Consider the following 288,358-nt stretch of genomic DNA (forward strand, 5'->3'; position numbering starts at 1 on the left):
GTGCAGGTATGTACGAGCAACAGTCTCATAATATTCTACATAGTGATTCATTTGTTTGTCTTCACCAACCAAAACAAGGATTTACCATAAGATGAACTCTTCGATGAATGCATCTTTTAAACCTGAGGGTAACATGTGACTTCATTCCACAGATAAGAGAGTTATGTTTCTAATTTGTGCCTAATTGTTCTGAATCGGTACCGTTTTTTCAGTGTGTGTTTGGGTCAGCAATGAAAGTGCATTGAGCTGTCAGTGGCTCAGTTAATAATAGCTTCATGTGTCACATTTGGTTACATTACAGACGGACTGATTGGCGGGATGAGCCCCCTCATCACACATTGACTTGATGATGAGTGGTTTAGCAAACAGTGTGCCTGACGTGAAAGTGGTGACGATGAGTGTGTGCGTCTTTGGCACATAAAAACTAGCTGGCTTTGGGGAGAAAATGAGAAATTATTTGTTACAACTTTAATCAAACATGATCGCTTTTGATCATTGCTTTACTTTCTATGTTCCATTTCGGAGAACACCAAAACATGTTGTCATGATGATAGAATTACAGCTAAACATATAAATGTTACCATTTTTCATCAGCTCAGTTTGGGGTAACTGCATAAATTATGAAACGTGAGTGTAAAACCAAGGACATCACATGAAAATCGGAGTCATTTGCAACAGTATACACCTGTAATTAGATACACAAAACTTCACTTTGTAACCTCATCCTACATTTTTCTTGGGAAATTGATATTCTCTGTTCCTTTTCTTTTGGAGAGTTACAGGGCCATCACAATAGGAATCTCATTCATATTTTGATTGATTCAGAGTTGCATTTAAAAAAGTAAAACTCAAAGAAACACCAATCACATCAATTTTCAAGTGTTTTTTTGTATTGATATTACTTTAAGCTTATGAAGAAACTACTAAAATATAACTATTAATGAAAATTATTTAGATGAATGCATTTTGGGGGGCAGAAATGTTGGATTACTAAAGTTCTTCTTAACAACCCATGGATTTTCCATGAAGTTTGAGTCAGGTATTGCAGGACCACACATTTTTATTCATTCCATGGTTTCCAATCAAGGATCTAGTCCTTTTGTTGTTGTGGGCAGTTGCCCAACTCTGCTGAAACACATAATGAGCATATCTACAGAGCTGATTGGCAGAGAAAAACATTCATCTTCCTAAGCGTTGGACCTGTTGAAACCAAATGAACAAATACAGTGTGCATCTGCCAAATTTCTTTACTGAAAACTTCTTCATTCTTCTCTCTACCCAACTTTTTAACTTTTATTTTAAAATAAAAATTCTATTTAAAATTCTTGGTGCAGATTGGATATTTTTGAAGTTGTCTCTGGTTCAAGAGTTGCTTGACCTGAATATCTGAGTCTGTCCTGGCTCTTGGAGCTCTGATTTAAGCAGCAGTCCGCTCCTTGTGTGTCTCCCACAAATTCTTTAATTAGCTCTGTTTCAAAATCTTCTCAAGGCTGGTTTCTACTTGCATATATTGACAGAATGGCTAAAAGGTCAGGACACATTTTTCAGGTGTTAACAAAACTCTTCTCATTACAGCAGGAATGGGAAACAGTGAATTTTAGGAAAAGTACTTACTTAGTGATCAGATAACTTGCAGGAATAATAAGGCCAAAAGAAGAGATCCAAACTTCAGATGTTAAGACACAAAAGCTCCTCACCATTCATGGAAGGTTCCATCCCAAATCCAGCACCACGAGACTGTATGAAGACCGTAGGAAGGAGCCCCTACGCAGGATGAAACATCCAAGATTCACAAATACATCAAGTACAATGCCTCCACTGAGATTATGCTCATGAATGCCTCAGGCAATGGAGAGCAGAGAATGTGGTTCTGGAGAACAGGTCATCGTGGGAGTACAAGCCCCTGCATGGGGTGTACCACTGGATCATGATTGAAGTGGCTGATATCAAGAAGTCCAACCAATGGCTAGAAAGGGCTGGCCTACAGGACAGCACTGAAGCGCTCATCCTGGCAGCTCAGGAACAAGCCCTGAGCAGCGGAGCGACAGAGGCTCAGATCTACCACACCAGACAAGACCCAAGGTGTGGGCCAATTCTAGGCCTCAAGGGCCGGTGTTCTACATGTTTTCTAACCAACCTGCCATTGAACTCATTCACTAAACACACCTGATCTGGAAGTCAACAGCAGCTAAGGTAGGATTTCTAAAAAACAAGACAGCAGGAGGCCAAAGAACCTGTGGGACTTCTAGACGCAGACTGTTATGGTAATGACAAACCAACCAGACTCTAAAGTGGTAGATAAAGAACAGAGGAAAGCTGTGGATGAGGCAGTACAAAGTGACAGAAACATCAGAAAGAAGGAACATGAGAAACTGGAGAAATACCAGGGACTAAGATGACAGTGGTGCCTGTGATAATTGGAGCACTCAGTGCAGTAACCCCCAGACTGGAGGAATAGCTAGAGCAGAGATCCCTTTGAAAAACGTCACCCATCTCAGTCCAGAAATGCCATGCTAGTAAAAGACCCTCAAGCTCCAAGGTCTCTGGTGGAGGACCCTGAGAATTTCATTGACATGAAGCACAGAAAACACATAACAGGACTACATCTACATGCAGAGACACTACAAACTCAAAGAACAAAAATGAAATAAACAAACATAACCATCAAAATACCCCAAAAAGGAAATGCTATTAAAGCCACCCACAATTGTCCTTTTAACCTGCTTTTTTTACTCTGTTAGAAAAATGACATGCAGCTTTTTTAGTGATATACATCATTGTAGGTAACTGTGGGTGAATATAAAGCATCAAGAAAAGGAATGGCCATTCACTTCAGTTTGCAGCTATAATTTGCAATTTAACAGAGCCTTTCAGAACCTTAGCACAAAAATAATGAACCGCAATCGTGACTAGAAAACAGAGTCTGTAGACGCTTCCCCTTGTCTTTTGTTGCTGACAGCAGTATGGTGTCCTGCTGCGTCAGACTGTGAAATTATGACTTTGTCACAGATGTGTGGAGCCCCAGATGGTAAAGAGGCAAAGAGGATGACGACAGGTTTAATGATGGCAGCAGATCTGGGCAGGGAAGACTTGCCACTTGGGCTGCTTTTCAAGTACAGCTGCTCAGACTTAGGTTAGCTCACATAATCATCACCTCTTTGATTCACAGCAGCTTTGTTTGTGTGTCTGATGCACAGGTGACTCAGCTCTATTGAAAAGTCATCCTGATGGCTAAAGCTAATTAAAAGAAAATCAAAGCAGATAACACACAATGGTTTTATGAAAAATCACAGACAAGGCTTTTTTTACACACGAGTGGAAGGATGAAGTTAAGTTTCCTCAAACTAATGCTGCAGACACGTGAGAAAGGAAAGTACTGCTGGATGCCTGACAATGTTGAGTGGAAAATGTTGTAGGACTGGAGCTTAGACCAGCACAGTTTTCTGGAGTGTGCCACTGACAGGAAAATTTGAATAAACCAAAGGAGGGGGTTCAAGTGGGGAAATGCTTTCCCAAAGAGCTTTGGCATTAACCTGGTTCTCTCTGCATTTATGTCACTGTCACGGTCAATGCAATGATTTCAGCTAAAGTAGGCAGATGAACACTCTCTCACACAAAAAAGAAGACTTCACACCATGGGCTGTTCCTGCTGGTGATTTCCACGCCGACTGTACGTTTGACTGGACAGCCAACAGCATGAGCAAAATGTGGTCACAGCCACACTTCTCTGGGTGTGGGGGCTGTGGATAGCTCCCATGACGTATAGTTCCTAAAATAGAAATGGACTTTTGAAAAATACAGAACTTCCAAAGAGAGGACATTTGTAGACATTGAGCATCCAAGTTCACAACTACAATCCTCTAGACAGCAGTTCTGAAAGTTATATAAGCTCCAGAAATAATTACCTTTTTTTTCTGCTGTGAAGAAAGAGACCAGCTGTGAACCAGGACAGATCTGGAGCATCCTGTTCCTTTGTGCATTTAAAAGGCTCAGTCCAGTACTTGTGTTTTCCAACAGTGGGCCCATTTCAAAGTCACACACTGAGGAGATTGTACTCCAGTAACCTCATGCATAATCTAGGATGAAGAAAGCAGCAGTTTCCCTACCTGTATGACTGTATGACTGCACACTTCCCTAATAAATTATTGAACTTTTAGTTCTGCAAAAAAAGTGCAGCACTTTTATTTAGCTTTGACAAAAATAATGTTTTCATAGTAGTTAGGCCTACTTTATGGTGGAACAAGAAGACATAAAGCTTCACCCAATGCTTCTGTAAATTAAAGTCACTTTGTTTTACCGGAACTACAACTCCCAAAAGTGTGTGTGATGGGGGGGTGTCAGGTAGCAATACGCAAACATACATTCTTTGTTTGTGGATGTAGAGTGGTTTGAAATTCTTCCTCATTTTGTTCTTCAGCCGTTATGATAGAATGTTAGCATGCATACTGCTTGTTATTCAAAGCATGCGATCAAAATAAAGAATGTCACTTTTAACCCAGGAGAGCTTGGGTTTAACATCATCCAGAGAGTTTGCACCAACACGTCAGTCCAACCATTACAAGGTCAACCCAAACTGCACATAGCTCAATTCACATCAGTACACTCACATCAAGATAAACATTTTTTCTTTTTTTACAAGTGTCCATCCTTATTCTGAAATAAACTGTTAAGTTTGAATGAAAATGTCACTGTTATTACTGTAAGCAAGAATAAACAATCCACTCCTCTTATTGTTCCTATAGACAATATAGGTTTTGTCAATCTGTGTAATCATGCATTCCTGATAAACAGATATTAACAATATCTGTTTATCAGGACAATTGGACATTTTGGTTTAGAAAGACAAGTTTCTGTGTTTTTGTGTGTCTGTGTTTGTGTGTGTTTACTTGTCTTTGTCGTCTTGTCAGGACTGACTCTTCTTTCAACCTCAATCTTTAGGGACATCTGATTGAACCAGTTTAATTTGGAAAAACTCAAGGCCAAGTTTAAGATGAGCGTTTGGGTCAAGGTTAGGCATCAACTGTTTTGAATGAGACTATTAAAAAATCTTTAGAGGTCAGTGGAACGTCTCTACATCTAGAGAACATCTACCAAAATGTGTCCAAAAGTGGGTGTTATTATTAAGTGATACTACTGTAAATCAGATTTAAAAAAATTAAACAACATCAAAAACAGCAAATATTTCTGTGGTTTTCAATGTTCTTCAAGGTCCAAGGTTCCTTACAGTCTCAGTGCCATTCACATAAACTGACTGGTGCTAGCCAAGCCACAAGGGTCAACGTGGGGTTCACTGTCTCCCCCAAAGATACTTAGATGGTCATGTGCAGGCAGAGAGGGAATTGAACTTGTATTAAAACTTTTGCACCACAGCAAGGCTGAAAATTTATATATATATTTTTTTTCCTCAAAGATCACTGCATGCCATTTGTGAGGGAAATACAAATACTTTACATCTGCTTACTTACAAAAATTAGAGTGGATCAAACCCTCTCATAAATCCTTTAGCCTTGGTCCGTTGGAGTTTCTCAACAGCAGTGCAGACAAACCTGGACCAGAGAGGGACTGTCTTGTCAGATCTGTTTTAGGGACCTGGCAATATTACAAGGACAGGGAGCACAACTTTTAGAGTTTGAGACGTTCTGTTAAGCTCCTTTTGTGTACTTTAAGGATCTCTCCTCAGCTGGCTGGACATCAATACTTTCAGATTTGAATATATTTAAATAGCATTTCTTTTGTCTCTTTACAAGGTGTATTCAAATAATCGACTCTAAATGTTTTAATTTTTATATTTTAGAGAATTATTTTGCATGTCGTTGAACATTCCAAAAGTGCTTTTCTGAGAATGTCAGTGTGTGATTGATCAGAGACAAAAAGATGATTCTGAAATTTTCAGCCACTCCTGTTTTGATCAACTCTTTATTTTTCACATTTGCAGAGATGTTGCACATTTGTGATCCTCGGGAAAAGTTTCGGCTGACGTTTGTGTGGCAGCACCGTGCCAATTGAGAGACATAGTTTGTCACTGTTTCAAATTTTGGGAGGATTCTTTTTGCATCAGCTGTTGCAGTTAGGTTATTGGCCCCAGTTTGGAAACAGATTGGAAAAGAGCCTTTTCTATTTAAACATGGCTACATCAGTGTAAAAAGAAATACCTGATTATTTATGGTAATAATAGTTCTGCATGGAGGAACTAAATTGATATAGAAAACCCACTAGAGTATTCTGCCTGATCTCCTAAATGCTCTATTAAACCTCAGAAAATCTGACAGGAAATCCACATAAACTGATACTGATATATATAAAATATCTATCTGCACAGTGACTTTAAAGTCCTTCTAAATAAATCACAAAATAAGTATTGTTTCCTTTGGTTGTATTGGAACTGAATGAAGGTAGGAATGATGAAATCATGTAAAGCAGATATCACAAGTTCTTCAATTCAAATCAGCTCTTTACATCCCATTATGTGAAGCTTATTGTTATTGTTTTGGAGCAATTTCATTGGGGATCTAACTTTATTTTGATGCACAGCATTTTTTAAAATTGTGATCCAACGTATTGTATTTGATTTTGTCAGATTACATTAAAAATACGCAAAGATAATCAATTTCTGCCTTCATTAATTTTTAAAGAACTCTTTAAATGGCATTTAGATATACTTAAACAGACATCTATTACATACAACAAGCTTCTGCAACAGTTAACGTAAAAAAGCCATTTGGGTCTGTTTCTTACTGATACAATAGCAGCCCATTCTAATTTTAGGAATCCTTTTTAGGAAAATGTAACACTGCTTTGCATTCATTACATTGTTACTTCATATTAAATCTGAATTATGTTTCTTTTTTGGGTTGAATAACAGAAATAGAAAGTGAAACAAATATTTTCTCTAAATGTGAAATTGTTTTCTGACAGAAACAGACTTTCTTTTAAAACAAAAGACTTCTTGTGCAAAACAGGATCATCTTAGTTCAGCTCATGTACTCCTATAAAAGATGAAAACTGATCAATCAAAGAAGATCAGACTTTCTTTTCTCCAAAGTTTTGTTTATTTGAAAACTTTGCACTTTGGAGGAAGAATAAAGCGATGAGGCGTCTTGTTGTCAGCAGGGATGTAAAAAACTTTGCATAGTTTTACCTTTTTTCTAGATGCACCTCAGCCAAACATTTATAAACGTAACCAAATTTAAAAAGAAATCTGTTAATTCAGTAAACCTTACTGTTAAAAAGGATTTTTTTTCTGCACATGTGGCTCTGGAACCTCTGGTTGGAGATCCTTGCTTTAAACTATAACATATTTCTGCAGACGGCATAAAACTATCCATGCACAGATGGCCTCAGGGTGGCAATGATCATGCATCCTGTATGCAACAGGAACTACACCGCCAGCAGCAGTTCTGTCTGCTGGTGGGGGGTGGGGTGGTTCTTGAAGGCATCCTCTGAGACGCACAGCAGCACCCCTGCAGCTGTCAGAGACCAAACTCTGCTGATGCTCTTTTAGAAGCCGGATACTAGAAGTGCGAGTCATCCTTGTGCGCGTAAATTCCCCTCCTTGCAGAGGCTGCAGGAGGCAGCGAACCCTTGCGCTCAGGTACGCGCAGCCAATCAGCGCACAGGAGGGAGTGCTCAACAGCGAGAAGGCGGTCTGCGCCAGCACAGACACACAACACCTTCAGGTGGGGATGAAGTAGCAGCAGCAGCAGCAGCAGCAGGCGAGCTACAGAAGGACAAACGAGTCTGAGCCGCGGAGGATCCGGAGGTTTTTCTTCAGGGGGTCCAGGTGGCAGAAAGACCTCGAGCGTCCTTCACTGGAGATAACTGCTGTTCACACCGCCCACCTCCTCCCCCACCCACACAGCCTTCGCACCCCTTCCGACAGCCTAATTGATTTGCCTGAACTACATGCATTTGGAGCAGGTCATCTACTAAACCCACCACCATGGAAAATGCGCACACCAAGTCTGCTACTGAAGTTTTAGACCACTTCGGTGTGAACGAGAACACCGGGCTGACTCAGGAGCAGGTCAAAGTCAATTTGGAGAAATACGGTCTGAACGGTGAGTACTTTCCTGCCTCTGTAGGTGTGACACGTTTCAGGTCGTGAGTGCGCATGGTAGCCTGGAGCGCCTTATATTCCCCAGGCAGATGTCATTAAGCGGAGGCAAACATTAAAACACGCAGTCCTGCCCGCGTTCATGGATGCACGCGCGCGCAGCGAACTTTCACTTAAAGTTAGACTGCAGTCGGTTTAGAAGGTCTGATTAGGAGAGCCCTGGAGCACCCCCCCCCCCCCCATCCAGGTCTGATTAGGAAAAGTGAGGAGCCTCGTGGAAAATCAGCTGCATCTTTGACAGACATTCCCTGCTGTCATACAGAGATCAGGAAGTGCAGAGTAGCCCCCCCTTCCCCCCACCTTGCTGCAGGGGTAGAATATGATTATATGACTCGAGATGATGACACCCATGTTGACCGACCAGTTTAACCTCAGAGAAGGCACTCTCATTTGTTCTTTCTGTTTATCTTTTCCCCTAAAAATTTCAGAACATTTTCAATGATTTCCGTCACAGTGAAGATGATTACAAAAGTTTTCATCTAAACTACAAAATTGATGGTAAATAGCTTCCTTCAGCAGCAGCTGTTATTAAGCATTAACACCCCCCCCCCCATCCCATTCATCTCAAACACACATGTTGTGTGTCTCTTCCTTTAACTCCAGCCTGACATCAGCACACCTTTTTGAGTCCTGTCATTTGCATGTGTGCCAAGCTGTGGAGTCAAGTGCCACATTGTGCCGGCTAAACAGGAGCCCTTTTGTTGCAAGCTGGTTGCTCCGCCTGGGGGCTTGTGATGACTTCATGGAAAATAGCGACGTCTTGCCACAGATAATATCTCTTTCACTTATAGCAGTGAACTTCCTGCCTTGTGCGAGCACACTGTAGACGCAAGTTAGAAAGAGGGAATACCCTTGTCTCCATTGCTGGGCTCATTCAGCCTCTGGGTCCATTCAGACTCTCTGTGAGCGTAAAATGTTGAAAGCTGGAGCAAAGAAGCTTGGATGTTCTTGTTGTTTTTGGCGTCTGTCAGTGCAGGGTGATGTGTGGCTGCTAAATGACTCTTTCCGCTCTGCTACGAAACCACAGACTTTGTAAATGTTCACAGGCTTCCTCTATGACCTTCTGTGTTTTGTGTCAAGGAGCATCTGAAGCTGTTTGTGGGTGGAGAACTGATCATGATGCATTAGCTAGTTAGTGGGATAATTTTGTGTTTAGTAAATTTAACCAGACACATCCACAAATCAGATCTTGTATGAGTTGAAGTTTGGACCCTAGACGATTGCATCAAAGTCATAGCACTGCCTGTTTGCAAGAAGACGATGATGGCATCAGATTCTCTTGGGGTTAATCTATGAACACTATGCTAGCGGACATGTCTATGTTGATACATTTGCGATTTGTGATGCAGACCTACCATTAACCCCATAGGCTTTGTACACTCAATGATTTGCGCTTTTAAGAGGAAACTCCTCCTCCCATTGATCGCAGTGAAAGTCTCAGATGTTCTCTGACATGTAGGTAGATCAACTTTACCGCTAAGTGTGTGCCGTGTTTATTCCACAGAGAAAGGCGGGTGGTTCTTTCTGCATCTCATGTTTGTTGGATGAACCCCCTTAACTTGTTCGGTTCATTACATTTGTTGTGAGATTGTGAATTTCTGAATGAAATCACTTGTCTTCCCGATGTTTCTGGAGGAAAAAAGGAATCAGTGGTTGCAGCTTGTGTCAACTCAACCTTATCTTCTCAAGTGTTCTACATTTATTTAATGAACATGTCAATAAAAGTGCACTTTGTCCTTGATGTAATCAACGTTTTAGAAAAAAACAATTCAATGAAACCCAGTGATTTCTTTTTTTTAACTAGTCTCTTTTAAAGTAGGGATGTATCGATGAATCGATTTTATATTGCTACGATCGATCGGATTAATCTGTTTGAGACAAGTTGTTAATCCAATCAACCAATACATTATAAAATCATTTCAAAATAAAATAAATTGATTAGCCAAATCCTGGGAAATACCAATTGCATTGAGGTATGGTAGGTTTATTTTACTATAAAGCAAAAATGACCAAGTACCATTACAGCGGACAACACACATGTGATGTCAGCAAAAACTGATCAACCATCATTCCAGTCCAATGTGTGGAAACACTTTGAATTTAGCAAAGTCATGTGACCATAGTGTGCTAGAAGGTTCTAATAATGTTCCCTTTGGATTATTTGGATGTGGAAAAACAGTGGACTGAACCTTGGGAAACTAAGATGTGAATGGATTTGACGTTCCTTCTTGTTTACTTGTTTGTACACATATTTAATTGATTATGTTGGAAGAAATCCAAGGAATGTGGAAAACTTCACCTGCACTGATCAGTTCAGGTATTTCTCTCTGAGTCACACTGGTTGAGGTTTTGGCTAAAGATGTCCTGGATCCAGTTTAGGTCAATGAATCGGATGAGCCAATATCAACTGAATCATATGCAACCACAAATTTTGATATGTATCGAATTGCTGTTAATTGTTGCTATATATTTTGATCTGAATGTTAGAGTGCTTTGTACATCTGGAGAGCTCCCAGAAACCAACTGTACTCTCAGAATGCCTCAAGGCACTCCCTTAAGGAGAGTCATTGCGCAACAAATTCAGGTTCTTCTACCTGGCTGTGTGTTTTTTTTTTCTGCTTGCTTTGGTACAACTATGTTCACTAAAGGTGAATAAAAAAGAACCAACCTGTTCCATTTGTTCTCACAAAAATGGTTATGCATGAGCCTTTGTTGAGGATATAGTCCTTGTTGAGTTGTGATCTATGACTGCTCGAACTTCACTCTGGGCTTTGTCACAAAAAACAATTAAACTTCCTCTATTGAGACCTTAGTCTTGGTGTTTCTCTTCCTGTTCAGCAACATTAAAGCAGTCCGCTATGCTCGCTTCAGGGTTTGAAACATGCAAGACTTTGAGCTACTTCCTGCCCCGCCTTCACGCCAGCATGAGTGAGCACACTTCTCTGTCAGGGCCTGTCTCCTACTCCAATGTTAAAAATCCTTTATTCAAGAGTTTCTGTACACATCTGCCTCAGTTCTGGCTTTTTTTTTTAAATCGTGTTGAGAAAGTCGAGTGGAGCTGTGCAGGAGTCCTTAGTGGGTTGAGCCACCTCCCTGCTCCACTGGGCTCTGCAGGTACAGACTCCGCTACCTTCAAAGGAGCTGTGATGGTGTTCTCGCTCATCATTTGCCTTCCTTCCTCCCACCTCTGCTTGTCATGGTAATGGCCTTATGTTAAGGTGATGTTGAGTCACTGGGCTTTAGCAGAGAGCCTGGACGCTACTCTGCAGCCTAGTCTTCTCCACAAGAAGAAAAGTTTCATGCTGTAAAAAAAAAATCTCTCTTCAAACTTTATTAGATCAGGATCCTTTTTGTGTTTAAGTTTCATCAACTTCATAAATCCATCCTATATTTGTGGCAGATTTGCTCTTTTTAAAGCACAATTCTAGATTTTAAATGAGCTTTCTCATTTTTTCATTTGTTTCCTAAAGATCAGAAATGTTGTACTGCATCAGGCACTGGATTGGACAGAAGTGCTGCTCTGGTTTCTAAACCCAGAATAGTATCTATAAATAGTGGGTTGTTAGCACAGATATATTTTTGATATGTTGCTTTAGGGATTGCTGTCTATTTTTCACTGCCTTCAGTGACTATTTGCCTACAAGGTGACCAAGTGCCATCCTTGGAGTCTGTTCAGACATAAAAAATGACTCTTTGTGCAGCTGTGACCTTGAAGAGGAAGCTCTGAAGGCCTGACAAGATATCAGCTCTGTGCTAATTATCTCATGCATGTCCTGCTCTGCTGACAGATGCTTTTCCTTTTCCTCTGTAACTTGCCAAACATGGTGAAATAAGAGCGAAAACATCCTTTAAATTCCAAAGGTTGTTTGTCTGACTCTGACTAATATGCGTTAGGCACAAGATTATCGAGCTTCTCTGCACAAATTGGGACATTCAAATCCGTCTTTTTGTAATGTAAACATCACACAGCAGTGACAGTTGGTTTCTTTCCTGTCCGTGTCCAGCACAAACACAATTACATGAAAACAGATCGGTAAATCCAACACTGTAGGTAATTGCATTGAGGAGGACATCATGTCTATGGTGTTTCCCTCAGATTCTTCCATCCTTTTCTATGAAGAATCTCTAAATGCATAAAATTTTAAATGTTATCCTGACCCTTGCTAAGAAAAAATAGTCAAAGTCAGCCAAGAGTCTTTGTTTTCTTGTTGAATTAGTTTTAATATTCATAAAAAATGTTTTTTTTCCAAATGGATGGTTTATGTTAACTACAACTCCTTGTTGCATATTTAAGCTCACAATAATTTAATCAAATCTTCAGAAGACATGTTTCAAGATTTTCCCCATAACTCCTGTTTTGCAAAGTCTGCACAAGTTGAAGACACTTAGTTTACACATAGTTTGTAGGCAGACCTGCCTCAGTTGCTTAGTCACATTAGAAAGTAGCTTGTCAAACGTGAATGTAGCCAAGTATTATATCAACAGCCAAAAAAGAATTGACAGTGGGAAACAGGAAGTGCTGTCTAAAGACAACAGGAAGTAGTGAGAATTCAAAAACTATGGTAAAATGAGAGAGCATAGTAACAGAGCAAACCTTAACCTAGAACTGAGGAAAAGATTGTTGGAGTTATTGCAGGAGCACATTTTTGCTGCATTTCACACCACATTTAGGCCTTTGTGTGGGTGTGTACAAGCTTCCGATGCGCTCATTTGAATTGTAGTCTTTTTGACTTGACACAAAGACGTCCTGAAAGCAGTTTGTCGGTGCCTTTCCAAAATCCATAAAGGTAGAAAGTTTTTGATCCATTCAAAGCCCCTTGACTTTGCGGTTTTTTTGGGGAAAAAAGGTATATAATGGGTGAAAACATGCCCTCGTTTGAAACAAGCTTGCATTTGAGAATCAAACAAACAAAACCACACATCACTCATGTTACAGTGGACTACTATTTTTCATGGACTACTATTTTTCTTTACAGTTATATTTTAGTAGCATTTTTACCCTAATTCACTCCATAGACTGACTTTTATGTTTGCATTAGTTCAAAAGTTTGATTTTCACTTTTGAATTAATGGGTTTTGTGGCTTCTATTGTTCCGCATACTTAACAGACTTATAAGGTATGCGGAGGAAACATCTGAGATATCATTAAAAGCCGCTAAACGGGTGTTTCAAGATACCTTAAATGGTTTTGTATTCTTTTGTTTGCAACATTTCTGACTTATGCTGACAGATGGCTTTCATTTTTTACATCAAAAGCGAAAACTGACGTAACTGTGAAACCCTCATAACTCGGGTACAGATGTACATTCTCATAGTTTGGGTCTGTTAACATTCAGGGTCATCAGCTGACTTTTTTCTAAATAAAACCACAATTAACTCTAGACACATTTTTTTATGTTTTGGTGGAAAAATAAACTCTTTGAATTTTAACTTGTACTTTGAAGATTCTGTAATTTGGTTACTTGTGATTCTTTCCATTTGCCAGCATAAATTAAAAGAAATCATTGAGTGTATTGCCTATATCTGCAATGCTTTTGTGAGGCTTGGCCAATGATGTTGTGCAGACACAGAAGGCCATAGCATTTGATTTGGTTAATGCATTCAGATGTATCACTGGAAAACACATTATGTAATTGAGTGGATGTAGGAAGCCCCCATTAGGGGTTGCCATCTTCACATTTATAGATCAGTTGAATTGGTGGACTTTCTCTGCACACGTTTTCTCTTTTGCTTCTCCTCAGTATTTAACAATTCATCCAGAAATAATCAGGTTTATAAAATGTCTTGCTATTTTCAGTTGTTTTTGATTAACAAACCCTGGTATTTTAGTTAGTCGTCGAGGCACATTTTGAGTCATGTTGTCATGGCAACTGTCAAAAACTTTCAAGTTGTAGTTTTTCACAAGTCGGATTGAACTGAGCGTTAAACTAATTAAAATCTCTCCCGATTTAAATGTTTGTTTTTCCCTCTGTGTGATGGAGAGGGAGCTTTTTTAGCTCCTTTAACTGAGTTTATTTATAGCCTGGATCAACTAATGGACGGTTTACTGCTTTTTCTTCCTGACCCACTGGTTGCAGAACCCATCTCCGGGTTTCTTTTGTTGGCAACCATCTCCAGGAAGTGTCTCCCCCTCTGCTTAGCACTGCTCAACTTTTTCTGCTCAATGTAAACAGCCTCTTTTATTCATTGTCTGGGCTGCGAGGGAGGAGGTGGGGAGGTGCTGTGGGGACATGCAGCCGGAGCAAGCTGAAGTCAGTATTCAGGAATGCGCCTGGGCAAGCCCTTGGTGGACACAGCCATGATGACTGGGAGGGAATCCTCGGCAGGGGGAAGCCTGGGATCCCCGTTCCTCTTTCCCTCTTTCAACCCCTTCCCTTCTCCTCTTGTCCTCTCAGTCAGTGCATCTTTGTGTCCTGAGCGCCCGTCAGCCATAAAGGCTTTTTTTCACCCACGGTGGCACATTAATGTGGAAACAGTCTTATTTCAGGCTGAAGGAGCATGGAAAACACCAAAACCCACTTCTCTATATTTCTGTTGCTGCTGGCAGGCTGCAGCTAAACGCCCCCTGTGAGCTCTACCGTGTCCAATCTGCACTCTGAAAGAAAGAGGAAAAAAAAAAAGCTCCAGACAGCAGGTTTGTGGGTCTACTCGTAGTGAGTCATCATCTATTATTGCACTGGCTCAGGGCAGTCTTTAGAAAGACCTCTTAGCATAAAGGTTGTTTACCAAAAAATAATGCAGGTCTAAAATTTCACTATATACACTGGAATGGTTGTCAAGGAGAAGTGTTTATGTTTGCTTTTGCAGTGTTTATGCAGATTGCCACATATTCCTAAAACCATACCATTTCGCAAACCACAATGACACTTAGAATTCCTCAGATTCTCCTTTTGGTCAGCCAAAATAAAGCTTTTTCAGAGTAGTTATCCTGAGATGTTTCTCCTTTCTCCGGTGGTGCATGAGGATTCTGTTTTTGTAAGATGGTTGAGGGCTGACGTCACAGGCTTTCCTCTCTCCGTCTCCTCTCTGCACAGGGTCACATTTGTTACTCATGTAGCACACTGTGATGAAAACATGCAGAGGATTTCCACTGCTTCAAGGGGAATACTGCCCCACTGCTTTCTTAATATAGCTGCTTTGCTCCACTCCCTCTGGAATGAAGGCAAGGCAGCAATTGAAGGATTTAAGGAGCTCCTGAAAGGTTCCAGAAATGTGATCAGAATTTGTATTTTGATCACAGAAAAATTCAGTCCAACTGTGAAACAAGCCAGAGACCTCAGAGAGACTCTTACCGTGTCCGTCTGAGGATAATGGTGGTGGTTTGTTACGACGCACCTTTCAGTCAGAACATGACAAGCGCAGTGACTAAGCAATGCTCAGCCCCACTGTGGTGACACTGATCAACAGCACTTGTCACTGAAATGTTTTTAGAGCATCATGACTGATGTGTTTTCTGCTCAAACTGTGACTCATTTGGTGGGTGTTTGGTTCTGTCGTGTGGAAAGATGCTCAACTTGCGTCAAGCTGCCAAAATTTCACAAAAAGTTAAATTACCCTTGACAGATGAATAAAAAAAAGATCAAAAGATGATTAGAACATAAAAGGGGAAGTGATGAATTTTCCAGTCCTTTTCTTTCAGAAGCAAACGCTGGTCTGTTAAATGTGTGAGCAGGACTATCTTTTAGCAAAAGAAGGCATTTAAACCTAGTACAGTGGTCGGTGCTCTTGTCTCACAGTGAGAAGGCAGGAAAGAGCTGCTGGGACCTTTCTGTGTGGAGTTTGCATGTTGTCCCTGTGCATTCGTGGGTTTTCTCTGGTTTCCCACCACAGTCCAAAACAGGATTCATAGGTTAATTGGTTACTCTAAGTGTCCCTAAGTGTGTATGTGAGGTGTGTGGGAGTGATTGTGTGACCAGAACCAGACTGGTGACCTGGATGGACTCTTGCAACCCCGATAACCCTGAAAAGGATAGAGGATACAGAAAGTGGTTGGTTGGACTGTTTTTTTTTTTTTAAAAACCTTTTCTATGAATATGTTGACAAAATTGGACTCTAAATCATAGATGATACCTTATGCCTAAACTGTATGGGGGGAAAAAAATAGTGACTTAAAGATTTTGGCTTAATATTTTTTGTTTGCCCAGTTTATAGTTATGTGTCAAATCTACAGTGAGATCCCACAGATTTCCACAGCTAATTTTTTTCACGCTGTTGTTGGCATCACTACCCATTTGCTAAATGCCAAAAATAATTTTTTTCTATAAAGGGAGGTTATTAAGTAAAGCTGGTTTGGTGCCTGTGTGATTCTAACAGCTCCTAGTGGGATTTATTTCCTTTATTTATGAGGAGCGCATTATTTCTTTTCCTTTTTTTGTAATTTTGTGTGTTCAGTGATTCACTTTATACACATTTTCTTGTAATAAATATTGCAATTTCTTATTCAAAGATTAAAGTCAAATTGGTTTTAGAGACCCTGGCACAACTTTTTAGACTAAATGCAAAAAACAGATGGCACATTCAGAAGGCGGGCAAGTAATTTTAAGAAACGCATATCCTTGCTAGCTTGTTCAAACATTTTTTCATGATGCTTGTGTTACTGTTACCAACAGTCACATCCTCCTTTCGTAGTGCATTTTACTCTAAAACATTCCTACTTAGGGTTAGAGGTGTGACAATGAATTGATGAATCGATTTATATTCCTTTTGGTCTGAATTGAATTCAGCAATACCATTATAAAATTGTTTCAAAATGAAATGAATCGATGATGATTATTAATTATGGAAAATACCATTTGGATTGAGACATGGTAGATTTATTTTACAAAACGCAAAAATGACAGATTCACAGCAGACAAAATACATGATGTCAGCAGAAAATGACCAATCCGTCATTCCAGTCCAATGGAAACACTTTGAATTTAGCAAAGTCATGTGACCATACAGTGTGCTAGAATGTTCTGATAATGTTACCTTTGAATTATTTGGATGTGGAAAAACAACAGTGGGCTGAACTTTAGGAAACTAAAATGTGAATGGATTTGACATTTATTTTTGTTTACTTGTTTAATTATACACATATTTTATTCACACTTCATTATCTTGTAAGAAATACAAGGAATCTGGAAAACTTGCACTGTTAAGTACCAGGTATTTCTCTCTGAGTCACACTGGTTGAAGTTTCCATTTTAGGTCAGTGAATTGATCAAGGATCGATCAAATTGGATTCAATATTAACTATGAATTGTATGTGCAACCACAAACTATGATTCTAATCAAATCGTTTTTAAAATGGATCGTTACAGCCTGACTTTGGATTGAAGCAAGAAAAGGGTTTCCAGCATATTTTAATTTTGTTTATTTGTTGGACCAATATAACTAATGATTAAAGTAATCAGGTGTATCCGTACAGCATAGTCATCCTGTTTTTGGTTAGGTAAATGTTGCTTTTGGAAATTCTTGTACCACAGTGATCTTATAAACCGAATAAACAATGGGGTCAAATGGACTATCATGGAAGATGCTGTGTGATGAGAAAGTCTTCAGGTACTGATCCTACACTCAGATTTTCCACTCGGTCAGCCCCTGTAACATTTAGCTGATTGCTAGCTTAATCATTAAGTCTAGAATGTGTCAGTGCCACATTTTTTTTGTTAATGTCCAACTTCCTTACCCCAGGGCAGAGATGATGTACTTTACAATTGAGACAACTTAGATTAATGAGTACAAATATTCTTAAACGATGAAATAAAAACACTCATCAGCATGCTACATCCACCACCTGCTACGTTGGTCTTCAGCTGAAGCAAAACATTGACATCTGATGGAGCTGAAGTCATTCTGAAAAAGAATCTCTAAATATTTACATATTTTTATGTCCGCTACACCACTACAAATTATAATCCTAGATTTGACAGGGACCAGTGTTTCTGTGATTCAGTGTTTCATATAGAAAACCAGTGTGTTTTCTATATCAAGCATTTGATCAGAAATGAGTTATGTGGAGCCGTTTGTGTGTGTTAAAAATAATGCTAAGTTAATCCAGTGCATTAACTGCTCTCTGTCTGTCTTTCTCTTTTACCTTCCTGGCTGTCTTTGCCAATTGTATTCCTCTGGAACGGGCACGGTGTGACATCCACAGAGCTCCCAGCTGAAGAAGGTAAATATTGATTTTTCTGCTGAGCTGTGATCCACCTCCCTTTACTACCTGATCAAGTGTCTTGTCTCTAGATCTTTTTATATAGCAGCAACGCGGGTAAACTTTAGAGTTGCTGCTTTACTATCAATAGACACACACACCTTCAGTCTTAAGTAAATACCCATAAGGTTCTATGTTGCTGTCATTGAGCTAATATCAGTACATCCTCCATGACTTTTTAGTTTTTTCACATTTGAGTCATTTTTTTTTTTTTAGGAGAGAGTAGCGATGCTAAATTGAGTGTGATCAAACGGCTGTGCATTGACATATTTTAGGCAAGTCTCTATGGGAGCTGGTGGTGGAGCAGTTTGAAGACCTCCTGGTCAGGATTCTGCTTCTGGCTGCCTGTGTCTCCTTTGTGAGTATAAACCACCTAATTAAAATCTATTCATATTTCTTGATTTTCAAATATTACCCCAACAGGATACGACACCTTTCTTGAATAATTGGCAGATGAATTGCCATCTAATCCCCTTGAGCAGCTTCTTTGCAAAATATGCCTTTCCACTCTCGTGTTGATGGGATTTCTCTGTTGGGAGCAGGCATGGGTTTTCTGCTGAAGTGGAAACAAAACCATCAATCAAAACTCCCCATCCTGTGGAGCCTCATGCTGTTAAGCAGACTGCAGCCTGAGAGTAGAAAAGGTCGTTGAAGGGTGGAGTGAGGGAATCCTGCCTGCAAAATAACATTTCCCATCTGTTCCAGCACTTCCTCAGTTCCTTTGGATAAAATTGCTGTTACTATTTTAGAAATTGGGAAAATGTCCTCTAAGAGAGTATGACACAGAGATAACTCTAGCTGCTCATCATGTTGCGATGAGGCCTGAAGCGCAGATGGAGGCTGTAACTCCATGACTGGACTTGGGCTGGCATTTCCTCCCAGTATTTGGTGGAACAGCGCACAGTTCAGACCACAAAGCTCTCTAAATATTATCTAGGAGAAGTTGGAAATCTGATATGACTTGAAATATATATGGAAATTGAAGTGAAGCTCATCCTATGGCATAGGTTTTACTTTGCTTTTTTTATAGTCTCCTTATCCCTCTATTTGCTTTGCTGTTTTGTATGTTTCCACTGTACTCAGGGAGTGGCAACAGCTGAGTGAAGCTTAGCTAAAGTTTAACCCTAACTTTGTATTCATTTGGTTGTAATTTTGAATATAGTCAAATGAGGGCTGGACTCCTGTGTAAGACCCAAAGTGAAGTTTCCCATAGAAAATAAAGGCAAACACTTGTGAGCTGCAGTCTTTAAATGTGTTTTACATTTACACCATCAAATCTTATTTAACCTATGACTTAATTTCCTTTTAATATTATTCAATTGATCTCAATTCAGTGTTTAAGGTCTGTCTGTCCTTTTGGAGTATGGCTTTGATAAGCCTCCATGTTCTCTGATGGCTTCTGTCAGAGACCAACTCTTTGTGAGTTTAGTAGAGCAGAGCCGCCCAAAAAGCCACACCAGCCACATAAAACACCAGACCACCTCTGCAGGTGAGGTTAACAATAAGGAGCTGACTGTCGTTCATGCTAAACTTGCTAAGGGACTCTAAATGGGTATTCCAGATGTACATTAACAAAAGTTTATTTTAAAAAATTTGGATTATGTATTCCAAAGATGAGCCTTATTACAAGTTACACCAGCCTGAAATGCAATGCATCACAACTAGGAAATAAAAGTGAGATGATCTATAAGTTGACAACACTTTTATTAGGGATGTAAAGGAAACGGATATGTATCAAAAAATTGATCTAGTGCTGAGAGTAAAAGCAGTATTCATTGAAAACCACCGATATGAACAAGATCATGTTGGTGAAAAGGTATAGCATCAATCAGGAAGTAAATAATAATTTTCTGTCAAACTTTGTCAGTTTCTTTTTTGTTGTGTCTCTACTGTCTTTGCCAATCAATGTTCATTTGACATATGATAACCCTTTTTTTTCCGACAGCACTGCCAAAAATGCCTGAATAAATTAACATGACCCACTTTTTACTAACCACAATACAGTAAAAAACCCAAAATGCCAAATTTGTGTATCTGAAGCTGTTATGTCAAAAACATTTTGTTTTTGTTGCTTAAAATAGAAAGTGCTCATAAAAAGAAAAAAAAAGTTGTTAAACGGCATTTTCAGTTATAGTTATAAATGCCAAATGAATAATGAATATCTAGATTGTTTCCATTTAAGTAAAATAATTGGACTGTATCATATTGCCATAGTTATGTTAACCTTGTATGTATCAATTCATAGACCATGTATAGAGATTTGTATCAATTTTTCTTCTAAAATTCCCATCAGAAAATGAAAATATTGTTCAATGCTACTGCAGCAATCCAGTCCAGTTTTATTTATACTAACCTTTTCACCAAAGGGCCGCCAATAAACTAAAAATAATTAAAAAAGCAGCAAAAGAAGAGCAACAAAAAATACACATAAACCTAAAAAAAACAATGACATCATGGCCTTATTGCTTTCTTTTCTGTTTTGGTTAAAAAAAAAACGAAACACAAACTTATAATGAACTACAGATGGACTCAAAAAGAATTCTGTGTGTTTACATGCATCTATGTAACAGGCTTACATTGATTCCATTGACTTTTGTTAAAGGTGATGGAAACAAAAACCTTGTTTCTGTAACCATGATAGATATGTAAATATCATATATGTAAATATGCATGTGAGGTTGACTGGAACCTTTTTTTTTTTTTTCCTAACTGGTGAAATCTACTTAAAACAGTTTTCTAGAGACCATCTGTTCATCAACTCAAGATGAAAACTAAAACTGGGTCATGAAACAGGACGGAGATTCAAAGCAGAAAATCTGCATCAGAATCAAAGTCCAGACCGAAAGCCAAATTAGATGTTTTGGAGAGACCTTTGGAGGGTTAGGCACAAGTAGGTGGGCATAAACTCCAAAGAGTTAAAGCAGTGATGTGAGGAGAAATGGGCTCAAACTCTTTGACTACAGGGTGAGAGGCTGATGGAGCCATAAGGAAATCACATATTAAAGCAACGACTTTAAGACTAAAAGCTATCGAACCACAAAGAGGATTCCATCCCATAGATATTTATATCCATTTTAGTTATTGGGTTTGAATTAAGTTAGCTAGTTATTGCCCTTAAATGAAAAAAGTTTAATTATAAAATATTAACAAAGTAAAAACACTTCAAGAATAAGAAATTATAAAGGATTAGAAATGGTATTACCAGCTAGCTATAATAAAAAAAAAATCTTCAACTTGAGCTTTATTTACAAACGTAACCATGAAGATGAGGGAAATTTTGGCTCAGATTCCCAGAGCAAACAGATGGATTTCTCTTTGCTCAGAAATCCTCAGTGTAGGTGACAGCTTACCCTGCTCTCCATTTGGGCTTCCATTCAGTGAGGAAATAAGACTCGGGTATTCAGATCACTCTCTGAAAGTGCAGTGATATAGTGGAAGACCTTTTTAAACATTCTTACTAAGAGACTTGCCTTTGTTGCCCTCTTGTCTCTGCTCGGTCAGAAAGGAGATTTACTGGTCCAAGTGAGCGGGAATGATGAGCTATCGACCATGCTCAGGCTGCCGTGACGTACTCTCTGCTGCTCAATAACCCTGCAGTGAATATACTCCCCTGTCACTTGATAGTTCTCATCTCATCATCAACACAAAGATCCACTTTATCCACTTCTGCGGCTTTATTGCTTTCATGCCTCAGTCACTTTGCTTTCTGCATCTGCAGTGAGAAACTTCATATAGAGGCCGACCTGAGTCCAAATAAGAAGACTTAGGAATACTTTGTGAAAGAAAAAAGACTATATTCTTAAAAGATTTAGGAGTATCTATCGAAGTAATGTAAGTAATGTAAGAAGACAACCTTCGGTCCAATTTCAGTGTGCAGGAAACTGAGAAATTTAAGAGATTAAACACTTGGACATTTGGTTAATACTCATCTAACAGTGAACCAAAGGACAGAAAGTGAAATGAATAACCAACTTAATGTGTGCTGACTGAGCATACTTGGAAAACGAGGAAAAATACCTCCTCTGGCTTACCTAATCATTACCTGATGAGACAGAAAACATTAAGAGCTTTTTGCTAAGTGATGACACAATAACTAACTTTCCTTTCAAAGTATATATTTTTCTTTCTTTCCCTTAACAGCACCAGTTTTTTTTTTAAATTGCTTATTTCACAGCAGTCATCTATCCAAGTGAAAATGTTATACCCTGACTAAGATATGATGATGTGCTCTATCTTCCTGTAGGTGTTGGCTCTCTTTGAGGAGGGAGAGGAGACTACCACTGCCTTCGTAGAGCCTATCGTCATCCTGCTTATCCTCATTGCCAATGCCGTTGTTGGGGTCTGGCAGGTAAGACTTGTTTTTTCACCTTACTAAATGTTACACATGCTAGCTCAGTTAAAGTTGGAAAACAGTGCGTCCTCTTTCCAAGTAGTTCCAGGATGCAGCGACTCTCCTATGAATCTCTTTGTTCTGTGGGCAGAGGCTGTGGAAGCTGAAGCTTATTTACTTTGAGCAAGTAAGATAGGAGTGTATTTGGCATTAAAGACCTCAGCAGTCTTTTAATTATGATTATCCCGTCCCTAGCAAAAATCCAAAAATATGTTGTTTTCTAGGAGATAGTTTCTGCAGAGCGGCAGGAGTTTTAGGAAAATTTGCCTCTGAGTTGTGGCCGTGACTGTTGAAGCTTTACAACTGTATAGTTTTGATCCAGATACGAGGAAAACAAAGATGTACATGGATCCAGTCATCCATAAGTGGATGCATCAGAATAGTGTGGGGCAGGGAGTTTGTGGCCTGCTAGTTGTAGTTTGTACCCAACTACTACAAGCTTTTTCCAACAAAATATCCATCCGCCCGTCCGTCCGTCCGTCCGTCCGTCCGTCCGTCCAGAAATCGGAGTCGAGGAGTCTGTTGAAACATTCTGAAGCGGATTTTTCTTTTAGTTAGTTGCTGTTGTGACCCAGTATACCAGGAACATATTCAAAGCAGTGAACATATTTAAAATCCCAATGATGTCTCATAGATTTAGAGAGAAAAACAATCTAAAACTGTATCCCTGTAGACCTAGTCAGAAATGCACCAAAACTGACAAAAAACGTTTGGTCAAAACGATATTTGACAAATTGTCTAATACACAATATTGCCAGGTAACTAGAAAGTTATGGGAAATGTGTAAAAGACTTTGTTGTGTTTCATATGTTGGGATGTAAACAGGTCAACTTCTCATGACCTGTACAACGTCGCCATGCAAAATCACACCTTGACATAACTGCAGAAAACTGATTTACAGCTCTTCTAGTCTCTTAAAGCTCTTCTAGTTAACTTACAGACTCAAGTTTTTCGCTGTTTTAAGCATTTGCTTTGCTCAAATGTCACTTTTACAATTAAAAAAGGATAACGATCATTGCAGATGAGCAGATCAAGAAAAACAAAGGAAAAAGTCCTCTGTTTTTATGAGATTTCACCAACATGGAGGTCAGAAATTCAAATCAAAATGTTTGTTGTTGATGAAACCTGTGCACTTGAGCTCAGTTCTCGTTGAGTATTTAAGTAACCTCTCAATACATCAATTTATTTTAGAACATACATTTTGGGAGAACTGACGCTACTTTCCTTTTCTGTTTGCTCAGGAGAGAAACGCGGAGAACGCCATCGAGGCCTTGAAAGAGTACGAGCCAGAGATGGGAAAGGTGTACCGCATGAACCGCAAGGCCGTCCAGATGATCAAAGCCAGAGACATAGTCCCGGGAGACATAGTAGAGGTGGCAGGTGAGTGGGATGTGCCTTTGCTTTCCATTCATGAATGAAGAAAGATTGCAGCTTCATCTCCAACACAGGGGTCTTGCATGTGCGAGAAGTGGTGAGGAGTTCCTTGTATTCCAGCTCCTGTGAGGTTTTCTGTTCTTTGAGTACACCACCTGGATGCAGCTGGATGTTTCTCAGCTCCTCACTCACACCACTCCCGCATTACATGCACGTACTGACAACTCCCCTGCTGAAAAATCACCCGTGTGTGGGAAGCCCGGGCTAAAAATAGACTTGTTGTCACTCTGGCTCCAGAACATCTGTGCATGCCAGACACGCAGTCTGCTCAGAGGACATGGCATCCCAGTCAACACGTTCGGTTCTGGGAGAGTAATCCTGGCGCTCCTCATTTGTCTTTGGCTCCCCCAGTGTTGGGAAGGCAGGGGGTGCTCTGTGTTTGTTGGTGAGAGCGTGTTCATTCGTAATCACAGCACAGAGAAGCTGCCATAACTCCTTGGATTTCAGCATGAGGCTTCAGAAGGGAATATTAGGCAATCTGTTCAAATAACGATTGGCGAGGGCACACAAGTCCCCACAAGCAAGCCAGCGGTTACAGGAATAAATCTTTTCACTTTCTATTTGCATAGTCATTCAAACCTTAGAATGTTTTTTTTCTTTTCTGTATTTTCTGTGACAGATTACTTTTTCTTAGAACTGGGTTTATTGTGAGTGTGCATGAGTGTGCACAAAATTATATTAAAGCATGCTGGTGAAATTTACCAAGCCCATTCCTACTATAAGTCCCATCACATGTGTCTCCATGACGACACCTGCCGCACTTCTTGGCTCCTCTTTGAGGCATTATGGTTCAGGATGGGTGCTTTTTTTGCAGATTCAAATAATCTATTGTTTAAATGCTTCAGATTATTGCAGATTAGCAGCTTCATTCCTGACTGAGGATGGGAGAGGTGATGTTTCAAGCTACCTTAACACCGCCCTCGGCAATGCACATTCAAGCGACCACTTTCAACAAAAAGTCCATGTAAATGCACCTTATTTAAAACTCATTCACGCATAGCTATGCACATTTTTACCACTGATTTTGGGCTTTATGTACAAAACTAGATAGCGACCTCTTAAATTCACAGAAGTGCCAACCGTTTCAAAATTGATCATGAAGGACAAATTAATAATTGAGGTTTGTGCCTTGACAGACTTCTATGACACAAAGTCTTTTATATATTGGAATAGAGATGTGAAAGAAAAAGCCTGGGGCGAGATTCACAGATTTGCACCACAAAAACATTTCTCACCAAGCCTCTTCCGACTGTAAGAGGCGGACATGCGCTAGTAAACAGTATAAAAGAAGACGAATCCCCCCCTCCCTGCTTGTCCAGTGTGAACACTATGAGACAAATATGTAATCTGTCTTCATAGCTGCACACAAACATCTTTTTTATCTGGCTGTATTTGGTCTCCATTGTGATAACACTGTGAGACTAATTGTTAAAAGGGCAGATCATGACCTAAACTGTGTAAAAGGTTAAAACCTACTTTCTGTTTATGACCAAAACTGAAAAAAACACTTTGCTTGAAGTACTGTCAGTTAAAAAATGGCAGAACGCTACGCTGCACAGGTTTCTCAGTCACTCATGCTCCGATGCAAAAGTTGCTTAGCATTTTAAGCAGGTATAAACAACAAGTTTAACAAAGTGTTTGTTCCCCCAAAACATTTTCCACATTATCCTGTATTCCAAGTTTGTATTCCCTCCTTGGAATCTTACTACTTTCGGTTGATATAAACTGGTCAAAGGTTTCTGAAAAGAACACCTATTGAGCTTTGAGAAGAAAGAAAAGTTTAAGTATGTTTACTCCAGCTTCCTCCCCCTCTACCAGCAATGCCAGCCATGGTTACAACACTAGAGGTTTCCATTTCCTCTGGAACAGTCCTCTTGTTTTTGCAAATAGTTTACCTGTGGTGGACAAGAAGTGCCAAGGGCCATGACTGTGGTGCTTACAAGTAAATTTTCTCTTTCTCCCTTATTTTTTTCTGCCATATTTAACCCATGAGAACCTTGGGTGACATCTATGTAACAGACAAACATCAGAAATGTGTTCTGTGAAACACTTGGTTTATAAACCCAATTATTTTTTCTTTATGGAAAAATGGGTTCTCTTATGGGTCAAGAGACCAAATAGTCCCAGGGTTTCATCCTAGAAATGCTGCAACTAGTGCAAGCACCCACCTTTGTAGTCTTTTATAATCCTCAGCAGCTCTGTGTTTCCTTGAAAATGTCTCCCACAAGAAGAGCATCTGAGGGAGTCTGCAGGTAGGCGTTTGAAATCAGCCCTCAGCCAGTCCTGCTGCAGTGAAGCTGAGGCCCCCCCAGCCGTCTCCCACACAAACACACTCCTCGCTCCCACTCCACCCCTCCCACTCTCTTGCTCACAGACCTGGGGGGGTGATGGACTGAAATGTTTGGAGAAACTCTCACATGGAGGATGTGGTTCTTAAGCTGCACAAAATATCTCCAACTCTGTCCTGTCAGGAGAAAGATAAAAAATGTCCCCAGAGTTTAGAAATCGTTGAGTAAATGTCAAAATAAGAGGAAAGAGAAGGAAATTGTTTTTTCTTTTCCCCCCACTAAACTTAAAGCTTTCTGAAGAGTAAGGATATGTAGGAAGGAATTATAAAAATAAAAGCAATTAACAAATAAAGGCGGCATCCTATTTTGTGTTCTATACTTGCACTAATATTTCTACTATAGACCAATATTTTTGCCTACAGGATTCTAAATAGCTAAATATAAGTTTTTCATTTGCCATGACTCCAGATTCTATGAATGGAAATTTATAGCTCTTTAACCATGGGAGTCTATGTGAAAATGCATCCTCATGCAATTTGCCTCTGCTGGTCTCTAGCGGAACTGCAGTATTTAGCACTTCCAGGTGTGTGTCGAATTGGGGAACAGAGGGTGGAGGCTTGTTTGTGCTGGTAATTCGAGGTGAAGTTTGTGTGGAAGTGGTGCATCGGGGGGACAAAGCGAACAGAAGTGAGGACAAATAATTGATCATTGTGAAACAGCCAAGTGACTCCATCAAAGTTGTATCGAGCTGTTTACCTGACCCTGAGGCCTGAGCCTGAATAAAAATACTTTGCTTCTTGATACATTTTATTCCAATTTTCTTTTTGTTGTCTTCCTGTTAGTTGGTGACAAGGTGCCAGCTGACATCAGAGTGACATGCATCAAGTCCACCACCCTGAGAGTGGACCAGTCAATCCTAACAGGTCTTCCTCTCTTTCCACTTTGTTTTTAACATTTTTTTTTCATTGGCATTTTAAAACTAAGAATAATGGTAAACAACAGGCAGTTACTCCTTTAAATCTTAAAATTGTTGTAAATGTGTCTTTTATTTTAGGGGAGTCTGTCTCTGTGATCAAGCACACTGACCCTGTTCCTGATCCCCGCGCTGTCAACCAGGATAAGAAAAACATGCTTTTCTCTGTAAGTGCAAAGCATTTTCATATTTTGCCTTAGTCATATTTAGACATTCTATCATCATTGATGTAGTAATTCTAGTTTTTAAACCCGGCGGATGGCTGTCCACCATTTCTACTCTTAGGGCACAAACATTGCTGCAGGCCGCGCCCTAGGTATTGTTGTTGCCACAGGCGTCAAGACTGAGATTGGCAAGATCCGGAATCAGATGGTGTCTACAGAGCAGGAGAAGACGCCGCTGCAGCAGAAGCTGGATGAGTTTGGCCAGCAGCTCTCAAAGGTCATCTCCCTGATCTGCGTGGCTGTGTGGGTCATCAACATCGGCCACTTTGGGGACCCGGTCCATGGTGGCTCATGGGTCAAGGGCGCTATCTATTACTTTAAAATTGCTGTTGCACTGGCTGTTGCTGCCATCCCTGAGGGCCTGCCAGCTGTCATCACCACCTGCCTAGCCCTCGGCACTCGCCGCATGGCCAAGAAGAACGCAATCGTCCGCAGCCTGCCTTCAGTGGAGACCCTGGGCTGCACCTCTGTGATCTGCTCTGACAAGACAGGCACCCTCACCACCAACCAGATGTCCGTCTGCAGAGTAAGTGATCACTAGAAGCTCCATATTTGCAGGATTTAGTTTGCTTGCTTACACAGTAGTGCTTCTAATAGTGCCCTGTTGCCTTGATTGTCCTAAAACTTCTGTGTCTGGACATTTTCTGCCTGGAATTGAACCGCCAACACTGTGGCTACTCTGATCCACAGGCGCCCAAACAAAGGCTTTATTTTTTATGTCTTATCATGGTGCCAAAAATACATGTGGGAATTCCCTCTAAACTGCTTATCTTGGTGAATTCTTTCTGTGGTCTGAGGGCACCAAGGTCATTGTGTTGACGTTGCGTTTATCTCCACCTGCCAGTTTTGCGATAGCTGCTGGTGGACTGACACAAGCTGGCAAAGACCGAGCAGCCCCCAAAGTGCTCCAGTGCTGTGTATCAGTGAATCAGTTTACACACAGGCGTGGTGAAGGCTTCTAAAATGTCACAGTACCTGAGCAAACAATATGGGGAGCCATGTCCTGAATGGTTCTCCAAAGAAATATTCCATATATAATTACATTAGACAAGTGAAAACCCCTACACACAAATGTTTGTAAGTGGTACATGACCTCACCCTTTTCTTTTGTATGTGTGGGTGTGTGTGTCGCTTGTTAACTGACTTTGCTTTGAGTGCAGTGCAAATGCCAACACCGCTGTTTGTCTTGGCTCCCGTTAAGGTCTCTGCACACACCTCGCTCTCAGTTAACAGCACTTTCGCCTTCAGCCTGCGGTCGCCCTCTCACCTCAGAGACTGAGGAGTGAGCAGCCCGCGTGAGCAGGGCAGCACCAGAGCCACACTCAAACACGACGACCACAAAACAGGTCTTTCAATCCAAAGATGGTCAGCGATATGAATGCGGAAACGTGGTAACGGAATGACAGAGTTTAATCTGAAGCTGAAGGGAATCCAATTTGAACCCCAATTAGCATGAACAAGTCATAGTTTTGGGGGCAGATATACAATTTTGAAAGCAGTGCGCTGACCTTCATGTACATAGGGGGTCAGATAATGGAATATTTTCTTTTCACAAATGTTTGTATTTGAAAGTAACATTTTGTATTTGGGCTGCAACAATTTGCATTTAAGTTTTCACAATGTTAGTTTATGAATCATTTCCAAACCTCTTATCTCATAGCTCACTAAATGTTTACGTTGGTCTTGAAGTGAGGCTTTAGGCACACCAGTGTGGCTGCTGCAGGTTTTTTGGGTCGTCTGGAAGTTCATAGAGTGGCTATATCTATAAGGGGAGCAAAGGTAAGTCTTGCAGTCCCCTAAAGGATGTCATGAATGGAACATACCATTGTCGTGCGTGTGGTAATTGTATTGTGATGTATCTGTTAGTTACTCACAGGTAATTCTGTTGCATGGTGCCCTAATGCTGCACTCTAGTCATTAACAAGGTGCCTGTACCGGCTCCTTACATGCAAATGCCACATGCAAAAGGTGGTCAGGTGCATAAGTGACCACAGGACGCCTGCATGACTCTGGTTGTCTAATTTCCTCATTTCTAAGGATGTCAGTTGCACTTGAACAACCAGCAGGCCCTACATGTATGTGCAGTCCGCAGGGTTTGATGGTGGTTGAAACCACGTGCCTGCGTCTCACATTCTCACATTCATTTTTGTAATTTTTTAATTTTTTCTTCATGCGTCAAAGGTATAGTTTCTCTGCGGTGAGTTTTCCACAGGGGCTAAATTGCATTTTGTAAATAGGTTACCTTTCTTGTTGTATTTTGTCATTTGAGTGAAACTTGAGTTTAACGGGAGGTTTGTTTTTTGTTTTTACTTTATTTCTTTCTGGGTTAGCATACTTAGCTTTTTTAAAGATTGTAAAACATTTTTGTAGTGCAAAAACATTTCCTGATCATGATCATGATCACCCGATCATTTTACTTAAAAAAAATCTGCACTTGATCTGATCAAAACTGGAAATAATGCACAGCTATAAAATGAATGAACTCAGTAACGGTGTAATTATATAAGTTTGCATCTTCTTACCCCTTTTTAAGCGATAAATCAAACTTTACTTAATCTAAGTTAATAATCACTATATTTAATGAATCAAATATGACTTAAGTTTATCTTTTGTTTTTATTGATGCATTTCATTATTTCTGTAATGAGTTCTGTAATCGGTGTGATTATTATCATTTTTCAAATTTATTTATTTTTTATTCTTGTATTGTCTACAATAAATGCTTCAAATAAACCAAACCAAAGCAAGTCAATCAATAGGGTCAAGGTCAGTACTGCAGATGTAGGCTAATATCGCTCAGACCCAGACCATGGAGAAATGGGATTACCCCTCATTGAAGGATCCTGTTTCCATATCTCTTTACACTGAGATGGTCTGCTTGGGGTCTGTCTCAGTTGTCATTTTTGAAGTCATTGTTGCAGAATATATTTGGATGCTCAGCCCTAAAAGAATAATGAATCTAAAAACCAAAACACAGGTTTGAACAGAAGCCAATATTGTGCTGAATATGCGGTTTGTAAAAAAGAATCTAGTTTCTTAAACTTTCTTTAACATGCAGTCAAAACAAGTTCCTTTTTTATGCAAACATGGGATCTTATTTGATCCTTCCTCCTAAAGGTTTAGTGTTATTTCTGAGTAGTTAGAAGATCTTTGCTCCTGTTTTACTCCTGCTTATTGTCATATTTTGCTTCTATCTAAGATGAGGAGGCACGTTTGCACAGTTATGTGATATTTGCGCAACAGCAGGGAGTTCCCTGAGGCAGGAGGAGTGTTGTGGAACTATGTTGGAAACTCACCCAGATGGGAAAGCACAGGAGTCTGGCCAGCTCACATCTTCTGACCTTTTGCTTCCATTTCTGTGCTGGTGGAGCGGAAGCTGCTTTTTCATTAATGCAGATCAAACTTCCATGATGAAACGTTTTTGCATTATGATTTTTGCTGAAGATACTAAAACATCCACAAGTGTTTATTTTATTTTGGATAGTATTTATATGTGCTGACTATGCATATTGTGGTTCCCCACCCGTAGTCCTGATGGTGCAACCTGTAGTTTGGCCTTCCTACGTTGTTGGGACTTCCTGGGATTCCCTTTTGCAATCTGACACCATATCTCTAACTCTGCACTTGGGCACAGACTCACATGGAAGCGTGCACAAGTGCAGAGTTAAAAAAAAAAAAAAAAGGATTACTCACCTTGCGTCTCTACAGAACCTTACAGGAAGTGAGTGGGGAAAAAACTTCAGCACAACCACTTACCGTACTCTCATTGTTCACACAGTTCCTCGTTGCCTTGGAAACCCCAGTACCAGGAAGAGTCAAGTAAAAATTCCTCAGATTAGAATTCAAGAGGACCTGTTGAGTTCATTACATCCTAAAATACTATGCCATTCACCTTTCAGTATATCACTTCAGAGGTTGCCACAGTGAATCAGCTTTCACTGATTCACACAGGAGAGTTTTACACCGGATGCCCTTTCTAACACAACCCTGTATTTTATTTTAGCCCACACACATCCCAAAATGAAAGAGAGTGTAGATTTTTGTTTTTAGCAGCATTTCAAAGTTAAAGTCAGATTAGATCTATCTGTTTTTTTCTTTTGTCTTCCTTGGCTTCAACATGCTAGCAACCCTAATGGCAGGAAATACTCATTTAACATGCTGTATTACAAATACAGCTGCGTTTACAGAGAAGCCAAGCATTTGTTGTTTTAGGTAAGTTGGTCTTTTTCCATTGCGTCAGGAGAGTAGTTTTACTTTCAACAAAGTAGGACATAAAAGTTCCTTTGACAAGAGGTTGCAGGTGAGCAGTTGGTCATGCAGCCGTGAATGATTATTCAGTCTTTCATTTAACTGATAAAGCTTCACATCTGAAACGGAGAGGAGTCGCTTTACAGTTGGGTCATAAAGTTAAGTCAAAAAGATCCATACACGATAGATGTACTTGCAGTAACCATTATAAATGCAATTCTATAATTTCAAAAAACTTTGCTTCTGAACAGCAACTATGCACTGGTGTGAAACAGAAGATACGAACATTTGCCTTAAATTTATTCAAATAATAAACAATTCTGACAATAGATTCAACAATTGTTTTGCTTGGTCTTCTGACTTGTATGAATTTTAGAGGATGGGTAAAGCACACAAGGCCTCTTCACTTGATGTCAAGAGTTGTTGACCTTTCGGCTTATCTCTTAAAAATAAACATGAATGACAAAATGTAACCAACAAAACTATTATTTATTTAAATCATAAGCATTTTTCTTTAGTCAAAGAGCCAGAATGGATGAATAAAAGAGCCACATCTGGAGCCTCAGGTTGCAGATCCTTGAGTTAGACTATTATCACGATCAGCTTCAGGATTAATAAACAAGTTTTATTTGTAGGTTTACATTCCTTAATGAGCTTAAATGCAAAAAGTAAAAGTAATGGTTTTACTTTACAAATCTACTCAACTACAAGAAAAATATATGGTGGGGTTCGACAACTAAGAAGTTCTCATTTAAATGTGTCTAAGTAAATGTTTAAATTTAACAAAGTAAATGTATAAATGCGAGTAAGTAAATGTAGGGTGTACAAAAACATGTCAAAATGAAAATTAGAAAAGCCTTTTAATCATTTTTGTTAAGTTAACTTTCATTTCAGATTTTAATGATTGTGATTTAAAAAATAATGTTGAAACACAGAAAATTCAGTTTTTTCCTTTCTGTTCATTACCAGTTTTTTTTTTCTTAATCACAGCTGGTATTTAGCTGTTCTGGAAAGTGAAACCTGTATGGGTTCTGTTTTTTCTTTCAGCTTGTTGTATGAAGCGTCTTTGACATAGTATTTCTACACTGAAGAAAGTAAAAGGCATTCTGCATCTATTGCTTCATAGTAAAAAATAATAATAATAAAAAAGGCAGTTTGCATACCAACAAGAGAGTCCTTTTATTAATTTTTTTTTTCCACAGAGTTAAAAAAAAACATTTAGTTAAAATAAGGTTAATAAAAAAGCCTTTGAAGGCATTCATTTCTAAAGTGGCATAAATATTTAAAATCTTCATCCGTCAGAAGATTTCAAAAACACATTCGCTTCTGCAGATATATGGATTGTTTTTTGTTTTTTTATAGATTTATGTTTGCTTAAAAAATGGCTGCACGGTATGGAAGCGATTCTGTAGCATAATTAAAATTAAAAGTCAAAACCAGAAATGCTTTTTCATTTTCAAAATGAAGCTGCATTTTTTGACTCAAAATTAAAATGAAAAAGCATTCCTTCAAAATGCTTTTTCATTTTCTACTTCAACACCACTTATTCTGTCACTTAATTAAAATGATAATGAAAATGGTATTTGGCATTTCATTTTCAAAACGTTCTCTGGTAAATGTCTAGCAAATTTCATTTAGAAATGTCTAATTTGACAATTAAAATGGATTAACAGAAATGCTTTTTCATTTTCAGCGATTTGAAGTATTGATTTGTCATTTTAATTTTGAGTCATTTGATGCAGTTGCATTTTGAAAATGAAAAAGCATTTCCGTGTTTCTGAGTGTTGAAGTAGAAAATGAAAAAGCATTTTGAAGTAAAAATATGCAGCTTCATTTTGAAAATGAAAAAGCATTTCTGGTTTTGACTTTTATTTTTAATTATGCTACAGAATCGCTTCCAAAGCACGGTGGCGCAGTGGTTAGTGCTCTTGCCTAACAGCAAGAAGGCCCCTGGTTCAAGTCCTGGTTGGGGGACCTGAAACAGAACAACAATGGGGGACCTTTCTGTGTGGAGTTTGCATGTTCTCCTCATGCATGCATGGGTTTTCTCCAGGGACTCCGGCTTCCTCCCACTGTCCAAAAACATAGTTCATAGGTTAATTGGTCACTCCAAATTGTCCCTAGGTGTGAGTGTGAATGGATGTGTTATTGTGGACATTCTACCCTGCGACAGACTGGCGACCTGTCCAGGGTGTCCCCTGCCTTTGCCCACAAGTGGCTGGGATAGGCTCCGGCAGTCCCGTGTCCCCGAAAGGGACAAACGTAAGAAGATGAATGAATGTTGGCTTAAAAATGTCAGAAAAATGTAAATAAAAGGGCTTTACAGATACTTTAGATCAACTAGGTTGAAAACTGAGGAGATTGTTAAAACTGGACTGAGGAAGATCTGCACCCGCATGCTTTGGACCCCGGCTTACTTCAGCCGCATTATACGACCTACATTTGTGGTGCAGCAGTTTTCTTTGTACAGTTTAAAAAATATGCAAAGGAAGAGTCTTAACGCTTTCTACACTAAAGTGTAGAGTGCTAGGTTTTATCTGCACGTTCAATTTTGAGCTACAAATCTGATCTCATGTTTAGACTGCATTTATAAATAGTCACGCTGCCTAGTTCCAGTTGACGTTGTCGTGCGATGTTGTCAGCGTCTTTGAAAAAGCGATAGATTGGTTACATGTTGCATTTGTGTTGATGTTCTGTAGAATTGTATCAGTACAAATTCATTGATTGAAGCACATTTCAGCACAGTTAGTTATGAAGTTGTGTCTTAATAGAACTTGACTTTAAGAAAAAAAGAAGTTTGTTGTTAGTGTAGCTATTCTTGTGGTGATAAATGTATTATTAATTTTCTTTAAATTGAGATGTGAAGATAAAAATGAGGCTCGTATGTGAGGAAATGGAGAAGGTAGAAAAGCAAACGGGAAGTGTCTGGGATCTTTCAGATTTGAGCGACTCTGTGGAGCTGTGCAAATGTGTTTGCTAGAAGTCCAACAGACGGTGTTTCATTGGGATTAAAATATTCATAAAAAGGTTATGCAGATGTACAGATTTGTATTATTCTACAATCCACTCTTTCCTGAATGACTCGATAACAAAGGCTTTTCTAAGAAATATTTCGGACTTTTAACTGTTTTTTGGGAATTTGTAGCATTTATGTGAATTTATGCAGACTGGAATCCATTTCTTCTATATTCTTCTATATTATTAAAGTGGACTTTGGGGCTTTAAAGGGACTATTCCAATGCCATTTTAAGCCTTACAGAGTTAACTATAACCATATATATAGTAAATTATTATCTTTGGTTCACTAAAGAACAATCGTTTTATGAAATATGAATTATTTTTGTGTGTTCAGTTTCCTACCTGGATGTAAGGCGACTTGATCTCTGAGGCGCCGCTTTTCGCTCCTTGTGAGTGGCGCCCATTTCATGACGTCAACCTAGATTGGGCCTTGGCAGCATGTCTGGGTTTTCTGAACTTTTTCAAAGATGGACGGGCATATTGAGCATATCAAATGACAGAGTTTTTGCTGATCACCTCTACCTCTGTGGTGAAAAGTGGGTGTGTGCGTTAGCCTGGGGGCGCAGCTGGCAGCGTAATGATAATAATAATAATGGATTCGATTTATCTGTGCTTTTCCAGATGCTCAAAGTTCTTAAAATGTGTCCATTATTCATTCACTCCTCATTCATACTTGGTGATGACAGAGGTGTGGCTGCCAGCGTAGGACAACCTCATTGCAGCGTAGATTCTTCGTGGAAGGGGCTGTTCTCACCTGTCTATGTCTATGTGAGAAGCCGTTTATTTTCGTGGGTTGAGAGGGGCTGGTGCTCAGAATGCAGATATTTAGAGAAATGCATGAATGGTTTAAAATAGCTCTTTGGGGTTGTTTATAGTGAGGAATTAACATTATAATACACTTAAAAGCTCAAAAAAGTTGATTTTTGCATGGTATAGGTCCCTAAAAACCAATCTACTGGTTGGCTATTTATTAGAAAACAGCACTTTTTAAAAATCATTTATTGATTTACTATGTGTAGGTTATAAATATTTCTGCCCGACGTGTTTGGGTTTCTTAGAAATGACCCTCTGCACTACAGTAAATCATTAGATTTCTTTGTAGACTCTTCTTGAAAAATGTCTTTTTTAGTTTTTATTGACAGAACGTTGTTTCACTCTTCAATTTGGCTGCTGTTCAAGGTTCCAGTCATTGCCAAATAATGAAAAAACTGTTAGTTAAAAGAGGAGGACTGAGAATGAGATTTTTGCATTTGCTCATAGAAAAATCTTTACTAATCTCTGGATCAGTCGTTTGTTATTGTTGATCATTGAAGAGGAGTTATAGTCTAAAATATGAAATTACACTGAAATTGATCACATAAATGTGATTTTTTTTATTAGCCTTCTAACAGTAATTCTTTCACCTAACTGGAAACGATGTAGATATTTATTGTTGGTTTGGTATTTAAAACTAAAATATCTTTTAACAAAGAAACTCTCTCTTTTTTTTTAACTTCCACTTCTTGTTTTAATCAACAAAAACAAAGTGTTCTGACATGACAGCTTCAAACATAAAAACCTGAATTTTGGGTCTCTTAGACTGTTTTGTGGTTAATTAAAAGGTGTTATATGTTTAGTGAATCAACACACGCCCCTCACTGTGATTCACCTTCAGCCAATTGGAATTGACCAGACTTGGTAGAAGCAAGCTTGTGATTGGATGTCTCTTTGTTTGTATCACATGTACACAAAAAGGCAAAGACTGTAGGCTCAACAGGAAGAGAAACAGACGAAATTTGACAGAAGCCGATGGATTTACTTCTCGATCGACTTTTTACCAACATAATCTTGTACTTATCTGTGGTTCACAACCCATACTGCTGTTAATCAAAGGGCTTGATCAATTTTTTTGATGCATATCTGTATCCTTTACATCCCTACAATATATTCCATATCAACACAACAGTGTTTCGTTTGGATCTGCTTCAGAACAGACTCTAATGGGGCCGCTTACCTGTTGCTCAATCACTGAAAGGAGCAGGCCTGTATTTCACTGGCTTTAGTCCAGACATGAACTGAGGTGTGCACATTTTGTCATCTGACTCCCCCCTAAACCTTTTTATTGTGTGGTGCAGCTGCTGCACCTTCTCCTTCATTAGTGAACTCATCTGCTCCCTTTGTTCTTTCTTCCCTCCAGATGTTTATTGCAGACAAGGTGGACAATTCAAGCGGCACTCTGCACGAGTTCTCCATAACGGGCTCCACATATGCACCAGAGGGTCAAATGTGAGTGTCGCAGATTTGTTGCTTCACATAGAAAAAGAGAACGTTAGCATACTGCTTTTTGGTTGGCTCGTTATTATGTTGTGTCTCTGTAAAATGTATGGATGTAGGTGGCCACCCATTAGAAGAGAGCACTTTCAGCAGCAGTCCATTGTGTTTGCATGTTGTTTGTTTTGCTGCTTAGTTGGCACAGCGTTGGGACTCTGCACGGACCGCTCATTTCATAACAGCAGTGTGTGGGTTACTGTGTGGGAGCCTTGCTAGCAACGGTTGCACTTGCTGCAGGGTTGAGATGCATGCTTGTCATGCACCGCTTGTCTCAAACATGTGCGCACACGCTCTTACGCGCAGTTTACTATCAAGCAACCACAGTTTCTCCAGTCTACTCAGGAAGTGTTGTAAAGTAGAGATTCTAGCGTGTGCCTGTGGGAGTCTGAAGTGTTCCCCATGGTGTTTCACTGCTGTGTTTGTCTGTTTTCCAGACTTAAAGACGATAAACCCATCCAGTGTGGAGACTACGATGGGCTTCTGGAGTTGGCCACAGTGTGCTCGATGTGCAACGACTCCTCCCTGGATTACAATGAGGTAGTCCTCACACACTCTCACTTGTTTTTAGTTGCCAGGCAAAGATTTATGCATAAGACATACAAAGCAGGATTCTGGGGGGGGGGAGCTTCTATTCTGATGCCTTCTTCAGTTTGGATTGCTTCCTCACCTCGTTGTCATCACCATGTTATCATGGTAACCACGCTGAGCAGAGATGCTCGAGATGAAACACTCTATGGTTTCCGAGTTCCCCCTTTAAGACTGTCTTTGTGATAGGCCGTTTTCTTTTTTCGCCACCAGTCTGCTTTACTTTGACTAAAGAGCCTGGCTTTTAGAGGAGCAGAGAGCGTGCTGGAGGGGGACAGGGTGATTTACGGCCGTCTGTGGCTGGTCACACAACCAAATGATGTGTGGTATACCATTACTGCCTCGTCTCAAGCACTCTATATCGCAGCTGACAAAGGTGCAACACTTTTGCATGTCTGACATATTTTATGGGGGCAATAAAGCTGAAGGACAAGAAGAACACCTCACAGAATATTTGCTTAGGAGTCATTCTTCTCCTACTTGAACCAGTTTTAATCACATTTAGCAGCGGCATACCAGACGGCCACTCTGTATGGGTCTGACTTTTGTTCTTTTATACATGTTAATCACGTTTTAATAATTGATAGCTTCTCCAAAGCATTCTGTGACATCTTTCAATTCCTCTGTGCTTTTTCAGGCCAAAAAGGTTTATGAAAAAGTGGGCGAGGCGACAGAGACGGCTCTCACCACCTTGGTGGAAAAGATGAACGTCTTCAAGACAGACCTGTCTGGACTCTCTAAGGTGGAACGTGCCAGCGCCTGCAACTCGGTAAATACACAGACAAGCAAACGGCCTGCAATAGCACAACCAAAGACTGGTCACATTTGATTATATCATTAACATAGGTCTGCTCAACATTTGCATATTTAGGATGATACATGATGACAGCAAGAACTCAAAATTCAATTGGGGATCTCAATCTATGTATCTCTTTTTTCCCCCCCATCACTTAGAGCAGGGGTGGGCAATTCCAGGCCTCGAGGGCCGGTGTGTCTGCATGATTTCCAGATAGTCTTGCCCTACTCATGGCTGATTACCTGGTTCAGGTGTGTCCAGCCAATCAGAACATGCCAGAGCAGGGTATGCTGGAAAACATGCAGGACTGCGGCCCTCAGTGCCCACCTCTGACTTAGAGGTTTGGAAAATATTTTTAGTCTTTCAAAATTGGAACTAAAGATAAGGAAATGCCATCTTTGATATACACTATATTAAAAGTGAAGACCGTCAAAATATTTTTTTTTGCATATTTTTTAAAGACCCACTCTGATCATCTTTTGATCTATTTTAAAAATATTCCCTTTTACTCATGATTATTCCATTTTAGCCAAAGAAAAAAAAAAATCTGTGTTGTTTTTTGGAACATATATTCTGCACAGCTGCGGGAGTTGACCTCTGAGTTGGGGGCGAGACTGTTGGTGCAGAGCAACCGTGCCCCCTTCAGCTATCTGTTTACATGCTCACCTGCAAGCCTACAGCCCCTCACACCTACATCCAAACAATACCAGTGCAGTAAAATGTCGTGCAATATTGGAGCTATTCAGCCGTTCAGTTTAGATCCAGATTCCAGCTGAGATGACGAAAACAAAGACGTTCAAGGATCTATTTGTCTGCAAGTGGATGCATCAGAATGGAGCGGAGCAGGGAGAAGAGGGCCACCCAGTTTATTATCTACTTTACAAATACAATCTTTTTTCAAACTGCATTTTTCATCTGCTACTGATTCACAAAAATTTGACTAAAGAAATGCACATAAATGCAATTTTAAGATACATTTTATTTATATATATGTCCTCCATCATCAGAAAATTGCCACAAACGCATGTTAAAAACACCCAAAAACATTGTTTTTTCATCAGAGTGGGTCTTTAATGCATAGGGACCAACAGGAGGCCAGCACGTCCGTGTTGTCAGAAAACTTTTTAGTGTCAATATTGGCAGGCTTGTTTAACTTCGGGGTGTGATTCGGTGATAGTTTGTTCTTGACTTTTAAACGACTCCCTTACAAATATTTAGCAGCGAGAAGCTGCAAAAACAGCTGCTTCACTCTGAGTTTAAGTCACTTTATAACAATCCACTACAAGTCAGATCATGTTTGACTTCATTTTTTTAGTTCTAATGACTTAAATCTGCAGTTAAAGTATGAATGTGTTTGACCTTTAAGATCCCACCTTAAAATACACCTATCTTTATCAGCTAATAGAGGAAAGTAAGATTCGTACCCATCTTCCTGCTGTCAACCAATATGAGGTGAAACATGGTGCACATCCTGGTAAGATGAGCCTCCCGCATCTCTTTGCTCAGTGGAGGGGAAGAGTCCTCTCAGACATCTTCAGGATATTGGTGGGACGCTTTCTGCATTAACCAGTCAGCTTTTGGTGTGTCGGTATTCCTGTAGAATCAGACCAAGAGTGCCCTCTGCTGGTGGGGAAAACGATGTAATGTTTGTCATTTAAGTTGAACATGAAATTTTTTTGTTCTGCTTCCACATCATCCTCATTTTTGTGTGTCACTGGTTTGTCAGTTTCAATTCTGATTATTCTCATGCATGACTATTTCTACGTCCTCTGACATTTCTATTTATTTTTTTTCCTTTAAATTCTTAGGTGATCGGGCAGTTGATGAAGAAGGAGTTCACTCTGGAGTTTTCCCGGGACCGAAAGTCCATGTCTGTGTACTGCACGCCTGTCAAGCCAGGCTCCCAGAGCAAGATGTTTGTAAAAGTATGAGTCAATTATCATCTTCCCTGTGTTTACCAACAACCCTACCAATTAAGCTTTGATTCAAAGAAATGACATTATAACAAATGTAACTTAGTGCTTGAAGCCATCGATTTTCAGTTCAATTCTGACATCTTGAGCACTTTGCAGAACAATCTGTTTTTTTTCTTTGTTTTTTTTAAACCTGCAGTTGTCTACCATCTCCAATATTCATTCATTCATCTTCTAATCCGTTTGTTCCATTTCGGGGTACGGGGCTGCCAGAGTCTATCTTGGTCACTCAAGGCAGAGGACACTCTGGACAGGTCACTAGACTGTCACAGGGCCACGATCACATTCACACCTAGGAACAATTTAGAGTAACCAATGAACCTATGGGGCAAGTTTTTGGACGGTGGGAGGAAGCCGGAGTCCCCGGAGAAAACTCACTCATGCACGTGGAGAACATGCAAAGTCTACACAGAAAGGTCCCCCATTGATGTTCTGATTCAGGTCCCCCGGCCGGGCCTTGAACCTGTGAGGCAAGAGCGCTAACCACCGCGCCACCGTGCAGCCCACAATGAAAAATCCAACTCCAAAATGAAAAATTGGACCAGGGGGTCAGAAATGAATCGCCCGACATTTTCTATGGCGTTTTTTAACCCTTGTGCTATCTTGTGGGGTCCAGATGACCCCACTCCCAAGGCACGTTAATGATAGCACAAGGGTTAAGGCCCTTCAATGAAGTTAAACGGCCACAAAGCCAAGGTTGCTCAGATTACTTTGTGTTGTTTAAGCAAAAGTATCTAAAGGCTAAATCATTTTTGTTTTTTTAAGAGTCATTAAACATGAAGCCTATAATTAATGTTGCAGCACTTTGTTAGGATGTAAACACGTATTCAGAACTGATATGGGCTGTCTGCAGCATAAATATCAGGCAAACCGGTACGGGGCACGCTCAGTTGTTACAAAAAGATTTGATTTCGATTTGTCCCTGTCTCAGCAAAATGGGCTGTTTTAAGTTGAGGGAAGCCCACAGTATACTATATAAATTATATATACGTTATATTTTCTATATAGTTATATATATAAATAAATCTTGGATTTAGATATAACAAATGTGTTTTTTCTGAAATGGGAGATTCTAAAGTACATCCATGCCAAATTTGGTGCTCGTCCCACAAAATTATTTTAATAACTGGTTCCACTTCTGGCGTCCTACTGACACTTAATTGTCACCTCCACACACCGTATGGCACCATCATAGATGGCATCAATGCGTGTAACCTACAAACACTAATCGATACACCTGCCACACACGCGACAATAATCGTTTGTTCCATTTTCATGGCGTCCTTCAGGGTCGCCTCAAGAGTCAAAAGGGAACTTCTGTAAAGACAGTAACTCAGAAATGTCCTTATGGTGTCCTGTGGTTATTTATGTGAAAGGATCATCATGCACAAACACTCGGCTTCAGAGTGGCTGTCATAATGTTGTCTATTGTATTTTATGTTGTTAGGGAGCTCCAGAAAGTGTGATGGAGAGGTGTCAGTACATCCGCGTGGGAACAGGAAAGGTGGCCCTAACTCCAACTGTGCGTGAGCAGCTGCTGTGTAAAATCAGAGAGTGGGGGACAGGCAGGGACACCCTGCGCTGCCTCGCCCTTGCCACTCATGACAGCCCACCTCGCAAAGAGGACATGGACCTGGAGAACTCCACCAAATTTGCACAGTACGAGGTAAAGTGCTGTCATAACATCCCATATTCAAATGTTGAAACGGACGCACATTTAGCACGTTTTCTATACATCAGAGGGACAATTTTTATGAATCAGTTCTTTTTGCATGAAAGAAAAAGAAAAAACCTGATTTTGGCTTCAGGGTTAAAGGCACAAATCTTTCTTATCCCCAAACTTCTTGTGTATATTTAATACTGCCATAGACATCACTCTATTTTAATGCTGTCTTTTCATGAACCTCACACTATAATTATGTCAGATGATGAAAAACATTTAACCCATTTTCATTCAATTTTCCCCCCTTTTTTTAACTTTTCCACTAGGCTGTAACAGCAACAAAATTAAAAAAATAAAAGGTAGAAATTAGAGAAATTAGTGTTGTGCAACAGTCGCTGATTTCCAAAGTGTAAAGCTACGTTCACACCGCCCTCTGCAACGCACATTCAAGCGACCACTTCCAGTGAAAAGCCTGTAAACGTGCATAAGCACCTATTAACGGTTTCTGCATACAAAACTCTCACGTTCATGCGTAGCTAGGCACATTTTTAAGACCTCTTTTGTGCTCTACGTACAAAAGCCCATTAGACGTGCTGAAAGTGAAACCAGCTGAACTTTGAACTATCAGGGACTTGGATTTGGTAGTGACGTGTGGATGGCGTCTCTTTTAATTCACTGAAGTGGCGACTATTAAAATTGATCATGGAGGAGAAAAAATAATTCCGGATATCTGAAAGACTTCAAGTCTTTCAGATATCCGGAATAGAGCTGTGAAAGAAAAAGTCTGAAGCAAGATTCACGAGATTTGCACCACTTCAACATTTCACACCCAGCGTCTTCCAGCTGTTGGTGGTAGAAATATACTAGGTAACAGTAGGAAAAGAAAAAATGAAAAAGCCCCTCCCTGCTTGTCCAGTGTGAACACCATTTGTCGAGATATTTTTTCCAATTTTTCAAGCATGTTTTAAACTCCTGAGAGACAGATGCTTAAATTCACACAAATAGACTGAGAATTCACTAAAACATTGTAAAACAATTGCAGCTCAAAGGGCTTTCTTTACACTTGCAATTTAGTTCAGCAGCTTTTCATATTTTATGATCAGCTGCTGAATAACACATACATTTACGAAACAACCTGAGAATAAGACAGATATATGAGAAGTCACTGATTCACTCTAAGAATTTACCAAGGGGAATACACCATTTAAACTCTAATTCTATTTATGACAAAATGTAAGAAATAAATTTGGCTTTTTCATTGTGTCACTGTTGACAAGTGACAGTTTGGTTGTCCTCTTGTCATAAGACTGTTAGAGTTAAGCAGAAACTCAGAAAGATTATGTCACTAAACTCTGTTTAGATCCTGTGAAAAGCCTCCTTTTTGGTCCTCCTTTCAGATGGGGCTCACGTTTGTTGGCTGTGTTGGAATGCTGGACCCCCCCAGGAAGGAGGTGATCGGTTCAGTGAAGTTATGCAGTGAGGCCGGAATCAGAGTCATCATGATCACAGGAGACAACAAAAGCACAGCTGTGGCCATCTGCAGAAGAATTGGCATCTTTGGGGAGGACGAGGATGTGGCAGGCAAGGCCTACACCGGCCGCGAGTTTGACGATCTGACTACTGAGGAGCAGAGAGAAGCTGTCAAAAGGGCGCGATGCTTCGCTCGTGTGGAGCCCGCTCACAAGTCCAAGATCGTCGGATATCTGCAGTCTTTTGATGAGATTACTGCCATGGTGAGGATTACAGCGCATCCTCAAACCTGCTTAGAGCTTTCTAGTATATCCAGGCAGAAGTTCTATAGATCTCAACACAAACATTCATGTTGGAGCAGCAGTTTTCCCTTTCTGCATCCGTTCGTCGTGACAATATTTCAAGGCTAGGTGAGAAGAGAAAAGGCTGGCGAAGCATGACATGTCCAGGATCTCTTGGAGCCTGCTCTCTCTGACACTGCTATCAAGACCTGTCATCTCCGGACTGCTCTGCCGCTTCCGATCCGACACGCGTCTAAAAAGGGAGGTTGATCTGAGAGCGCGGCGGGACAGACGGAGACATGAGTATCCCCGTTTGCCTGTCAGACTTACTCCACTGGTCCAGAGCAGCAAATAAAGATCACACATTTTTGTGGCTTAAGCCTTATCTTGTTCCGACCCCAGACAACACAGATTTCTCATAATGTGACAAAAGTTCGAGCATCACAACTTCGTTATAAAACTCTCCTGTAAAATGGACAGTATTCATCCTAATGCAAATCACTGGAACAAATGGTTGGATCTTTTTTCTTTATATTTAGAGACTCACTCCAATGAAATTGGTGTTTTCTTTGTTTTTAACATGTTCTCGTGGAATTTTTCTCATGATATATGTGTAAAAGAAAAAAAAAGTTGAGCTAAAAATTTAATTTCTCATTTCTTTATTCAAATCCTTGTGATTCAGGAGCAGACAAAAAAATTTGTTATAAAAATAAAATTGCTCATTTGTGACAGAAAATGCTGCAAGAGAGCTCTCAGCAATAGGGAGGGGAAGAGGGGCGGCAACAGCCTCGCTCACAACTCGGAGGTGAACTTCTGGAACTATGTTCTAGAAAACAACCCAGGTTTTTTGATTTTGGCTAAAAATGATATAATCATAATTAAAAGCTAACTGAGAACGCTGTTAAAATTGATCAAAAGATGATTGGAGTGGGTCTTTAAGTGTTTTCTCTTCTCTAAAAATGCCTCTTTATTCTTTCTAAATACTTTCTTATACAGATGTCTCACAGAATAGTAGAAATGCAGTTTATCATTGACATGTCGCTCTAAATGTTCCAATATTCCAGACAGGAGATGGAGTGAACGATGCTCCGGCCCTGAAGAAAGCAGAGATCGGCATTGCCATGGGTTCTGGTACAGCTGTGGCCAAGTCGGCATCTGAGATGGTTCTATCTGACGATAACTTCTCCACCATTGTGGCGGCGGTGGAGGAGGGCCGAGCCATCTACAACAACATGAAGCAGTTCATCAGATATCTTATCTCCTCCAACGTGGGGGAAGTTGTCTGGTGAGACATTCCCACCTTCCCATCATCCTTTTCACCTATTTCCTGTTTTCCACTGACTCTACATTGTTTGGCAACAGCATCTTTCTGACGGCCATCTTGGGTCTTCCTGAGGCTTTGATCCCAGTTCAGCTTCTGTGGGTTAACCTGGTGACAGATGGTCTTCCTGCCACCGCCTTAGGTTTCAACCCTCCAGACCTGGACATCATGGACAAGCCGCCGCGCAACCCAAAGGAGCCTCTTATCTCTGGCTGGCTCTTCTTCAGATACCTTACTATTGGAGGTAACACTTATTCTGAGATGAGATTGGATCCACAGTCAGTTTACACTGTATTTTGGGAGAAAAATAATGTGTTAAAAGGGATAAAGACAGAGTATTCCATTTAATTTCTTCTTAAAGTTGAGTTTTTATTATCAAGCATTAACAAAAAGAGTGTTTTCCTGAATCACTTAATGCTTTGTTAGAAATAATGTTAGAAATAAATGTCAGTAACTGCCCGCTAACAGCCAGTTGCCAACACACAGAAGAGCGGAGGAAGAACGAGGAGCAGAAAGATTTCGGAGAAGAAGCAGAGGAGTGTTGGGACAGAAGAGACTGGGTTTTCCCAGCATTACCAGACTGTCTCAGAGTCCTCCACTAACAGCTGGTGTTAACATGAATGTTTGCTTTAGAACTAAACAAAACCCCAAGAAATAATGTGAGCTACTACTTAAAAATTGGTGTTAAATTAAAAACGTTCAAGCACAAATTCGGGTGAAATTTGTTCTTGCTTCACCTCCTACATATCTCACACAATTGCTCATCTGAAATGTCAGATACCTGTAATGGTCACAAGTTAGTGTAAGTCTTAAAGACCCACTCCAATCAGTTTTTAATCTATTGTCAAAAGGTTTTTGTGCACTTCTTCCTAATGTAGGTTGTAGGTGGCCTTCTTTTGATGGAGATGCTTCACTAATGCATCTTGCTTTTCCTTTGCAGGATATGTGGGACTTGGAACAGTGAGCGCTGCAGTTTGGTGGTTCCTGTTTGACGAAGAGGGTCCACAAGTGACTTTCACTCAACTGGTGAGCAGCAGAGCGTTCTTCTCTGTCCTTCAGCATTGTTCACTGCACTCTAAGACAGTTCTCCAAGGATGTTGAAGCATTTCCATTCTTTGTTTACTGCAAACCACAACAAAGTGTGATTGTTCCAGCAATGAGAGGCGGTGGGAAGACGGTTTGAGTCAGGTTGATGGATTGCTCAGAAGTCTGGGGCGACACCAAGACTCTGCAGCTGTTTGCCTGTCTGATGTGATGGAGGAACAGTCGATAACTCTCACCCGTCTCTCTTTACAGCGACACTTCATGCAGTGCACCGAGCACAACCCCATGTTCCAGGGCATCGACTGTGAGGTGTTTGAATCCCACTACCCGACCACCATGGCGCTCTCCGTGCTGGTCACGATTGAAATGTTCAACTCACTCAACAGGTCAGTCGACTTCAACTTTAACGGAAGTAACTGTTAGGCTTGCATGTACATGCTGAGTCATTGACAGCAGTTTGCCCTAATGAGGACCACAGTAAAGATTTTTTAAATAAAGTTTCAAACAGCAATTCATTTTCTTACAAAGATTTTTTTGATAGTAAATGTGGTTACAGAATTGTTAATTTAACTGCTGTTTAAAGTGGATGACTGCTACCCAACAGTGCCCCTACCTTCCGCCATCTTGTTCTTATGTCATTTTTTTAATTAACCTTATTGTTTTCACGCATCTGACTTTTTAAATCAGTTTTCTAAAAAGTAAAATAATCAAATCACAACAGCAAATAATGTTACAGTTGTGCACAGAGGTGTAGTGCTCCTGGCCACACAGCAAGAAGTCCCTGGTTCTTTCTGTGAATGTATTATTATTATTATTATGAAATGATCCTTTCACATAAAAATAAAAGGCATTCATGAGAGTGCAAGTATAAAAACAGTGACATTAAATTACCAAGTGTCATAAACTTAAAAAGAAATACTAAAACTATTGCAGACTAAATAAATTAAAAGTAAAAAAAAAAAAAAAAACTCCAAATAGGGGACTGGTATCTTAGGCTACGTTCACACTGCAGGCTGAAACGACCCAATTCCGAATTTTTTGCCCCTAAGCGGCCCAATTCCGATCTCTTCATGACAGTCTGAATGACACAGATCCGATCTTTTCAATTGCGACCCAGGCCCCGTGGGTTTGCCGTCCTGATTCCGAATTGTAGCCGTTCTTTTCAATTGCGACCGCCGTCTGACCGGCCAGGCGACTTGATTCCGAACCGTACGTCATCGACACGCAACAAACGTCATCATTTTGCGTTGAAGTAGGCGGGAACGAGAACGTAAACATCAACCATGGTGGACGATGCTGCTGAGATCAGTCAGTGGAAGAGAAGGGAGGTCACTGATTGGATTAATATTTGGGGTGACAGCTCTTTTCAGGCCAAACTCCAGGGCTCTGATCGCAACTGGGCGGTTTTTGAAAACATTTCCAGATAAATAGCCGAGCGTGGTGTTGAACCTTTCCCGCGATAACTTTTTTTTCTTTCTCCCCTTTCCGACCGTGCTCAGAAGCGCGGGGGACCCGATGCGATCCTCCTCCTCCTCCCTGTTCTGATCCTTAGATTCTCCAGAATGGGTTAATAAAGAGTCCATAGCATTTATTCTGGGGGAAACCTTCTTCTATTACCGTCATCCTTCCTCCGTAACACACAACATGAATGCGCGCCCACACTGCCCCCCCCCCATTCTCTATCGCGGCACGTGCTTGCACACACACACACGGGGCGCGCGGGCCCAACACATGCACATTTCCATTCCACAACAGTGGGTACAGACGATCCCGACTCCATTGCCTTCTTAAAATGAGAAGATTGTAATTGTGCTGCTCCTTCGTGAAAATAAATTTAATATTACAAAAAGAGCTCCGCTTTTGACAACACTGTTGTTGACATCCATTGTTAACGTTTGCTCCGCAAACAACAAGTGACGTCTTTCACCGTTGAGTATTCTTCTGGCTTCTGCACATGCGGGTCTCTTGGGTCGTGTCACGGTCACACTGGAGATCACAAAAGTTCGGATTTACTTGGAAATGTGAACGGTCTAGCAAACAAATCAGATTTTTTCAAAAAATCCGAATTGAGCATTAAGCCCTGCAGTGTGAACGTAGCCTTAGAGTAGTTTACATCCACACATGCAGGCGTGGCTTTTCTCCAGGCACTTCAGCTTCCTTCCATAATCCAAAAACATGCTTCATAGGTTGATTGATTACTCTAAATTGTGAATTTAAGTGTGTGATTAAGTGGCCCTGTAACGCACTGTTCACCTGTCCAAGGTGTTCCCCGCCTTGTTGGGCTTTGGCTTTGGAAAATGGGTGGATGGTAACGGTTAGTCACCATTTATATAGATATCTTTTTGTCCTCTTTTCCCTTAAATTTACTTATTATTCAGATGATGTAGATGGAGCAAATAACAGGTTTTCTTCATTCTGTTCCCTTTCATTTCCCTTGTAAAACATTTTGTGCTAGAACTTTTGCTTTTGTTGTTGTGGAAATGAAAAAAATACAGAAATAAAATAAAGAAAATAATGCTCCATCAAGAAAATATTGACTCAAATTGTAGCTCTGACAAACTTGAATAAAGCTGAAATATTTAACCGTTATTTCACTATTGACAAAATTGGGGCGTAAAGTTGATGTGAGACATTCAGTTTTGAAGCACGGTGGTGGAGGTGTGATGATTTGGGGCTGTTTCCCAGCTGTGCATTTTGAAGCTGTTGATTTAACCCCTTAATCACAATATATTCTAAAATAAATAAGAGAAACTATTGTTTTGTAATGTCATGATGTGTGCTGTTACTCTATAAGACTTTAGATACAAGTAACGTTTTAATGAAGGTCACTGCTGTCCCTTTTTGTCACTGGGTTTTAATGACTAACGTTTTTCTTTGACAGTTTATCAGAGAACCAATCCCTGTTGAGGATGCCTCCGTGGGTCAATATTTGGCTGCTGGGAGCCATCGTCCTCTCTCTGTCTCTTCATTTCTTAATCCTCTATGTTGAGCCTTTGCCGGTGAGTCCTCCACAGAAGCTCAATCTGTGTGGTTTTTAAAGATTTTACATTTTTTAACTCTGTAATTTTTACGGTTTATCTGCATTTTAGGGACACTGTGCCTTTTGTTGTCTAGTGAACAAAAAATGGCCAAATCAGTTTTAAATGTTTTTACCTTCGTTGTTTCTTCAAAATCAGTTTACATTCATTCTTAATCTAGAAGTTAAATTAAATTACAATCTAATTATGCTTTACTTGGTCAAGATTAGGTAGTATTATGTGCTATTTAATCACTAAGCTAAATACAGATAGATCTTAAAGGTTTTACAGCATGTTAGGAAGCCTCCTGAATTGAAAAAAAAAAAAAAGATCTTAGATTACATTTTTTGGTCTAAATAATCGGAGCAATAATATAAATTTGCTTCAGATATGCGCGAGCATTTATATGAAACATAAGTAATTACTGCATCATTGAAATAACAGGACTTTGATTATATAGTGCATCATGTTTGTTTTTAAATGTGACACGGACAGAATATTAAGTTTTTTATACCGTTTGAAATGAAAAGGTTAGGTTGGGGTTAAAAATGCCTCTTAGAGGTGAGATGAGAGGTGAGAGGTGAGATGTAAATGGATCTGCCTGAGCAGATCTTTGGGATTTACCTCTGATGACAAAATCCCTTCAGGCTTCTGTTTCAGCAAAGGTTCTTGGTAAAGTAATGAAGAAATTCTGTTGGAAGTTATGGGAAAATATTCAATTTCACCAAACTGGTCTTAAAACACATTTGCCATAGACAGGATATCAGCTCTGTGTTTGGTAGTCTCTACCCTCTGGGTGGGTGGAGTGCTCCTGCCCCAGGAGGAGGAGATCAGGTATCTTGAGGGTCTTGATCACGAGTGAAGGAGGATTGTATCGTGAGATTGACAGGCAGATTAGTGCGGCGTCAGCGGTTATGCGGTCGTTGTATTGGTCGTTGTATTGAAGAGAGAGCTGAGCCAGAAAGCAAGGCTCTCAATCTACCGGTCGATCTTCGTTCCAATACTCATCCATGGTCATGGGCTCTCTGTCATTTTCTTGCATCCTTTTTCGAGAGATGTGAGGGTGATGATTTCAGGGTCACCTGTCAAAGGACCAAACCCTTTTTTGCGCAGTTGTCATGAGAACACATGATTTGTCAAATGATTGAACTATTTGACTTTGGAGTGAATTGGGACTGCCCAAATGGTCATTTGATGAACTGCATGGTGCTCCAGTGTTGTCTCAAAAGAGCTTCTGTCTGGAAGTTTACAGTTTGGTGCTGAGCTGTTTAGCAGAAACATCTTCATCTGTTTAGTGAGCAGAGAAGTGAATTAACCTTTTTCTTTCTCCTCAGCTGATATTCCAAGTGACGCCTTTGCACTGGTCTCAGTGGCTTGTGGTCCTTAAGATTTCCTTTCCGGTGATCCTCCTGGATGAGGCACTCAAATACATCTCCAGAAACCATCTAGAAGGTATTGGGAAAGTCATTGCTCAACTTTCTTACAAACATTAACAACATTTCCTACAAACCTGTTACTTCCTGCTGATAAGTTTTTTCCCCTGCTCTTTTTCTTCTATTGCGTTTCCAATGCAGCATAAAATTCTTTTTATCTTCTGTGAGAGGTACTCCAACTTCTGTGCTTCTTCTTCTCTCTAGTAGACCCTGAAAGCTTTCAATGGATCTCCTCAGATTCTAAGTGATGCGTTTTTATTCCTTTGTTTTTGCTGCAGATAACGAAGAGGGGAAATACCGGAGGCGTTGGCAGCTGAATTAAGACCTCTCTCCGAACACACTCCCTTAGTTAGAAACATGCGCCTACCTTCTTCCCTTTATGAGCTAGAAACTGTTCTCTCCCCCCTGCCCTCTTACCCCCACCCCTGCATGACCAACAAACCACCACTAGAGAAGAGCAGGGCTTTCAAGAACGAGAGCATTTGTGTTCCTGCCAGCATGGCTTTGTATGAATGTGTGTAAGAATGAGAAAGAGAGGCTGCTGCTCATTGGCTCTTTTTGGAGTGCAAACATAGGGGTGCATAAATGGACTGTGGAGGGCGAAAACAGTGGAACCGGTGATCGTTCTGGGTGGGGAGGGCTGGGTTTTCAATCAGTGGAGAGACTGAAGGAGAGAGGTGAATCCTGCAGTGTCAACCATGGGAGAGCTTCTGCAAGAATGTAAATGGTGAGGGGAGCCGGGCACAGCGACAGCCCTTTGTTCTCAAACATGGAGCCACCGTTCATTCAAGTTTCCGCTATCCACACTACTGAGCGTGACCGCCAGGCTGTGCTTGACACCACATCGGTTCCACTGGTTGGCTTATAGTCACTTCCACCGACTAACCAACATGCGCAGAACTGCTCTCCTATTGCCTGTGGTGCTCTGCTTTTTCCATCTCTCCTTCACCTCTCTGTGTGAGGAGGCAGCTTTGGGCCAGGTGTGCCGGCGTCGCCGGGACTCAAAGGTGTGAATAGCTTTATGCTGCTTGGCCGCTTCCCTCGGCTCTTAATTGGAGGAGCTGAGGCCAATTTGCACACTGAGCAAAAAAACGTGAAAACAAACCCCTCAGAACTCCAAAGACCCTGAATCCTGATCAGGATAATAAAGCCAATTCATGCTTTTGTTTTCCAACCCAAAGCATATTTTTGCAGACGACCTCATTGTTTAATCGAGTCCACTGCTTTAATATTTTTCTTGATAATAATTTGATGTATCATCAAATATCCATGCCTTAAAAAAAACTCACTGCACCTCCACCCTGGAGATGTGAATGAATGTCTTACTGCTGACCCTCGATGAGCCCAGCCCCGCCCCCACCCCCATTACTCTGTCTACAACCAAATAATGAATGTCCAACCTTCTTTGCCTCATGTGTGCAGCCTCCTCAGCTCCTCTGACTTTCTGTGCTTCAGCATTTTTGCTTTCGAATATTCTAGATGATGACATATTTGACTGAAAGACCCTGCAGGGCGTGAAATGTTTCTCTTTTTTTTGTTTCCTTTGGGGGGGGGGGGTTGTTAGAGCGTGGGGATTTGTGGACTCAGTCAGCTGAGTTTACGCTCATTTGATGCCGATGGTTAAAAAAAAGAAAAAAGATAAGGTTATTTCCACATCATAGCAGTCGGAGATCTTTAGACCAACTTTTGTGCAAAGACAGAATCTAAAATTCGACTGAGAATGTTAAACATCTTGAGCAGTTTTAATGTGATTTTCAAATCAATATACGTTTCTTCTTTCCCGATTAATTTTTTATTCTGAGCCCAGAAAACACAATATAAAAGTACTGACAAAGTAAGAATTTATTTACTATTTTGCAATACTTTCATCCACAACTTCATAATAAGCATCCAGTTTCCCCAGAAATATCATAGTGAAGTTAAGTCCCTCCTGAAACAAAGTGGCTGGACAGCCTGCTATAATATGATGTGACGCTTGGTGCCTTTTTTTTTCTTTTTCTTAGGGGCAATATGAGGCAAACTCGCACACATAAACACGTTCTCCAGATGTTTGCAGTTTTCCGTGCTGTTTGGAATCAGTGTCGGTAATACACAGATGGAAATCGACTCTATCATTAAAGCAAAACTTATTTATGCTGATTGAGGACAACAATTTGTCAGCAGATCTTTACGTTTTGGAGCAGAAGCGGCATTGATGTGAAATAAGGTTTGATGCTGTTAGAAAGGGGGCTTCTCTGTGATTCATACCAGCCCCCTCCCCCCACCTCACCCCCAGTCCTCCACAGCCCTGTAACCAGCTGGCGCTCTGATCACCAGACACTATGGGTCTGCATAGATGTGTTATTTACTACTGAATCCTCAACTCTGAACAGACAGAGGATCTGATCGCATGGAACTTTGTTACTGTAATATTACTCTACAGTATCTAATATTTAGGTTTTTGGAAACTAGTCGCACAACATCAGACAGACATGCGCAACATATTTTTTTTTTGGTTGGTTCTCTTTGGAGCAAAAGCTATTCAAGAATCTCTTTTTGTCCATTTGTTTGTTTTTCCTGTGTTTTTGTGTACATTACAATGTTGTTCCTTCATTTTTCCAGTTTGGTTTTTACAATTGCTGGGGTTTTGTGTCTTTTACTGAAAGGGGAAAAAAATTCATGTTTAGAATAGACAAGAGATGCGCTTATGTTAACTAGTGGCAATGACACAGATCAGCTTAGTTGCTTTAAACGAGAGCGTTGCGATTGAGCTGTGTCTGGTTTACAATAAGCAATGTTGAATCCTGGGATATGAAGTTCTGTGGCTGTGCGCTGAACGGCTCTGTGGGAACCCAGGCTTTCGAAATCCTGGACCACCCTTCTGGTTCTGCTTGTTGGAAGGTTACACAACCCAGCATGGTACTTGAAATTCCTCCACTCCCTGTTGAATCAAGACCACAAAGGACGGAGCGATCCAATCCACCAACACCCAAAAAAACCTTCCCTCTCTCTGGTTAGAGAACTGTCTTCAGAGCCTGACTTCCAATTCTAAGAAACAAGAGGATTCTCTGTGTTGCCTTGTCAATATTAATTGTGGACACATAATTTTATAAAACAATAGAGGTGTGGAAATAAAGATTATTTATCTTGTTATTTATACTGATTGTGTGTTCATTATTAAAGACTTAAGAGAACTTGAATCAGGTTTCTTTAAATTATTCCTTTAGATATATTCATGGGATTGATAACATCACACAGGTGTTCTATTGGGTTGAGATCTGGTGACTGTGGAGGCCATTTGAGTCCAGTGAACTCATTGTCATGTTCAATAAACCAGTCTAAGATGATTCCAGCTTTCTTACATGGCGCCTTACTCTGCAGGAAGTAGCATCAGAAGACACTACACTGTGGTCATAAAGGGATGGACATGTTCAGCAACAAAACTCTGGTAGGCAATTGGTACTAAGGGGTCCAAAGTGTGCCAAAGTATCCCCATCACCATGACATCACCACCAGCCTGAACAATTGATACAAGGAAGGATGGATCCATGCTTTCATGTTGTCAACACCTAATTCTGACCCTACCACTCTGTTCTTAGCTGACAGAGGTGGCAGCCGGTGTGGTTTTCTGCTTCTGTAGCCCATCTGCATCAAGATTGGACGTGTTGTGCGTTCAGAGATGCAGACCTCTGTTGTAACCAGTGTTTCTTTGGGTTCCTGTTTTTCTATCAGCTGGAACCAGTCTGGTCATTCTGCTCTGATCTCTGGCATCAACAAGGCATTTCCACCCACAGAACGGCTGCTGACTGAATATTTTCGCCCTCTTTTTTTTTTTTTTTTGGACCATTCTCTGTAAACTTTAGTGTTGCTTGTGGGTGGAAATCCCACAAGTTCACTAGTTTCTAAAATACTCAGACCAGCCCGTCTGGCACCAACAACCATACCATGTTCAAAGTAACTTCAATCACCTTTCTTCTCCATTCTGATGCTCAGTTTGAACTGCAGCAGATTATTACCACGTCTAAATGCATTGAGTTGCTTCCATGTGATTGGCTGATTAGAAATTCTTAACGAGCAGTTGGACAAGTGTACCTAATAAGGTGGCCAGTGAGTGTAAGTTTCACAAGAGCATAAATGCATCTTTGAGACCTATTTGCACATATTCAAAAACTTAGTCAAAATGCTACAATAGACAGCAAAAAACTGCCCTGAGTGATAGGGTAATTAAAAGAGCCCATCTTCTGCTGTGTTGCAACATCGTTTGAGCTGTATTAAATAAAGATAAAAGCTGAGCCACTGTGACAATTTCCCTCCAGCAGGGGGAGACAAAACCCCACATTCTCTACTTGGTTAATGCCACAAGGTGACTTTGAACTCTTCACAGTGACTCAACTCAAATGGGATGTCTTATTTTTGTCTTTCCACATCTTCACATCAGACCTCCAGCCACTACCTGACTCTTCCCAGCCTTCCTAGCTCTTGGGTGCAAGGACGGCACAAGTTCCACCCTCTCTTGAGCAGAGAGTTCCTAGAAAAGACGTGGAGATCCCACGGGCTGCAAAAAGAATAGGAACATCTCCCTGGCATTACTCTGCTATTTCCTCTCTAACCCACAGGGACGCTGGATACAGGAAGCGACTGTGCTCTAGTGAAAGGCATAAACAAACAGGTTGAAGAGAGCAGCTGAGAAAACCGACACATCAATGAGGGTCTGCAGCAGGACTATAGAGGTGTTTAAGATTAGAATAGATTAGCAAAAGTGACAGATGAGAAACATTTGAATTAATAACCCCATATAAATGCATTACCAGATTAGAAAAACAAGAGTAATTTTGGAGCTTGGACTGCATAAAATATCAAATGTTATTGTACCAGGCTGTCTTCTTTTGTGAGGATGAATCTCTGTTGGAGCTGGAGGGACTGTGTGCCAAAAACAGCAGCTGGTGAGAAAAAGCAGCACCGTTTTTGAACTACTCCTGTCACAGTACAACCATGTTCCATAAACAACAACCGAAGTTTGTGTGTGTGAAATGTGAGCAGAAGATTGTGTGGACGGAGTTTTTTTTTTCTTTCTCCGAGGGATCCTCCAAATCGGTGATGGACCCTTTCCAGTGAGCGGGGTTGCTGCGATGGGATCTCTCAGGTCCGGCTCTTGTCTGGATCTGGGGGGGTCCTGTGGTAGTGGGCTCTGTGAACCTGGATGGGGTATCACTGATGTGGAAATCATTTCCCCAACCTCAGTACAAAGCCAGATTTGTACATTGCATCCTTTTGTCTTTTTTATCACAGCGTGTTAGTACATGTGTGTGTGTGGGGGTGGGGTGGGGGGGCATTGTGCCGTTTTTTTAATTACATATTTGTTTGTTTTGCCGTTTGTTTTTAAATGTCATCATGTAAAGCACTTTGAGTACTTTGTGTTGGAAAAGTGCTATACAAATAAACTTTGAATTGATTTGATTTGATTTCTGCACAAAAGTAAATGTCAATCAAAAAGAATTTCCCTGGAATTTTTGTCAGTACAGAACTTTAGCTCACACATGTCCTTGTTTTTCACAAAAAGTCAAACATTTTCAGTTTTTATCATAAGGATCAATCATCCCAAACTTTATAGGTTTAAGACCTCACTATTAAAATGACCTGTGCAGCCGAACGAACTTCAGCAAAAGCAAAAGTCAGAAATCCTTGATTGGTGGTGATTAAAACTAAACTTGAGTATTTCACTGCACTCATACTTAACTGTGATGAAGCTAATTTCTGCCATCAATCTCTTGAGAGTTGGCTGTTGCTGTTTCCAGTGCAGGCGTGGGGTTTGCAAGGATAAGTGTCTTAAAAAAAAGGAAAAGGAAAAAGGGCAGAGAATCGCTGCTGGATTTTTGCTGATGAATGGGCATTTTTCCTCACTGGAGACCTTGCCTCTGCCTGTTCATGCTCTGGTCATTGTTGGTCTCATTTGATTGGACAGGTTTGTCCAAATATTTGCCTGGTAGTTTATTTTTCCACTGACTGCAGTAATAAGCTAAGTTAGTATCTTTTACACCAGAGATCGGACAGAAAGACACAAATGTTGTGTAACCGTTTCATAAAAGCAGCCTTGAAATGCCAGACCAGACGGAGTTTTTGCCACGATTCTGAGGTATGTGTATCAAAGCTTAAGGGAAAAGGGATCCACCTCATAGAATGAAGCTAAAGGTCCAAGCATTCTAGTATAGCCAAACAAAAAAGGAAAAGACACGTATCAAATTATACGAAAGGCTACTTGGAGTTTTTCCCCTGAGAAATAAAACCAAAATACCACAATTATAAATTCCGCAAATAAAAGTCTGGACATTTTTTTAAATGGTGTGTATCATTTCTATTTAAAAAGGTGCCTTTTCCTTTCACATACGTACCTTTGACAGTTTTCCAACTTGTTATGCAAAATATGTCTTAAGAGTCCGAGGATATTCAAATCAAGTGTTTCTGACACTTGAAGGAGTTTCAAAGAACAATCCAGATGACATATTTATATGAAATTCATTAATGCCATTGTCTAAAGAGTAATATTAGGACAAGAGTTTCTTTTTTCAATGATTGGCTTTGCAGAGGTAACGTTTTTCAAGCAGAAGGTCATACAAAAGTCACAAATGTGAATATTTCTTCATGCTGGAATGAGAGATTCAAAAATGCTTTTGTCTACGTTTGCACTCTTTTCATTTTAATTTTTATGTGGGAATTTTACTCTCATGAGAATAAGCAAAGAGTTCAGAATTCATTACTGAAAAATTGTGTGTGACTGATTCTGGATTGTATTTCGAACTCCTTTTTTAAACACTGGTGAGGAATTAAACGAGAAAAAGCCTTCATGTGTTGCCTCTAAAATCCCATCGTCTTCTTCTCCTACAATAGTAAGTTGTGTTTGACGCACATTTTTACACACATTTGCCAAAACAACTTTCAGTAAAACAACAGTTGTTTAATGTGGGGTTTAAGTTGATCATACACTTTTATTTTAACTTTAGTAAATTTAGAAAAAAAAAAGGGCTAATCATCACTGACCTCTATATATGTTTAGAACGTGAAGTTTTGTGGCAATTTTTCTAAACATCAGTGATTCTTGCTGCCAAGAAGACTTGAAGGGAATGGCTGTTCAATAAAGTTTGTATAAAACATTTTTCCAAAAGTGAGAAAGACTAGTTTGCACAAAATGTTGTATTTTCTCTTTGCCTAATTTTGCTTTACAAAACATTCAAGAAATAGTTCAATAAATATTATGAAATAGAATTTCATAATAGTTACAGATGTGATTATAACAATTATGATTCAATAAATATTTTAAGGGATTTCATGTGTTTTGTGCATTTTAGTAAAGCTTCTTGAAACAAAAAAATCTGTGTTCTGAATCAGAGCATTATAATAAACTTCACAGAATTTACCAAAATATTATATGCTCAAAATATTACTTATGTTTATGTTTCAGAAGTTACTGTTTTACTTTTACTAAAGTGATTATTTGAACAACTATTTGTTAGTTCTACTTGAGAAGTATTCTTTTTTTTAAATTTGGTTACTCGTGTTTGACAAAAAAAAAAAGTTAGCTTGTCTCCACACCTCTCAGGTTTTGGTGAAATAATGTAATTTTTTGAATGTGCTGTTTTTGTTAAGACAACAAAGAATTATTGTAGTTTCCACAGTATAAACTGAATGTATATGAGTATATATTTACAGATTTCCAATAAACGTTCTCATAAACAATTAATGGCAGCGGATGTAATCAGGAGTGGTATTAACATCTTTTGGTATTTTTAAGGATGTTAATACTGCTGCTAGCGGTGGTTTAAACTCACAGACAATTGTTTTTGTTGTTGAGTTTCTGTGTTTTTAATAGTCAGAGGACAAATCCTGCCACTCAGAGGTTAAAAATTTTTTTTAAATTAAAGTTTCAACTCCCAACCAAATACACACCAGCCGTTTTTAATCCATGTGAAGCTGGATTTCTGCCTCTATGTCTTTCCATCTGCTCTCTTCAGGGGGTCACCACAGCAAATCTTCTGCCCCCATTCCGTCTTTTGCATCCATCCTGCTCACACCAACCTCCTTCCTTTTCTCTTTGATTTCATCCATGAACCTCCTTGTTCCTGAAGCAGTATTGGAATGTTTTTTTTAAATTCTAAGCTTAGGATATGCATGAAAGGCGGACGTCTCTGGGATTTCAAGACTGTTTACTGAAACCTGACACAAATTCACATTTTAAATGGAGGCAGACTGATTTTGAGTCTCTCTGCTGATGTGCAACAACTGGTGACTGCAGTGTGAAAACTAGGCTACCTGATTCCTTCATAACAGCTGTCATCTGCAGATTTACCTGCCTGATTATGTAAACTGTTGTAGCTCAGCACTGTGGATGTTTTAAATGACTGCTTTTACTGTCACATGCTCATAAATATGTGCTACATATTTTTTTTCAATCTAAAGGCAGGATGCAGCTCCATTTTTGCTTGTGAGAGATGTTGTGCACCCAACGGATTACATTTGTTAAACATGAATAATGGTTTCAGTTTTTTTCAAAAGTGCATCTCTGTGGAAAATGTGAAGAAAAAAAAAACAACCAAAGAAGTTCTTTGACTCCACAATATTTTTTCTGTAAAAATGTTTGATACTTAACATTTAAAATGTTAACATAAAATCAAATTATAGAAATTAAAAATGGTTTTACCTTTAAAAAAAAACAAGAAAAACAACAACAACAACGACTAGGCACTGTAGATTGTCAAAAGTGAGCCCATTTAGATTTTCAGCAAAATATTTCATAACTTGAAGAAATACTTTTTTTTCATTTTAGGAAAGCAATGATGCATCATCATGACTAATTTATTTATAAAGCACCTTCCACCACCAGCCAAGGAGGCCCAAAATGCTGTACACAGGAGGAACAAAACGTACGATCATAAAACATAAAATAATAGAAACATAAAACCAAATGAAGACAATGTAAAGACATGAATAGAAGAAAAAGCATAAAAGCAATTTAAAACAGAGATTAAAACCAGCATAATAGGGCTAGGCTGATGCTTAAATGCTGAAATGCAGAAACAATTATTAAAACTCTTTAAGAGTGTGATCCCTCTAATTGTCGGTGGCAACTGATCCATAGTTTAGGAACCAACACAGCTATAACCTATATTAGGTTCTGGGAACCATTAACGCAAACTGGTTGGTGGAGCGCAACGACTTTAGGGGGAAATATTTTAAAAGCAGACTGAAGAGGTAAGACGGTGATGTACCTGGCAAGGACTTATAAGTAAAGACCAGAATTTTAACAAAAAGCAAATATTGCTGTAGCAGCCAGTTCAAAGAGACCAAGATTGGTGTTTTGTGGTCAAACTTCTTTGCCCTACAAATAAATTTGACTGCTGGATTTTGGAACAGCTGCAGCCTGGCTATTGAAGCCTTTGGTAACCCAGCATACAAAGAATTTCAATAATTTAGTCTGGCAACGCAAAGGCATGGGTGACAATTTCAGATGTTGCATCTGATAAAAGCAGGACCTAGTCAGTGTTTATTTGGAGGTCGACCTGCATCAAGTTTAAAATCCAGGTTTGTCACCACAGACTGTTCAAAGGGGGCAAAAGAGAGGAGATCAAAACCATGATCTTTTCAACCACTAGGGGTTAAACACAATTACCTTAGTTTTGCGTTCATTTAGGCCAAGAAAGTTAGCCGACATCCACTACCTAACATCAGCAGTTGGGCCCCTTACATGTTGGCAGTCGACGGCATAAAGGTGAAAGTTCGCCTAATGCTTTCGAAACAGCATTCCCAGTGGCAGCAAGTAAATAAACAGCAGGCAAATTATGTAACATCATATATTCAAGATTATGTTTGGCATCATGTAGAAACATTTCCAGAAGCAACCAGACTCATGTCATCCCTAAAACACAGCTGCTTTCTGAAAATAACTTCTGGTGGAAGTTCTCCTGAACACGAAAACTCGACTTCAGTCTGTGTTTCAAGGGATTTTTCAGATTCATTTTGGATGAAACTCAACCATCGAGACAACGATCCTGGTCTGATAAAAATATTTCCCGAAGAAAACACTTAAAAGTTTAATTACCTTTGAGGACACTGTAAATAGAAAAAGGAGAAAGGTCAGCCACCTTGGTGGCTGATGAACTGTTTGAGGTTGTAAAGTTCCATTCCAATCCTCTTCTGATCTGTTCTAAAATTGTCTTTTAATTATGATTATGCAGTCTTTAGCCCAAATCAAAAACCCCAAGTCGTCTTAGGACATAGCAGCAGCAGTTCATCAGAAAATCCCCTCTTTGATGGAGGGGGCGGGGCGTTGTCACTGAGTAAACTTGCTCCCTTCTCATCAGTCATCTGTTTACATGCCCTCCTGCTAGCTTACAGCCCCTCACACCCCCAACCTAACATTACTGGGGCATAAAAATAAAAAGTAGCAAGCAATATTGGATCTATTTGTGTGCAGTGCAAAACAACACAATTTTTGTGGAGGTGGGTCTTTCAGGGATTTTCTGGAATAGGTTTTTCTAATCTATAATTGTATGCTTAGCATGAAGATAAACATGTGTGAACACACATGGGGGAGGCTGGTTTCTCTTGAATGAGGGAGAGGTTCATATGTTTTTGAAACGCACATAGAATAAAACAGCCATCGGTTGTTCATTCTGTCGATGAAATCTAAATAATAAACAGGAAATTTGGATAAAACAGAATAAAAATGCACTTTGTAAATTTCAATTAAGAGATTGCATTAATCTGATGTGCTGTAACATCAATAAAGCATCAAAAGTTCATGTTATGCTGCTTGATGGTTTTAAGGAGAGATTTTAAGGACGACCAGCAGAGGCGCCAGCTGCACTGAACACACGAGAGTCTTTCGCTGGAGGCGAAACTTAAAAGATCCCACTTGTGGCACGTGTGATTCTTAAACCCAGATTGGAGCCATGATATCTATAAAACCTTCCCTGAAAAAATGCGCGGTGCGCTCTGACGAACCAAGCCCCAGAGGTACCACTGCGTAAAACGGGCGGATCTTAGGACCCGTGGATGCATCCGCGGCAGAATAATAAAAGTTGGGATGTGTGAGCTGTCGACAAAGCAGTCTGTGTCAAAGTGTGTGTGCAGCCGGTTCCTCCTCCGCGGCTGTGAGCAGACTGCGGCAGCAGCCAGCTGCGCAGCTGGGCTGCGTTCACGTGCAGGAGGAGGAGTGTGCACTCTGTCCGCGGTTTCCGGAAGAGAGGGTGTGAAACATGGGACGTGTCTCGGGTCAGCAGCTGATCCTCCCTCACACCTAAACAAGCAGCTGCCTCCCGGACTGTACGGCTGAACGGCCCGCTGGAGAGGGGGTAGCAGAGGAGCGACGCGCATCCAAACGGGACATCCCTCCCCGGGAGTGGAACACTGAAGGGGCTCGATTGGGTGAGTGAAACTTTTAAAAATAATCCAAACCCCGCTGTTGGCGTTTTTCCTGGTGGTGGTGTTTGGGAAGTGAAGCTGGAAATGTGGCTGCGCGCAGCGGATGGATCTGTGCGCGCGGGCATGCTGGCCGTGTTTTATTGATGCTCGCTCGCGGCTGCAAAGGGGGATGCTCTGCAGTTTGTTGCGCTGCGCCACGGAGCTGCAGGCTGCACGGACGAGGAGCACGCGCACACGACGAGCCGTGGATCCTGAGCGGATGCTGCAAAGCTTTGCTGACATGTGGGAATTCTGGGCCCGGCAGGTGGCTCCTGATCCGGAATACAGGAGTGAGATCTCCACACACCTGATCTACTGACCAAACACATTTATATGGTTTCTGCGTGAAGTTTGGGAAAAGATCTGCTCGGTCTCTTTTTGTGAAACCACTAAACCAGAACACTTGTCCTCCACATAGCTGACTTTGCTGTTAAAGTCCTCACTTATTTAGTTCCTGTTTTTGTCATTGTTCCGTTTTTTCTCCCTCCTCGTTGTAGACTGAACTTGGTGAAAAGAATTACGGTGCATTTTTGGAATATTTCCTCCCAGACTGACGGGCGGACCAACCGGCTCACTGTAGCGTGCGTTGTGGCTCGAAGCCAAGGCAACCAGGTTGGCACAAGGACTGCTTGAGTGCCCTCAAGTCAGTTTGTAAAAGGAGTTCTGCAGAATTGGCTGCAGAATGTGTCGCAACAGCGCGCATGTTTTTTAGACTTTAGCTGCTCATGGGGGCTTTTTTTTTTATTTTTGTTTTATATGCAGACAAGTTACCATAAATGGGCAGACAGAGAGAGATGGAAAAAAGAAAACGTTTGGTGACGTGACTTGTGCATATTTTGTCATGCTGGCTGTTTATTTATGTATTTAAAATTATTTTTGGGTTTCTTTATGCAAGAAGTGCAACAATCTAATTTTTTGTGTGCCATATGTGACCTTTGGTGACCCACAGTAAAAGAGGATTATGAAAAACTCAAATTTTTTTTTACTCTGGGAAAACTATAAATTTTTTTAACCCACTATGTTACCATTTGGGGTCACTAGGTCACTGGTGCCTATCTGATTGCTGAAAGGTGAGGGTGGTAAATTGTCTATATTTATATAGCAATTTGCTTCCTTCATCAAAGGCCTAAAGTGCTTTCCAGTCACAGTCCCATTCCCCCATGCACACACACATTGACACACTGTTCAGTGTCTTGCATTGGCGGCAGTGGCTCTGGCGGTTGAGCATGTCGGCCAATGATCGAAGGGTAGACTGTTGTGTCCTTGGGCAACATACCCCACCCTCCCTGCCTCCAGTGTGGCTCCACTGGCTTGTGAATGTGTATGAACATCCCGGTGACGGTTAGATGGGCAGTTGGCGCAAACTGGCAGCCACGCCTCAGTCAGTCTGCCTCAGGGTTATGTTTAAATACCTTACATGTTTCGAGTCATCCAAATTATTATTATTATTATTATTATTGGTCAAGGACACAGGCAGAGCGGGAATTGAATCTGTGATCTTCTGATCAGAGGTTGACCGCTCTACCTCTGCACCATGGCCGGCATATTTCCCAGAGGGCAATAGGTGGCTCAAAAGTGATGAGGGCAGAGGCAACAGTGCAACTGTTTTTCTGGTTTGGCTGTATTATGCTCTTCATGTTTACAGAGCGTGAACATCTGTTCTATTTGTTTTATGAAACACAGCTTCACTTTTGGCCTCCTGTCACTTTCCATTTTATCCACTAACTGGTGGATAAAATGGAAACTAGCTACATGGAATTGCAAGGAATTGGGATAAATCCTATTTTCTTTTCTGTTCTTTGTTTTAGATTCAGCAAATTCTCATGTTTGTTGCATACATTCTGCAGAATTGTGCCTGGTGTATTTGTTCTCATGATGTGCAAGGCAGGTTGAATCATAATGCTTTCAGATCAGCCTAAAAAAAACCTTCGTGGCTGACCTTTGTACACAGAAGTGATTTTATTCTTTGGATGAAGCTTTTATTCTGAAAGGAAAAGTTCAGGCATAATGAATCTTTGCAAAGACGTTTTTTTTCTTGTGGGCTAGCATGGACTTGTATCACAACTCTGCAGAAAAAGGAAAAAACAAACAAAAAACAGCTGGATCTGCAGCCCTGGTTGTTCTGCATCTGCCTCCTCTGTGGAGCCGACTGCCAGTTCCTGGAATCCTCACAGTGTTTGCAGAACACAACTGCCATGGAATCACTCCAGGTTTGCAGGATGAGCGACAAAGCAAACTCAAAATAACAGAGAAGCTTTCGTCTGAATAAGGAAGCGCAGAGAAAAATGGCGTGAGGTACTTTTATCTGCTGTCCTTTTTACGTTCACTGCAATCCCTTCAGGGTCTATTGGCATTGAAATACTCAAATTCTGTTGTTCTTTGCACCAAACTCTGCTCCTTCTGAGCCTTCGTTTAAAAATAAACTAGTTTTTTTGTCAGGATGTGCACAGAGGTTTGCTTTGGCTACAGTTGAATAAAAACTTGATGTTGCCAGAACATTTAACATCAAAGTGGGGGGAAAAAGCAGTTTTTACTGAAGTTTCCTAATATAATAAATAATGTTTTTTATTTTTAGGGAACCTTTCAGTCAAGGTCACATACATTAAAACACTTAAACACATGAAAAAAAAATTAGCTGGTGCATTTCTATAAAAATCTTAACTATTTAGTCGATTTACTGTCAGTCGTTTTTTTTTTTTAATCCTGCCTGTTTTAAATTCTAAAATGTTTTTCACAACTTGCTAATGGCTTCAGAGCTTTGTAAAAATCCACGAAGGCTTCTTTTTTTAACCACTTAACTGTCGAAAAGTAATAAATCAAAGAAAACAAAGGAGATAAACAAAATGAAAAGGTGTCAATATGCATTATGATGGTTGGTCTGTGTGTTTCATGCATATCTTTTTTCATTCAGACTGATGCAAAGTATCTCAAATTGTGTTAGTACTCTGTTAAAATTCATGGAAGTGTTATTTCTTTAATGTCAAACATGTATATACCGTTAATGATGGAAATGATTTGGAAACAAAAGCATAAACCCAAACGCATAAAGAAGAAAAACACAAGTTTATGTTGACAATATATGTTCTGTGTTTTCTAAAGCTTGAAATCATAATTTTAATGTTCTATATAACCATCAGAACATCTGTTTTTCCGTGGAGTTAAAATATATATTTTTCCATAATCCATGTTTGTTGGAATCCCTTATTATTCAGTCACTCGTCTAATCCATGCAACAACATGTCTGCTGCCACTGAATACTTTGCAATCTAATTTCTAGACTCAACTACAAGTCAAGTACTTTCTGCAAAAAAAATCAGGTCACTCTATCTCTGTGTAATTCTCTAATCCTTCTGAATAAAATGCTAAAGCACATATGGTTACACTGTAAATTTACACTGTAAATCACTCTCTATGACCTGTGTCCTTTCTACATGTAAATTCTAAATCCTGTTTTGAAGGACTTTTGCCATCAGAATCAGAAGATGTGCCTTCATGGATCAGTTCCTTGATGGGAATACAGAAACTCTTGTTTGACCTTTTTATGCCTCCTTAAGGTCAAGTCCTTTTAGGACAACACTACCTTATCTGAGGCTTGCAGAAGATGCTTATTTTACCCTAAATGCAGGTCTCATACAGCGGAATGAAGACGAGGCAGATCTGTTAGAAGAACTAAAGTCCTACAGATTCTTTTTTTGCCTTCAAGACTTAATTCAGGGTTAGAAATAATTAGGTCTGACCTTTATTACATACAGTTAATGTGGAAGCATGTGTGATGGTGAATGTGGACTGACTCGACTTGATTTAGTCCACTGCCATTGTTACAAAAGAAAAAAAAAATCCTTATAAAAAAAAATGAAAATCAGTCCAAAAGGAACACGCTAAAGCAAGTTTTATTGGTTGCCATGTAGAAAAATTATCCCCCCTGAAAAAAAAACAAAAATTAAAAATTTCTTTGCAAAAATAACTCAAACACATAATTATATTCACTAAATGCACAGTAGTAGTTTATTATTTTTCTGAATCAAATGGAACCTCCCTTTGTTTTATTGTCTGTAGATGGAACTCCTATAGATCATTTAGCAATTTTTTTCTTTTGTATTTTTAGGAGAGGGATTGTGAAACTATAAGTAAAAACTAAAAATAATAAAAAGTAACATTTTCCTTTCTTATGCAAAATCTGAGAGTATCAAAAGGTTATGTTGATAAAAGTCAAGCACAATTGCTGTGTATATTTGATATATTTTTTTACCTCCTGCTGTTGTTTTCATGTGTTCTCACATTCTATCTGGAGGACTGGAGAAACACATATCCAACCAATATTAATTCATAGAGTTGCTGGAGCCTATCTTGGGTACTGTTGGGTGAAGGGAGGGTAAACCCAGAACAGGTGGCCAGTCTGTTGCAGGGCCAATATCAATTCCTTCTGTGAAAAAACAGGCCATAAGAGTTATACTTAGTAGAAAACACAAAGGGATCTTTCATAAAACCAGGATTTATTTAACAAAAAAGTTAAGACCCTTCTAGAAGAGACTCGAAAACGAATCCTATATATTTCTCACGGGTTTTGTTTTTACTTCAGTGGATTCAAATCTCAAAAAGAGGTTCAGTTTGAAATGCCTGTTTGCTAAGACTTTGTCAGCTCATAAAAAGGTTTAAGGACATATATTTTTTTATTTACAAACCACAAAACTGTGTTGACGTGGTGGTGCAGCAGTTAGCATGATCTCCTCACAGCAAGTTTAAGCCCCCGTGGGAACCCTTGTGTGTTGAGTTTGTATGTTCTCTCTGGGCATCTGATAATTTCATTCAAGTAGACTTGAAATTGTTCAGAGGTGTAAAATAAAGAATTGTGCATCTCTGTCTGGTGTTGCATTGATCTAAGAGTTCATTCAATGTGAATCCGGCCTTGGCTACAAACACCTGCAAGAGCGGTTCTAATTAACGTACCGTATTTTCCGGACTATAAGTCGCCCTTTTTTTCATAGTTTGGCAAGGGGTGCGACTTATACTCCGCAGCGACTTATATTAGAAATAAATTGAAATAAATACATTGTTAACCCGCCTGTTATGTTCATTTGTGAGGAACAGAGATGATGTTCCTGGGTCAATTTGATGTATGAGGTATGTTAAGTGTTAAAAGTATGTTAAGTGACTCAGAGAATCAGCACACTTTTTTTACAGTAAGATCTTGAAGGCTAACAACATAATGTTCTATTTTCCAATGATTTCATAGATTCAGAAATGCAATAAAAATGACAACTGTTTCTACAAAAACAGGATGAAAGCAGAGTATTAGTTGGCCAATGATGCTTCATGAATGGAATAAATAAATAAGTTTGCGAAAAAATTACTGTGAAATTATTAGATAAACAGTCTGCTATGATTGTGTCATATAAGGTTGTGAAAGTTAAAATGCGACTTATAGTCCAGTGCGACTTATCTGTGTTTTTTTCTACTTTATAATGCATTTTTGGGCTGGTGCGACTTATACTCCGGTGCGACTTATAGTCCGGAAAATACGGTAAGTGAAAAGGTGAAAATTAACTCAAAACACCTGGAGAAGTCGTCTCAAGAGAACCAGAACCAGTTTTTACTTACCATGTTTTTTTACAGTAAATAAACTGAAAATGAAAATACAGGTATATTATTGTAAAAGGCAGCACAGTATAACTACTGTTGGAACATTTATGGCAACTACTGACAGCTGGATGCTTGTACCTATTGTAAAGCATTTTTTACAGCTCTATTACTGTAAAATGAAATGCAGTAGAATTTCTTTGTACTGTACTCTATTTTACAGTAGTACAACTGTAAAACAAAATACAAGGTGTCTGCGTACTGTATTACATTTTACAGTAATAAAGCTGTAAAATGCTTTGCAGGAATCACTGGCATCCAGCTGCCAGTAATTCTTACAGTAATTGTATTGTAATGTATTTCATTTTACAGTTGTACAACTGTAAAATGAAATACAATAGTTACTGGCATCCAGCTGCCAGTAACTTACTGTAAAATCTACAGCAACTATTTAACAGTGATTGTATAGCACTAAGGGCTAAAAGAGGAAGCTGAGCTGAAGTTTTATGTGTTTGCAATATCATTTAGGCTGCTATTTTTGCTGGTTTAGAAAAGAAAAGTAAAAGAAAGACAGATAAGGTTAGCTGTTCTTCTTTTCACTCTTTTCCTTTCCTTTCAGATGTTTATAATATTGAGATTGTTTGCAATGAATTATTTTTTGAGAATTTTTATGAAATAAAATGCATTCACAGTAAATTTAACTTAAATGTTTTTAAAATAAAATAAAGAACAATTGAAGCTCATCATTTAGTTCATTGCACAGTTTTACACCAAATTAAACATTCTTAACTGCACATAAACAAATTTCCTAAACTAAACTCTATTCTAAACGTAATCCATTTAGCAGGAAAACCTGGAAAAATCAGGAAAAAAGTAGAATATTGGTATTATTTTATACAAATAAAAAAAACACACGTTTTCATTATTTATTTGAATAAGATTATTCATTTATTTTTGAATTTGACTAATTTCCGGTCTGTCTAACCTAAAGAGCATAAGATTTTCTTATTCCCGATTTTTCAGTTCCCCCTTAAAATAAAGCTGCTGAGCTTCAGGCTACATGTCAAAGATGCTGAAATCTGAAAATCCTTAGAATCAAGCTGAGAATCCATACATTTTTTACACCGTGCAGCAAGCCAGTAAAACAAGAACGAAAATAGTTGAGACAATAGTGTTTGAGAACAAAGTGAAAAGTAGAAAAGTCGATTTTTGTGTCAGTATCTGTCTGGATTTTTACAAAAACCTTATCTTTTATACAATTTCCTTAACCTTTTACTTAAAGCTTTGTTTCACAAATCAGAATGTCTCAATTGTGTTACTGTGAATAAACAGATAAAAATGAATTAAAGTGTCAGAGAGGAATCAGGTAAAATATCCTCTTTTAGCAGTTTGACATCTTTGTGATGCAGATGTTGACTATAAATCCAAAAAGGTCTTGCAAGTGTAAGTGTAAGTGTTGAGGTTCTGCTCTTTTATCATGTTGTCCAATTTTGTTGTGCCACTGCCTCTGAAAGAACTCAGAGATGTGTAAGCTTCACCGCAGACATGCAGGGGTTACGCAACATGGTGAAGAAATAAAGATCCAGCTTCCTCAAGAAGACGAGCCTCTTGTGTTCCTCCTTATAGACCAGCTATCGGTGCTTGTCCCTTCAAAGAGTTTTAATTTCAAACAGTTAATTGATTCTGCTGGCGGACGTCTGGATACACGGTTATAATGAAAAGGATCAACCTTTTTCTTTTCATTGTACTTAACACATTTATGCAGTCATGCAACCTGCAAGAATTGTTTTTTGTAGGAAGCTTACCATCAGCGTTTTCCAATTTCATGACAGTAAATCTCACAATTCCAGTTCTTCCAGTTCTTCCAGTGAACTGACACCCTTTTGTTTTATTAAATTTCTAAAAGGCTAATCATTTTGTTCATATGGATATAATGACCCAAGTCTTTATAATGGTGAAAATTTAAATAAGGAATCTCTTCAGGGCCTTTATAGTCTGATAATTATTAACTGAGGCATGACTTAACAAGAATGCCAGGATTAGAACATGACTCAGGGTTTTCACAGTTTGCCTGATATCAGCCTTTGCAGAACCCAAGTCTCAGAGAGCGCAGCCTCCTGTTTCTCTTTCACTCAAAAAACGTTCACTTTGAATGAACATAAAAAAATTATGGAAAGGATTTCCACATGATTAGATTGCGTTACTTGAACAAAAATGAATCATGTTGGTCCTACTTAATTTATTTAGGTTGGCTCAACTTAATGTATTTAGGTTCAAACTAATAAATTTAAGTTGATTCAATTTAAATAGAGCAGTTGCACCCAACTTTAAATTGATATTGTTGCTCACTCTAAAAAGAAAAAAGTTGAACCAATTTAATTGAACCACTTCAATTGGTCACACCTAAGTAAATTAAGGTTATTTAACTTGAATTTCTATTTATTTCTATAATTTTATTTATTCATCTGTAATTGATATGTTGTTCCAAAGTTACAACCAATGGGTCTTTTAATTTTCACATCAAAGACATGAATTACCCAGCAAGGTCCCACATCACAAGACAGGAGCTCAATTACCGCAAACTCTGTGTTAAGTATTGGAACATTAACATTTTACCACACAAGGGGGTTGGTCATCATCCTCTACCAAACTTTAACTCATGGTGCAAAAAAAAAAATAAACATAACAGTTTAAATCACTAGTTAAAACAGAGTAAAACAGCTAGACAATAAAACCCATGGACAAAAACTCACACTTAGACCCCAATCTGCCCAGATAGACAAAGAAAATGGTATCCCACAATTCCTTGCGATTACTAATGCATCCAATTTAATGGTATCATGTTGGATCAACATGATTGAAATTAGTAACTTTTAAATGGATTATTTTTATGTACAATCGACATGATTCATTCACGTAAGATTTACAAACATAAAATTTTCTGGTTGAAATGACAAGTTACTTTTTCGTTAACTTAATTGGCTGGTAATTTCCTTTTTTTGAGTGTTGTTTGTGACCTGCAGTCGGTTTCAAGTGAAAGAAGCGTGGCGGTGGTGAGTGTTTTTTCTGGTGTTTGGGAATAAAGGACTGCATGAATACATTTACAGGTGCTCATTAGTTCAATTTGTACAAAACGCAGCGCCTCGTCTTCATGTTACACTTCATTATGCAAAGCATGACCGGTAAGCACTCTGGGAGTTCTTAGATCTCTCAGTTAACCTCAACCCAGTGCTCAACTGCACTCCACCCCACTTGCACTTCTCCCCTGTTTTCATTAGTCTGTTTGGGAGACCAGCATGAATAGGAAGCCCACTGGGAGCCTGCACCAGCTAATGTGCCGTATCAGAGCATGTTCAATTGGAACATCATGTCCAAATTGTGGCACGATGAAAGCACAAATGAAGAAAATCGTTTCTTGATTAACATGTTTTTTTTGGCATTTTGGCACATTTTTAGGGTTTTGGTCTGCCCCTTTTAAAGTACATCAGTTTTTCAAAGCATTTTTTATGACCAGATAATTCAAACTGCCAATTGTCAGTTGGTTGTGTTACTGTTGGCTTCTCTGTGTGTCAGCTTGAACAGGAGGTCTTAAAAACATGCAGAAAAGTAACACTAAGCTCAAACACGTGTGGTTAAAAATGGAATATGCATATTGCTGCAATTTTCAACAAAAGCCCACACAGTCGCAGGCACATTTATCACGCAGTTGGTTTGTAACAGCTTTTCTTTGCACAGACATAATGTCATGTGCATTATCAGATGCTATTTCCTTTGTTTACATCTCCTTCCAGAGGTGTGTGTGTGTGTGGGCCTAAGAAAGCATTATGTGCAGATGCATAAATGGAAAAATAAAGATCCACAATGTAGCAGAAATGCTATTAGCTTTGTTTGCTACAGACACTGTGCTTCTAACAGGACGCGGAATAGTGTTTTGCAAGTGAAACAATCTTATTTGCAAGGGTTTTATTTGTGTTTGCGCTTGTGTGCATGGCTGTTGGTGACTATTTGTTTAGCTGCAGTATCAGATGTAGATGTATTGATTACATTTTCCTGGCAGTTTATGCCTCCTCGTGTGTTTGGATTAAAATTAATTTGTTAATGAGTTCTCAGTATATTTAGCTTTGAATTATTTTATTTTAGCCAAACAGGCAGGGGACATTTTCTTTTCAGTCTTCATTCTTATCTAAAAATGAAAACTGAAGTTTTAGAGTCCTTTTTAAACATGTTCTGTGGTGATGCAGAAAGCTCAGGCTGATTGTTTTCTGCTGCTCGACAGTGACCACGTTGCTGGGCGACGAATTGGATCTCACAGCTCCAAAGACGAGCTTGTGGTTTCAAAGAGTCCTGGCAGTAGAAAAGAAAGAGTTTAAAGCCCGGCTCACAGTCAGCCCCTCTTCAGTGTCTCTGCATGACTCTCGTCTCTGTCTACTTTGGTGGCCTTGCTTAAGCCCTGATATCTTTGGGTGGAGAAGCTTGACTTTTTTGTTTTTTTAATAAAGTCCCAAAGGAGGAAGAATCAGAACGCAAAGTTTCTCTGCTTGTGTGCTCCCCTCACAAAAACACACAAGGTTTTTTTTTTCTATTTTGGAGGGAAAACTATTCCTGAAATGCATTGCAGCTTCAGATGATGCCCAGCTTTAGTCTTTTGGGGGCACCTGTGCCTGTAGATCCGAGTGTTTCGCCTCAAGAATCAGTACAATACTGACGGAATCTTGGCTGAAAGCGAGAAAAGTGAAGCCTGACTGCAACATGTGCTTCAATATTAAAGAAAGTGTTGCGTCACGAATAATGGCCGACATTCGTCAACAACTCAAAGCAATCAGGTTTACTATGAGCTGTTACAATAAATATGAAGCTACTTAAAAGCGTGGTTCTGAAATGTTTCGTATAAATCTGCTATAATAAGACCAGTAATAATAATATTGACCTGTATAAAATCAGGAAAAACACCTTTTAAGGTTAAAAATCTTTATCAGAGAAGTGTTCTGGCCAAGAGCAGCACAATTTAGCCGCTGTTTTATTTCTTTATTTAAAAATCAATATTTAAATCAAGAAAAATCTTTACCAAAGTCTTAGTTTGATGATGCTACAAAATACTTTCTTTATCAATTTTGAATGCCGGATATAAAAAAGAAAAAAAGAATGTGATCCATCAATCCAGATTACATAGCTAGTGACTAACTTGGTGATGATTCACATCAGTTTTTTTCATTTTACAAAACAAAACTAAATTCAGCATATCATCTCAAGGTTACCTTTGACAGTTATAAGATGAATGGGCTGTGATGGTACACCTACTTTATGAAAATGAAGGCTACTTTGTAAGGTCACAACAAGTGTTTCTTTTTTTCTTTCATCTTCTTTCTCTTTCGGCTTTTCCCATCAGGGGTCGCCACAGCGAATCATCCTTTTCCACCTCACTCTATCATGGACATCTTCTACCCTAACATTAGCCAACTTCATGTCCTCTGTTAAGACATCCATGTATCTCCTCTTTGGCCGTCCTCTTGCCCTCCTGCCAGGCAGCTCCATCTCCAACATCCTTCTACCAATATATCCACTATCCCTCCTCTGAACATGTCCAAACCATCTCAGTCTGGCTTCTCTGACTTTGTCGCTAACACAGGCAACATGAGCCGTCCCTCTGATGTACTCGTTCCTTATCCTGTCTAACCTGGTCACTCCTAAGGAGAACCTCAACATCTTCATCTCCGCTACCTCCATCTCAGCCTCTTGTCTCTGTCTCACTGCTACCGTCTCTAACCCATAGAGCAGAGCTGGTCTCACCACTGTCTTGTACACCTTTCCTTTGAGTCTTGCTGGCACTCTTCTGTCACACAACACTCCTGACACTTTCCTCCACCCGCTCCAACCTGCCTGCACTCGCCTCTTCACCTCTTTTCCACACTCCCCATCACACTGAACTGTTGACCCCAAGTACTTAAACTCCTGCACCTTCTTCACATCAGCCCCCTGTAACCTAACGCTTCTACCTTGATCCCTCTCGTTCAGACACATGTATTCTGTCTTACTACGACTGACCTTCATGCCTCTTCTTTCCAGAGCAAACCTCCACCTCTCTAGCTGTTCCTCCACCTGCTCTCTACTCTCACTGCAAATTACAATGTCATCCGCAAACATCATTGTCCAGGGAGATTCCTGTCTTACCTCGTCTGTCAGCATGTCCATCAGCATAGCAAACAAAAAAGGACTCAAAGCTGATCCTTGGTGTAGTCCCACCTCCACCTTGAACTCCTCTGTCTTACCTACGGCACATCTCACCACCGTCATACTTCTCTCATACATGTCCTGAACTACTCTGACATACTTCTCTGCCACTCCAGACGACCTCATACAGTACCACAGCTCCTCCCTCGGCACCCTGTCATACGCCTTCTCTAAATCTACGAACACACAATGCAGCTCCTTCTGACCTTCTCTGTACTTTTCCATCAACATTCTCAAAGCAAAAATGGCATCAGTGGTGCTCTTACGGGGCATGAAACCATACTGCTGCTCACAAATCCCCACCTTCTTCCTAAGCCTGGCTTCCACTACTCTTTCCCACAGCTTCATTGTGTGGCTCATCAACTTTATTCCTCTATAGTTGCTGCAGTTCTGCGTGTCACCCTTGTTCTTAAAGATCGGAACCAGAACGCTTCTCCTCCATTCCTCAGGCATCTTCTCACTCTCTAGAATCCTATTGAACAAACTCGTCAGAAATTCCACTGCTGTCTCTCCTAAGCACTTCCATACCTCCACAGGTACGTCATCAGGACCAACGGCCTTTCCGCTCTTCATCCTTTTCAGAGCCTTCCTAACCTCATCCTTTCCAATCTCTGCTACTTCCTGCTCCACAACAACCACATCTTCCTCCCTTCTTTCCCTGTCATTTTCCACGTTCATCAGCTCCTCAAAATACTCCTTCCATCTTTTCTGTACACTCTCCTGGGTTGTTAGCACCTTTCCATCTCTGTCCTTAATCACCCTTATCTGTTGCACGTCCTTCCCATCTCTGTCTCTCTGTCTGGCTAGCCTGTACAAGTCCTTCTCTCCTTCCTTTGTGTCTAACCTGTCATATAGCTCATCGTAAGCTTTCTGTTTGGCCTTTGCCACCTCTCTCTTCACTCTACGCTGCGCTTCCTTGTACTCCTGTCTATCTTCCTCAGTCCTTTCTACATCCCACTTCCTTTTAGCCAACCTCTTCCTCTGGACGCATTCCTGTACTTCCTCATTCCACCACCAAGTCTCTTTACCGTCTTTCCTCTTTCCAGATGACACACCTAGCACCTTCCTACCTGTTTCCCTGATAATCTCTGCTGTAGTTTCCCAGTCATCTGGAAGCTCATCCTGACCACCCAGGACCTGCCTCAACTTCTGCCTAAATTTCTCACAAGTTTCTTCATTCTGTAGCTTCCACCACTTGGTCTTCTTTTCTGTTTTCCCTCTCTTCTTCCTCCTGACCTCCAGAGTCATCTTACACACCACCATGCGGTGCTGTCTGGCTACACTCTCTCCTACCACCACTTTGCAGTCATTAATCTCTCTCAAATGACCTCGTCTACATAGGATGTAGTCCACCTGGGTACTCCTACCTCCACTTCTGTATGTCACTCTATGTTCCTCTCTCTTCTGGAAGTAAGTGTTGACTATAGCCATTTCTATCCTCTTTGCAAAGTCCACCACCATCTGTCCCTCCAGATTCCTTTCCTTCACACCAAACCTGCCCATCACCTCCTCATCACCTCTGTTGCCCTCACCAACATGCCCATTAAAGTCTGCTCCAATAACAACTCTCTCTCCTCTGGGGAAACTCTCTATGACCTCATCCAGCTCACTCCAGAATCTCTCCTTCACTTCTAACTCACAGCCAACCTGTGGCGCATACCCACTGACTACATTCACCATCACCCCTTCAATTTCTAACTTTAGGCTCATCATCCTGTCTGAGACTCTTTTCACCTCTAGAACACTGTTTACAAACTCCCCCTTCAGGATCACTCCTACCCCGTTTCTCTTCCTATCAACACCATGATAGAACAGTTTGTATCCTCCTCCAATATTACGTGCCTTGCTGCCCTTCCACCTTGTCTCCTGCACACACAGTACATCTACCTTCCTTCTCTCCATCATGTCTGCCAGCTCTCTGCCTTTCCCTGTCATTGTGCCAACGTTAAGAGTCCTTATTCTCAAACCTATGTTCCTGCCTTTTCCCTTCTCTCTCTGGCCACGGACCCTTCTGCCTCCCCTCTTTCTTCGACCAACAGTAGTCAAATTTCCACCGACACCCTGTAGGTTAACAGCATCTGTGGCGGTCGTTGTTAACCCGGGCCTCGACCGATCCGGTATGTCCAAAGTGTTGTGGATGATTCGCATGGTTATTTTGGCAATTTTTACGCCGGATGCCCTTCCTGACGCAACCCTCTCTATTTATCCGGGCTTGGGACCGGCACAGAGGCAACTGGCTTGCAACCCCTGTGGCAACCTTTTTTTCTTTTATAATATTATAAAAAATTTCTTGGACTGATCCTTCTTGTCCCCCTTTGTGAACATGCAATGTTTTTCTGTTGCAAATCTATCTGCCAAAACATACTAACCCTGGTCTGAGTTAAAAATTAAAAGAAATACAAACAACCTATTGCAGGAGCTTGTCAACAGGCTGCTGGTATTAAGTCTATGTTCAAGTTTTAAACCATGATCTGTTGTGTTGTTTTTAAAGGAACTAATCTATCATTTTTTACTCTGCCAATTTTAATACTGGTAGTTTCTAATTCTCAAAAGTAATTTACATTAAATAAAGAGCATTTTTAAAAATGAAAAGCTCTCTGAAATCTTCAAAAATGTGAAAGTGTTTGTTTTATCAAACGCCCACTCTGATAAAATGGGGTTTTTAACATGCTACAAGAACATGTTATTGACATTGAACATGCTTCTGAGTGTTTCTTTATTCAAATTGTTGTAAATCAGGAGCAGAAGCAAAAAAACAGTTTGAAATTAGAATGTATTTGTTTAATGGAAAATACGCTGGGGGGGCCACAAGCCTCCTGCTCCGCTCCATCATGGTGCTGTAGACAACTAGATTCACATACGTCTAAACAGCATGATGTTGAAAACTTTACGGCTGGATGGCTACAATATTGCCATTTTTGTTGGGGGTGTGAGGGGCTGTTAGCTAGCGGGAAGCGTGTAAACAGAAAGGTGATGGGAAGTGGGGCAGGCTCACTGTAACGATCCCGCCCATAACTCACAGGTGAATTTCTGATGAACTCCTGCTGCTCTGCAGAAACTATGTCCTAGAAAACGATACAGGTTTTGCAATTTTGCCTAAAACAACATAATCATAATTTAAAAAGCACTGGGAACACTTTTACAATAGATCAACAGATGAACAGAGTGGGACCTGAAAAAGACAAAATTGTTTTTCACTGGTAGACATGTGAAAATCATGTGTGGCTAATGTAAGGGTCAAACCAGGTCACAGGAGAAAATGGCTTTAAGTGGCCGTGAAAAAGCCCTGATTGATATGCAGGTAATTGCATTCATTAGGGTATTATCCTCAGTCATTAGCATGCTGCTGTTTAAAACACCCTTCTGTATACAGTAAATTACACTAGCATGGTCTCACACATATGTGCAGAGAGCCAGGTTATGTTACTACAAATGGGAGAAGGGCTGAGGGTAAAACACCTGTGGTTATGTGAGAGACTCTTCCTGCTCACAGTGTCTGCATTTTTAATTCAGTCTGTGATGAATGAAGGGGAAAGGTGGATATGTTTGCTGGCAGCTGCTTTGTTGGCGACTTACCAGTCTCATAAAACATTAAGATGCATTCAGCACCGTCCCCGTCTGCACCAGGACTCACGGGGAAACCTGGAGCAGCCTGAGGAGGAAAAGAGATCAACGGGATGTTCATGCTCTGGGAGGGATTTAAAGTATCACTCTCAGGGGAAAGGATTAATGGCTTCTCATTTTCCGCTGCGATAGATTAATCCTCTGAAAGTTCACATCAGCAACAGTTTGCAGCATATAGTTCCAGTTCTGGAGAAAAATTTCCTCCTAAAAGAGAGGAAAAAAGACTTCAAGCTGGTTCTGAAATCCTCTGAACAGCATAACAATAGTTTATAGGCAGAGGGGCCATGAAGACCTGTTTGTATTCTAGTACACTGATCTGTTCATAACCTTTATCTGTTAGATAAGTCCGTGGGAAGAAGAGATTAATGATAAAACAGGTTTCTTTCCAGCAAAACCCCTCATCAGGTGACATTCCTTGAACTCCTGGAAGGCTGACTGTCAGTGTGAGTCCAGCAGGAATAATTGGCTCATTCACCTTGTCCGCTCGCACTTCTACATCCTATGTAATCCTGGGCTTATTATTGTCTCAGGCAGCCAAGCTCATAGAGGGTGGCCCTGGATTTGTTTGGGATTGTTCCAGAGTACATTTCTGTCCAGTCAGGCTGATCGTGGATTCTGACCAGAGTCTTGTTAGAGAAGCAGGACTGCCGAGATCAGACCACTATAGGTCCATTCACTCAGTCTGTTTCTTTCTTCTCTGTAACCCTAGTTTTTCCTATGAGTGAATTGTACGATCAGAAAGAGAACAAAAGGCTTCTGTCCTACTCTGTTGAACTTTTGTACCATCTAGTGAGGGTGAACTAGAACAGAAAATATCCTGTTTAGCACAGACGACTGTTGACAGTCAGCTTTTTAGATTGCGATGCTATATTGTTTCGAAAAGCCATAAAAAGAACATGCAGTGCGATGGATATGTGGAGCTGGCTAATGCCAAACTGCAGTAGGATGTGTTTAACAGGTTTACTGAGACACCCATTTGAGTTTCGTACACTTGCCTACTAATCCTGTGGGTTAAATTAGAGTTCCAGAGATTAGTTAGCGACAGATAAACATTTGAAGTTTGGACTCTTGTCAAAGGTGCAGGTTGTAAGACCCGATTGGCACAGTCAATATTTTTGTGCTTCATAAATCCCGCTGCCTTAATACAAAGCAGTCTCTTTAATCTGCACCTGAGGATTTTTTGTAATACTCTGGATCAGGAGTAAAAAGAAAAGTTAGACAGTGGAGCAAAAACAGAATTTGGTAGTCACAGACACTGCAAGTTGTCCTGCTTAACAAAATGAGAGAGGTCTGTAATGTTCACCAATATTATGGTGCAAAAAAATAATATTGGGTCAATAGCCGAACTTCATCTCAGTCTTTGTAATGGTTGTCAATGACAGTGGTCAAATGTTTCTTTTAGGTCTGCATCAGGTCTGCACACACTAGCTGTTATTTTTAAATGCAGATCTTCTCAACAACAGTGATGTTTTTGAACTTTTTCTGGCCTTTACAAGCTTTCAACTCTCTCTACTGATTTTCCATTGGATTGAGGTCCAGGGACTGGCTAGGTCACTCCAGAACTTTGAAATGAATCTTACGTAGTTAGCCATTTGTTGCTCGGGTGATATTTTGGGGTTCATTGTCATGCTGAAAGACCCAGCCACGTTTCATCCTCAATTCTCTGATGGAGCCCCCCCCCCCAAAATCTCACCATACATGGCTCCATTCATCTTTTTCTTAATACAGATCAGTCATCCTGTCCCCTTTGGAGAAAGATGGTCCCAAACCATAATGTTTCCACCTCTGTGCTTCACAGTGGGTTAGCTATTCTTGGCATACATATCATACATTCTTCCCCTCCCAAAACAATGGCATTTATATAAAATATTTCCATTTTGCTCTCATCTAACCACATGACTTTCTCCCCATCCTCATTTGGATCATCCAGAGTTTCTGGAGACCTTTAGATGGGCTTGGACATGTGTTGGTTTCAGCAGGAGGACCTTTGGAGAAACAATGTGATTTTCCGGATTCTTTTTTTTTTTACATTTCGTCTCCCACAGTTTAAGTGTATTGCTGATGAATATTACAACCAGTTATGCTTTTAAAAGGGACAACCTACAGTGTTGTTTAGTCTTATTTTGTTAATGTGCTGCACTCTGTTGTGCAACCTCAGCAAGCTTGGCACTAAACTGCATCTGCGACAGCCAATGATGCCAAACATGCCTGCTGAGATCAGTCATCTATAGCTTAATACGGTTACAAAAATCAGTCAATTAAAGCATTGTGGCACAACTGATTGTTCACAAAGTGTACTTCAGATAAATAAAAGAAGGAAACATTTGGTTTAATCTATTTTCTCAAAATAAAAGTGGCTACAGCACATTCATGCTGTAACTGGTATCTTTTATTTTTTTCATTCACAAACATTAAATAAGTGATTATGATTACAAACAATATATAAAAACAATCCTAGATTTTGATATTCAAGGATTTATCTGTTGATGAATTATTTTTTGTATCAATCCACAAGTCTTGAAAGATAAAGTAGCAGAGCTGCATCTGACTTTTTTTGTATTTTTAATTTATTTTATTTTTGCAACCGCTTACAGCAACCTGTAATCTAAGGTTTTTCTGCGATCCAGAGACCGCATGTTCTGACTGGATTCATATTTGGTTAAGCAGCACATCAACATTTGTTTTGGGGCAATGCTAAATCATAGTTCTTCTGTACTGAGATGCACAGCATGTCTGTAAACATACTAATGTTGTTTGTGTGTGCTACAGCATGAACTCACAAATATGCAGCTCATAACTGCCAGAGCTAAACCATTATACGCAATCATTATGAGCTGTAACCAGCTGACTACAAGTAAAAGGATTTTCACTAATTTTACAAACCAAGAAGAAACATCTTGAGTCCTTTAAATAGCACATTTGCACTATAGCTAATCCCCATGTTAATCTAATAAACTGAACAAGTTCCGTTTTAGCAGGAAAGCCCTGGAGAAAAAGATGAGTGCACTTGTATGTGTACAGCAGGATCAAATGCTTAATCCCTTTGCAAAAAAAAAAGAAGAAGGAAAATCCAGTGTTTGTGGGTGTTTGTGAGTGGGCAGGTGTGTACATCAACACAAGAGCTGCTCAGATCCACATGGTTCCCTGCTTTTGCTCCGCCATCCTCCCAGGACAGGAGGAGGCTTTTACAGAGCCCACAGTGCTCACTCTTCATGCGCTTATTTTATTCAACAGCTAATGCAACCCATCCTCTAGCTGAGGAAGATTAAATGTGACAGGTAGAAGGAATGCGAGGAAGACCTAATCAACCCGTAGGCCCGGAGAGACTAGAAGAGAAAAAACAGGGCTGTAATTTAATATAGAACAATCATAGATGGTTTGGATTTCATTTTTGGGTCATTAGGCTTTTGAGTTTGGACTAGGGTGGAGGGCAGAGTGATTCTTAATTCGCGCGTAAACCCTGATGTGCAAATGTGATGTGCCTTTCTCTTATTTTTCAACTCACTCAACGGCATCGACATTATTTCCAACCTAGTGACTCGTCAGATCAAATACTTTGAGCAGATGACAAATGTTGACAGGAAAATGCTGAAATACGAGAACACAATGAATATTAATTTAATTATGGTCATTTTCAATTGTACCATGTATCATCACATATTAAGGATTAAAACCCTTTAATGATGTCCACTGCAGTGCAGTTTAATGATGAAACATGGAGTTCGGAAAACGATCAGCATGGGCTTTTTCCAAGATAAATTTGGAATAGAATTTAGGAATAAAACTTTATTTGATCCCTCAGTGGGGAAATTGGTTGGTTTTTCATAGTTTAAAAAGCAGCAGATAATAATGAAAACAACAGATAATAATAGATAATAAACAAAATTAAAAAACAATAAGTACCTTGCAGTAAAACCCAAGGAAATGTCCAGTGTCAATGAGACGTTGTAGAGTTGAACATATTTAGAGCTTACATCATTTTAAAAAATCTGCAGAAAAAAATCTAACCTTACCGTTTCAGCTCCTACTTTTATCTACAAAATAAACACATCTCTGCTATTGACCATGTACGTGTTTTGTCACCTCCTGGCCCCAATAAACTGTAATTTATTTGATTGTTTTTCCTTCTTTACCAACAAAAAACTTAATAAAGCTTTGAAATGATAGTTTGTTCTTGTGTGTTTACTGTATTTCTTGTTTTACTTCCTACAATGTTTTTCTTTGTTTTCTTTGCTGGCTGGGACTCAGCCATTTTTACCATTCACACTTCTGCATTTTTGTTTGTCTCTGTAATAACAATACTAATCAATAGGTGGGAGTACAGTCACGGATGCCGACATCGCAAACTTACAAGCAATTGGCTTTTAAAATTTACATCTTTTTTTAAGCCCATGTAAACTTAGTACTTTTAGAAAAAAAACACGTACAGTACAGACCAAAAGTTCAGACACACCTTCTTATTGAAATGAATGTGAAGGTGTGTCCAAACCTTTGGTCTCTACTGTATAACTGATGTTAGTGTCGCATTTTAAACTTTTGTTGTACATTTAATGAGGACGAAATTCCATCTAACATTACCCTGAAACAATAATGTCTAGAACTGATTGATTTGACTTTTTTAGCTAGAATTTAGCGCGACTCAAGGTAGTGACAAAGAAGGAAGGGCATGCTATGTTTGACTGAGCTGCAGTGTTTTTGTTAAATTGGTCAAGATGACATTGAGAACTGGAGCGAGTGAGTGTGACATCACCCCTAGAAAATGGCTGTATCCGAATTCCTTCACTACTCACTATTTAGAGCACTATAGTGCGTTCGCCATGTCCAAGTGCTGTCCGAATCTACAATTCCAAAATCAAGTGCATTAGAAGTTTCCCAGAAGTCTCTGCGAAAAACCAGCCGTGTTGGGTAAATTACTTCTGAAAAATAATTGATGACTTTATTAGTTACTGGATCAAAATTGAAATATTACTTTACTCATTACCTAATTTAAAATGTAATTCACTACCCGTTACTTTAGTTTCAAAGCAATGACCCCCTCATGCAAAGTAGGAACCTGGTTCAAGACATAACATGGTTTTATTTGAATTCAAACAGTGTGAAAAATAACACAAAAATAAGTTACAACACATGTGGTCTATGCCACTGCTCAAAGTGAGATGATCCTGTTACAGCTATATTTATATCTATCAAATCTGAAATCAAGCAACTCCTTTGAAAAAAACAATAACAATTTAATGCCTCCATGTTCATTTTTGTTGACTTTAGGTTTTCCATTACAATCAGTTGCACCGTTCTTTTTCTCTCTACGTCTGTCGTTTGTGCACAGTTCTGCTGGAAGCCCACACCCCTTCCACTTGAAAGTGGGCTCGGGAGAATCTGTCAAACGTTTTCAAACACTAACGACCACATACTTTTATTGAGGCATCTGATTGGTCAACTTGAACTACAGAAAAAAATATCATGAAAAAAAAAAAAAAATCCCAAGAACATGTTAAAAAAAGGGATCAGAGCTAGAATGGTCATCCTTACAAATAGAATGACTGAGTAAAAGCTGTTAAGTTCTCAATTGAAGTCTATGGGGTATTGGCCTTTATGGAGCCAGTGGATACTTCCTGTTTGGAATGTCAGGGGGGAGGAGTCATTTAGTTCAGTTCTCTTATACAATCATGATTGTGGGTCAGAGCCCAAATTTGTATCCTCCCTCAGGGTCCTGAAAGGGAAAAAACTGAAACAACACAAAAGACTACAAGGATGCAGCATAGAAGCCCAGCTTTGGGCTGTCACGCTAATGCTAAATAGATTATGAATAAGTCTAAACATGGTCACAGAGAAGGACCAGAGAATAAGAATGTCTAGAGGAAATACAGTAGATTTGTATACCAGATCCTTGTTATATTTGTTTTGTTGTTGTTTCATTTTGTCAAATTGAATCTTGCTGCTCTTTTTCTGTTATTTTTCATCTGAAATGGAATGACATATTTGTCTAGCATGTGTTGTGTTTTTGTCCTCAATCTGCTGCCACCATTAGACCAACGATTACTGCCACTGACCTCTGACTTCCCATGATAAATGCCATGAATGGTCCCTGTCATTTCATATGACTGTGAATTAGCTGCTTTTACACTGGGAACCATAAAAATGTTAGGAAGACAGAACAAAATGCAGTTAACAGCCGCTTAATACGACAATAAGAAATACATTTTGCACTTTTGATTAATAGATCAGCGGTGTTATTGTTAAAAGGGGCATGTTTTGGCTCTGACAGAACTTTTCACATCTCCTTCACCTTTGACACCATCGTGAGTAGATGTTGAAACTGTTTTCCATACAATGACAGTTACCGGTAATGTTTATTCAGGGAGGATTTTGGGGGTCAATAAGTGATGCAATTAAAAGGTCATGACAGAATTTAGCATTCTTCACTTTTTGAATCTCGTTATTTAAACAACAAATGTTGTTCATATTGATTGAAGACAGGATATTTTTTTTTAGTTTTATTTGATAAAAGCTAATACATAGTTTGTCTTAGTTCAATCAATTAATTTTTGTTCTACTTTTAACAGTTTTTAAGGTAAATTCAGTATGATCTTTTTAATGCAACTTCATGTGATCTAAAGCACCGCCTGCATGCAGTCAGCTTTTTGTCTATCAATTTCCTCTGGTTCACTTCTGATGCTCAATTTTTCAATTGAGCCCATGGCTTGCATTTTAGCATGATGCAAAAAAACAACAACAGAAAAACTTTTAGTTGAGCTCAGTTCCAGTTTAGCCTGCAGTCAGAAAGTCAATGATGGAGATTGACTTCAGTTACATCTTGGAAATCAAATATCAGTGACTAAGATGATTTTCCCACCAATCCCAAATTAGCTCATATCCTAAATGAAACCGCCCAGTATGCTTAGATAGAAAAAAAACATTAGTTAATGAAGAAACAAGATTATTGATAATGGAATTCTGTTAGCAACTTCAGACCGTACTGAAGGTTTACTTTCTTGATGTCCTGTCAGGAGATTCCTGAATGGACATAAACAGAAAATAATCAGTTTCTCTGAGTTGTGGACTTTGATGTTCTTTTTCTTCTCTCAGAACAGGTGATATATTACCGTTAACTATTTTGTATGTCATTCGGGCATTTAAATAGAGGAAATGCATGTGATGTCATTGGCTTACCAAAAAGTGGTGGCATACTGCCATTTCGAATAGAAACATACTGAATTAAATTCTGATATAGAAATATATTTCCTGTTTGGCTGCAGATGGTTGAATCATTATTTATTTTTTAACAGTTCATCATATTTGTAACTTTTGGTTTCCATCTAATATTCCATAAAACATATAAAAATAATGGGATTAGACTATGTCAGTGCTGTGCGTATAGCACTACTTCACTGAGTTGAGATTATATAGAGACCTCTGTGATTTTAATGTGTCTTATTAGTCTGAGACCAGCAGATGATGCAGTAGGTCATGTGGGGCAAGATGGTTACATATATTAGCTAATTGTTATAAAGTTCAATCTGTTAGTTTTCCAATAGGAGTATGGAGGATGGATATTTAACAGTCACTAGTTACAGTATGTCCGTTGTAAAGGTCAGATCTTGCAGCAGTTTAAACTAGTTCCCTTCCCAGTATCTAAGACAGCCTCATCTGCATACATGAGGATTCTTGTGCCTTTGAAAACAAAAGAAAAATCAATTTTTTATAGGGTGAAGGATGATTTTTAGAAAATAAGTATCTCTTCACCGAGTTGAGAATCCAGCATTTCAAGGGACAAGAGTGTGTGTAAAGGTATAAGAGTAGAAACAAAAACACGTAGAAACTCTTGCATACATTTATTGAGGATTTTTTGTAAACTATTTAGTGCAACAAGCTCTCCTTCAGCCTTAATTGGATGGTTTTCACATGCTTTCACATTTTCCTCATGCTATTTTAATTAAAACATTTATCTTAAAAGGTCATCTTGCTGTGACACTTGTTTGAGGTGAAACACAAAGCTTCTAGCCGTCTTCTTTACCAGTTCGGTAAATACTGAATCCGCTCCCTGCACTTAATCAGGGTTTCAAATTGCAAGCAAGCATGCTTTGACAAATTCTAATTTTCCTGCCTTCAACTGAAGACATTCTAACTGGATTTTGTCCTTGAATTGTCCTGCTTGCTATCAACACACATCTGATAAAAAGGGAAGGCAAAGGGAAAAGTGGTTCCTAATGGAGACCAGATGGATTCATTTGTTCACAATAATAGCTCATCTTGTCTGTCCGGTGTTTGTCCCGGTTGAGGCTTCTTTTTGTACAGCATGTCTTTGCACTTTTCAGAATAAAAGATGATTTAATTGGTCTGTTTTCTGTTCCTTCTGTTTATTTGCTAATTAAATAAAAACTGTGCAATTATACAAGTTTGAAATTTGTATCAGGAATCAGGAATTGGAGCCCCGTGAATGACCAGTACCCAAGGACGTCAGCACTTAAAAATGACTGCTGCTACGGTGGGGATCTTGGTGTGGGGATGACTGGACACTCTCCCTCCTTCTTTTTACATTCCATCATCCATTTTAGAAGAACATAAACAATCACTCGAGCACAGGTGTTAGCTCACCTTTGCACAAAAACTTTGCGTGATCGAATGAAATATTTCACACTAGTTGGTTTGAAGGCACAGGTATGCGTGTGTGAACATTATCTGTATTGTGTACATGTTGACATGTGAACATTTTTGGAGCCAACAGGTATGTTTGTGTGGACAGGCCCCGCCCTTATAGACCTGTATTACATCCAAACCTAACTGTAATGATTATAACCATCCAGTTTAATGCTGCTTCATGGTTCTACCCCCCCCCCCCCCCCCTAATCACCCTCCTATCCCCCCCTCTCTAACATCCCTCTCTCTTCTTCCCTCCTTTCCTTTTCCGTCCGGTCCAACACAAAAGATTTTCAAACAGGATTAAAATGAATAAAGTTTGGCCTAGATTACAAAAGGTGTTTAATCAGACATACCTCTGGTTTGTCAGAAGATTCACAACCCCTGTTGTTAAAGTAAAATATGTCCAACACAAGAGGCCTTCAGCTCTCATCTGTTTGCCCAGCTGTTGGACAGGACAAGTTAGAAAAAAAACCCACAACAACAAAGAAATGGCTTAGCAAATGCCACATAGCTGCAGGCAGGTTTACCAGATGTGAGGTGTACTAAGGTTTACAGACAAGCCATTCACAACCCATTCCACCGCTTTGACTAGAACTCTTTGACACCGCCATGAACATTTGCAGTGGGCACATGACCATGTGACCTGGACAATGCAGCAATGGTCTACCATGCTGTTCACTAATGATGTTGGGTCACCTGCATGTTCTTACCTCTAAAAACCTTTCAGAGACCTCTCACAGAGGTTGTTCTACTTCTGCCTAAAGACTGATTTTACGATTTTTCAACAGTCATAGTGACCTCACAGAGGCCAGGTGAGGAGTGTAAAGTTTTAAAGCATATCTTTATATTTGTCTAGAAAATCATATTTTTAAGTATTTTTTATTATTAAGCATTTTAGTTAAAATTAGGTTATTTTAACTGAGGTTGAAGTTTTTCCAAATAAAACGTTTATTTTGACAGAGCCATTAGTTTACATCTCGTCCTGTTAAAAATCATCCAGGCTTTTCTTGACTCTTCCTCCAAGCATGACATACCTGTTGTTAGAGTTCTGGATTTAATCCATGGTCATCCACTATCATCACCATAGAGGCAATGCTGTAAGTTTATCCAGTTAAATTTAAGAGTGCCAAGGAATTATAAAATGTGTTTTTGTTGTTAGATTGTTGTGGTTTGGAGTAGTTGTTGTATTTCAAATTATATTTTGGTTTTAAAGATATACTTACAATAAGATAAAGCTTTATTGATAACTTGATTGATAAATGTTTGTAAAAGTTTTTACTGAACATAAATGAAAAATTGTAAAAAAGTAAATGGTGAATTTTTCAATGACTCAGTCTTCATTTAACACGGTTTAACTTGGTGTTTAGTTAGCAGTTTGACACGCTGAACAAGAAAATTACAATACTAAACTAATGAACATGGTTCAATAAAGTTCATAGTGTCTGTATTGATAACTGACTTCTTAGGTTCTTCTATTATCAGACACGGTTGTGTTTTTCACATACCTTACATGTTTCGACGGACATCTTCCGTCTTCGTCAGAGTCATCATCAGATGGATGTGACGTGACGTATATAAAAACAGATAATTGTGGCTGAGGCGGAGTCACCTGTAACACTTTTGACACGTGACTCCGCCCCTTTATGGTATGTGAAAAACACAACCATGTCTGATAATAGGAAAACCTAAGAAATCAGTAATGAATATAGTATTTTTTGCCATTTATTATTAGTTATATCAAAGAGAACTTTTACACATTTCATTAATATTCAGATAAAACAGAAGAAGCACTCATGTAAAAAGCAATATCCCTAACTTATTTGGAGGAGTGCATTTGAGAAGTGATCTCTTCCAAGTGCTGGAAGCAAGATGTTGGTAAACATCAATAATGTGGGGTTTGTGTGCGCTTTATGGTCGCAGGGTCGCAGCAGAAGTGCTTATCTCAAATTTCTTTATTTGAGATGGATGAAAGCAGTGGCAATAAAAAGGTTAGAAGTGGGAGAAAATATCAATCCTAACAAGAAAAAAAATGGCTCTGCGTCCCGGATATGTGTGCTTTTGCAAACAAATAAAAGTGTCAGTACAGCTGAAATAAATAACCAGAGGGCATCCCCACCACCATCACCACCACCAAGACAATGCACATACACGCAGAGGTCCTAATGGTTCTGATGCAGAGACGATCTGTTTCAGCAGACGCATAATCACTGGCTGTGCCAAGAATTAGGAATGTGATGACAGCTCCACTTTGTTTTCTAAAATGAGTCAGACTCAGACAAAGAGCTTCCCCCGCTGCCGGCCCATGAAAGGCTTCCGCCCGCTCCCACAAATTCACATGATGGGAATTACAGTCTTTCAAAATTATGAATGGAATTGTTCAAATAGTTTTTGTGCCACCGGCAATTGTGGCTCAAAACTAGAATCCTTCCGCAGCCTGACATTCATGCTAAGTGGGTTTGCTTGAATAAATTTAGGAATATTTTAGTGTTCTTGTGATCTGGGGCATAAATGAGACATAATGTCTTGTTGCCAAAGCAGGAAGATTAAAGACAGTTGTTACGTTGCTAAGTCATGACTATCAGGCTAAATCACTGACGCTTCCTTCACCACCATCTGCTTGAGCAATGATTGCTTAGTTCCACAGTTTCTTCTTCCACATGCAGCAGCTTAACAGAATTTGATGCAAAACTTAGGGATGGTTTTACTGCACAGGCTGAATGTCTACACTTTTGTTTTTATTTTCTAAAGAAAATACTCTTATTTCGTTATTTTTTGCAAGGGAAGCCAAGCGCTAACATTTTTTAAAATGCTGTACACAGTTTCTACCTTGAGTAACTATTTTGCTTGTGCGTCTTCTTCAAAAGCAGAAGCTTTTATGTCTGTGTCGTCTCGTTGGCCTCTCTCATCCCTCCTGCCGCCATCATTTACTCTGAGGTTTGCTGTTTATTTTACAGTACAAACCTCAGCGAGGCTTTGACTGTTGCCTTGGGTTTGAATATTCAGGAAGAGAAACTTTAGTTGACATAACCCATTCTGGCTCTTGATGGTTTTTCTTTCTCTTGACCCATCTGATGAATAAAGAGCCTTCTGCTTCACAGTTTGAAAAATCAAGCTCTTTTTGTACTCTAAGTATACATGGGGAAAAATACCCTACAGGCTTCTGAAGTCCATGTTTTGATAATTATTGTGATACCAACAGTGTTACCCGTTAACACCAGACATCTAAATAACACGCTCTTTGACCTCCTGTAACTCCTCGATCGTTCCGCTGAAATTACGCGGAGACAAACAGCTTTTTCATATCGACTTTGCAGCGAACACATTACTAAGGTAAAGTGTTGCATATCAGCACAGTGGGCGTCCGTGGTGCAGCAGTAGGTCGACCCGTGATAGTAAGATTGCAGGTTCGATTCCCGCCTTGCACCCCCATGGGTCGAATAGTCCTTGGGTAAGACACTGAACCCCACCTAACCTCTGGTGGTAGGTTCGCGCCAGTGTTCAGCACCGGAGCAGACAACATTGTGTGAATGTGTGTGTGAATGGGTGAATGGGACTGTGACTCTAAAGCGCTTTGGGCCTTCGAGAGAAGGTAGAAAAGTGCTATATAAGTATACGCCATTTACCATTTACAAAGCGGCTTTCTCCGTGACAGAATCAGCGGATAAATGTTGATGACATAAACGATGTTTTAGAATTTTTTTCCAATGTTGTGCTCATGTTCATCCATGTATTTGTCATTTATGCTGCACTCATACAAACGAAGAATGTAGCGTTTGAACATTTGTGGCTGATTATTGACCTCATCTGTATTGGTTTATATTTGTGTGTGTGAAGGGGGGGGGGGATTTATACATTTTCACATTGGTGCCAAACAAAAGAGTTTAATGCACAAATAAGACATTGCTACTTTAATGTAGCAGTTCTAAAATACAAGTATTGTACATGCAATCCATTCCTCCCCGGAATAGTTCAAAAGACTTTTGTGTAGAAACCAGAGTAGCCACTCTAATGTTTATTTGTGTGTGCCTACACACTGTACAATCATGACTGACGTGAGCGACTCACCTGGACATGGTGGAACAGTTATTTTTGGATATGAAAAAGTACCTTTCTGGCACACTGTAGTAATAGCATGACATGTCCCATTTACTGAACATCACTGTAGCGCTCCTGCTCATCTCCTCTGTCTTAAGACGGCATTGCCTCAAGGGATGAGCACGGACCTTGGGGGCTCCTTTGAGCTGAAAACACTCTGGACTCCGCCTGGCACTTAGAAATATGGTCGGCCTTGGTTCATTTAGCGTCCGTTCAAAATCTGACCCACATATAGGAGAGCTTTAATATTCAGTGTCTGTGCCACATTTTCAATGACTTGATATAAATATGCTGATCAAAAAGGAAGAAAACTCCAAATAAATCTAAAATAGATTTCATGTGGATTACTTTGTCTTTCACAATATGTGGCTTTTATTTTTAATTTTTTTTAAATTGAATCGGTTAGTTCAAAATGGGCCCAAGTCCAAGAGGTTTGTTTTTCCAGGAAATGATTTTAATTGCATGGCTTAAAGCAGTGGTTCCCAAACTGGGGGGCACGGAGGTATTGCAGGGGGGGCGCAGCAAGGCTACTGCTTGAAGCAAGCCCACACCAGTCACTGAAAAGATGTGGACATTAAAGGTGCAGTTTTTGTAGTGTTAAATGTTCAGGATTTTATTTTTTTCAGAGAGCTGGTAAAGTGTAAAAGGCCACTTTCATGCAGGAATGGAGTTTATAAGAAGATGTGTTGAAAGCCATGAACACCATTACATGGTAAAATTTTATGATACATGATGCAGTGTCACTTTTAATAATTGTATAGGTGATTTTTTTTTTTTAGTTTTGTTCAGGAAGAAGTTGCCATTTTGTATGACTTACAATGTTAAGTAAAGTGGAGTTTAGAAACAAAGGATTTGTATGTTTGTGTCAGTGTGGGGGGGCTCGAAAATATTCTAATCTTCAGAAAGGGGGGGCCCTGCAGAAAAAGTTTGGGAACCACTGGCTTAAAGGAAGGCTACACCAAATGATTAATACTTTACCCAGATTTAGCACCAGTTCGTAGCTTACAAATGCTATAATATGAAGCACCTCACTTTTATAATTTCAGAGGACTAGCAAACTAAAGTCTCTGGACTTGGGCCCTTCTTGAATTAAACAGTGGTGCTGCCATCTATGAGATACAGCAAAACCGAAGCAAGAGAGGCCAGAGTCAAGGAATTTAGCACTTAATGCATTTTTAATGTCAAGCATAGTCAATACATTACAACGGACTTGGGACTTTTTTGCAATAATCACATAGCTTTTCCCTTGAAGACTATAGAACATAATTTCTCTATTTTGAAAAATTGTGGACTTGGATTTTCACCGGTTCCATTATTGGAAACATGCCTGCTGTAGTAGATTTGACTCAGCAACTCTTGTGCACTAAGAGAAGACATTTTCCTCTTCTGTCAGACTCTGACTAAATAACTTTAATTAGAAATAACTTTCATAGTTTTGATGATTTCTTTTCACCCAAATCACAATCAAAATAATTTATAAAACTACATACTGAGACAAGGTATTTATGCATTACTAGTTAGATGAGGTGTAAATTCAATGTGTGCTTATATGTATTTAAGTGTTGCAAGTAAAGAAATGCCTTTTTAGAATAATTTGGATCTTTTATAATTTTTTTCATGAAAAATGTTAATTTTGTACCCCTTAATTGAAGAAAACATGCCAGAGAATGGTTGCTGCTATGATGAATTTAATAGATTAATGTATCAAAAACAAGCAATAAAACACAGCAAATAAAGCCCTAATACATGAAAATCAGCAGGAGGAAGTGAACTCAGATTATGCTCCTTCTTTAAAGTAATTTTATGAAATCACTGGCTAATTCATTAGGCACACCTATGTACTGCTTGTTAAGACAAAATTTGATCAACCAATCAGATGGCAGCAACCCAATGCATTTAGGCCTGTGGACATGGTCCAGCCGATCTGCTGCTGTTCAAACAGCATCAGAATGGAGAAGAAAGGTGATTTGAAGTGACTTTAAACGTGGTATGATTGTTGGTGCCAGATAGCTTGGTTTGAGTATTTTAGTAGTAAGTGTGCTACTGGGATTTTCACCCACAACAATTTTTAAGGTTTACAGAGAATGGACCAAAAAAACAACAACAAAAAAACAGAAAATATTCAGTGACTGGATATTTTCTGTGGGTGGAAATGCGTTGTTGATGCAGATGTTGAGGCAGATGGGCTAAAGCAGCAGAAGACCACACATGGCTTGACTCCTGTCAGCTAAGAACAGGAAACTGAGGCTACAATTCACACAGGCTCACCAAAACTGGAGAGTAGAAGATTGGAGAATCATTGTCTGGTCTGATGAGTCTAATTTCTGCTGCAACATTCAGATGGTAGGGTCAGAATTTGACATAAACGACATGAAAGCATGGATTCCTCCTGTCTTGTATCAATGGTTCAGGCTGGTGGTGGTGGTATAATGGTTTCGGTGATATTTTCTTGTTACACGTTGGGCCCCTTTGTACGAGTTTTTAGCATGGTTCCAACACCACAGCCTACCTGAGTATTGTTGCTGACTTGTCCACTCCTTTTTGACCACAGTGGACCATCTTCTGATGGCAACTACCAGCAGGATAAGGCACCATGTCATAAAGCTGGAATCATCTCAGACTGGTTTCTTGAACATGACAATGAGTTCACTGGACTCAAATGGCCTCCACTGTCACCAGATCTCTACCCAATAGATCAAATTTGGGATGTGGTGTAACAGGAGATTGGCATCATGGATGTGCAGCCGTAAAATCTGCAGCAAATGTGTGATGCTGTCATGTCAAAATGGACCAAACTCTCTGAGGAATGTTTCCATTACCTTGTTGGATCTATGCCGCAAATGATTTAGACAGTTCTGAAGGCAAAAGGAGTTCAACCTGGTACTAGCAAGGTGTTCCTAATTTTAACTTAGTTTATATGATCCGTTAATGTTTTAGCGTATCTCACAAAGGTTTAATATAATTATCATGTCTATCCGATTTCTGAACTTGTTCGATCTTAAGGGTTGAGGGGCTGCTGGAGCCTAGTTACTGTTGGGTGAAGGTGGGGTTCACCGCTTGAGGAAATAGAGATACCAATTAAACTATGAAGCATATTATTTGGGAGTTAACCAAAGTGCACAGAGAAGACCTACACATGCACTAGGAGAACACGCAAACTCCACACAGAAAGAACCTAGCTGGGATTCAATCTAGAGCCTTTCTTGCTGTGAAGCAGGAGAGCTAACCACTACACCACTGTGCAGCACATCATTATTTTATATTAAAAGAAATCAAACCGCCACTATAAGTAAAGCAAACATATATTGATCCTTTTTTGCTGACACACCTGAACACATTCTGAAAAGAAGGGGATTAGGTTAAATTATGACAATTGAATTAAAAAGAAAATCAGTACAAGTCTAGTTACAAAGTTATTCTTTACTGTAACCCTCATCTTACTGCTGATGCTTTATTGCATTACAATAAAAACTTCTTTTTTGTTTAAAAAGTAATAATAGATTACTCAACAACGGAAACAGGTTTTAGTTGAAGTCCTAATTTTCACTGTTTTTTAGCATATGACCTCACAGCTTGTTGCTCTGTTTCTTCTTTGCACTTCCAGGGAAGCCCTGACCTCCAGGACCACAGGCTGGTCTGGGACTGGTTGGCGCTCCTGGCTGTTCCGGGGTTCTCTCTCTGCCGATTGCTCCACCCTCGGCCATCATGGCGATGAGTGGTGACCCCGGTTGCGAGAGGCTGGAGCCCAACTCTGCCGCACAGGCAAGCAGTCTCTCAGACTTCATGGCTGCCATGACAACAAAGGACACTGACGGCTCGGCTGCCAATGGTGTGAAAAACAGCCAGGCTCAGCAGTGCGGGAGTCAGACCAAGAGGACCCAAGTGCTGCGGCCCAACCTTACCGGCAGGAAGCTGTCACTCCAGGAGAGGGGCTATTATCCACCATCAGGGCAAATGCACATCTCTCCCCGTGTCTCTCACAGGCCCACAGTGGAGTCTAAACGGGTGTCCATATCAGACTCTCAGGTGAGGCTGACACTTTCTGTAAAGCACCAACACCAGGAACGAGTGTTTACTACACAGAAATAAAATTACTAGCAAACACATCTCAGATCATATAAGCAGAAGGGGCATGGAACTCCCCAGAGTCTAACACCTGTCATCTGCGCTCCTCTGGTTTGAAACTGTGGACAGGAGTGCCTGCTTTTAGGTGTGACAGGTGGCACAATTGCTGGGAGTGAGACAAAAACTGAGAGAAAGCAACTCCATCGCGCCTGTCACAAGGCAGACAGAGCGAGTATGTACTGCAGCCGGATACCTCGACGCTGTCACACATGATTCATGGGAATGTGAGCAGAGATGTACAGCCGGGATAAGAGGAAGCATCTCTAACCGTTTTACAGGACAGGGATGGATGATATCTAACATGCACCCAAATGCTAAATACATTTGATTCTGAACCACCATTTATGAGAATGATTGAATATGATGCACAGGACAGATTGCTTTCTGCATTGTTTCAGATCTGGAGGGCTCATGGGGGAATTTCAATTGGTTTTAAATGTTATACATTTTCCACTCAAACTGCTGAATCAGAGAAATAATTACCGGCCACTTTCCCGCCAATTCATGCATTTCACAAAAAAAGTCATTATCTGGTTCCGGTGCGCTAACTCTTGATATCTGGTGTATGTGTCATCTGGCAATGGATGACTTGAATCTCCATTTGTACTCGCTTGAGTCAGCAATCAAAATTCATGAGAACTTCCAGGATGTGCAGCTCCTCTGAATTGAACAGACTGCTGCCTGACGCAGATGCAGGGACCCGTCTCTCTGTCCCGTCGCATTCTTCCTGCGCGGAGCCATAAAATAGCCTTGTCTTGGCTGCGTTTCAGCTCCCTGCATCTGCAGGATGACACGGCAGAGAGATGGCAGCATCCCAGCATGCACATCACTTGGATAGTCACTTTCTTGCAGACTTGAGGGGATTACATATGCTTCACTTCTTGACCAGATTCAGGGCAAAGAAGTCACAGGGTGGATGCTGACAATCTGGATCGAAGGATTGCTTTCTGCTAGCCTACAAGTGTTAAAGAGGGGTCCAAGTAAAAAAAAAAATCATGACTGAAGCCTTTCATGTTCACAAAAGCCCAATTTTAATGTTTTTTGTCATGCTTTCATTCTGCTGTTTTCGTCAACTACTTTTTGTTCATCTGAATTTCTGGTTAACATTTTTACATTCCAAAATCCGCTGCTAAAAATAAAATAGAAATAACTCAAGAATGTTATGTTTTTGTTGTACTTGTGGCCTTTTACTGAGGATGTAGGGCATATAATGAAGAAAATTAAGCTTAAAATTGCATTTCTGAGTATTTATTTATTCAAATTGTTGTGAATCAGGAGCAAATGCAATTCAAAAAAGATCGTACTTGTGACGTAGAAAATATGCTGGAGGGGCCACAAGCTCCCTGCTCTGTTCCATTCTGATGTGTCCACTTGTAGACTATTAGATCCATGTGCGTCTTTGCCTTGGAATTCTCCGTGAGGAGCTGGAAAATGTAGCCAGGAAGAAGAGAGTCTGGCCGTCTTTCTTAGACTGCTGGCACCTGACAATGTCCTGGATAAGTGGAAGGAAACAAATCAACTGATGTTTTTTTTTTTTTTTGCATTTTTCCCAGTACAGTTTTCTAATTCTTAGATGAAAAAAGACCCGAACAAGACCAAACTGTAAATGTTTATGTTCTATAGCAATGTTTTATTAGACTAAAAATGGTGAATTAAAGTGGTGCAAGCTGCTCTACTTCTCAGTCAACTGATCGATTGTCGTTTACTACTGTTACTTAAAAATTGCTTCAGGCTTGTAGTTCCAGGATTGACACTTTTATCTCATTTCACAATCAATAAAGTTTTCTTTAGGAATAAAAATAGTGAATTAACGTCAAAGCCAGGTATAAATAACAGAATTTGGACTCTTCAGAATGAAGGAGCACATGTGTGGATGCAGCCTAAGATTGATCAGACTGGAATGGAGCACTTTTATAGCTGCGTCATCTCAGTCTCTTTTAAATCCACAGACGTAATGGAAGTCATTCCTGCAGCTTTTTGCCCCCAAGATGGGATTTCACCCCCATGAGAACTGGCTTCAGTGTTTACCATCCTGCCTCCTGTGTTAGGCGGATCTATGTTGGCGTTAAACTAATCTTAAGAAGACTGGAATGTCATCGGTGCTTGAAGACAGGAACACTGTAATGTTGCCAACATAAATAATCAGCTTCTTCAAGTCAACACAAATGACATTCTCAACATTTTCACATCAAATAACTCAACTGTTCTCCCTGGACTCTGTCTGTCAGCACAGCCTGACATATTTTACAAGCTTTACTCCATAATGTCTGTTAATGTGAGACTAACTGTGGGTTAAAACCATCACCCGAGGGATTTCCACCATCATGTCAGCTATTAGGACGTTTAAGAGGGGATCATTTTTACATTTACGGGCTTTGAGTGTTATTAAGTCCTCCCACCTCTCCTGGTTGTGTTTTGCTTCTCATCATTTCTTATGATACTCACACATTGATTGGGGAAGGCCTGGTGGCATGTTTTTCATGCAGACATTGATCCGCTGTGTCAGTTTCAGAGCTGGAACAATGGAAGTGAGGTGAGAATTGAGACTTGTTTGTCACGATTCAAGGCATCAGCGGATGCATGTCCTCAACTATACATTAAGTTTTATCTACCGTAATCACTTCATAAGCGGAGCGATTGAAGTCAAAAACTCATAAGTCTCACTCCGATCATCTTTTGAACTATTGTAAAAGCGTTCCCAGTGGTGTTTTAATTGTGATCATGCTATTTTTAGCCAAAAAAAAAAAAAAAACCTGTGTTGTTTTCTAGGAATTATATTTCCAGAGTTCATTAGTAATTGTAGTTTCGACATAACAACTACAATCTTTTTAAAATGGCTTTTGAATAAAGAAATGCTCAGAAATGCCATTTAAATCGTAAAATTTTTATACGTTTCCTCCATTATCAGAAAATGCTACAAGAACATGTTAAAAACACATTTCTCATCCAAGTGGGTCTTGAAGTGTTATCTAAAATAAATCACATATATGTGCAACAAATGACGTCAAAAACCCCTGAAAGACAATCCTTTACTTTTGTTTGCTACTTTATCTTTCACCTCTTACGTCTTTTTTCTCCTCTCATCCAATGACATCCATGTTTTCCCACATGCTGATCTAAATCTGCGGTTCACTATGTCCTTTTTGTTGTTGCCTACCCACAGTGCTTTGCAGCATATTACTCTCCATTAGTCAATCCTCACACCAACACTTGCTTCAAGCCAAAGCTGCATAACCGGCGTGTTATCTAACCATTAGATATTTTTTTTAAATATCCTGCCTGATGGCGACTGGTCATAACAAAGAGTCCCTGCTGTTCTCCTGGTTACATTTGTGCTTTCATCCTGCGTCCAGGATGAAGTCTTGGGGGCTAGTCTGCCTCATCAGCCATCGCCTCCCCCGGCTGTAACCAGAGAACTGCTTTCAAACCTCCTCGGTTCCATCACCTTGCCGACTTCACACTCCAGTACCTCTGCCTGCATTCTGCTCATTACTCGCCCATGTCTGTGCTCGGGTTCTCAGGGCTACCCCCTTCATTAAACGCTCCCCTGACTAAACCTTCACCTTTCGTTTTCTCTTCTTCTCCTCCTGTCCTCGCGCTGTGCCATGGTCCTCTCGCCCCTGGCTCTCTGTGCTGAAGCAGCGGTTGCTATGGAACAGCAAATCATTTAAGCAGAGACACTATAATGGATTTGCAGACAGTAAACAGAAACTAGTGAGTGTCTGCATCTCAGAAATAAATGACTTTGATTTCACATGGCTTCCGCAGAAACCCGTCCTCTCATTTTCTTTGCTTTCGTTGCCAAAAAGCTCTTCCTCTCATGATGATCAAGTGTTTTCTCTTCCTTCTTTCAGGACTGCATCCAGCTGAACCAGTACAAGCTTAAGAGTGAGATAGGAAAGGTGAGTTTGTCGCAACCGTCTCTTTAAGTAATTTAGGAGGGAAACTTCGGAAAAGGTCTTCTTTGCATAATCTCAATGCATGATCTGCTGGCAGCACACCGCAGGAAAATTTTTTGAAGTTTAAAAAATGTTACAAGAAGACTTTCAGTTCAGATTCATACTGTCTTTATTTAAGAATATTGTAAAATATATATATATGTATTTTCTGAGTGAATTTAGGAATGAAAAGACAAAACATGAAGTCCATAAATGCAATGTTTTTTTTTTCTTTTTTTATACCATTCTTGGTATAAAACAATAGTTTGTGTCTCCTGTTTAATAAAATAAAACAATCGCAAAAATATCCTGACTGAACTTTGAGCTCGAGTTGATTCCTTCCTATCCTAATTTAGCTTATTATGATATTATTTTTTATGTGTAAAGTCTCTTTGATCTCTTTTTGTGGTGTTGTCAAATGCCAGGCTATTTTTTAATGATTACTCAAAAACACTATGGTAATGTCACCTTGGAGAAAAGAAAAAAATATCCAGTGTCGAAATTGCATAGATTTAAATAGGATAATAACAAAGGACCGAGTCGATGTGAGTTTTACAAAACGTTCTTATTCTGCACTCCCAATGGCATCATTGCAGTCTTATTTATTTCATGTATTGTTTGCTACAAATGAACCTTTTTCTATGTGTGGGCATGTATATGAGGAGTCCTCCCAAAAAATAATAACAAAACCAAACCTTTTCCTTAATATTTACCACACATATATGAGTCTTTATGTTGGTTCATGAGGTGTGGATTTGACCATTTGACCATATACAAGAATTGGACTGGGTGACTCTTTCCCCCCCGTGTTCCAAACAGGAAGTACCTGCTGGTTCCAAGAACCCAAAATCCCATAGACTTTTATAGACAAATAAACAACTGTTACTCATTCATTCTATTTGTCACAATAACCATTCTTGCTCTGTTACCTTTTTAACATCTTCTTGCTCCTTCTAATCTTGTTTTTATCAATAGATCTTTTCTGTAGTGCAAGTTATTCAAGTTATAAATTGACCAATCAGATGCCTTAATCTCACAACCAAGCATCAAAATGTATGATTGACAGATTTAATGTAGCTCGCTTTCAAGTGGCAGGGATTTTTAAAAAGCTCACTTGTGATTGATGAGAGTGGTTGCCATAGATACGTTGACTCAGTTTGACTTGGACCAATGACTGCTTCCTCCCAATTTCATGGTGACGTTCGTATCGCCACAAAATAGTGAGTGAATTGCGGGTGAATCTGGTTGGAGCTGGAAGTGCACTATTTTCTACGAGTGATGTCACACTCGCTCAGTCCAGTTGTCATATACTGTACAATCAATGGCTTTGACAGAAACCATCTTTATTTCCACAAATGCATCTTCAATGCTCCTTCCACCAGCAGTGTCGTCTCATGGCTTTCTCAGCTGCTGCTCTAAAAACACGTCAGCCTCAATCTGCTGTCACGGCGCAACACGTTCCTGCATTACGATCCAGTTTCCTGCATGTTTTTAGTAAATTTAGTAAAACATCTTGTTTTCCAAATGTACCAAGAAACGTTTTTAATGTTAGCCACACCAGCGCACGTGCAGTGCAAACAAAAAAATGTTGTCTACGCTGTATGAAGTGCAGGAAATATGTTTTTACTTCATAAATTCAAAAAGCAGATGCTCAACTTCCTTGGAAATTTCAGTTTCAGTGCTGGCTGTTAAAATATGCATGATCCTTTCAAATTAAATACAATCAATTACAAATTTAGCTTAGGTGTATATCAGAGAGAGGAAAAAAGGAAAATCATAACATCGTGGAAATAAAAGAATGTAAAAATAAAAGTTTTCTTACAATTAAATGTTACACAAACACCAGTACATTATAGGAAAAAAAATCCCAACTATAAGAAAAAGGTTTAAAAGAATCCCCCCATATTTAAAATTTCAATTGTATTTTAAAAAGCAGAAAAAGGTTTGAGTCGATTTCCTGAACTTTCTAATCCAGGTGATTCTGGGAACAACTGTTCTTTTGAGATCTCACCAAAGAAGAATGGCTTTCAAACAGGAAACACCGACAACATTAGAGCTCTTCCCGTTCCACAGAAAGCATCTGCAAAATAGTTTAATAATACGAAAAATTTAGACACATTTTAGTTCTCTGTACTCAAACCACAAATTTATGTTACATCCATGACTATTTCAGAGCTGGATGTTCAAACGCTGAATTACTGCATGACCTGATCTTCAGTTAAAGGTGAAATATTGTGCAAAAATAGATAAAAAGCATCCACAAGATTGGTTCATTGTTGGATAAAGTTCACATAAAATAGTTTTGCTGCGGATGAGAGTTTCAAATTTAAAAAAAAATTAAAAAGTTTACAATTTTAGATTTAGAAGCCTTCCCATCTCTTTAGAGTTTAGTCCTTAAATGAGCCTGCACTTCTATCAAAGATTAAAAAACAAACAGTCCAGCATGAAGTGATGCTAGGGTGAATAAAAAATCCAGAAAAAGTGTCATCTGTTCAGCTGGGTATATAAAAAGAAAAAAAAAAAGTAAATATTTTTATTCTAATTTCAATCATGATTGAGGTTTTGTTTGCAATTAGAGACCATCATGGCTTTACTCCGGTTTATTAAAGCCATCTGTAATGTTTTTTCTGCAAGTCCTCTGGCTGCTCTGCTCTCTAAAGTAATTTATTTGTTCCAAATTACTTAATGATGTCTGCTTCTAAAAAGTAACTCAGTGATCTGGACTCAGATTGCACTGAATCAACTGACATGTGCAGTGGAAAACTTTTGAGGACATTTTGGGTGATCAGGTGTCTTTGTGTGGTACTGCATAATATTTTATGGTTTCTTCAAGCTTATATGTTGTCCCTTTTCAAAATTAAAGACTGCAGGCCATCTGCTTCTTTCAGCGTCGTCTTGTTTTTAAAGGTCGGGAACAGAGCTGTGATACGTCCCTTAATTACTGTCATTCTAGCTGCTCCTCATTGCTGTATTTCCTGTCTAATTCCCTCTGATGGGAAACACAGTAGAACTGTTGTAACCACAGCACACATAAGACAAATGAATCAGAATACAGGGGAAAACAGGAGCATTGCTAATGTGATTGTGAAAGTTTACAGCAAAGGGGAGGCTATTCCTAAATCTGGGAAATAATAATTTTATGATTTCACAAAACAAATGTCCTAAAGTCCCACTTTGATGAAAGTGGGACTGTGCCAATGGTCCCACCCACATCTTGAAGATGAATGTCTAATGAACTACTGCCACTCTGCAGAAGCTATGTCCTAGAAAGGTCAGGTTCTGCGATTTTGGCTAAAAACGGCATAATCACGTCTACAAAAGATCAAAAGATGGTCGGAGTGGGTCTTAAAAAGTATATGTGTTTATTTGAATATTGAAATATGAACGTTTGAAGGGATAAAATGATGGACTGCATTAATAAAAGGCAGTGCAACCTTTCCTAAAGTGTGAGAAATGTGAGAACTTTATGAGCAGATAGATGCTTTGGAAACTAAATTTGGACTGATTAGAAAAAACCAAACAGTTTGACATTTAGGATCTTGAAAGTATAAGGGCACACCTGCACATTTTGTGCACCAGCAGTGCTAAGGCGATATGCATTTACATTTTTAGATGCATTTTTTTGAAGGCCACACATCCTACTAAAATGCTAACCCTGTAATTTCATCTGTTATATTTATTGCATGTATTGTAATATAAACTACATACCATTTTAAATCTATGCTCTTATCCACTGAAGTTCTTTTCATAACATTAATGTTTGTTATGTTATGTTACACTTTCTTTTAAGGCCTAACAGAGGTTCCAGCATTAAACAAAGTAAATGCATTTTTAGGTTTATTATTTATTGGGTTCATTTATAAAGGTTCAGGTGATTCTCTGGCTGTGATAAACTGTGTTTATGCTCTCATAGGACAGTGAAAACATAGCCTAACTGAAGTTATCGCAAGTCATCCGGATCCTGAAACCACACACTATAATACTGGCGCCACCATGCTGGCATTGCAATTTTTTTCTTTTGCATTTTTAAAAATAGTCTTTGGGAACATTGGGATATTTTAGCCAAACGTGAGATGAGTTTTTTTTTTCTTTTTCAGCAGTGTTTGTCTAAATGATCTCTCTAATGGAGTGAGAGTGAGCTTTTCAATTTTTCACAAGGCTCACACAAGTTTGGCTTCTTAATTCTATCACTTCATTAAATTTTGATTACTTTTTTGTTTTTTTGTTGGTGCACAGTCTGACGGTAATCAGACCTGCACCCTAACCCTAAGCCTACATTCAGTAGGAGATATTAAAAGCCACTGTCTGATGATCAAAATATGGTTAATCATAGTAAGAGTAAATTTTGTCAAGAAAGAACCAAGCAGGTTTAGAAATCTCTTCTTACATTTTTAAGTTAAACTCCTTTGATTTGAACTTATTAGCCCAAAAATGATTGTTGTTTTTTTTTTGTCTCTTTTTGGAAAAATGTGTTGAAGACCTATTCTTATAAAGGTACTGTGAATACTGACATTTTCTGTGAAAAATTAGAGGTTTAGAGCCTGAAATGGTAAGCAAAATGACCAATCGTGATTGTTTTTAGGTTATTACCGTAAAACCTTTGAATATAACATTTAGCAAGAAAGAAAATCAGTAAAGCTTCACATTTATCTCCTAAAACTATAGTTAAGAAAAGGAGATGATAAACAAATGATGTCCAGAAGAACCATGTGGGTGAGGGGAGTCATTCTGCGCTGCCAACAGATAAAAATGTCTTAAGCGGAACAGGAAAACCATCAGTCGTTATGGTGCCACTGTCTGTTCTCCAGGCTTTAAAACACTCTTCCTCTCAGGAGTTCTGATCTTCAACTTATTTTTAAAGAAAAAAGGACTTATGACATTTGAAATCTTTTGTGTATCTGCTTTAAAAATCCATCTTTTTTGTTTCCTTATAGGGCTCCTATGGTGTGGTGAAGCTCGCCTACAATGAAGATGATGACAAACATTATGTAAGTCAATTTTCATGCCTGTGGTTGAAATATCCCAAAGCACTGGTGATCTTTAAACCTTCAATCAGGTCTGTCACTCTCTGTGGTACGGAAAGAAGCCCGTTATATTGAGTTTTCTTTTTTTTTTTATGTTTAGCTGTGAGTTTTATCCTCTTGGATTTTTTAAGGTGCTTTGAAAAAAGAAAAAGGAAAATTAAAGTTGCTTCTGATGTCATGTTCAGTGCTCCCAGTCCATTTTATTCCTTTTTCCTTGTGCACGATCTGTGCAGAGGCCGAATGCTTTTCCAAGGTTATACTCAGCAGCTTCCATCAAGGTGATTTGTTCCTGTTGAAAGCCCTGCAGCCTCCAAATGTAAGCTATTGTGTGTCTTAACAAAACTGTGAGGCAGCAACAGCGAAAGTGTTTGGATGAGTCACATCAGCTGAAGCTGCCAACTCTAGATGGGTTTAATGTGTACTTTTGAACCACAGCCAGCAGTATCTCAGAGTTAAAGAGAATCCAATATCAAAGTGGAGCCTCATAAATGCATTGAAGCACACTCGTAAACAATAGAACGTTGTTTGAGCCCAGGACGAGTCCCTTACGGCGGCTGAAAAACAAGAACCGGAGAGAACTTTGACTTTTGATTGGAATGACGATATGAAGCGTGCGACGTGGCCGACCTGCAGAGCTGCTGAGATATGCAACAGTCTGCAAACCCAGACCAGGAAGTTAGATTTTGATCTAAAACAGAAACAGAGCTCCAATACAGAAATACAACGGCATGCAAATTATTCAGATTTCTTTGTGAGCTTGTGTTAACTTTTGTGATTTAGGAGTTGATTTTTAAATTCTGAAAAGGCTGCAGCTTTTACTAAATCAATTGGTGTCTTTTAAGCTCTTTTATCAGGAAGTTTAACTCTGCAGCTTTTCTGTTTGACTTTGATGCACAGTTTTCTGTTGCAGATGAGCATTTCAGTCCATATAATTCCATCCGATTATCTATCCATCTTCAGAACCCGCTTATTTCTTTTAGGGGTCATGGGGTTGCTAGTGCCAACCCAGCTACTGTTGGGTAAAGGTGGAGTACACCCTGAGTAGATGACCAGTTTGTTGCAGTTCCTAAGTTGACCTAAGCAGCAATATAGAGTCACCAATGAACCTATGAAGCAGAGTGCCCGGTAAAAACCCACAGATGCATGAGCGGAACATGCAAACTCCACACAGAAAGGACTCAATCGGGATTCAAACCAGGACTTTCTCGCTGTGAGGCAAGAGTGCTGACCATTGCTCCACCTTACAACCCTTCCATTTATTTCAGTGCTAGAATTTAAAATTATTATCGTATTTTTCTGAGTATAAATAGCCTTTTTTTATATGTAATTTGTCCGGGGTACAACTTATACTTTGTTTTCTTATACATTATGCATTTTTTTGGCTTCTTTGACTTATACTCTTGAGTGACATAGTCTAAAAAATTCATCAAAACATAAACTTGGGAGATGCTGCATCCAGTTCAAGAAAGTGAACTGACAAAAACAAAAGTTTCTTCATTGAGCAGTTGGATTTCTCAGGCACCTCAGTGCTTATGTCATGTGATCACACTCTTCCTCTTCAGAGATGTGATTGGTAATTTATCCCAAATAAGTTTATTTTTACCACAATAAATGTGCAATAATTGTGGATAAATTGGACATTTGGGCCTTTTTCTTCGGGAAATGTATGTTTTACTTTTGATTGTTTTTTTTTTTTGTTTGAACAAACATCTTCTGTTCTTAGAATATGTGTACTTAGAAACATTTATGCAGTTCATTAATTGAAATGTTTTTTCTTCCCAAAGAGTTTTCCCATTTATCTCTTCACCTCAACGGCACATTTACTTTTTGTTCCATCTGTATACCAGCCTGCTTGGTTTTGTTGCCGATTGTTGACACTGGTCAAATTGCTACCTTCCAGGACAGATTGCGGACAGACGTATCCAGTGACAGGAAGAAAGAGTGTAGGAGATGATTGATGGCAGCCTTGAGGGGCGACTGCCTGGCAATCTGACACGGCTTCTTAAAAACCGGATTGGATTTTGGTATGCAGAGCCTCTGCAGTGGGAGCCCACGTACAGCATGCACAATTATCCCACGCATGCCATACGGGAAGGAAAGCTTCACCAGATCAGTAAACATTTTATTATGCAGACTAATATAAAGTTAGTAAAAAATGCCATTTTTGGGCAGAATTTGATTAACAACTGCATTTTTTCCATATAGAATACACATTTTAAGGTGAGATTAATAGTGTAAAGCATATTTTAAAATATAGTTCCAGCTAGAATTTAGTTGCAGTAAAACAGTTTAAAACTTTTCTCTCTTTTATTGAAGCTGGGGATCGAGGATAAAATAACATTTATTTACTTTGGTTTCTTAGAGACCTAAATTCAAACTGTGTGCAAACACTGCTGTTTTGCTTAAATACAAGCCATACAGGCAAGATAGTGAGCAGAGGTTTTAGTCATTTCTGTTATCTGACTTTGCCGTTGGACCTCACATGTCTTAAAGTAATCTTTTAAAATGGTAAATGGCGTATACTTATATAGCGTTTTTCTACCTACAAGGCATGAAGCGCTTTACAGTCACAGACCCATTCACCCAGTCACACACACACACATTCACACACTGGTGGCGGCTCCGCTGCCGAACGCTGGCGCCAACCTCCCACCAGAGGCGGGGTGGGGTTCAGTGTCTTGCTCAAGGACACATCGACTCATGGGCGTGCAAGGCGGGAATTCAACCTGCAATCTTACGATCATGGGTCGACCGACCTACCGCTGCCCACAGCATATTAAAACATACGACAATCAAGCAAAGCAAGGCAAACAATGAAAAGCAAAATGATTTCTCCCCATTTAAAAAAAAAAGGAAAGGGAACGGAACTACCTTTGGATTGTGTGGAAGTGAGTAGGAATAGCATCCATGTCCCAACCAAAAAAATCAAAGCCAGTGAAAGCTTGGAAAAAAAATCATTCAGATAAATTTTAAAGAAGGTATATAATTTTAAATAATTGAAAGCAAAAATAATAAATTGAGCCATGCTACATCAAATTTGTAGTGATGTAAATATATTGATTTTTTTTCTTTAGGTGTTAAAAGGATAAGGTTTATCATTTGTACATGTAAAACAGGTACATTGGAATGTTTCTTCGGCAGCTCTCAAGTCAGGGTGACTTACAGGCAGAGCATGTTAAAAGAAAAGCATGTTATAGATCCTTTTTGTTTATTCTTGCTTGATTTTCAATTTATTTCTAATACACAGGCTAAAACTGTGAGAGATCTTTAGCTTTATTTTCTAGATTTTGTGTCTCTGCTTTCATTTGGCTTAACCTTGATTGTCCCAAACCCAGCAGGAGACTGAGACGGTTCAGAGGACTTATAGAATATTCAGTGAACACGATAATTAAGACAATATGTGTGTCCTGTTGCTACCTCTGCAGTGTTTAAACACCCACTCTGATCATCTTGTTAAGAGCCACTCCGATGAAAATCATGTTTTTGGTCTCTTTAGCATGTTCTTGTGGCATTTTTCTGATGATGATGGCGGAAATATGAAGAGAAAATTAGGATTAAAAGTGCTGATGGAATAAGCTTTTGATTACATACAAATTACAATCGGCGGGTCACAAGCTCCCTGCTCCACTCCATTTTGATGCATCCACTTGCAGACAGATAGATCCATTAATGTTGTCGTTAGTCTTCGTCTGGCATCTGGTTTAAACCTTTACGGCTGGATAGCTCCAGTATGTATCCAGCCGTACAGTTTTGAGTCAGATTGCAGCTCATGCGAGGAAAACAAAGACGTTTATGGATCTATGTGTCTTACAGTGGATGTATAATAATGAAGTGGAGCAGGGAGCTTGTTGCCTGCTGGTTGTAGCTTCTATATAACAACAATATTTTGCAGCCAGCATTTTGCATCTGCTCCTGATTCACAAAGATTTGAAAAAGAAATACAAAAAAATGTAATTTTAATCTTAGTTTTCTTTATAAATGTCCTCCATCATCTTCAGAAAATTGCATCAACAGCATGTTAAAAACAGCAGAAACTCCATTTTCATTGGAGTGGGTCTCTAGTTGCGATAGTCTGGACTCTTTCTCTGCTTTAGTTCAGTTTGCTGTCAAACACAGAGGCCCAATAAAAACAGATGTCGTTGTCACCAAATGTTGTGATTTCATCCCAGTCAGCTTCACTCTTTGGTCACCTGGTCAAAGCCCAGCAGGAGACGGTTCAGAGGACCTATAGAGGATTCCATGAGCATGATAATGAGGAAAATATGTCACTTTGTGTCCCCTTGCTCTGCAGAGTTTAAAGAAAAGCTAATTTTTCTATCTTTTTTTTAATCAACTCTTATAAAAGCCGACATACCCCCCCCCCCATTTTTTTAACTCTTGAACTTCAAACTATGTTAAAGCATTTAAAAAAAAAAAAAAAAAGTACCTGCAACTTTTGTGTCTCCTGATTATCATCTGTGATAAAATTCAAAGAATGCTGCTGACCTTCATGTAAAAATCCCGGTCAAAAAAGACAACATACTGAAAAAGCCACAGGACATCTCGATCTGTCTTGAATCGTCTTTATCCATTGTCCACCTGCGTCTGTCTTTGATCAATAAAAGGATTAAGTTGTGAGCCTGTAGGATTTACAGAGCACTTTTATGAATAATATAAGTGTTTGTATGAAGATGCCCCCACTTGTCCAGAATATTTACTCACAGTTCTTTGTGAGTGTAGACTTGTACACACAGACCCACCACTTCAGCAAAGAATTCAAACTGTGCTGGAAGGTTTGTTTCCTTGTCTAACTCTTTTTTTGCACAGTCAACGCTGCTGAGACCCCTGACCTGGACACTTCCTATATGTTGGTGCAGATACTTCATTAAACTCAGTTAGGACACATTGATTTTCTGTCCCTGACTTGTGCTGATCAGCATGGTGGGGTACTGAAAGTTACCCCTGCTGCCACCAAATTTCCAGCGGCTGTCGGGGACGGGTTCAGAACGGCAGAAAAGGGTCATGGAAATGAAACAAAACGGCTCAGAAATGTTACCAATTTTGCAGTGATTCAGATTTGCCTGGATTTGTCTTACTTGTTTTCTTTTGTGGAGCTAAAGTTTTTAACTTTACTCACTGTATGTGTTGTTTGTGTGTTTTTTTTCCGTTTTTTTTTTTTTTTCCAGGCCATGAAGGTGTTTTCAAAGAAGAAGTTAATGAAGCAGTGTGGTTTTCCACGTAAGACCTTGTTTCTTGTTTTTGCCTTAAATCAAATGATATACATTTTTGAAGTTCACATAAGATGATACAATAAAGGTCCAAGGGTGCATGGACAAACATTGTTGGCAAAAGCCTGAGAACTGAAACTCCCAGCTTCAACAGACTGTACGGCTAAATGTCTGTCAGCTCCCGTCTGCAAAGTAGGACAGACAATAACTTCAAAGACACGACTTTTAAAACTTTCATATTACCTAAAAGAGCTTCAAAGCTTTAATGGATTACTTTGTCAGGAGGATTATTCCTCTGCTTTGGCCTCACTTCTGCGGATGAGTAATCATTGTCTGCAGGAAATACTCGTGAATTAAAATTCACAGCTTCATGACATATGGTGAAGAGGTAGAACACAAGAAAAAGAAATGGATTTCCAAGCAGATCTGGGTCACTTTGAAAAAAAAAATATAGACAGCATTGGCCTTGGCAGAGGAGACGCTCTGCGACTGCCCATTTGGCTCAACAGAAGAAAAAAAAAACTCTTGCATCTGTTTAAATAAAAGAAATAGAACAGTTGTGACAAATTGGAAAAGTTGCTTCACTTTTCAGTAGTCTAATTTTGGATTGCATTGATTTTATGAATTCAATGAATACATGATTCCCTCACCATGTTTGTGTACTGCTACGCAGGCCGCCCTCCCCCCAGAGGACCAAAGGCAGCTCAAGGGGAGCAGCCGAAAATCTTAGGACCCCTTGAGAGAGTCTATCAGGAAATCGCCATCCTTAAAAAACTGGATCATGTCAACATAGTCAAGCTGGTAGAGGTGAGTTCTGAGATTTTAAGACTAAGATATATTTGAAATAATACTTTAAGCTCAAGTCTTAGTCGCAACAGTCTTTACGGGTGGACATGTACGGAGCCGGTGACCTGACACGGGTTAAAAAAATATAATTAATTCGTTCCCGCGAAATAATAATTCACATGAAAAGTCATTTATAAACACGGATGTGAGCAATACTTGGATTTACAGCAGATACCTTCGCATTCCTGTCTGTGTGTATCTCATTACACTGCATTGAAGACACAGAGGACGTTTAGAGATCAGATTTAATTATTTTAAAAAGCTCTACAGAAGCATAGGTAATCGCGTCTCCAGGTCTGCGTTTATTCACATCCCGGTACGCACTTCGTCCTGCCGCAAAAGCCGCTTTCCACTGCTTCATCCGTGTCTCTGTGACACACATTAATTCAAGAGGAGACAAATAAAAACAAGCCAGCTGCCCGGATGCCGGTGTAGGTACCAAAACTGCTCGGCCTGCTATAAGTGTCCGCTGGCCTGTGACCAATGATGATGTCACACTGTTTGACGGACAGGCGCTGCGGGATGAGGAAGAAGCTAAGTCGGGCCTCCTAAATCTTATAATGTTTTTCTTATTTTAATCGAGACAATAATGCATAAATCCCCTAATTTGAGTGCACACTGGGAGAGACTCTGAATGATCTGATGAACCCAGACATGGAGACATGATTACTGATGCTTTTGTAGAGCTTTTTAAAATAAAAAATCTGATCTCTAAACATCCTCCGTGTCTTCCGTGCATTGTAATGATATACACACAGACAGGAATGTGAAGGTATCTGCAGGAAATCCAAGTATTGCTCACATCCTTGTTTATGAATGACTTATCATGTGAAATATTATTTTTTAATTATTATCATTATTAATTATTATTATTATTATTATTTTTACCCATGTCAGGTCACGTGCTCCATGGATATGGGCTGTCTGCAGGTGAAAAATGGGCAAACCTGCATGGGGCATGCAGATGCCACGCACAAAATATGAAAATTGTTGACCGCTTGGTGAGCCCTGGAAGCAAAAATGTTCATTTCAACGGGCATGCCACAGTTGACAGGTAGAAGTGAACACTTGAGCAACATGGAAGGGTAAAAAGGGGGAAGTCGTTGAGATGCTGGCAAGTTGTGTTTTTTCATTTTTTTCAGCCCCTCGCCCTTCCCCAAATCCGGTGCAGGGGGCCTGTTTGTGTTGTAAATGTGTTCAAGTCCTCCATCCCACAAGTGCAACAAAAATCACCCAATCACTGGAGGGATACTCAGCCCTTAGTTGCTACGGCTCCTCCTTATAAAAAAAAACACTTTTGGACACTACTACAGCTTCAAATACCCCTTCAATTGGAGCAATACGGAGTAGCAAGAAGGGTAGAGAATGAATTCGGATTCCACCTTGATGTCATGGATTTCCAGCTGGGCGCAAACCTTAATTATTAATTTCTCCTCCATGATCAACGTTTAAATGCTTAACACTTCTGTGATACAAAAGAGATGCCATTTATACGTCACTACCAAATCTGAGTCCAATTGATCAAAGTTCAACCTAGTCTAACTTTCAATACGTGGTAAATGGCAACTTGTTTTCTACACAGAGCCCGAAAATGGTCTTAAAAAGGTGCGTAGCAACACGTGAACAGAATTATTGAACAGAGTATTGAACGCGGTAGCCCTAAACACGCATATACGCATGTTTACATAGACTTTTCACTGGAAGTGGTCGCTTGAACATGTGTTCCTAAGGGCGTTGTTTTACTTTTTTTTTATTTTCTTCAAGTAAAATCACTAATATCTTTTTAACAAATCAGATATTGATATGAATGACATTTATATCCAGGAGAAGAAGTGATTTCTTATTTGATGCCTTTGACTACAACAAAGGAAAATTACCCTAAATTGCCCTAAAAACAACATTAGTGTTTGGAAAAGCAGATTTCATGTCTGTATTTTAAAGATTTCTGACTATATCTATTGAGGGAAGCTTTTAAATCAAGACTGCAACTAGTTAGAAAAGTACATTTGTGACAATTTCCGGGTTGAATTAGCCATAATTGGTTTGCACAAATGTAATGGGAAGGGTGTGTAAGTACTGCATACAAGCCTCTTCAGTCACAGTTTGGTTTTACCTTCAAACATGAGAAGTTCAGCTCTTTTTTTTTTACCTGTAAACATGCTGCAATTTTTGTTCAGCCTCTTTTCTGTGATGTTCTACTAAACTACAATTGGTTTGTGTGCCTGGATTATAGTTTATTCTCTAAATTGTTACTGTAAACTCAATAGGTAAAGCCTCTAATGATTATTTGCCATTGTCTTAAAATGTGAAGAAACAAAGGAGATTTCTGTTCATACAGCAGAGCAAAAGGTTACTCTGTAATTGCATCTCCCACAGACAAAGCATGTGGACTTTTCAAGCATTCCCTGTAGCCAAAATGATCTTTTCCAATTTTGTCATCAGATGACCTTTCTTGTCGTTTGCTCCAGTGTTTTCCTTTTGTACATGATCCGATACGAGACCGAAAACCCTTATCTTCTAGTTGCCCTATGACTTTTGGTTATTTATTCCAAAAAAGCAGAAGGTTCCCCTGTTCTGGACGTTTTGTTTCTGCAGAATGGTAGTTTTGGAGGATCAATAAAGAATTTGGATGCATTTTGTAGATGCATGCTGCCCTCTCTTGTGATCTCGTCAGTGTTTTTCAGACGGGTCCAGATGGCATGGGAGCACGCCATGGTTGGGAGCTTGGGCGGTCATGCTCTTGGAAACCGATCTGGATTGCTTTGGTAAAAAATGTGCCAGAAATTTTGAGGAATATGTTGAGTACTTATTCTCCCGTGTGCTTGTGGGAAATGAGGAGAGCCTGTGGGAAGACCAACAGATTTTCTTTTCTCTTTGCTTCCTTTTTTAGTCCACATTTGCCCTCCATTGTTAATAGAGGAACGCTAAAAACTGCCTTTCTTTCACCTTTTTGTGTTCATCCGTTAAGATGGCTTGGGTACCAGGAGCTCACTGATGTCAGGAAACTGCAGCCCAGTCTGTCTAATTATAAAAAAAATCTTTTCACTTAAACATCAAAGCCAAGTGGAACAGATTCAAATTGATGAATGGGGTTTGGTATCTACTGCTGCAGATTTGTCAGGAAGATACAAAAGTCAGAACAATTCTTACAAACACTTTCAGGTTTTATTGGTTAACCACTTTTTTTTAGAAGCTCAACCCTGATTTAATTCATTTTCCCAAAAGTCCAAGTTCTTTTGTTATATATTTTGGGAGCTAAATTAATGAAGAGCTTTAAATCAGCAGATGTTCTTAGCTACCAGCAGAAAAAATGCATTTTTTTATTATGCTGGCACAGCGGTGTATTAACAGACAGCAGAGAATCTTCTGAACCAGTTTTTTTTTTCTTGTGGCCTTGGCTGCTGCTAACCTTCGCTGCAGTGTTTCCATTCAGCTGGATGTTGGATTTACACATGCTTCAGGTGAACACTGTGCTGTGTGAGATATGCCAGCAGTCCCCTTAAAGAAACTCAAGCTGGGCCTTGCACTGCTGTTGTCTGATTCACTGCATAAAAGGCTGGTGCATACGGTTCAAAAGCATCACCTCGCCCCAGTCTGTCCGAAGGTATAAATGCAACTCAAGAAGTTTAGAGGATTTTTTATTTTTTTTATTTTTTTATAATCGATAGTGAAGCCCACGTCTCAATGCCACCCTCACAGCCTCAGGTCAAAGGCTCCATCCTGTTATTCTTGAAAAAGAAACTGTAGCCTTCATGCATCAGCTTTAAGCAACAGTGGGTGGTTGGCTGCTGAAGCTCTTCTCCACTTTACAAATCTGGTTTTCCATTACTATGTAACAGAATCATAATGACAACGGGGCTGAACACTCCTGTCTCAGGTTTATTTGGAAAAGAGTGAATGAGCAGAAACCATGCTTAATGTGCTCAGATTTCTTTAGATACATGTCTTCTTTGGTTCATGTTTAGTTCACCTCACACAATGTGGGAATCTTGTGATTATAGCAGCTATTTGAACGTTTTGTCATCTTTTAGAGAAGGCACGTCACTAATATGACTTCACCTATAGGAATTTGTGTTTGCTGTATTTGTCATTATCGTATTTCAACCATTGAGTCTTTTTTTTTCTTTTTGTTTTTACATTTAAATATGGCATTAGAAAAACTGAATAGAAACAACACAGAAAAACATTTTTGAATAACTTGCCATATTTTTTTGTTTATAAAAATATTCTTCTGTCAAAGGTTCTCCAAACTTTCTGCATTTTTACACTATTACAAAACAAAAGTCTTATTTAGGGGGTCCAAGTCTGGGTCTCCCTGTGCCGGTCCCCAGCCTGGATAAAATGCAGGGTTGTGTCAGGAAGGACATCTAGCATAAAAATCTCTGCCAAACCACCTGTGCGAATCAGTGAATGGTGATTTGGTGTGGTGACGCCTGAAGGGAAACGCCGAAAGGTGAACAACAACACTAAAAATTAAACTCAGAGTTTCATTTGGTGAATGCTGGACATTTTAATATTATTTGTTATAAATTTCTGTCCTCAAAAATCTCAAAATGAAAAATGATCCAAACATGACTAAATGTTATGTTGTGCTCAAAATAAAAGGATGCTTCTAATCAAAGCATGATAACTTATATAGCCTTAAAAATGTAGACCTTTTGTAGACCTTCATTGAATACCGTGCAGTTTTAGATGCCCTCTTGAATTTTCCTCCTGCTCTTGGAATCAGTCTGGGACACAAATATAGGAGATCTTGGGCAGGAGGCAGAGGAGAGCGTGACATTTCAAGCTTTTGTTCTGCCTCCACTTTGAGCCAACTTATTAAGTGTGGCCTTTTAAGTATGTAATCTTTTTTTTACAGAAAATGTTTTATCAGTGAAGCCAAGTGATAGCGGTGTTTCCTGTATGGTCCGGTTTATTACTTACCCCGGGGGGGGGGGGGGGGGGGGGGTACATTTTTTATTTTTTTTTAAAGGAACAATTCCCAGAGGTCTTTGTACATTTCTGGGATCAAGCCATTGACCATACATGAAAACTGGAGTGAGTGAGTGTGATGTCACCCATGGAACATGACTTACTTCCAAATGAAGTCAATTCAGTCGCCATTTTTTTGGAGGGTATGGACACCGTCAGATTGTAGCAAGGAAGGGTAGTTGCTAGTTGTAGTCGGTAAGAGATGATTGGTCCAAGTCCATCTGAGTCAACATTTCTATGGCAACCACTCTCTCCAATCATGAGTGAACATTTTTGGAGTCCGCACCCCTACCTAAAGTTAAAGTCCCATTTGCTGTCACCAAGCGGTAACTCTAGAAGGTGGGAGGTGAAGTCAACCAGGAGGCAACAAAACGTTGCAGTTCCGCAACTAACCAGAGAGGCTGGCAATTACTGTCGCCATTTCCATAGATATGATGACATAGAGCGACTCAGACCAATCATAATAATGTAAATATTGGGCAACTGATGCGTTGCCTTCCTGGAGACTTCAGCTAAAGCTGTTAGTGTTAGCATGAAGGGAGCGTGGAGCGGTGTAAACCATGGGCGTGGACAAAAACAACTTCATTTGGTCCTGCCTCTTTTCACCATTTTTGGAACGTCCCAGTTAGGCAGTTACCTCCAGTCAATATGGCATCGCCGGTGAGCTGACAATTTAGGCTTCAAGTAAAATACTGGATTCTCCGTCCACTATTATATGTCTATGGCTGTCACGCACCTACTGTAGGTATGTGAAATTTGTTCTCTGCATTTGACCCATCCCCTGGGGGAGCGATGAGCTGCATACACAGCCGCGCTCGGGGACCATTTGGTGGTTTAATACCCCCAATCCAACGCCTTAATGCTAGGTGTCAAATAGGGAGGCAATGGAGCCCATTTTTAGAGTCTTTGTCATGACTCGACCTGGATTTGAACTCACGACCTTCCAGTCTCAGTGTTGGAGCCGCAGTAAATTAACCTTAAAGAAAGTTATTAACAAAGTAATAAACAATTACTTTATGTTTTGAAAGTGTTCAAATATTTTACTTTATGAATGGGTTTCATGAACAGAATCAACAACTAAGATCTCTTTTTTAAGGCAGAAAATTATTGGAAAACAACTTATATTTACAAAGTTTTGGATCTCACGCATTCTTTCTTTTGTACAGTAAATGCAGCATAATACTGAAGTACTCTCAGGATATTAGAGGGGCTTCAACATAACAAACATATCAATGCAGAGTCATACATTGGAATTTAGGATCCCCAAACACACCAAGAGAACTCTTAGTCGTTTCCTACACTCTTAAGCACATAATCCTATATTTTCCAAAAATGTCATTGGAATTTAGGGATTAGTCCATTTCACCAGAAGAATAGGAAAGCAGTTCATATGATTGCTTCATTTGTTCAGTTTCTCATTTTTACATTCAGTTTTAAAAGAGGTACACCCACTTCCAACAAGACCAAAAAAGACTTCAGATGAACAAAGAGACATGATGTACTGTTTTTTTCTTTCCTTTTTTTTATTTTTAAAACTAATCTGAACTGCTGTGTAAAAACCGAGCACAACTCACAATGCAACAGTTTTCCGAAACATATTTATGTCGCAGTAATTGCTTTGTTTTGTTCATGTGAGGTTGTATCTGGCAAAGATGAATAAACCTTGCGTTCACCGACAAAATCGGTTTGTGGGAGGAGCTGTAGGCTTCAAGGCTTTCTGGAGACGGGAGGGGGTTGAGCAAATATTTTAAGACAGTTTATGTTCAACTCTGGAGAACCCAGGAACAATTTTCTTCTGGACTTTTAAAATGAATTTTCCTTTTTTTTCTTCTCATTTTAGGTAGCTATGGTGGGGCGTCAGGGCCACAATAAAAAATATATATGCCGGTGTATATATATTATGAGAATATAGTCCTAAAATGGTGAGAGAAAGTTTTTACTTTCAAGTTGTAAACTAACAATTTAGGAGAATGAAATTGTAAATTTATGCTTAAAAATTAGTAGTTTTTAAAGGAAAAAGTCTGTTATATCAAACATAAAATGTCTCCGTTTGTTTTTTGTTTGTCAATTGAACATTACCTGTTTGATTTGTGTTGCAGAAATTCAGAAAATTGCGTGGAAATAACCCGGATCAAGAATCTCGTTGAATATGCTTAACTTTTTTTTAAATAAATTTACAACTTTGTTTTGTAAAAATACAATTTTATTTTTTAAAAAGCATGACTTTTTTTCTTGTAAAATTAAAACTTAGTTGTACGACTTTATTCTTGTAATATTTTGACTTTTTCTAATAATTTTGCAACTTTACTCTCCTATATTTATATATTGCTTTCTTAGTGGCCCTAATACATTATTGTAAGCAGAATTAACAGCGGCCAAAAAAACAAAAAATAGAAGCATGAAAATTAAAATGAAAAATTAAATGACAAAAGAAATTGGGGTAACAAAAAAAGAACTGCGGCCAAATTTGTCCCAGTAGGTTCTCCAAGGTTTAAATGGGGTAAATAGCGTATATTTATAGAGCGCTTTACTACCTTCTTAAAAGTCCCAAAGCACTTTACAGTTACATTCCCATTCACACTCATACACACGCACAATCACACACTGATTTCAGCTCCGCTGCCGAATACTGGCGCCGATCTATAACCAGCGGTGGGGTTCAGTGTCTGGCCCAAGGACACTTTGACTCACTGGCGGGCCGGTGCGGGAACCAAACCTGCAATTTTTTTGTCAGAGGGTGACCTCTGCACCCCATCCTTTATGAAACCATAAAGCTAATTTAATTATAAATCTCAGTGATACTAAGTTCTGTTCTATTATTTCACACATTTATCATTGTCACAGTAACAAACTGTTGTTGTCATCTGTTAAACATTTGCGAGCCTTTGAAATAAAAACTGCACATGTTCCTTCTGTCAGTATTTGATCAAATCTAGAGATGAAAGGGGTTTCTATTTTCTCCTGACATCCCATGCTTCATCTGTGTCTGTTGTTGAAATTGCAGGTGCTGGACGATCCATCAGACGACAACCTCCACATGGGTATGCACTTGTTTTCTGTCATCTCTCTGTTGCCGTCGGCCCCTTTATGCCGTCAACAACCATTTGTGTAATTTATTTAGAGCGCAGATCCTCCACGCTGCCTCAGGACTCACGCTTTCTGCAGAAATCTTTCTGTTAGTTGGAAAGGAACATGGAACTGTTAATGAGAGGGATCAGCCGCGGTCACATACAGATGTGTGAACTAATGAGTTCAATGTTTGATCTTACATGTGTCTCCTCTCTCCGTCTCCTCCCGTTTACCTCACAGTGTTTGAGCTCATGCCCAAGGGGTGAGTACAGAGCATGCCCTTTTATTTTGGAATCATCTCTGATTTTGCACCTTGCTTTTGCAGCCTCGGTGTCTGCAGCATTTCCCCTCCAAGCTGAGCATGTTTAAGTGTTTTTTCATCACGAGCTTTAAAGCAGGCCCAATGTTCTGATGCTTTCACAGCCTTAAGTGATGGCAGACAGCCATGCGGTGCCTTCAGCCCAATGCTTCTGCTGTTTCTTTCCACACCACGAACAGAAAAAGATTTGGGATGAATTTAAATCAGTTTCTCGTTTGTAAATATAGAAATCTGTTGTACATTTATCCTAATAGTAACAGAACTGAATCAAAAGATGCTTTGCTTCTGCAGTTCTGACTAAATATAGCTGCCAAAGCAGCTCCTTTACAGTTAACACGATTGTTGCCTTAAGAGTTAATCCCCCAAATATTTGGACAATGGGTTCATCTTCTGAATTAAACAATGAGCAAAGTGTTTGATATTTTTCTTGCAAATAGCAAAAATGTAGCAAGGGGGTTTTGGATTTAATCAATGGCTATTGATGTTTTCATTTGCTCATGATCCCTTTTAAGGTGGTCATTTTTGCTTTTTGTCATTCTTGGACTGGATTTTATTCTCTTATTGATTTAGTTGTGTATAAAAGCATTTAAACGAATAACCCAGACTTTGGTTAGGATATTTTTCACATTTGAAAGTAGACCAGTGGAGAGGTAATATTATAACATCCTGTATCAAAACTTCCACAAAATGTTTTTTATCTTATCTTATCAAAGCCACTACGTACATTTTGCACATATTGCACAGACGAAAATTGGTCATGCGTGAATATAATTGGAAAAAATAAGAAAAGTTGTGGTCTTTACAATTTTTGTAAAATTTTCACAGATGTTTCACAAATAAACCACGATAAAACCATGGAAGAAGCACGAATTAAAAAAAACACGAAGCACATGTAGATCATCGTAGATTATGAACGGTACGTGACTATTAAGCTTTTTTTATAGAATTCATTAGTGATTCAAATATATAATTTTAAGGTGATATGTACACCATATACACGACGTAAAAGTATATTAATCAGTGGTTCATGCGTAAAAAGGTCCATTAAACATACTTTGAATGGTCAGGGAAAGCTATAAATTTGCATCGTGCAAAAACCACGCTCAATTTTGTAAGATTCACTTGATAATTGCGAATAAGCTACGTAAAATTCTCGTGATCTGCGTAACTCTCAACTGACTGAATTCATGTAAAGACTCGTTGGCCGTAACCCTCAACGGACATCTGCGCACATAGACGAATGACGAACACAAGAAACACTTATGAATGATGTTTATCACGCATGTATCACGAAAGACCGAAATTTCGTTTGTGCAAAATGCGCAAAAAATGTACGTAGTGGCTGTGTGACACAGCCTTAAACCCTTGTATGTCGTGTGTCGCTAATTCACAATTTACCATTTAATCCAGGAATCTGATTAATTTAGCGTCACCTTGCAAAGTTACACACATACTGAACATTTTTTTTATAATAGGAAATAAATTTAGGCATAAAGGGGTTAAACTGGGAATTTGTAAGTTGAATGGTGAACAAAAGAATTTAAAACAAACACTTTTTAAGATTTGATTTACTCTTCTCTTGTAGGATGTTATTACAGAAAAAGAAAATTAAAAGTAACATGATGTTCATCACTGAGAAATCTATTGGGTCATCAATCAAACACTTTAAAGAATCAGACTTTTAAAGGACCTAGTCAGGTAATCAGCAGCAGAGGGGAGGGAGTGTCTCCAGAAAAAAACAAGGTCATTAATCACCACCTGATAAATCTGCAGGACCTTTCAGCTCTGCTGTCTGCTATATTTATGAATATATTGAATAAAGAATATTTATGACTGAAGGTTTCCCTGTTTGAAGAAAGTTTTTTGTTTTGTTTTTATCTCTAATTCCAATCTAATTCCACCAAAAAAAAGAGAGATTTTTGTCAAATGTTATTAGTAGTTTGAGGTTAAAGTCTTCACTTGGGAGTGTGAATGTGGCCTAAAGGCTGGAGAAGTATATGGTGGCCAGAGAGTTGCTGGTTTGATTACAGAATGATGGTCCTTGTCATTCATAACAGCCGGAGCCTCCTTAATCAACCTGAAATTTCCATTTTTCTGCTTCCTGGGTGAAAAGGAAGCTATGTCTTGACTGCTTCCAAGGAAGGGTTTAAGGAATAGACTTAATTTCCCTTTGAGGAATAAATTCTTGGCTGCATGGTGGCATAGTGGTTAGCGCTCTCACCTCAAAGCAAGAAGGTTTAAATCCCTGCTGGGTTCTTTCTGTTTTGAGTTTGCATGTGATCATTGTGCATGTGTGGGTCCAAAAACATGCTTCATAGGTTCATTAGTGTCTCTAAATTGTCACTGGGTGTGCATATTAGTGTGTGTGACCCAGCAACAGCCGGGCGACCTGTTCAGGGTGTACTCCGCCTTCATCCAACAGTAGATGAGTTGGCTCCAGCAGCCCCGTGACACCAAAGGGGATATAGTGGGATAGGTGGAATAAAATCATTGTATTCAAAATGAAAAAAAAAAAAAAAAGTCAAGTAAAATCTGAACATGTTCTTCTTTCATTTTGGCTGCTGGCGTGGATTTGCAGTCCGGTGATGGAAGTACCAGCAGAGCATCCTTTTTCTGAGGAACAAGCTCGCCTTTACTTTAGAGACATCATCCTGGGAATAGAGTACTGTAAGTTGATCAGCAGCTTTATTGCAGCTTTATTTTGATGAAACATGTTTGCATATTTTCAGATGTAAAAGAATTTTCAGGGAGTTGAGGAAAGAAATATCGTTGGTTGCTGTTCTTCTGGCTCTAGCAGCACTTCCCTCTACCTAATGTGTCTTGAACCTCAGATTATTTTATATTATTTCTTTCTTTCTTTCTTTCTTTTTTTGCAGTAGTACATCAATTTCAATTATTTGAAATGATTTTTGTCAAATGTTGCTACTTGCTTTTCCTTGAACTGTTGCAGACACTGAAACAAACCAAGGGTGTAACGATTAATCGACTCAATCGATGATTTGATTTATTTTCCTATGATCCAACCAGATCGATCTGTCTGAGACAAGATGTTAATCCAATCGACCAATACAAATAAAAATAAAAAAGCATTTCAAAATGAAGCAAATTGATTAGCTAAATCTTGGAAAATACCATTTGTATTGAGGCATGGTAGATTTATTTTTCTAAAATGTTTCTAAGAAGTGCATCACAGCACACGTGATGTCAAGTGATGTGTGTTTAGCAAAGTCATGTGACCATACAGTGTGCTAGAATGTTCTAATAATGTTCCCTTTGGATTATTTAGATGTGGAAAAACAACAGTGGTCTGAACTTTAGGAAACTAAAATGTGAATGGATTTGATATTCATTCTTGTTTACTTTTTTGTTTGTACACATATTTAATTTACACTTGATTATCTTGAAGAAATCCAGAGGAATCTGGAAAACTTTTCCTGCACTCTTCCGAACCAGGTATTTCTCTCTGAGTTTCACTGCTTGAGGTTTTGGCTAAAGATGTCCTGGATCCATTTTAGGTCAGTCAATTGAATCAGATTGCTCAAAATGAACCTACATCGACAATAAATCATATTGTCAACCAACAAATTATGATATGAATCGAACTGTTATCAAAATGAATCTCAACACCCTAAAAGAAACTAAAAGTTGCACGTTTCCATCAATCTTTTCTTTTCTTGACAGTCCAACATAAAGCAAGTCCCATATAAGTGGTTTGAATAAATGTTAAAAGTGAGCAGTTATTCCTCATCAGTGCATGTTCGAGCGTTATTATGGTAACATCATGTAACTACAGAGTCCTTGAAGAAGTCAAGTGCCTCCTAGCTCAGTGCGCAGATGAGAATGCTCCGCTTATCCCATCAGGACAGAGTGCAGAGTTTTGATCCTGAAGGCTGTTAAGAGATGTACTTAACCTGTGGTCCTGGTTGACCTCCTGTTCTCGGTCCTTACATCTTTCTCTTACAGCAGCAATCAGACCCAAAGTAATGACAATCATTTCCCCTAGACGTGATTATTATTTCACTCTACTGCATCTTATCTACTATAAAGTTTTTGCAGATGAATGTTTGTCCTCTGAACACTTTTCTAGCAGAAAAGAAATGTGAAAAAATAAGCAGAAAGATTTTGTAGAAAAGAACTGGACTGAGTGAGTGTGACGTCATCTGCAGAGAACAGTTTAGTTCCGGCTTCAACCCAAAGAAGTCAATTCTGTCGCCATTTTTTCACTATAACAGCACTGACATGTTGGAGCCAGACAAGGTCAGTGAGCAGGGGTTGCTTTAAGTCCCTCTGAGTCATTGTTTCTATGGCAACCACTCTCACCAACCATAAGTGAGCTTGTTGAAAGTCCACATCCCTACCACTTGAAAGCGGCCAGCACGATATCCGTCAAACGTTTCAAGCGTTAAATGCTAGACCACCTACTTTTATTGAGGCATCTGATTGGTCAGATTATAACTTCAATAATTTTCAATAAAGAAAAAAATATGCAAAAAAAGGATTAGCAAGAACACGTTAAAAAAAAGGTGTCAGAGTAAGAATGGTTATTCTGACAGGGAATGACTGAGTAATAGCTGTTTATTTTTTATAGAAGTCTGTGGGATTTCGACTTCTTGGAGCAAGCGGGTACTTCTTGTTTGGGACGCCAGGGGGGAGGGGATCACTCAGTCCAGTTCTCATATACAGTCAATGGTTGAGGCTAAAGGAGGAACTCATTTGAAGAGGAAAGCTGTTTTTAGATTTTCATGTTCATCTTTAAATATGTAATAGTAAATGTCTCTGTTTCATATAATGAAATAATATTTCACCAATCTTGAAAGGAAAGGATGTAAAATAGGAATAATTTAAAAAAAATATATTCAATAGGATCTATTATTATTACCATTAAATTAGACCATTCAGGCATTCATTTATTCATTATTAGCCAGGGGGTAAAAATAGTTTCAGCTTCACTTTTTTCTGACTGAAATCTAAAAAAAGTGATTCTTTTTCTTCTTCTTTCCCAGTGCATTATCAGAAGATTATCCACCGGGATATCAAGCCTTCTAACTTGTTACTGGGCGATGATGGTCACGTGAAGATAGCCGACTTCGGAGTCAGCAACCAGTTTGAGGGGAATGATGCGTTACTGTCCAGCACCGCTGGCACCCCTGCCTTCATGGCACCAGAGACCCTCTCAGAGAAGCACAAGAGCTTCAGTGGAAAAGTAAGCCATCAAGCATAAGGTGGAGATGTTGCTTGAAACCCAGAACAGGAGGATTTTAGGCCTTTTTAGTTAGAATGTGTACCAACAGCGGTCCCCAGTACACATGAGTTCAGAAATGGAACGCTTTTTATTTCAACATATGTACGTTTTTCATAAATATAACAAACAGTAAGTTCCTGTTTAATTTGGCATTTAAGTGGGTGAAGGTTCTTCTTGAAATGTCTCACCACACATCCAAGTGGCCTAAAAGTCATGAGATTCAAGGTTCTACATTTTTCTTTTCAGTTTACTAATATTGTCATTTAGTTTGACTTGTTGTCTTTGAATTCTTTCACTATTCACCACACATAGTGCTCTATATAGTTTTTAGTAATTCAGTCATACTTTATCTTTTTATGAAGGGTCATGATGCTGCGAAGTGGACATAAAGTAGTTTAGGATTGTTTTTAATCAAACATAAAAGACATTCTATAAAAAGGTCTGCATGAGTCTTAGAGACACTTCATCCATTGTTGGTGAACAAATGCACCTTTAGCAGATTCAACCATTCTTTATCAATTTTAAGCCTTAGTTACATGCACCTTTATGGAGGGTCGACCAGAATGGGTGCTGTGGGGTTTTGGGTTGTTCCAACGTGCTGAGGGTTGTAGACAGGAGCTTAATGACTGTATAGCTGTCTAGTCATCTGAGAGAACCATCCGCTCTCCAAAAACCAGTTCTAGCTCCTCCTTGAAAACCACTTGTGCTTTTTTTATCCATAACTTTTCTTCCCCCCTCCCTGCATTATATTTGCATTCCTCTATTAGTCAGACCAAATCAGACACATGCAATTGTGTGGAAAGACACAAAGGAAAAGTTCAGATCAAATGACAAACTGCACTGTTGACACAATAATTTCATTATAATGAACATAATTTTTTCCTCCCTAAATTGCTTTTATATTCTTTTTTTTTCATACGTTTGCAGTTATTTTTTTTAGATGCACTTGTGTTTTGGTTCTAATTGAATAAAAAGACAAAATTAGTAGGAGTTGTGAACTTTCACCCAAGTGTTGTTTCAAATTATAGTTAAAATCGTTAGTTTGAGGTTTGATTGTGATTTTAGATGTCTTCATCCAAACACCAGGATTGAATGAATGTAGGAAGAGTTTATTTAGAGCCTTTTAGTAGCAACAGGTCATAAATGTGCCCAACACTTATGATCTAATCTTAAACTTGTATGGGTTACGTTTCCTTCTCCACTGTTTTTCTAAGAAGCCGGAGAGTTTGCTTTTCCTCTAAAAGAGAAACCAGAATAGAACATGTGATTGCAGTCAAACTCTGTGGGAGTGAGAGCCACTTAAGTGCCTCAGCCTGCTGTTTTGTCCAGCTTTCAGGAAATGTCCTCAGACCTGGAGCTCCTTACTCTGATTAGTCTGGCCTTGCAGAGTCTGGTCTGCTTAAACCTTCCTTTTTATACAACATGTAAATCAGAGGTGAAATCTGAATATCCGGCTCGTTGCTGAAGCTCTGGGAGTTGCCAGTCCTGAGAGTGCAGTGGGTAACTCAGTCAGGGTGAGGCGGCCTCACAAACAGCCCCACGGGCAACAACCGAGGCTCTTCTATCCGATTTGGCAAATCCTTCTTAAAGACAGCTGATTTTAGACACGTTTTATACCTGTATATCAAAAGCAATTTCATTTATTTATATCATCATACTAACCTGTGTAAATGTGGATTTTTGCCATTAATCTGTCTTTTATGTCATTGTTTGCACTTTTTTTAAGGCACTGGATGTGTGGGCCATGGGAGTCACTCTCTACTGCTTCGTCTTTGGAAAGGCAAGCCCTGAACATTTTCCATCCCTCACTCATTTGTCAGCCTGCGGCCCACAAGTGGCAACAGTAGCCTGGTTAGGTGTTTGTTTCACACTCCCTCCCTGGCTTGTTAACACAGTGGCATGGCAGCGAGAACCGTCTTTGCCGCCTTTTTAATTCTTCATAGAAGAACTTTCAGAAAAAAATCATTTGGTTAATTGAACAATTGATGCTAATTGCTGTTATCTTTTGTTGTGTTGGTGTTAAAGTCCCACTCCAATCATCTTTTGATCTATTTTCAAAGTGTTCCCAGTGGTCGTTTAATTATAATTATGCTTTTTTTAGCTGAAAAACTCCGAAAAACAATCATTTTCTAGGACATAGTTACAGCAGAGCAGCAGGAGTTCATTAAATATTTGCCTCTGACTTGCGACTGTTGGTGCAGAGCTATCCCACTCCCCCTTCCCATCACCCATAACTGAGTGCTCTGTATTCCACTCTCCTGCTAGCTTACAGCCCCTCAGCCCCCCCAACCTAACATTATCAGTGCAACAAAAATGGTGAGCAATATTGGAGCTATCCCGCCGTACAGTTTTTACCCAATGCCAGCTCAGACGAGGAAAACAAAGACGTACATTGATTGAATTTTCTTGATAAATGTCCTCCATCATCAGAAAAATGCCACAAGAACATGTTAATAACACCAAAAACACAATTTTCATCGGAGTGGGTCTTTAAAGGGGCAGTAGAGGTTATTCAGTGTGCTTTTCTTGTGGTTTTTCATTCCCTGCTCTGCCTGCAGTGTCCATTTATCGACGAGTACATACTGGCTTTGCACAATAAGATAAAGACCAAGCCTGTGGATTTCCCAGAAACGTGAGTCAATTTCATGCAGTGTTCTTTGTATTCTCCCTTTCTATGTCAGAAAAAATAAATCTGCAGTGCTTCAGTAAGCCAACAGCCTCTGCGTTTTCCTCCTCATCACTCTTGCCAGTGGCTTTTATCGCATCTATACTTTGCTTGACTTCCCACAGGCTGTAGCGATGGGAACTTGAAAGGCATTTAGTACGAGTGCGCTTTAAATGTCACCCATCTGTCATTAAAAGTGTATGAAAGCAACAGAAGTTCCACACCTATTTGCTGATAGAACTCCCAGATCTCTTAAAGAAGAGGTTTGGAAAAGCTCACAGGTCCTCTCAGGTGATGCTAAAAAAAACAGATGTGTGAGTTTTTCTCCAGTTGAATAAATCTATAAAGGGACCAAACTTCAATGGGTGAGGGGGTTAAAGGACCTTTTTTTTTTCTTACAATAAATGCTGTCCTTCCTTGGTACAATCATAGTTGTAAATCTGCTTTCCCAGCAGACGCTACCAACATTCCACATACATTAAAAAAGATCTGTGTTAACACTCCTCTAAATGGGGATTTAAAGTAATTGAGAACTGATTGGGTCATTGTTCAGTCAGTACTGTTCATCTCAGCTGCCTGCCCCCTTCATGACGATGAGGTTCTGACCCATTTCTGCAGCTATCACGCTGTTTTTTTGTTGTCTAATCAGCTCTCATGTCACCTGAAAAGCTTCACAGAATCCAAGGGGGCGTTTGCATCTTCATGTCATTTAGATGAAGATGTGGTTTGCTGGTAATTTACCTCAAACAAATCAGGGTTTTATTGCAACAAATGCTGTCACTGTGAACGTCATGATGGATCTTTTGACTCCAGCTAAATTAGTTAATTTTGATCATTTTCAAAACATGGGTTGAGAATAACTCATCTATTGTCATGTTTTTTTTTAAATGACTTCTTACTGTTTCAAAAAAAAATACTAAATTTGTTGATATTTATTTCTTTAGGGTACAGTTACACCATATTAAATGTATGAATCAAATGTGAGTTTTGTTTTACATCCTAAATTAACATTGAAGTGAATAAAATACATTCCAATTTACCCAACATAGCATAATGTATTTATTAATTTCTATATCTCATTCAAAAGTAATATTGCAATTTAGATTTCATCAAATGGTTGAAAACATCTACATTAAAAAAAAAAGAAAATTCTATCAATTCTTTGATGAAATAACAGGGTTGATAAATAAAACTGTTTTGTTTGAGGATTTTCCCATAATTTCACAACTAGTTTGTTTCAGGTTTAGTAATTAAAGTAGTAAGTAAAGATTTACTAATTCTTTTAGTGAGTCCGCATAGTGAAAGATCCATCTTCAGATTTTATCTATAACCTAATAGTCAGATGTGTTTTTGATTGAAAATCCTGAGATGTTGGTTTAGCAAGTTAAAGGAATTCTGCTTTGGGGCATAATTTTTTTTTTTTATACCATGGTTCCTCTTATGAAGTAAGAAAATGTAAAATATGAAAAGTATTACCTGTAATTGTTCTTATATGAAGTGGCACTTATGCCATTTTGTAAACGTGGGGAAGTTTGCTTTCTGTCTGTGCATTAGATCTGACATCAATGTTGTGTTACTGTGATAAAAGTGTCCTTTTTTAATCTCTGACAGGCTGGTTTGCTCTTTCTGCCAGTCTTTCTGCCAAAGAATATTTTTTTCATGAAAAAAAGATGATGCTAAAGTTTTAAGTATCAAACATAATAATAATGATGAAAAATAAAGAAGATAAATTTAGCCTTTTATACTTTCCTATCAACAATCTGCTTGTGTTCTTTCATAAATAAAGTCTCGGAAACATGTCTCAGAATCTTACTCTGTGTCTCTGTAGACCAGAGATCAGTGAAGCGCTGCGGACTCTGATCTTGCGGATGCTGGATAAGAACCCCGACACCAGAATCACCATCCCTGAGATCAAGGTAATCTGCAACGAAAAACAACACTTCAGCCCCGTTGAAGCCAGTGAATGGCCTCTGATGCGCTGATTGACTCTCATACGTGCAGCAGGGCGCCTCTAACTGCTGGGCATGATCAGACCTGTTTGTCTCCGAGGTGATCAGTGCTACTATTGAGTTCATCAATCTTTAGGGCCACTTGGGGAGTTTAGGACCGGACAAATGACGTCCTTCACTCTCGTCCATATTTCCATTGACACGGTCTAGTCATGTGTCACTAAGACATTTTCACCAGAGACCGTTAATGGAAAAGAGATAATGAGGCCTTGTGGATGTCATGCACAAACACTGGCATCATGTAGATCCTGTTAAGAAAACTCAGAGAGATGCAGCATTTTACCATATTATGTGCAGTTATATAAAACTTTTACAGTTCATCCATTTTCTTAACCAGCTGTGTCCCTTTCGGGGTCACGGGGTTGCCAGAGCCTTGTCCGGCCACTGTTGGGCAAAGCCGTTGTACACCCAGGACAGGTCACCAGTCTCCACAGGGCAAAACTTTACAAAATATATCATTTAAAAGCTTGTTCAATGTGGTGTGTTTCTATAAGGCCATCAAAAAAGAAGAATCAGTTTACTTGTTGAAACTGCATTTTGAGAAGGAGAAGCAAAAAATGAAGGACCTGAAGCTATGGGAAGAGGATAAAGGTTGATCCAAAACTTAGCACTCATTCCAAATCCCAAGAGGACCGGGCTGCATACATCAACGTCCAGACCCAAAGTCTTCAACGAGAATCGGAAGTACCCCCATATCACTCAAAAAAAAAAAAAAACATAATGACAATCTTTTTACAATTTTGAACACTTTTGAGTTGGGGTAAGTTGTATAATTTCCACTTCCAGCCAATGATGCCATCTTGTCTGCAGCCAGGCCTCTCTTCACAATCCAGTCTATAGTGTTGCAGTTTCAGTCTTTTTTCATGATGTGACATTTTCTCAGCAGTCCTCGAAGTTGGCGATCTTCCTCACAGAGGAGGATGAGCTATAACGACATCATGTCCTCTCTGAAAAACATGTAGCATGATAAAGTCATCACTGTCAGAAGCTTCAGTTCAAGCCTGTTCATCTTTGGTTTCTGTCACTTAGCATAAAAAAACCGTGCTTAGCTGGTAAGGCGTGTTCAATCATTAATCTCTGTATGTGAAGCTTCTAAATAAAGCAGGACAGTATGTCGTACAGAAGTCACGATTAAAACCTGCAGGCACTCTGACATATTTACAGCATGAATCAACACTCAGAACACAGAGACTAAAGCCTCTTATGGAGAATTAAACCACGACGCCTGCTGCAGATCTCAGACCTAATGGAGTCCCAGCTCTGAGTGAGCTTTAGGCTGTCTGCTGACACAACGCCTCTCCGTGTGTTTAGGTGGATCAGTGGGTAACCAAAGGGGGCACTGAACCTTTGCCCCTGGAAGAGGAGCACTGTTCTGTGGTGGAGGTGACGGAGGAGGAGATCCAGAACTCTGTGAAGTTTGTTCCCAGCCTCTCTGCCGTGGTAAGAAACATTCCACCCGGATGCTGATTTTATGTACGACGTGTACAGAAAATGTAGGATCGAGTTTTACAAAGTGTATTATTTTCAATTATTTGGGTGATTCTAGTATGCATATAGGCAGTGACAGGCTAATATTTGTTTGCACTACATTTTCACAGTAAATGTCCAAAGCATGTGTTTCTATCTGGGAGTTTCTGGAGAGGTTACAGCCTCTCACACCCCCAACTTCACATCAGTTATTTGAAAAAAAATGGCGAGCAATATCAGAGCTTTCCAGCCATACAGTTTTGAGCCAGACACCAGCTTGGAAAACAAAGACATACATCTATTGTCTACAAGGAGATGCATCAGAATGGAGCAGATCAGGGAGCTTGTGATCCAGAGTATTCTTTACATAACAGATACACATTTTTTTAATGCCATTATTTTGTCTGTTCCTGATTCACAGTCATTTGAATAAAGAAAGACTCACAAATGTAATTGTGAGCTTATTTTTTATATACATCATTGGAAAATCCCATAAAAACATGCTAAAACACAATTTTCATCGGAGTGGGTCTTTAAATGAGAGTGATTATGAAGAGATTTAAAAAGATGCAAAATGATTCCTAACGACGTAGTGCATCTTCCCAACAATTAATGCCTTTAATGTATTGATCATTTAATGTTCATTATTAAAAGAATTCCAAACAAGAGAAACTGAACCTTTTGCTTCCCCTTGTCTGCACTGTGGTTCACATGCCAGTCATCTATCAGTTTTTGATTTTCATTATTTAGTTATAAACAAAAAGCTGAGGATTAAATGAGGAAATAAACCAGTATTTTCTTTCTGGTTAAAAAATCTAATTCACAAAATGAATTTTCACTCAGGTTTTTTTGGTTTCCACACTGCATACCAAACAGCCAGCTCAGTATTTGCCTTTGTTTTTATCTGCACTGCAGCTTAAACTGGAATTTATATGCAAAGCCTCACTTATAATGTTCATAAATGATTAAACATGAATTAACTATCAGCTGGCCTGGGCTCAGGGAGGAGGTTATTCACCAGGCCCTTTCTTTCTGAACACGTGTCAGTGGGCACCAGCCTCCTCTAAAACGTTTGTGTCGTTGTCTTCAGATCCTGGTGAAGGCCATGCTGAGGAAGCGCTCCTTCAGTAACCCGTTTGAGAGTCCGAGCAGGAGGGAGGAGAGGTCCATGTCTGCCCCCGGCAGTCTGCTCATGTAAGCTGGCATGCTCCCGCCTGCAAAAAAGCACATCATGTCCTCATCGCTCTTATATAATTCGTTTCTTGCATCACCCAGTGCTGCTGCAGATGTTGCTTTAGACTGACAGAGATCTGTACTTCACACCTGACTCCCCTTTCTGTCTAGCAGGTTGACTTGTACTCCTTCTTGCTTCCACAGCAGCTGCTACTTAGTGTTGTCATAGCACCATAATTCATTCCCTGATTGAATGCAGCATAACTTACAGCCTTTAAAAGCGTTTGTGTGCGCTGGTCGCAGGGCTGGAAGGAGTCAGGGTGATGCAGAACTATCTGGAGCAAACAGGGCTTCAGGCTGACCTTTAATTTCCTGGTTTGTTAAAAAAAAAAAAAAAAAACTTCAAATGGGAAAGTATTTCATCCCCTCGTTCCATCATGCAGTTTGAACTCACACAGGTGAAAGGAAAACCAAGCAGGGCTGAGTATCTATTGTTGCCCCCTGGGGGCCCCTCTGGCACATGATGGGGTTTGGAGTCCTTTTCAGGGCTTGTTGCACTGAAGGCGCAACCTCAAAATTCTCAATATTGCGTGCTTCTCTTCTATTAGACTAGAGCTTTCTTGGTTAGTCTGAGCTGCTTTTTAAGGTGAAAATGTTTTCTGAGGACATGTGGTCTGTCTGAAACAATACTGCCCCCCTATGGAAGAGAAAAACACTGCAACTTCCAGAAAATGAATTGAACAAAAAAAAGACTTGACATGACAAGTTTTCCATTGTAGAAAGGATTGTTGTTTCATATTTTTACACGAATGCTTCTAGGAATATGGAGGCACCTCAAGTGTAGAATTTTCTTCAAAGCTCCCAGATCTTTCATGTTTTCCTATAACACCAGGTGGAACCTGAGGACTTGTTGAAGGAAAAAAGACAGGATTTTTCATCAAAGTGAATACAAAATCACAGGCTAGCTGGTATGAATGTTTAACAGTCCAGCCTGAATGTGCACAGTTCAGACGCTGCACGCAGCTCCCCAAGTCTTCTTCTGTTGCTGGCATGGTTGCTAATGATGAGATGTGATGAAGGACGACCAGTGTGCCCCCTTTAAGAGCGTGTAGAATAAAGTGAGAGAAGCACAGCAAGGCTGTGAGAAGCGAGAGCATTTTTAATAAAGTGAATTGGAAGGAAATGTACTGAACAGGCTTGAAGCTACAGCTGCAAACAACCACAACTCCACAAGGTTCAAGCTGAGCCTGTGATGTGTGAAGCCGGAAGCTAACAAGACAAGGAAGCTAAATAGATTCTGATCTTTTCTTGTCACACAAGCAAATCAGAAATAATTCTTTTTTCGTTTTTTATGCAGTCATTCTGGCTGTATTCAGGATAACTATGAGAACACAGCTGTTGGAAAATCCTCTATGTAAATGGGGAAAACAATATCATTTGATTGGAGCAGAAAAAGTTCTTGGTAGTAATTTAAAGACCCACGCAGATCATCTTTTGATCTTTTGCAAAAGCGTTCCCAATGGTCTTTTATTTGAGATGATGCCATCTTAAGCCAAGATCAAAAAAATCTGTCGTTTTCTAGAACGTAGTTTCTGCAGAGCAGCAGTAGCTCATTAGAAATTTGCTTCTGAGTTGTAGGCGGGATCATCTGTGCGTAGCAACCTCACCTTCCCTTCCCATCATCCATCTGTTTACACTCTCTCCTGCAACCTCATAGCCCCTCACAATCCTAATTTAACAGTAACAGTGCAATAAAAATGGTGAGCAACATTAGAGCTATCCAGCCGTACAGTTCAGATCCAGATTCCAGCTCAGACGATGAAAACAAAGACGTAAGTGGATCTATTTGTCTGCAGGTGGATGCATCGGAATGGAGCAGAGCAGGGAGCTTGTGGCCCGCCCAGGGTATTTTCTATGTAACAAATATGACCTTTTTCAAATAAAATAAAATAAAAATTAAAGTAAAACTAAATTTAAAAAAATGATAATAATTTTTGCATCTGCTCCTGATTTACGATCATTTGAATAAAGAAATACACAGAAATTGATTTTTTTTCCATGTTAGAAACATGATTTTCATCAGAGTGGGTCCTTAAGGGGGAACATTTTCTCCAGTTTGCAAAAACTTCCCATTTTGTAACCCTGTCCTTTAATAATTGTAGTATAACATAAATCAGTTAAATTAACTTTTATAAACAAACCGACATGCATTTAGAGGGAAAAAAAGATAAAGAAATACTGATCCTAAAGAAATATATAAGATAGCTGACATTTTGGCTTTTCTGGTGTTTTAAGCTCCTGTGCATAAAAGATGGAAAACATTTCTGATTTAATAATGATTCTTTATGTTTATGAATAGTTCAGTTCAAAATGGTTCCTTAAATCCAACAGATGAACATATAGATGTGTGGATTAGGAGGGCATGAAGCCCCTCCATCAGTTTGTCTGTCCTCTTGTTAACATCCTCTCCGTCTCTTCTCCCACTCTGCTGCAGGGACTCATGGCCCCTCCGGCCCTCTTTAAAACTCCACCCCTCCCGCAGGTAATGTCATATGGACCGCTGTGTCTGTTTCATGCCTGCCAGCTGCCGTGCTATTCATCATCTCCAACCCCTCTGTGCTTGCTTTTCCTCCGAGAGTTCCTGTCATTTCTCTGCTGCTGTCATTTAGATGTGGTTTTGCAGCTCCACCTTTCATACAAATGTGTTAAACGTTATAACGCTCCTCCAAAATGTCCTCATGGACGATCCTATTTGAGAATCTGAGCTGCGAACAGCATCCCAGAGAAATCTGGCTGCGTCTCAGACTGCGTTAAAGGAGCTGCCGGTAAAACATTCAAGATGTTTTTGAAGTTGCACATAAATAAGGTCCAGAGACGGCTGCGCTGCATTTTGGCGAGAGAAAGCATCCGCTTAGTAGTGTGGCCATCGAGTCTTCAGCCGCCGCTGCCAGTCTGGAAGATGAAAAGAGCAGCTGCTGTTGGATTTATTTGTCCTTCTTTTGTTTTGTTGTAGAAAGAGCAGCGGAGGAGACGGACCCAGAGAGGGGGAGCTGGAGGACCTGCACGAAGACGAGCCCTTTTCTTGAGTCTTCATCCTTACCGCCGTCTGCTTCACATCTCCACTGCTTGACCAGGAATGCGCTCCGGTCTTCATCCTCACATTTCACCAACTCCGTTCTAGGTCAACTATGAAAGCATTTTAAAGCTCACACACTCATGCTTCACTCAACCATCAGCTGTCAAGCCTTCAGTGGAAAAACTCTGGACATTTAATTTATGGTTTGGGAAAAGCTGGTGCGCTAGCTTTCATCCTCATGCAGAAGGTGGAAACTGAGGTTTAGACTGTCTGCATTCAGCCGTGAGGAAAGTCATTTCCTCCTCGGCAAAAGTGGCATTCAAATGGGAGAACTACAGGGATCTTCTTTCTGATCACACCAGTGAAGTCGTGCGCAGACGTCTCTAGCACTTTTCTTATCGTTGTGCCATTGGAAGCCAAATCTGCCTTTACAGACTTTGGACGGCAGAGCTTCTGTGGTGGGAGGAAAAGCACAAACGCAATGTGATGACGTTGCTGATTTAAGGGTTATTTCATGCTTTTCCTCCAACTGTGTCATGTCCTTGTTCACTGTTGTGTTTTTTTTAATTAACATTGGGGCAAAAAACTAGAGAGTTTTAAAGTAGATCTTAGATGTTTACTGTAAATGAGATGAGAGAATGTCTGTTCTCCATACTCAACCTGACTGTGAAACATATTATTTCAAGACACGGTAGAATGTGGAGCTCCTTTTAAAGCATGAGGAGGAATAATAATTCCCTACAGGCTTTTCACTGAAGGGTATATGCTAATTCTAAATATCCCAACACCTTTATGCCAGTGTTTTTTTTTTTCCTGCTCGATTAAGAAGATGTATTGAGAGTGAAAGGCTCAAATGAGTCATAACAGATGCTTGAGGTCCTCATGGACCATCAGGGAGGGATAAGCAGACTTGACTGCCCTTTTTTAGCATCACGAGAAGCAGACAAAACCAAAAGAAAAAGATGAACAGATATTACCTTTGAAACCATTTTGTTTTTACATGTTGCCAAGGATCCGGATCTGCTTGTAATTCCTGAACAATCTCTTCTCGAGGCGTACAAAGATGCAGTCGAAATGTGATGCTCTCACAGTTAGGTATTTAGGAAACACTGGAATTGGAGTTTTTAAATTTTAGGTCAACATGTTCCTGAATTTGTGTTGGAGCTCCTCTGTGTGTAGTCATGGCAACGGCACGCTCCTGTTTTCTTAAAGTTTACATCAGAGAGATCATTTTTACAACGTTTTTTATCGACTGTCTTCTGGAGCAACTTTGCTTTCAACAGCACAATTAGAACTCAGCTCCAGGTTTTCATGCAGAAACGGTTGGTTTTTATCACCGTTCACAGCGTTGCTACGATAAACAGTCGTTTTCTTTTTTTTTTTTTAAGTCAAGAAGGTACAAAAAATGCAATTACTGCAGCTATGCAATGCAATGCTCAGAGTACAAATAAAAGCTTAAAAGTTAGTCTCCCTTTTACCTCTGCTGATCCTTTTCACATACTCTATTATAGAACAAACCTTCAAGAATTCCCATAAACCATATTTTTTTAATAGATATGCCAGTTAGATCAGAAAAGTTGACATTAAACTGGGGTAAATAAAAAACAGATTTGGATTTAATCAACAGCAACTGTGTGGTTTATTTGCAATCTCAAATCCAAAATATGATTTACAGTTTGGAGGTTAGCGTGAAACATGTGACTTGGTTTTTGTTCTCTTGCTGACCCGGAGCGTCTCTGCTGCCAAACAACAACCCGGCAGGGAGGTTTAGCATATCAATGTCGCAATGAAGCCGAGGCTTCCAACAAGATCAGACGCCTCCCTGTCCTTGGTGTGGCATGCTGCAGACAGCGATGCATTTCTTTCATTAGACTTGACCTCTGATGTGACAGAGGAAAACAGCGCAGGAAGAGTCAGATCCTGACTGAAAGCGTTTCACTGCTGAGCCTCTGCTCAAACTTCTGTTATCACCAGAAGAATGTCAAAGTTTGTATTTGTTCTTTTTAGATGATTCTGATTTGGAGTAACGTGTCTGCTTGCTGGTGGCTTTCAGCGAAGGGCTGTTTAAACCAAAAAGTTTGACTTGCTGACATACTCGCTTTATTTTTTTGCTTAAAACTGTTTTTAACCAAAAGCATTTGAAAAAAAATCTGGGTTTGCAGAACCTTGTCAGCGTGAGGTCACACCGTCTCTGTTGTCTTAATTGTCAATGTGCTGATATCATCAGCTCATTATGCTCTCAGACACTCAGTTAAGTTTCCTTCATGAAAAGTAAACTTGCATATTGAATTCAGGGCTGCATGCAATGGCACAGGCCGCTGAGAAACTGAGCACAGGGTGTGTGAAACCTGCATGTCTATTACGTCATAGCTCTATAGAATTTAATGGGAAAGAATGACTCTGTTCTGTGTCAAACTGCAGTAGTTGCAAGAGTGGCTGAAATGCTTTATGCTGTTGCGTGTAACTGTGTTGCTTACCAACTGCAAAAGACTTCTGCTTGAGGCTTCACAGTTGAGAGGAAACTTGGTTGGAAAAAACCCAGACTAGTGTACAGGATGTTAGTTTGTGCGCTTCTGACAGGTTCTCCTTGTTAAGTAGAGAAATATAAAGAAATCCCTGCAGCATCAAGCTGTTTGTCACCCAGAACATGTTCCCACCCGTTTTCCCTCAGTGTGAAACGTATAATTTGTGACACGTTTTTTCCCCTCGATAATCTTTCACATCACCCCAGTAATATTGAATGTAAAGTATTTTGATTTTTTCCACAAATCTATTTGAATAACAGTTTTAATGTTTTTTTTTTTTTTTTTTTAACTTGTCCTGTCCAACAGCTAGGCAAACAGATGAGAGCTGAGGGCCTCTTGTGTTGGACATATTTTATTTTAACAAGAGGGGTTATTCATCTTCAGACAAACCAAAGGTATGTCTGAATAAACCCCTTTTGTAATTGAGGCCAAACTTTATTAATTTCAATCATGTTTGAAAATCTTTGGTGTTGGACCGGACGGAAAAGGAAAGAGGGGAAGAAGAGAGAGGGACGTTAGAGAGAGGGGGGGGTAGGAGGGTGATAATAGGAGGGGAAGGGGGGTAAGACCATGAAGCAGCATAGAGCAGACAGGTTTACTGGTTGTTTATCGTTACGGTACGGTTCAAATGTAGTACAAAAAGGGCGGGGCCTGTACACACACACTCAAATATTATCAACACACCTGCTAGCCGCAAAAATGTCCACATGTCAACATGCACACAAAACAGATAGTGTTCACGAACGCATACCTATGCCTTTAAACCAACTAGTGTGAAATCTTTCATTCATTCAATCATGCAAACTATTAGTGCAAAGGTGAGCTAACACCTGTGCTCAGGTGAGTGTTTATGTTCTTCTAAAATGGATGGTGGAATGTGAAAAGAAGGAGGAGGAGCGCCCAGCCACCCCCACCCCCAGTTTTAATGTTTTTAATACCTCGCAGCCAAAAAATGAAAAAAATGTGAAAACAGTTTCACTGAAAAATTCCTAGGTTAAGGGAATTGATAACTAACCATCTGGGGGCTCAGGATTATTCATGGGTTAACTCATAAATTCGTTTTTTATGCAAAACTAATCACTAAGTAAAGAGGAAGTAACTTCATCCACACAGATTTCTAACTTTCAGCGTTCAGATTTCAGGTTTATTCTCCTAAATATTGACACTTTACTGAATGAGTTCTATTAGTGATTTATCTGTTTAAAGCTACTAAGTTGCCTAGGAAGGAAAGATGTGATTTGTTAACAGCTAAATTCTAATTTTGTGTCCCTAGTGCAGGTGATCTGCACATTTGCATTCATTTAAAAAAAAAAGAAGCAGCTCTGATTTAGAATTGCAGTTACAACATTTTAAACCTGAATTTTTTTTCATTTTTTGGGAGTCAGCAGAAGAAATGTATCCAGGATGCATCAGGATCAGGGGTCTGAAGCCTTTTATGCTTTTGGCTTTTTGTTCCGCTTTCTTCCCGAACAAAACCCAGCAAAAGCTGGAATGTCCCAAGGTTTAGAAAAATACACTAATTGTGTTTTTGTGGCCATTACGCCATTCATTTATGAAATTTACCTTATAAATATTTACAATAATTAAATTGCATTACTTTTGATACAATAGATAAAATATTTTACATCATTTTGCTTAGATATCTGACATGTACATTTTGGAGGAATGGTAAAGCTCTCACCTCTTGATTTACTGTAATGTCAACAGTGGTAAAAGAAAAAAAAACTGTTAATCTTTACTCGTGTACCTATGTTTAAAATTTTAAAGATAAATGACACAATGTAACTAGTAAACCTATTATTTATTTGGATGGTTGATATTTTTCTTCAAAGCCGAAGAGCCACAGATAAAAGTGTCCCATGTGGCTCTGGATCCTGAGGTTGCAGACCCCTGATCTAGATGATTGTGTAGTCACACAAATGCAATAAAAAATTGAATTTCAAATTAAATCACAAGTAATTATCAACTAAATACAATTAGGCCTTGCAGAAATAGCTCGAGTCCAAAATCTAAAACTATGGGGGAAGTGTGACGTCATAGATTAGAACAGTTCTCATGTTTTAATCTTTTGTTGTTTCCACATTATGTTTGCTGTAAATTGGATCCTAAGTGCTATAATATGTCCCCTTTTATTTAGCCCTTGTGCTATCCTAGGCACTTTAACACTGGGAGTGGGGTCATCTGGACCCCACAAGACTGTGCGCTGAACCTTTTGTCTTCAATGATTTGTGATCTTCACTGGTGTCCATGGATGACATGAAATACTCTTCACCTTTATCCACCTTTGTCATGGTTGGAATAACACGTCAATGTAAGGGTGGGGTCATAGGATAGCAGAAGGGTTAAAAAAAGTGTTTTTTTTGCTGCAGATTTGTAATTTGATGAATCCCTCATCCTCCACTACGGATTGCTCTCATCACAGGTTTCAGTCCTTTTTGCAGAGAAATACAGAAGGAAGAGGAAGAACTGGAGGCAGCCACACCATAGGAAGCAAAGGGAATCTTATTTTAATCATAACTTCGGATCATAGTTTCATCCAGGGGAGGAGGACTCTGGGAATGTGTACATAATCTCCAGTGAAGAAACAGTTGCTAATCTACCGTGTTATTTTTCTCCTGATGTGTTACAAAGGTCTCTGCCGTCTGTCTGTCTCCTGTGTGTATTTGAATGTAGTCACGCTGATGTCAAGGCACTAAAACGAAAGCATGGCACATCCCTACGCAATGCAGGTGTTACACTGTACATATGTACCAATATGAATAAGTTATTTTTCGCATGCTTTTGTACTTCTAAACATTGAGTACAATAAAAAAAATAAAAAGAAGTAGAAACTTCTGTTGTTATCGTACCTCTTTTATTGACTTAATGGCATGTGTGCGCTGGGTGGGACGCATCATGGCATATCCAAACACAGACTCGACAATGACTTGCATGAACACAGTGTGTCATGGACATTTAAAGTGGTGGAGGTTACACCCACAGAATGAACAAATGTAAACAAAGAAACACCTAAAAAAGTACACACACAGAGGGGCTCTGTAGTAGCTCTTTAGAGTCACACAGTGGGGTGATGAGGATGGATGAAGACGCTCTGAGAAAGGACATCTGACAGAGTTCCTTTATTGCCCAGGAGTCTATTCATTTTGTGAGTTGAGTCTTTGGTTCCCCTGTGCTACATCTTATAAAGCAACTTGTTTGCTCCCAGGTCATTTCTTTGCAAGAACAGCAAACGGCCAATGCGTCAGCAATCTTATTTTCTTGGCTTTATTGCTTAAAAAAAAAAAAATGCTGGCTATTCCGATGTCTTGATGCTTCCTGTGTCCAAATCTGGATCCTGCAGGACAGAAATCAAAACCAGACAGAATTACTTTTTTTTTTTTTTTTAGATCTTTAGTATCACGTGATGGAACGCTCAAGCAAACAAACAGACAAACAAAAATACAAATAAAGCGAAAGAGCTTTACTGTCTAAGCTTCATTACACACTCACGTTGGTCTTGTCTTTGCGTCGCACTTGTCTTGCATTTGCTTCAAGGGTGTAATAGACAGATGAGCCTAAACCACGCAATTCCTGCTGTAGATAAAAAATGTTCTACCTGTTTTAGTTAAAGGGGATGCTTTGGGTGCAGACGCAGGATTTATCCAGTCTCAGATTATAAAATTGTACCACCCTAAACTCAGAGGGCCACACACCAAATTTTTTTGTTTGTTTGTTCTGTTTTTGTAACATGTCCTGTCCAGGAGCTGAGCAAACAGATCAGAGCTGAAGGCCTCTTGTGTTGGACAGATTTTACTTTTTTAATAGGGGCATATGATTTTTCAGACACACAAGGTGTTTATTTGAATAAACCCCTTTGGTATTTGAAGCTAAACTTTATTCATATTAATCATGTGTGCAGGCATTTCTTGTTGGACCGGATGAAAAACAGAAGGGAGAAGGACATAGAGGGATGTTAAGAGATGGGGATAAGGCTACAAAAGAAGGGGGAGAAAAAGGGGGTTAAGGAAGTTGGAGAAGCAGTACGAGGGGGTAGAATCACAAAAAGAGGCAACAAATTGCTGGAACTTTATCATCATGCTAGTCTAGTGTAGGGCCTGTCCAAAGACACGCTCAAACACTAACATACCTGTTGGCTCCTAAAGTCTTCTCACACAAACATGGCAACACATTCCCAATACCAATACACCTCACACACACATACTTGTGTATACACACAAACACGTCAAGCATATATCATTCTGTCATGCACACTGTTTGAGCAAAATGAGCTGGTACCTGTGCTCGGATGAGTATGCGTGTTCTACTGTGGTGGATGATGGAATGTAAATAGAGGAGGATAGACCGGCCCCCCCCACACCGAGACCCCCCCACCAAAGCAGCAGTGGGCAACCAGGCTCCCCCACTGTTTGGAATTTTGAAGAGGCCCAGTGCTCAGAGGCAAAGGCCAGAACCAACACCACAGGGACACAGACACCCTCAGACTCAGATGTGATTCCTTGCTAATGGCCTAGCCAGACAACTCAGGGATCCATGTCCCTCTGTGGATAGAGGGCCATGCCATGGTACGGGACGAGAAGATCAGTAGCTCCACCTTCCTTGTCTAATGCGTGTGTGTGTGTGTGTGTGTGTGTGTGTGTGTGTGTGTGTGTGTGTGTGTGTGTGTGTGTGTGTGTGTGTGTTGGAGTGTATAATGTGATAGGGGCCTTACGCGATCTTAATATTTTAGGAACAAAGACGAACCCAACTCTGTTGCCTATTGATTTCTATTTTTAGGTATTTGGTGCCAAAATCCAAATATGTTCAAACAGAGAAAATTCCATGTTGGTGATTAACCAATGTCTATCTGGAAGCACGGTGCACTTCTGCTGCCATCTTGTGTTTAAACAGAAAAAAGTCTGTGATGGAACTCACCTGTGCAGCTGTGTCTGTGTATTTGAACTTCATGTTTTTGTAAAAGTCTCTTCTTGGGAGCACATACAGCAGCACTAAGTCACAAACTACAGTTGCCTGAAAGGACAAAGAGGAAACATTCACTTCTCATTGATTACATCGATGACAATTGAAACAATTTTGTGTTAAACATACCACTCCAAAAATTCCCACTCCAGAACCTATGGCAGTCAGGGTTGGAATGATATCAAATTTCCGTCCCTGCAAAAATCAATTTACCGTGAGTTAAAAAAACAACAACTTTTATTTGTCAGTTATTTATAGGTATAAAATAAAAATTGTTGCTAACCAGTGACTGCACAATGATGTCAAACCTGATGCCAAAAACCTTCATGAGAGTCCTTTTCTCCATTTTGTCTCCCATATAATACTTTGCATACCTATAAACACACAATAATTATTACAAGTTGCCTCAACTGTTGAATGCTGGATATTTTCAACTGTTTTATAAAAACTGCAGAAAACAATTAACACATTTCTTGGTGGACTAGGATTTTTTGCAGCATAAAAAAGCAGCTGTTGAATTTTTATTTTATTTGCAACAAATAAAAAAAATGTTTACCATTCCTTTTTGTAATGGGAATTGTGTTGATACAAAAATTGAAATCAGACTATTTAATATATTTGAATTTGTTCTCTGCTTTAAAAAATGTTATATGTGTTGTTGTAATAAATTAGAAGCTAAATACATTAGCTTAGCATAAAAGAGCAGATTGTGAGATTTTGGACAAAGGTTGGGCTAATCTTATGCATCATCCCTCAGCAAGACGTTGTCTACTTAAGTAAATTATCTGTATACTTAGGCAATACTAAAAGTGAAGCGGTATACTTAGAGGTTTACTTTGTATATACTGTCCATTCTAAACTTTAAATTGAGTCTTAAGACTTATACACTTCCTACACTACACGTTCATGGTGTATAGTAGACTTGCTGTACTTTTACTCAAGTATACAATAAACTTCAAATGTACTACTTTTTGCCAAGGGATGGGTCAGCTGGGAAAGCGATCAAGGCTTTTGCTGAATGTGTCCATGTGTGACCTGCAGCTAGAGCTTCATGCATCACAAAATCTACAAATGCTTCCGATTGTATACTTTAGCCAGTCTGATGGTGGTTGCTGCAGCCTTCTTACAAAGTTGGGGACTTTAGTATTAAAGCATGCAACTCTGCAGGTCCCCTTCAGTGCATTCACCTAAAATTGTAGCCCACTGAAGCTTTGGACGTGTCCTTCACCCGAGGGTTTCCATACAGACCATGAAATTCATACTTGGGTTTGCATTTCTTTACATCATAGTCAAAGTTACAAGTCCAGTCAATCACAAGTCCGATGGCCCCTCCCTGTCAGAGAGACACAAAACAAAATGAGATCGGAAAAATTTAAGTCTGCGTACCTTTTAGAACTGGGGCTGGAAACTCACCTGTTTAGCCATTGTTTCAAAGGTGAAGCCAGATAGTTTCACTATGTCTCCCAGTTTGAATATAGGGCAGAGCGGAGAATTATCTGGATCAAAGAGGCAGTTTTTTATAGTTTTCCCATCAATTTCCTCCACTAGGTTACTCCTTTAAACACAGAGAAATATCATAAAACATAACAGAGCAGTGGAACCATAGATTCTGTAGTCTTTATTCTAACTTTCCAAACTATTCAACCCAACATTTACTGTATAGTAATGGTTTTAATGTATCCTTAAGAAACCTTTAATCAAACCAGCTCTCTTTCATTAAATGATTAAAAAAAAGCGGAAAAATCAATCACCTTGTGATGCCAAATAAAGGAAAAGTGACTGAATTCTTGATGAACAGAGTGAAGTTCTCCGCACTCATCAACAGAGGAGGACTGGATGGAAAACGAGAAAAAAACATGAAGCAGCTTTATTTGTTTAGGGAAAAATTGCAAAAAAAAACAAGAAGGGGAAAAAAACTGCAAGTGAAAGAAATTCAAATCAAGCTTAATCTCTGGTATTTGTAACATGAGATGAGTAGTTTAAAGTACAGTTTTACTCTGATAGCTAACCACCAAGTACTTTTTGTTTCACCTATGTTATTTATTTTTCAAATATTTTAAAGAATGTTTATTTTTCAATCATGTTGAAGAATAATTGGCAAAGTTTTTAAACGCAAAATTAAAAAAAAAAGTTAATAATTGGATCAATCTTTTTTAAATGATTATTATTAGTCATTTTTTTGATTTTATAATATCCTATTTATTTTTATAGATTTATCAACATACTGGAACTCCATGCAAATCATCTTAACTCAAGAGCACATGTGTCAAACTCAAGGCCCGCAGGCCAAATGTGCCCCGCCATGCCATTTTATGGGGCCCGCAAGAGCATAAAAGTTTTTAATTTCTTAAAATAAAAATTGGTGTGTATTTATTCATATTTAGGGGGAATTGGACTTGAAATATCGGATTGGGCAACTATACATTAGGACTTAAACACTGTCCATTTGACCTGACCTGACAGAATCTAATTTAAAAGGATTTACGCCAGAGTAACAAGCGAACATATGTTTTCTATGCAACTGTAATTGTCACTTTAAAAAGTTGTAACAAATAAAAAATAAGTTAAATTAACATTAAGGAGCAGTTACGTTTATTTGTCATTACATTTAGTTACATGTATAAGTTATATCTGGCCCTTTGAGGACAACCACTATGCTGATGTGGCCCTCGGTGAAAATGAGTTTGACACCAAATCCACCAAATCAAATTTGACCGTTTTATTTATTTATTTTTTTCAATTATTTTTGCATTTTTTTAAATGTTATGCATTTAATTTCTCTTTTACATTTTGTGGCTGCTGTTACTTGTTTCTGCCTAGAATAAACAAACAAAAAACAAATTCTCTAATTACTTAGAAAGCTTTGCTCCAGAGGTCTCCAGGGTTTAATTGATCAAGCTGCTAAATCAAATCTGATATAAAAAATATTCATGGTAGGAAATTAACAGATAATGTTATAAATCCTCAGGAGTATTTTTCAGTACAATATGTTTGTGGAAAAACTGGTTCATGCAGGAAAATTGCGGTCAATAAACTGGTAAGAAATGTTAAAGACTGTTATGTGGCTGACAAAGTTCTGTAGAAGTCAACACTGCATGCAGGATCTGGATTATCAAGTTGAGTTGGTACAATAGTTCCCACTAATTAAAAAAAAAAAATGACTTTTTTCTTCTGTTTTTTTTTTGCAGAGTTGTTAAAAGCGAGTGTTGGGCACTGACCAGAATATAAGGCTATTTTAGTCTATCTACGTTTGCAGAAAAGGTGTGTTCACATACTTTGGTATGTTCCGATCATCCTCCAAGGGACACCAAGCCAACAGCTCACAGGTCTTTGTTTCTTTCACACAGACTCCAGTCAGTTTTCCTTCAAAAAACGCACAAGATCTCATTATTGAGGGGGGAAAAAAACTCAAATTGTCACAAGCATCAAGTAAAGCAGGAAGATAGAGACAGGGGGAAAGTTTGAACACAAATGCTGTTTTAAACATCTCCCCTTCCTGTCTTGAATTAGCATCAAAAACAGTAACTGAGGCTTGAAAGAGAAGCAAAGCAAGAACTGAAAAAGCTCTTTTCTTGATTTAGTTCCTAGGGGAAGGCATATTTCTGTCCCTGCTCTTATCTCCACTGCTGCTGGATTCTGTCCTGGTGAGCAGGACGAGTCTGCAGATGATTCTCCAGCAGGGATTTGGCCTCACGGCGTCAGCCCCTGACCCTTCACTGCAGCCAGCCTGTTTGCTCAGTGGCAGGAGCGCCCCCCACATGCTTACCATCTACAAGCACATTTTCAGCCTCTGAGGGGAAAGTGATGCTGTGAGGTTTATTGGTCTGCAGGACAACAGTGCAATGTCACCTGCATGTGTACATGCAAGTCTCTGCTTGCTTAAGGCAGAGCTCTGCTTGTTTTCTTAACAACAACAGGAGAAATTACAAGATCAGACAACAAACATTCAGTTGCTAAGACTGCGATTGTTGATTTTAATCCCTGTTTTCCCTCACAGCTGGACATGAGCCGGCCAGGAACGGTGTCTAAATGTTTACTATAGCTATGATAAAAGTTCCAGCCCATTTGGCAAATACTCTACGTTTTATGTCTGCTTCTCTCTCTCTGCATCAAAAAGCTGCAGCATGTAAAGGGCGCCTTACTTTTTCTTTTTTTTTTTTACACTCTCTTTTAAATGTCAGAGGGTAGAAAAGTGAGAATTCGGGAGGTCATATATTGTATGGCTGCCAACATTTACCGTCTACTGTGCGATTGTAAGTCCCTCCTTTACAGTCAGTGTCTGACTTGCAGATGTACCTTCCAGGAAGCTGAAAAAACAAACGTCCAAGAATAACAAATACAAGGCCGTAGATTCACAGGGCAAAAGTATCAATGATTGATAAAAGATGTTGCACTCATTTTCAATCTTGCAGCACTAATCATTTCAAACTTGAGCATCAGAGGCCTAAAAAAAGATTTTTCTTTCCTCCGACAAAGTATTAACACAATTACAGAAACAGCCGTGGAATGATAAACAATTTCCGTTTACTTTTACTATTTATGGTAACTCGAGGAAATGGAAGCAGCAGCAGCACAGAGACACAGAAAGAGGAGACTTTCACAAACCTCCGGACACTTTCCCATCGTCTGATTTTCAGTTAGGATGTAGTTTGTCATCACGACAAAAGATGAATCTCCCTAAAGTTTTGGATAAAAATAAGGAGCATGTCACCAAGGGTGTGGCACAAGATCACAAGATAGATGATACTCAGGCAAAGAGAGGTCTTCTATCAACCACACAGCTTTACACGTTTATGTTTTCATGAATATGACGAATGAGCACAGCTGTGGACGGGTCTCAGATAAAGGTCAAATCCAGACCTAGTGGGTCTGGAATCAGTTCCACTCTTCTGACCCTTTCCAGATTCAGACCTCAGAAGCAGAGATTCCTTTTGATGTTTTTGAATTCTTTGAATTTAACAACTAAATCCATGATTGAATCCATCATTACTGACATTATTTAGTCCACAAAAGTTTATCTTTAAATCTCTTCCGGTGAACATATTTTACACTTGAATTTGCAATTTATATATTGGAAAAAATTTTTTTGCAATAATTTAGTATTAAATAAAAAAAGATTTAAAAAAGGACAAAAAAACAATGCAATCTTTGTTTGACAGTTTTGAAATCCCATTGTTTGTTTTTTTAATGGTTGGTCAATTATTCCTCGTTAGTTTTAACCTGCGTGTGTTACAACAGCTCAATAATGAGCTGAAAATGGTTTCAAATGTGTTTTTTTTCCTCCTTTAAATATAGTATTTGTCAGGTGTTCTGTAAATGTATTTGATTGCTGAGTACAGTGTTAAGTCCCACACAGTCAAAGTTGGTTCAAACTGAATAATATCTTTAAAATGGTTTTGCTTGGAGTGGTTTGTTGATGTGATTTGCACTTCAGGGCCACCGTAGTTTTTTTTCAACATGGCATCTCCAGAGTTCAGAAAACCACTGACCAAATGGGCGAGTCGGATCAAATGTTCCTCTGTTTGCAGAGTCCTGCTGTCAATGTCAAAGAAATAAAGACAATTCAACAGTGAATGTTGTTCTGTTTGCTTTAAGTGCTGGGCGTAGATCTCTTTAGATCCTATTGTGCAAGTATAAAAACCAGCAGGACCTTTTCTTTGGTTTTGATCAAGTGAAAATCAACTACCAGCTTTTATTTGGGAGACACTTCCCAGAGCAGTTGGTGACACAAGAATAAACTTGTAGCATCAAACATCACGATAAATGCACATTTCTGTGAGTTATAGCATTAAAACTGTACACAGGAAGGCACACCTAAAGTGGGAAAGGAGTCCAGTAAGAACACTGAAGCAAAAAACAAAAAAGTAATTTACAGAAATCAAAATGAAATGCTAAAAACATCAAACACAATCCAAAAACCAAAAAAAAGGTAGATGGGACATTGCTGATTGGATGATGACATAATTTCAACTGAAAGTTATTTGGCATGAAGCAACGCTGGATATCATCGTCCAATCAGCAATGTCCCATTTACCTTTTTTCTGGTTTCTCCTTGTGTTTTGTTTTTCAAACATTTCAATTTCCCCTCTGGAAAGGACTTTTGTCTTCCGAAAAGTTATTTTCTTTTCTTACGTTTTGGTTTGTGGAATTTTGTTTTGTTTTCTAAAACATAATCCTGTTTGTTTTTTGTATGTTTGTTTTCATTATTAATTGTCGTGATCTTTAAAATGTTTTTGCCTCGAGTGATTTGTAGATGTGATTTGAACCTCAGGGCCAGATGAAGATCAGATTTACAACCAAACATTGACTGCGTTGACTTTGTCCTTTTGTGTTTAGTGTCTAAATGTGACACCCAATCACAGGCTAATCTTCACATTTTTGGATTTTCTCTCTAGCTTCTAACTTCAGAGATTGGATTTTTCTTGCCTCAACCTGGTGGTTATTGAGTCTGACAGTTTACTTCCTGAACATTTCATGCTGACCTCTCCTGGGTCACATGAACAACATTCACAGCAGTAAGCCTGCACGATTTAAGGCAAATTTATAGTTATCACAATATCAAGCTGTACAGCAGGCATTTCCTAAGTCTGGGAAAATTGCAATAAATTGTTACCTTAAATGTGCTAAAATGGCAGCTTTAAGTATCTAATTTACTGAATCAAATATATACTTTTATCCATTTGACCAATCGGATGGAGCCTTTTTTATGTTAGATGTTTGCCTTCAATGAGGGTCATTTGGAGTGTAATTTAAGTTATGTTGACTCTTATTGAAGTTAAACTGTTGCAGTGAAACGGAAATTATGTTTTTGGTTGTTCTGCTATCTGTTCATGTATCGTCATCGCAATATTGATCATCAATATGACAAATCGCAAGTTTTCCTCATATCGTGCAGCCCTACCCATCAGTAAGTCCTACATTCTACCCACCACTCACCTGAGGAGGGAAGACATAGTCGGATGGATCCCAGACTCTCTCCACCCCACTTATGTTGGTGGAACCCACGCCTTTCACTTTGGTGAAGACAGAGCTGACGGCCGTTTCTGTTATCTGGTAACCTTTCTCGTAGATGAAAACCCATCTGTTTGGAGACACAGAGAGTTGTTGGCACGATATCGATGGTTTCACCTCATCTCTCAGCAAACCTGAACCTCCCAGGACAGTGGCACGCCATGCACAGTCAGTTCCTTGTTTGTCAGATAAAGATCAACCAAGCATTGATGATAGCTGCTGAGACGGTGACGGCAACTCTGTAAACTTTCCATAGAAGAGGTCAGTGTATAGATAACCTTTTTCTGCAAAACAATCTAAAAATTTCCTACTGCTGAGAAAGTCAGTTAAATTCCAGCCATTGTGCCTATTTGCAAGATTTTGTACTTGATATAAACCACTTAGGTTTTTAAAGCAGTTTCTGCCATTTTATGCTATTTTGCTGATGTTAAAGTTCAGAGGATTACAGCGGTTTTTAACTTTTGGAATAAGTAATCAGATAAGGCTTTACTGTAACTGTATTGTTTTCAGCTCACTAGGACTGTCTTCTTGTAATGAACCAATTACAAGACTAATCTTTGAATGCACATCCTTCTACGTTAGGATAAACATTTCTAATCTTCCTTAGGGACTTTTTGTAGACAATTGGGCTTTCTGGTGGAAACTCTGTAACCTGTGTGCTATCCTAGGCACTTTAACATTGGGAGTTGGGTCATCTAGTCCCATTAGACAGTGTGCTAAACCTTTTTTCTCCAATGATTTGTGATCTTCACTGGTGTCCATGGATTACATGAAATCTTTCCACCTTTATCCACCTTTGTCATGGTAGGGAGAACACGTCAATGTAAGGGTGGGGTCATCTAAGATAGCTCAAGGGTTAAAATACCACATCTTTATATCATGGTCTTGATGAAAACTCAATTTTGATTGGATGCCGTTCCGGACAGATAGCCTGGATCTTTTATGTTATTGCGCTGGCGTAAATGCCATTCGGTTAGCGACAGACACTTCGAACATAGGTGGACATACGATATTCCAGAGTTTATCACAACAGCAAGAAAAGACATGAGTGATTTTATGGTTTCCTTTAACCTGTGTGCTGAATTTGATCATTTTGAAGATTGAGATGCAGTGAAAAAAGAAAGAAGAGAATATAAGAAGGAGGAGATGAGACACGAGGAGGAAGACATGAACAATTAGACGGTTGTTATCCGGGTGGGAAAGAAATAAGTCTTTCTCTATTAAAACGTTGGGATATAAGAGTTTCTATGTTCAGTGCCGGAAAATTTAGAATAGATTTATAGATCTATGATTAGAAATGTAAAATTCTTTTGTCGATTTATGGAATGTTTGTATATACAAATACAAGCCTGGTTAAAAAATTCAGACAGTTATTTCAACCACATTTCAGACATTTCAACGCACTGCTCGAGTTGCCTGCCTGTAATACTCCCAGGGTCGGTCATTTAAGATAGTCTTTCTGTCCGAATTTTTTTTTTTAAATTGTCTTTAGCTGTTTTAGAAAAATACGTTTCCATATTGTGACAAGGCTGTCACATTTCAAATGTTATTGTAACGCCTTTAAAAGACATTTTTATACATTTCTCAGAAATTCAGCAAGTTTTCAATCTGTTAATGCTACAAAAAAAAACATTTATGTTATTGTGGATTTGCAGGTGGTAGCAAACACTTGAGACGCAGAAGTAAGTAGGGATAAAGGAGGCGAGACGTCATACTGATTTTTCTTTTTTTGTTCAACCCCCTGAACTCTCCACACTTCGTAGGAAGCCTGTTAGTGCTGTTCAAGTGAAAGCTGCACGCTCCTTGTATGCAACTTACATGTAACCTGCACACCCTGTGTGTGTGCGGCATTTGTCAGAACTCGCACCTTATTAATGACAAGTATTGTATAACATCACCCGTAGGTCACAAGTGCGTGTAACTTATATTATCCTTACAAATACTTCACAATATATGTACCGCGTGATCGACGTTCCATTTTCACGAGGCCCATTTACCCCTTGTGCTATCCTATGGGGTCAAAATGACCATTAATGTGTTCTCCCTACCATGACAAAGGTGGATAAAGGTGGAGAGGATTTCATGTAATCCATGGACACCAGTGAAGATCACAAATCATTGAAGAAAAAAGGTTCAGCGCACTGTCTAGTGGGTCTAGATGACCCAACTCCCAATGTTAAAGTGCCTAGGATAGCACAAGGGTTAAGGAAAAGCAGCAGCATTTCCTCTGAAAATCCAGTTAAACTTCTACTCAAGACCACTAACGAAAACAAAAACATAAAACTGTTGACTCTTTAAATAAAAACATGAGAAATTAAGTTTTATCTAAGATCTGCGTGACTATATTTAAAGTGCTAAACTTTGTTATTAAATGTCCCAGAGAACGTCTTTAGTGATAAAAACAAATTCTCTTTAAAAGGATAAAAACTGCCTTTATGATCTATGTAAACTTCTAATGTCATTGTGTGCAATGACCTCTAACAGCCTGTGGTTTCTTCAGGCTCTGCTTTTACGTAACTAAGAACTCCAGTCAACAGCTGGTCTGCAGTGCCAAAATAGGATGAGTCCGTTCAATCACACCGTTGAACACGCACGGCGGTTTTTTTATGGGATGTGATAATGAGCTTTCAGCAGGATGCCCTCAGTAGCTTGCGATCCTGCAGGTTCTTTGTTTGAATGGAAGAGTTTCAACTCCACCTGAAAAATGGTCATTTCTTTTTTAGGATGGGAAGATGTTGGAGCTGTCGTTGACGGGTATGCTAACAAAAATAAAGAAAATGTATGAATAAGAACAACGAGAGTCATGGGAAAGACAGATTTGTCTATAAATGGAGGACAGAGTAGCTTTGGAGGACTTCGCTTTCATCTGCTATGCTGCACAGCTACTATGCTTTAATTTAAAAAAAAAAAACAGAACAATTTGATTTAAATTTAGGGGAAATTGATCAGAAAAAAAGATCTTTCTGGTTCTTTGAAGACATAAAGCCTATTATCTCTGATTAGCACTTTCTCATTAGTTGGATGTGTTGAATACTTTTGCTCCTTTTCTATAGAAAATGTTATAACAAATAGAGAAATGTCACTGCTTGTTAAGTAAATCACAACACAACTGTGTTATCATGAAGAGGAAGTCATCTTTTTCCATTGTTTGTTGACTAAATTAAGGCCAGTCTGAAGATGAAGCGCATGAACGACCCTGAAGTGTCTGCTTGGCTGCACAGCCAGAGCTGACTTCTGCCCTGACCGGCTTAAATCGTTAAGAGGAGAAGCTGGACAGCCTCACAACTCCAGCTCCTCTTTTGGACATCAACTCGTACGTGGCCTGATTGCTTCAGAAAGCAGACGACAGAGGTGAGATGAGGCAGAAATGCATGCATAATGGAGCTGCCTCCACTTGGGGAAAAAAGAAAGAATCATTCAAGTTTTTTCCCGATTCTTGTTTAAGATGAAGTTAATTTGACATGATCAGCTTTTCATTAGCTTCAGCAGAGGTTTGTGTTGATTTTCATGTTTATCTCCCCCAGGTTTTACTCATGAAAGGCATGCACCTTTTCCTGCTAAAGCAAATATCTTCATGTGGATTTCCACTTAAAAATACACTTAAGAGCAAACTAGGATTTCTTTTCTGAGGAAATTTCTGTGGAATAAGGTGAGGAAGTAGTAATGGAATGATGGTAACCACCTTGTTTTTGTCTCAACTTGTGAAGGCCATTGAGGTTAGCTCGTGATCTCACTGCTCTGTCTTCACTTCTGGCATGTTTGCACCTGATGTTTGCTGTGTCAATAACCCATCACAGAGCATGACTATTTCCCAGCAGGCCACACAGCACGCATGTCATTTGTCTGTCACTTTCATTTTCAGTTCAAAGTTGAATGAAATAAAGTGGTGTGTTCTCATTACAGTCAAGTTAAAACATGCAGCACCATTTCATCCGTAGCTGCCCTTAACAGTGTTTATGCTCTGAAAGAAACACATGAGGATCTGCTGCTTACCCGATGATGTAAGCCAGGACTCCCAGCTGGATGAGCCGGCACACCACTCCCACCCTCTTGTTCCGCACCAGCACCTGCCGCGGGGTCTCGTACTCGAAAAAGAAGTCAGACAGAGCGTTGGCGGCGCAGCTCTTCATCTTCTGACCCACCGAGAGCGGCGGGGTGTCTCCTTCCACCTGAAAAGCAAACACTGGAGATGCCTGCACACTTCTGCTTCTCCTTCACCGCTCTGCCTGCTGTCAGGAATGAGCTCTCAACATCCAAAAGTTCCAAAGAAGAGGACCTCCTCCCTCCTAAAACTACTCCCCTCTTTCTTTTTCTCCTCCCTCCCTGAGCTCAGATCACTCCTCTACCAGACCTTGTGCTTTATCTGCTTCCTGTTTCATCTGCCGAACACTATTAAAACTCCCTTTTCTTACCAGGCTTGGCTTTTTTCAGATTCTCTGAGCGAGGAATGTGGCCTCCTCCTGGCTGTGAGCAAACCTTATCTTTTGCACTGACACTCTCTTCCTGAGTGCAGGACGGAGATACGCTCCTCATGTCCCACAGCTCTGCCATTTCAGTCACTTTAGTGTCACTATTTGTCAGCCGCTAAGCCGTCTTATGTTTCATCATCACTTTGTGCAGGAAGGGGCATGCAGATTTTTCCCCCCCTGTCTCTACGGCTCACCCTCACCTTGTGCAACTTTTTTTTTCCTCTGGTGGAGAAAAGAAAACATATACTGAATCTGACGGAATTCACAGGAAAAATATGAAGTCGTTTTCTTGTGAGAAAAAATCTTGTTCCGACTTGTCTAAGGAGCTCTGTAATCTCCTGAGATGACATGGGTTGATTAAGGAATCATGTTGAAATCTAAATCAATAAAATGCTTTGCTGCAAAACGTGTATAAATGTATATGCATGAAATGCTGGCTAAATGTCTGCTAAATGTGACTTGTTAGGAATGTAAGGAATTCACAAAGATAAAAAAGAAAGTTGGTACTAATGTGTTATAAATTAGAGGCGGTTTTGTCTTCAAATGTTTTTTTCTCTCAATGAGCCAGTGAAAATTTTAAAAAATAATAATAAAGCCCCTTTGGAGCAGCAGCAGTGGTGGAATGATAGCATTTTAAATCAGAAGGGTGGAAGGGGGGCACAAGACTTTGAAAGGATGGCAAATGATATCAGCATTACAAATGAAAGGATAAAAAATGCTAAATTCAAACAGTTTTGTTATTAATGAGTTTTCAAAAAAAAAGGAATTTCCTCTAGCCTTAGCATGGAAACAGCGCTGATTTTGGCCAGATCAGCAAACATACACAATACAGGGGTTCAAGAATGCATTTAAAAATACTACTTTTGTTATTTTTGCAATGCTTAAAAAATCTTGCATTGGTAGTTCTTTGTCAACCATGATACAAATGTGGACTCAAGCAGCAGTGACACCAAAAGCATTAAATCAGTTGCATGCCAGACATGATGCTTCATGATCTGAAAGTCCAACAGGCTGACAAAAACACCAGAACTCAGCTAAAATGAGGAAGCAGAAAAAAGAAGCGTGCTTCCGAGTGGGCAGATGTGGCGTCCACAGATACGGTGGAAAAAACTCAGATCACAACAATTTGGGAAAGTCTGAACATTTCTTGTAAAAAAAATAAAATAAAATAAAGCAACAGCATTACCAAATTGAACATAACCTTTTTTGGAAAAAGGAACAAAATATCTGCTCTGTTTTTCAAAGATGGTGCTGCTCTCTGAACGTCTCTCCTCATCTTTCTCAGGATTACAGAGCGGCTATTAAAGTCCTGCTGGGATCATCTTTTAATCTGTTGTAAAAGCCTTTCCAGAGGTCTTTTAATTATGGTTATGCTGTTTTTGGCCAACATTTTCTAGGACATAGTTTCTGCAGAGTGACATGAGTTGATCAGAAATTCACCTCTGAGTTGTGGACAGGACTAGTGGTGCAGAGTATCCCCGCCTCCATTTCCCATCATCTCTTTGTTTACACTCTCTCCCACTAGCTTACAGCCCCTCACACCCCCAACCTAACATTACTAGTGCAACATCAATGTCGAGCACTATTGGAGCTATCCAGCCGTACAGCTTTGATCCAGATACCAGCTCCAACGAGGAAAACAAAAACGTACACGGATCTATTTGTCTGCAAGTGGATGCATCAGAACGGAGCAGAGCAGGGAGCTTGTGTCTTCAAATGTTCCTGATTCACAACAATTACATAATCAGAAATGCAATTTTGAGCTTAATTTTCTTTCTTTATGTCCTCCAAAATGAGAAAAATGCTACAAGATCGTGTTAGCAACACCAAAAACACAGTTTTCATTGGAGTGGGTCTTTAAGTAAATGATCCTGCAAGATAACCATAAAAAGAAATCCACGCCTGTAACGTTCTCAGCATGCAAAACCAAAGTGTTATTTCTCAATCTCTATTGTTGCTGTTAATGATATGAACAGTCCCTGTAGGTTCTGTCAGATAAAATGTAAATACTTACAAATAAAAAGTAGCGAAAATTCTGCTAATAAAATTCTGAGCTTTAAAGAGCTCTGATTGTTTGTTTTGCACAACAAGGTCATTTGATCATTTTGACACAGGCAAGCAGGACAATGATTTGCAAGTGAACTAATTCAATAATCTGCAATATAAAATAGTTCAATTCAAGGTACATCGGGATCAACAGCCCATTTGAAACATAGGAAAGTCTGATCCCTTTGACTTCCCTGTTGTCTCAAAAGTTCTACATCCACTGTTGACCACCTCTAGGGGGCACTGTAGCGATGGTGGCACACATTGAGGAGAAGTTGCATTACAATTCATTTGAAATTTTTGCTCATCAAGTTGTGCTCTGCAGCAAAGAACACTTTGGAGTCTCATTTATTAACTACGATCAATTATTGCAAGCGCTGAGGGTGACGGATTACAAAGTAACAAATTACTGTAATTCCGTAGGAGCCGTCACACAGTGGGGCAGAAAAGGATTTATCCCTTGTGCTATCCTAGGCACTTTACCATTGGGAGTTGGGTCATCTAGACCCACTAGACAGTGCTCTGAACCTTTTTTCTTCAATGATTTGTGATCTTCACTGGTGTCCATGGATTACATGAAATCTTTCCACCTTTATCCACCTTTGTCATGGTAGGAAGAACACGTCAATGTGAGGGTGGGGTCATCTAAGATAGCACAAGGGTTATTCAGCCACCAATTGTGGAAGTTTTCCCACTCAAAAGGTCTATAGAGGCTTGTCATTTTCATCATAGGTATACCTCAACTATGAGAGACAAAATAAGAAAAGAAAATCCAAAATATCAAATTGTCTGATTTTTAAAGAATTTATTTATAGATTATGGTGGAAAATAAGTATTTGTCACCCACAAACAAGCATAATTTCTGTCTCTCTCAGACCTTTTTAAACTTATAGGCCTCTTTCATTTTTTCAATCTTACACTACACTTGCAGCGGCACAGGAACCACGAGGGAGACACAGCTGCAACAAGAAGCTGTTTCACCTTAAATTTGTTTAAGGGAAAGGCTGAACATGTATGAAGTCAGTTTAACATATAGTTTAACACCATTTTTCTTTTACCATTTTATCTGGAGTGAATAAATAAAAGCACATCTGTGTAATAAACATGCCTTAATAAAAAACATATTTTACATGAATGATCCATTCTGTGGATCATTATGGCCCGCAGCAGTCATTGACCGCAAGGACCATATCATGAAAGATGAATGCATAAACTCCTGACAAGAGTTAAACCAAATGATTTAACATACGGCATGACTATATTAAGAATGTGGGCGCGATTAGAACTTATCTCCATTGCTAAGGAAATCAAAAAGCTTACTTTTTTCCAGGTGCTTCTGAAACTAACGTCAATCGGTTCGAAATCCCGAGGCAACCAAACCATCAAATGGTTGCTATGGTGATGATATAATCGGTTACCGATAATTATCGGACGATAGTGGACAGTGTAGCGTCCTGCCAATAACTCAGATAAGAAAAGAAAACTGCAGATAAAATGGACCCATAGCCAAAAGCTTCAACTGTCGTCGCTTTCTCACTGACCACTTCTGTATTTACTTGTTGTTGGCACAGGTACTTACCGGTACAACTTGTATGCTCACCCCTCCCATCCTGCAAGCTTCTGTAGCGATTAAGTGACGTCACCTCCCAGCGCCTGCGCAAAAGGAGCTCTGTCTGCAACATGGCGCAACACTCGCCCATGTGGACTTGTTTTACCGTCGTGTCTGAGACGAACGACTCACTCGCTGTTTGCAGAATGTGTTCGACCGAAGTATCACAAAGAGTAAAAAAGGTCAAGCCTTAATACCACAAATCTCACAAGCTATTTAAAAATTCACCACTGCGATGTGTGGAAAGAAAATGAAGCTGCTGTCATTGCTAGCTCTAGCGGTAGCGCTCATTCTGAAAAAAGAAAAAGATAAACTACTTCCATGATGGAAATAGCTGTCAGCGCCCTGCACTAGCATTGATGGTGAGCGGTTTTTTTTTCTGCTACGAATGTGCTGAATAAGAAAAAAATCAACAGCTAACCTGTCAGAAAACAGAGATGCTATTTGTTGTCAGGAAAAGTCAGGAAATCCAACCACAGTTAAAAACAAAAAAAACAAATATGGTTTGTAAGTGCTTAGATGCCTGTTTTTGAAAAGTTTATTTATATGAGTAACCATTCATTTTACACATTAGTTAAAAACTTTTATAGTTATTATTTTGCACTTCAGTTTTTCAAACAAAACAATAATTTTTACACTTTAAGATCAAACTATTTATTTTGCACGTTATTATATCGGGCATTATTTATACTGAAACATGTACTTGTGACATTGGTATTTAAGTTAAAGTCTTAGTATTTTTTTCTGACCATTGCACTTTCTACTTATGACAGACTGAAAAGGCCAATAAAGTGTTTACAATCTGTTGTTTAATTTATTTGCAGATAAAACTAGTTCTACATAAGAGCCGTTCGCTGTTGCTTTGTATTTATTAACGTATTTAAAAAAAAATATCGGTTGAGTATCAGTATCGGCTACAAGAGGCAGGAAAATATCAGGTATCGGTTGTAAAAAGCAATATGTTTTTCTGAGACAGTTGATGTGGATGATCACAATGCTAGCACTTTTAAACACATTAGCATAACCAGCAGAGTTAGCATTATTAGCATCTTTAGCAATGTGTTTTTCTGAGCCTCTCTCAAAGACAGGGGTGTCATTTTCACAGAGGGCCACTTCAGCATATTGGTTGTCCTCAAAGGGCCAGATATAACTTATATATGTAACTAAATGTAATGAAAAATAAAAAAGTAGCAAATTACTTTTGAAAATAAGTAATGAGTAAAGTAATTTGATTACAATTTCATCAAGTAACTAGAGTAATCAAGTACTTTTTAAAAGTAATTTATCCAACACTGCCAAAAGCTGCAGGGATCTAAAACTGCCACACAGCATGTTTTTATCCACATATTTCTCTGCACTGAGGCCAAGTTTTCAACGAGCTCTGACTCATAACCAGACACAGTTTAAGGAGGAAGCAAGTGTTGAGATTAGACAACAACCCACTGAGCAGAAGCCTGACGCGACTGAAAATCTAAAGAATGTGCCTAATTACCCATACTGCCTCAAGGAGAAGGTCCTTCTGTCCGAATAAGGTCCCTTACCTGCAAAGTAGCATCTGAATCCAGGCTTCTCCTCTTAAAGAAGGCATTTGGCATTCCATCGAAACCAGAAATCCTAATTTTCTCTCACAAGTTACCATTCTGTTGGCTCCTTTCACTTCTCACTTGATGAGCATTTTGTGCTTGGCCGAGGAGGGCCACACAAAACAAGCCTACAAAATGCAGAGCTACAAAAAAGTACTAAAAGAAAAAGTGTGACAATAGAAACATGCAAATCCAAAAACGGAAGGGATAAATACATAGCTATCCAGGGTGCAGTAGCTGGCCTGGACTTCACCACCCCCTGTGACAAAGCAGGTTTAGGAGAGGGATGGATGTTGCTGTTATTTGCATGTGTTATTTATAAAAGTTCCCTTTGATGTTAAAATTAATGAATGAAAAGGATCACCATTTTTATTAGTTTGATATTTAGTACTCCCAAAATTAAGAGAATATTGAAGATGGCCTCAAATAACAAACACTGACATGTTAATAGAGGCTGTTTCCACCATTTGCTGCAATGACAGCCTGACAGCAACGTCTGCTGCTCCTCACTAGCCTCATGATGTTTCTCTGTGGCGTTCCACTCTTTCACAAGTTCTACATGCAGTTCTGCAGGTCACTTGGGGGTCCGATCATCCAGTCTCTGCTTCAGCTGGTAGACAGGCTCAATGGAATTCAAGTCGTTGCTGGTCATAACATTTGAGACGCTCCTACTTCCTGACAATTCTGGCACTACGTGGTGGAGCTTTGTCATCCATGAACAGAAAGTTTGGGTTGTGCTGGTGGAGCTGGGGAATGATGATGGTTCTATGATGTTAAGAACATGCAGACTGGACCATCTACAATAATCAAACAGGTTTAATTTTGACTGGTGATGCATGCCCAGACTGCTGCTCCTCCTCCACCAGAGCCAACCCTGTTGACCTCAGCGTATCGTTCACCTCGCCTTCTCCAGCAACGCTGATGACCATCATTTCTATGGAAGGTGACCCGACACTCATCAGTAAACACTCAGTTTTTCAACATATATCCCATACTTATTGTAATGAGTGGATTTCCAGTAACAGTCCTTCGGTTTAACCCTTGTGCTCTCTTAGGAGACCCAAACCTTACATTGAAGTGTTCTCCCTACCATGACAAAGGTGGATAAAGGTGGAAAGATTTCATGTAATCCATGGACACCAGTGAAGATCACAAATCATTGAAGAAAAAAGGTTCAGCACACTGTCTAGTGCAGGGGTCGGGAACCTAAGGCTCGCGAGCCATATATGGCTCTTTTGATGGTCACATGTGGCTCGCAGACAAATCTTTAATTCAAATTTTTTTTCTTCATTAGACCAGTCCTTCTCGTGCGCGATGCGATGGCAGAGGCGCGCAGTAGTAGCGGTGCTTAGAGAGACAAATCTGCGCCAGCACTAGTATAAGTTTAAAATTGTCTATTAATTCACAGAGTTTGTACCACCCGGAAACCTGTGAATTGCCGTGCCTAAAACTGCGCGCTCCCGTCTCTGAGAAAGAGCGCGCAGTTGCGGGGACGGGATGTGTGAGGGAGAAAGCAGGGGGGGGGCTGAGGGGTTGTGGGGACAGGCAGCAGGTGAATCGCGCAGGGATTGTAAATAGGTAAAACCCACTGCCTGTCACTCACTGCAGCGTGTGAGTGTGTGTTTGGCTCCAGGTCCGCATGTGAGCGTCTGTCTCACATCTACAAAACATTCATACCAACCTAAGATCACGTTTAAAGTCTCAACGCCTGCATGAAGCAGAAACTCACCACGTAAACCAGACTAGACCATCAGCAAAACTACCACGAGAAATACTCATCATTTATTAGAAACAGCATAACAATGTTATTAAAAAGAATCCACAGACTTATTGTACTTTAAAAAGGTTGAAATTACATCAAATGCACACATTCACTTGTATTTTAGTTTTAAACATATTGTCGCGGACTGAGTTGGATGGCTGTTGGGCCGCGTTAAAAGTTCTGGAGTTCATTGACCGCATCAAGCAGAGATCTGATTGGCTCTCAGTTCTGTCGCTCAGCCTGTTGTTAGGTAGTTTGGACCAATGGGGTTCAGCTATGGGCCGAATAAGGGAAAGGGGAGGGCTGGAGCGGGAGCAGGTGAATATAAATTTGGGAGACGCGCTCTCGTGTCGTCTCGGCGGGAGAGATTCAGGAGTTGCTGAATTAATTGTTCGGCGTTTGTCGCGGTCTGCAGTAATCGGAATAAAGAACTTTAAAAGAGGTTAAGTCTCCGTGCCTCAGTGTGGGAAAGGGACACTACATTATTGTATGGCTCTTTCGAAATTACATTTCAAAATATGTGGCGTTTATGGCTCTCTTGGCCAAAAAGGTTCCCGACCCCTGGTCTAGTGGGTCTATATGACCCAACTCCCAATGTTAAAGTCCCTAGGATAGCACAAGGGTTATGCGATCACATGATACCAGACAAGGGTTTTGCAGCTTACATGTGGTCTCCCCTCCTGTGCCAAACCATTAGAAGCCTTATTTTATGCATTCTGCTTCCCTGTGGCTCTTTAATCCATTTTCAAGTGTGAAAACAGATCAGTTTTGACCTGAACACAATGTTAAATACAACTAGACCAAATCTGGCACTTATGATTTCACTGATCAGTATTCTTCACATATAATGCACAAGACTGTAGCCAAATCAGTAGTTTCTCTTCTCTGTTAGGCTGGTTTTATGAGAGGAAATGGACTTCCTCTTGGTTAAACACTGAAAATGACCAGAGAAGGTTTTCAGAAGTTTGCAGTCAAAATAACGCTGAGCGTTTCCCAGTGTTTTTTTTTTTTGGCAAATCAGCTACAAATTTGGGTGATATTTTTGTTTGTAGAAATGTGTTCCCAGTTAGAGCCAAAAAGTAAGGCTGACCTGAACGTAGTTGTACTCAAACACATAAAGCTTTCTTAGAATCTTGCTTTAACCATTGTTTAAATTAGCAAACCCGCTTCAGTCCTAATATCCATTTAGTTTAACCCTGATAAAAGAAAGGGAAGTTCTGTTTATCATTGCTCCTGTACTCAATAAAGATGAACAGCATTTTATCGTCCCCCATTTTAACATTAAAACTCATTTAATAATTATCTTCAATCAGAAAAGAGGCTTTGGCTGTGGTGCTGAGCTTTATTCTTGTGGAGGCCCAGGATGGGGGAGGTGGTGACATCTACTTCATAAAGAAATGAAACAGAGCATTATGGTGAATACCAGATACTAGTTTCAGTTTTTTTTCCCTACTATTGTGTTTTACATGTTCTGCCATGTGTGTGATAGTAAGATTTTTATTTATTTTAATTTTTTTTCAATTTTTCCTTAGTTTTGATCAGAACTGGAAGGTTATTTTTTCAACTAGACTGATCTGACTCAGATTTGATTCTCCCGTTATCGGACTGATGTCAGTAAACCCTTTTCCTTTTCTAAAAATATTACGTTCAGTGGATACAGAAAAGAGTTTAATCTTTCAGATCCTCCTTTCCAAAACAACAGTTTTTTTGTTTACTTATTTGAATGTTGTGTTAAGTTTAAACTGTTATTTTCACAATTCAACTTTGTCCGTGTAGTTGATAGAGATATAAAGTTGCTTCTCATCATATATATAAAGGACACATATATATATATATATATATATATATATATACATCATCTTAAGAAAGTCGCATTGATTATTCAAAGTCATCATGTAACCACTTTCTCTACTAATTTCTGGGTTTATTAAAAACAGAGGGACAGGCACAAAGCTCCCCCTGCTGACCAGATATAGAGTTGGCGTAAAAAAAAACGTTTTCTTCCTCCAGTGGGAAATTCCCTCTTTGTACGGCAAGAAATACAAACAGTATAAAAAGTACAAATACACAATATGTCAAGTTAAATAACATTAAATATATATTAATATCTATCTATATATATATATATATTGATATATTGATATATGATAGAGGTGTGTGTGTGTGTGGGGGGGGGGGGGGGGGGGGCGCTGAATGATAGTGAAGCTGAATTGGTCCATCACTGAGATTTTCTCCGGGGCTGACAGGGCGTCATGCAGTCGATGGGACTGGTGGTCCTGCATGGATGTTAGTGTAGTCAGGAATGTCGAGGGACATTCAAAGACAGGACTTGAATGTGAAGCTTCCTCCTTTCCGTCTGTGATGCTTCTGCTCCAGCAGGGCGGCTGATGCCACAGCAGTTTCCTATGTCAGTGTCGTCACCTACTAACTTCCATATAAAAGTCTTCATCTTGGATTATTCATTGCATTGCATCCAGCTGAACTTTGCTTATCATAAACGTCATTCTTATGTTCCGCCTGTGAACGCTGTCCTTTCATAATAATAATAAAACATTCTTTTCATGGCCTTCAAAGCTGCTCTACAAAAGAAACAAGCAGACACAACAGATAACATGGTCAGATAGTGCGGGCAACGATTAATAAAACTGTCTAGAAAGGCTAAAAACGGTCATAAGAAATGGGAACAGCGGACTCGACCGGATCCGCGTTGATTCTGATTGGCCAACTATGAGGGGCGGAGCTCACTTCAGTTTAGTTCATTGGTCAGATTTTAAATTGAAAGACCGGGAAAGATTCTGACTGTCACGCCGATAAAGAAAAATCAAAGCTGTTAACTAAATATTTACACTAGTATTAGAAAACATTACAAGGATAGATCTGCCCCGAAAATCTGCTACTCATTCTTACCAAATATTAAAAAATTTGTTAAGTACTGAAGCCCACCTGAAGATGTGCAGAACTAGTTATGTGCAAGTCGGTTGTATGCAACTGCCGACAAAGTTAAGTTATGAACTATGTTTATTATTTTTTCTTGCTGGGTGTAGATACCTGTAGGTACGAGAGGAAAATCATGGAGGAAAGCCCTGAGTGGGTTGGTGGCTCTTAAAAGAGCCTTTGGTGCGGTTAACGCTGGACGAAGCGGTGGATCTACTTCTTCGCCTTCTTCGCTGCAGGTTTCTTGGCGGTGGTCTTCTTGACTGCGGGCTTCTTGGCGGCCTTTGGCTTCTTCGCAGCGGGCTTCTTGGGGCTCTTCTTGACCACTTTCTTGGCCGCTGCCTTCTTAGCCGGGGCTTTCTTCGGGGACTTCTTGGCGGCGGGTTTCTTCGCTGCGGGCTTCTTGGCCGCGACGGTCTTCTTGGCGGCGGGTTTCTTCGCTTTAGCGGGAGCCTTCTTCTTCACCACCTTCTTCTCTGGTTTGGCGGGTTTAGTCTCCTTGGCGAGCTTGAAAGATCCGGATGCTCCGGTGCCCTTGGTCTGGCTGAGGGTTCCCTTTGTAACCAGCTTGGTGACGGCGGTGTTGATGCGTTTGTTAGCCTTGGTCACATCCACGCCTTTCCCAGCCAGGACTTTCTTGAGCGCCGCCAGGGACATGCCCTTGCGCTCCTTGGACTCCGTTACGGCGGATACAAGGAGCTTGGAGATGCTGGGTCCATCCTTTTTGGGCCGGGCTGCGGCCTTCTTCTTCTTCGGGGATTTTGCAGGGGCTTTCGCCGGTGCTGCTGCTGGAGCTTCCTCTGCCATCTCTGCGTGTGTCTCGGTGTTCAACTGAACGTATCCACACTAAGTGCAGGAGGCGGACTATATAACACACATGAGAACCGTGGAGAAACAACACTCCCAGCTCCTGTGCTGCTTCCTCAAACGCGAGCTCACTTGTGTTTTCTCCACGATCGTTTTCTGACAAAAACCTTCAAAAATCAACATTTTTTAACACAAAAGTTACACAAAACTGAAGAAAAGTCTTTTTTCTCCCAACTGAGGCTGCATTTTAGCCTCATAACATGTTTTGTTTAAGCCAGGAGGTTTCAAACCTCTCGGAAACGTCCTGATTTCTTTCGGCGACCAGCAGGTTTTCGCCACATTTTGTGTCTTAAAACACCAAAAAGCGAATTATTTAAAATTCAGACGTGGTTACATTGACAGAAGACACATTTGCGGACAGAATCACGGTGAAACTGCTGCAGTGATTTTCTTAGTTTAGTTTTTATAGTCCGCTGTTTGCTGGGAGCAAACACACAGACGCTAACGGTGAAAAACACAGTCAGTCTGCGATGGATCTGCTTGAATCAAGTTCCTGCTTCCAGCAAATGTGGGAAAAGACAAAAATATGTCAAGATACTTTGATAAGACATATCTTAAGAGGTTTAAAATTTTAAAAGCAGGTTACATTTTTACAAGGAAATAAGACTAGCACATTGGAATATTTGCTAAATTCATTTTCTATTACTTTTTTTCAGCTACATTTCACATTTTGTGAAGCATAAATACCTTAACTTTTTAAAAATAATTTTATTTAATATTTTCCCCTTCATAATTCGCTATTTATAAAGAAGGAATTGTGTCACTGGAATAATAAGAGAAATTCATGTTTCTGATCTGTTTTAGAGAGTTTGAAGGAAAGTTAAAGTTTGATTTACTTACTTAATACTTGGCATATTTGTTTCTAAAATATCTCTAGGGTCTTAATGTAAAATAATGGGAAATTGAGGTATAAAGTTTTACTGAGCAACATCAGTAAAAGAGGTATAGGAGTAACCATAACATTAATTGGAGGGAAAGTAAATTTTAAGCATTGTAATGCAGAAATTAGATCCAAAGTAATCAAAAACATTATTGATAAATTAATTCTAGAAAACAAAAGGAGTGCTGCCTGGCTCATCTCATTCAACGAACACATAGTTAAGTGGAGCTGTTTTGTTGAGACTTACATCTGTCCAATGACCTGTAATGAAGATGAAACTCTTTATCAACTTCTGATTTATAGGACAAAAGAAATTGAACCAAAATGAACAATGTTGGTTTTAATGTACATGTGAATCCTTGTGTAATGTACGGATTTTTCAAAGAGAAACTCTGGTCGATTGTGAGTTTAATTATTACACATATTTGAAAGACAAGATCTAAAGTCATCATGAACCCAGAAAAGATCCACAGCGACTCTGTATCTTATTTGTAAACCTTGACAGACTTATGTTGGCAAAGGTCGACAGCTTTTTGGGGCGCAAAACGTCTGCAGCCTTCAGCTTTGTTCATAAAAATAGTTTGGATGTGTTGCGGCTGTGTAATACGTAAAAAACAGATGTTTTGCCTAGGATAGCACAAGGGATAAATGGGAAAATATGTCACACATCATGCTACAGACGTTTGCACCAAATTTTTTGCAATAAGACAGCTGTGACTGCTACATCACAAGTCACTGACGGCTGTAGTAAATGAAGCAAATGACTGAACTTTTTTATGGTGAGTCTTATAGTGGTAAATTCTTTGAACAGTGCGACCTGTTGATATACAAAAGGCAGGTTTTGCATTCATCTCTGAGTAAAGAATAATCTGTCAGTTCTGCACTGTCAACTTTTCTTTATGACTTGGTTTTTTTTTTTATAGCATCTGATGGAAATTCATGTTGGACACGTAATATGTGCATTGAGCACATACTTATACTGATGGCCTAGAATTTGGCATCAATGTGATGTGAATGGGGGTCTTGTGGAATAGATCAATTTCCACTTAGTATCTATGCCAAGTCTTACTGTAATTCATGGGGACAGTGCAGTTCTAGAATGAGAAAGACAAGCTTCTTCAGAGCCTATGGTCCAACTATTAGTTTAGGTTGTTTAGAGCCAAGACACAGGAATATATACACTGTTTAAGTTTTCAATTGCCAACTTATCAATACACTACACCCCCACCCAGATAGAAATGAAGTATTGTGGCTAGTTGTAATTGCATGTTTATACTTCATGGGTTTTTTGCTACATTAAGTATTCATATATGATAGTTACTTCATAAAAATGTTGTATAGCTTTGTAGGAATAAAAGCTCTGAATTAATTTAGTGGCTCTTAAAAGAGCCGTTGGTTTGTAGTCAGATGATCAGGTGAGACTAAGCCCTCTCTCCGCGGATGCGGCGGGCCAACTGGATGTCTTTTGGCATGATGGTGACCCTCTTAGCATGGATGGCGCACAGGTTGGTGTCCTCGAACAGACCGACTAGGTAAGCCTCGCTTGCCTCCTGCAGCGCCATGACAGCGGAGCTCTGGAAGCGCAGGTCTGTCTTGAAGTCCTGGGCGATTTCCCTCACCAGCCGCTGGAAGGGCAGTTTGCGGATCAGCAGTTCGGTGGATTTCTGGTAGCGACGGATTTCACGGAGAGCCACTGTGCCGGGCCTGTAGCGGTGAGGCTTCTTCACTCCGCCGGTGGCGGGTGCGCTCTTGCGGGCAGCCTTGGTGGCGAGCTGCTTCCTGGGGGCTTTTCCTCCAGTGGACTTACGAGCAGTCTGCTTGGTTCTGGCCATCGTTGGTGGACAAGCGAGAGTTGTTCGGAATCGAAGAACGAATGATTCTCATCGACAAGCAGTCGCTCTTTAAGCACGCTGCCGGGTTAACGTCGACTTTGATTGGTCAAGAAAAGGGGGATGTACCTTGTGTCATTGGTTGGGTTTCAAACTTCAAATTGAGGCGGGAAACAAAGGTAACGGTTGAAAAAGGGCCAAAGACAGGATAACATTGTTCATTTTTTAACATAACATTTTTATGTGATTACACAGCATTTTTTTTTCTTTTACATCTTTAAAAGACTGATGAATATTCTCCAAGATCCATGCTGCTTTAATCACAATCAAGAAATGTAGTTTGAGGTATAGTGCTGTATTACACTCATGATTTATGGACATGAATTGTATAGATTTTAACTTATTCTACCCAAACAAACGTGTTACATTACTTTGACAGGCATCCAGCTCTGATAAAGTAAAGTGAAATGAAAATCATTTGCTTTGTCTGAACACATTTTATTTATATTTCCAGGCTTTGTTTCTTATGCGATAAAGCCAGTTCATATTTTAAAATTTGTATAATTGACATTTTTATGAAGCGGAAAATATTTTAGTTTACTTAAAATTTGAGGTTTATATATAAATTGACAGAAGTAAAGACATTTGAATGCACACCTGCTCAATATCTAAATACACACATTTATGATTCAGTCAGAACATTTGGAGCCTCAGGTCAATGTCAGAGATACTTGGAGGATTGTGATGGTAAAATAACAAAGTGCTGAAGTTTTGAATTATAAAAATTAAATTAACTTAATACTTCAAGTTATTCCTTTTAATCACTCAGTTTTCCAGTTTGTTCAATCATGCATCTGAAATACCACATCACTACAGATTGAGATGTCATTCATACAAATTGGAGAACTGGGAGACTAACCACTCCCCGTTTGAGCTTTGTTATTCCGCTAGATGTCACCGTTTCAAATAGTCCGTCATTAAATGATGTTTCCTAAGCTTGTGTCAGAAGTATGCTGAAGTAAACATTCACAAACTTGCCTGATTTCACTCGAGTCATTGATTTATCAAAATATAAGATAGATTTCATAAGAGAATAATTGCTCGTCAGTCATGTGGGTGGTCCTGAAAAGGACCATTGTTTTTTGTCGCTGGAGCTGCAGTTTAACCTCCGAATCCGTACAGGGTTCGGCCCTGTCTCTTCAGAGCGTAGACCACGTCCATGGCGGTCACAGTCTTCCTCTTGGCGTGTTCAGTGTACGTGACTGCGTCGCGGATGACGTTCTCCAGAAAGACCTTCAGCACGCCACGAGTCTCTTCGTAGATGAGCCCGGAGATACGCTTGACGCCGCCACGACGTGCCAGGCGGCGGATGGCGGGCTTGGTGATTCCCTGGATGTTATCACGGAGAACTTTGCGATGACGCTTGGCGCCTCCTTTCCCCAGACCTTTGCCGCCCTTGCCTCTTCCGCTCATGTTGATTTGATATCTTAAGTGAGTCCAGAGTACTCTGAAATGGCAGCCGCACTGACACAGCTTATAAATTTGAACAGCGGACGTCAAAGAAGACACCTTACTTGGGTGGAGCCAAATACACAGCACAAACATATTTCTTCTAGAACATTTGACACAGAACAGTAGTAGAATACACCAATTACAAAACTTCACAGTTAACAGTTCTCAATAATAAATTAGGATAAATAGCAGCTGTTGCTCTATAATTAGGGTTGAAAATAGGCTTCCTTTTAGCTGCACTGGAGAACAGACAGATTTAGGAAGGATTGCAGAAACATACAATTTAAGGTTCACGTTTTTGTCTAAATATGTAGTCTCAAACGGTAAATTTGATATCTTATGAGATGGAGGTTTGTCTGTGTTATAGACCTTTCAGTCCAACCAAAATAACACCTCTGGCTTTGTAGAAGAAACCAACATGTCAATTTGATTTGTCTTAAGTAAAGAGTATTGGTTAAAAAGTGAGAAGTGAGCTTAACATCCAGTTGATCCTATCAAAACAAAGGTGAAGTGACAACACTTACACAATTTAGTCAACTATGTATGCTTTCATAAGTATTTTAACTGCAGAAATAGTTCATTCTAACCCATTTTTAGTGCTGTTTTCACATCTCAAGGCTTACAATAACAAGTCTAGAACTACATTTGAGGGGAACAAAGTAATCGGATTTCATTCCAGGTACAAATATTTGTCCCACATTTTCTAGATTGAAATTCCCAGATATTTGAAATTGACCAAATGCCTACAATTTACTGACATATATGTACGTATTAAAAAACTTTGTCTATGTTAGAGGACATGTGGGCTACATCAGTTTCAAGGATTGCAGATAAATTTGCACTTTATAAGTCAAAATGCAGCCCTGACGTTGTTTAATTCATTGCAACATTCTTTAGATTTTAGTCTTTTCTCTTCACATTTTTTGCATTGAAGTTATATAAAATCTAAAACATAAAGCATGAACACTGTTGTTGACACTGTTCCATAAAAACTCATAAGACAACATATGGAAACGTTCAGAAAGAGAAAAAAAAAGTCAAAATTATAATACACTGACAGTTTATCTATTTCTAATGACCACTAATACAAGGAGAAAAACGATGAATGCACACCACAATCGTATAAAATGTCATGTTTGACTTTTACCAAGCAGGATGACACAGGATGTACCTACTTTATGAAAGTAAAATAGAATATAATCTATGTAGACCAAAAACTAACCTTTTTTATCTTAAATAGTACTAGTTCGTATACATACTGTGTAACCGGTTATTCCAAAAGAAGTAAACAGTAAAAAATTGAATCGCATCATGTAATAAGTCATTTGCTCTCACACAAATATGGACGATTTCAAATAATTGCTTCTTAGTTCTAATTTTGGCCATAATCTTTTCAAAATTCTCAACTTAACAGAGTATTATATCTGTCACGTGATGTGTCATTCTACTCTTTAAGTCATGAATGTTTTCTGATGAATAACAACCACTTTTTTGTAATATATAGTATTACATTATATTCATAACCAGTTTTAAAGTTATCGATGATGTATTGACTTGTCTGAATTGTACAGCTTGGACTGGCTGAAGCGGGTCTTTGCTCGTCAGTCATGTGGGTGGTCCTGAAAAGGACCGTTGTTTGTTTTTTGTCGCTGGAGCTGCAGTTTAACCTCCGAATCCGTACAGGGTTCGGCCCTGTCTCTTCAGAGCGTAGACCACGTCCATGGCGGTCACAGTCTTCCTCTTGGCGTGCTCTGTGTACGTGACTGCGTCGCGGATGACGTTCTCCAGAAAGACCTTCAACACGCCGCGAGTCTCCTCGTAGATGAGCCCGGAGATACGCTTGACGCCGCCACGACGAGCCAGGCGACGGATGGCGGGTTTGGTGATGCCTTGGATGTTATCACGGAGAACTTTGCGGTGACGCTTGGCGCCACCTTTCCCCAGACCTTTGCCTCCCTTGCCTCTTCCGCTCATGATGTGTTCTCACTTAGACAAGTCTAACACAAATAACAGACAAACGTGAGAGCCGCTTTTTATTCCTATCCAGCGGACGTCAAAGAAGTTGACTGGGTGGAGCCAAATGCAAATTATCACGAACAGGCTTTAACCGAAACCGAGGAATACAAATTAAGATTTCGTATTCCTATTACAAGAAAACTGTGGTAATGTTTACAAATAAACATTACCAGTTCATTCTCATTTATGAAAGTTTAAATGACAAGTTAAAACTGTAAAAAGGGGAAGTGACTTCGCACGCGCATCAGGACAGTGCACCGTGCTGGTGTATCATTGAAAGTCCCTTTTGTACATTTTATCCCTTATCTGAAATTGACTAATGAAATTTTGTACTTCGTGTAGTTTTGTCACAAGCATCAGTGCTTTATTTCTACGTTTATTGTTCGCTCCCCTTAGCCATCGGGCCCTAATGTTCCTCGTGTTTTACATTTTTAATCTTGGTGAACCGGAGAACTGATTTAACACTCACAAATCAATCCTTACATATTTAAAGTAAGAGGGTAGAGCTCATCAGGAAAAGATGTGGGTGGCCCTTAAAAGGGCCTTTGGGTTTTCGTGGCAGTAGGAGTTTACTTGGAGCTCGTGTACTTGGTAACGGCCTTGGTGCCCTCGGACACGGCGTGCTTAGCCAGCTCGCCGGGCAGTAGGAGGCGCACAGCAGTCTGGATCTCCCTGGAGGTGATGGTGGAGCGCTTGTTGTAGTGAGCTAGACGAGAGGCTTCGGAGGCGATGCGCTCAAAGATGTCGTTCACGAAGGAGTTCATGATGCTCATGGCCTTGGAGGAGATGCCGGTGTCAGGATGGACCTGCTTCAGAACCTTGTAGACGTAGATGGCGTAGCTCTCCTTCCTGGTCTTCCTCTTCTTCTTTCCTCCTTTGCCGGCCGTCTTGGTCACGGCTTTCTTGGAGCCTTTCTTGGGCGCAGACTTGGCGGGTTCGGGCATTTTGAATCAGATGACTGACGCAACCGAGTGATTCAAAGGAGACCAGTCACTGTAATTATACTCGTTCCATGTAAATGTAGCTGTGCAGCCTCTCGACAGTGATTGGCTGAACGCATAGGACATCAGAGAAGTAGAAAGATGTCAGAAAAACATGGAAGTGGATCAGAGGAGTTAGTAAAAGCACAATATATTCTTAAAAAGTTAACTTTCACGTATTTTTAATCATGTATATATAAACTTGATTTAACTTCCAGAGTTTTAACTGCATAAAATCTTTATCTTGTCTCTAATTAACAACCATCTTTAACACAGCTCTCATTTAACCAGCTAACAGTTAACATGCATATCAGGTAATGTTTTTTTTATTTATTTATACAACGAAATAGCCCAGAAGTGACCTCAACAGGATTTACAACAACTGCACAACTTCTCCCGCTTCAGACAGGGGGCAGCTGTTCAGATGGTTGAGGTCTTTTGAGTAAATGTGTTGCAAACGTAAAGAACAACTGTGCATTTTAAACAGAAGTTGGCACACATCTGAATAATTTGAAAAACCAGTATACTTTGCAAAAAGAAGAAAACTTTTGCTTTCATTTTTTTACAAAAGGTAACATAAAATGCTGTGTTCATAGGAAACCTAAATCTAAATTAGTCGTTATAACATTTCATCTCATGTGTTAGGAATTAATGAGGACCAATACTAAGGATGTCTGGAAGGACACAACCCCACATGAGCATTAATGTAAAATTCTCTGCATTTGGTTGGTTAGAAAGGACTGATCCAAAAAAAAAAAAGATCTAAAAAAGAAAGAAAATTTGATTAGTTCTGTGTTGTTAATTATGTGATGTTTAATTTCCAGAAGGTTTCTCACATTGTGCAGAGTAATCACATACTGCAAAGCTTGCATACAGAAGAAATGACGATTCTGTCAATTCAATTTTTTTTATCAGAACAAGTAAAAATATATTATTATGGTGTGAATGTGAAGGTCACAGAGAGATGTATTTTCATTTTTGGTATCTAAATAATATCTAAAATTATTTTTTCAGTTAGTGTTGAAATCCTCTTAAAGTAAAATGTGACGTCAAAAATACTTATTTAAATAATTATATTCACTTTTGTGTTCATAAATTTGTGTTTATTTCTTGTAGACCACTCTTTGTGTACATTTTGTGTAAAGTGATGATATAAGTCACAATTAGGTTCCTTACTTACTTCACAGTTTTATTCTTTCTTTCTTTAATTTCACTCATTTCTTTTTTTGTTGTTGTACTTTATTGTAAAAAACGGAAGTACAATACAAAACACAGTTTACATAGTAAACTTCAAATATGCCAGGGGAGCATACATATTACATGCATTTTACATAAAAACATTGAGGTTTCTACAACTTCCATACAAACATACAGCTTTCGGACTTTTAGAGATGTTAGTTAGATACATTTCAATTTGTTTGATTAACACAGGGAAAAAAATAGAAGATGAAGAAAATGAGCATTTATGAATATAAAATGTGCCAAATAGAATAATATTAAAATTAATTATTAGTTTTTTACTTGAGTCCAAGTTTTTATTGTGAAAGCCAAAAATTATGTTATATTAAAAATTATATATATTCAAATTTCAAAGTGAAGTTGGGGTGAATATGTTTTCTGATAAATTTGTTAACACTTTTTCCAAAAGATTCTAATTTGAGTACAATTCCAAAAAAGATGGTTAATTGTTTCTGGTTGTGTTTTGCAAAAAGTACAGTCAGGATCAATTGTCACGTATCTTAGCATGAACTGATTGGTGAATTATTTTAAAAGAAACTTCTTTCATTTTATTATTTATTAATAGTTTTTGGGTCACACTCCAGCCTTTCCATCCAAATACTATCGGGAACCAAACATCTCCAGTAGGTTTTAGTACATGGTACAGAAATGACATCCCTTTAAAATAACGTACATATTTTTTTGTTGTTGTTCTTGTGGGTAGTAGTAAAGCAGATTTTTCCTGTGGTGGTGTCAGTCGGTTTTTCCAGATAAAGTTAAACAAAATTTGGTCAACAGATTATAGTGTTTGATTGCCCATGTAAAGAGATAATGCAGAGTAAGTGAGTGGAGAGATTCCCTCTGCCATTGACAGCAGTACTCGGCCTTTTAAGCTCAGGTCTCTTTGAAGCCATAAATTAAAACTTTTTCTGGTTTTCTCTATTACAGGACTGAAATTTAAAGAACTTCTCTCTAGTTTGCTTTTGGCGATGGTAATCCCTAGGTATGTTAGACTCTATTTGATGGGAATTTCATATATAGATCCTGTTTTGTCATTTTCGATAGATAGTAATTCACATTTTTTAATGTTAAGATAGTCCAGAGACATTATAAAAAAGCTTTTACAATATTTAGGGCTTAATGAATTTGACTGCTATCTATAAAAAAAATGGTTGTATCATCAGCTAGTTGGCTTATGAGAATCTCTTTGCCAAAGACAGAGATGCCTTTCAAATTATTTATAGTTATGTAATCTGCCAAGGTCTGAGTGGCTAATAAAAATAGATATGGCGAGATGGGGCAACCCTGTCGTATTCCTCATTTAATATTAATGGGGAAAGGTACCATATTTTAGTTTTACTGAGCAGTTAGCATTACTGTATAATAGTTTTATTACATTGCAAAAATAAGAGCCAAAACCGAATTTGTGAAGGCAGCTAAAAATAAACGTGGAATTAATTGAATCAAAAGCTTTATAAAAGTCCAAAAAAAGAATATAACTTTCGTCTATTATTAAATGTGAGCAATCTAACATATCCAGCACAAGCCAGATGTTATTAGAAATGTCTTTTGCGCATGAATCCTGACTGGGTTTCTCCAATTACAGAGTCCAAGACTCATTTAAGTCTGTGAGTAAATACAGAGGCAATCATTTTATAATCCTTATTCAATAAACTGATCGGGCGCCAATATTGAGAGTGTCTTTTTTGGGTTATAGGAGAAGAGTGATCACTCCTTGATTCAGTGTTGGAGGTAGAGTTCCTTGGCTAAGGCTTTCTAAGAAAACCTGCGTTACAAAAGGAGCAATTGAAATACTAAATTGTTTGTAAAATTCCCCAGTTAATGCATCTGGTTTTCACTAATTTCTGTGGAGGGAGAATGTAGAGCTCTATGACTTGATGCGTTCTAATGGAATGCTGTTATCATACATTGAGTTTGTAACTAAATACAAAATTAAGGATTCTAGTAACTGTTATAATAAAGTCTGTAAAGCAATTCCAATGCCTTTACTTAATCCTATTCATAACATACAACAATACAATGCAATCAAACCACAATTTCCAGAACTGACAATTAATGATATTCCCCTAAAAGATAAAAAATACAACAATTAATTAGTAACTCTAACCTTTAAACAAAAAATTCTGCAACAAGATGCAACCTAGAAATCTCCCTAATGGACAAATCTTTTTCTTTATACACAAAGTACCCACTTCCACCTAAAATGAAAGAAAAGCATTTTAAAATAATATCTAAAATTTACCCAGTTGGAGATTTTTTACATAAAAGATTCAAATTTTAATCGAAACCATGCATATTCTGTTTCTTTTGAAACTGGAATGTTAGAACATCTCTTTTACAGTTGAAACCACATAAAAATATTTTGGACTGATATTCACAATTGGTTGTCACTCAAAGTTTTATATATTCCTTTTTTTTTATTTCTTTACCTGGTGTTCTTTTTTTTTATGGAAAATCTGGCCTCGGGGATTTCTGACGTCATCGGTGTTGCTTTTTATTTTATGTAAACATTTCATTCATCTATGTAAATGGAAAGATACATGCCCCTTTTTTAAATTACTGTATTTTTCTGATTATTATAACTGTCTTAAATGCACTCCGAACAAAAAAAGAATGTAGAGTTAATGACGTCAAACGTGTGCGCCGCGTTAACACGCGGTGACGTCTTTGAGAAGGCGCCCTACATCCGCAGGGACGCTCTGTCGCGTGTTGGTGGGCACGCAAAACAAAACTTTTAGAGACGAATCTTCCACTCTAGAGGTAATAACAACCAGACAAACCAGCTGGTTAAGTTTGGTTCTCTTGGAGGCTTCCTGCAGACCATGCCCCACGAGCCCGACCCTCCTCCGGCTAAAAAATTCAAGCCGGGGTCTGTTTTTTTCCGCCTGGAGAGGAATAAACCTGGAATGCTTTTGCCAAAAAAGGGGAATGTGAGCACTCCGATAGAGGTCCAAAGGAAACAGCTTCCGATTTACCAGGCAAAGCCGCACCTTTTGAACCAACTGAGACAACTTCAAAATGCTATCATAATAGGTACATTTATTACTTAACTGTCATTAGCCATAGTTAACGTTAACTCTTACTAGTTCCCCAGGCTCCACAGCAAGTAGTAAGCAGTCATGATTAGACTAAGTTCATTTTTGTTAATGGCGCTCAAATGAACACATGTTCAATCCTCACCAGGTGAGACCGGATCTGGGAAGACCACACAGATCCCGCAGTATCTGTATGAAGCCGGGATCGGTCGTCTGGGTATGGTCGCCATCACTCAGCCGCGTCGAGTCGCTGCAATCTCTCTGGCAGGACGGGTGGCGGAAGAGAAGAGGACTCAAATCGGCAAACTGGTATGTAAAAGACCTCCTCTGTCATCTCCATTCTGTCAGTATTACTGCAGGATCTGAAGAAATCCCACCACTAAAATACAGCTCTGAAATTTCATGCAGCCATTCTTTAATTATGTTGTTTCACTCTGAATGTTTGTGAAATGACAAACATAGATAGTGTAAGTAGTTTACTCAATTCCATCCCCACAATCTGTATTGAAATGAGGAACTATAAGGAGCCCTGGCTCTGAAAGTCCCACTCCAATCATCTTTTGATCTATCAAAGTGTTCCTAGTTTAGTCAAAACCAAAAACTCTGTGTTGTTTTCTAATACAGTGTTTTTCAACCTTTTTTGAGCCACGGCACACTTTAACCTTGACAAAAATCCCACGGCACACCAGCATCCAAAAAAAAAAAAAAAAGCAGAAACTCATAGTCTGTTTTGATCTACAGCCCCCCCCCCCCCCCCCCCCCGGCAATCTGACGTGCATTTTTGTGATAATTGTGGCAGAAAAAGCAGGAAGTTGCAGATGTTTTTCTAAAAGATGTAATAAAAGTTAAGTTACATACAAACTGTATGTTCGTTGTGTTTTCAAGACGTGTAAAAAGGACGACTCATTAAGCCAATGCATCATGGGAGATGTAGTGTGAATACTGCGAGAAAACGGCAGAAAGACTCGCGTCTCTGAGCTTCATGGTTTTGTTCACTTGTTCCACGGTCTGATACCGGATTCTGTGGAAAGCTACACCGCTAAAGACGAGCTTTAGCTGGTGTTTTTGTTGGAACTGAGTGAGTTATGAGCTAAATTAGAACAAGGAAGTGGAGACTTTAACCACTTCTGATTGGTCAGACTGATGACATGTGATTAAGCCTTCAAGAATGATTGGTGGAGTCGTGGAGACAGTAAAAGCTGCGGGACTTTTCCTTACACAGTTATAGCTGCAGCTATTTCGCGTTACCGTCATTCTTATCAAAATGTCTTTAATAGAATCAAATAAACACAAAGAAAAAAGTATTTTATGATCGTTTATATTCCTAACTACTCAGTGTTTTATCAGGACCTGTTTGGATGAACAAAGAGCTGATTTCCTGGAGATGGGAAATGCTTTTAGATCAGTTAATGAGGGCAATTTTCCACGGCACACTTGACCATCTCCCACGGCACACTAGTGTGCCGCGGCACACTGGTTAAAAAACACTGTTCTAATACATAGTTTCTGCAGAGCTGCAGGAATTCATTAGAAATTCACCTCTGAGTTGTGGGCAGGACCATTGACATGGAATGACCTCTTTCCCCTCCCCGTTGCAGAGAGCTCTCTGTTTACACTCTCTCTCGTTAGCTTACAGCTCCTCACACCCCCAACCTAATATCACCGCTGCAACAAAAATGGCGAGCAATATTGGAGCTATCCAGTCGTACAGTTTTGAGCCGGATTCCAGCTCAGGCGAGGAAAACAAAAACTTAACAGCATTGGAACGGAGCGTAGCAGGGATCTTGTTGCCCACTTAGCGTATTTTCTCCGTCACAAGCTATTTTTCAAACTGCATTTTATCGTCTGATCCCGATTCACATAATTTGAATGGACACACCTTCTCATTCAAAGAGTTTTCTTTATTTTCATGACTTTGAAAATTGAAGAGTGACACTGACGGCATCAAAACTCTGAATGAACACACGAGGAATTATATACATAACAAAAAAGTGTGAAATAACTGAAAATATGTCGTATTGTAGGTTCTTCAAAGTAGCCCCTTTTCTCTTTGATGACTGAAAAATGCCACAAGAACACGTAAAAAATGTTAAAAACACAATTTTCATCAGAGTGGGCCTTTAAAAGTGTATGTTTAATATAGCAGTGGATGTAGAGATGTGTGTTTGAGGCTCGCTGCTGTTTTAAAGTTTGACGTTTAACTTGCTGGAGCATGTAAGGAGCCTGCTAACACATATCAATGTAAAGCTAAAAAGGTTTGTTAAATTCTTCTGTTCAGGTTGGCTACACGGTGCGCTTCGAAGATGTCACCTCCTCTGAGACGAAGCTGAAGTTCATGACTGATGGCATGCTGCTGCGGGAGGCCATAGGAGATCCCTTGCTGCTGAAGTACACTGTGGTAGTCCTTGATGAAGCCCACGAACGCACCGTGCACACAGATGTGCTCTTTGGTGTGGTGAAGACTGCGCAGCGCAGACGGAGGGAGCTCAATAAGATCCCCCTGAAGGTTAGAGGACAATGCAAGTCCTCCATGTTTAGACATCATGAGTATTTCTATAGATATGCTTTTACTCTGAAGTGGAAGAGTTTGTAGAGCAAATGTGTGAAAACAAGATGCAAGGTTTTGAAAATCAAAGTTTCCAAAGTGCACCTGGAAGCAGCTTTATCCAAAAAAAAGCTTTTTAAAACCTTTTTTAACTTTGTTTTTACTGAATCTTAATCCTATAGAATAACCTCACTGATTTTACTTTTAGTTCTGGGTTTTTCTATAAGTATCCGGATGTTGTGACTTTGCTATCAAAATAATCTTAGTTTTTTTAAATCATTTTTTTATTTTTTATTTAGAGATAACTTTCACAATTTTTATTAAATTGAATGTTAAACATCTGTTGAATATCTACAGACTGATTCATATCGACTTACCGGTAATATTGTTGAGGGGGGGGGTGTCTTTTTTTTGATTAAATATTTGTGAAGGCCAACACACAGACCTGCATGCATTGAACCCTTATAATGACATTACATGCAAACTATTTAATGGATATTTTATTACAAAAGCATACTTTTAAATTCTTCTCATACAACAGAAAAGCACCAAAATAGATTTATTTTGCTCCAATTACCATGAATTTCATCTTAAAAGACCCTGCACTTTTCCAATTAGCTTAGTGCAGTTAGCATGTCTTGTCTGCCTCTGGATATTGAACTCCTTGAAAACAGCCCATCTCTTGGCTTATTAGGAAGAGAAAGATGTTTGGCATTTAACTAAGAAAATGCTCAATTTTCACTTGCTGTCAACGTCTCGTCTGAGATTGGCTGTTTTCTGTCTCGTTTCTTTGTGTTGCAGCTCCATACCTGTGTGTTGGTGACTGTCCAATTTTCCTTGCAGACATCTGAAAGGCTGTTTTCTTTTTCCTATATATATTTTTTTAATTTTCCCTGTACAGGTCATAGTGATGTCTGCCACAATGGATGTGGATTTGTTCTCTGAATACTTCAACAAGTCTCCTGTCTTATACCTGGAAGGGAGGCAGCACCCCATTCAGATCTTTTACACCAAGCATCAGCAGTCAGACTATCTTCAGGCTGCACTAGTTTCCATCTTCCAGATCCATCAGGTAATCCATCTAATCTATCCAACATAAAAATCTACAATAACAAGCACTTCTCTGGAGGAAATAGATGTTTTAACAGTGCTGATGTGAAGTGATGGTTCTTTATGTCTCTGTTGTGTTCAGGAGGCACCGCCAGCTCACGACATCTTGGTGTTCATGACGGGGCAGGAGGAGATCGAGGCTCTGGCGAGGACGTGTCGAGACATCTCCAAGCACGTCCCCGACGGCTGCGGGTCCATGGTGGTTCTGCCCCTGTATGCATCTCTGCCTCCAGTGCAGCAACTCAGGGTGTTCCAGCCGGCTCCCAAGGTGAGCATCAGGAAACGATCAGAAAAAGGACCCTTTCTGTTTGAAGACCCACTCCAATGAAAATAGCGTTTTGAGCATTTTTAACATGTTCTTGTAGCATTTTTCTCAGGATGGAGGACATATATAAAGAAAAGTAAGCTTAAGCTTGCATTTCTGAGTATTTCTTTATTCAAATTTTATTGGATAAGGAGCAGATGAAAACCCTCGGTTTGAAAAAGGTTGCCATGTGCGGGACAAAGTCATCCTTCTCAGCTGCAATTCTGAAGTATTCACTTGCAGACGAATACATCCATTAACATCTTAATTTTCCTTGTCTGAGCTGCCATCTGGCTCTAAACTGGACGGCTGGATAGCTCTGATGTTTTTGTTTTTTTTGCTACCCTAATGTTAACTTGGGCTTGTGAGATGCTAGAAGCTAGCTGGAGTGAGTGTAAACAAATAGCAGATGATAAATGAGTGCAGCTAACTTCTGCGCCAGAATTGAATTTCTAATGAGCTCCCACTGCTTAAAATATGCCTTAAAAAACAGAACAAAGGCTTTTTGTTTTGGCTCAAAACTGCATAATCGTAATTGAAAGACCCCATGGAACGATTTTACAATAAAAGTTGAATTCTAAGATGTTGGTTTTTGAAGCTTTCCATGCTTTTGTCCAGAGCTGCAGAAAAGTCATCCTGTCCACCAACATCGCAGAGACATCTGTGACCATCTCTGGGATTAAATATGTCATTGACACAGGGATGGTGAAGGCCAAACGCTTCAACCCTGGTGAGATCATTGCACCTTCTCAATGAAGACCGTAGCAGAAGATCGTTATGCCTTTGTCTTTTTAGTTATTTGGGACAATTTGGAATTCTGACGGATATTCAGTACTGATCAGATCAGTGCATAGTGTTTGTCTCTGTCCTATGAAGATTTGGTCAAATAATTTCATATCCCCAAATATTGATCAGATAAATTATTAATAAGGCAGCCCTCATGTCAGGGGTCCCCAACCTTTTGTAAGCCACGGACCAGTTTATTGTCAGACAATATTTTCACTGACTGATCCAAATGGGGCAAAAGTTGGTGGTTAATTTTTTTTTTTTTAATGTTTCCGGTTTCTGACTCTATTTTTTAAATTAAAAAAACAATTTTATTACCCTCCAAATACGTTTTAATTTATTATTTTTTTTATTACATTTGTTAGATTGAGGCTTTTAATTTGGCGGTCTGAGCAGCCGAATCCAGTATTTTTCAAAAACAAAACTTCCTTCAGAATCAGGGAATAAACAGAATCGAAATATTCTAAGTTAAAGTATGTATTTGTAATATTCTTCTTATCTGCGCTACCTTACCAAGTGACCTACGGATCAGTACCAGTCCGGAGTCTGGGGCTTGTGGACCACTGCCTTAAGTGCCAGCTTTAGTGTCTTCTGCTCCCAGACTATTCATTCAACACAAAAATAAAGAAAACTTTAGGGGGAGACTGTAATGATTGGATGATAACACATGGCTGTGACAGAAATGTACCAGTACTTTGGGGATTCAGACAAAGTTAACATCAATATCTGGAGCCATCTCAGGTTTCCCTGAAGTCCAGCAATAATTATCAGATAATCTTTATATAAAGATCCTGACTCACACATGTGGTTGGCACATGTAGCTTCGAAAACGGCTCATTCTAGTGGTTGAGTGGTCATACAGATGCAAACATCTGCTAAAGATCAAAGGAGAGATATCTGAATTGTGTTATTTTACTTAAAAATAATTTAGCAGACAGGAGGTTTTTTGTGGAAGAAGGACTCCCTTCAGTCAGAATCCTTGAACATGACATGTATTTCTTCAGATTGGCTTTTGATCTTCTTGCTTTGTGAACCAACAGGGTTTGAATCTGCAGCGAACAAACCCATCCGTGCATCCAGACACAGACAGCAGCTCCATAGATGCTCCATGCAGGCCTTTTCTGCACTCCCAGTCAGAACTGTGGAAACTTCCCCTAACATTACAAACTTCTAAAAAAAACCTCTGGTCTTTTTCCATCATTAGAAATGGTTTTGATGGTTATTTTAAGTCACTTTTGGAGCTTTAACAAGAAAATCCTTTTTAAAATCACGCACAATCGATGATAAAATCTCTCTAATGTCAATTTCTTTTGAGGTTTTGATGTAAAATTGGTTATTTGTGTGAAATATTTTCAGTTTTATACTAATGCACTAAAGATTTCTAATAAAAAAAGACAATTGGTGTGTGCATGTTTCAGATCAATATTGGTAAAATGAGCCACTGAAAAGTGACATTTCTTTCGATGCTGATGATGGTTGAGTGTGGCTGTGCTGTGGCTCTCAGACAGTGGTTTGGAGGTGCTGGCCGTGCAGCGAGTCTCAAAGGCTCAGGCGTGGCAGCGAGCAGGCAGAGCTGGCAGGGAGGAATCTGGCTTCTGCTACCGTCTGTACACAGAGCAGGAGTTTGACAACTTCCTCCCCATGACTGTCCCGGAGATCCAGAGGTAGGGAATAAAACCGAGTTTGCTGTGTTTTCAGCTGCTGCTCCTGCATGGTCTCTGCATTTAGATCACACAAACTGAATGCCGCCATGTGCCTTGCAGGTGTAACTTGGCAGGCGTGATGCTTCAACTCATGGCGCTGGGGATTCCAGATGTGATGAACTTTGATTTCATGTCCAAGCCTTCCCCAGGTAGGCGGATGAAGCTCAGGAACGGATGTGGTTGCACAGGAGGAGATGTGGTGGCAGTGAGGTGTGTTTGTTTGTCTCAGAGGCTGTGCGTTCTGCTGTCGACCATTTGGAGCTGCTGGGAGCTGTGGAGAAGAGGGAGGGGCAGGTTCTTCTCACCCCGCTGGGGAAGAAGATGGCCAGCTTTCCTCTGGAGCCTAGATATGCCAAGGTACAATGATTCACTCTGCTTTAACTTGGAGGACCAAAAAAGATTTTATCAGCTATTTGCATGGAAATATATCGATCGATTAATTGCCCGTCCCGGATTTATGAGGCTGGTGTGCACACTGAGGGTTTGGTGGGACTAAAGTTTACATTGATGAACTTACATTGGTCTGTCTGCAGGCCGTCTCTAAAGCATTGACTCAAAAAATAGAAATTTCATTAATCAGTCAGAATGTTTACATCACCTCAGTCTGCGTCTGACTCGCCGTAACACAATGCAAGCCTTACGCAGGAGTTCTGTTTCCAGTCCGCCAACTTGTCGATTTTGCGACAACAAACCAGGGAAATGGGAAACGGGTCTGAGTTTCAAAATAAAAACTTCAGTTGCACTTTCAAAATAGATGTTTTAAAATTGTTATTTTATTTTAAGTTGACATGTCCACGTGATAACACACACGATTCAAGATTCAAGAACAACTTTTTTAATCCCCGAAGGGAAATTTAGTTGCAGTAGCAGCACTAAGGAAATAGGGGGATAAAGACAAACACAGACACAAAATATACAGGGAAGAAAAGAGGAAAAATTTGAATAAAATAATAATAGAATAACTGTACAGTCTGTAACTCTAGAATTCTCATGTACGTCCAAGTCTGCCAGATGAATTGTGGCATCTGTTCTGATCAAAACATGATCACCACTCAGAACGTCACAGAAGTGCTGAAGAGCAAGAAATGCTGCTAACAGCTCCAGTTGATCCATGTGGAGTCTGGACAGTGCAGGAGTCCAAGAGAAGCTGCACTCCTGAGGACAGGAGCGAACAGAAGACTTCTGCTTCGCTTTCTTGGGCTTCAAGCTCATTTACTTTCTTAAGATTCCATTTTTGCAGTGCTGGCAGATGTGAGGGAGAACACGTCTACCTTAAATTTTAGGTAGAGTTGTGTTCCTGGTCTGATTCAGTTTCCATCACATGATGATACGGACATCCAATCAGGGAAAAACCACACCTGATGTTGATTAAACTTATAAAGTTCATGATAACCTGAATGTGACCAAATTTAAAGTCCCACTAGTTCAAACTTCAGTTAGCTGCAGACACCGCTGGGCTCAATTTTGTTCCAAAACCAAATAAACTTTTTTTCCCCCCCTGCAGACCATCCTATTGTCCCCAGAATACTCCTGTTCTGAGGAGATCTTGAGCATCGTGTGTCTGCTGTCCGTTGACACTGTGCTCTACAACCCCCCGGCCCGGCGGGACGATGTGCTCGCGGCACGCAAGAAATTCATGACCAGTGAGGGAGATCACATGACACTGCTGAACATATACAGAGCGTTTAAGAAAGTCAGTGGAAATAAGGTGAGTGTGGCGAGACCGAAATTTGAAACCAGAATGATCACGTTCCTGATGAAGGTCTGCTGTTGAAGGAGTGGTGTCGGGAGAACTTTGTCAACAGCAGGAACATGGGTCTGGTAAAGGACGTCCAGGCGCAGCTCAGAGACATCTGTCTGAAGGTACAGTTGCACCCACAGTGCAAACCTGGGAACTCAAAAATGCCGATTTATTTTGAGCATCTTTTATAATTGTTTTAGGAGGAGAGCTGATCTCATGTTTTTAGTCTGTTTGCATGCTGGAGGTCTTCAAGTAAACTTCCCAGACTCCATGTCCAGTTTCATAATGTAAAAATTGAGTCAAATGAAAGTGATGAAGTCTTCATTTTCTGTCTGGCAAGAATTTTTTTTTTTTTTTCAGAAAACTGATTGGAACAGCAAAACAAGTTAGTTTTAGAAAGGATGAATGAGCTTTTTTGGTACTTTGTAAACTAGGTAATTAAGCACACTATTGAGTATTTCTTTACTCAAATTGTTCTTAACCAGGAGCAGACGAAAAGAAATCTGTTTGAAAAAGAGCTTATTTGTGACGTAAAAAATGTGCTTTTCGCTCCACTCTGATGCATCCACTTGCAGACAAATAGATCCATGAACGTCTTTGTTTTCCTAGTCTGAGCTGGAATCTGGATGATAGCTCCAATGTTGCTCGCTATATTTGTTACACAGGTAATGTTAGGTTGGTGTGATGGGCTGCACACTAGCGGGAGAGCGTGTAAACAGATAGACCTCAGTTTGGGTAATGGGAAGTGGGGTCTTGCTTGATACGTGCCAACAGTTCTAACTACAACTCAGGGGTGAATTTCTAATGAACTCCAGCTGCTCTGCAGAAACTATGTCCTAGAAAACGACATGGGTTGTTTGATTATGGTTAAAAATGGCATAATCATAACTAACAACAGATTAAAAGATAATCAGAGTGGGTCTTTAAACTGTTCGTACAACTGTTTATCGAAGGCAAGCACATGTGGAAAAAAGCACATGTTGGCATTCAAAACATTGACATTGAGACCATTTCAGGGTCTGACTTTGCTGTCATTGCAACAAATGCAAACCAAATAAATGCACATGCTAGTGTGGGTATTTGTTTTAACCACCATAGTAAATACATACTAAATGTTACAAATGGTTTAACCATGTCAAGAAAAGACAACGTTTTTTCCGTCCATTGTGGTCAGCCTCAAAGTATTTAACTCCTCCCAATCACTGATGAAATATGTTTGTTTAAAATGTTGTAGTTGGAGCACAAAATCTGAAGTCTGTACAGGAACTTGTTTTTTTTTAACTATAATGAAGCTCCTGTCACTGAAGACCCCCCCTTTTTTCAGCTGAACCTGAAGCTGGAGTCGTGTGGTTCAGACACCGCAAGTGTTCGCCGCTGCCTTGCCCATGGGATGTTTCTCAACGCGGCAGAGCTGCAGCTTGATGGCAGTTATCTGGCTCTGGACACCCACCAACCCGTGACCATCCACCCATCGTCCGTCCTTTTCCAGGCCAAGCCGGCGTACGTGATCTTCAACGAGCTGCTGCACACCTCGCGCTGCTACATGCGAGACCTGTGTCTGGTAGATCCTGACTGGCTGCTGGAAGCAGCTCCAGAGTACTTTGGCCGCAAGCTTCACCTCACCAGGACCTAACAGGACTTCAGCTTTAACTTTGCGTTAGCAAAGCAGAGCAGAATATTTTCTTCAATTGAGAGTTTTCTGGACTCCTCTACCTCCCAGCTGGCATGGATCTAGCATGTGTTGCTGTTGCACTTCACATCTAAGCCTCATAGCTGAGGCTTCCTGCACACACCTGAAAAGGATGTTTTGTTAAAGTTGTTTGCATGCTTTTATAAAGCACAAAACCTATCAGGAACACAGTTTACAGAGGACTCCATTTGGAATTCTCCGTTTCAGTTTTTTTACAATAAAATGCTATTCAACCTGCAGCAGGAATTATCTAACTATCTATCTAATGTTGCTTTCAAGGCAGTTTGGGAAAATACGCAGGTGATCTTAAGGGCTTTTTTGGTATATCCTAATGGCCACAAGGAAGCTCTGTAGTTGGGCGGTTGTCAAACAGCTCTTTCTGAGGCTTCTGCTTCAGAACAAGTACAGCGTAATGGCGTAGCCAGCTTTCTACTCAGCAGTGCAAAACATTCAGATCCCAGCAGTCACCAGCCCACCGCTGATTGACGTGCGCTGTAGTCCAACAACTGACCAAAAGAGAAGGAAGCAGGCTGCCTGCAGTTCTGACTTAACTCAGGGTTGTTGCATTATAAAGAATTAGGGATGTCCCGATCCAATCACATGATCGGAAATCGGGTCCAATCACCTCACATGGTTTATGAATCGATCAAAGTCGGATGCTGTCTCTTGACCAGGGATCCAACATTTTATTTGTTCTTATTATAAATAGCGCTTTATATTTCCAGTGAATTATTCCAGACAAATCCTCTGCTCAAGTCTGCATATCATGAACTGTTCACCACAATTTATCGCACCGCTAGTTTGATCAGGAGGTGCAGAAAAACAGTTCAGACAAGCTAAGATAGTGAGATATTCCGGGAAGTCCCAATCTGTGAATATGGTTTAAACTGACAGCAAGTGTCTCTAATGAGTTGTCTTAACGCAAACGATGACCTACAAAAGCCTTTTAACATAAAGGGGTTGTTTCTTTTCAACGAGAACGGTTCTGTGTTGCCGACAGAGATGCAGTGAGACTGCTGCTGCTGCAGAGAGAGCAGTAAAGCAGAATTTAATACTGTGGCAATAAAACCAAAAATAGGATGTTCACTTATGTTGATACCAGTTCTGAAGAGGTTGAAAAGTGAATTCCATATTCACTAAAAAAAAAAAAAAACTAATTAATGGGTCCATTGATATGAGCTAGTCATGAATACTTGTCATATTTATTCTACAACAATTTAAAAGAAACTCATTATTTTTCATTTTTCGTTAGAGATATTAATTAGAGATATAAATCACAAAATGTTCAAAGGTTTTGAACATTTGCTGAACTTAAGCTACAGTCACCATCTTTCTCACATGACTAATTATCACCAGTTTTTTTTTACCAGGAAATACTTAACTATTTTTATTAATAGTTGCATTAATTTTACTTGATTTTTAAAGTTACTTCACAGAAGTTCAAGTGTTAAATGATAAAATGATTTTAAGTAAACAAAAATGGAGGAAAAAAGGGATATGCTTAGATTTAAAAAAAATCATTTTTTAAACGTGTTAAGAGTATTGGAGTGGGACTCTGTATTGGCAGAATCAAAATCTAATGACTAGCATCTGGCCGAAAAAAAACTGATCGGGACATCCCTATAAAGAAATGATTTGAATAATTTATTTACAAGAATGTATGAAAAAATAACTTTTTCAAATGGTTTTATCCTGTTGAACAGTTCACACTGAGCATGCTGTTTATCTCTATGATTGCAGCTTCGTTTCTCGATGCATGTTCAGGAGTCCGCTTCACTCCTCAACCTGAACTTTGTAATGTTTTGTCTCATGGATTGCATGAAGCTGACGGGGATCTGATCTCTCTGGTCCTCAATTCTTCGTGGAATGTGCTGAAGAAAGGTGGAAAAAATAGTTTTGCATTTTAGACAAAAGACTCACGATTGTACGTTTTGTCTCCTGACTAAATTACATTTAAAAAAAAAAAGTTTGTTTACTGATTCAACAATCATTTTGAGAAGTTTTTTATGCATTTACTCTACATGTTTGCATGTAAGAATAAATGCATGTGTTTGAATTAATGTGCAGATGGTTTGATACAGTCTTAAATAGCAAAAGTTATATTTTCTAACAATAAAATTTTCATTACTTGCTTCACAACACAAGCCTAAGCATTCGAGTTATCATTTCAGTTTTATTGTGTCAATAATAATCACACATGACATCCACAGCGATTAATGACATTTGTCTCTTTTTGTTCAAAACAGTTTGATAATTAAAATATTTTTTTGTTAAGTAAACATAACTGTAGTATGGTGGTCTTTATATCTACCATTAATTATTTTAACCCTATATACCCATTCGTATCATATTCGATGCATGCATTTCTGAGACACCTATCCTACTAACAATATGAAAACCTTCCCCAATTACTGTTTTCTGCACTGCAGTTCATCATCATGCCACTAGAGGCAGTAACAGGGCTTTTTCCTGCTCATTTCAAAATGGTTGCTTCCACGAAATCTCAAAAACACTTTTGTTGGGAAAAGTTTCAGTAATTCTCAGGACATATTGATGAGAATAACTCGCCTATTGTTGTTCTTTTCTTTTTAATGATTGCTTACTGAATTCAAAATTTGTTGATAATTATTGCATTATTTACCCTTTTAAAAATATGTGGATCAAATTTGAGACTGAGGGTGTTTTCAGTATAAGCGCCCCCCACCTAAGAAATGCTAAAACAGTGAAAGGTCAATCACTAAGTTTGTGCACTTCTCTTTAGAACCTTTTGTTGTGTTAATTAAACAACAGAGGGTGGAATAAAAGGCCCCTCATACAAAGAAATGTCTAAATGTACTTGAACGGTATCAAATTTGAGACAGTGGGTAAATAAAGTACTTTTTTCCTGAACACTCATGTCAATATTGTTGCATCTTAGCCCAACATCGTTGTAAGCAAAAACAAAACCACTTTGATATGATCTGATACGATCCATACCTTATAAAAAAGGATATTCCAACGTTATTTATTCTTTTGACATTTAAACATCCCAATACTAACATAAATTTGGATTTTCTGTCAATTCTGTGATGTAGAAAAATGTGTTTTCTTCTTGCCCTCAGAGTTTTTTGAGTCTTCTTTTTCATCTGACATTTCGTCACTAAAATTAAGGGGCAATTACATGATTTCCTGTTTGAGGCTCATTTATAAATTAAAAAAACTAAACCAATCCAGGTCCGTTCACCCGGTACCCACTTGGTGGGCATTTACAAATAGAAAATGGTTCTTAATTACCCCACATAAAAAATTGTCAAAATTTACAACCAAAACATATGCAGTTTAAATCCAAACCTTTATTTATTCTTTTTAATATTAAATTGTAAATTGTATTGTATTAAATTTTAAGTATAGAAGCACTGCAAAGTACTCCTGTAAATAAGGAAACAAAAATTAGTAAATGCATCTGCTAATTATTAATTAGTACAGTGTGTGTGTGTGTAGGTGTGCGCTTAAGCGTGTGCATGTATTAGTGTGTTTGTGGGTACGTGTGCATGTGTGTGTGTGTGTGCATATTAGTATGTTTGTATGTTAGTGTGTGTGTTACATCTACGAGTTGTATGGAGAGTCAGTCAGCCATCACATGATGAACTCCTAAATGACCTCTACAACAACAGCGGAGGTTTGGGAGCGGCAGGCTGAGCGCTTTCCCTGTTCTACTGGAGGACTGGAGCCTGAACCTTCGGCAGACAGACGGAGGAGGAGGAGTCAGAAAATGCTTCACCTGCTTCTTTACCTTTACCACAGCTGCAGCAAGTGTAGACGTGTGTAAATCAAAGGAATACTTCTACAAACATCTGGAATGCTCACATCTGGCTCAGGAGCAGCAGCACTCGGACGCAGGTCCTCTTTCTGGAGGCTCGTCATCACTTCCTGAGCTGCTGTCCTGCTGCTCCCGTCGTCTCTGGAACAACAATGGTCGCAAAGATCTGATCTCAGAGAAACACCACAGACTGCTCACAGTCGAAATATTTGGATCAGTGGACTTTGAGACAAATTATTGAATTTTTGATCTGTTGAATCAGAAATGAGTCAGCTTGATGACAGTTTTGTCTCACAACTGCCATCAAAGAAAGAAACACTGGCACAGTTGACGGACATATCGGACACTTCAGTCAGGCATTCTCATTACATGACCCTTCACTCTAATTGTTAAAATAAAGCACCCTAAACTCACTTATTAGCGTGTGACATGCACACTGCAGACAAACTGCAGAGAAACAAATGGCTGCGAGGTCATCTGCCGGCAGAACATTGAACTAGAGAAGGTCAAACATCAGAGCTGCTCCCATTCAAGACACAGATACGCAACTTGATTTGCATTAACCTTTGCTGTGAAATGAGACAATAATCTTTCTTTTTTAACCTCCAGCCATTAAAGCTAAGCTTGTCTTACTGACAAATCCTTATGATATAATATGAACTAACTTACAGTGGTATCAAGTCAATAACATGGAAATTATGGGAGTTTTTTTAGTAACATTTTGCATCATTTCTGGCCTTTTTTCAACAGCAGAATTTCCATCCACATAAGAATGCAAACTTATCTACAGCCACTACCTTTAAAAAGGTTTAGTAAAGATAGATACATAAAAGCTCTTGGTCTATATTTACATGTATGTATATATGTAAAATTCAAATAATTAAATTATATGTGAAATAGTCAAGATAATTACAACATTTATCAGGAATTCATGGTAACATTATCTGTGCTAAATTCACAGAAGCTACTGTGTTCATAAAGAAAAGTTAAAAAAAGAAACTTAAAAAAAAACACCACTAAACTCACCCTTTAGGTCTGAATAATTTCCTTCAAAAATGTGGGGACATAAATCTCTCAAGTTGCTTTTGTGCTTTTGTACTGTCTTTAGGGAAGTCTGACAACAAAGAGACTTTTTTTTTCAAACTGATTCCTTAAAAAAAAAAAAAAAAAGTGCGGTCACAGTCGCAACCGATAGTTTGTAAATTAGCAGATTCAGTCCAAACCGTTACAGAATTTCCTAACTTAGAAAACAGTAGTTTCCATGGTGAACACATTTTTTTATAGAATAGAAAATAATCTTTTTACATATATTTATATATATATATTTAGCAAATTTTCGTGGCTTTGATAAAGGGGTTTAAAAAGCATATAAATTTATCTTAAAAAATGAATTGGCTGTATAGTGGGCGTTGAATGGTTTAAAAACATGTCAGACAGCACCATCTGATGGCAGCAAGACTACAATTTCAATATATATTGTCGCAAAGGATGATGCAATGTTTCTACATGACGGGCCTCTACCGGTTGAGATTGTATTGATATTTCTTATTTAATCAAATTTTATTTCACTTGTATGTGCTGTCGAGTTTATTATAAATAAATAAAGAACTCCCGCCACTAAAGAAGGCAGACAATCTCTAATAAAACATTCACATCGAAGACACAGGGGGGCGCCACTGAAAATGCACTACGTTTTTTAAAAGTGCATCATATTTTTTCAGCTATTTTTTAAAAATGTTTTTCCATTTAATTTTACCATCCTATTTTACCATCATATATAATCAGTTAGTGTTTAGTGTTTAGTAAAGTAAAGTCAACTATTTGATATAAAACTAATGTTTACTGAACTAAGTACTACTTCCGGTTCAGGGGTCATAGTTACGCTAGGTCAATGTGCCCTTCCACACGTGTTGCCGGTGTCTTCTAGAAGCGTTCCTGGTAGTACGTCGGTGCCTGCGTGTTCTTATTTTTCTCTCTTCTTTAAACAGTTTATAGTATCATGCTAAAGTCTCTGGTCCGCGCGGTGGGAGCTGCTGTTCGGCTGTCCTCGGCACCATCCGCTGCTGCACGGGCTCTGCCGCTCAGCTGTCCGACCAACCGCTCTCCTGGTTCGGTTGCATCTCGGCCCTTCACCCGCTCCCTGTGGATGTTGAACAGTAACGGAGCCCCGTCGGGATACAGACCTAAACTGTTCAGCTCAAAAGTACTAAGTCCGTCTGTGTCGTGTGGATGTGGAGGGCTGCACACGGAAGGTAGCTGAACGTCCGCATGTTTTTGTTTCATTTATCTAAAAAAAAAAGAGAACCTGTAAACACAAGTTTGGGTTATTTAAAGCAGCAAAACAGCTTAAGTTGCTTACAAAATTGAAAGACACGTGGCGGTTAATTGGGGTTTTAGACGACACGGCGAGCGTGCTGCATCCTGGTTTAGGAGCTAAAGAGCTGACATCACTTTGGCAGGCAAAGCTTTAGATGATAAACAATCAACTGATGTTTTAACTTGTCGCTTAGCAACAGTACTGCTAATTTCCAGACTTCACAAACTATTTGAATTTTACAGTGACCCGATTTTCCTCATTAAAAGTGCTTGTTTTTATTTCTTTTTTTTTTTTCTTTACTCCTTCCACTCGGCAGAAATTGCTCCTGGAAAACGACACAGGTTTTATAAAGATTTGGCTAAAAACGTCAAAATTATTATTTTTAAAAAAACCCCACTGTGAACGCTTTTACAATCGAGCGGGAGGTGATTGGAGTGGAGCTTTTAACATTTTAAACTAATCACAAGTGAAGAGTCCCTTTATATTTACATCTGTATTTACTCAGTCAGCATTTGTTTTTTTGAATATTCCGCTGGTGTGTTATCCATCAACACTTAAAGATTCTACACGATGTAGGTATTTTGTATGTAATTGTGTAACAATTGTTTCAGATAATGCATTTTATCAAGTTTTTTCACCTCTAACTTGTCACATGTTTAAACATAAAACATTAAGGTTCACTGATAAGTTTTTCCAAATCCCCTCTGCCGAAGCCAATAGTTTACTCATATAAAGTTATGTTGTCATCCCATCCTGTGTGAAATGTGGATTCATGTTTTTTATCAAGTTGTCCATTCTACATCACACAGTTTCACCTAAATCTGTTGTCTTTTTCTCAGGAGACAAAGCGTTTGGTAACTTCCTGTCCGATGAAATCAAAGAGGAAAAGAAGATCCAGAAAAACAAAACCCTTCCTAAGATGTCTGGAGGATGGGAGCTTGAGATGAACGGCACAGAGGCCAAACTCACAAGACACCTTTCTGGTGAAAAGTAAGGCGATGGCTCACTCTCTGAGGACAAAGTGACCGTGTAGGAGTTCCTGCAAAGCAGCTTTTATTTTCTGTCTTCAGAGTGACGGTCACATTCAACGTTAACAACAGCATCCCTCCAAGCTTTGAGGAGGAGGAGGAAGCGCAGCAGCAGCAGAAACCAGCAGAGGAAGAGGTGAAGCTTTCGAATTACCTTCTAGATTTGTGATCTTATCATTTATTTATGCTCACTAGTTGTTGTTTTCCTTTGTAGCCAGAGATTGTATCTACGCCAAACTTTGTTGTTGAAGTAACAAAACAGAATGGGAAGCACACGCTCGTGTTTGACTGTCATTTCCCTGAGGATGAGGTATGAATTAAAACGAAGAAAGAAAGAAAAACTTCTGGATGAAGTGGTTAGGTAAAAAGGTGCCGACTTTATCCAATGTAGATGAGTCATGGTGAGGGGGAGGAGGAGAGCGACATCTTTGCCATCCGGGAGGTCAGCTTTCAGCCAGAGGGAGACTCTGAGTGGAAGGAGACCAGCTACACCCTCAACACAGACTCCCTGGACTGGGTAAGAGCTGCTGTGAACCATGAGCACACGGGGGGTCATGAAGGTGGGATGTTCTCAACTCTGCTGGGTTCTTTTTAGGCGCTGTACGATCATTTGATGGACTTCCTGGCCGACCGCGGCATTGATAACACCTTCACAGACGAGCTCATGGAGCTCAGCACTGCCATAGAGCACCAAGAGTACATCAAGTTCCTGGAAGATCTCCAAAGCTTTGTCAAATGTAACTAATATTTAACTTAACTGTCTGTTCTCCAGATGAAATTTCAAAGGACTAAAGCACTCAAGACTCATGTTTGGCACCCGGCAACAAGAATGTTGCTTGTTTTTCTGTAACTTCAATAGAAATATTTGTCAGCCATAGTGATCATTTAGTTTCTCAGCCTCTATTTTACATCTCATGTCCCCTTTAAATGTGTAAACGTTCAATCAAGACCTGTTCTAAAGCTAATAAAGAGAATTGTCAGTTTTCATTCGAGAATTTGTCACATTCTGAGGTTTTACTTTAGGAAGTTTTTATGTTTATTGAGGAACATTGACATTTTGTTGGTGGCTTAAAAACAAAATAAATACACACAAATTCCACACAGAACCAATTCAAGGTTTTAGATCATAATCATCACCTTACATTTTTCTCAATACAGTAAAACTTGAACAAGTTCAGATGCTTCAAAACTGAAATTATTTGAAAGATTCTTTATAATTTAGAAATGAATAGAACTGTTTAAAGGAAACAAATGGAAAAACAATATTAAACTGTTTATGTGCAATAGAGGTTGATCAAACCTTAAGCTCCTCCTAAGAAGCAACCCCGCCCCCCTTCCTCCCAGCTATTTCCCACGCTACAAATAAGCTCTTTTTCATCTGCTCTTGATTCACAATAAATTAAAAAAGAATCACTCAGAAATGCAATTTTGAGCTTAAGCTTCCTAATGTATGTCCTCCATCAGAGAAATACCACAAGAACATGATAAAAATGGCAAAATGTTTGCATTGGACTGGATCTGAAAAAGCAGACACATTCTGTGCTTGATGTTTGTAATAAAGGCAACACAAAAACACAAGGTTAAACAAGGTTTACAGGTTTCATTTGTGTGAAGGACACCAAAAGGTAAGATCAATACTTGAAAGTGTTGCTATGCCACGAGAGACGGATAAAGTTTATACAAATAGCTCACCAGCCTCTCAAGAAAATAACATTAAATAAAGCAATGGTAACCATGGAAGTGTGTTTGCGTATTAAATTAGGTAAAGCAAAAGTTTCAGTAATCCATAATAGCTATGTGTGTACTCATGTGTGCAACATTTAACACCAACAAAATATTTTAAAAACTGGTTTGAGTCATGGTAAGCACTTTTACTTTACAGTGAGAAGGCCCTGGTTCAAATCCCAGCTGGGTTCTTTCTGTGTGGAGTTTTTCTGTGTGGGTTTTCTTGGGGCACTCCGGCTACCCAGTCCAAAAACAAGGTTCATGGGTTAATTGGTGATTCTGGGTGTGAATGTGTGGCTCTGCAACAGACTGTTCAGGGTGCCCCCCCCCCCCTCACCCATCAGTAGCTGCATTGGCACCAGTCACCTTTTGACACTGAAAAGGGCTCAGCAGGTTCAGAAAATTGATGGATACAGTTGATCAATCTGAACAACATTATGTGGATAAGATGTTTAAACGAAATTTCTGACTGGTACACTAAAACAATGCAGCCCCCCCCCCCCCTGTATTAAATACAGATTAAATTTTTAATTTTTTCAGGTTACTCTTTAAAAAAAATGAAACAAAAAACGATAACATATTGTAACTAAAGCCCTTAAAGAAAAGATCTGTGTTAAGCATTAACACATTATTAGAACAGCACATACCCCACATTGGTTGCATCAGAAATGATGCAATTCTCCCTATAGATCAACTTTTGCCTCTTTGGTTTTGGCTGAAGATCATAAAGTCACTAACACTCTGACGGTAATCATGTCATCTGCATGTTTTAAAATGCTCCCAAACATGCTTTCGCATATTTTTTGTGTGGACTGAACAATGGGGGTGGACTTTCACAGGACACACCCAGGCTGACTTTGTCAGACCAGACTGCATGAACTCTGTGGATGTCACAGCATTTCTATCAGCAGAACTCCAGCAGGTCCTTCAAAGGGGGTCAATGAAGGAAGACAGCACTTAGCTGAGAGCAGGTGAGGACCTCAGCCTTTTTTTGTTCTGCAGCTTTATTGTTTATATTTTTTACAGATCCAGTTATTACATTTATAGGAGAACAAGTCCCACAATCAGTGTGCAAAAACTGAAAACGGAATGTTTGTAGTTTTACCTGCTGTTGTTGTGGTTGTAAAAACACCATGCAGAGAGGTCTATTAATTATTACCCACGTCGGGGCTTTCACTGAGGACTTTACCACCACAGGGCGCTGACACGGTGATAGTTTGCCCCCTCGCAGCTCGGTGACAGACAAGAGGAGGCTCCTGCTCTGCTCCACAGCGGCTCCCTGGAGGGAGAGTTACCAAACGGGGGAGGACAGGGGGGGAGTGCGTAGAGGAGAAAGTTCAGCTGGCAGCGCGCTCCATGGCGAGCAAAGACCGAGTCGGTTCGGCCGGGCAGGTCCCGCTGCAGGACTCGTCAGGTTCAGAGTCTGAGCCGGACGGGGTCCCCGCGCGCCCCGCTGGTTCCGTCTCCGCGGCCGGCGCTCTCCCCCGCAGCCAGGTGATCCACAGCGGACACTTCATGGTGTCGTCGCCGCACAGCGACTCCGCGGCGCGCAGGAGGAGGAGCGGCGGCTCCCTGAGGTACGACTTCGACACCGTCAACGGGACGGGCTGCCACACGTACCGGTACGGGCCCCGCAGCTCCGGCAGCCTGAGCATCGACCCCACCCTGACCCGCCTGTTTGAGTGCATGTCCCTGGCTTACAGGTGGGTTCCTGTTGTCCGGATCTGCCCCCGAGAACACCATTCTCTGCACATTCACGTTTTTTCTCAGACGTTCACATGCATTTTAACAGCTGAACTCGAACAGATTGGCCCAAATAAGCATTACGACAATCATCCTTTATGCAGTCGGTAAGATTTGAAATAAAAAAGTGCCGCATTTATTAGGAACATGCATTTGGGAGGTGGAGCTGTATGTTGCTTGTGCCTTTAAAAAAGCATCTTTGCCAAGTCAAACAGCTGATGAGCTTCTGCCTGACGGGCAGCAGCTGTGATCATGGGTCCTGCTACAGAGGTCATTGGGGGTCAACTGATCTGGATAGGGCTTCTGTTCTGCATACTCATCATTGGAGGCAATTCCCACAAAAGTTACTGAAATGAGACCCTGCAGCCAGTATCAATACCATCTCCACAGTCTGGGATTTAAAGGTCCACTCTGACCATCTTCTTATCTTTTGTAAAAGCCTTCCCAGCGGTCTTTTAATTATGATTATGTTGTTTGTAACCCAATTTTTTTGTAAATGTGTCGTTTTCTAGGACATAGTGTCTGCGGAATGGCAGGAGTTCATTAAAAATTCCCCTCTGAGTTATGGGCTGGACATTAGGTGTGAAGCAAGCCCAATCTCACTTTTCATCACTCAAAACTTTCTGTTTACATGCTCTCCCGTTAGCTTACAACGCCTCACACCCCCAACCTAACATTGGCAGTGCAACAATACTGGAGCTATCCAGCTGTACTGTACATGGATCTAGTCATCTACAAGTGCATGCATCAGAGTGGAGCGAACAGGGAGGTTGTGGCCTGCCCTGTTTATTTTCTACATAAGAAATGGTCCTTTTCTAAATGCATTTTTTTGTTTGCTCCTGGTTCACAGTAAAACAAATAATAAAGAATGCAATTTTAAGTTAAATTTTCTCCATGTATGCCCCACATCATTAGAAAATTACCAAAAGAAAATGCTAAAAACAAGAAAAACACAAATTTCTTTGGTTAGGGTTAGCTTCAGAATTGCTTGCCATTTTTGTTGCACTAATTATGAAATTAGCACAGGCCTACTTCTTGGCAACAGTCCCGCTCACAGTTTAGAGGTGAATTTCTAATGGACTTGTGCTGCTCTACAGAAACTGTCCTGGAAACCGACAGTTTTAGAAAAAGAATTGGGCTAAAAATGGCATAATCATAAATAAAACAATACTGAAAACAATTTTACAATAGATAAAAAGATAGTCAGAGAGGGACTTTTACCATAACCTCCAAAATAACAACGCTTGTCCTCACAAAACAAATTTATAAGACTTCCCCCTGAGTGGGTGGAAAGTTTAAAATGTCTCTGGCTGTCTCAAATTCAAATCCACTCAACCCTTATGGGATCAGACGTGCCAGATTGATAAACACAGTGATTAACTGACTGACTTCCAATAATGCTGGCTGAAGAATGAAATGAATCTACTGAAGCGTGCGACCAGGGGAGGAGGAGCCAAGCTGTTGTGGCTACTGTTGCTCCTGTAAGAAATAAACTTTTAAATTGCCAAAATATCTTGTACAATAGCCACACAATAGCCGGTGACATATTCAGTTGTTTTGCACCAGCAGAGAAGACATCCAGATAATCAGCTCTGCTGCTCATCTCATGAATATATCTTCCTGACACATGAGGCACAGTCTGAAAGTGTAGCAAACATGTATGTTGAGCCCCCCCACACACACACATATGAATGACTGATAAGGCAGTGGATGTGTTGTCAACCTCTTACACAATAACCTGGAAAATCCTCAGTAACAGCTGGACTTTGATTCTGTTTGGCAGGAATGGAAAGATTAAAGTCAAACTAAGAGGGGAAAAAAAGTATGTAATTTTAGGGGTTGTGATCCTGAACTGTTAATAGGGAAATTGTGCCAACATGTGTAGTTTTATGAAGAAATGAATACATTAAATGTACAAACTTTAATATATTTCTGATTAAAGATAGACCATGAACTGTTTGTTCCTGCTCTCCTGTCCAGTGTTTGTCTGAGTCGTTTTCTAGTTTATGCAGAGTGGCAGTAGTTCATTAGAAATTCCCCTCTGAGTTGTGGGCGGGACTATTGGCTTTGAGAAACCCCGCCCCCCTAACCCTCCGCATTACTGAGAGCGCTTCATTCACACGCTATCCTAGCTAGCTTCCAGCGTCTTAAAATCCCAATGGTGAGCACTATTGGAGCTGTCCAGCCATACAGTTTTGATCCAGATTCCAGCTCAGACGAGGAATACAAAGACGTACATAGATCTATTTGTCTGCAAGTGGATGTAGAGAAGGAGGGTCTAAGGCAGAGGTGGGCACTGAAGGCCGCATTCCTGCATATTTTCCAACATACCCTGCTCTGGCGTGTTCTAATTGGCTGGACACACCTGAACCAGGTAATCAGCCATGAGTAGGGCAAGACTATCTGGAAATCATGCAGACACACCGGCGCTCGAGGCCTGGAATTGCCCACCCCTGGTCTAAGGGCTGGCATGCCCAGTTCAGCTTAGTCTGTTTAGTTTAGCATAGCAATTATCTATTGAATTGTATGACTGATTTTAGGTTCTTATACAATTACTGGGATGAGGTCCATTGACACGACTGTTTTTGCAATATCGGGCTATATAAGTAAACTGAATTGAATTGAATTGATGTGTCAGAATGGAGCAGAGCTGGGAGCTTGTGACTCGTCCGTTGTAGTTTCTATGTCACAGCTACAGGCTTTTTCAAACAGTATTTCTTTCATCTGCTACTGATTCACAACAATTTAAATAAAGAAATACGCAGAAATGCTGTTTAAAGTGTAATTTTCTTTATGTATGACCTACATCATCAGAAAATGCCACAAGAACATGTTAAAAACTCCAAAAACACATTTTTTATCGGAGTGGGTCTTTGAAGCAGTGGAGATTAGTAACTAATTTCATTTTTTTTTTCTTATACGTAGTTTTTGTTTTCCTTTTTAATGTCATGCAGCCACACTGCGTCCTAGCAACTCCCCAAGTACTTTACATTAGGCTCTCTCTTCTCAGCACTCAGGAGGCAAGCAAAGGTTTAGAAACGCAGGTAATCAGTGTGCTGGTGTACATTGATGAGTTGCCATTAGTCAAAACCAGGACAGCTTTCCAGGATTTTCTTTCCTGTTTAGTCTATTTATGGCTTTATTTGACCTTTCTCCTCTTTTTTTCTTCCCACAGTGGTAAGATAGTGTCTCCCAAATGGAAGTCTTTCAAGGGGCTTCGTCTGCTTTGGAGGGACAAGATCCGTTTAAACAACGCAATCTGGAGAGCGTGGTTCATTCAATGTGCGTTCTTAGTTCTACATTTTATGCGGCTGATTTTGAGACAAAGAAATAATATATAAAAGCATAAAGCCGGCTGAACATTTTGTGTTTTCTCTGTCTTGATTGCTCAGATGTGGAGAAAAGGAAGAATTTGGTGTGTGGGTTTGTCACCCCGCTGGAAGGCTCAGAGGCCGAGGCTCACCGGAAGCCTGAAGTGAGTGATTTTCCTCAATAAGTTTTTCTTACCAGGGTTTCTTAACCTTTGCTTGTTCCTGGCTATTTGCGGCAACAGGCAATCATATTAGAGGGCAGCTACTGGAAGAGGAGGATTGAAGTGGTGATCAAAGAGTACCACAAGTGGAGGATTTATTACAAGAAGAGGGTAAGAACTCATTTTTATTCACAGCGCACATTCAGTATGGAAGGATTAATCAATATATTTATCTTTATGTATAGGTTTATGTGCAACTCTCATTTTAGGACCTCAATTCTTTTTCACGTGTGATACTAGTTTCACCTATATTACAAAATCCAGCTGAGGCATAACCGATTAGTTAAGAAACAATGTGTCTTTCCTATGTGTAAACAATGTTTACAAATCCAAACATATTCTAAAATAATCACGTTAGGTGTGTTTCAGAGACTCAACACACAGACTGAGTAGAAGCAGCTCCTCCTGAGGCTGTGGTCATGACTGAAAGGCTTCTTTTTTATTGCGTGTCTGGGGTATTTTTCAAAAGCAGCATTTATTTAATTTAAAAATGTGTTTCCCCAAAGAGAGAATAAGCGGCACAAAATAAATTGTATACATGTAAATACAGTAAAACAACGTCTTCGAGGGAAACTGGACCTTCACAGTTTCATGAGCTGCAAGTATCCTGTATCCTAAATAATAAATGTTGTTTTAATTATAAACAAATAAACAATTGTTTTAATTACCTTTCTTTCTGTTTTAGAAAAACAATAAAATGAAAATGGTAAAATTCCATGGAAACCAAAAGTTTTTTTTAGAAAATTCTGATTTGGAGATACACTCAAATGAGTTTCTGACTGTACCCTCTGCTAGTTGTTGTTCTACAACAGTGTCAGTAAGAATGTGAGCTGAAAGGATTTTTCATGTCCTGCAGAAATCCTGGACCACAAGGACCATATTGTTTTTGCAAGTCTTCTTTCTGACTGCCCCAGAATTTAAACCCCGCTACATACTAAAAGATTTCACCAAAATTTGCACACAAAGTTAATTTTAGATATTGTAGATGACCCCCCCCCCCCCCCCCCCAAAATAAAAAAAAATAAAACATCACACAGCAGGAGAAATCGTAAAAAAATGAATGGGATCAAAATCTCTTATGGGGTTAAAAAAAACTACCAGTATTTCTAAATCCACTAAGAAACAAAAGTACGTGTTGGAAAAATGTAACGTTTTGAAATTTTTATGGATAAAAACAGGACCTACAGCTTGACGGCTATTTTGTTGCAAAGTTTTAAGTTCGATTTTTACATTTTCGCACAAATGGGAAAAGCAAAATTTTGTTTAAGCAATCCTAACAAAATTTTACACACATGCCACCAGCTTAAGTCTACAACTACAATCGAAGTGTTGTTGAACTTTGACCTTTGGAAGAGACAGCAACTTTAATTTCCCAAAGAAAATCCCTGTTAGCTACAAATTTAAACTCCTCCTAGGGATTTTGATCCATCGGCTCTTAACTCATTGAACATTATTGGGAAGCTACTTGGGAAAAAAATGTTGGACATAAATTTTGTATATTTTGAACGGCGTTAGAGTGGCAAGCTTGCTAAAGTGGAGGTTCTCTGATGCTCACACATTTTTGAATGGAATATTGTGAAAATTTAATCCATGAATCCCTGACTCAAGGTGAACAAAACAAAATTACATCCAATATGATTATGAACATGTTAGGAATGTGGGCGTTGTGGAAAAAAAAAAACTTCAGTTGCCAAGGAAATCCAAAAGTTTACTTTTACAGATTCTTGTTCAAATTACATAGATCTATTTGTCACCCCCAGGCGACCCAAAATTTAAGTGGTTGCTATGGAGATAGAACCAACAGAATACCCGCCATTTTGAAAAAAAAAGTGTACATTACATACATTTTTCACGGGCAGTGTTGACCAGGGTGGCTGGGGCAGGAGGGGAAGAGTGAGGGGGATGAAATAGTCACTCAGCCAGTGAGGACATTTTCAGGAGGGGATTAGCGGCCATATAACGTCACTCACTGCTTTAATTTTGCTTTCTTCTACAAGGAAATCTGTACACACCATTATGAGGAAATAAGCCCATTAGCTCAGATATTGTAGATGTTGTTGTTCACCTTTCAACATCTCCCTTCAGTGGCCAGCTTCACTGATTCAAACAGATGGTTTGGCAGAAATTTTTTGCCTTTACCTGAAAGAACCCTGTATTTCATCCGGACTGGGGACCAGCTGAAATGTGGTAGCTCCAGAATCCAAGTGCGATGTCACCAAGCCAATACCATTTAACAAGTTCGAACTTTTACAAACCCCTAAATTAAACAAAGAAACTGCATTTCCTTGAAGTTCATATAACGACGGGGAGGTATTTAGTGAGTTACTAACAAATTTAAAACTTTGTTAGTGCACTTTCCCAAAGTTAGCTTGCACTGGGTGACAGTGAAGAGAAACGACTTCCCTCTAACAGGAAGAAACCTTCATTTGAACCAGAATCAGTGAAAACAGATGTCTGCCCTTAACATCAGATAAAAGAAACAAAGACAAAACAATAAAACGTCTGCTGTGAGAAAAAGAGACTGGATTAGTTATAGACAGCAGCAACATCGCCTATGCAAACAGTACTAGGAGAATTAACATATCAGAATGCGAAAAGACCTTTATATCTTTGAGAAATGCTTTAAATGAAAAACATTTGCTTTCCTTGATGTGGCGTTGTCAGCATATTAAAATAGTTTTCTACAGAGTTATCGGAAATTGTTTTTTCAAGTATGTAGAATGTATTGGTCCGAGCATAGATCCCTGTGGTATGCCTTGACTGAATTGTTTGTCAAATGTTTGGAAATTTTGCCTGACCTCTGTCAGATATATTGAATATTTTTACAGTAAATAACATTCAAAGATCCTACAAACACAGTCAATAATTTCATTCCATTTAATGAAAGCATTTAAAGCAAATGTATCATCTTTTCTTCTGCTAAAAGGAGAAGGAACCTATGAAAGATCTGCCATTCCTAAATGGTTTTTCCAAGTGGTAGATGTTCATTGCCAAAGAGCATTTATTTCTGTTTCTTTGTTGTCTTGCAGCTCCAGAAAAAGAAGGATGATATTCTTTCAATGCTTCATGAGGTAGGTGAAGTCTTTTCTCAGATGTGTTACTGAGTGTCTTTCTCTAAGTTTCGGAAATTACTCTAAAATGTCAGATATTGATCCGGACTTTTGAAAGGTGAAGTTGGCCCATTGACGGTCCACAACAAGTGGGTTGGTGACCTCGAACTCTCCGCATCTGAACACAGTTGTAGTCCACATCAAAGTCCTCTCAGAGACTATTTTTAGTGTGTGTACGAAGTCTTTTTTGGTGTTCCAGGAGGGAAAAGAGAAGACGGGGGGGGGGGGGGGGGGGGGGGGGGCATGTGTGCTCACCAGAGTGACTGCGTCACAGCCTGATATTTGTAGGTAATTGACACACATTTATTGCTAGCAGCAACAAAACATTTGTTCACGTTTTTATCTTTTATTCAATGTAAGTAGCTGCAAAATTTAATGCCATTCATTCAATCTGACCTATTTTCAGCTAAGATGAGCAGCAAAGGAGCGGCGAGTTTCACAGTGACGCCAAAAGAGGGAGAACAAAAGAAAAGAGGCGGCAGATGAGGGAGGGGAAGCACTTCATTTATGATCATATTAACCTCTGAATTTGACGGTGTTTTAGTCTGCTGCCCACAGTTTGTCTGATGCTTAAATGCTGTTTCTTTTCCCTTTACGATTACTAGCAGTTGTTGTCCACAGTTTGTCTAAACTTAATACATTTTGAATTTAAAAAAGACCAAACAGAAAACCTTTTTTCTTAAAGTTTATTTTCTAATTGACTAAATGGCTGAAAAAGGCTTTTTTGAACAAAATGTGTGATTGTATTTATCTGATATTTATGCACGTTTTTAAAATCTGAGACTCAACGTGCAACTTTAATTTGCATAACAATCATTTAAAAGGCATAGCCATGTCTTCACTGTAAAAATGGAATGAATACTTGGATGGATGGATGGATGGATGGATGGAATGCTCAAGAAGTACAGAAAGAATTGCCCCATAAAGCCCTCTACATCAAAAAAACTGACAGGAAATTAAAATTTTTTGGAATTACCGTAAATTCCGGACTACAAAGCGCACCCGATTACAAGCCGCACCCACCCATATCCACGTGTTAGACTGCTTTTATACATACACAAGCCGCGTCAGAGTATAAGCTGTGCATGTGTTAGGCGATATTGTCATCCAGATCACGCCCAGCATCCCAGTGTGAGTGCAATTCATTAGCACATTGTAGGTGGTGCCAGTTTTGCCTCTGGGTCACGTATTTGAGTGTATCGTCATCTGTCAAACAGCATGGACCTATATTCTGTTCACAAGTCCCTCAGTTATGGTGTTTTTATTTCATTTTTTTTTTTACTTATTGACAATCTAGGTATCTAACATAAAATTACAAACAGTAACCATATAATCAACATTACATCCCTCAGTTATAATGAGGAAATTTACATCCGCGATTCCCCATTTCCCATGAGTCTTAGGGGCTAAAGGCGGGGCCAACGCCCGGCTCGCCATTCTGTTGTACGTGTTTAAGAATGAGCAAGTATCAGCAGTGCATGGAGGGGTGAACGGGTACAGCTCTCCTTCCGCTTGTGTCGCAGCAGCGTTATGGGAGTAACAGGACTGGTTAGAAAACACAACGGTAAAATAAAGCAGCGGCGACTGAAAAGCGCGCGCCTCAGCGCGATACGCGCGCCTCAGTGCGGCGCGTGCGTCAGAATTCAGAAGCCTCTGCACTCCGCGGACGCCTCTGCGCTCCGCTCCCGCCCCGCGCGCTCCTTGTTTCCCCTACCTATCTACTCCGACACCTCTGGCCAGGGCAGCTTCAAGGAGGAGCACTTCGTGCCCGTTGCGCCGGTGGATGGAGCAAATCGTTTCTGTGCAAAGCAATCGGACTTAATACTGTACGTTTTGTGTATGAGGGGCGGATGCGTTGTTACGTGTGGGAGCCTTCAGACTGCCATCGGCCCCGCAGCTCTATAAGAGCAGCAGGAGAAGATGTCTCCAGCTCACACGGAGGCTGTGAGTTTTTCAAAGCAAAATTCCGCTTTTACGGTTTCCTTAGAAACCGTAAATGGAGTGTAAATTCACTCCATGCGCTGTTCTCTCCGTCACGCAGCAAACCGGCTTTTCCAAACCCGTTGGTGACGGTGGACTTTTTTACGCTGCTTTTAACGATTGCTTTTAACTTGAAAGCTTCATCATAATGTAGCGGCGATCACGTGCACGTTGGGTCTAATGGCCCCAAAGGATTCTGGGATGCGGCCGGGCATGCGTGTTTTGTTTTGTTGAACCATGACTGAAGTGTCTAAGACCTGAAGTCAAGTCCATGCTGTTTGGCTGCTAAGAGGTGTGTTGAATAAAAATGCCCTGTGCTTGGTGTTAGATAAAGAATTCAAACTATTCACTGAGTTCGAAAGTACGTACATGGCGGCCGCCAATTAAATCCAATTAGCCGCGTCACTGAATAAGCCGCAAGGCTGTAAGCGCAGGAAAAAAGTAGCGGCTTGTAGTCCGGAAATTACGGTAAGTTTTTTTTTTACACCTTTTGATTAAATCCACAAACTTTTTTGCGCTATTTATTTTTTTATGAGATAATGATAGTATGCGTTTTTTAAAAACAGTGTTAGTTTAAGATGCAAAGATATTGACACAAGTGGCCGGGGGAAACAAAAACACCTTATTTACCCACTGTCTCAAATTTGATCCACACATGATGTAGCTGTATTTAATATAATAATTATCAACAAATGTTGCATTATTTCAATACAGGAAGTAGTCATTAAAAAAAGAATTACATCAGATGAGTTATTCTCACTCTCCCTCTCTCTGAAAAATTAGCAAAACCTTTCCCGCCAAAAGTATTTTTTAAGAATTCATGGAAGCAGCCCATTTGACAAGTCCTTCTACTGTCTCTTGTGGAGTAAGGATGAACTATTTTGAAGGAAAGTTTTGTTCATGCTAATGAGATACCAGTCGCAGAAATGTGTATTTTAAATATGATACAAATGCTTATTTAGGGTAATGAAAAATGTGCTTATCAAATTCACAAGTTTAAATTCACAAAGTATTTTTTACTTCTTAGTTGTAGCGTTTTGTGTTTGAGTGTTTTTTTAAATCGAAATAATCAATTTTCCTTCTTATTTTTGACTTTATTATAAGTTAATTTAACACACGTGATTCAGATAACAAGACAGGCTGTTCTATAAAAAAACAAACCCAAATCAAAACCTTAATCAAACCAAATTTTCTCACCTTTTTGCATTTTATTCTACGATCAGCCGCCTGTAGGAAATCCTCGCCAAAAAGCAAATTCTGTCTTTTCTAAATAAGAAATGTCAAAGCTCACAGGTTTATTTCTAGCCTGAACTGCAATCGTTTGTGGCTGGGACCTCAGGTCTCCCTGTTTGCCCACATGTGTGTGACTACCAGAATTAGGTCACGGACAAAAGGCTGCCTCTTTTATTTAAACAGAGAGACATCAGAATAAAGACACATAATGATAACCTGGTAGGGGCTTGTGTTTTTGAACAATACGTCAAAATGACCTTTTTCAATATGCAGCAACACACACACGTGCATGCAAACACAGCAATCTTCTAAGAGGGGATGTCGTCTGCTCAGACGTAATCAAAACAATTTCCGGCTCAATCTGGACTTTCCTATAAGAAGGGGTCCAGGTTTACGGGGACGGGAAAAGACAGCAAGGAATATCCCTGTGGAAAGGCAAAAGAGAGGTTGAAGAGCTGCATTTTCTGTGAGTTTTTTTTAAACTTAATTTTTTTATATAAATATAGAATAGAAAATACTTAAAGAAAAATGTATTTGTCTTATTTAAATTTGATGATGAATACTTTCAGGTGTGGGTAGTCAAACAGCATCAGAGCATCAATGTGGTCGACCTTAGATGCACTGTGTACATCGCCCTCTCATGGCCAGATTCGGCAGAGATTTAGTCTCTTCTCAAGTCCTTGAAGTGTTTGTGCTTTTTTCTGGCTGTTGTCTCTTAGGGTCAGATCTGCCAGTCCAAGCTGGACAAAAGGTCCAGTCAGATTTACCAGGAGCCAGAGGCCGCCCCAGTGGAGGCACATATGTTTGACTTGGACTGCCTTCTGTCTGACATCTCTGACACCCTGTTCACCATGACACAGAAACCGTGTCCTTGGAGCAGCGAGCGGCACAATAGTGGGTAGTCAACTCTTTTAAGCTTTAACTGCGTTGTTCCGCATTTTGTCTCAGTTGGAGAATCAAATGATTGGAAATAAAGCAGAGAGGCAAAAGTGAAGCTCTAAAAGGATTTTAAAATAAGAGCCTGTTTGGATGACATAACATTTCTGTTATAATTTAGTGCTGAACTGCAATAGCAAAGGCCCTCCTTGCTTCTCCCAACTGAATTGGCTCTGATTTTAAATCGAAAATACATTTAACTTTAAAAAAAAAAAGGGGAAGCAGAAGCTCACCAAACATGTTTTTGAAGTGATGTAAACCAGTTTTTTTTAATGTTTTTAAAATGTAAGTATATTATCCAAAAATGTTATTTGACCCATGTTGTGGCATCCCAATCTCAATTCAGCAATGATAAGATATGATCAAATACGGGGAAATGATAAAGAGAGTTATAGCTGCAAAAAAATAGAAAATAAAAAGAAAAATTAAATAGGAAAATCCAATATGAAAAAAAGAAAGAATAAATAAAAATTAAAATGCAGTTTAGAAAATAAAATTATTTAAAAAGTGAACAACAGGTTGTTAATAGCTTTAACAAATACACTTCCTCTGGATCAGTACCTTCTAAACCTTTATATATCACCTGTAACATAATTGTATAGTTCTCTTCTGTATGGGTTGTTCACATCTTTGAGGATACTTTTTGACTTCATTAACTGTACTGTCTCTAACATTTTTCATCAGCATTCCTTTGTATTCAGCTTTTTGTTTTGGTTGAGATCTGGCCCATTTTAAAGTGGCTTAAAGTGGCGGTTTGTTTAATTTTCTCTTGATGTGGTCGTTTTAACGCATCTGCTGCTGGGTTATTTGATGGTAGTTAGTTTCTTTGTATGTTTCAGTTAAATTCAAACTGTGCGCTTTCTCTGTGTTCAGCGTACACCAGCAATGCAGACATGATCCAGCCAGGCCTGACTCCACTGCAGCCCAACCTTGATGATTTCATGGACATCCCAGGTAAACTCCCCCCACAATCCACCTGTTTTTTTGACTGCAGAGATCTTCACTGCTGTCCAGCACAGCAGCAGACTTTTGCTGTTTGCATGATTTAGTCAGCAAATGATGCCATCAATCTGTGCTTTATCCGTTCAAACTTATTGATTCATTTTAAAAAGTATTCTCTTAGTACGTTTGTAAAATATTTCTGTTCCTTAGAGGAATTATTCTAGATCTTTAAAACTTTACTACCACTGCAAATGTTTAAATTACCCAAAGTTATACTTTAAAATTACAATTTAATGACTTGGTTTATTAAAATGATACAATTGGGGGAGGGAGGTATTATTTCTGTGATTTAGATACCTTTTTTTTTTTTTTTTTTATATTTTCTAAAAACGTTTTAAATGTCTCCAAAATACCTTGAATAAACACAAAATCAGTTTGTAAAATATGGTTTTATTTACAAGAAAAATAATTTTTCAAATCATCTCGGTTTAGCATTAAAAAGTATTAATTCCATTCCCTCTCTGCACTAAAAATCTCAATGTGCCTTTACAATACATGTTTCAGAGGAAGTGAAGAATCTTTGGTTTAGTTCTCTAAGTGGAGCTGTTTATTTTGAGCAACAATAGAGTTTGTCTTACGCAATTTCAGCCTTAATTCAATTAAAATTTTATGTTATGAGCTTCCTTTGGGTGTTTATGCAAGAAAACTCCCTACTTTAAGTTTAAACAAGCCTGCAAAGCAGAAAGATTTTGAAAATAGCTTTTTAGGATTACATCCATCTATCCATCCATCCATCCATCCATCCATGTGACACCCAGTGTTCAGAAATCTAGCCTGCCTGGGACAACAGGTCACAATTTTTAACTGACAGGTAACCTATTGCCCACTGCAATCAAATAAAGTCAAATCAAAATTACTTTAATTTTCCTGAAGAAGCTGCTTATGCAGCTGGAAATTAGAGCAGAGACAAACAATTCTCAGCAAAATCGATACAACACACATACACTCAATAAAAACACAGAAAATAAACTCAGGCCAGCTGAAACAACTAATTCAAAATCTTGAAAAAAGGATTGATGTTGACTGTTTTCCCTTTCTGATGCCTGTGGGAGCTGCGGCGGTGTTTGTTCTCACAGAGCTGGCTGAACAAATTAGCTTCTGGCGTGTAACATGGTTGTATACATATATTGTTTGCTACTTTCTAATGGAAGTCATTTATATTGTCTTTTGAAGAGGAAGTTCTGCGATGTGGTTTTAGCTGAGGTGCCGTACTGGATTGCAAACCTCTTTCCCAGCATGAAATGTGCTTGACTCGCATAAATTGAAATCATCATGTTGGGCAACTCCGTTAGGAGGCTTTGTTTTTGTTTGTGCAGACTGTTGCTCAAATTCCTTCCTCACAGATGTGAAGAAACAGTTTGTAATCACAGAGTTCTGTCAGCTACAGTCAGCTGCCTGCATGATGAAAAACCTTTTATTTGCAGGATTTGAAACAAATTTATGGAGACAAAACTGAAGCACAGCTCTTAGCCTGTTTAAAAATTTCAATGTACAGCTTAATTTTACTTGTATTTCTAAAGTGTTGGCTTAGTCTTATTGTGTTAAGGGGCCTATACCTTGCTTTTCTCAAGCCTTTTACGGTAAACGATATCAATGTATATGATAATGGCACACAAAATGTTTTATTGAATATGAGTTCATAAACATAGTGTGTTATTGTGGAGTAGGGGTATAACGATTGTTTGTTAAAAACAATTCCAAATTTGTGGTTGCCGAGTTGATTCACTTTTGATTTTACTTGATTTTTATCTATCCGGTTCGATCCAACGTTGTGACTCGGAGATAAATACCTGGTACCAAACAGTGTTGGTGAAGTTTTCACATTCCTTGTATTTCTGCAAAATAATCAAGTGTAAATTAAAGATATGTACAAACAAACAAGTAAACAAGAATGAATGTCAAATCCATTCACATTTTAGTTTCATAAAGTTCAGACCACTGTTGTTTTTACACATCAAAATAATCCAAAGGGAACATTATTAGAACATCCTAGCACACTTTATGGTCACATGTCTTTGCTAAATTCAAAGTGATTCCACTTATTGGACTACGATAATAGACTGATTATTTTCTGCTGACATCACATGCTTGTTGTCTGCTGTGATGCACTTGGTCATTTTTATGTTCTAGTAAGATAAACCTACTATGTCTCATTACAAATAGTATTTTCCAATATTGATTCGATTATTGGCGTTTTTCTCATTTGGAAATTTTTTTTTTTTATGGTATTGGTTAATTTAATTTTATTCTGCCTCAGAAGGATCAATCTGGTTGGATCGGAGGAATAGAAATGGATGAACAAACTGATGTGGAGTGATCTGTAAAATGAAAAAGTTCTTGATTTAGACTCTGATCTGAATGCCAGTTCTCCGCTATGGATATCAGCTTTGCCTAAAATAATGATATCATAAGCATGACTTTCAGTTGAAGGGTGGCTGGATTCACCCCAAAGAATGGTGTGGGAAGTTCAGTTATCCCTAAAGACCCACTCCTCTCATCTTTTGATCTATTGTAAAAGGGTTCCCAGTGGTCTTTCAATTATAATTATGCCATTTTTAGCCAAAAAAAAAAAACCTGGGTGCCCCCCCCCCCACCCCCCACCCCCATTGCTAAGAGCTCGGGACAGGGAGCTTGTATCCCACCCAGTGTATTTTCTGTCACACATAGCATCTTTTTCAAAGGGCGTTTTAATCTGCTCCTGTTTTACATCAATTTGGATAAATGAATACACAAAAATGCCATTTTGAGCCTAATTGTTCTTAATATATGTGCTCCATCATCAGAAAAATGCCACAAGAACATGTTAAAAACACCAAAAAAAAAAACAATTTTTATCCGAGTGGGTCTTTAAAGAAGATCCTGGTTAAAAACATTACAACACCTCCCAGATGAAGTGTTTGAAATATTTTCTTATGGATTAATGCTGCTGGAGAGACTGTACCTTTCAAATGACTCTCAGACTGTTCTTAGATGAGTTTGAGGTAGTAGCTGTGTTCGGAAGATTTGAGCACCACTAGACATTCAGATCAGCTTCCGTTTCTGAGTCCTAAGCATTGGAGGGCATTTTGGGGAAATTCTTCACATAGTTATTGTCAAAGTACTTTCAAACAACACTGTACTTTGGTACACTACGTGTGCACTTAACTTTCTATATGATGTGGAAGCCAATTCTGTAGCTTCTGCTAACCCTGATGCGCGGTCACCAGAGAACAGACCAATAACTGAGATGGGTCCACTTTGCTCACCTCTTTAAGTTTAGTTGGAAACTGAGTGTTTCAACTAAATGAAAACATACAAGTATGTTCAAAAAATCTGCTGGTGCTAAAATAGTATTTTGCCTTGGGCTGTTTTTTTTATTTTCAAAGAGCTACTCATTTGGGTAAATCCTCAAAAAATCCTCCCTTTTACTGTGCAGAAATTTGATCAAAAGTAGCTGTGGTTTGGCCAGATAGCTCCAATATTGATCGCCATTTTTGTTGCACCAGTTGGTGGGTGTTAGGGGCCGTAAGCTAATGGGAGACCATGTAAACAGATGGGTGAATGGATATGGGTCGAACTGACTTCCTTGCCATCAGTCCCGCCTACAACTCAGATGTGACCTTTAATAATTTACACATAGTTTTGGAACTTTTATGCTTGAAAAATAATAGTTACCACTTTATGCCATTTTCAGGCTTTATAAACTCCTGATTTGTGTTTGTCCTGTGATTCCGATGTTCGTTCTGTCAGTAAAGTCCATTCCCTCAAAGTCTGATAATATGTAATGTGTTGTTTTCACAGATATCTTTTCAAATTATCGGGGCCAGTCCAGCGAGCAGACTGCTTTTGCTGACTACAGCTATTTTGAAAGCTCCCCCAGCATGTTTGTTCCTGGCCCCCCCTCTGTGGCAGTAACTCCTCAGCTGCTTATCGATACCCAGCTGGCTCAGGTGGCACTGCCGTTAGCATGCGCTCTAACCACATGTTATCAGACAATTTACTGCAGATTTTGCCAGTTTCGCCTCTGTTTTTAATCAGTAAACTGTTTCATTTCCAGCCCAGTTTGACATCTAATAACTTGTCCCAGAGCTCAACATCCAACACTCGGTCAGACCAGACCAGGCCGAGCCCAGATTGCATTGAATATCAGACGTCCACCATTGTGTCAGGAGCCGTGCCATACAATCATCCAACATACCACAACATACCTGTTACCATAGCCTTCACTGCCAATGCTGATCAGCCAGCGTCTGCAAGTATTCCCTTTCTGCATCCACTGCCATGCCTCAAGTTTGGTTACCACCCATCAACTAGTGCCACGTCCTCTGTCATCACTCATACCGCCTCCACCATGGGGTCCCAGGCCTCACAGCACCAGGTTCAGAATTACTCTCAAGCCAGGGACTCAAACACCCACTCTCACAGTTACCCAGCTGCCACGCCTGAGCTTCTACATGCACCACTTCCTCCGGTCACAGCAGCCTACTGCTTCTCAGTCCCAGAACAGATGACCATTTCAGGGGTCAGAGGGAAGCACAAGCAAAAGACAGGAGGAGTGAGGACAGCTGCAGCCTCTGCAGTGCTGCCAGGATCCCAGCCCACAGCCCCCATGCCCACTAGCTGCCTCGCTAAGCTGCTATCCACAACCGCGCAAGAAAGTGAGTCAGTTCCAGTTTCCTACAAAAGACACTGTAAACGTAAACTACAAACTGTAATTTAAAACACCCACTAATCAGACAAAAATATTTATTTGCCTGCAGGAAAACCAACAGTTGGATTTAAAACAAATCTGGTGACAAGCAAAGGTCAGAGGTCAACATCTACTAGTTCTTTGGTAAGTCAGTCCAGAAAATGAAGTTGTTGAGCCATTTGCACATCGTCTCAGCAACAAAAGCAGCAACAATGTAGTAGACTGTTTTTCTTGGAAGTAAGCTACTAAAAAACTACTAACAGTCAAATCATGTTTACATATTATAGGTAAAACCTTATTTAAATGGTTAGCACAGCACAAACACTAAAAGGGAAACACTTTTCAACCACTGTTTATGACTTGTGCAAAAATTACATTAAAAAACAAAAACATCATGCAGTATAACTACCAAAGGAAATCCACCTTTGGTAGCTTTTTGCCTTGGCTTGGTTACGTTTCCCCTTAGCAAAAGGTAGTCTATTTAAGTGTATTACAAGTATATTGAGTCTGTACTAAGAGCGAAGGACTATACTCGAAGCTTGAAGTGCGGCTTGCTTGCCAGTGTAGCCAAATGAATGGACTCAAAATGCACGGCAACAGCTTCCATTGATCTTTGTTTTTTTTTTTTAACTTTTTTTTCTATTTTAGTGGAAGGAAATGTCTAAATGTATTTTTTTTTTTGTAACTCAGCAGGGCGTTTCATCACAGATGGAGCCTGGATTTGGTTGGCCTGCAGCTCTGTCTCCTCTGCATAGGCAAAGTGCAAACGCTGGCCACACTCAACCTCATGCCGGCACCACCAGAGGGTCTGCAGTGTCTGCTCTTCTTACCCATGGTTCCATGCATGCAGAAACCCACCTTCTTATTCCCAAGACTGAGAAATTATCACCTGTACAATTATATAGCACAGACAGGAGCAGCTTAAACGGTATGCCCTCTATTCGCAAATATATTTGTAGCCAACACTCAACAACATCTCGGCAAGAGACACCATCTATTTTTTCTGTTAAATAATTATTACATTTGAGAGGAAAATTATTTTTTTTACTAGGGCTCCACTTTACCACGGCATATGGAGAAATTCAGCAGACGTGTTAATTTTAATGAGTACAGAAAAACAATTGCAGCAGCTGTTTATGGATCTATGAAACATAGATATTTACTGTGCAGCAACTGGAGTGAATAATTAAATGATACTCTGAAATCAAAACACAATATATCAACAAAATAAATACATCCTGTAGTGATTTGTCTTTTTGAGCCAAAAGAATCTAAGAAGCACTTTCCGTTATTTATAAAGACGCTTATTTAAAAGGTTTTTGTTTCTTTTAGTTTCTTTTTCGGCACATCCTAGCCAAACATCTCCGCCAAATCTGGCAGAGAAAGCTTCCAACCCAGAGTCTCCACAGTCGGCCTTCTCAGGACATGGAAAGATAGAATCAAGTAAGGTAGGGCATAACATTCTGTTAATATAAAAATAAATGGGATTTTTAATCTTTCTGTCCAAGTCCTTGTTTTTAAATGGAATATTTAGAACACTTCTTGTGTTGTGTAAATCCAGCTAGGAGTTATGATTAACATGCATGTTTCTGTGCTCTGCAGCAAACAGAGACCAAGAGGATCACTCACATCTCAGCTGAGCAGAAAAGACGCTTCAACATCAAACTGGGATTTGACACCTTACATAGTCTCGTCACAACCCTCAGCTCCCAGCCAAGCATAAAGGTTATCTAAAAAGATGTGCAGTTGCATTACATAAACATGTCCTGAAAGGTGGTGGGCATCAGAGAGCCACTGCAGACCCAAACCAGAGAAATCTGTCACACATTGTAAATGCTGGAAATGGCATTTAGGAAGCAGAAAATCATCTGAATGCTTGTAGCATGTGGCTGACATATTGCAATATCTTGATGTGTTGCCACAGATCAGTAAAGCCACCACGCTGCAGAAGACGGCAGAATACATCAGCAAGATGCAACAAGAGAGAGCTCAGCTACAGGATGAGGCTCAGAGACTCAGAGAGGAGATCCAGAACCTGAACTCTGCCATCAAGTGAGAGCTTACTTTGCTTACTTTCAGTTAAAGACCCACTCCGATGAAAATAGTGTTTTTGGTGTTTTCAACGTGTTCTTGTGGCATTTTTCTGATGATGGAGGACATGCATAAAGAAAATGAAGTTATAAATTGCATTTCTGAGTATTTCCTAATTCAAATCATTCCGAATCAGGAGCAGACAATGCCACTTGAAAAATATTGTGTGACGTACAGTAGAAGCTATTACTGCCAGCCAAAGGCTCACTGCTCTGCTCCATTCTGATGCATCCACTTGCAGATGACTAGATATATGTACGTCTTTGTTTTCCTCGTCTGAGCTGGTATCTGGCTCAAAACTGTATGGCTGGATAGCTGAAACATTGCTTGTCGTTTTTGTTGCAGCAATAATGTTAGGTTGGGTGTGTGAGGGGCTGTAAGCTAGTGGGAAAACAAGTAAACAAATGGATAATGGGAAGGGAGCCGCCCTAGCAGCATAATCATAATTAAAAGACCACTGGGAACACTTTGAAAATAGATCACAAGATGATCGGAGTGAGACTTTAACAATTTAGACTGATTGGAGGTAAAGAATAAGTTCTCAGATTGTTAAGCTTTGCATCCTCTGCTTCAGTCAGTCAAAATTGTGCTTTGCTTTGTTGACTCAGTTCTCTTCCTGCAGTGCCTGCCAGCAGCAGCTTCCAGCCACAGGTGTTCCCATCACACGGCAGCGCTTCGACTACATGAGGCAGAAGTTCAGAGAGTACATACGGGCCCAGACTCTGCAAAACTGGAAGTTCTGGATTGTATCCTATGGGTTTGAACATTCATAAGAGCATTTCTCTGTTTCCAACTTATAAAAAAATGACATGTGATTTGGTCTATAATCACATTTTTTTAATTAATCCTCTCTTCCAGCCCTAAGTGTGGATGGAGAGTTGTTATAGTTGTCTGCTGCTTAATCACTTTTCTTCAGAATTTAGAGGAATATCAAATCATCCTATGGCTCTGGGCCTTTAGCCTTGAATATAAATGAACCAATTAAACAAAATTTTATGCAACTTCTGGTAGATGGAAAGAAATGTTCTACTTTTTTCAGGTTTCTAATGAAATGGAAATTTGCATATCTGTGCTTTGAAGAGATCCAATCGTGTTTTTAATCTGAAGTTTTATTCTTAAATAAAAACATTGTTGAGTCTCAAGTTTAACAGCCAGATGTAGTCATATATGATGCAATAATAGCAATATTACTTTGTAAGTTTTGGCCTTTGTTTGCAAAACCTCAAGTTCATTGTGCAAAAAGTTTATAAAAATACCTAAAAGCAGTTATGCTAATTAAGATCTACGTAAAATAAAATTTCTGATTCAGGTTCCACTCCAATCATCTTTTGATCTATTGTAAAAAAAATCATTCCCAGTAGTCTTTTAATTATGATTATGCAATTCTTAGGCAAAAAAAAGCTGTGTTGTTTTCTAAGACATAGTTTGTGCAGAGCAGAAGACGTTTATCAGAAATCCCCCTCTGGGTTGTTTGAGACGTTTGTCTCAAAAGTAAGCCTCCACTGATATCCCATCATCACTTCTTTTGCACTTTCTCAAGCTAACATTAGCCCCTTCTCCAAGCTAACATTAGCTCTGCAACAAAAATGGGAAGCCATATTGGAGCTGTCTAGCCGTACAGTTTTGAGCCAGATGGCAGTTCAGATGAGGAAAACAAAGACTTCCTTGGATCTATGTGTTTATGAAGGGCAGGGAGCTTGTGGCTCACACAGCATATTTTCCAAGTCACAAATACCACCTTTTTATACCTGCATTTTTCGTCTGCTCCCGATCCACAAAAATTTGAATTAAAAAATGCTCAGAAATACAATTTCGAGCATAATTTTGTTTAAGTATGTCCTCCATCTTCAGAACAATGCCACAAGAACATGCCAAAAAACACTATTTTCATTGGAGTGGGTATTTAAAACACACAATTGAGTCTCTAGCAACTCGTGCTTTAATTTATTTTGGGTCATCTATGTTATCAATATGAAACTTCCTATTTTAGTCATGTCTCATCTTGGTGGTTCGTCACATCCTCCCTTAATTCAGTGCTCAGTTCAGCATCATCATTGAGCCCTTGTTTGAGTCTTACAATGGAATGGTGTCCACCGCCAGTGTTGAGGATCTGTGCCGGTCAACTCTGTCCTGGCTGGATCAGCATTGTTCCCTGCCCTCCCTGAGACCCAGTGAGTCTGTTGCAGCTACGACAATGATTAGAAGCCACATTTTTTTAACTGTTATTACTATTTGCTATTGAAATTTTTTATGTTAATGTTATTGGTTTTCCCTTTGTGACCTCAGTGGTTCTGAGTTCACTCCGCCTCCTGTGTACCACCACCGCCATTCTGACAGACCCAAGCCTACTGCCAGAACAGGCCACAGTCGCCGTCAGCCAGGGTGACCCCTCTGTCACCACTGACCACTCTCTACAACCTGCCCCCCCCAGCAGTGGAACACACCCATGCTGAAGCCTTGAAGACTGGGTGGAAGCTCATTCGAATAACCAGGATTTTATGGTCATAATTCTGATAAAATTCATCAACAAAAAGACTGAAGTTTAGTACATTATAATACTTGCTTAATTTATATGAATGGATATTTTTCATTCAAGAAATTCAATTTGCTTTTAGTCAGTGTTTTACATTATACTACAACCCAAGTTATTACAATCTTTTGGACTGATTATTTTTTTTAAATATTTTCCTTTTTAATCTAAGCAATGTGGGACATTTACAAATCTGTCATTTGGGTTTTTGTACTCCTAAGTGTTCATAAAGATGGTTCAGAACTTTTATACCAGCAAAATTAAGGGTGAAATATGTCAAACCTTGTAACTTTCTAAACAATTTATTGTATTTTGGCTTGCATTTTTTTTCTGCGGTAAAGTTTTTTTTTTTTTTTTTTTTCAGCACGCTTAAAATCCAGATTTGTATGAAATGATTAATTCATATAAACTGACGAAACAACGAGGAATCCCTCATGTTTCATTTTTTGTACGTGTGTCACTCTGATGTGGGTCTGCTGAGGGTCACCCTACGCTGTAAGCACTCCTCCTGGCGGACAGAGGGCGCTGTTGTGCTTGTGCGCTGTGGAAGCGCGGCGTTGGGGGTTTTGTTCCCAGAGCTCCTCGGTGCGCTGTCCACTTCAGCACCACGAACCGAGCGGATGCAGCGGGCCAGCTAACGCCGAAGAGAAGAGGGACCGAAAACACGGCTCCTCATCAGCTACGGGGCCCACCCCACTTCTAAATACAGCAAACCTGAAACCAGCGCTCGGAATCGACCATAAACGACGAACTCAGCGAGAGAAAAGACCACCGGAAAGGTAAGAGTTTCCGAAAAAAGCTTAGGCATCAAGTTTGAGCTTAACGGACATCCCCGAAGAAAAACACGCTCCGCGTCCGTTCCTGGTTCATAAATTCTGAATAGACACATTGAAGCGGTGTTTATGTCGCCTTTGTGTGACATACATTAGCCCTAAGGTTTGTCTGGCAGAGACAAAGAGGAACACTTTGGCTTCGTGGAGCGGGTCGGGACCGTGTTGTGGCCGGGCGGGCAGCCTTTGCTCGCCGTGCAGTTTTTGCAGCTCGCTGGTTTTTGCTGCACTGTGCCCACTTGTCTCTTTCTGTGTCCGTCATTTTCGGGTGCAGGACTCATAATACGTCTGCAGCCTTTTGTGTGAACTAAGGGGCGTACTGTTTTGTTAATCCGCCTCCATTTATGTACTGATGATGTGGGATTATCTGGCGTTTAAAGGCTGACATCCACCCTCAGAGTGTTTACTCCTCTATGTGGGGACTTGTTTTCTTTAACTATGATCAGGTTTTAGGCACTTTTTGATGAATGAATGTAAATTGATCTAAAGTCAGTAAAGAAGAATGATCTATTTTGAAAAGCAAAACTCTCAGGACTTGTATAGTATTAAATTATATAAAGATTTACACAATAACTACATTTGTTGAGAGATGTTTGATATAAATATAAAAAGGTTTTTTGGCATTTTTAAATTTGACTTAATTCAAATTCGCCTTTATTTAAAGAGCACTTTTTCTTTTACAGAACACCTCATGTTTTCCATGAAGAATAATTATAATGATAAAAAATAATGTTAAAAATAGTGATCTTGAGAAAACACGCAGGCACGCGCACACACACACACACACATTGTACAAAAGCAAACAGGGAAAACAGTCTATATAATCATATTAAAAATCCAGAAAATGTAAAAACTACTTAAAAGCTATATGAAAAAAATGAGTTTTAAGTTTTTTCTTAAAAACCTTCATAGTGGATGAAGCCCTCACATCCTTAGGTAGGCCGTTCCACAGACGAGCCCCTTAGTGCTGGGATGCCATGGGTTTCTGTTCTTACCTTTGGGACCACCAGCAGATTTACATCTGTGGACAAGAGGGCTCTGGGAGGGTAAAAGAAGTCCTAATAAAAACGAAGGTCCAATTCTATTCACACATATAAACCCTACTTCATTTTTCTGTGTATTTGTTGTGTTTTTTTTTTTTCTTTTCTTTTTTGCATAGTTTGCCTGGGGTTGCGACTGATATTCAGGCCCGACTTAAATGTGGTTTAAAAAAAATAGCAACACTTTTATCTTTCAAGTTGAAGTGGTTTTTCCTGTTCCCGTATTTTGTAATATACTTTTCTCCCAAAAATGACTCATACTCCAGTGCGACATATAGTCCCAAAAATACGGTAAAATAATCTTACATCCATTCATCCACCTTCCTCCGCTTATCCGGGACCGGGTCGCGGATAAGGAATCTTATAATTGTTCTTAAAGCTGATTGAGACCCAGAGTTTGAACTTAAGTGCAAACTTAAGTGCAAACTCTATGATTGATAACATTTCTGGTTTAAAACTATTATTTCCAACAAAACGATTTTTATGAGCAGCTTGAGATAAAAATAGCAACAATTGTTGTTTGGTTGTGAGTTGAAGTTTTTTGTTTTTGGTGTAATCTGCAATTATTCTCAGTTTGCTTTGGTAATTTCCAAAATAAGCAAATAATTTGGATGCAATGTTAGCTGCTGCCCCTACGTCACAGTGTATCATCCTGCTGTGCATTAAGATGAAGCAGCCTTGCAATCTACACCTACATGGCCAATGATTGCCATATGAGCACCCCGTGAATAAATAATCAGAGCCGTGTTTGTGGCGTGTTGGCAGAAGCGGAGCAGGAGGACCGGATCCTTTGCTGCATGGGACCTGAGTGTCTTGGAGTGTCTGAGCTGAAATCTCAAATGTATCTTTTAAAGCCGTCTTCCATTTTGTCACAGTGCTGCCGTTGGCATGTGAGGCCCAGGTGAGGTAAGAGGCTGATGGAGGGATTAGCTTGCATTATGTGGTTGCACAGAGGAGAGGGAGAAATGCCAGCCTCGGTTTTCCTCTGCTGTCTCTCAGTTGCTCCTCATCCTCAAAGCATCAGCCTCCTTCCTGCTCCACATTCAGTGTCCCCACATAAGCGGGAACAACCCACCCCTCCACACGCCATCCCACCGATCTGCAGCATTTCAGTGATCAGTCCAGCCGTCCCTTCTCTCAACATGCAACCAGAGTCGGCGCGCGCCTCCCTGCGTTCCTCTCCTCTCGACTGGCTGGCAGAAACACACACACTGCTCCTCCTCCTGTCCTAATTCCTCTATCTTCAGCTCCTCTGAAGGGGGAAACCCCAAGAGTGGGAGGAGGTGGAAAGGATGCACTGGAAGCATGTGAAGGTGGTTGCCAAGTTTAATGGGACGACCGCTCTGTCTCTGTCTCACAGAGCGGTATGATAATGTGCACAGCAGGCGTGTCTCTGGTTTTTCAAAGAGAGCAATGTCACTAAGAGCTGGAAGATGAAGAATCAAGAATCTTGGCTTTAAATTTTCAGTAAAAGAGCAATTTGAGTGACTGGTTTCATCTGTTTAGTTTGCGTCTCATCTTTATTCAGTTTCTTGGGGAAAATATTTGCTTTAAAAAACATTAGATTTGAAGTACTGGTACTTTTTATTTAGCCAACTTTTTGTAGAAGTCAATCATAAAACTTCAAATTTTCCGTGGAGCTCAAAGTCACCAAACTGTTGTGGTTTTGACCAACAGATGGATAAGAGCTCAGAAGCCAATTCTAAAAACTTCCATCTTAATTCTTTGGATTTTGTGTTTTAAGACCGACTTTAAACTGTGAATCTCTAAAGGGCCTAGATCATGGAAAATCAGCTTTGAGCTTTTATGGGTATTATAATGTTAATTGCTCACCACAAACTATCCCAAAACAGTAATTTGATCCTTCACGCGTTTTTGATTATTCCTGCAAAAACCGGCTCTGTAAACATAAGCCCCTCCAGATCCACACAAAATGAATGGGTTCTCACATTGTGACGTCACAAAGTGAGGAACAGCCCCTATCAGGAAGAGTCTGCGCTGCCAGCCCCGCCCCCAGGCCCCACTTTTCTCTGTGGAGCTAGCGGTGATTGGCTAAACGCTTTTTCTCTTCCATGTACAATATGCACATCCATCTTTGCAAAAGTTTGGATGTTGTTTGTTTCCATGGGGGAATCAGACACGCCGCCGAGATCTTACTTAGTTTTTCGATCTTACTTTCAGGTAGGAACAGGATCTTGTGAAAATAACTAATATTTCATTAAAGAAATAATTTTTTGTGTGCTAAAGGTAATATATTATCATACATATGAATATGATTTCCTCTGAAAGGCTTAACAATAGCATGATATAGACCCTTCAAATAATACCAGAATTGAATCAACTCCATTTTAATTGATAATTTAATCCTTTGGTTTAATTTTTCCTTCATCATTTTATTCTAAAATAATCTTGTTGTTTCTAAAAAACTGCAAAATGTTATATTCCAACATAAAAAAATAACTAAAACACTTGAAAGATAATAGAAGAGACAAGAACAAAGATTGACCCAATTTAATATTTCTTAGTGAAGAATGTTTGGAATTTGATCCATCCATTTTTTAGAGTAAAATCCTCGAACTTATAGTCCCCTTATAGATGAAACACCACAGACTTTGATGACATCAACTCCTGAAGAATAACAAATCTGACTGCACTCTTGGAGTCATCAGTGTGAGTGAGTTCATTGCAGGATGTTTCTGTGAAGGATGTAGAGCTGCTCTGACGGACCAGCTTGTTGCAGTCAGCATTAGTACAGTGACAGAAACACACTTACAGGCAGAATTCACATCATTTTTGTTAGATGAGCTGAATCATCCTCATAAACGCCCCTCCACTCCCAGGCCGTGTTGTGTACCCTCCCAATGTGCAGACACATCGGTTTTAATCCCTCCTTTTGAATAGGAATAGACGTTCACTGCTGCTTTCTGCTGCATTCTTTTAGAAGGTTGTAAGGTTTTCATCTGCACTTTGTTTTGTTTTGTATAATTCCAGTACAACTCTCTGTGAGAGGTTATGTTATTTTTGCTCACTCTGCTTCCCTGTGAGGTTGCTCACTGTTTGCTGCAGCACTGAAGCTGTTGGAGACTTGTGTAACTAAAGAGAATGACTCACTGCGATGGATCTTCTGGATTGGTAGTGAAAATGCAAAGTGGAACACTTGCACACCTCTGTCCTGTCATCAGGACCCCTTGTTCTAATGATAAGCTTGTCATTTCATACAAGTTTATGCCTTGGCCACAACTTCCCTTACGGATGGATAGATGAAAAATAGGCAAACCTGTTCCTGAGGGTGCCCACCCGAGCCTCAAAGGAACTACAAGAAACAATTGTGCTCGGTTTAAAGCTACGGACACACCAGGCATATGACGCACTTTCAAGAACGTGCTTAACACGGGTTCTTGATCACGCATTTAGCCAATACTGTGCACACCAGACAAGCAGGGGTGGATAAGTGGGTTCTTCTTTTTTTTACTTTGCTACTGATTACTAGCTTGTGTCGACCACCAACAGCTGGAAGAGGCTTGGTGTGAAATGTCAAAGTGGTGCAAATCTCATGAATCTTGTACCAGGATTTTCCTTTCACAGCTCTATTCTGATTTATGAAAGACTTGGTGTCGCATAATTCAAGCCAGGCACAAACCGGAATTATTAATTCCTCCTTCATGATCAATTTTCAAACAGTTTGCCCTTCCGTGAATTAAAAGAGATACTATCCAAACGTTACTATCAAAGACGATGGTCTTAAAGACTTGCGTAGCTACAATTGAGGAACCCTGAAATGCGCATTTACCCATGGTTACATAGACTTTTCATTGAAAGTGGTTGTTTGAAGGTGAGTTGCCGAGGGTGGTGTGAATGTAGCTTTAGATGTGACTGCTCCCCTCTATGCCCGTCTACGGTCGCACATAACCTAAGACCCCACAGTACTCACATGTACGGGGAAATTTTGTCTACAGGAAACCACGCTTTCCTGTAACCCTTTAAAGTGATTAACACAGTAGCTTTGGAGGATTTCGGAATGGCTCTCAGAGCTTTTGTTTCTTTTTAGTCTTTTTCATTCACCAGATAACTTTCCTTTCTATTGTTTTTCCTTTTTGCTTATACAGCCTCTTAACACTGCCGTGAACCACGTAAACATAGATGACTTCCAGCCTAACAGATGCGCTGCAAAGAACACTATAAAGCTATTTTATTTCCTCTGAAGATGTTTGTGTATAAAGACTGAACTAATGAACTTTAAAGCCCTCCATGAAGCATAAAGAAATACTGTTTGGGAGCTCTTTGAAAGATTAAAAACAAGGGACTTTGGACTTTGGCAAACAATGAAGAGTGTTAGAGTTTTACACAGTATTCTAGTTTTATTGAATTTTCATCTCAGAATACATATATCTGTGAGTATATATATAACAACTCGGATCCCATTGAAGTGCAGACTTTCAGCTTTTATTCCATGGGTTGAACAAAAAGATTGCATAACATTTTGAAAAACTAAAGCATTTTTTAAACACAATCCCTTCATTGCATGGGCTTGTAAGTAATTGGACAATTGACTTCCATGCTATTGCATGGGCAGGTGTGGGCAATTCCCTTGTTATGTCATTGTGAGTGAAGCAGATAAAAGGCCTGGAGTTGAGTAGAGGACTCGTGCTTGCATTTTGAAGATTTTGCTGTGAACAGACAACATCGGGTCAAAGGAGCTCTCCATGCAGGTGAAAGGAGCCATCATTAAGCTGAGAAAACAGAAAAAAAACATGCGACAAATTGCCACAGTATTAGGAGTGGCAAAATTAGCAGTGTGGTGCATCCTAAGAAGGAAAGAAAGCACTGGTGAACTCAGCAGCGCAAAATGACCTGGACGTCCACGGAAGACAACAGTGGTGGATGATGGCAGAATCATTTCCATGGTGAAGAGGAACCCGTTCACAACAGCCAACCAAGTGAACAGCACCCTCCAGGAGGTAGGCGTATCAATATCCAAGTCTACCATAAAAAGAAGACTCCATGAAAGTAGATACAGAGGGAACACTGCAAGATGCAAGCCACTCATTAGCCTACGGGTGCATGTGACCAAGGCTTAAATGAATAAATACACATTGAGAGTGTCATGGCAAGCTAGGCGAGGCAGACCCAGGTGCTGGAACCCGGAAGGAAAACACAAGGTGAGTAAGTTGTTAAGTCAAGTTTTAATGATATTCAGAGTTGCTTGAGATCTTGATCTGGCTGGAGTCTGGAGAGCAGCGGGTGAAGTTGCTGGAAGTAGCTTGAGGTAGTTAAGGCTTGAGGCAAGGCTGGTGGTCGGAGTTGGCTCGTGGCGAGGCTGGAGGTTCTTGGTGTTCCGAGAGGTTCTGTGGCTCAGGTAATCCGGTGACTCAGGTGTCCACTCGTGGACAGAATGTCCATCAGGGGCAACGAACTGGCAATGAATGCTGGTTCTGGATCTTCTTAAGTAGGTCTGGTTGGTGATGAGGTGAGTGGACATAGCTGGGAATCATCAGGAGCCAAGCAGAGAGGGGAGGGGGAGGAAAGCTGACAGAGGCACCATGACAGACAGGTCTGAATGTTCAACTTTAGTGAGGAAAACCAGACTGTAGGCTTTATTATAATGTGTCAAAACTCTCCTCATAGTTTACCAATCTGTTATTTGTCAGTTTGTGCAGTGAAAGCATTCCTGCTGTTTGACAGAAAGACTTTAATTTTGCCACTTGCTTTTCAAAGAGCACCCCACCCCACGTGTCACCCCTCCACACCTCTTCTCTTCAACATCATGCTTGACATTTATAGATAATTATCTTTTTCTTATCACGCCTCGGATTGGAAATCTCTACATCTGTAATGTAACTTCAGGTTTTGAGTCAGCCTGACTGTGAGAGGCATTAAGGAAGATCAAGGGAAGGCCTGCTTCAGCACCGATCAAAGGCAGCTCAGCCCCAGATTCCTCCTCATCAAGAAGCATAAAAACATTCAATAAAATTTAAATCAAGCTCTAATCTAAATAATTTAACCCAGCTCTTCTTTGAGTTTGAGGGAGGTGTCTTTGTGAGGGACATTTTCTGTTGAGTGAGAAGATGGTCCCCCCCCCCCCCCCCCCCCCCTCTTTTTCAAATTGCTGCACTCATTCATTAGCTTTGGAGGCCAAGAGTATGTGTTTATGTATCTGAGACAACAAGGTGTTTTAGAATAAAGCAGACTAAAAAAGAGCCCATTATTGAAGTCAGTCAAGAAGAAAGGCTCATTTGGAGTTATGACGGTCTCAGATAGCTGCTGCTCAAAGGGCCAACTGCTTGTTAGCTAGCTCTCTGTGAGGGCCGTGCGTGTATGTATGTGCACCGCAGCCCCTTCGGGATCCCCATGCTTTATCCCACAGACTACAGAATGTCTTTGAAGTTCTTTCTTTGAGGAGAGGTGGAGAGGGGGGATGGAGACTGAAGACGAAAACGATGAATGACAGAGAAAGAGCTGTCAAAATATGCTGCATTTCAGGCCTTTTCCCCTTGTTATTTAAGGAGGATGTCATTATCTCACGTTGGTTCATCACTAAAGTAAGGCCAAAGAGAGCAACTAAAGCAAAGCGTGGCTGCTCCAGTCAGTGCTGAATAATGGAACAGATCAGTGTCCACTTTCATCAGGTGACTGGTGTGGTTTTCAGGTTGGGCTTGTGGCTCTGCACGGGCGTTCGGACTAGAAGAATGAGGAGAGCAGCAGCTGTCGCACCCAACACACCCTCCACATGAAACCATCTGGTGCTCTCAACTCACAGAAAGTACTCTCTACACACACTTGCATATGGACACACACAGACACATAGAAATGCATACAAACACGCATATGCACACAAATGGACTTATACGCACAGACATATGCACATACACTAATGCATTCACACGTCCACACATGTGCACACACAACCACAAACACAATGGGGTGATTGTGGCACAGTGTTGGAGTGGTTGACCTCCGATTGAAAGGTTGTAGGTTCAGGTCCTCCTTTGCCTTCCCATCTGTTGATGGACAGAGCTACATGCTTATATGGGAGCTCTGTCACCATCAGTGTGTACATGCTTGAACACTATTTGCCTGTAAAGCTCTTTGGGTCTTAATAAAAGTAGAAAACAGTTACCTAAGTATGCACCATTTAAAATGTATGTGTGCACACACACACACACACACGTGTGCACAGCACACCCATTGATACTCTCACACACAAACATGCACAGTGTGGACTCACCTGTGCAAACTAAAGCAATCTATTCTTCTGCCAATACATCCATACATACATAGCACATGCGACTACCATTGAAAACAGAGCATATTCACGCAGTTAGTAATTATGGATCTTGTAGAAGAACAGAAAACATTGATCTAACAACCCATGATGCAAAGCTGTGACATTAGTAACTGAAAAAAAACATCTGCATATGAATATAGTTCCTATAAAAATCAGTTTTTCTGAAGTTTCCAAAGGTGAGTCAGTTTAAAGAACACGCTGCTCTGGTTTTATTGCAACATAACAATTTAGCTTTTTTACACAGCACCTCCAATTTCGCTAATGAAAGCTTTCTGTAGGCCTGAGCGTTGTGATTTGGGTTTTTCCAAAGGCAATCTGGATCATTTTCATGGATCAAAACTACCCTTAAATGATATAAAAAAACTTTATGAATCAAAAAACACATGAAAGAAATGAAAAATATATGATTTTTAGGTACTAACAATAATAATTATGTAATATATTTATTAATCAAATGCAATTAAAGGTTTTGCTGTTGAATGTTGTATTTTGAGTGTTTTCACATTTGACCTAAAATGGATCTATTCATTCAGAAATTCTGAATTTAGTGTCACTTTTTTCCCAACTTTTTCAATTTTGGTTTGGAGTTGTACACAATCCTTATCATGAGTACAAACTGTAGTTGGGGGAAGGAGGTTAAGACCCCTGTCAACTTGCTGGAACTTAATGGTTCGGCTCTAATCAAAATGCAGAAATTGAGAAGAAATAAGTGAACTGTCATTGACCTTTTTTTAGCTCACATGTTTGCACCGCTTAAATGTGACAGTGATGGAGGAGCAGACACTGGTGCTGGAGAGAATTTTACTCAACATTTACTACATCTATCTCATTTACGGCCAGTATTTCTGCATGCATCCGTTTCATCTCCACAGGGTTGCTGTGCAGACACATCTACCGCTCTTACTTTTTAACACACTCATTAACCCCACTATTGGGAAACCGTACAACTACACTGTTCACTTTCCATCTACGGCTTTGTGCTACAGAGGGTTAAGTTTTCAATGACAGCTAAGGGTGGTAGAAGTAAAACAATTTAACGATCTAGTAAGAGTTCACAGAATAACGCCTCTCAATGGAGCCACTATCCAAGCACCACAAGATAAACCAGATATATACCGGAAAATGGAAATTATGTCATAAAATATGGTTTAATTTATTTTTAAAAATTGATGTGGTTTTTGGATATTATTGTTTGTCTCATTTATTTTTTATTTTGATCAAATGTAAATCATTTGATTAAATACAATAAACATTACATTATATATTTCTGTTTTTCGTATACAATTGGCCCAGATTGAAGTACCGTACTAAACAGTTACTGAAGTTACTCTGTTGGTAACACAGCTAAACGTAGGGAGAATGATTTCTCTGTTTTTAGTTTATTAATGTTTGAACCACTAAGGCAACCCAGTGACTAAATATTTAAATCTTTATTTATTTATTTGCCACCTCATGCTGTTCACCTTCTCGGGGGATAAGCCAATCCAAATGTCACTTAAACTTAAACATGTTTTGAGTAGAACCTCACAACACGCACAAATACTTCTTGGGAGTATTAAATATGCTGTGGTTTAAACCAAAATTAATGTATTTTTCTGGTGTGTGCATGCTTTGAAGTGTACTGGCAATACATTAATAATAGTGGTGTAGTAGACCTCTGGGACGCGGTTGAGTTTCACCAAAGGCATTTTATGTCCATGGCACATTTTTGGCAAACCTCGTTCCCGGGTCCTTTGATAAGCGTGCGTGAGTTGCAGTGGATCTCAGAGAAAAAATATTAACAGTTTGTCCTCAGGACAAAAAAAAAAAAAAGTTCCATATACTTTTAATCAATTTATCTTCTACTCGTGGAAATTTTCTAAATTCATTTTCACCAAGAAGTAGCAGACATTTTCCAAAATCCGTTCTAATTTGGCTGCAGGATTTTGTGTTTTCTGTAATTTTTTTATTGGTTTATTAACACATTTACTAGAGTCTTTAGTTTTGTCGTTACCTTGTTATTTTCATATTTGTCGAAAGCCAGCAAAAGTTTAAGAGTAAGGGGACCAAATTGATAGTTATGAGTAACCCCATTTGGAGACTTTTTCTGTAGAAAATATGTACAGCATGCTTTTTTTTTTTACAATAAACGTTGTAAAATTAATGTATAGAATTGTTCTTCTGTTTCCTAGAGGAATATAGAGATACCTTTAGCTATAATAAGAAATATATTCACACCATACTTTATAGTTCTCCTTAGCCATATTGGAACCTGTACGAAAAATCATTATTGTTTCACCTTCTAAACCTGCTTAATTGGTCACAGAGTTGTTGGTGCTACTATTGGGTGAAGGCGGAGTACATCCTGAACAATATTGGAGCAAGAAAAATGGTGAGCAATATGGGAGCTATCCAGCCATATAATTTTAAGGCAGATGCAGCTCAAACGAGGAAAACAAAGACTTGCATGGATCTAGTCGTCTACAAGTGGATTGCTTGAATGGAGCAGAACAGGCGGCTTGTAGGCCAACCCCGTGTACTTTCTAGGTCAGCATTTTTTTTCGTCTGCCCTGATTCACAACAAATTTAATAGAGAAATAATTACAAATAATATTTTAAGTTTAATTTTCTTTATATATCTCCCTCTCACCAGAAAAATGCCCCAAAAATATATTAAAAACATCAAAACAAATTTTTTTATCGTAGTGAGTCTTTAAGGTTCAGTCACAAACTGATTTTTAGCATGAAATCACTAAATTATAGAGGGACATTGTTTCTCTTGTTTTTTATCCATTGTCCTGTCAAACATTTACTCAGCTGGAGCAATAAGAAGCAGAAAGTGCTTTCAGAGTGATGATGGGTGACTGCACCGGATACAAAACTGTGATGAAAATAAAGTAATGAATTCATCATGAGACTGCAGTTTCTGTAGTTCTGTTGTTAAAAAAAAGTGTCTTCTTCATTAGCAGCTCAGTGTTTTGCAAGGAGTGAGAAGACAAGAGCTCCATTTTTTGCGTGTTGTATAGGACAAAGACACATCAGCTAATTAACCTCCATACAAATGAAAGACTGCTTGGCTTATAATTAGAATGTTTGCTTTATCTAAAAGCCACAAAAGACAGACCACTTAAATTAGCACGCCAAACCAACACAAATTATTTATAGACACACGCTCACGCAGCAGTAAATGTGTTTTTGGTGATGATGATTTATTGCACGTCGCCCCACAGTAACAGCAGGTGAGTTTTTTCGTTTTTTTTTGTTTCATTCAGAAGGTCTGCTAAATCCTGCTGCTGCGCTCGATTTGGTAGTGAAACAAAAGAGTGAGTGGGAGGAAGAGATCTTCCTCCCAGCAGCCCTTTTTCGACTGCTGTCAGAATGCTGAGTGGGTAATGTGGTGAAAAAGACCAGGCACAGATAGGATGATAAATCGGTGAGCAGCTTTGAGGAAATGAGACAAAACCTCCTTAATGACTTGCTCTTTGAATTACCAACGTCTCACCTATTAACACAGAACTGCTCACTATCATCGCTGTTTATTTAAGGATTATTCAGATTTCATTTTAAGTATTTGGACACACATACAAACTGTTTCTAAGAACCAGCATTGTTGTATTTTTTTAAAGAGGCAGCTAGATGCAGATGACACAGATTCATCTGCTCTTTGCTAAGTGATAGAAGTCCTTTTAGTTCTTCCAGAGAGACAGGATGCAGACCAAGGACGCAGAGATGTAGAGAAGCAGGAAAAAAAGGTGATGCTGCAAGCAAAAACTGTGGAGAGATGAATTCAGGCTCTGACCTTTTCCATCTTTTCTTTGCACAGCATACTGGGGTTTTATATCAGCTTTGCCTGCTGCAGACACCACACTGCTTTCTGCTATTTAAAGCAGGCCAGACATGAATTAACAGCTTTGAACTTTTATCCTCAGCTTCAAGTCGGGGGAGCAAGTAGCCCTTTGGCTTTAATGTGACTTGCATGATTTTAAGATACATTGCTGTTCTTTGACAAACACAGCAGTCACCGGTCTCTGAAAGATGTTAAAATATCATGCATATTTTTACATGTTTTGCATGTTTGTTATCTGTGTTGTCTTGTCCTAAACTCCTGCGTCTTGTAAATAACAAGTAACCCGTTTAATAACTAGGTATCTTTTTCAACAAAAGGGAGTCAGAAAGTATCAGAATGTTGAAATTAAAATCTTTGTATGACTTTATTTTCCGCACTATTGAGGTTCACTTAAAAGCCTAAATATTTTTGAAAAGATGTCAGTGACACTTATAATCCTTTGTTAATAATTTTGGTTGTGCTTATTGGTCTTTTTATTATGATTATGACGTTTTTAGCCAAGATTCAAAAAAAGAAGCCTGTGTTGTTTTCTAGAACATAGTTTCTGCAGAGTGGCATCAGTTCATTTGAAATTTGCCTTTGAGTTTTGGGCGGGACCATTGGCACACAGCAACCCCACCTTCCCATCCCATAACTGAGAGATCTCTGTTTGCACGTTCTTTTGCTAGCTGACAGCCCTTCACAACCCCAAGCTACCATTAGCAGTAAAACAAAAATGGTGAGACATATTGGAGCTATCCAGCCATACCGTTTGGAGCCAAATATCAGCTCAGGCACAGAGAAACAAAGACATACATGGATCTAGTCGTCCATAAGTGGATGCATCAGAATGGAGTAAAGCAGGGACCTTGTATGCCACCCTCCATATTTTCTTGGTAACAAATGCAATCCTTTTTCAAACTGAATCTTTTTGTCTGCTCCTGTGTCGCAACAATTTAATTGGAGAAATACAATTTTAAGGTTAATGTTCCTAAAGTAATGTATGTTCTTCATCATCGGAAGAATGCCACATGTTAAAAACACCAAAAGCACCATTTTCATCAGAGTGGGACTTTTACAGTTGAATGACAGTGACGTATGTATCGGAGGATGTCTGCATGTCAATCAAGTCCCGTATTTCTCTGTGAGGTGTTTGATTCACTGACGGATATTTTAGAAATACTCTTTTATTTTTTTGGTTATTTATCTTTGCTGGCCTGCGATTGACCCTCACGTCTTTGAAGATCGACCGGTCGATTGCGATCGACGTAATGAGCACCTATAGGGCCATTGAAGAAAAAGAAAATTGAGATAAACAAAAAAACATGTAAAAAATATTAAGTAAAAAAAAAAAGTAAAATAACTAACTGTCACGCACAGGTTACTATCAGGTGCGTATCAGTTAGTATTGGGTGCACACCAGTTGGTATCGAGTGCGCACCTGTTAGTATCTGGTGTGCACCAGTTAGTTCTCTTTAGTTTTTTTTCTTTTATTTAAAAGAACCTCCATTTTATTTTCTTCAATTGCCCTTTAGGGGATCCGTAGTTCTCTAACAGAAAAGTAGAACGTTTGTTTTGCCATAAACTGTCTTTACTCTTAAGCTAAATGTAGTATACTTCTTCAGCAGAAAGGTCATTTTTATGTGATTTCAGAGACTACAGAGAAAGACACTAAAATCCCAAAATACTTGTTACTGTCATACAACAGACCCGCCTGCTTGTATCTTGTGATCCCCTTCTCTGAAAGAGAGTTTACAGGTAATGGCTATGGATTGTGGGAAATGAATAATTTAGGAGTTCCATCAGAAAGATCTGCCAGACAGAGTCCCAGACGGTGAATTCAGACCTGATATGAGACTGATATGCATGGAGTCTGAGCTGTAACTCAGACGGTCCCAACGAGGCTTTTATCTGCAGCTCGACAGACCCACACAGTAGAAAATCCAAAACCTTTATAGCTGTGAGATTGAATCAGCGTGCACTCATTTATTCTAAATGTTATCCTGCTAACACATGTGAACATCTGTTGTCTGCGTTGTAAGCTAGCAGTGGTTAAGGGACATTTACAACTGTCAGAATATAAGAGCATCCTCATACAGCTAACATCTTTAAACCTTCAACCTTTAAAGGGCCCATACCATGCAAAATCTACTTTTTTGAGCTTTTAAATATATTATAATGTAGTTCATTCCTCATGAAAAGAAACCCCAAAGCGGTATTTTGATCCATTCATGCATTTCTGAGTATTTTTCTAATAACCTGCTCTCTGAACACCAATCCACAAAAACAAGCATGTTCTCACATTGTGACGTAGACCAGTGAGAACCGCCCCTTCCAGGAAGAGTCTGCGCTGCCAGTTCCGCCCCCAGGCTAATACATACACACCCAATTTCCCTTTGGAGCTAGTGGTGATTGGCTAACCTCTTTCTTTCTCTCTAAACGCAGACACGCTGCAGAGCCTGGCTCTATCGTTTTACTTATGGGTGTAAAAATGAGCTGCGAAGAAAACTAATATTTCATAAAAAAATAATTATTTAGTGTGCCCAAGGTAATATCATTAATATGGATGTAGTTCACTCTAAAAGGCTTCAGAAAAGCATGATAAAACCCCTGTATTATCTTCCAAAAAACATTTTTTTCTACCTTATTGCATTCCGGTTTGTTGTGCAGTTTAATGCAAGGCTTTTCATACAAGCAGCTGTATATTGTCTGCTTTCAACCTTAATCCTTTTCGTTAGAACACCATGGGGTGTTTCAAGGTCAGAAGTGCCACTGAAAGCTGCTTGATTTGTGTTATATAAGGCTTCAGCCAAGTGAATCACCTGCCTAACATAGCAGGGGGGAAAATAAAAGTTCATCTTTCAAATTGACACTATTTTAAATAAGCATTTTTCAAATTTAAACACAGATAATCTGTGTGCAGGTGTTGTATGTAAATGCTTTATTTTATCGTTACTGAGGGTAAAAGATGTGGTGGATCTGCAGACAGCCGACGGTGCTGCATTACAGGAGCGATGATAGAAAGTAGGGCGTGGAGACAAAGTGTAACATTTTACTGTTCTTATTGGGTTTGAGTCAGAAAAATCATTTACCACTTATCAGTCAATTTCTTTTAATAAGATACACTGTTTGTGCTTCTAAATTGGCCTTATTCGGATGGAGCCTAATAAGAGTTGCGATTTTAATCTCTTTTGCAATTTTGTTTGCTCACTTTTCTTTTACTACTAACGTCAATTTATCTCACCTATGTTGATACTTTTAAATCTATTACCATATTTATAAAAAACAATACTTTGATGCTTTAGATTGCGATTTTATGATTTTTTTTTTTTTATGATTTTGATTTTGCTAATGACACTTTTAACATTCATTCATTCATTCATCTTCTAAAAACCCGTTTTTGTCCCTTTTGGACGGGGGTGCCGGAGCCTAATCCGGCCATGTGTGAGTGAAGGCGGGGAACCTCCTTGACAGGTCGCCAGTCTGTAGGGCCACAATCCCAATCATAGAATTAAGGGCAGGGGTGCCCAAATCCAGGCCTTGAGGGCCGGTGTTCTACATGTTTTCCAACCATTGCCATTGAAGTCCCTTATTGGCTGAACACACCTGATCCAGGTAATCAGCAGCAGATAAGGCAGGGTTTCTGGAAAACCAGCAGGAGACCGGCCCTTGAGACCTGGATTGGGACACCCCTATTTAGAGTTACCAATCAACGTTTTGGATGGAGGGAGGAAGTAAGATGGAGTCCCTGGAGAAAATCCACGGGTGCGCGGGGGAACATGGTCCCCCGTTGGTGATTCTGTTTCCGTTCCCCCATCCACGGGCATTCTTGCTGTGAGCCAAGAGCGTTAACCATTGTGCCCCAGTGCAGCCTGGCATTTTTATCCTTAACAGTTATTGCTTAGCTCATTATTTATAAATTTGCCTCAATTTTATTGTGACTACATACCTGTGCAATAAAGATTCTTAACATTTAAAAGTGCTATATGTACATAAGCTTGATTTGAGGCTGTTGGTTAAAAAAAGTTATATTTTTCTGAATAGTCAAAACTAAAACTGGGTCATACACTGAAGAAAAGATACTTTTTCTTTTAGAAGGTTTATACATAAGTAATTGGGTTATCCACTTTTTAAAAAATGAGTAATATTTGTAGATGTCATTTTCATTCATGTGTATTCTATCCTTCTATCTTCAGTTCCATAGATTTACTCAAGCAGATCAGAGTCGGGGGGAATTTCCTGCCCAAATATTTTCTATTAAAAGGAAAAGAGAGGATACTCCTAAACAGAGGCTTACATCAAAACTAAGAAATCACTTTTAGAATTGAACACTTCTAAAAATATGCAGCTACAGACAGAAAGTACATCTGCTTATTTGTATACCTTGTTGCCTTGCAGTGAATTAGTCGAACTATTAAATACATTTTAAAGCTTTACAAATATTCAGGCTTTTAAGCCTCAAAGTCATTTAAGGAGGAGGGAAAATATTGACTCAGTGCAGAAAATGTTTCACTGTTGGTGAGTGTGGGAAGATGGTCTGCCTAGAATCTGACTCTGAACTCAGAAGTGAGTGAACTAAAAAAGGGTAAAGTGAGCCCTTAGCTTGGTCGGCTGTTGCTGCTGCACAACCGCAATTACTAGGTTTCCTTGTCAAGTACACTCTTGTCCGAAAACCTCAGTGACACGTTCACTGCAGAGCAGTGCGGAGGAAGTGCAGTTTCCTGAGCTAAAAAAAACAAAAAAAGTCCAATCACTTCCAGTGTTGCTGGCTTAGAAACTGGGCTCATGGGAGATACTTATGGAAAAAAAAGGATTTTAATGACACTCTGCACACTTTAGTTTCATAGCTGTCATGTTTCTTCTTTTTCTATGGTGAAGGAAATCCTGGATGTTCTAAACTGATAGGAAGATTATGATCTAATGAACTAAAAAAAATGAAAACTGTTGTAATTTGACAGCTTTCTCTTGGAAGTAATGAGAAATAGTAATAAATACTGAGTTCCTACACAATTATTCTGTGTTGATGAGTGAACTGGACTATAACACTGGCTTTCTTTGTTTTTTTTCCCCTATTTTCTATTTTTCTCTAACAGTTTGGTTGTCATATAATATCAGTGAACCAACATTTTTCTAGTTCATTCATGATTTGATTCTGAAAGTCTTTTGTTTTTTTTTTGCAAAAATACTGGATCCCCCCCCCCCCCCCCCCCCACATGTCAAGTTGCTTGGTTACATGTCAGAACTACTTTCTCAAAGTAGTGGATGTAGCAAAGCTATAAAAAGACTTAAACATTTGCAAAGTTTCTTTTTGCAAAAAAGAGACAATGATGAAACAGAAGAGCCTTCTACTTTAAAGAAAAAATATATCTGCATCTCACAGAAAGGAATCTTTACTCCAAATATGGATTTGTTGTGACACATTTTCCAAAAACCATAATAATAATGCAGAATATTCAGCAACTGACTGTCTAATGATATGAGGATGCTGCTAATAAAGTTGATTAAATGGTGAATTCACGTCTATTATGAAATTTAGAAAATACCAGTTTTAGTGACTGTTTTCATTTCTGTGTTTATCCGTCGCACCTTAAAAGTCGGACGATGCTAAAACGTCATCCTATTTTTTGGTTTCCACTTTTACATGTATGGGTTAAGTGAAAATCTATATTACATTTAAGGTTCCTAGACACAAAATCTATCATACAAATAAAGTTTAAACCACCTGCAGATATTTTACGAAGGATGAAGATAAGATTTATCCTGAAAAGTTAAAGGAAACTGGAGGCTAAAAAAATCAGATGGCCACCTTAGCCTTTTAGGCTCCGTGAAAATATTCTCTGACTATTAAACTCAAAAACGTGGCCCGAACATTTTCCTTTATCGACTGGTATGAAACTCATTGGAGCTGGTTTAGTTCCCCAAGGTAACCAGTAGGTGGTTCATTCACATATTTACTGTAATGCAAAGCTGTCCAGTTTTGTGACAAACATTAAAATGTCCCTCCAACGTGTCTGATCATTGAAAAAATGGAACTGGTTAAGAGTTCTCTTTATACAGAAGATTCCTATACACTCTTCATTTAAGATACTTTTTACTGGCTGCCTTTGTCCAGCTGTGCAAGCACAGGAGTGGGATTATTCACTGAAATGGGATTTTCTCTGCAAAAACATGGGTTTACATGCTACATTTAAGCTTGGTAAAATTGGGTTTATTTTAGTGTACTCAGGCCAACAATAACTTTTATATAACTTTTGAATAGTGTTCAAAAATGCAGCATGTACTGTATGTGCCAAAATGAGTAATGGCAAGAAGGGCAGAAGAGACCTATAGGCTCAGCAAGGGACTTAAGCCAGAGCAGGGCAAGAAACAGATGGCGTCCGTGGACAGGGTGGGGGTGGGCACGGAGAGACACACTGCCTGGCCATGGGATATAACACAAAAGCCTGGACTCACTCATCCTGTGTGCTCTGCCTCTCTAAGGATTAATAAGCCCATCATGGCTGCTGCACATATGGGGAGCCAAAGAAGGGAAGGGACACAGAGGGAGTGATTCAGTCACTGCTTAGCCATTTTGTTTGCTAATGCTTGGGGACCATCTCTCAATTGCAGATGTCGTGATTTAGTCACTTTGTTCATAATTAGAGGTAGATGATAAAGTCATGTTTGTTTCTGCCTTTTCAGAGCTATTAGATTAATACATTTGATCATTCTTGAAGTTGTTTATCATAATTTATCCTCAGACTAAGACAATTTGCCCTTCAGTCTGACTGAAATAGCAAGCTCACAAACACTTTGGGCTTGTATGCAGCAGCTTTTATTCCGGTATTTACATTGTCAGAGGCTCTGTTGGCATTGCTGTCATTTCCTCTGGTCTCACATTGCCTCCGGTGATGCAGAGGGCTCTGTTTAACCTTTGAGGTGCCAAGAGGCAGGATCCTGGAGGAGCAGAAGACATCCATCTGACCTTTGTGAATACTTTTATTGAGCATTGAAGCTATTCTGGCTTCACCACAATTCAGATGTTTAGTGCTGACGAGCCACTCTGCTGCCTTTCTCAGCCCCTCAGACACTCAGATTGTGTCCATGGGAATTTTTTCAGTTATAAACTTGCAGAAAAGAATGACAATAATGAACAGAGAAGAAAGGGAGTTCTTCTGCAGGAGGGCATGCTTAAAGCTCTAATGATAAGTGCAGCTCAACTCAGCATTTACTGTAAAAGAAATTATTTTCATCAAACTGAGATGAAATCTCCAAAAGGGATTTTTACATTGACCATAGAAATGCCAATCTCAAAAACAGAATCCTGCAAGCTTTTTAAAATTTTCTGAGTCTCAGTGGACTCCCCAATCATTGTGAGGACTGCCAGCCTGACAGATGTCTAAAGGACAGTCAGTAACAGCCCTTACGGGGGAGCAAGCCAGCAATGGTTATTGCTTAACGAGCTGGTTGTTCACAGAGTGCTGTTTCCCAGCAAAACCTGGAATGAAACAAAAAAAAAGTGATAAGAAGAGGTGCATCTTTCATAACCCCAACCTTGAGGTGATTATCAGGTAAAATTCATGTAAAAATTTGAACAAAAATGAGCTTTAATAAAATAAAATTGCTAGTTTAAAATAATGGTCTCTGTCAGAATTGTCATTATTACCGTACTATGAAAGTCCGATCATCTTTTGATCTATTTTCAAAGCGTTTCCAGTGGTCTCTTAATTGTGATGATGCCATTTTTAGCCTAAATGAAAAAATAAACGATGTCGTTTTCCAGTTTCTGCAGGGCACCAGTAGTTCATTATAATATATTTCTGAGTCGTGGCTGGGACCGTTGGCGCAGAACAAACCTGCCCCCACTTGTCCGCCCCATTACTGAGCTTTCTCCGTAACTGTTTACCCACTCTTCAGCTAGCTTACAGTCCCTCACAACCCAAACCTAACATTATGGTGCAACATAGAATGGCGATCAATATTGGAGCTGTCCAGCAGTTCAGTTAAGATCCAGATACCAAATTAGACCAGGAAAACAAAGACGTACACGGATCTTTTTGTCTTTAAGTGGATGTATCAGAATGGAGCAGAGCAGGTAGTGTGTGGCCTGCCCAGCATACCCCTAAAAGCTCTTTTTCAAACAGCAATTTTTTTGTCTACTCAAAAATGAGAATAAATAATTACTGAGAAACACAATTTTAAGCTTTATTTAACATATCTTCCATCATCAGAAAAAGGACACAAGATACCTGTTAAAAACACAAAAAATTGAATTTTATTGGAGTGCGTATTTAAATCGCCAAACAACAAAATAGCTTTAGAAACCAGACTGTACATAGATTCATTTCAAGTTTAAACCTGGACTTTTTAACTTTAGAATCAATGTAGAATTGCGCCCCTTTTGCATGCCTAAACTTGAGAACAGATGGTTGGGACATGGTAAATGATAGCCAAAGCCACAAAGCTAGATTCTTTAAAATAGAACTGCTATTTTCCACATTAAATTCAATATTTTATGTTATTTTTTTTCATGCAGCGTTAATCATTTTTAACGGCAATTTCTTTTCTTCCTTTTTTTGTATAATCTTTTGTGATTCGGAATATGCAACTGGGTGGCGGAGAAATAGAAAGACTCCACTACACACGTCAAACACAAGACCAACAGGCCAGAAAGCCCATGATGCAATTATGTTTGGTCCACAAGATAATAATCTGATCACTAGTAGAGCAGGCACACATGTACTGTAAATTCCATAATGCAATGCAAACGTGTTTACATGTTGAAAGACTGAAAAAGACGAAATCAAAGACTATGACTGGAATTTCTCAGTTGAAAAATTCCGTCAAATAAAATCGAATCCAGAAAGGCTTCGGAAAGAAGATTAAATTATAAATGATTTCCCTTGTATTTGATGTTAAGTAGTTGTTTTCAGGTTCAAACTGTTCTATACACTTCCAGTTTCAAGTGTCAACTGCTGAGCATCAATAAGTGTCAAACTGAGCTTAAATTAAGGCTTCAATTTTGCACTTTTTTCTTGATGTAGACACTTCATGTATTATTATTTTATTGCCTGTTGTGTGCCAGTGGGAAAGGTTTTTATGAGAAAGCATTATGGAAAGGTCTGTATAAAAAACTAAACATACGTCTGATTATTAAAAATTAATTTTATATATAATGTTGTTTTGAATTCATCTAATAAGGTCAATTTGGTACTATACTTATATAGCACTTTTCTACCTACAAGGCCCAAAGCGCTTTACAGTCACAGACCCATTCACCCAGTCACACACATACTCACACACACATTCACACACTGGTGGCGGCTCCGCTGCCGAACACTGGCGCCAACCTCCCACCAGAGGCAAGGTGCGGTTCAGTGTCTTGCCCAAGGACACTTTGACACATGGGTGTGCAAGGCAGGAATCAAACCTGCAATCTTACGATCATGGGTCGACCGCCCTACCGCTGCACCACGGCCACGGTCCATTGCATATTTCAGTTTAAAACCTCTGCCTCATAGGAATATGAAATGAAGGAAACCTTCATCAGAAGCAGATTGCGTGTTACCATCTACCGATCTACTTTAGAGTCGAAGAGGACAGGAAAAGGATAAAAGAGAAGCAAAGAAACTGGACCAAGAAAGACAAAAGTAAAATAATGTTATAGTAGAGACATTAGAGACGTGGGTAATCATCACTCCAAGTTCCTGTGAGTGTGAAATATACAAATAACAACTAAGAATGATAAAATTAACAGCCACAATTCTACTTGTGAGTATTTACAACTACTAGCAGTAAGAAAAAAAGAAAGTTTTTAATTGATTGGAATAAGGGATTAAAAAGCCCTTTATATTTTGTAGGCCTGCACAATATACCGCAAATTTATCGTTATCGCAACATCAAGCTGTGCAATATGCATACCGCAAAAGATGTCAAAAAACGCAATAAATGATTAACTTAAATGTGTTAAAACAAACTCATGGCAGCTTGAAATATTGAACAAATGAAATAAATCCCTCTATGCATTTAACCAATCAGAAGGACCCGTTTACGTTGTTGATCAATCAGATGAGCCCTTTCATGTTTGATGTTTGCCTCCTATGTTGACAAGGGTCATTTGGAGTTTAATTTTTAAACTGTTGCAGTGAAATGGAAATTATGTTTTTGGTTGTTTTGCTATTTGTTTATATACCGCAAATTATATCGTTATCGCAATATTAATCACCAATATCGCATATCGTGAGTTTTCCTCATATTGTGCAGCCCTAATATTTTGCAAATTACATCCTAGAGAAAGATGGTCTTTGAGTTTTGTATTCACTCCCTTTTTTTTTTTATAGATTGTTGCATAATCTTTCTTTAGTGACGACTTTATGCGCAAAAAAGACCCAAGAGGGCGATTTAATCTTTGTGTGAATAAAATATAATTTGAGAGGTGACATAAGCTGCATGCAGATTAGAAGATCTTTCTTTCTGAAGCTTTCCGGTGCTTCCTTTGTTCCTGCTGGAATCTGTGCAGCTCACTTTCTGACAGATGGCCTCAGGAGAGGTGAAATCTGAGCAGGCTAGGTGTGGTGGGACATCCAGTCTGGCATCGTAGTCGGTTTAATGTTATCTTCTTTTCTCCATCGCGGTTAATGCACTACAGTTCACGAGGGAGCTCTGAGCAAACAGAGATGTAAAAGCAGAAATGGGGGTGAGGTAACTGATTTCACCTTGACAGTATGAGGGTTGGGACTAATATCTGTTTTTGTGTGTGTGTTTATACTCATGCCAGGTCTGCACATGCTCTTCGTGTCTCCCCAAAGGGCAAATCATCATCAACTTCAGTAACGAATCAGTCTGCATGACCTCTTCATTTTATTCTCTTTCCCTGCGAAATAAGAGCAGGCATGGGGTCACAGATTGCATGCATTGTCCTCTGCAGTTTATGCGTTCAATCAATGTCAGATTCTTTTTGTCCTCATACCTTCACTTGCTGCTAGGCAGCATTTTCTTTCAGCTTTTGCCGGAGCTTTCAGTAAAAGAGGTGTCTCTTTAAAACAGCTTTCAAAGGCAGACCTTAGCAGAAAGCTGTATTCTCTTTGCTGTTAGTTAAATGACACAGTCATTCATTTTTTTGGAAACAATTTTAAAAGATAATTTAAATTAAAGCAGTAAGCGGCGTTGTGTGGCTTGCAGGCACCACCCGCCCCTGCCCTCTCCGTCCCCTCCTGACCCGCCCTCACCGGCTAAGAGACTGCTACACGCCCCTCACTCTCCCCCTCTGCCCCTGTCACCCTGGTGATAGCTGCAGTGAATTCATGAAAAAAATAACTTTAAAAAAAATGACAGCTTTTCTATTGGGTTTATCTCCATAGCAACTATTTTATGTTTTGGTTGCTTGGGGGTGACAGATAGGTCTATGCTATTTTTAGAGAAATCAGCAAAAATAAACTTTTGCATTACCTTAGCAGTTGTGGATTCTTTTCTTAACCACACCCGCATTCTTGAAATGTTCATATTGTATGTTATTTCATTCAGCTTGAGCCAGCAATTCATGTATTCACAATATTCTGGTAAAAAATCTGCGAGCAACAGGGGAACTCCACTTTTGCATTTTAGCTGGCAACATTTTTTGTGTTAAATTTTGTGAAGATGAAAAAAGGTTTTTAGCTTTTTCCCCATATCGTGAGAAATGGCCATCCCAAGATAATTTCAAAATTTCCTTTGAATCTCTCTGACATGTTTTTGATTTTGTTATTGGATTTCTTAAAAATATATGGAGCCCCATTCAGAGATTTTGACCCCTTTTTTTTAGATTATGTCCGCTGTGATGTCATAATTTTGGGGGAGGGGTCATTCACTTTGTTCAAAGTTGATTTTCACCAGGTGCTAGGAGCACAATATTAACAAAAGTATTGGTTCACCTGCCTTAACTAACATATGAAGTGAAGTCCAAATGTTGGTGTGTTTTTGATTATGTGAAGAGGGTGAAATTCATGGTCAAAAGCGCAATATGAAATAAGCATTGCAAAAACAATCCAGTCCTTGCAGTCAGTGACCGCTGAAGGCCATAGCAATATATTTAAAGCTTTACAATTACTATTCCAATAAATGCCTTTAATCGTTATCTCTGCAATTGCAAGCATGAAACAGGGCCAGATCAGCCAGCCCCTGTTGGTGGCGCAGACAGAATATCGAGGGGGCATATTTGGGTATACTGAGAAGTCGGAGTGTCATGGCATGAACATAACCGTGGTATTCTGTCCGTGCGGTCCAGGGAGAGCTGCATGTTTGTGGGACATGTGGTCAGACAGCAGAAGGAGAAATTCGGATTGAGCCAACACAGTGTGCCTTCCGTGGAAAACCACCCTGAGTGACACTGATTGGTCTATGATCTTTCCTGCTCCACTATTGTCACGGACACTGATGCGATTCGAGATATCACCACCAGTCATCTATAATTGCAGCATGCCTGCATATCACGTCTCTGCTTATTTTACCACAAATTATCACATCTATGAGAGGCCAGCTGTGAAATTGAAACTCACACGCTGCAAGATCAAGCTGGTCATCTGTGGAGGATCTCAGCTGACAGCTTATGTGTTTACTGCAAGTCCAGGACCACTGAAAGCTCCTTCAATGTAAAAACAAGAGGACTTCTCTACAAAGACGAAGCGGGTGATTTACCCAGACGTTTGGCATCATCCTTAAAAAAGCACCGCTTTCTAATTCACGCTGCTGCAGCCATGTTCAAACACTCAGCTTCGAGGCACATGGTGCAGAATGGAGCTTAATGGACTGACATTATAGCCCAGTTTTTTTTTCTTACCTCCACAGAAACCGAGGCCTTCACTCGATTTAAAGAAAATTAATTTGTGAAGTAATGTAATAGTTGCCTTGGAGACACAGCGATGGGAACCATGCCAGTGTCATCCGCCGTGCCTCTATCAGCAAAAAGCCTGCCTGTGCATTTTAAGATAACCAGGGTTATTTTTATTTTAGCTTGTGAAAGGAGTGAATGTGTGGCCCTGCCATGGACTAGCAAACTGTTCAGGGTTTTGCCCTGTCTTAACCCTGAAGTAGCTGAGATAGGCTCCAGCATCCCCCGTAACCCTGCACAGAGAAAGTGTGAATACAAGATGGAGAGATGAATACTTCAAAGCTTTTCTTGCTCCTACTGATTAAAATGGTCACACGAACAACCTAGTTTAAGAAAAAGCTTTGCTGCAAGCTGGTTACAGAAAATTATACTGTTTAATAGCTATGCGATTTCAACACGAGCTATTTATACGGTGCTATTTCTGGCATCTGTGGGCCAGTAGTCATCTATGTAAGAAATCCAATTCATCAAATCTGCATTACTTAATGATTATTGATTTGCAAAAAATAAATCTTAAAAATCACTAGTGTAGAATATATAAATATTGATGGTTTTTTATTGTATAGAAATATAAGAAGACTGAAGTTGCATAGCACTAAAATAAGAGTATATTTACATCAGAATAAAATGGCTTCTCAAAAGTCCTTTTTGTGTTTAAGTTGTCAAATTTAACCTAAAAAAGTCAAATTTGTTTGACCTGCCTCATGTGACTTTTAATTTGAGATCATCTTTTGATGTGTAGCTACATTTGCAATAGGTTAAATTAGATAAAACCTTCTGCACTACCTTTTGGCTTAGTTTCAACATGTCATGTTGAAATGGAAGAGAAGCTGCCGGGAGAAGATAACAAAGATTATTTGTTAATGAATCCAGAACAGGTGAAAATGATAGTGAGGTTGTCCGGAATCTGAAGGTTATTCAGGAATAAGAGGCTAGGAGACAAAAGAAACAAATATGATTAATGTAAGAGTTAAAACCAGCCAAAATCTTAAAGCATGTGAGGGCTCAATATCGCTAGAGGTTAGCTGACAAACTGGCAGCCAATGGCTGGCAAAAAACAGTGTTAAAAAAAGTCAGGGTTAGAATAGATGGGTTGCACGTGTGTCAGGAATTCCCCACCAGTAATAATTAATTTGATTTATTATAAAATGTAATTACCTGGAGGCAGAATTAAATATGTCCTTGTTTCCTCAGTATGTTCGAATTTGAGTTTACAGTTAGATGACAATAAAGACGTGTTCATACCATTTGTAAATTACTTTTATGCAATTTCATTTTCTTTAAAAAAAATAGTAGGTAAAAGGTATTTATGTGTAAAATAATGTTACAGTTTGTCCGTAAAAAGTATGTTATTTTTAAGTTTTGGGTCACCGACCAAGTTTCGTCACATCTCAAAAATCAACCTGTGCTGAGGTATTGCAGTTACAGTATTTAAGATCCGACAAAAAACAGAGTAACATGCACTGCAAATTGTGCAGAAGGCATGTTCCTTCTAAAAGTGGAATTAGTGCCAACCTTTTTTATCACCTGAAGCAGAGCGACCAAGCATGTTCAATCTCAAAAATTCTCCAGCAAAAACAACAAAGGTCGGACCTGCACAGCAGAAACAGTCTAAACTACAAGAACAAATTCTGAGAATTTGCTTTTAGCTCCCAGCTTATTCACAAGATGTTGAAAAAGAAATGTTTGTCAATTTTTTGGCCTCATTCATTTTCTCTCAGTGCATCTGTTATTTTTAAAGTATGATAAAAAATATGTTAAAATATAGGAAATATACATATTTAAATCTAAACAACCTGCTGATGATTACGCATGTCTCTGATTAGCAGAGTCTTCAAATCTAACAAATGTAGTTACTTGGATTATATCGTGATGTATATTATTATCGCCTAAAACTGTTATTTGGTGATATAAAACATTTTATATCGCCCAGCCCTAACATACACACATGCCTTTTCACATACTCCAAATTCAAGCACAAAAATACATTTAATTTGTTATGCCTCTTTGCAAACAAAAACCATTTATCAAGCAGGATAGAAAGGCTTGCAGACATAAACGGATGCATACAGGTTGCCTTCTGCTGGTGACAATAACCTTCCATTTCCTAAGAATTTGTCCTCCTGTTTATCAATCCACTTATGTATTTTCCAGTCCATTTTTTCCCCAACCAGGGTCAAATCAGAGATCTAAGTTCTAAGAAACTGCTACCGTAATTATTTTTACGTTTTTATATAAACTTCTACATATGTTTCATTCTTTCTTAAAATTACACTTATCACTTATATACCTCACTTTTATGAGCTTATTGTGCAGGTTTCTTTTTTATCGCATTTCATCCTAAATTGTAGTTTCTCTTCCATTAAATCTATAAAAAAGGACATTTTGTCAGTTCTTCACAGCCAAATTGTAGTCCCTTATTTGAAGATTTTTTTTTGTCCAGATGTTACAGACTTTTTGTATCCGCAAAGTACTTCCACACTGACACTTTTTCTGTTCGTACAAGCCTTCACCTCTGCTACTTGTCTCACTGCTTTCCAATTAGGTAGCTGTGGAGACAGTCTTGACTGTGCTCCTCATGTTAGCTACAGCTTTAAAGGGCACTGTGTAAACTCTGTCAGTGTAGTATGAAGAGGATGTAACACAGAGCAAATTGTTCGTGGATGTTTTGTTGAAAAGTTATCTTTTTTTTCCCACACATTTGTCTCCCAACTGACTTTTTATCCTCTCTTCCATTGTAGTCTTTCTATTTCGTAGATTTGTTAGATTATAAATCTCCTCCAGCATACTTTTCCAACTCTCTCTGTGTCTTTCACTACTTTGCTGGAATGGTCATTCCTTTTGTGCTGTCTGACTTGAGTGTTGAACAATGTTGCTGCAAGGAAACGAACGCCCTCCCAGTAAAGACTGGATTGTAGGAATAGGCTTCGGTTCACGGAATTTGATATGAAGATTGATGTAAGCTTGAATCAAGAAAAAATATTTATTTCAGATTGAAATAAAACTGGATTTAGATCCCTTGTATCTTATTTACTACATGTTGGATTGTGTTCAGGCATTTTTGCAGTGTTTTCTAGAACTATGAAGAATTTAGAAACAATATTTGCAAAGCTTTAATTACTACAAAAACACACTAAAAGAGTCGCGCTTTTCCTGCATCATTTCTCCATCTCACTGCTTATAAATGATCTGTCGTAGCATCTTTTGGTCTGAAATCCATCAAACTTTATCTTTCTTTCACAGTTATGCAGAAGATTACATTAGATGAATGTGGATGAATCACAGTGGCATTGCCTAATGTGAGCAACCTAAAGGCTAATCAAATCTTCATAGTTGTGAATTTCCACTCTGAATTATTTTTTGATGAAAAGCACATCAATTTTGCTGCCCTTTAACCTCAGAAACTTAACCTCAGAGGTACAATTACGTTGTGAGCCACACTTTATTTTCTATAATTGAAGCATACAGCGTCCCACTCCGATTATCTTTTGATTTATTTTTAAAGCGTCCCCAGGGATCTTTAATTAGGATTAGGCTGTTTGAGAAAAAAACAAAACGGTTGTTTTCTAGGACATAGTTTCTGCAGAGCGGCATGAGTTTATTAGAAATTTGCTTCTGAGTTGTGGGTAGGACCATCCCTTCCTTTTTGCTGAGAGCTTGGAGCAGGGAGCTTGCAGACCGCCCAGCATGTTCTTTTACGACACAAATTAGCTTTTTTGTAAATTGCATATTTATGTCTGCTCTTGATTTACAACAATTTGGAAAAAGAAATACTCAGAAATGCAAAGTTAAGCTTAATTCTCTTAATATATGCCCTCCATCATAAGAAAAATGTCATAAGAACATGTTAAAAACTCATTTTCATCAGAGTGGGTTTTTAATTTATGTCTTGCGGCTCTGATTGATATACACCATATAAAACAGATGATCAGTCTAACAGTATATAAAACTATAACACTTTTACAAATACAAACCAATACCTCAGTTAATCAAAATTAAACACATCTGATTCTTGTTTAACTACAACAGTGCCAGACTGCTATACAGGATGGTATTCACAGTACAGAAGAACCAATTTATGTGATCTTAACTTTCATTTCTGAGTGAAAAAAAACAAAAAACACAAGAACTAAATTATTATATTTCAAAGTGTGTAATGGTAAAACCCAAGTACCGTAAATTCCGGACTACAAAGCGCACCCGATTACAAGCCGCCCCCACCCATTTTCACGTGTTTAAGTAGTTGTCTACATACACAAGCCGCGTCAGAGTACAAGCCGCGCATGTGTTAGGCGATATTGTCATCCTGACAGGTCACGGCCGACGTCCCAGAGTGAGTGCAGTTCATTAACACATTGTGGGTGGTGCCAGCTTTGCCTCAGGCTCATGTATTTGAGTGTATCGACATCTGTCAAACAGCATGGACCTCTATTCTGTTCACAAGTTCCTCAGTTATGGTGTTTTTATTTCATTTTTTTTTACTTATTGACAATCTAGGTATCATACATAAAATTACAAACAGTAACCATATAATCAACATTACATCCCTCAGTTATGATGAGGAAATTTACATCCGCGATTCCACATTTCCCATGAGTCTTAGGGGCTAAAGGCGGGGACAATGCCCGGCTTGCCACACTGTTGTACGTGTTTAAGAATGAGCAGCAGTGCATGGAGGGGTGAACGGGTAAAGCTCTCCTTCCGCTTGTGTCGCGGCAGCGTTATGGGAGTAACAGGGCTGATTAAAAAACACACCGGTAAAATACAGCAGCGGCGACTGAAAAGCGCGCGTCAGAGTGCGGCGCGTGCGTCAGAATTCAGAAGCCTCTGCACTCCGCGGACGCCTCTGCGCTCCGCTCCCGCCCCGCGCGCTCCTTGTCTCCCCTTCCTATCTACTCCGACACCTCTGGCCAGGGCGGCTTCAAGGAGGAGCACTACGTCCCCGTTGCGCCGGTGGATGGAGCAAATCATTTCTGTGCAAAGCAATCGGACTTAATACTGTACGTTTTGTGTATGAGGGGCGGATGCGTTGTTACGTGTGGGAGCCATCAGACTGCCATCGGCCCCGCAGCTCAATCAGCAGGAGAAGATGTCTCCAGCTCACACGGAGGCTGTGAGTTTTTCAAAGCAAAATTCCGCTTTTACGGTTTTCTTAGAAACCGTAAATGGAGTGTAAATTCACTCCATGCGCTGTTCTCTCCGTCACGCAGCAAACCGGCTTTTCCAAACCCGTTGGTGACGGTGGACTTTTTTACGCTGCTTTTAACGATTGCTTTTAACTTGAAAGCTTCATCATATTGTAGCGGCGATCACGTGCACGTTGGGTCTAATGGCCCCAAAGGATTCTGGGATGCGGCTGGGCATGCGTGTTTCATTTTGTTGAACCATGACTGAAGTGTCTAAGACCTGAAGTCAAGTCCATGCTGTTTGGCTGCTTAGATGTGTGTTGAATATAAATGCCCTGTGCTTGGTGTTAGATAAAGAATTCAAACTATTCACCGAGTTTGACGGTACGTGCCTGGCGGCCGCCAATTAAATCCATAAATTAAATTAAATCCATAAATTAGCCGCGTCACTGAATAAGCCGCAGGGCTGTAAGCGCAGGAAAAAAGTAGCGGCTTGTAGTCCGGAAATTACGGTAATTTCTCAGGATGATGAAGTAAGTATACAAACGCATCATTTAATTTTTTCCTAACCATTATGAAGCTGCATTATGCTTTTTTAGTGTGTTTTTAAAATATAGTTTAAACCAACTTTGCCCACTAGATGTTGGGGCTGTAATTACAATATTAAACATAGTAGTGAAAAAATGAATTTACCGGTAGCTGAAACATCCGGGAAGAAGGTGTGCTTGTAAATATGCCAGAGTTGGGAATTAATTTTATTTGCATAAGAGTCAGATGTACTTACAGGCATAAAGCCAGTGGTACTGCTATAAATAAAACGCAACATCCCAGTCAAATGTAATAAGGACTGAAATGAATTGTTGGCTTAGCTCCACCTGGAGATGAAAGCTGTGTTGCAGCAGCAGACGCACATCTCAGTGGGAAGGAAGTGGAGCTGCAGCCTGCTGTTAAAGATTGTTTGCAAAAAAGGTTTGAACCAGATTTTTACGTTTTTTAATCCCCCCCAAATTTCTGTGACAGACTGGCAACCTGTCCAGGATGGCCCCTGCCTTCGCCCACAAGTGGCCAGGATAGGCTCTGGCCTCCCCATGACCCCAAAAGGGACATAACAGGTTTAGAACAGTGTTTTTCAACCAGTGTGGGAGATGGCAAGGTGTGCCGTGGGAAATTGCCCTCATTCACTGATGTAAAAACATTTTCCATCTCCAGAATTTCAATTCTGTGTTCATCCAAACAGCGACTGATAAAAATACTGAGTAGTTAGGAATATGAAAGATCGTAAAATACTTTTTTCTTTGTTTTTATTTGATTCTATCTAGACATTTTGATAAGAATGACGGGACCGCAATTTAGCCGTAGCTTCAGCTGTTTTAAGAAAAGTCCTGCCCCTTTAACTGTCTCCACCAATCATTCTTGGAGGCTAATCACACGTCGTCAGTCTGACCAATCAAAAGTGGTTAAAGTCTTCACTTTCTTGTTCTGATTCTGCTCATAAAGTCGCTTAGTTCCAACAAAAATACCAGCTAAAGCTCATCTTTAGCGGTGTAGCGGGATCCGGTGTCAGACCGTGGAACATGTGAACAAAACAATGAAGCTCAGAGATGCTAGTCTGTCTGCGTTCGGCGGCTGTTTGCACTACATCTCCCACGATGCATTATTGGGTTAAAGTGACAGCGTCTCAGCACACAATAAGTCTTTGTTGTTAAACGTCTTGAAACCACAACGACCACACATCAAACAGTTTTTAAATCTTCTAACTTAACTTTTATTATATATTTTAGAAAAAACAGCTGCAACTTCCAGCTTTTTCTGCCACAATTATAATGAAAATGCATGTGAGATTGCGGAGGGGCTGTAGAACAATACAGACTGAGTTTCTCTTTTTTTTTTTTTTTGGGATGCTGGTGTGCTTTGGGATTTTTGTCAAGATTAAAGTGTGCCATGGATCAGAAAAGGTTGAAAAACACTGGTTTAGAAGATGAATGAATGAATGAACCCCCCCATATTCGGTGCACTGCACAAAGGGCCTTTTGGTGTGCTCCCTGCTTGCAACCTGACTGTTTAAAATTAGGTTATTAGACAATCAGAGCATAGTTTGTGTGGGTAACCTATAAGTGTACTACATACTCTTATGTATCTCCTCCACACCCAGCGCATGTAGTATTAATTACATGTACTGATGACTAGAGAGTGGCTTTTTGGCACTGTACAACAGCATCACCCATACGTCATGAGTGCGTGTTACTTACATTATTCTTAAAAAAACTTCCCGTTACCCTTACCACCCACACGACAATGGTACGTTTCATTTTGATGATGTCCCTTGAGGTGACCGTTTGAGCCTCAAGGGAATTGGAAGATGCTTAACTCCTGTCTAGGACCCTCCACGGGCCCGGACAGTCCAAGAACCTGCAGTCCCTGTATGGGTGCATGTGACTAAGGCTTATGTCTCAGATGGGTAACGTTACAGATACAGTACAGACCAAAAGTTTGGACACACCTTCTCATTCAAATGGATGGGAAGGTGTGTCCAAACTTTTAGTCTGTACTGTATGTCTGCAAAGACTCTCAGTCATCCAGGTCATCACAGGACTCAGGTCAAGTCAAGAACTAAAGAAACTACTAAAATGAGCAGCCGAACGTCTTTGGATCAAACTTTTAAAGCCCAGTCAGTTGCTCTGCGGAATGGAATCCTCCATATCAGTATCAAACAAATGGGAGAAATCCTTCTTTTGGTAATTAATGTGGGGAAAGTGTTTGTGTTTTGTAGGATACGTGTAGGTGCTGTAGTAACGACAAGTGACTGGGATTTTTATTGCAGTAGAGGGAGATTGCAGTGAGGGATTGAGTGTCTGCTGCTAACTGACAGACATCACTTTGAATCAGGAACCTGATCACTTTGTGCTCCACACTGCTGTGTCAATTAAAGAGCAGCAGTCCAAGCAGGTGGAAAAGAGGACAGCCTCATCTCAGAGCAGCAGCCGTCTGGAGATTGGCTTGAGATTGCCGCAGGCATCGACTCTATTCAGCCCACTCTCCCTTTAACTAGTTCAGTTGCACATCCACAGCAGGCAGCTGGATAAGGGAAAGATTTCATCCACATCAATACCACGTCTTCAGATGTCTTCAAAGCACATAAAGCTTCTAGAATGATGAAATAGCAGGTAAAGGAGGACAAGGCAGCTGTGATGAGAAGACATTTGTTTCCCCTTTTGTTCCCTTAGGGACTAAGAAAAGTGAGCTCCTTAACAGTTCTGTCGTCTCTGTGCATGTGATAGTTTAGGATGTGCTGTCTTCCCGGTGCTAGAAAAACATCTAATCTTCTTTCCTTGTGGCAGATCCTGCAGGTTTGTTTTCAGCTGAAGTTAAAACAAGGTCATTCATTACCATAGTGATGCTATTTGAAAACAAATGTACATTTTTGGCCTGAGTGCAGCTTGTAAAGATCCTAAAGGTTGTTTTTGACCAAATTCTGTGTAGGCCCTGCAGAAACTGTTATTAAACTTTAAGTCTTTGGTTCATAAATGGAATAAAAATTAAGAAATGGCCATATTAGTGACATTCCTCAGAAGAATACTGTGAGGTTATGGAAATGATTTTAAACTACAACCAGCTGAAAGTAAGAATGAAGGTTCTATGGCAATATTAGCCACCCACACAAATTATTACAGCAATATTAACATATTAATGTTAGGTTCTAGCATTGCTGGTACAGATGAAATAGCTCTTCTGCTGCAGTCTCTGTTAATGCATGTAGCATATCATCATCACGTTATACTTGATGCTTGACATGAAAATAAGCCTTCTCCTATCATTTAATGGGTAAGTGCTGTAACCACCCAGAAATAAGATGTTTGCAGAACTTTTCAAGTGTTTTGAAATTGGAAAACTTTTTCTCAGGGCTGTGAACTTTCCATCTGACTCCAATGACTCTCCTATAAACTTTCTATGATGAACCTTGGCCACATTTAAGCCCCTCAGTACTCATGCCATGCTGCTCCCACTAACTTCAAGTCGTTTTTTTTCTTTGAAGCTGTGTCGGAAGTGCTCCAGCATCTTTGCGTCTGTGTGAAGTCAATGTGGAAAGTTTTGCCTCCATTTGAGCCAAAAGTTGTGTTTTATTTCTCTTATTATCGTGCAGGGAGAAGATAATTTCACTGAAATATGTATGAATGAATAATTGCGGCCAATGAGTTTTGTGAAGTTAGGCCGCTGAGAAATGGTTCAGGAAGATGAATATACATGGAAATAAAAATAATGATGCTGCAAGATGAATTTAACCTACATAAACTAATGAGCACTAACTGCACACACAGAAGTGCTTTGATTATATCACGATGACAAATTGTTGTGGAGGACTGATAAATTCTGTGGTGAATGGCTTCTTTTGATAGGAAACACTCAGGTGAGGCTTCACTGTGTGTCTGGGACTTAAGCAGCTTAAAGACAGTTTTTTAAGACTGATTTTTCATGAATTTGAGAATTTAAATGTCTGATATTTGCAAATTCATTTACAATTTGACAATATTGCATGACCTTTTTTATCCCAAAGTGCAACATTTTTAACGAGTGCACTCAAAGAAAACTGGAAAACACTTTAGCTTATTGTACCAGATAAAACGCCAAACGTGCTGATTAGGGCTGAAACGATTCCTCGAGTTACTCGAGTTACTCGATTACAAAAATTCCTCGAGGCAAAAACTCTGCCTCGAAGCCTCGTTAAATTCCTATGACGCGCACTATACGCGCGGCGCAGGGATTTGATTGTGTCACACGGACCGTTTATTCACACGGACCTTTTGAATTTAGTTGGCGCGATGGCGGAGAATAGATCTATAAATAAACGAGTTCGGTAAAGTTAGAAAGATATTCACAGATTTGGACTTCCGGCCTCAATAACTCTTCTGATAAATGTTCAAATGTGCCAGCAAGTATCTAATTCCTTTTGCATTAACCCAGAGAGTGAACTACAAATGCATTTCAAAAGAAAAAAGATCGTGTTTTCACCTTTTGATCAAAATTGTTCTCTTCGAGGTGTAAATGCAGACACGCAGCGAGCCGGCGCCAAGGGACCGTCAACAAAGTGCAACCTCTGTGTATAAAAATCAATACTCTTTTGAAGTAAATACATCTCTACATTTATATGAACTGGTAGTGAATATTTGTCAGCATATTCATACTAAAATAAATATTTTGTGTGTCTTTCTTTATTATATTTTATTGCACATATTTTTCACATTTATTAGAGACAAGAATCATAATTAAAGTGTAGTAAGACAGAATACATGTGTCTGAACGAGAGGGATCAAGGTAGAAGCGTTAGGTTACAGGGGACTGAGGTGAAGAAGGTGCAGGAGTTTAAGTACTTGGGGTCAACAGTTCAGTGTGATGGGGATTGTGGAAAAGAGGTGAAGAGGCGAGTGCAGGCAGGTTGGAGCGGTTGGAGGAAAGTGTCAGGAGTGTTGTGTGACAGAAGAGTGCCAGCAAGACTCAAAGGAAAGGTGTACAAGACAGTGGTGAGACCAGCTCTGCTCTATGGGTTAGAGACGGTAGCAGTGAGACAGAGACAAGAGGCTGAGATGGAGGTAGCGGAGATGAAGATGTTGAGGTTCTCCTTAGGAGTGACCAGGTTAGACAGGATAAGGAACGAGTACATCAGAGGGACGGCTCATGTTGCCTGTGTCAGCGACAAAGTCAGAGAAGCCAGACTGAGATGGTTTGGACATGTTCAGAGGAGGGATAGTGGATATATTGGTAGAAGGATGTTGGAGATGGAGCTGCCTGGCAGGAGGGCAAGAGGACGGCCAAAGAGGAGATACATGGATGTCTTAACAGAGGACATGAAGTTGGCTAATGTTAGGGTAGAAGATGTCCATGATAGAGTGAGGTGGAAAAGGATGATTCGCTGTGGCGACCCCTGATGGGAAAAGCCGAAAGAGAAAGAAGAAAATGCTTTTTCATTTCTACTTAAAAACTGCTTATTCTGTGTCATAATTAAAAAGAAAATGCAAAGAGGGGATTGAATTTTAATTTTAACATCCACCCTGCGAACATTGTCGCATTATTCAATTCAAATAAGCATTTCCAGCGGGGAGGCGGGGCGATGACGTCAGTGCTATCTCCGTGTGTCCGGCTGCTAACATACTCATGCTAGGAGCAGTGTAGCTTTGTGTTAGCGGCATAATCATAACAGTAATAAAAGCACTTTTAGAAGATAGTCTCCTGCAGCTTTGCGCTGATTTTGCTGTTCGATTCGCGTCGGACGGTTCAGGTTTCCACGGCGTGCGTCAAAAAGTGCTAATGCACACTTCGTCGGCCATTAACCCTTACTTAATCTTTATGTTGAATGTACCACAACATCATTACATAAAATGTATTAATTATATTGAATTTACTTAACATTACTATATGGAAAATATTAATTCCATTAAATTTAAAATACAATATTTAGTTTGATTTATTTGTTATATGATGAATTTATGAAACACCTTTTACTTAAATCCCTTAAATTAACAATACTGAACAGTTTAGCTGTAATCATGGAGTAGGACCTCAATAAAACCAACAGTCTTTTGACATTCACATTTTTTATTTATAACAAATTTGAGGCCAAATGGACCTCAACACAGGCTCCGAAGTGCCCTTGAGTTTGTCTGTATCTTGTTGATTAAATTAACTAAACATTTTCGAATATCCTCCATATTGTTAATTTTTCATTGTAACCCTTTTGTTTTAATTACTAAAAGTGAATTTATTTAATATTTTCAACATAAATGCTACACCACTTTTTCATTTTTTCTAGGATTTAGTTTTTGAGTGTGTGGCAGAATTAAAAGAGGCTGATTCAGTATTTCTTTTGTAGTACATCAGTGTTAGGCCTGGACAATGAATCGCAAAGTTATTGTAATCGCGATATCAAGCTGTGCCATATGCATATCGCAAAAGATGGCAAAAATTGCGATAAGTGGTTAATTTAAATTTTCTAAAACAATCTTATGTCATCTTAAAGTATTTCATAAATCAAATAAAATCCCATTATGCATTTGACCAATCAGATGGACCCCTTTTCGACTAAGCGGATGGAGCCCTTTTATGTTAGATGTTTGCCTCCTATGTAGACGAGGGTCATTTGGAGTATGATTTAAGTTATGTTGACTTTCATTTAAAATTAAACTGTTGCAGTGAAATGGAAATTGTTTTGGTTGTTTTGCTATTTATTCATATATCACAAGTTATATCGTGATTGCAATATTGATCACTAATATTGTATATCATGAGTTTTCCTCATATCTTGCAGCCCATATCTGTGTTTTTTAATGTTTGTTTTTTTCAAAGCAGGAAACGTGTATATTATTCAGTAAGTCGTATAACAAACCATGGAAGCACGTTAAGATTGATATGTCTCGTGGAATTAATTTTTAGTTTTCTTTCCAGTTCAATTAGCTCTAAACTTTTCCACACGGTATTGCAGTAAATGCAATTAATTTAAATAGTTCTGCACCTCCAAGTTGTTTGTTGTTTTTTTATCAAAACATCAGAGATACAATATTTAAGTCTAGGATGTGTAACAAAAAATCTTGCCAACATTTATTTATTTCTAAAGAAATTAATTAGTTCTCAATCCATGCATCCATTTTCTAAAGCTCCTTTTTCCAAGACGGTGTCACAGGGATGCTGGAAGTTACCCGGCTAATAAAGGATGAAGGCACCTACACCCTAGACAGTTCACCACTCCATTGCAAGTCAAACACACTGCCACACACACACGCACACCCAGAGACAATTTAGAATTAACCTGTGAAGCATGTTTTTGGACTGTAAGAGGAAATTGGAGCGCCCAAAGAAAACCTATGCATGCACAAGGAGAACATTCAAACTCTGCACAGAAAAGACCCAGCTGGGAATTGAACCAGGACCTTCTTGCTGTGAAGCAGGACTACTAATAACTACATTGTTGTGCAACTTTAGTCCTTACTATAATTAATTTTCACTTTGAAAATAAAAATACTAGCAATAATAAAAAAGTCTGCCAGTAAAATAATAAGCAGTAAGAATTGAATGAAGGGAAAAACCTGAAAGTAAAGTCTCAAAACACAACTTTACATCATCAGCTATCAAATCCTTATCTTAAATCAACTTAAAACAGGATTTTTTTCTTAAACAGAAACTTCTTGTAGCAGAAATTCTAAAATTTATATTGAAAGGGATTTTTTTTTATCTGCTGAAAAACCGTCACAGAAATCTTCACCAAAAAGACCTTCAGTAAAAAAAAAAAAAAAACTATCACCAAAGGAGCTTTAAATCTTTGTTTATTTCTTTTTAACAAGTGAAGAACTTTCCACTTGTGGTTTAACTGATGCTGTCGGCATCTCTGATACTCGTTAATTATTCACTGTTTTCATAACCTGAAACTCATTTTTAGTTGCCAATCCTAAACCCTTGTGGATTGACCACGACAAATGAACAATAACATGGAAATTAACTAGGCAACACAATTGCAAAATTATTTCCTGCACTCTGGTTGCAGATCAATGTACACTTTTTGGATGGTTTGGATGTGCTTTTATTCCAAAGGATAATCCACGTTTCCTTTTTTTTAATAAAAAAAAGTGGGATACTTGATATTTTTCTAGTGTTTCTGTTAACATTTTGCAGTTGTGTGGCGCAGTGGGTGCTGTTTAAAGGCCCCGCCCACATCTCTTCATTTCAGCATTGGCCATAAATAAGAACCAAAGCCTCACAGATGAACTAGTTTTCTTGCAGCGTGGAAGACTGCGACCAAACAGAGCAGTCATTTTTTTCAACCCCTTTTATAATGTATAAAATTGAACATTTTCTTCGTCCCAATACTTGTTCATTTAGGGATTATTTCAATACTAAAGGGATTGATGTTACTCAAAAATGTTATTAAGATGAGCAGACACATTTCTGTGCGTTCATTCAATGGTGGGTTTAAAATCAACAGCAGCCACAGCAGTTGTCCAAATGAGTTTATGCCTTCAACATACATACCATCACACGTATAGTGTGCTCTCTGCTTGCTAGTCATAAGCAGACTTCAAACAGCAGGTAAGGAAGGCATACATCCTAGAGGTATTTTTGTTGATTTTTTTAGATTCTCTGACCACAGATATTTATGTACATATATGCTGAGCCCTGTTTAAAAAGACCATGAATGCTTTTAACCCTTGAGCTATCTTAGATGACCTCACCCTTGCATTGACGTGTTCTCCCTACCATGACAAAGGTGGATAAAGGTATAAAGATTTCATGTAATCCATGGACACCAGTGAAGATCACAAATAATTGAAGAAAAAAGGTTCAGACAACCTTCTAGTCTAGTGGGTCTAGATGACCCAACTCCCAATGTTAAAGTGCGTAGGATAGCACAAGGGTTAAACACTAAAGTTGCTTATGCCCACCTCCTATCTCTCATCCACTAATTCGTTTCTAGTATATTGATGTGAGATGTTTTGCTGTGTTGTATTAGCTCCAGATGACGCCTTGGCTGCTTGTGCTCGGAGCGTCACATGAGTGTGTGCTCTGCTCCTCAGAGTGTAGCTGTGTGCTGTGCTAAACGCTCGCGCTGGAATTCTTCTGGCTCCAGACGCAGCAATTCTCTTCTCTGTTTTCAGCTTCCAAAGCTTCTTTCAGACATGATTTATTCTCATTCTAACATGTCAGCTCGACAAAGTCAATTGAATCGTGGAACAATGGGGCGCGGCTGCCTATTTAATTACCATATCAGAACAGCTGTTTGTCAGTAATTAGCAGAAAATGTCAGACAGCAGGGAAGAAGAGATTTTACACGTCCAAAATTTGCATTTGAAGTTCTCCCATTGCCACTTTGCACCTTTATTTCTGCATTTCCATTGTGTCTCATTTTCCTGTTCCACTCTGACTATATTATTAAGTTAGGGTCTTTTGTTTCATGCTGCTTAGCAGCAACGCGACGTGCCTGGAATGAGGGCAGACGACCTTGCCAGAGCCGAAGACGTCCTATGGGTGCAAAAGTGCTAAAAACAACACAACAATAACACCCGTGTGCTGCAGGTTCAGAGCAGGTTATTTTTGGGGTAGAGGAAGGTGTGATAGAAAATGGTAAGCAGGAGGTAGAACATAAGAGACCACAACAAAAAGAAGGTACTGTGATGTGGTGATATGGAGAAAAAAAGACAGAAATAAAACCCAGGATTGGGGAAAAAATGGATAACAATGATAAAGACAATAACACAGTAAAGGACCTTTGAATATCCAGCAGCAGGAGCAACTGCCTGTGATGTTTTTAAACCTTGTCTCCAACAGTCTGCCCTTCAAGGTCAGGCCCTCGTACTTACCGCCACCCTGTAAAAGCAGCAGAGATGAAGCCACTACGGAATATAATCCAATCATTGGAGCTTTTGATCACAACAAAGAGTGACCTGTAACGAGGGATGATGGTTGAGGAGGGTTAGGGAAAAAAGTGGCTCAAATAAGACCAGTCCCACTTCTTTTCATTCTTCTTTTGAGTGCAGCTGCTGAAATGGAATCAATTTAAACAAGCCGCAGATTCTCTACTGCACAACAGAAACGGAAACACACCGTTTCCTTTGTGTCCTTTTCCATTTAAACCACAAAGCTCCTCCTGCCTGTCAGTAGATTGAAATATCTCATCAAAATAAGAACCAGGGAACAATAATGACAGATCATCTGTCTCTGCAGTAATTATTTTAGCAAACAAATCACACTTCACCTGCATCATTAAAATGTGTGTGTTATGCAAGACTCTGAAAATCCCTTTCAGCTGATCAGCTCAACCGCAGACCGGAGTATGTGTGATGTCTTCTTGTTACACCTACAATGATTTATGTAAGCATTGCACATATGGCCACACATGTGCTCTGAGCCGACTGTTAAGATTTAGTTCATAAATACGACACTATGTTCAGATAGTCTGAGCTGAGCTTTGATGCTCACATTGACAGTTTAAACATGCATGCAAACCAAATATTTCAGTAATTTTGCTGTTTTCATTCCTGATGACAGCAAAATTAATTTAACTTTATTCAGTTTGTTTGTAAATGCATCAGTTCACTCTGGATTTTGTTAAGGAAGCAACAAAAACATTTTTTAGAAAACTTAAATCAAAACAAAAACAAAAAATTATATATTTGTTTTGCTAGTTTAGTCCAGGTTATTCCAAAATGACACAACTGTCCCAATCTGTAGTTTAATTAATATCTCTGTAAAGGACCAAGAGATCACATTGAAGAGTTTCAGGTGTAACGGAAATAAAAATCCATCTGAATGGAAGATGAGAATGAAACTTCCAGCAGAGCCAGACTCAGCGAAGTATCCATATGTTGTGACCACTTTGGGCCTAATAGGACAGGAAATAGACTAAAAACTAAAACCAAAAACTCATAAAACTAACGTTTTTCAACCAAGGCAGACCCACACATTGTTATTGTATCTGCTGATTTTATGTCATTTCGTATTATGCCCTTCTACAGTTTCCTTTATTGAACTACAACTAAGCAAAGACCTTTTTATTTAAAAGAAATCAGCTGTTTCAAACATTGTTTGACAGGTTGACCTATAACAGTTTGATTTTTTTTGGAGAAATTGACTTTTTGAAATGTTTCAGAACCATAAAAAAATAAAATAGAAAGAGGAAGAATGGTTTTCTGATTGATTTAGTGTTTCTTCTTCTAAGATATTGTGATCCTCCACAAGGTCGTTTATCTCTGTTATACCCTGTTATTTTCTGTTTCTTATTTGTCCTCCTGGAACGTTATCTTGTGTTCGACTATTTGAAATCATTAAAAGTAAAGTGGTACTGTTTGGATATGATTCCTTGAGCAAATCTTTCTGCTTAAACAGCAAATGACTCTGATTAATCCCTTTAACGTGTTTAATGAAATGTCTGGGTGGCATGTCTGCAAAAGAACAAAAAAAGTGAAACGCTCACAAATCCAAGTAAAAGTCAAGAGATTCTCTTTAACTCAAGGTTTTGTCAAATGACTTTTTTATTTTTTATTGTTTCAGTAGAACAGAGAAGCCTCTTTTTGTAAATCTTACATAATTTTAATCCCAGAGTAAAATCAAAGTCCACAATTTATTGGTAAAAGAAACTAAACAACAACAACAAAAAACATCCAATTACGCTGAATCAAGACAAAACGTTAAAGCAACATGAATTCTGCTTTTGACCTTGTCATGATCTCCCACCTTCTCTGTGATCTCATTACCTGACAAACTATACTGCTTAAGCCTTTTCCTTTTAGCACGTCCTTGACGGAAAAAAACTGGCGCCCGTTTGCTGCCTTGTCACTTCTCTTGGGAAAACCCAGAGATGACAAGAGCTTTGAAAATGCTTAAATCATCAGCCACCACAATGAATGCCGTCTGCACTGGAAACCTCCTCGTTGTGGTTTGAAGTTGAAAGAAAAGACATCAAAATAGTCAACGACTTTAGCAAAATAGTTATCTGTGGTGTCTCCCCTTAAAGTCAAAGTACCCTGAACATGCTTGATCCTGTTTGTCTTCTGAGGCTAAGTGGGGTTTGATCTGGTTAGTTTTTGGATGCTGAACCAATTAGGAACAGCAGATGCTGTAAGACTGTTTGAATCACAGGGCGACTTTTGGGCGACATCTTATCAACCACTAACCCATTAGTTGCTGTTGGTTTATTAAATATTTGGCAGAAATGCAAGTGATGTCTGCACAATTTATTACACACAAAAAAATTATTTTTACTCCCGGAAATAAAGTTCTTCCTTAGACGACTAAACAGCTGTCGAGTTATTCCTTCAAACCACTTGTTTCAGTGAGACATTAATCTCCTGCTTAACATGTCTGCCTTCCTCCTCAGTGGTTTGGAGGTTTTGCTGGCGGTTCTTCCTGCCTGTTTGCCTGGCCTCTTATCATCTAACTTTAGAAGATAAAATCTTTCATCTTTGATTGTGAGTCAGTACCGTAAACATTTTGACTCATCCATTACTAAACTGTTGTAGACACAATTTCTTTAAGTGGGGGATGGACATTACCCCAAAAGCCAAACATGAAATCCAGTACATCTAGAACTTCTTAGTTCTTACTCTCAGAGCCTGGTAATAAAGAGTGCTGCATTGTTTGCACATGCAAAAAGATTGCATGTGTTGTTTGTTTATATTGGCAGTTAATCAACCAAGAATAATTTAGAAGTGCACAGATGTGACAGCAGTATTCAAGCATTTAAGAAATTAGTAGGGCTGTAGCCCAAGTACCGTATTTCCCGCTCAATAAGACTATAATGTTATAAGACGCACCGTCAATCAGTGGTCTGTTTTTTTCAACTTATGTCATATATAGGGCACACCAAACTGTAAAGCGCATTAAAGCAAATTAAAGGGCTTATATCATGCTTTCCTCAAGCCTTTCAGAGTAAATTATATCCATGTATATGATAATATATTACATTCATATATTACATACTGCAGAAATGAAACATCCCAGTGATAAATATAACATTGCCACAAAGCGGATAATAGAAAGGCATTAATAATGTCAGCTTTAATTACCTCGAACGATTCCATACCAGCCTTTAATTCATCAAGAAGTTCAAAGTTTGCACTGCTGAACAGGTGATATGTCTCAATAAACTTTGCTTCTAGCATCCAAAACAAATCACATGAGCAGAAAAGATTTGCTTTCATTGCCTCTATCATAGTATCTATCTCACATTGAGGATTTAAGCCATTTTTTGGGTATAGTTATGCCAGTCTGTATCTGCCTTTCAGATGTGCTTAATAGAGGCACAAAAAAATAGCACACACAAATCTGTTTGTGTTTTGTGATGATCTGTTTGCATCAACTCTTCCCATTTTTTTCCAGTTAATACAGAAATGCCCAAATTACATGACATTTTTTACCCTTTTGTTAGACATAGTATAGTTAGTAAATCAAGTGTAATGTGATTTTCTGGGGTCAAGTTTGCACATTTCTTATACTTATAACTTTAAAGATATCAGAACCTTCATGATTACACAACAAAGGTGACCAGTGCATAAGGATAAACAGATGGGTTTTAGCATTCAGGTTAATTGTCAATCACTGTGAGATCCTGAGAAGACTATTTGGCTGAATCCAAATTCTTTCCCTACCTCTGTAGCTCCTCCCCACCCCTACATTTAGCCCTCCAAACATGAAATATGGAAAAATAGTGTCATCGAATTTGGACGTTCCTCACACTCAGTTACATGTGAAAAATATATTTAATCAGATCAAAGATTAGATTAGAATTGATCTGTGTACATGGGCCTAGAAAAACGTTCTCAGATTACAACAAACGTTTACAAATGCCACACTTTTGGTCGGAATAAATCATTTGGACATGCGCAGAACTCTCCAAAATATAGGGAACCGGCGTAGAAGAAGAAATTAGTTCCGTTGTAAACAAACAGAGCTGGCACAGATGATCTTTTAAACGTGCTTTTGTTATTATTATTGTTATGCTTGTTGCCTGTTTGCTCATCATTATATTTTTAATCTGTGTAGTCAGTGCTTTTTTGTGGCAGAACGGAGCCGGAAGAAGGGTTAGGAGTAGGCTTGCATGTGCTAACAACATTTAGCCTTTGATGAACATATAATCCATGTGGTCAATGCTACAACCTGCATCTTGGCTGCACATTAATATGTGGGAATAACAGCCTTTATTTTGTCTGGACACGACTGGTAATACAAATCCACGTGATTGTTTACACGGTTTCTCAGGACCGCGCGGCGGAGGCGGCCTCCGTTAGCTCACACCCCGCCCCAAAGCCTCCCCTCTGCTTGGACACAGTTCTGCCGGGAGACACTGTTCTCCTGAGTTTGGCAGCTCACTCACGCAGAGCGGCAGGACGGACTGGACACTCGTAACAAAGCACCCTCCCCTGCCAGCAAACACAAAGCTGCTCTGCTCAGAGACACGGTTTGCTCGCACGGAGCAGCCGGCTGGTCCTGTTTGCTCCTGTTCGCAAAACCTCCTCTGGAGCGCCACACCATCTATGCATGACGCAAAACCAGAGCAGTAGTGACCCACAATCAGAATGAACTGTTTATATGCACCACGATTGGATCAACAATCTCCATAACCCATCTATCTCCATCGGAAAGAAATTTTGATCCGAATGAGTCTGATCGGGGCAAAGTATTCCAAACGGCGTGTTTACTTGACGCATTTTTCTTCCGATCAGGTGTTCATTGAGATTACTTTCGTCCATGTAACCGCAGCTAATGACGTCATCAATAGTTGCTGGTCATCACATTTTTCTAATCAATTGATCTTGGACATGTAAAGTTAGGTAGTAGAGCACATTTTTTGTAGGTTTATTTACAGTGTTGCAGGTATAGCATACTTTCTGCTGCTCTTCACTCCAAGGACTTAAACTGTGAAACTTTAATGATCATTTGAAGTGAAAATATTCAATATATCTTTAGTCTGATACACAGAAGGCTAAATCTGAAAATGCTAATTATCTCACTGTGGCTGAAGGTATGCAAATTTCTCTCTTATGACTCATTAACCTAATGCAACATTAGATTGCAAATGAATCCAAAATTTTTTCGCTGCACGGCCACTCTGACTGTTATCTTTATTAATTGAGCTTCAAGTCCGTAATCCATCTTCTGCATGTCTGAGATGAGTCAGCCCTGTGTGGGCCGCTCACAACCATGTAATTGAGAGATCAAGATGCTTGAATGGAAAGTACAGCAACGCTTCCACATGGAGTGAAGACAGGCACCTTTTACACTCATTATGGCTGGACCTCAGTTCCAACTTCTGCCTTTGTTACTCTTGTCTGGGTGGGATGTCAGCAGAGGCAGCAAAAGGAAGCCATGAGCAAGAACAAACAAGTGCAGCCATCTTCTTCGCCCAACGGAAAAAAAAGGCAGGAGCTAATAGCTTCTGACGGCAATCAGCTCCACTGCCCCAAAGCGGGATATTGAATTTTCAAGTGGATATCATCTCTTTGTCATTTTAATATAACTTATTATAAAGCTTTGTGCGCGTTTGAACAGCTTCACAAAGCATAATGACTAATTACGGGGCGTGATTGCCTCGATGTGGCAGTTGTATTTACCCTTGCAATAATAACAGAAGAGGCTGGTTCCAGCTCTAACACAGTGACTGGAGATAACCTTCAATCCCTTTAGAGGACTTGTACACAATTAACTGTGCTGCCTTATCTTCGCACTGACAACCTCCTCTTTCTGCTCATGTTTTACAATTGAATAATGTGGTTGCTTAAACTTGAAAGGAAACAGATTTTGTGCTCCGTTTGTTCCTCATGTATAGAAGGAACGATGGTGGAATATATAATGAGGTTTCTTAATATGTGCAGCGGTGTCGCACGCGAGCACCCTGCCTGCATCTGGCGTTGTGGACATTTTTTTTTGTTTTGTTTTGTCAAGATGTCTTTAATTCATTTTAGCTCATTAACTCAAATATACCATCAACTCAAGGCCTGGACAGGCGTGGACAGTTAAACGTATAGAGACAAGTACATCATGTAATCGATGGAACAGTCTAAAACCAGTAAAGGTCTTAATGAATGATCCTTGTGCTCTGCTGAAGGAGTTAGAGCTCAACTCACAGACACACCGGCCTGTGCTGATCATTGGACGCTTCACCTGAGGACAGCAGGTCAAAACAATAAAAAATAAAGACTTCTGGAGTCTTCACAAAAACCATAAAACACGTCTGACCTGGCAAAATATTTGTTATCGTGAAAGCTCTGACTTTGCCCCTCATGTGATGTTGTCATGACAACCGTGAGGACAGTGGAGCTGCAGAAACATTTTTGACCCGCAGCCACAAAAACTACTTTGTGTTAATGATGATCAAAGTGTGACATGATTGTGAAGTTTCTGTGGATTCTCTGTCCCTTAAATAAATCTACGATAAGCTGATTAAATAAAAGTCTATAAACATTATTCACATTAATAAGAAAGTAATAGAAATAAATGGAGCATTTAAAAATACAGATTTCATTGTCTTATCTTACCTAATAAATAACTGTCTTCCAAAGTATAACATTTTGAAGTGCAATACTGTTAAAGACAACAAATAATGTTGATAAACCTCAGGAAGCTGCTCTTATTCTCACAAACGTAATGTATTTTCTGCATTATAAGTAGGGCTGAGCGATATAGAATTTTTTATATATTACAATATAGATTTTTTTCATTTTAGGCTATATATATTACAATTTAATTCCAAATATATTTGTCAAATTTGAACACTCTCATAAGACAAATGTGTATTCATCATCAGGTTGTTTAGATGTTTATTTCCAATCACACTTTAAGCATAACAGAAGCAGTGAAGGAACATGATTAAAGCAAATGCTTTTAAGTTTCAAAAGAGAACATAAATAAAACAGAATGCTAAACTGCTTGATCAGTTCCATTTAAACAGAAAACATTAATTTTAGATGCTTTATAGCTGGGCTGAGTCTGTCTTCTGCATGAAGCAAATTCAGACGAGACAAGTGTGATTAACTGACTTTATTTCAGAATAATATAGCATTTTAAACACTTATTTATGACAACAGTACGCATCAGAAACACAGCGACATTAGCATTTTATCCTAGAATGTCACAACAATTTTCCAACTTTCTAAGTTTTATTTAGAATATTTACTTACTAAGCCCCTCCTCCATGACTCCTTTCATCCGCTGTCAGAATTTTCTAAATAAAATTCATACAAACTTTCCTCAGCAGTCTCTGTTTTTAAACGGTTACATTAGGTCTCCTGGGATCTGGGCATAAATGGATACCTGAAAAGTCTCTTGACTCCACTTGCTGCTCTGAGTGAGTGCAGTTGATAAATTCTGATCTAAATGAACTAAACATATGTTTGAGACAACAGTGCTCATTTAAACAGCTAGGGTTGCAGTTTTTTCAGATATTATAGCATGTATGCACCATTAGCTGCAGATAGTGTGTTATTCAGAATAGTCACAACACATGTAAAAACTTTTTTGAACAAATATCGTTTTCTTCTTAATCTAGATGTTCATGTATAAGTATACAAAAGCAATATTCTGTCCATAAATTAGCAGTTTATTACTTTCTCCTCCAAAAGAATGAAAGTAGCATTGTTTTTCTGATAGCAAAGACCTTTAAAGGATAAATTCCAGAATCAATTTAAAGAGTCCACCCTGCGACAGACTGGCGACCTATACAGGGTGCCCCCTGCCTTCGCCCACAAGTGGACGGGATAGGCTCCGGCAGCCCCATGACCCCACAAGGGAATAAACTGAAGAAGATGAATGAGTGAATTTAAAGTCCATATGACACTACCTAACTAATATTGTATAACTGGGGACTGTAGTTTCTTCAGGAAGCATCACAGGTCTTAAGCACTAATATCAACATCTGCAGAGCAGCAGTAGTTCATTAGAACTCTGAGTTGTGGGCGATACTGTAGTGCAGAGTTACCACGCCCCACTCCCTCCCTTTACGCGGATCAGGGAGAGTGTGACCCACCCAGCGTATTTTCTACGTCATAGCTAGACTCTTTTTCAAATTGTATTTTTTTCTGATCTTTATTAAAAACAATTTAAATAAAGTAATACTCAGAAATTCTATTTTAAGTTTAGTTTTCTTTATCTATGTCCTCCATTCTCAGAAAAATACCACAAGATCAAGTTAAAATACCAAAAACACCATTTTCATCTTACTGGGTCTTTAAAAAAGGGATTCTGTTTTTTAAAAAAAGGCTATAGTTTTGCTGAAATGCTGACATGTTGTGACAGACATATCTATTAAAGCGTAAAATCCAAGCCTGCTTTCACTCTGACAAAGGCTCCTGCTTGACTCAATCTTGGAGTCATTTCAAGTCTCTTTTACCAAATGAAAGCATTTTCCTGCTTCATTTTCCCTTTGTGAGCGTTTGCAGATGAGAGATTGCTGTCTTGGAATATCAAGGGTTGATTTACCGTTTAATAGATTCGGCGATGAGGCCTCCTGCTGTCCCGCCACCTGCTCTGCCAACCAAGAGCGGCGTCGCTACGCACACATTTGTGGCTCGTTTACCAGCACTTCAAAACAAAAGCACATCCCTATTAACCAGTCAAACAGAAGCAAAAGCCACTTAAGCACACCGAGCTGTCTGTTCGCACCTTTATTGTGAACAGAATGAAGAAGTGGGACTGGTTCTGGATCTCTGTTTGTCCACCTGTCGCTTCATCTTCTTCAACCTCCTCCAATTGGGACACTGATGGAGTGAATCTTTTTCGGCTCCTTGTTGAAAAATGAAGCCATTAGTTGCAAAGGGAGAGAAGTGGTGCATCTGAGGCTGGTGGGCAACATTTCCCCTTCTTCTCCACCTTTAGTGCACCATAAAAAGAGTCATCCATCTTGATCAGCAGAGTCCATGCAGCGCTTGTTCCAGATGCCTTTTAATTCAGCTAAATCAGTCTCATCATTTCAGGAGTAAACCAGGCAGAAACAGAAAAGGAATAAAGACGTAACCAAACAAAATCATTTCTTTATCTTGTAAGAGAATCTTTTTTTACTTGTTTTCCCTTTCATCTGCTCATTCCTAATCTTTAATGTTTTCGGTGCCCTTGTTTTAACCCAACCATACTTTGTATGTGAAATAAATGGCCTTTACTGTTAACATCTTCACCATTCTTTAGTGGAATTCAGGGTCTAAAAAAAAATAATTGCTGTCTTCTAATCTTCCCACAGCTACATCAGGGCCACTGATTCATGCAGCAGAAACTGCTGCGAGGGCTTTCTCTGACCATGCATGTTTGTCCATGCAGCACGCTGATGTGTGCGAATGTTTGCAGGGTGCAGTGCTCAGTTAATGCAAAAAGTCCACAGCCTGCCTCAAGATGTTTGCATCAAACCACAGACACTCACTTTCCAACCTCTGGGATGTTTCTGACATGCTGCCGGGCCAGTTTTGTTAGTGCAGACAAGAAATATAATAATATATACATAACATATAGTATAACAAATAAACATTTATATAGACACAGATTTTTTCTTTTTTGTTAAAGAACATTGAAAGCATCACTAAACGAAGACATCCTATTAAAAGAGTATAATTTTTTTGTACAGATACAATAGCTTCTCCAAATCTCTTATAAACACCCATAAATGCCTCAGATCTTCTAGCATTTTTATGGTCACTAATAATTATCAGTCTATATTTAGAGCTAATATTTGTGACTGCAGCTTATCTTTTTGGGATTTTGGAAATAGCTGTGAGCCCAGTAATGTCCAATTTTGTTTATAATAGTATTTTATTTTAAAGTTGTTTTTTTATTTTTTATTTTTTTTTGGTAAATGTCAGACGTAAACCATTTTAAATGTTAACTAAAAAAAATGTTCGATTTGCTTTTTTGTACTCAGTGACATCTTATTTTCTTTTGTCATTTTATTGAATTTGTATCTCTCTTTGACATATTTTATTGCCACATTTTATGCTGTTGTTTTTTAAAATGTTCTTTTTAATTTACCCTATTTTAGTTTTCTTTTCATCTTTTTATTTTTATTTAAAGCACTTTGGTACTGGCCCGAAGGTGTAAAAAGCTATAAACATAAAGTTTCTTTTAGTCAAATCAAGTCAATGCAGATGAAAAAGTAGCTCTTTTTAACAATAAAGATATACTTTATAAACTTTTTATATGTTAAGAGCTTATAGGAAAAATAATTGTTTCCATACATGCAGAAAATGCTTAAAAATAATGCTTTTTTGGTTTTAAAAGCGGATTACCATGAAACTATTAACAGAAAAGTGAGAATATTTTTATGTTTTCACCCTCAAATCTCATTTCAGCTAACCTTTCACCTTTCTCTGTATCTCTCCAGGCTGAAGTAATCATGTACGATGCAACACGGGTACCATCTCCTAAAGATGGTGCAAATGGGATGGCGCAGCCCGCGCTTCCTGCTGGATCAGAACCAGGAACGGCTGCTGGATCAGGGGGACCGATTTCCAACGCAGCGCTGCAAGTTAAAAGTGAGGAGGGACAACCAGGCACAGAGGAGGAAGAGGAGCCTAAAGTGGAACCTGTCCTGGTGAAGAAGCCACACAGAGAGATTCTGGACCATGAGAGGAAGAGGAGAGTTGAGCTGAAATGCATGGAGCTTCAAGAGATGATGGAAGAACAGGGGTAAGTGTAACAATTGCAAAAGTTATTTTAAAGACCGACTCCAATCATTTGCAGAAGGGTTCTTAGTCGTCTTTTAATTATAATTATGCAATTTTAGCCAAAATGCAAAAAAATCTGTGCTGTTTTATAGAAAATAGTTTCTGCAGAGAGGCGGTAGTTCATCAGAGATGAACTGCACAGAGCAACACCCCCCCTACCCCTCCCTGTTGCTGAGAGTTCAGAACAGGGAGCCCAGCGAATTTTCTACATTACAAATAGGCTCATTTTCCAACTGCATTTCTTTTCTTTTTTTGCCTGCTTCTGATTCACTGTGATTTGAAAAGAGAAATATGTAGAAATGAGCTTGAGCTTATTTTTTTATATATTTTCCATCATCAGAGTAATGCCACAAGAACATGTTAAAAGCACCAAAATCACCATTTTTATCAGAGTGGATCTTGTTCAGTAACCACTTTGAATTAGTGATTTAGGAACATGGGTCCAAATTTAATACAATACATTTCAATGTTAATGTATGACTATTAAGTGGCTTGTTTATGCTAAAAAGCTTGTTTTTGGAGTGATTCAAGAAAAGAAAGCAATACAATAGAAGAAGAGCAGAATGAAATAGCAATCAACTAGATTAAAACAGCAATAAAATAGAGACCAGCATTGAGTATTAAAAACCAGTCTTCAATCATTAAAGTGAGTGTCTGCATTTAGTGTGTATTTATTGCAATGCAGACTTTTGGGATTTTAAGCTTTAAGATTTTTGAAAGGACCTGAGTGTTTTTGTGTTATGTAACATTCAAACACAACTTAATTTTTGAGGAAGTAAAGAAACTGCCAAAGCTGTCACAAACAAGAGTGACTGTGTATATCTTGATGTCAAGTAATTTATTTGTAAAGTCACTGAGTTGCAGCAGCCATCAAAGCTTGAGCAGAAAACCTGACATTGAGAAGTGCACACAAGATCACAAGATCAAATATTAAACTCTGAGTGTGTTACCTGCCAAGTCAACTCCATTTTTAACAGTGGGAGGGAAAAAAGGAAGTGTTGATGGTTGAGTGGGGTAAATATAAGGGACAATCATTTTTGTGAGGCTTGTTGTAATGGTATCGCCTCTTTCTGCACCATGGAATGAAAATGTTATGACACTGATCTGTCATTTGATTTTCTGGAAATGACTGTGAAGCAAGCTAAAACTTCCAAATATGACAGAATCCTGGCATGTGAAGGGGATCAGGATGAGGGGAAGGACTCTTGGCAGAGAGCTTGCTTTGGCTTGGTACCTCAATAACTATGCATTGCATCGTTCTGTGGAGTATCATGTCCTTGTCACTTCCACTTGCACCTGTGGAGAGGTTGTGACCTATTGCGTCTGGGAATTCTGCTCTGTAATCCGACAGAGACACACTATGCGCTGGTAATTCTTAGCCCATAAAAGCATTAGACAAAAAGGAAAAAGGTGCAGTTCTGTAGATTCTCACTTTAATTACTTTTTAAAGTAAGAATCTAAGTTTAATAAAACCAGAACTGAAAAAAGGGGATTGTGTTAGCTTTAGTTTAACTTTAGTTTAACAGTGGTGCTGCCCTGCTCATTCATTTCTCCTGAAATTAATAAGCATTTAACCAAAGCAGCCCAACAAGCATGACAGCATCCATTACTCTGTTGGACTGATTGCTGTTCACCAACTCTGACTGCTTTTCTGTCAGTCAGAGCGATTTATAGCTCATTTCACAGGTTTATATGCACAATAACGGGTTTGTATTATGTCTTAGTCACAACTGCTCTTAAGGGGGGGATGCAGGCTGTCTGCAGGTGAAAAATGTACAAACTTGTACAGGGTTCACAGGTGGCCCACGGTGAATTTTAAAGTCGTAAACCACTCAGTGAGCCCGTAGAGCCTATATGTATCTTTCTACTGACATTCGACAGGTGGTAGCGAACAATGATGCAATACCTTGGGGTGAATAAGGTGAGATGAAGGCAAGTTTTATAGATAATTCCTTTTTGTGAACCCCCAAACTCTTGCACACTGTTTAAAACACGTGTCAAACTCAGGTCCGCAGGCCAAATTTGGCCTACAGTGTAATTATAATTGGCCCGCGAGATCATATAAAATGTGCATTAGAGCTGGCCCGCTTTATATTATGCTAATACTACAAATCCCACAATGCTTTGCTAGTATGTTAGCGCACAGACGAAACCGGCAAGTGGTCCTTTCATCTGTTGCCTGTCATTGACAGCCATGCTCCAGTCACATCGGACAAATTAGTTGCTCTCTCCAAAAAAATGGCCAAAGGAAAGATGGACAACAGAAGCTTTCAGGACAAGTGGGAGGCAGATGATCTGTTCACAAATATAAAGGCCAGACCTGTTTGTCTTGTGTGCGGGGGGTTAACGTGGCTTTAGTGAAAGAATATAACATAAGAAGGCACTATATAAAAAGTTTAAACATTACATATCAGTTGCAGTTCATTTTTGAAGTTTGGCCCGTGACTTTACTTCCCTGCTTAAGTTTGACTCACTGTGAATTTGAGTTTGACACCCCTGATCTAGAACAGTGTCTAGGAAATTCTGTCAAGTGAATTAACCATGTGCTCAGCTGGCTGTGTGGCATTTTTGCAAAGCCAGTAGGGAGCCAGTATAAGTGCCTTGCTAACAACTAAAGAATGTGGCATTAGTGCACCATATGACAGCATCACCCGTATGTCATTAGTGCGTGCAATTTACATTATCCGTACAAATACTTCATGATACATTAACCAACAATCATACATTTCATTTTCATGACGTCCCTTAAGGTCGCTTTATGAGTGAGCCCCCCTGCTTGTCTTAAGTTGCAGCCACTCCTCCCTACAACCCTCCCCAGGGCCCAAAAACGTACAGCACCCACTGGAAAGGTGCATGTGAAAAAATACTGTTGGAATCTACTCATGAAGCATTTTTGTCACCACAGTCAGATGTAGCAAAACTATTCTCTTTGAGGTTTTCTTATATTCCCTTCCAGACGAGTTCTCTCTTGAAAGACCAAGTCTTCAAAAAAATCTTGCAGATTGAAAGCAGATTTTTTTTTTATCCACCAGACATAAAAACATTTACTGTGCAAGACATTGTCCTAGAGAGTTAATAATTCAATCCAGTTTGAAGTAAAGTCAGAATTATTCAAACTAAAGTCTACAGTCACCCACACTGGGATTTATTGCTGCTGGATTCCATCTACCATTCACACATGCCGTGCTGCTTGCACAAAAACTCAGTCTGACAGAGACCATAATTGATAGCGAGCTTTGTGATCCTATGTTGGTACACAAAGAGTTCACTCGACCGCTGATACCCCGTGGCATTTTACTCCCGTCGCATTTGTCATTCAGAAAAAGCCACCTAAGCCTTGAAATATTACAGGAGGGGGCTTTAATTGAATAAAAGTCAAGCTAATTAGGGAAGTATTTCAGGTTTGACATGAAACCAAACAGAAGGTGGAGGAAAGAAAAGGGTGGTAAATTAGACTTTTGGTTCACTAATTTTCTGGTTTGTCCTGACTTCCCCAAGCATGACTGCTCTGGTCAGGGAGTTGAACCTCATTAGGACTGCCTGGTAATAGTAGAGCTGCTGCTAAAAGATGGAGGGGTAAAGATGGAGGGAATGGTGGAAGGGTGGATGCTTCGCCCATCTGTCAAGATCGACTCCTTTCTTGGTCAGGAGCAGGTTTTTCCATGGTGAGAGGACCAAAAAAAGAAAAGAAAAAGATGATGTGGGGTGGAAGAGGGAAGTGGCACGTAACCACTTGGGTTGTGATATTGCAAGCAGGCCGGACTCGCTTGCTGACCAGATCTACGCACTCCTAGCTAAGACATGAAGGCTTGCAGCCTCTCAGTCAAGCATTAAGCTTCTGGACAGACTCGGCCCTTCTTGTTAAGCTATGATAAAAGGATCTTATTGCCAGCTGGACTTGACTCGGCACAGCAGCCCTCCTGCTTTAGTTTCCTGCGTGTCCTTTTACATGAGAGCGCCTGTGAAGGATTAAGAGACAGCGTGTGATAAAAGCATTTTACAGAGGTTGCTGCAGCGGTTTGAAGGTAGCAAACCCAGCCTCTAACATCAGCCCCGAGCTGGTCCTGAGTAGGAAGTGCAGGCTTAAGCGGGGGGAAATGTCGAAGGCTGTTGCCCTTTCCACACACGCAGCTGAGCACACACACTCTCATTCCCCAGTTCAGCTGCACTTCTCTCTTGTGTGAAGACCATGATAAATGGTCCATCTGAGTGATCGCCTCACCACAGGAGCCAATTAAAGCGGCTCGCCGTTTTAAGCAGCCTGTTCACTTAGCAATCCATAGACTGGCAGCATTTTTCGTTGGTTTGTGCAGCAAGCGTGCCACTGCCTCAGGGGATGTGGCCATTTTAAGCTTCTGAGATGAGCTGGAGGCTTGATACATCAAAGGGTTTATGCATGATGTTTGCCTGAGGAGCATGTTGTCTTGTCCATGTGAATAACTCTGAAATGGGATAGTAAAGAACTGAAGCAAAACCATTCTGTCTTGTCTGCCTTCCAAACATGTCTGTATTGTTTAAATACATTCTACCTGCTTTGAAGCAGCTTTAGGGATGAAAACATCCATCAATGACTGGTTTGTGACTCTCATCATGCAGTCGTCTAGACTCTTTCAGGGTATTTTTATATTTTGTGACATAATGTGAACAATTTGATCCTCTGTGGCATATGAGGCCTTTTTCAAGCTCTTTAATGAGCTTTCTTCCTCGGCTCTTCATTCGCACAGAATTGCATTCCGGTGGAGTCTCCCTCAGCTAAATTAGCATTCATGCTCATTCAAATTTTTTCTCAAAAGGGACCTGAATCCAATTATTTTCCTAAAAAAAGAAAAACTTATTTCCAAACGTAAACGTCCATGCTGGTGTAATTTCCTTTTTTGATAAAAAAAACAAACAAAAAAAAACAAACGGAAAGGATGCATAATATTGCAGGTTTGAATCAAAACAGAAGTAAAAAAATAACCAACTGGCAGACAAACATAACTCAGAATATTGCTGTACTAAGCTAAACTCTGTCTGTAGTATTGATTCAGTAATATAGGTCGAAACACTTCTTACTAGAAAGAACTGTAACATGAGAAGCTTGGATCTTATTAAGAGAGCATATTTAAACTATAACTTATCTCTACACTGGAAAAAATAACCTTTTCAAAACAAGTTGAAAAAGTGTAGAATAAAAGATATTTTTACCTTGTTTAAGTGAAAAAATCTGCCAATGTACCAGTAGAATTTATCTTTGTAAGATTTCTTAAAACAAATTGTGATGTCTTGCCGTTTTAGGACAAAATTTAATTGTGAAAACAATAGCACTTACAGTTATGTAAATTATTCTGGTAATTGCAAATATTATGTCTAAAAATAAGTGTATAGTAAGTATATACACTTTTTTCCCTCCAAATATATCATATTATAAGAACTGCAACACTCCAACTATCCTTATTTTTAGACCATTAACATTTTAAAACTACAATACATAAATTTTAGAAATATGTCTTAAAAATTATGCATAAACTTGTCAAATAAACCTTGAATAAAACATTTTTAGTTTCCCCAAATCACTTACAGTGTTTGCTCACTACATTGTGGTTCACCTTTCGCGGTCTCACTGTTTTGCAAATGTTTTTTTTCTTCAGTACAATTTTGCACACTTTTTTTATTTGATTTTTTGCACTGCGTTGTGTTCTGCATTCTGATTGGCTGTAGACCTTGTCAATCAATCTTCTTCATGCTGAATTTCCAGAATACTTTCAGCTTGACAAATTCAAACAAAACCTTTTGAGCAAATCTATGTTTTCATTCTATAATACAGACTGATTTTTCTATGAAGGTTTGAACTTTGAGAGTTTAAACAAAACATAAAATTGTGAAAATATTAATGTCTGTCGCAGGAAAGTGGATCAAGGGTGTCGTGACGGATTTTAGTGCCAAAGAATATTTGGAATCTTACTTCCCAGATTTCCGTAATTGCGGGTAATTTAATAAACGAAGAAACACTGTAAATATGTTTATGACACAAAACCACTCACCATTCATTTATAAAATTTGTATGCAAAGTTAAAAAAACAAGTTACCATGGAGACGTTGATCAGAAAAAGATTCTTTCAGAATTAAATGACCCAACAAGATATTCTAAAATTAGTTGTCTTAAAGCAAGTCCCTACATCTAACGGAATAGTTACTAGTAAGTACGTTTTGTTTATATTATGTGTAATAAGATATTTAAAGTAGAAACTAAATCAAAACAATATAGTACTTGATGAGATTTTGTGTTTTTGCATTGTTAGCATTAGCATGTTCACGAAAACACCCAAACTTTTTTGCAACTCATAAAAAAAAAACAGACTGACATTTTGACAGAGCTTCGTGTCCCTTTAAAATTCACTTTGACGTCGGTAAACACAACCAAAATAATATATATATGTGTATATATATATATATATATATATATATATATATATATATATATATATATATATATATATATATATATATATATATATATATATATATATATATATTGTGAAAGGAGCTATGTTGTTTTTATTTTTTAAAAAAGGCTTGTAATTTTACCTTATAGTACAGAATATACAATATATTAATGTTCTAATTGGAGATCTCAAGGAGAATAAGAGGAAACTTTTAAATTTAAATTTGGTTGAATTAGGAGACTTTTTCTCTTTTTTTCCAGGCTGTTATGTCTGACCTTTTCTTTTAACTGTCATCTAACCTTTATTTGAATGTTGAGGGGATTGACTAAACAACCATTTCACTATAATTTAAATCCTTTTTTAGTTTTCACCGTCAACCAGAAATCACCGGACTGCTGCCTGCATAGACTCATGGGTATGCAGCACTGCCTAGGGACAAGTTGCAGAGAAAAGCTCTTCAGACATGAAACGTAGAAACATCACTGGCAAATTGAGTGAGCTCCGGCTGGCTCAACACATTGGCTCTCTTTAAATCAATGCCTATTACCATAAGGATGGTCTAGAGGCCAACTATTCATTTTCCTGGATTGTGATTTAATGGGGAGAAACCATGGGTGCTAGGTACTGTCTAATTACTCTAATCAAGTTCTTTAATGGTGGTGATTTTTCATGGCTGCAGTGTCATGGAGGACTTCGCTCAAATGGATGTCATCTCTGGGACATACACTGATCTAGGCAATGTGCTTGGGCTCAGCGGATTTCATTCAATCCCACTTTAATAACTTTGGCCTCTTTACAGTCCCTTGTATCCATAAATAGTCACACTTGAAGGGATTTCTTTTTAGCTCTGCTTTCTAATCAAACCGTCTTCTTCATCCCGTCTGGATTGTGATGATGCGATGATGATAAAGACAGATGTTTTTTTATGTTCCTAATGGTCTCTGGCACACGTCCAATGTGAAGCCATTTACACAGTGATTCCGAGCTCACCATGAATTTTAGCTTAACATCTGTCCACTAAAATGCACCACAGAGGTTTGGCAGTTTCTGCTTGTACCAAGGGTGTGCCCTGGCACTCAGTCCACACAAACCTCGCTGAATGAAACAAGCAATCCTGAAGGATGAGGTTTTTACCTTTGCTCATCTGTGAGGATTCTGCTGGCTGACCTGTGAAGCTCCATCTCTTCTGAACAAACACTCTCTGATTTGATCAGTCTTCATGCTCTGATGCAATGCTGCACCCCAACATGAATGAGTGATCATGAGTGATTTTACTATTTAGTTTGAGTTTAAATAAAATACCTTAAAGCTCCCTTTGATATTAATAACATCGAATGAGAAGAAACAACATTTTCACAAGTGTGATGTTTATTACCCCACAATAAAGAAAATAATAAAGAAAGCCCCAAATAACAAAAATGGACCATGTCAATAGTAAAGTATTTTCACCATTTGCTGCAATGACAGCTTGACAGCAATGTCTCATGCTTCTCACTAGCCTCGCGATGTTGTTCATGCAGTAGTACTCCTAGCTCCTCCTCCACCAAAGCCAACCTTAGGGACCATTTCAACCTTGGGTTATTGCTCATCTCACTTTCTCCATCACCACTGACAACCATCATTTCTGTGTAGGGTGAGCCGACATTCATTAGTGAACAGGACCATTGCTGCATTGTCCAGGTCACATGGTCTTGTGTCCACTGCAAACGTTCATAGTGGTGTCTTTTTTCTGGCATTTAAGTCAAAGCGGTGGAGTCGGTTGTGAATTGTTTATCTGGAAACTCTAGTACCCCTGACATCTGGTAAACGGGCCTGCAAGTGTCTGAGGTCAGAGGGCCTTAAGTTCTGGTCATGGTTGTGGTCTGTCACTGACTGAGCTCCACTCCTGGGTCTGTCAAAAACTCTGCCAGTACTTCTGTGTCTTGATGCAAGTTTGCTGATGACACTTGCAACCTCTGACTGTCTACTGCCTACCTGAAAGCGCTATGACCAGGTGGTGCTGCTCGTCCGATAAGTGACGTTGTGTGTTCATGGCTGTATGAATGATGAACTTGGAATGACTTACTGACAACACCAGATCTTATATCAACAGAATGTTGAAACTGATGCCACACTGAAAAGGTTTTTCTTTTAAAAATGTCTTGGTTTTGACTCCAATGAGTCAGACACACTGAACACAAGATCATTTTGTGGAAAACACAAAATAAGGCGTGTCTAAAACCACAATACTATTACCCCCCTTACCCAAAAAAATCTTTAAAGTGAAACAAATACTGTGTAGATGACATCCACTGAGTTTTTCACGATATCCCTAACTTATTGTGAGGAGTGTAGTTTAACTGAAAATAGGAAAAAAGCTGGAGTTTTAAAAGCAAGATCTAGATATAATGTCAAAGTGATAGCATCCCTATTGAGTGTGTGACATCGGGAAACTCTTTGAGGGGTGGTGTCTGTTTAGCCTGTTCACTTCAGTGTTGCACTCTACCTCCATCATCAGCAGGCAGCTGAGAGGACACGATAGTTGTATGGTGATGGCTCCTGCTCCGCGTGAATGAAAAGCAATGAATATAAAGCATGCACTTGAGCCCTCCATTGTGCTTAGTTGACAGGTGCTGGCCGGAAAGATTGTCATGCACCAAGACCAGGCGCTGCTGTCACACCAGCTGGCTTCCTCTCTGTGGGTCCCTCTCCAAGCTTTCTCTGTTTACAACACTTAATCTCATTCTCCTCACCACCAATGTGCTGATAGCTACTGACTCAGAAAGCTTGGTATTGGCTGATCTCGTTAATCACAGAGAAAGCAACTCCTCTCAGATTAACGCTGTCTCCGTGCTGATATAAGCTGCCTATTTAGCTTATGAAATTAATCTTGCTGTAACCTGCAGTCAAGGAGAAGGAAAGAGAATCCAATAAGTTTATGGAACTCATGTTCTGGACTACTTTTTAAAAAAGTTTCAAATAGGAAAGAGTTTTTCATGTGTAACAAGGCACTCACTTCTATCGTGTACACCGGTCTTTTGGTATCCTCATGTTGAAAGCTGTTCAGGCTTGTTTCCTTCAGAGAATGGAGTGAAGAGCGCTTGGTTGCAGAATGAAAAAATGCCTCACCAGCCTGGAAGTGGCTTGTGATAACAGATGTAGTGACAGTTTTTTCTGATAAATTCAGCTCATGGCATTAAACCATGATGTTATGACACAAAGACTTCACTCTTCTGTTAGAAAAGACTTTGTGATGCTCGATTTATTTAGAGTGTTTCCACCTGGTGTCATCCTTTCAAAAGATGGTCATGACACTCACCCACATAACTAACAAATGTAACTTTGACTTCTGGGTTGCAGAAGTCCAAATAGTACATAATTGCCCAGTTTTAGATTCCCTCAAATGATCAATAGCATCTATGGCTTAATCATTTTACACTTTTATTGTTAAAGCCTTAGTCATAACTGCCCTTACTGGTGGATACGGGCTGTCTGTCGAAAGATGGGTAAACCTTTACAGAGCACGCAGGTAGCCCGTAGGAAATAGTAGGGTCATAGACTGCTCGTTGAACTCGTAGAGAGAAAATGTTTATGCACATTTGTTTTCTATGGGGATGCTGCAAGCAACAGTACATAGCAATTCATAGGGGTGAGTAACAGTAAAGTAGGTGTTGTACAGAATTTTCCTTTTCCCAACTCCCCCAAATCCTGCACACTGCGCAAAGGGGCCCTAAGTGGTGTTCAAGTAAAAAGTTTCCGCTCCTGACTGTAGAAATTAAAGTTAGAGAAAGTATTTTTGGGGGTAAAGTGTAGTTTGTGCTGACATTCTACAGCAGGGGTCGGGAACCTTTTTGGCCGAGAGAGCCATAAACGCCACATATTTTTAAATGTAATTTCGAAAGAGCCATACAATAATGTTGTGTCTCTTTCCCACACTGATGCACGGAGACTTAACCTCTTTTAAAGTTCTTTATTCTGGTTACTGTAGACCGCAACAAACGCCGTACAACTAATTCATCAACTCCTGTATCTCTCCTGCCGAGACGAGAGAGAGCGCTTCTCCCAACTTTATATTCACCTGCTCCCGCTCCAGCCCTCCCATTTTCCTTATTCGGCCCATAGCTGAACCCCATTGGTCCAAATTACCTAACAACAGGCTGAGCGACAGAACTGAGAGCCAATCAGATCTCTGCTTGATGCGTTCAATGAACCCCAGAACTTTTAACGCGGCCCAACAGCCAAGTTAAACTCAGTCCGCGACAATATTTTTAAAACTAAATATACAAGTGAATGTGTGCATTTGATGTAATTTCAACATTTTTAAAGTACAATAAGTCTGTGGATTCTTTTTAATAACATCGTTATGCTGTTGCTAATAAATGATGAGTATTTCTCGTGGCAGTTTTGCTGATTATCTAGTCTGGTTGATACGTGGTGAGTTTCTGCTTCGTTCAGGCGTTGAGACTTTAAACGTGATCTTAGGTTGGTCTGAATGTTCTGTAGATGTGACAAAGACTGCTCACATGCAGACGCGGAGCCAAACACACACTCACACACTGCAGTGAGTGACGGGCATTGGGTTTTACGTTTTTACAATCCCTGCGCGATTCACCTGCTGCCTGTCCCCACAACCCCTCACCCCCACCCTCTGCCTTCTTCCTCACACATCCCGTCCCCGCAACTGCGCGCTCTTTCTCAGAGACGAGAGCGCGCAGTTTTGGGCACGGCAATTCACAGATTTCCGGGTGGTACAAACTCTGTGAAATAATAGATAATAGTAAACTGATAGTTTTTTCTCCAAGCACCGCTACTACTGCGCGCCTCTGGCATCGCATCGCTCCAGACAAGGACTGGTCTAATCAAAAAAAAGTATAATTAAAGATTTGTCTGCGAGCCACATGTGACCATCAAAAGAGCCATAGGTTCCCGACCCCTGTTCTACAGTATTCCACAAGCACTTGCGTATAACACGCACACCCCATGCGTGCGGCATTTGGTCATTAAGTAGTCAGTACTAACAACTAAAATTGTTATGTCGGGTGGTTGGCGAAGGACCCAAATGCAGAGACGGGAGGCAGGCGGTTCCAAAAACAAGGGGTTTAATGAGATACAAAAAGCACTGCCATGCAGGGAAACCAGAAAACCAACTGACGGGGTACACAGAGAACCAGGTAAGTATAGACCAACAACATTGGAAGGCAGTGACAAGACATATATGCTGACAGGACTGACGAGACACAGGTGCAAACGATCAGGGGAGATTGGGACAAGGGAAGTCAAAGTCAAACTAAGACAGGCAGGAAGAAACCTTCTAAATAAAGCAGGAAGCAGAATTAAAGGAAAACAGAACCCAAACCACAACACGAGTATGGCGTAAGGCTATATGTGATTGGTGTGAGCAACCTACAATATCCTTTCATATACTTCACGGCACATTTACCACATACACGACAGTGGTATGTTCCAGTTTCGTGATGTCCCTTAAAGTGGCCTCAAGGGAACTACAAGACACACCTATGCTCATCTTAAGATGCAACTTCTCCTGTCAATGACCCTCCCTCAAAACAGTTCAATTTAGATTTAAATCATAAACCTTTCTAATGAACAACAAATGAGTTTTGATAAAGAAAAAATAAGTTAATTGTGACAAAAAAAGAGTAAATGAATTTACTGTTTTTAACCTATTTATTTATTTATTATCTAGTCTATTTGTTTGTTTTAATGCATTCAATGTGTCATGTCATTTATAATTTATCATATTTATCCTGGCTTCATGGAGATCAAGCTGAAGGGTTGTTAGGCCCATATTTTTTTTTTACTATGTATTATAAGAATGCTTTTATTTCGACTACTAACTTAAACCTGATTAGATTGGCTCTAGCCATGTGACCATAAAAATAAAACACTCCTTTGGTGGGATTCTGTGTTTCATATTTTATAAAGAACAAGAAAAATAAGAGCAGCTTAAGATGATTATGAGCAGTGATTAACAATTAAACAGAGAATTAACATCATTCCAGTGAAAATCCTGTTGGATCTTTAATAATAATGTTGTTTGACTCAGAGTTGCAAGGATTTTGCCTACGGTTGGTGGGTTTGCAAGTTAGGGGAGATGCATGTTCATGTTGATGGTAAAACATTTAAAGATTGAAAGATTGTACCGTCCTTCAAAAAGTTGTTACGATTTTGAAATTGGAAGTATTTGACGTACAGGGAAGATTCAGAAGCTTGTACTAAATTATTAAACGCTGAATGAGCAAATAGAGTGAAGATGTTCATTTACAATACCAATGTAAAACTGATGCCTGGCTCCTGGTCATCTTTTTGCTGCTTTAATTTTCTTCTTAGCTCTTCCAGCTACGTTTCTGTACCTCTATAGCTTGTTACAGCTCATTGCCTCAGCCCATGGAGACATGGTTTTTTAGACGGTCCCTTCTCTGAGCAGTCCATGGAAAATCGAACACGTTGCAGATCTGTCCTTTGAGAATCCGCTGAAATTGTTTGGATAGATCGGTTTAAAGTGTAAAGTGTCCCAATCTTTCTTGCAGGGCTGTCTTCACTCTTGCTCCTGCAGTCTGTGATTCCTGCCTCTTGTATTATTCACAAGCTGTGAGGATGTAGCCTACAGCTGAACACAGGGAACATATTACCAGCTTTTATTTATGTCTTCATGCTTTGTACGGCAAAGAGTGAAGTGAAATTGAGGTGTTTTACGTTCACTAAGACCTTTCTAAAACAAAACAAATCCCTTTTGTGTGCCATTGTAGACAGTGTGAACTGCTGTGTGTGTGGGCTTTGCGGGGCTCTGTCCATCAGCTTGTTGAGAGCTCTTCAGGCTTGTTACCTTCAGCTTAGCAGGTGAAGAGTGCTTGCTTTCAGAATGAAAAAATGACGTGCTTTGCAACCATGGAGAGTGCTGAAGGTGACAGTGTCATTGTAATATACATCACTGGACTGGCTGCATTTTTAGTAAGAGGAAGACTAAGACATTTTTGCTTTGACTGTGATGATGGAGGGCTGTTCTGCCTTCATTCATCGCTGTTTTACAAATAGGGGCAGTCCCTCCATTTACTCAGTTAAAGCTGCTATTCAAGTCAAATTTGTGACTTTTACAAAAAAAAAATATTTATTTTTTTACAACTCTATGTTTGTCTTCTTAGGTACACAGAGGAGGAGATCCAACAGAAAGTCAGCACATTCAGACAAATGCTGATGGACAAAGAAGGCGTGATCACCAGAGACGGATCCCACACTCAGCCAGTGTAAGTGTCTTCTCATCTGCTTCATTCATTAAATCTTCTTTCAACCACTGTGTTCTTTATGGGATACAAGCCCAGAAAGCCCAGAAAATGTAGAATTTTTTTTTTATATATACACACAAAATTAAATTGAATCACTTTACAACACTTGATGTACAGCAGGACTACAAATATTTAAAATGAAAAATTTCACAAAGTGCAAAGTGAGACAACTTTAAATGTATTACCTTTTTCAAGCTTGGAAGTATATGTAAGGGATTAACAACCAAATCAAAACAGTTTAAAATCTCTGATCATCATGATTATGAAATCTTACGGTTAAAATGTTACCAAGTTCATGTCTCCAGCTGCTAACAGGTTTGTGGCTATTTACGATGTATTTTCTGTTTAAAGATCCACTCCGATGAAAATGCTGTTTTTAACATATTCTTGGCGCATTTTTCTAATAATGGGGGTCATATATTGAGAACATTTTGGTTTAAAATGCATTTCTGATTATTTATATATTCAAATCAATGTGAATCAGGAGTAGACAAAAAAATGTGATTTGAAAATAATTCTATTTATGACGAGCTGCTCTGCTCCATTCTAATTCATCCTCTTGCAGACAAATAGATCCATGTACGTCTTTGTTTTCCTTGTCTAATCTGGAATCAAAATCAAAACTGTACAGCTGGAGAGCTCCAATATTGCGCGCCATTTTTGTTGCACCAGTAATTTTATGTTGGGGTTGTGAGGGGCTGTAAGCTAGCAGGAGGCCGTGTTAACAAAGCGCTCCCAGTAATGGGGAGGCCAAGGGGGGTGGGGTTGCTCCGTGCCAACAGTCCCACCCACGAGTCAAAGAAACATTTCTAATGAACTACTGCCGCTCTGCAGAAACTATGTCCTAGAAAACATCAGTTTTAATTTTGGGAAGGCATTTTTTCATTCTTCAAACTAGTGGCCATTTAATATAATTAACTTAGATATATATTTAATCATATTTAATCATATATAAATATAATTAAATGCCGCCAGGAATGCTTTTACAACAGATCACAGATTGGAGTGGGACTCTAATTATATGAATGATTTTTAGTGAAAGATCTGGACTGTAAGCAGACAAGTCCACCATCCTTACTCCTTTAGAAAGGGGCTTTGCTTTAAAGATGGCTGCAGTCTGTGCTTTTACATTACCACACCTTTCTTGATGTTGACCTTGGCTGGCTAGTAGAAGATGCTCATTGCTTTAAAATTTGTAGATTTCTTCAGCATTTAGAAATCTTTTTAAAATATGTAAGCTTTTCATATGTGCATATACTGTACATATGCACCCTTATATCCTCAGAGATGCTGGGTTTTGAACTGAATGCTCAAAAACTACTAGAAACTCTGCTAGAATATTGGGACTCATCGGATTTTGAACATTTTCTCACTTTGAAATTGCAATTGAGTCTTGGTCCACAGGACACGACGGGGCTTCTGGACCACGCTCAAACATGTATTCCTTTACGCATGACAAAAGCCTGACTTAGAATCTGCAGATGGCACTGCAGATGATGTTATGCAATTTAGAAGGGGAAATGTGTCAAAAGGCTTTTCAATTTTATGCAGAAGAAAATTATTGCAAAAGTAGTCCAAAAATCCTTATTCCCCCTTTTTTTCCTAGACTGGAAAGCCTCTTTCCTCTGAGAGGCCCTTCCTCTCTCAGACATACCTTTTTTGGACAATCATATTACAGAACGGATGTGTCAATAATCTTAATTAATTCATTGATGTTCTCCCAGCTGCACCTCTTTCAATTGCTTGTTTTTTGGCCGTTTTTTACCCCTGCTTACTCTTTCCTCAAATCTATACCAGGCTTTACATTCAAAATGAACTCATTTAGTGGGGACAAATGTCTTATTTCAAACATCTGTTAGAAGTATTGTGTGAAATTCCAGCCTGCTTTAGCTCATGTGCATCATCATAAGCATTTTCGAATGTATTCTTTGTGTATTTTTCCTCTAACTGTGGAACACTGAATCAGTCAAAAGTACTTCAGAAATATTGTTATTGTTGTACTACAATGCAACATTTAAATTTTACACATAAACCATTCAGCTGCTTTGATGTTTCCAAACCTTTATGATGCCCTGATTAATTAATTACAAACATAATCATCGTTGTTTCAGGACAAATTCATCCAGATAAAATAGCTGTTAGTATTTAATCCAAAGTGATATTGGTACAGGGTTTAAAAGCAAGACTTAATGGGTTGTCTGTCAAAAAAATGGGTGGCATTTTCAAGCCAACGAGGCTAAGGTTGGCACAGGAATTGTCATTTAGTGTCTCCCTTGACCCTTAAGCTGGAAGAGACAGAGAGAGTGCCGCATCTGGTTCGGGGAATTGTAGAGACGCAGAATCCCACCAGAAAAGGCCACAACCTCAGCTCTAAAAGCCATGAGACATGGAAACAGCAGGTTGTAGACATGGCAGTCACTCTGAAAGTGTTATTGAGAGAGGTGGTGCGATGGTGGCGTCTTGACCTGCTATCTGTGAACTTGCGAATGATAATGAAGTTGATGCTTCCTGTCTGTCAGACATGGTTAGTGATTCTCTCTCTTCTGCAGCTCATCCAGTGTCTGACATTTAGCTAGAACACGATGGAATGAGGAGGATGGCTGTTACACCGGATGATATGTACAGTGGGATGAATACATTAACATTTATGGTCCAAAGCATCATTTTTTTTTCCATTGGCATGTCTGAGTCAGATCTGTTTGGTATTTAAAGGTTTGCTTTATTTTTGGTCATAAGCTTTGTAGAAAAGTGAAGATGCTTGTATTTTTGAACCGGCAAAGCTTAAACACAATAAAGTGACTTCTGATTTATACAATGTGCTATGGCAGCTGCGGGTGACTGCAATAAAACTTCACTCAGTCATGTTTCACTGAGCAAGATTTGTAATGCACTCACCCTTATGTTGGCTTTATTTGACTAAATTCTCTTTAAACATGGTTCTTCTTCATTTGGTACCTTCACTTTAGTTTTGACCTGCTGGATTCATTTTATTTCCCTCAACCTGGTTTCCTTCACAGTTTGTCATTTATAAGGAAATAACCAACTAAACTGGGATTGTTATAGGACAGTGATCAGACATGAGTTCTAGGAAACATCCAAGTTCCGCTTTATAATCCTGTCCCACAGCAGTCAAGGGCTACAAGGACCAGATTGTTTTTGTTATTCCTATTCCTTACTGAGCCAAAATTTCTTCACTCGCCAAAAGTTGCATGCTACGACAGAGTTTTAGGGCGACCAAAAAAGTAAAATTACGAGATTTTAAGTCGTAAATTTACGAGAAAAAACGTGTAAATTTACGAGAAAAAACGTGTAAATTTACGAGAAAAAAATTTGTAAATTTACGAGATTAAAGTGGAAGTGAGCATACAGAGCAGCAGGTGAACGTCGCGCAGCAGCAGCGCAGACCGACTGAACTTAGTTGAACAGGTGAGCTGAATGTTTATTGATAACGTTCTAAATGTTTGGAAGCTCATTTGTTACATTTACGATTTGTTAATGTTTTATTTATTGATGGGTGGTTTGCAGGATCTCTGCAGCCCGATGAAGCTGTAGGTATCCCTGCAGCTGTCCACTTGAATCCTTTTTTCCTCCACCAAAGACAAGATCTCTACGTTTGTGTGATGCTTCTGTCTGAGGAGGAGCACTTTTTGGCATTTTCAACGTTCTAATGCTAATATAACAGACTATTTTCATTCCTCTTTATTTTTTTATGTTGAAACAGGACATTTCATCTGGAGCAGGGGGCGTATGTAACACTGTTTACTTCTGCGTAGATGTTCGAATGACAGGTTCATGATGCAAGGTGACAAATGGACTTCAGGGTATGTGAATGAAAAGGAAAGCAGTCCTCTACACCCAAACGTGTCTCTGAGCTCCTTATTTTACATATGAAACTCTGCTTTACTGACACCGAACCCCGAAAAGCCGGCTCCACTGAAAATAATCTGATTTTGAGTTGCCAAAAGGTTCCGAATCTCTTTGTTTTTTTAAACCTATTCGGAAATAAATCTTCAAAAAAGGCTCCACATATTTTATCTTCAAGCTAGGCTCCGATAAACGGAAAACTTTGGTGTTGCTTCCTCGTTAATCAATTACTTTTTTTTCTCTCGTAAATTTACGAGATTTTAAGTCGTAAATTTACGAGTTTTTTCTCGTGAATTTACAACTTAAAATCTCGAAATTTAACAGTTATGACTTTCTTTCTCGTAGATTTACGACTTAAAAGTCGTAATTTAATTTTTTTTTTTTTTTGTAAACTGGCCCTAAAACTCCGTCGTAGCATGCCCTTTGTACCAAGTGAAAATGAATTTTTGACATAGTACACGACCCCTTCAAAATTTTGGGGGGAAAGTTTTTTTGAGCGATCACTAAATTTCACACACATACCGCTAGTTTAAGGCTATGTCCAAATTCCCACCCTAATCCCTAACTACTAAAAAATGATTTAGTGAGGGACTGTCCAGTGGCCTGGTTTTAAAAGAAATTCGTACACCATGCTCACTACTTTTATTTTTTTATTTTAAATAATAATGGCGAATATGACGGCATTGATTTCTCGATGTGAAAATCTAATTGATATGAGCGTTTTGTGACAATCACTTATGAATCCACTGTGTTCTGATTATAAAAACTTTGATGGTTTATTGAAAAAAATACATTTAAATACATTTTTTGCAAAAAAAAATCAAACTCACTGCATTATGGTCTATATTTGCCAATCTAGTAAGCTTCGATTCACACTGGTTTTTTAGCAGATACTTCTGGGAAATTTCTAGGGCGCTGGATTTTGGAATTGTAGATTCGGACAGCAATACAAAATGGCAAACGCACTATAAAGTGCATTATGTAGTGCACTATGTAGTGAGAAGTGAAGGAATTCGGACATAGCTAAAGCCTACTTCCAAAACTAAAGTTCCGTTGACCTTTGACCTCAAGAAGAGCCTGCCATGTAAGTGTTCTAAAAGAAAATCCCCTTTACCATCAGCTAACATTTAAACTCCTCCTATATATTTATCACCTTTTAACTCCTCCTGCATCGTTAAGAAGCTACTTGAGTAAATAAAGAAGTTGTTTTTGTCATAATTTTTTACTCTGAGTATTGTACAAATCCAATTCAATAACATTGTAATCAAGCTGAATGAAAAAAAAAGATATGAACATATTATGAATCTGGCCATTGTTAACCAAAACCATTCGTTGCCAAGGAAATTCAAAAGTTTACTTTTGCAGATTCTTCTAAAAATTCTAAAAAATATATATAGACTCTTAGAATCCCCCCGGTGACCAAAAAATAAAAGTAATGTACTTCTTGCTCAAAAGCTTTGCTGTAACAGATTCACAAGACCAAACAAAGTCCTGCTTGCTTAATGTCCCTTAGATAAAAATGTTTGCATCTTCTGGGTTTTGAATGCAACTCATGTTTTCTTTTTAATTGCAGTGAAAGTCTTGATTATTTCCTCGATCTGTCTGTCCTCCTTGGTTCGGCTCAGAGTTTTATGGTAATTTATTTTTTAATCAATGCAAAGGAAAGGTTAAAGCTTTTTGCTCCTGTAACAGCGCGCAGTAAAAATGTGTTATTGTTAAACCAGTTTCACTCGTGTTCCCTGGTGAGTGAACAACAAAGCAACCCAAAATGGCACAAATTCATAAAAATCTTTATAGCAGCAGAGTTGGGAAGAACCTTTAGAGTGATTTATTTATTCAATGAATATATAATTCAAGAATCACTTGGGTTTATAAATTTAGTTCATGATTTTTTTCAATCTATGTCTAATCTTTCGCCAGCCTTCAACATCACAAATCATAAAATTCCCCTTTCTTTCCTCCCACACACAAAAATTGTGAATTAGCTTAAACGTAATTATTATAGGAGTGAAGTTTATAGTTTACCAACATGGAGAGGAAACCACCTCTCCCAGGATCCTGTTCCTGGTTTTCTCACCATTTCTATGCTGATGATACTCAACATTTGCTGTCTGCTTCCCCACCTGACATACAAGTGCCATCATTCATCTCTACCGTACATTCGCATTTATTTGTTTGGAGGATACGCCTCTTGAGATGTGCCATCTTGTTTTCAAGAGGGTCCTCAAAAGACAACAAAACATACATATACTTGAATAAGAGAAAACATCTCTGTGTCTTAGATAGGACTAGGTTGATAAAATTGATTAATCAATCAAAATTGATCCAAGCTTAATCAATCAATAATCAA

The 288,358-nt window shown here is 39.3% G+C and overlaps 12 protein-coding genes and 2 long non-coding RNA genes across 24 annotated transcripts in view; 6 read left to right on the plus strand and 8 right to left on the minus strand.

Moving 5' to 3' along the window:
- Positions 1-7,506: 7,506 nt before the first annotated feature.
- atp2a3 (ATPase sarcoplasmic/endoplasmic reticulum Ca2+ transporting 3) lies at positions 7,507-53,911 on the plus strand. Of its 2 annotated transcripts, XM_011483751.4 has the most exons (22): positions 7,507-8,057; positions 18,252-18,269; positions 18,584-18,666; positions 22,552-22,656; positions 23,940-24,078; positions 27,263-27,343; positions 27,475-27,560; positions 27,679-28,143; positions 37,059-37,147; positions 37,627-37,729; positions 38,415-38,546; positions 40,382-40,498; positions 41,994-42,212; positions 43,607-43,942; positions 45,025-45,245; positions 45,323-45,525; positions 46,222-46,307; positions 46,578-46,711; positions 49,207-49,324; positions 50,677-50,794; positions 50,917-50,945; positions 51,054-53,810. In XM_011483751.4, the coding sequence occupies exons 1-21, from the start codon at positions 7,940-7,942 to the stop codon at positions 50,919-50,921; spliced, it is 2,976 nt and encodes a 991-aa protein (XP_011482053.1). In that variant the 5' UTR covers positions 7,507-7,939; the 3' UTR covers positions 50,922-50,945; positions 51,054-53,810. The 2 variants fall into 2 exon arrangements, with proteins under 2 accessions (XP_011482053.1, XP_004076754.1); XM_004076706.5 differs by lacking the exon at positions 50,917-50,945 and having other exon boundaries at positions 51,054-53,911.
- A 7,684-nt stretch (positions 53,912-61,595) lies between these two features.
- camkk1a (calcium/calmodulin-dependent protein kinase kinase 1, alpha a) lies at positions 61,596-138,866 on the plus strand. Of its 2 annotated transcripts, XM_004076707.5 has the most exons (17): positions 61,596-62,172; positions 93,977-94,398; positions 98,352-98,399; positions 103,370-103,423; positions 108,625-108,676; positions 109,340-109,473; positions 117,491-117,527; positions 117,796-117,817; positions 120,453-120,541; positions 122,878-123,077; positions 124,843-124,896; positions 125,675-125,748; positions 127,610-127,697; positions 129,102-129,230; positions 130,348-130,451; positions 132,925-132,972; positions 133,444-138,866. In XM_004076707.5, exons 2-17 carry the CDS (start codon positions 94,078-94,080, stop codon positions 133,514-133,516), a joined length of 1,527 nt encoding a protein of 508 aa, XP_004076755.2. In that variant the 5' UTR covers positions 61,596-62,172; positions 93,977-94,077; the 3' UTR covers positions 133,517-138,866. The 2 variants fall into 2 exon arrangements, with proteins under 2 accessions (XP_004076755.2, XP_020564703.1); XM_020709044.3 differs by lacking the exon at positions 132,925-132,972 and having other exon boundaries at positions 133,444-135,131.
- LOC144983586 (uncharacterized) lies at positions 129,294-130,831 on the minus strand. Its single transcript, XR_013647319.1, has 2 exons — positions 130,700-130,831; positions 129,294-130,471 (listed from the first exon to the last, which is right to left on the minus strand). It is a non-coding gene; the product is annotated as an uncharacterized LOC144983586 (long non-coding RNA).
- On the minus strand, positions 138,864-156,235 carry p2rx1 (purinergic receptor P2X, ligand-gated ion channel, 1). 5 transcript variants are annotated; one of them, XM_004076615.5, is made up of 14 exons: positions 156,093-156,235; positions 151,992-152,167; positions 147,924-148,068; positions 145,593-145,664; positions 145,225-145,294; positions 144,263-144,350; positions 142,739-142,819; positions 142,401-142,542; positions 142,175-142,320; positions 141,271-141,361; positions 141,117-141,182; positions 140,943-141,038; positions 139,521-139,604; positions 138,864-139,365 (listed from the first exon to the last, which is right to left on the minus strand). In XM_004076615.5, the coding sequence occupies exons 1-14, from the start codon at positions 156,120-156,122 to the stop codon at positions 139,324-139,326; spliced, it is 1,329 nt and encodes a 442-aa protein (XP_004076663.2). In that variant the 5' UTR covers positions 156,123-156,235; the 3' UTR covers positions 138,864-139,323. The 5 variants fall into 5 exon arrangements, with proteins under 5 accessions (XP_004076663.2, XP_020564705.2, XP_020564704.2 ...); XM_020709046.3 differs by lacking the exon at positions 156,093-156,235 and adding an exon at positions 155,834-156,005 and having other exon boundaries at positions 139,521-139,601; XM_020709045.3 differs by lacking the exon at positions 156,093-156,235 and adding an exon at positions 155,834-155,990.
- A 5,135-nt stretch (positions 156,236-161,370) lies between these two features.
- On the minus strand, positions 161,371-163,731 carry LOC105355654 (histone H1-like). 2 transcript variants are annotated; one of them, XM_023962288.2, is made up of 2 exons: positions 162,516-163,731; positions 161,371-162,041 (listed from the first exon to the last, which is right to left on the minus strand). In XM_023962288.2, the coding sequence occupies exon 1, from the start codon at positions 163,206-163,208 to the stop codon at positions 162,615-162,617; it is 594 nt and encodes a 197-aa protein (XP_023818056.1). In that variant the 5' UTR covers positions 163,209-163,731; the 3' UTR covers positions 161,371-162,041; positions 162,516-162,614. The 2 variants fall into 2 exon arrangements, with proteins under 2 accessions (XP_023818056.1, XP_023818055.1); XM_023962287.2 differs by having other exon boundaries at positions 161,371-162,046.
- A 1,746-nt stretch (positions 163,732-165,477) lies between these two features.
- Positions 165,478-166,030, minus strand: LOC144983585 (histone H3). Its single transcript, XM_078930380.1, has one exon. It carries the CDS (start codon positions 165,978-165,980, stop codon positions 165,570-165,572), a length of 411 nt encoding a protein of 136 aa, XP_078786506.1. The 5' UTR covers positions 165,981-166,030; the 3' UTR covers positions 165,478-165,569.
- Positions 166,031-166,454: 424 nt separating this feature from the next.
- On the minus strand, positions 166,455-167,578 carry LOC101170364 (histone H4). The gene has a single exon (XM_004076617.5). It carries the CDS (start codon positions 167,448-167,450, stop codon positions 167,139-167,141), a length of 312 nt encoding a protein of 103 aa, XP_004076665.1. The 5' UTR covers positions 167,451-167,578; the 3' UTR covers positions 166,455-167,138.
- A 1,543-nt stretch (positions 167,579-169,121) lies between these two features.
- LOC101170117 (histone H4) lies at positions 169,122-169,521 on the minus strand. The gene has a single exon (XM_023962791.2). The coding sequence runs from the start codon at positions 169,461-169,463 to the stop codon at positions 169,152-169,154; it is 312 nt and encodes a 103-aa protein (XP_023818559.2). The 5' UTR covers positions 169,464-169,521; the 3' UTR covers positions 169,122-169,151.
- Positions 169,522-169,838: 317 nt separating this feature from the next.
- LOC101171516 (histone H2B 1/2) lies at positions 169,839-170,492 on the minus strand. The gene has a single exon (XM_011483755.4). The coding sequence runs from the start codon at positions 170,447-170,449 to the stop codon at positions 170,075-170,077; it is 375 nt and encodes a 124-aa protein (XP_011482057.1). The 5' UTR covers positions 170,450-170,492; the 3' UTR covers positions 169,839-170,074.
- Positions 170,493-174,347: 3,855 nt separating this feature from the next.
- dhx33 (DEAH (Asp-Glu-Ala-His) box polypeptide 33) lies at positions 174,348-184,877 on the plus strand. Its single transcript, XM_004076619.5, has 12 exons — positions 174,348-174,757; positions 174,908-175,068; positions 177,038-177,265; positions 178,206-178,376; positions 178,497-178,682; positions 179,337-179,448; positions 181,009-181,168; positions 181,268-181,356; positions 181,437-181,564; positions 182,712-182,915; positions 182,984-183,070; positions 184,273-184,877. The coding sequence occupies exons 1-12, from the start codon at positions 174,547-174,549 to the stop codon at positions 184,579-184,581; spliced, it is 2,046 nt and encodes a 681-aa protein (XP_004076667.1). The 5' UTR covers positions 174,348-174,546; the 3' UTR covers positions 184,582-184,877.
- Positions 184,878-186,261: 1,384 nt separating this feature from the next.
- Positions 186,262-189,666, minus strand: LOC110016407 (uncharacterized). Its single transcript, XR_002291704.3, has 4 exons — positions 189,464-189,666; positions 188,485-188,578; positions 188,222-188,354; positions 186,262-186,509 (listed from the first exon to the last, which is right to left on the minus strand). It is a non-coding gene; the product is annotated as an uncharacterized LOC110016407 (long non-coding RNA).
- A 617-nt stretch (positions 189,667-190,283) lies between these two features.
- Positions 190,284-192,777, plus strand: c1qbp (complement component 1, q subcomponent binding protein). Its single transcript, XM_004076620.5, has 6 exons — positions 190,284-190,689; positions 191,594-191,744; positions 191,825-191,918; positions 191,997-192,092; positions 192,174-192,299; positions 192,378-192,777. Exons 1-6 carry the CDS (start codon positions 190,437-190,439, stop codon positions 192,525-192,527), a joined length of 870 nt encoding a protein of 289 aa, XP_004076668.1. The 5' UTR covers positions 190,284-190,436; the 3' UTR covers positions 192,528-192,777.
- A 1,529-nt stretch (positions 192,778-194,306) lies between these two features.
- On the plus strand, positions 194,307-216,761 carry mlxipl (MLX interacting protein like). Of its 3 annotated transcripts, none has more exons than XM_011483757.4 (18): positions 194,307-194,478; positions 194,705-195,210; positions 198,426-198,532; positions 198,643-198,725; positions 198,804-198,893; positions 201,812-201,853; positions 205,825-205,999; positions 206,915-206,995; positions 210,824-210,972; positions 211,080-211,680; positions 211,783-211,856; positions 212,403-212,640; positions 213,045-213,160; positions 213,315-213,437; positions 213,637-213,764; positions 214,426-214,549; positions 215,845-215,974; positions 216,090-216,761. In XM_011483757.4, the coding sequence occupies exons 2-18, from the start codon at positions 194,864-194,866 to the stop codon at positions 216,254-216,256; spliced, it is 2,775 nt and encodes a 924-aa protein (XP_011482059.1). In that variant the 5' UTR covers positions 194,307-194,478; positions 194,705-194,863; the 3' UTR covers positions 216,257-216,761. The 3 variants fall into 3 exon arrangements, with proteins under 3 accessions (XP_011482059.1, XP_023818051.1, XP_023818050.1); XM_023962283.2 differs by having other exon boundaries at positions 212,406-212,640; XM_023962282.2 differs by having other exon boundaries at positions 194,328-194,478; positions 194,739-195,210.
- Positions 216,761-288,358, plus strand: part of srrm3 (serine/arginine repetitive matrix 3) — a 101,004-nt gene continuing 29,406 nt past the window's right edge. For both annotated transcript variants that reach the window (XM_011483759.4, XM_020709052.3), the window contains exons 1-3: positions 216,761-217,112; positions 268,097-268,401; positions 282,004-282,105. In XM_011483759.4, coding sequence (XP_011482061.2) covers positions 268,109-268,401; positions 282,004-282,105 — 395 coding nt within the window. In that variant the 5' untranslated portion in view covers positions 216,761-217,112; positions 268,097-268,108. The remainder of the gene's footprint in view (positions 217,113-268,096; positions 268,402-282,003; positions 282,106-288,358) is intronic.

The sequence above is a fragment of the Oryzias latipes genome, chromosome 14 (assembly GCF_053564925.1).
Source record: "Oryzias latipes strain Hd-rR chromosome 14, Olatipes_Hd-rR_3.1".
Taxonomy (NCBI): Eukaryota; Metazoa; Chordata; class Actinopteri; order Beloniformes; family Adrianichthyidae; genus Oryzias; species Oryzias latipes.

Excerpts from the sequence above, each read along its gene's own strand:
- atp2a3 (XM_004076706.5), top strand. The coding sequence starts at position 7,940 with ATGGAAAATGCGCACACCAAGTCTGCTACTGAAGTTTTAGACCACTTC. Across the intron at positions 37,730-38,414 it reads CCTCCCTGGATTACAATGAG|GCCAAAAAGGTTTATGAAAA; the intron begins GTAGTCCTCACA and ends GTGCTTTTTCAG. Across the intron at positions 46,308-46,577 it reads AAGTGACTTTCACTCAACTG|CGACACTTCATGCAGTGCAC; the intron begins GTGAGCAGCAGA and ends CTCTCTTTACAG.
- p2rx1 (XM_020709045.3), bottom strand. The coding sequence starts at position 155,896 with ATGGTTTGGTTGCCTCGGGATTTCGAACCGATTGACGTTAGTTTCAGA. Across the intron at positions 145,295-145,592 it reads CGATGGGAAAGTGTCCGGAG|CTTCCTGGAAGGTACATCTG; the intron begins GTTTGTGAAAGT and ends TTGTTTTTTCAG. Across the intron at positions 142,820-144,262 it reads GATGATCGGAACATACCAAA|TCCTCCTCTGTTGATGAGTG; the intron begins GTATGTGAACAC and ends TTTTCCATCCAG.
- mlxipl (XM_011483757.4), top strand. The coding sequence starts at position 194,864 with ATGGCGAGCAAAGACCGAGTCGGTTCGGCCGGGCAGGTCCCGCTGCAG. Across the intron at positions 195,211-198,425 it reads TGCATGTCCCTGGCTTACAG|TGGTAAGATAGTGTCTCCCA; the intron begins GTGGGTTCCTGT and ends TTCTTCCCACAG. Across the intron at positions 213,438-213,636 it reads GCTCCCAGCCAAGCATAAAG|ATCAGTAAAGCCACCACGCT; the intron begins GTTATCTAAAAA and ends GTGTTGCCACAG.
- dhx33 (XM_004076619.5), top strand. The coding sequence starts at position 174,547 with ATGCCCCACGAGCCCGACCCTCCTCCGGCTAAAAAATTCAAGCCGGGG. Across the intron at positions 174,758-174,907 it reads TCAAAATGCTATCATAATAG|GTGAGACCGGATCTGGGAAG; the intron begins GTACATTTATTA and ends AATCCTCACCAG. Across the intron at positions 181,169-181,267 it reads ACTGTCCCGGAGATCCAGAG|GTGTAACTTGGCAGGCGTGA; the intron begins GTAGGGAATAAA and ends TGTGCCTTGCAG.
- LOC101170117 (XM_023962791.2), bottom strand. The coding sequence starts at position 169,463 with ATGAGCGGAAGAGGCAAGGGAGGCAAAGGTCTGGGGAAAGGTGGCGCC.
- camkk1a (XM_004076707.5), top strand. The coding sequence starts at position 94,078 with ATGGCGATGAGTGGTGACCCCGGTTGCGAGAGGCTGGAGCCCAACTCT. Across the intron at positions 117,818-120,452 it reads TTTGAGCTCATGCCCAAGGG|TCCGGTGATGGAAGTACCAG; the intron begins GTGAGTACAGAG and ends GTGGATTTGCAG. Across the intron at positions 132,973-133,443 it reads AAACTCCACCCCTCCCGCAG|AAAGAGCAGCGGAGGAGACG; the intron begins GTAATGTCATAT and ends GTTTTGTTGTAG.
- c1qbp (XM_004076620.5), top strand. The coding sequence starts at position 190,437 with ATGCTAAAGTCTCTGGTCCGCGCGGTGGGAGCTGCTGTTCGGCTGTCC. Across the intron at positions 190,690-191,593 it reads TGGAGGGCTGCACACGGAAG|GAGACAAAGCGTTTGGTAAC; the intron begins GTAGCTGAACGT and ends TCTTTTTCTCAG. Across the intron at positions 192,093-192,173 it reads GTCATTTCCCTGAGGATGAG|ATGAGTCATGGTGAGGGGGA; the intron begins GTATGAATTAAA and ends TATCCAATGTAG.
- LOC101171516 (XM_011483755.4), bottom strand. The coding sequence starts at position 170,449 with ATGCCCGAACCCGCCAAGTCTGCGCCCAAGAAAGGCTCCAAGAAAGCC.
- LOC144983585 (XM_078930380.1), bottom strand. The coding sequence starts at position 165,980 with ATGGCCAGAACCAAGCAGACTGCTCGTAAGTCCACTGGAGGAAAAGCC.
- LOC105355654 (XM_023962288.2), bottom strand. The coding sequence starts at position 163,208 with ATGGCAGAGGAAGCTCCAGCAGCAGCACCGGCGAAAGCCCCTGCAAAA.
- LOC101170364 (XM_004076617.5), bottom strand. The coding sequence starts at position 167,450 with ATGAGCGGAAGAGGCAAGGGCGGCAAAGGTCTGGGGAAAGGAGGCGCC.